Below are 244,242 nucleotides of genomic sequence, written 5' to 3' on the forward strand. Positions count from 1 at the left end.
CTGCAAAGTTTTCACCACGCAATGTTGTATATATTTTGTTTTTACTCTGTTCTTTCTGAACAAGGTACTAATTATTCTAAGTTACTGTTGTCCAGAGACCAATGCGACTTGTTTCATGAGAGGAGTGCAGCATGGAGGACATGCGAAACTACGAGTGCAATACATCATTTTAACCTCACCGTAGGAAAGACCAGTCCTTGAAGAGACAACTTTCCTACCATATGCTGAACTCATCTAGCTGTCCTGCACTGTTTTTGCGAAATGTTAGCATCAAGTTCCATACCTGGGTAAATTACTTCTAAAATGTAATTAAATTGCATTACTCCGGTTAGAATTTAATTAAATTAAATTACTCATTACCGCAACTGAAATGTAATGAAATTACATTACAATTACTACGAAAAAGTAATGACATTACAAAGTCATTACTTTGCCATTATTGGCAAACACGTTCCCGAGTTTTGTGGAAGGCACAAAGGACAAAAACACAAAACTTGACGAAACTTGCCTTCCCCAAAATTCGGGGATATGCTGACAATGTAACAACAGTTAGCTTGTACTCTTCTATTAGTCTGTTGTACATGTCAGGCTAGTGTGCCACGTGTGACGTATCGTTCCACAATGTAGAGATGAAGGTGGCACAGAGTATCGCGACAACAGGAAGATTGCCTGGAGGATGGGGCCCACAAACAATGATTCTCCAAGTCTACAAACCGTTGACCTAAAGAACGTTTGTTTTGTTGGTGGGTGCCCTAACGAAGGCAACTGGATCGTCGAAGGAAACTCACATTCCCGTGCCGATTGAATGCGTCACCGCTCATAGTGGGCGTTGGTATTATTTTAACTCGCCGGTACCCAACTCTCTGCCAAGTGCAAACACAGAGCACACATTCGATTCTTTTGTGAAAAGTAATGAGTAATGTCATTAAAATAACTGCCGAAATGTAATTAAATTACATTACAAATTACATAATGTAAAAGTAATGCATTACATTACAAATTACCAGGAAAAGTAATTCATTACAGTAATGACATTACTACCCACGTATATGGCATCAACCATAGGCTGTATGTGTGTAAAAACGAATGTTGAAATAGAAACATCCCCTGTACCCTACTAGATCCTGAGGCCGTCCTCGCTCCATCTGTCCATGTCACGCTCATAGCTACAGTTGCTTTGCTATGCTAATGCGGGATAATAAGAAACACCGACGTTTGGTACATTTAACACTGAAGTGTTAAGTGAACACAGTTTCATCATCTCATCATCAGATTGAACTTTCTGTATTAAGTGTACTGGGGTAGCCAGTTTGACTTCGTCGAAACTTACATCCCCATTTTTTTCTTTATTCACATCACATCACATCACATCACAACACTGAAGTGGTGTGATATCGGGAACTTGCGCAAGATTTTCATCTTTGTCGGTGGTTCGTGCCGAGTGCAGTCTATGGGGAATTTTTGTTCGCAGGGTTCTTATAAACCTACCTAAATTTCTACACGAAACAGGTACAGGCGTGTTCCCGTCGAGTTTATCTAGGGAATGAGATGGTCTCCTCTGTATTGGTGAAACGGGGCTGGCTCATGTTTGTATTTGCTATATAGTTACATACATTGCTTTTGCTTTGTCCGTTGATTCCAGTACTCGTTTTCAATTAATTTAATTTCTTTGCGGGCCTGCTTGTTCCGCTGTCGTTGGGTCTTTGTTTTGTGGCGGCTTGTTCCTGTGCTGTATTTGGAGTCGATTTGATTCATTCGCTTTATCCAAGTTCTTTTTATACCTGTGAAGCGTACGTGGTCGAATATTCTTTTTGCATATCTATTTTCCGGAAGGTGGATGAGCCGTCCCAGGTATCGCGTTTTGGAACGTGCTTCCCTGCATTCAAAGTTGGACCAACGCGATTCTCCTTCAATGGCAGCATTTGCTGTGGCCAGGTTTCCGCCCAAGATTCACTTGCCTATTTCTCGCTGTTGACGCTCCAGGGATTTTACGGTGGTGTTGCTATAGCATATAGCCTCATTTGCATAGGTAACGTACGGGACCGTAACTGTTTTCCACAGCAGTTTACCGACCGTGTACGGGTTATAGGAATGGCGAGCCAGGTACTACACGTGTCCTTTCTTTTTGTTGGTCGTAGCTACTATGAATTTTTCGTATTGTTCCAGATAGTTTGTTTGATTCTCCAAGAGCACCCCTAGGTATTTGTACTAGTCGGTGTGGGCGATGGTAAAATTTTGAAGTGAGAAAGTTTCGATGCTGTTATTGGTTCGTCCGATCTTCATCCAATGTGTTTTGGCCTTACTGTATTTCATCCCGTTGGTGTCTGCCACTTTGGTACAGATGTCGAGCAACTGTTGCAGGTCTGCTGCTGTTCTGGAGATGAGAAGGATATCGTCCGCGAATGCAAGCGCTGCTATATGGGTGTGAATTTGTCTTCCTGCTGTGTACAATGTGGTTATCCTGATGCCTTTGTAACTGTCTTGCAGTTCCTTTAGTAGTTCGTCCAGAAAGATGTTGAATAGTGTTGGGGAGAGTGGGCATCCCTGCTTGAGGCCTACAATTTGCTTTGCCTTCTCTGACTTGAATTCGTCTAAATGGTATGTGCAGTAGCAATCCGTGTACATGTTACGGATGATTGTTAGCATGCCCTCTGGGAGGCCTGACTTGTGTAGCTTTACCCATTGTAGTTCATGTGGAACGTAGGCTTTTTCTAAGTCGAGAAACCCTCGGTGAGGATGAATAAGTTGTCGCTTCCTCTTCTGTCTCTTCGAAATCCATTTTGGGACTCACTGAGTTTGTGGTCATACAGCGTCATCATTCTGGTGTTTATGATAGAGGCAAACAGTTTGGCTATATTGCTTTGTAGTGATATTGGTTTGTAGGAGTTTGTCTTCTTTTTATTTCCCTTGGCTTTCATATAGTAGTCGCACTGTGCTTTGTTTCCACTCTTCGGGCAGCTCTTTTGTTTGTAATATCCGATTAAATATTCGCCTTAGACTTTCTTTGGAATGCGTCTTGAGTTCCTTTAAGAACTCGTTGAGGATTCCGTCTGGGCCTGGTGCTTTACCATTCAGAAGTAAGAGGTAAGCTGTGTGATAGAAGTATCATGTGTCATCAAGCTTCACTTATATTCATACGATGACTGTTGTGCTGTAGGTTCTTGCTGTTCGTTTCGAGCAGCGGCTGCGGTCTTTCGTCCCGTCAGGTAAGTGTACAAGTATCAGTTTCTGGCCGGTGTTGGTTCTGCTAATTTCATTCTCGTTTTTGCAGGCCATGAAAGAACAAAGGAGGATATCATTTTCCGTCTTAAGGGTTAAGCTGTGTGATAGAAGTGTGTGATCAAGCATCAGTTGTATTCATACCATGACTGTTGTGCTGTAGGGTTTTGTATGTTTCGAGCGGCGGCAGCAGTTTTCCGTCCCGTCACCCTGGCAAAAATCTGGAGTGGGACCACTTCAAAGTGGTTTATTGGACAGGTGCCACTTTGAGTGTGGGACCACTTAGTGACTGGGACCAGTTGAAAGTGGAACCAGCCTCACGATGGTCCCACTTGAAGTGGAACCAGTGGAATTGATCCAGTGGTCCCCTCTGCTAAGTGGTCCGGGATCCGGCCACTTAGCAGCTGGGACCACTGAATGCATGACCGAAAATAATGCGTAGAAATGCACATATTGCTCAAGTAATTACCGTTTATTCTGCTAAAAGCATACACTGAGCAGAAAGAAATAATCAATACATCTCTACATTTACATACCACGTAGTATAAGTCTGATCACTCACTGTGTCTAGACAAAGCATATGCCTGACTGTGCGATGCACTCACGGACCACAGGGAGCTTTCGTTCGTTGGCCACCTCACATCTTGTATCTTCTTAGAGAAGATGGCACGACACTCCTGTTTTCTATGCAGGTCGCGACATACACCCCCATTCCTCTTCACCGTACGTTCGGAATCTTCTTATCCTGTTTCTCTTCAAGTTCATCCGAAGTTTCTAAAATGAAACATCTAATTAATAGTAATCAAAACATCACGGTCATCACTCATACCTGCAAACATTCGCGACGTGCAGTCCGATTGGCGTTTCACAGTGCGTTCTTGCCTCTACCAGGGGTGCGAAGCTGTAGTAGAAATCTATAGTAGCAGAAAACTCACGTGACCTCCGGAGCTCGACCAATGACTGAGGACTAGCCACCCTATTTTTTTCTTTTTTGATTATGTCGCGAATGACGTAAATGACGTGTCATCCGTTTCTCTCTCACTACTTTCCTCCTCTCTGCTCTGCTTCCCGTCTTCTTTTGTTCCTTTTTTTCTTCCATGCACTGTTTTTTTGGTCCGCGTTTGTCGGAATGCAGTGGGAGTTACAGGAATACGACGGAGCCTTGGTTCTTTGTCACATGAAGTATTTTATTGTGCGACATACGGTTATGCAAGCAAGACGTACACAGGATGACATTAATATTGCTCCAGAATTTGCTCGAAGAAGCCTGATAATGTCGGACTGCCTCTGGCAAGGACTGCTACTGGGAACTGGAGCTCAGTGGCTGCAAAATGCAAAAATTGGTATCAGATACACGGTTATGCATGTGAAAGTTGCAATGTAAATAGAAAGAATAAAGGTGCTATTGAACGCGAAAAATAAGAACTGTGGTAGGGTTGTGAGAAGCTCGCAGCCATGGGGTGTGATGAGCGACCTTAGTACAAAAAATACCTTTTATTGCGCTACTTCACAATGATATATTCAGACCGATTAGCCTGACAATCTTGGCTTTGGCGCTACGTACAGAACAGCTACTAAGTCAACGCGTCGTACGAAACTTGTCGAGCGAAATCACCAAGAATCAGACTTACAGTAGCGTCATACCATTATACAGTACGACGTGAACGGGTATTTAATCATAACGTTTAGATGATATTGTTTCACGAAAAGAAATATAGTCTACCATTGTATCTGCAAAGCTACGCTGTCTGTCTCGGTCACCGCCTATTCCGGTAACTGTTAAGCAACTTATTCACAATACACGAAGTGAATGCGGTGTTGTAAGGCAACAAGCAACGACAAATGACTTACCTCTCGGCAGTCGTTGACCAGGTATCGGGTACGAGGCGTTCGGACGCTCGAATAGTTTCTACAGCAAGAAGCAGAGCACAAATGTTGCGCAGGCATCTTCCCTGGCAGCTGTTACTGTTCGAGGACACTCACATGATTCGAGGACACTCTCATTCCAACTTGCTGCGACGCGTCGAAGTTCTAACGTTCTAACTTCCAACTGCCACCTGCCACTCTCGCCCTCTCGCCACTCTCGCTCCGTCGCTCGCCTCTCGATCTCTCCCTCTCGGCTCTCGCCGTTTGAAGTTTGAATTGCCGTGGCGCCTTCACATTGCATCAGCCTCTGCAATTACATTTTCTTTTTTTGTTGTTGTCTTTCTTCTAGTATTTAGCTTAATTTTTGCTGTTGTTGAGATATATTTTTCTACATTTCCCTGGTACTTAATATGTTATGATATTCACCTCAGATGAGAATGTGCACGAATTGGCGTTACAACATTCGCAGACGCGCGCACCTGGATAAAGAGCAATAAAAAGAGACCATGCCTGTGCTAAAATAGATCAGAGTAATAGATCAAACAAAACATGGCAAGTGTGCACAAGATGAAATCTGAAAGGGGGAAGCTGGGAAGCTGCCCAACTTGGAGTCTCAGCGACCATTCGGGGGAAAAAAGGTACCTGTGAGGCTCCAGCTGGAACTTCTGGAACCATCTGAGACCAGAGTGGTACCACTGATGTCACCAAAAGTGGAACCAGCCACCCCACTTAGGGATCCAGCTGGGACCATCCACATTCAACTGGAACCATTCCGGGACCATCAAACATCCAACTGGAACCAGTCCAGATTCAACTGGAACCATTCTGGGACCAGTCCAGATTTTCGCCTGGGCAGGTAAGTGTACAAGTATCAGTTCGTGGCCGGTGTTGATTGTAAACCAAATTTGTTGTTGCTATGACCATTCTACTCGGTTTTATTCACTTGTATTTGAACATTACTAATTTGCGATTGAACGCCCTAGTCAGACACATTTCTCTCCAGCGCTTCAGAGACATCGCTTTCGCCGAAATTCAGTGAATTTTGAAGTCCACCGTTATCGTGGGTTACCAGAAGAACTCAGACCGCAACCCGTCATTGACTGTCCAGTCCTGTATTGTGCCACACGACACTGTGTGGCATAAAGCATGTGTACGTGTGGAATACTTCGCTACTGTGTGCGTGGGATGTTTTGTATGATTGTGTCGACACTGGATACCACTTTCAAGGTATGCATTTTCGGAATAAAATAGATACATATATAGTTTTGCAGTACTTCATTTCGTGTATTTTATGCGTGTTGCGATTGAGTGAACAATAGAACGGAGAAATTCAACTTCGCTCAAGTCACAGAAAGTCCACAAAAAGTCTTCACATCATACGGGGATGGCGTTAATCTTGCTTAAGTAAATCATGTATCTTCCTCGATTAAGAAGAATATACAGTGCCTCACGCAGCGGTCGCCAAGCCTTTTAAAAAATGAACGAAGGTAGTTTCGTGGGTGGCGCCGACTCATTGATAGCTGAGTCACAACAAAGTCAACAGAGAAATTGAGATCACATATAACAAGACTTACACATGAAGGTCACACGAAATTTGTGTAAAGTATATGGAGAGTCTACAGGAAGACCTGTTACATTCCTGTGTAATTGTCAAGAAGACAAAGTTCCATAAGTCAACATAAAATCAATATGTCAGGTAAACACAAGGCTAATAGAAAGTCTACTGAATGTCTGTGCTCTCTGTTGACTAAATGCTGTAGAATGGAAACAAAAGGTCAACAGCCATTTTTGTAAGGGTTGTGTTCAAAGTGGTTTCCTGTGGCCCGATGTCGATTTCTTTTCCTTTTTTTTTTCATTGGGTTAGTAGTGTCTGCGGGGACGAGTATATTGGGCGTTCCCATTGTCCGCCCATCGGTGCCATTCTCGCGGTCGTCTCCATCCTGGGAGTGGGTATCCATCTGGTGTAATATTGGTGTGGAGACGCCTCGTAAGGTTCGCGGTGTCAGGCTCGTCTTTGTTGCATGGACGTCCCTCCTTCTAAAAAATCTTGTATCTTTCTGTGCTAATTGTTGTGCCACTGTATCGCTTCCGTCCGGTGAAAAATGAATATCTACCATGCCGGATGCCTCAATTCTCGACCGAAGAAGGTGGTAGCTATTTAGGAATATCGTGCGGGTGTTTGAGCTGCATGCTGCTCTTCTTCTCGCTTCTTTTATCTTGCCCTGAATGCTCTGCCCCCCTTCTTTCGTGAATGGGATGGAGCAAATTCCTACTGTATGACTAGGATGTTCGTTGAGCCATTGGCTCGCTTTGCTTTGTTATATTCGATGTGATCTGGTTAGGTTCTAGCTCGTTTAACACATCGTTGAGACCTGTCATGAGTATTATAAGAGCATCTTCGTTTTCGCTGTCGGGTCCTTTTGACATCTCGTCGAGGGTGTCACCAGTTTTGGCTTCTGGTATTCCTATAATGGTTGCCCGTCTGTCCCTCGAAATTTTTCTGAGGAGCGTTCACGTTTGAGTCTCCGATTATTCTCACTTGTTTTCTTTGTTGGGAACTTGCGTTATGTGTCGCCTGGAGGTGATTCGCACTAGGAGTGTGGTTTAGGTTCGCCGAGGTGACCCATTTTCCAAGTGACACTGGTTGGGTTTCCACGATAGTGGAGTCATCATGACCTCGTTCAGTGGTCGCCGTGTCGACGAGATTCGCGTCAATGAAGTGTTTCTGCCTCGATGCTTGAAGTTCGCCATTTTCTTTTTCTAACACCTCAACCCTGTTTATTAACGACTCTATTACTTCTGTTTTCGTTACGGTTTCCGTTGTGATTTCGAGGATTTTGGTCTCGAGGGCCTGGATCTCTTGTCTTGTTGGACTTTCTGTGGATCTTGATACCTTCCTACGCCTCTTGTTTTCTCTCGCGCGGGCATCGAGTTTCTCCACTATTGCTCCGTTCTCCGCTAAAAGTTTCTCGACCCTTTTCTGTAGGATTTGGTTGCACTCTTCAATCTTCATGATAGACGCGTGCTGGTTCTCTAGCAGTTGGCTGTACTTTTGGAACGATCTGCATATGTTGCAGTCGAAGCGGGTATTCGATTCTTCGGCTTGTTCGAGGTTGTCAAAGTCGGTTTCGTCTAGGTACATCCATCGTTTGCACTGATCGCACTGGATCATTTGCTCTTGGCATTTCCTCCCCATAATGACGTGTAAATGGGCACTGATTTTCACTGACCTTTGAAAAGCGCGCTGTTTCCAACTCCCTCACGACGGCGACGTTCACATCCGCCGTGTATAAACAAGCACGGTGCAGCGGGCGCTTTTCCCTCTCTCTTTCTTCTGAAGCATGTGCTTGATCGTGAGATGTCCCATGAAAACGACCGACAATGAGTTCTCGCGAAAAAGGAGAGGGAGAGACAAATATGATTTTGCCAGTATCGTAGCTAGAAAAATATTTCGGGAGGGGCTTTACGGGAACTTTACACGGGGGAAGAGGATTTCACCCTATTTTCCCTCTCCTATATGCACTGCCAAAGGTACGATTTCGGTGGTTTGAACCCCCCCTCTAGCTACTCCACTGCTTTCACCACTGGAACTGGGGTGTCAAGACACTTTACACTTTACACCAGTAGCTTTCAATATTACTAGATACTGACTACCGTCAGTGTGACGTTGAGTAGCGCACGCGCAGAGCGACGTAGATGGAGAGGAGAAAAAAATGTGCACGTTGGCTGACGTTGACGCGGTCATCAACAGTCATGAATCGAATGAGGCCTCGACCCCACGTGCGACCAATGTATGTGTGTGGACAGCATGAAAAATGACCATTGCTCCGGAAGCCTGTTAGTTCCATCAAGGCGGACTCTGCACATTGAGAAGATTTTGGGCTCCACACTGTCGTTCCTCCCTGAGGTTCACAACTGAGTGGACTGTACAGGGGCTGTACCTTCACGAATTTTTTGCGGGCGATCTATCGAACGGATTTTTGTTCTGAAAACGGCTACGATATCAGGTGACTGAAAGGAACAGATATTCTCATTGGGACAACTTCGTAGCTTTTATAATTAAAAAGTTAATTAACGAAAGTTAATTAAGACATTGCCTTTGTACTTTGCTAATGCCCTCCTAAGGAGTGCCCTTCAGCATATGTTATATTGCAATTGATTTCATCTTGGAAAAAGTGTCATATATATTTTTAAGAAATATGTTCGCAGTTAGCTGGGACAGCCTGTATATGGAAGTGCTGTACAGAAATAATCTCAATCTTTCCGATGTACGTAAGTACGCAACTATTTTCTCAAACTGTTGTTCACAAAGTGCAGTTCTTTTAGGTATCACATCAATGATAATTCTTTTGCAGTACCGACAGCACTGACTTTGCGGTCTGCTTTTGTTTCCAAGTATTCTCTCCTAGGCGGAAGATATGTTACAGGCAACACGCAAAATGCTGCATTATTGACTAAATGATCCTAGGCATTTTGTGAAATGCCGGTTTCACTTTGCTTTGCGCTTTGCATCAACGTTGCTTTGCATCACCCGCAGAAGAGATGGGTAGAAGAGTTCACTTTTGTGAACTCATGCATTCAATTCATTTCAGCGAGTCTCCAAAAAAAAAAAGTCGTTCATTCATTTATTTTTTGGTGACGTTATCATGTACCAAATAGTGACGTCATGGCTGTGGACCATTCGGTCAGTTCCAGTTTCAAAGGTCGTGTTCAACTTTCGAAGCTCTTTCGAAGCAAAAGGCATCTAGTCCATCAGCCCTCAAAATATTACTGCGTCGTGGATAGTATGGCTGGACAACTTGAGGCAGGCAACACCACCTAGATAGAGAAAGCCTGCGCATTGCCTCCTCTCCCCCTTTCCATTAAGAGTCAGAATTCGTCTGCTACTGCGATTCACCGCTTTGCGAATTCAAGAACCCGCAAATAATTGCAGCTCACCTGGAACCTGCATACCTAACTATTTAGACAAAAAGTGCAAATAGGCTTTCCAGAAAATAAGTTTTGAGAGAGATTGAGACCGTTGGCAACGACCGCTGGAAGTATGGCCGTGATTGGCCGACTTAATTGCTACGTCACGTCGGGGAGCGCGCAGACTTTCTGTATCTAGGTGGTGTTGACACAGGGCGGCCACCCTCCCTGCTTGCGCAAGATAATATAGTCCATGATACTCACTCTGCTTCCGTATTGGCTGTTCGTGTTAAGACTTACCGGATGACACTACGCACTTCGGCAGAAGGTGCGCTCTCCTGCTGATGGCGCACAGTGGCGCTGCAGGACTTCTCCCTTTTATAAACAAATGACGTCATAGTGTTCGACAGCGCCACTAATTTGGTAGAGTTCAACTACGCTCGAAGCTAGGGAGCGAACAAGGTCGCACCCAAAAGCCACAGCCTTGAGGGGATTACGATGGTCCCTGAAAGGGACGCGAGCTTCGGTTCTACTTGTCTTTCAATAGACCCCTCCCTGTTTGTAAACAAATGGCTTCATAGTGCTCCACAGCGCCATTAATTTGGTAGAGTTGAACTACGCTCGAAGCTATTGGGAGGTGGACAAGGTCGCACCTGAAAGCCATGGCCTTAAGCAGTGTTGCGGATTTGGCCGCTCAAATCGGATTTAAATCAAATCCGCATTTTCTCTGAAGGTAGTAAATCAAATCCAAATCAAATGCGGATTTAATTTTGACACGTTAAATCAAATCCTTTTAAATCCGGATTTGTTTTTCCGGACCTAAATCAAATCCGCTTTTAAATTCGGATTTATCGAATCTTTTGACAAGTCCGAGAGCCAAAATTCGTGCAGTAGCATTACTAGACCTATAACCGTGTCTACAAATTACTAATACTGCACATATTCACTAAACAACGCTTAAATAACAGTGTGACGTGGCACAAAGAGCAATAAATTTCGTCTGATTGACGAGGATATAAAGGGCCAACCTATCAATTCGCTGGCCGAAATTTTATTCATATTTTAGGACATACATTTTTGAGTTTAGAAAGACATTTCGGTTACGCCTGCTCGGCGTGTACCAGACTATCAGTCACCACGTATCAGACTGTGTCAGGGGCGGATCCAGACGCTCGATTTGGGGGGCGGGGGGGGCGGTTTCTTTTTCGGAGCGCGTAGTGGGGGAGGGGGAGAGGAAAATTCAATGTATAAACTGACGTTTTGGGGGGCGATTGGGGGGGAGCAATTTGGCGAGTTGCTTCTACAGCCGTCTGCTCGCTCTACCACAGGAGCTACATAAATGATATCTATACCATTCGATAGAGGATGAGTTAGCGGTTCTAATGAATCTACCTTCAAGGGAATGCGTGTACCCGCTCATGAACAATAAAAGTTCGAAATCGTACATTTTTTGCCGGAAGTGCTGTGTTCGGGAATTTTTTTCGTAGCGCCCCTTTAAAATAGGAGTCACGGGACTTTTTCCGCATGCTGTCTTGAACCCATAGTTTTTATCAGCCAAATTTTAAGGATGTGATAAAACAAGAAGCGCGTTGCTATGAGGTCAAAGTTGGGAAAAAATTCGAACCAACATTCGCCGCCGCAACCTTCCGCCTCTCCATATCGGAAATGGTTCATCGGATAGAGCTCGAAATTGTTGCATTTGTCATCAATCGAGATGCTATCTAACATATATTTTTTTCATGGAAATTACAAATTGTCAATTTCCCACCCTTGTCGATTTAAACTGGAACTACCCAAGAGTGGACAGAAGGCGACCTCACTGTGTCACCTCTAGCGTTCGCACGCCCCGTGCGGGCAACGGGCACGCCGTGCGTGCTTTCTCTTAAAGGTTGAAGACGCGCAGCCATTTCGGATCGTTGGGATCGTTGAATGTGGATGTTGTATTTCACGCGCGACCAACCGCCGTACGATTAGCTGGAAGCTAACACCGGCCGCGTTTTGGAGGGCATGAGTACTTCCCCCAGAGCTAGGCAGTCCCGAGCATTGCCCGAGCCCAGAGCTGCGTCGGCCTGCAGTGTGATAGCATTAGATTCCTCCTCACGAAAAAAACTCGTCCTCCGTCATTTAATTCCCCGTTGGCTCAGACGGCTCTCCTCGCCGGCGCGTAGCCGACAGCTTGCCACTCCGCCGCGCGGAATTGCGCAATGCCAGTGGAAGAGGGGCGCAAAGGGAAGCCCAACGAAAATACATGTAATGAATGAATGATGGGAGTAGAGTTGAAGGCATCCAGAAAGAAAATAGTAAAACTTTATCGAAAATCAGCCGCACTTTCTGTTGCATTGCCAACACGGAATTCGTTAAGTGCCCCTAAATTTTTGTGTTACACCAAAACAGAAAAAGTGATACTGATGAAAGTGTATTGAATCGTAGATGACTGGCTCACTCTGGGAGGGACGGTGCACAACCCCCATCTCCATCATCACGTATCGTGTTGGTGTTGACTCGGCCTTCACGGGGCATGAACAGTGTGGAGTTGGTAGGTATGGTACACCTTCCCAAAAGCGGATTTCGGGTCAGGAACCTCCTCGTCATTTAGCACCGAGCGAACACCTGAGTGAAGGAATTCCTATCGCGGGCCTAGACTCAGCTACGCCCAAAAACACACGCCTGCGTCGATTTCTTCCATCAGTACTCAAAAGACCACAGGTCGTCGGTTACTATACCCTGGGGGTCACAATTAAATGGATCGTTAATAAATCGTGGGACATGTTACGAATACTTATACTAAACGTGTAGCCCATGGGTCTATTTTAATGCTGACGTTTCGGGGGTTTGTAAAAATTTTCCTCGCGCAGTACAGACTGTTGTAATCAAGGAAAAAAAAAAAAAGAAAAAGGTATGCGAGGAAAAGTGGCGCATCTTGCCATGATTGTTTCCTGGGTGTAGGAAAGGCTTGCCTTCCCGAAATCACGAAATGATAGGATGTGATATATTTATAGTTCGTTTTTACTTTGTTTTGACGTGTATGCGTGTACCTATATGCGTTCAATATGATGGCGAAGACCAAGAATTTCGCGACATGATTTGGCAAGCTTCAAACGGGTCGTGCTTGAAGACTCAGCTAGAGGTCCACGGGAGAGGTGCCGTCCAATCAACAGAATAACGTTAACTGAGTTCAAGGAACTGCACCTGGTGTTCCCTCGGTGCGGTGAGGGGAAGTGATTGGAACAAAACGGCTACTCCTGTCGCTCTGGAGAGAGGACGCCGCTAGTGCGTGTGCAGATTTCAGACAAGGTCACAATAATTGGCGTAGAATGCGGAACGGCGCTTCGCTCAATTTCAAATCCACGCATCGTGTGAGGGCGCTTGGCGAAATCCACGCGCAAATCCGCTGAAAAAAGGGCCATTCAATCCAAATCCAAATCATTCGTGGAAAATGCGATTGAATCCAAATCCAAATCATACCTGGAATATGGGATTGAATCCAAATCCAAATCATTAGTGGAAAATGCGATTAAATCCAAATCCAAATACTGCCCATATTTTTTTGCGCAAATCAAATCTCAAATCAAATCCGCCAGCCCTCCGGTGGATTTAAATCCGGATATAAATCAAATCCGCAACACTGGTCTTGAGGGGATTTCGATGGTCTCCGAAAGGGACGCGACCTCCGGTTGCAGTTTTCTTTCAATAGGGGGCAGCGAACAAATTGCCATTCTTGCAACCCAGCACTTCCCTGCCGATTTGTTTCGGTTTCGGTCTGTCTACCACCGTTATGATGACGTTTCTCGGGTAGAGGTGTATAATATAGCGGATGTCGAGAGTGAGTAACGAGTCCACACGACGGTCAATCCAGTAGACTGGTGAATCAGGGGCTGATCTAGGATTTTCTCGAGGGGGGGGGGGGGGGAGGGTCCGCTGTGGACAAGTGCCACGTGCATGCTGGGATTGGTCTATTGAAGCCTATGTTCAAGTATAGAATTCAGGGGGATCGAGGGGTCCGGACCCCCCTCCATTCCCCCCCTCCAAGGGTCCGGATCCGCGCCTGTGGTGAATGAATATGGTCGTTGGTGAATGAGTTCTCTCCATCTGTTCACGTCAATATGCCTCTTGTGGTTCACTGAAAGCCCAGTGCGGAGCCTGTGAATTATGTAAGGAAAAAATATGAAGCAAAAAAGAGAAGCCGGAGCTGTTTGGCTGCACGTGTAACATATGTTTGAAACTCCTGAAACGTCGCCACGCCAGTGCTGGACAGCTGTTTCGGCCTTATTGGGCCATCGTCAGCAGTACGCAGGCAGGCAACGTTTGAGCGGATGGCGCAGGAAGGTCACGTAGCACGTGATTTTCAAACATTTCGAACATATGTTATAGGCGCAGCCGAAGAGCTCTGGCAAATCTTTTCTTTCCATACATGCTTCACTGGCTTCGCACTGGGCTTTCAGTAGTGTGTCGCACACCCTGACGGGAGGAATCACGTGCTACGTGACCTTCTGACGCAATCCGCTCAAACGATGCAAATATGTTCCAAAAGCCGGGAGTAGACATGATAAAGAAAACGCACACACCGACTTAACGCAACGAAAGTAACAAATTTAATTGACGTTTCGTCTCCCATGCGGGAGACATCATCAGAGCTAGCCTTAGTGGCAGAATGAGGATACAGCAACCCGTTTCTCTATTTAACGAGGTCCGTGTAGACGTCCGGAGGAGGGCCGCGGTTTACATTGCATGCTGATTTCACACGCCGGATGTACCATGATTCCAGGAACTTTCGAGGTCCCCATCTTTGTTCTCGGGCCAGTGTCTCCACATTTTCGAAATCGAACGTGTGACCTGTGTTTTTGTTTTCATACACCGTTTTCCAGCCAGCCTCGCTCCCAGCGCTTCCGCACCCAGCACACTCCAGCAAGGAGGGAAGCGATACCATGGAGGAAGCATACGACACGCGTGCTTTCCTTCTCTTTGGCATGTGCGGTAAACAGTTTTCAACATGCTCCCCCGACTAGACTGCGCTGTGCTTTCAATATGGCGGCGTCTACGGGAGAACGGTGCATACCTCTCACTTGATTCTGTCTTTTCCTGGGAGCTTTCAAAACACACACCAAAAGGCTCTCAATAATTTCCTGAGATACAGTCATATTACCAGCGGCAGCTCCACATTGTAGATATTTCGAAACAAAACTGGGTCTCGAAACATGGATGGATTGCGTTCCAACCATAGCCCTTCCCCCAATTAATTGCTACAGTTCAGGGAGGCCGCATTAAAAGGATGAGTGGGAGGAAGAAGCTCCACTGGACACCAACTTTTTCTGCGGGATCTGTTCGCAACACCCTTTACAAAGAATGAAAATCGTAATTGAAAACTTCAGCGAATTACTCTGTGTCCGGATCATGTGGTTTTCTTACGTTCTCTCTCTCTCTCCCTTTCAGTGAAATAAGTAAATTTCCGCCAAGCAGTGTCACTGAGGTCACCGATGTAACTACCGAATTTATTGGGTACGTGTCAATAATTTGGGAGAAGAAAAGGGTACTATGGGTATATAGTGCATGACTTGTGGCTAAGTACATTCTGTTCTTATGTCTGTGCAGGTCAAACGTGCGTCTACAAGCTTCCATGGCAGGCGCCCTAACTGACCCCACTGCGCTGCCACTACATCCTCTTGGTCACATGGAAGAACGGATGGACAATGTGAAGAAGGCACTGCGCTTGCAGGGCATTGACTTCGAGGCACAATGCACACCGAGTACAGACACTGACTGCTGGATCTTAAATAATCTCACACTATGGAACAAGACTCTTTACTTTGCAAATATGGAACTTACGGAGTACAAACATGGAAAGTTAGGCCTGTGCTAGGTGAATAATGATGATGTCACTATGTGCCATGACAGTGAACCTCAACTCAGTGCTGCTTTTGTCGCTTATTGGGTAGTCAAGAAACACAGGTGCATTGATTTTTTTAAACCACACCCTCGCATGGTTAGTCTGTCAAGCAGTGCGTTTAAAGATGCTCTTGCATCTAGTGCTAACCTGCTAACCTGCGCCACTTTGGTTATTCCGTTAGCTGCTTCTGGAGACACAAAGAATGTCACAATGTCTCTGAGGCTATCCGTCTTCTGAAGAATGTGGAAAGCTTTGTCCTCGGCAATGTTAACTTGTTCAGATCAAGAACGAAGGAGCTGCTCTCGTTGCCGCGATGCTTGAAGACAATAGTCAAATTAAAAAAGTGAAATTTTCTTCAAACTCTCTCACATATCGCGGCTCAGAAACAATACTAAGAGCTCTAAGAGGGTGCGTGGCGCTGACAGAGCTTGCATTCCAATGTTGCAGCATCGGAAAGAAAGCAATTAAATATCTTTGTCAACTTGTTGGAAGAAGTCAATTTCTTGAGAAAGTCATTAGGCTTCTACGCTACACCAGAGAATAATGGTATAGAAGGTCTTGCCACTGCCTTGAAGGTCAAGACCAGTGTTAAAGGATCAGATTTGAGAGCTTTAGTCCTAGTGTAGAAGTAAGAGCAGCGACCCTCAAAGTGAGCAGGTCAGCAGGTCAGTCAATTTGCAGTCAGTAACGAGGATTGCTCAAATCTAGCCAGAATGCATCAACAAAGTACAAACCTAGAAGAGCTGCATCTCACTTCTAACCAAACTGGAGGCTACGGAGCTTCATTTTAGCTACTGGACTTCATGGCAAGGCAACTTGTGGTATCGTAGCCCTTTATTCCAGAGCCAGTACAAAATGATCCTTCTTCGTCGTTGCCCGAACTAGAATCTTCTTGCAACCTCGCGCTCGAGCCGATCCTCTTCCCAGCAAATCCGCTTCCTTCACTTCACTCATACAACACAACACAACATATGTCCCCCCTTTGAAAATATTTACAATGGGTAACGCTCGGGTAGACGACGATTTCGTTGAGAGCGCCGAGGCGGAGGACTGGCAGCGTGACTGTCTTCGTTCCTGGGATACACCGTGGGTGTGAGCTGACCTGATGAACCGGTTGGATTTGTTGAACCAGACGGAGTCGGCCGGGAGGCGGACAACCGTGCAGCATTCCACGTTCGTCCATCGCTCGTCCTGTATGTCGCCGGGCCCACTTTCTCCTGAATGCGCAGTGGAGAACTAAATGACGATGAACCTTTGGGCTGGCTTCCCGGGAGTCTAACCCTGACGAAATCACCACCTTCGAACGCCGGCTGCTTAACCCTGTTTCGTGAGTCAACGTTCTGCTTCATACGCTTTTGATAGTCTTTGACCCTCGTCCGCAGCTTGGTCATTTCTTCAATGATGTTACCCTCAAGGAAATCCCACGACATCCAGCCGCGTCCTCATACGCCTCCCATGAAACAATTCTGCAGGCGAAAGCTGTGTAGCAGCATGCGGTGTGCTCCTATAAATGCCGAGAAACTCCGGCAAGTCACGAAGTATGGTGCCTTGTTCTGAAGCGCTGAGAAGTATGAAGTCCTTCAGCACCCTGTTGAATCGTTCTATTTGCCCATTGGACTGAGGGTAGTAAACCGAAGACTGGCGATGCTGGATGCCTCTGTCTTGTAGAAAAGACTTAAATGCATATGATTGGAATTGACTGCCGTGGTCAGACAGGATGATGTCTGGGTACCCTTCCCTTGCGAAAAGTTGGCGGATAAATGCGATTACTGTATCCGTCGTGACTTTGGCGTCATTTTGACCTCGGGCCATTTGCTGTAATAATCTACGGCAGTGATGGCGAAACGGCATCCTGACGGTAAGTTGCTGAAGGGTCCAACAACCAAGTCGATTCCAACTTGTTTCCAGGGTCCGGAAGGAAACGGTACTGGTTGCAGCGGCGCATGTCTCGTAACGGCTGTTTTATCCGCCGTGCTGCAGATATGGCAAGCTCGAACGTATACTTCTATCTCCGAGTCCATCTTTGGCCACCAGTAGCGCATGCGAATCCGTTGCTTCGTACGTACTAGTCCTGGGTGTGATTCATGACCCAGACTGATGATTCGCTTCCGGAGTGCTGTAGGAGGTACTACTTTTTCTCCTCTGGTGACGATACCCTGGATCGTAGAAAGCTCTTCCCGAACGCAATAGTAAGGTGCAAGGTTTTTGTCCTCTCTTGTCGCCGATGGCCAAGAAGTACTGCAGAGTTTCAGGAGGTTAGTCATGACGGGGTCGTTACTCGTGCTATCCTGTAGCTCAGATAGTGTCAGTGGAGACAGTTGGAGTTGCTGAACGTAACAAACCAACTCTGATTCGTCGGGTGAGGCGCAGGGTGCTTGCTCGGTGTTGCTCGGTGGCATGCGCGATAGTGCGTCGGCCACCGTGTTGTCCTGTCCCTTGTCCCTCCTGTCCTGTCGAAGCTCAACGCTAAACCGCTGCGGTGAATTTGCATCCTCCACCACAGTTTCTACCAGTTCCTGGTAAGCCGTCAATACCATGGGAGGAATGGTACTTACTCTTTGCAACTTACCTTACGGCTTGCGGCGGTGACTCTTTCCCCAGTGGACGCAAAGTTTCTATCCCACTAAACTGTCTTGGCGCGGAAGGCCAAAAGCAGTATCGTCACTTGCCGGATATTTCTATTCAGAGGAGCACGGGATCGGCTACAACTTCGCCTCAGCCTGGTGCCGCGTCTGCTGGAGATACTGCTCCTGCTCAGGATCCTTACGTCGTTGCGGTCATAAAGCCAAGGACTCGTTTCACGACGAGCGTCAACAGAAGCGCCGAACGCTACAAATTTCATTCGCGGGCTCAGTTTGCTGAAGAAACTGTGGACGAATATGTCTCTGCTCTCACGGAACTCGCTTACACCTGTAGCTTTGGGAGCCTCACCGAAGAAATGATCTGTGATCAATTTGTTGAGAAAACTCATCGAAGGGAGATACGGGATCGTCTTCTCTTGGAGCCTTGCCTGACCTTGGACTCGGCCTTGGTAATTGGAAGGCAAGTCGAACAGGCCATACGAGAATCGGCTTTACTGTCGAGTCCAGTTCATTCTTCGCAAGTAGCAGCAATACGAAAGAATGATTCCACTCCAGTGAAGACCAAGTGCTTCAGATGTGGATCTGCTAAACACAAGGCAAACAATCCGTCTTGCCCTGCCAAGGACAAAATATGCCGCAAGTGCCGCAAGAAGGGCCACTTCGAATCCGTCTGCCGCTCAAGTACGACGCAACGGAAGATGGTGCGCGAGCTCAACGCCTCGGTATTTGCCGTCACATCTGCAGCACCTTCAGCAATCTTCTGTCATGTTGAGGTCGATCATATTCCGCTGAGGATGTTAGTCGACACAGGATCGTCAGTCTCCTTGCTGCCCATTACTTTGTACAAGCAGTATTTGAAGCACCTGCCGCTCGAGGATTCTGCAGTTAAGCTCAAGTCTTATTTGCATGAACTTATTCCTGTCCACGGAACGTTCACAGCTTTGGTGAGCTTCGCCAAACGTTCGGAAGCCTGCACTTTCTACGTCGTAAAGTCTGGAACTCCAATCTTGGGTATTGACACGCTTCATGCACTGGATATCAAGTTGGAAGTTGCACAGCTGAGATGCTCTCGCGTACAAGCTGAGTCAGACGACAACATGGAATGTACTGTCCCGAATCACTTTCCACGTCTATTTGCCGACGGGTTAGGACTTGCAAGAGGGTTCTCTCATAAAGTTACTGTCAAGACTTCAGTGATTCCTGTACAGCAGAAACTGCGACGGCTGCCATTAGAAGTCCGACAGAAGGTATCCAAAGAACTGCAAAAGTTAGAGCAAGCGGACATCATCGAGCGTCCGAATGGGTGTCTCCCATCGTCGTCCTCTGGAAAAGGACCGGAGAACTGCGCTTATGTGTCGATCTACGGAAACCAAACGAAGCAATCATTGTGGACAGCCATCCACTTCCGCACGTAGACGATCTCTTTCACAAGTTAGCTGGTGCTCATTTCTACTCGAAATTGGACCTTTCGTCTGCGTATCATCAACTGCAGTTGGCCGAGGAAAGCAGGAACCTTACCGCTTTCATCACACGAGGGTCTTTTCCGCTACAAGAGGGTTTGCTTTGGCCTAGCCTCGGCGGCAGCAGCTTTCCAGAAAATGTTATCTACTGTCTTAAAGGGACAGTCGCATCGACCACAGATCGATTCCGAAACCACACTGAAATGAGATTCCCCGTCCTTCACTGACCATGACTCCGAAAGTCCCATTCCGATCGACGGAATACTTTTTGCATAATTCGTGTGTAAGCGGCGCTACAGCAGACGACGGATGCGGTCGTCAAGCGGAACTCCCTGCTGAGAATCTTTAGCAACGTCACAAGGAATCTGACCAATAAAAACGCGGCGAGCCAGAGGAGTCCCCGCGGCTTGCAGCTTGCATGAGCAAGGTCAGGGAGACCAAGGCACATACGGAGATGGAGGACTCGGAACGCGGAAGTGGCGAATCGTGCTGTTCAAATGCCTTTAGTAATATCTCCCGTGACGAATATGCATGTTTGATGACGGCCCATATTCGACGGATCCGCTTCTTCTGCAAGTCGCTGGTGATGTACGTGCCGCAGCTACGTTAGCGCAACAGAACGAGCCTCAGGACCACTGCTTTAGGTACGTTCATGATCGGAGTGCTCAATACTTAATCCCGTGACATTCACACTACAACGCAGGAAACAATCAAAGTGTTTGTGCGGCCTCTGTGCTCCCCAGAAACCGGATGAGTACTTATATGAAAACCAATCATGTCTACCACATTCCACAAAAGTCACAGGTTCAGTAACAGGGAAAGTTTCATGATAACGCGTCCAACAACGAGAAAAGCCAATTACGTTCATATGAATGACATCATGTTCTTTTACTTGTTTATTGTATTTTATTTATCTAGTTATTAATCATAGGTTAGGGGATACCTTACGTTGTACCGATTTCGTCTTTTGCTGCTAAGTTACTCACGCGCAAGAGTGACAGATCCGATTGGGAAACTACATAGACATTGTGACTTACTGTCGAAGTCGGAACGGCGTCAAGTTTAAATCCGTTCCTTTTTTGTGTCAATCCAAGTTGCACTTGCATGATGTTCACATCCAGGTACACATTATCGGTGAAATGCGAGGAGCATACACCGACAGCATGAACACTCCTTGCTTCATCTGGATACCCGCTAGTGATGTAGCTGCTTCCAACTTTCGCTTCGTCTGGGGTCTGGCTGTAGCTGTATACTTGGCGTGCGAAATCAAACATCGAGGTTTTCGAAGGAAGTTTTCCTGGAGTCAGGAACGCTGCGTCGGTTTCCAAACGACATCTCACGCGAAGGATGCAAGCGTAGAGATAGTATCCGCGTCACTAGAAAGTGTCACATGTGAATAGGGGCGACGTGCCGGAAAAAAACAAAGCAGCCCCAGACTTGGCGGCAGACGACAGCGTCCTTCACAGCGGATTAGCCAGATTCCACCTTGCGTCAGGCGATGTTGTTGGCGCTGGCGCTTTCGAGGATCAAAACGAAACCGGATCTTTTAAATTCGATTCCTCATCGCCCGGTCCGTTTTGGAAGGAGAAAATTTGGCAAATAGCTCGTGGTAGTGTACGGAACACATTGGTATTGGATTCGTAACCACGGTTCCGGATGCGACAGTCCCTTTAAAGGGTTGTGAAGGAACAATTCACTACCTGGACGACATTCTTGTCTTTGGGAAAAACCGCAAGGATCATGACAACCATCTCCGCATGGTTCTTCAACGGCTAGAAAGCTCACGGTTACGTCTCAACAAGAAGAAATGCATGCATATTTGGTGTTCAGGAAGTACAGTTCTTGGGCCACAGGATAGTGAACGGCACGTTGAAGCCATCGCAGGATACGTTGGACGCCATTCTTGAGGCACCAAGTCCGCAGAACGTATTAGCAAGATCACCGCAAGGGTACTGCCCCGACAACCTTGTTATCGGCCGCGCGTTCAAAGACACGGCCCACCCGGGGGCGTACCGCGTTATCAAGGGGCCCTTCTCCAAAAATGAAGGACCGGCTCCCTTTCGTCTCTCTCCACAACGAAAGATAGAAAGATCAATACGCGGATTTGAAGGGAGACCAGAGCATCCCTCAGAAAGATCAAGAAAAGATCTTCCCGGAATAGCACCGCAAGCGGTACTGCCCCGATGACCTTGTTATCGGCCGCGCGTTCGAAGACAGAAAGATCCTCAAAGATCCCTCAAAAGCCTTCATTGAGACCGCAATTTACTGTGGACTAGCAATTTCCAACCCGCTCCGACAATACGAGGGAGTGAAACACTTTCGTGACGGAGACGGATATACGGCAGAGCAATTTACACTGCTTGCAACAACTTGAAGTCACCTAACTTTACAGAATAGCCATCCATTCCTATCAAACATTGTGTTTTTTTTTTTTTTGTTTTTTTTTTTTACCTGCCGCAACTTCGTTATCATTACAGCAACCAGCGACATTTTAGCCCTATGAAACGGCTCCGTTCGGGCTGTCGCGCATGCGCATTAGTTCTAGGACGCGTGATTTCGCTCAAACAACCCGCTTGCTCTCAGTCGGCTCGACCGATTGGCATTGGCAATGGCATCGCGAAGGAAGATAGCGCCGACTTTCAAGACGTGGAATGTTGAGTTGTCGAATTCTAGCGAACGTTACATTGGGATTGACACGTACGTTGACTCTTTCGAACAATGTGTATCATCTGCGGGAAGTTGTTGGATGTAACGATGTAGTGAATTGGGTATTTCACATGCTTCAACGTTCAATCTTGCCGTGCTGCTTGGACATTTGTGCAACACGGGTACGTACCGTTTTCTGTTCAGACAATATATGGGGCGTACGCGGGCAATATGGTGGCCCATATTGCCAATATGGGGAAAATCTTTGCGAAACGGGTCCCATATTGGACCCGTATCGCCAATGACCAGCAAATATGGGCCCAATATTGTGTGCTGCTTGGGATTTATTGCTATTTAGTGCTACTGCTATTATGCTATTCATTGCTATTTAGTGCTATTGCTATTAGACTGTTTATTGCTATTTTATTTATGCAATTTAGTTTTGGAGCACTTTACATTTTCCACGCATAACTATACTACTGAATACAACGGACATCTGTCGACATCCGTACTCCGCTCATAGCCACAGTTACTTCGCGGCGCTAACACGCAATAAAAAAACTGAATACAACAAGTCCCGTACGGTGCATCCGGTGCATTCTACATTTGTAGTTGTAAAGGACGAATGTCGCTTAGGTGGAAATACTTCCACACGCTGGACCCTGTCACGGAAATGTTTCCTTTCCTTTTTGTTTGGCGGGAGGCGGCAGTCGTGCCCTGTGATTCAGAGATAGCGATAACACACCGCCAAACGCGTTTCAAAATAAACCCCCACAAAAAAGCTCATTTTCATGTTATTTTGGTTTCATCACTGATTTTCCTTTCCCACACTTCAGCCAACAAAATTTTCCGTACCTCCAGAAGACAAAATCAGACGTGGGGCTTTAAGTAGAAACTGTTGTAATTGTCTATTCTTGTGTTGTTGTAAATTGCCTTGTGACCTATCCACCTGCGACTATACCCACAAGTATGGGTAAACAGTATTGTAAATACACTAAAATAAAATTCACTCAGTGTTCTCTACTTCTTCACCGCCTCGTGTCGGTGACCTTCTGTATTCCTAGCCACTGGAGGGATTTGGGAATATATACACGATTCTGAATGTATTTAGTTCTGCACCAAAATTTCTCCAACGCTGCAACGAAGTCGCGTTTGATCAACTCATTGCCCAGATACCACTCACAGGCGCCAAGTTGTCCATATCTTCCATTTTATTTCGTGGCAATTCTTGATATAAACGTGATATGGAAGATGTCATCATTAATTACGTAATGTCATCATACATGTCACGGTTAATGTCATCATAATAATTAATGATTCATGATTTTACGTAGGCCCGTAACTGTTTCCCTTACTACAGCCTGCGAAGTAGCGTTTGGTCAAATTATTCATTTTCAAGCGACCAAATAATAAACAGGTAACTAGAGGAGACAGGAGACAAGACCACACACAAGTCGCTCTGTTGTTGTTTCGTGTTTGAGTTCTGGTCGCGTGTGGATATACGCCAACCAGCCCGATCTATATACTTCAGACATTTTGTCAAATCGTCGCCCAAGTGGCACTCACTGGCGTCAAATTGTCAATTTCCTCTATTTTAGCTTGTAATAACTCTTGATACCAACTTGGTATTGACGGTATCATCATGTAATTACGTAGTCTGTGTATCGTCTGCGGACCGTAGATGTTTTCCTTGCTGCGGCCTTAGAACTTGCATTTAGTCAATTTGACGTCTAGAAGGCAATCACTGACGCCAAGTTGCCAATTTCATCCGGCCATCTCATGATATCCTGAATGTCTGATGATCGTTCCCACAGCTATGCATCACGCCTTAAAGGGACTATCGCATCCATCTCGGTCGATTCCGAACCGTCAGTACCACAATACTTCTCAGTGACCTCTGACAAGGGCAGCGAAAACCCCAAGTGAATAGGTCGCGTATATGCTGAGCAATCTAATGAAATACATCGAGAGAGCAGAAGACGCATAATGAGGTCCCTCTCCACCGTCTCTCCACAACGCCTTGATAACGTCACGCTCAACTGCGCCAATGAGAGCGCTTCTTCCCGCACAGCTGATCGGTGGGGCCGCGGGGCATCTGGATGCGAGTCGGCCAGCAGACACCAAGCGTAATGTCGGAATCGTGGGAATACGAAAGTGACGCCGCGTCGGTTCCAAGCGATTCTGAGGACTACAGCTCCGAAGAAATTGTGCTCGATGACGACGCTTATTCCACAGACCCTCTACCACTTGACCCTGCTGCAGGTGAAGGTGCAGAAAGTGAAAGCGAGCCGTCCGATAGCGACGACACTTTCAGGTACGCCATATCCCGATCATATCATATCTCATTATGGTTGTGCACTGTTAAGCATTTTGACATTTGTCCACTTGGAAATGACAGATGCCTCTGCACTCGCTGCAGTCCAGTGGATCCCGATGAACGCCGGTGCTGCAGTTCTGTTGATCGGGTGTCGGCTGTCTGTGAGGGTGCCGGGGTCAATTGTATCACCGATCACCCACTCTTCACTGATTTGTCTGCGGAGGGAGCTCCTGGTTGTTTATGCACCAGTGTTTTGCCGTGATGACCGTCGCATGCGTGTTCTCGAACCATCTGACAATAGGTACTGTGTCTAAAACTTCTCATACGTCGTAAATGTCGTGATTTCGTGCCACTTTCGTTTTGAGCACATGGATGCGTGTTACTAAAAGTTTGCTGCTCTTAGTCAAGCAAATCAATATTTTGTCTCCTTTATTATTGTTTCACACAGACGTCTCCGATACACCGCGTATTGCTCGTTTACAACATGGATTCATGGATATCTTGGGATAAGAAACCGAAGGCAGATTCCAGGATGTGCAGTTCGAAGAATCATTACGTTGTTCCCGTCAACTTCACATACTGGATACTTCGAGTAACACCAGGCATATCTCCCATGTGGCATATATTGTAACATACTTTACTTTTCATAACACCTTTCAAATTCAACTCGTGCGGCAGGGATGTTGGCTCTAACGTGTCCAGAGGTTTTATCTAAAACGAGTGCTACTTTTCAGCTACCTCACTAAGAAACTGGAGCTGCCAGTGGTACTAGTGAAGCATTACCTGTTTCTTACTGCAGAAACAGGTACTGCTTCACTAGCAGCACCTGTTTCTTAGTGAAGTAGCTGGAAAGTAGCACTCGTTTTAGATAAAACCTCTGGACACGTTAGAGCAAACACCCTGCCGCACAAGTTGAATTTGAAAGGTGTTAGGAAAGGTGAAGTATGTTACATCAATGTCATTGTTGTTTGCACATGTTCATGTAAGGTGCTTTGCTGTTAGAAGATGTAACTGTGTACACAATCAAAACCTCCATGATCAAGAGAGAACTGATGTTCTGAGGCTGGAACAACATAGCAGGGACAATCACATATATTAAACATTTCAAACAAGAACTGATTATATTTAGTACATTTTATTTCCTCATTCTTGCTATTTTCAGTTGCTATGTAGGGAGCTGGCATTATGGTTCATGTTGACAGGGTGGTAACAGGTTCTTTTCTTCCATACGAGCTCGATGTGCTGAAAAAAGTAAAAACAAAAATTTAAGACAAAGATAAAAAAACTTACCATCATATGCATATCGGAGCCCGATACCACCATATTCTTGAATCCTTAGTGTGTCCTCTGTTCGCTGAAACTGTAAATGGAATTCCAATAAAAGTCACACAGGTGCGCATATGGTTCATTAGATGCTATTAATAGCCACAGAAGGAATTTAAAAAAAAAGCAGTTCATGTGAATCCGCAACACAATTCAGAAAAGTGCATGCAGCTGGACCAAAAACAATAATGTGCACTTTGGTGGGTTCATAACGCAACGCTTGTCTCTGCATAAACCTTGTGGTGGCCCTGAAAAGGGCCTTTTTTTTAGCTTAGTTTAAATGCAACGTTCAGTGTGTGATGCAGGTGGGAGCCTCATTTCTGGAACCTAAAAATAAAAATTCACAATATATAACAACATCAAGCCATGACAGTATGTGACCAATATATGGTAGGAAAAGTGTGCACAAACCTTGCCTTCAGGACTGCTTCTGTATTGGCCTCTCACCATATGTTGATGACCGCGTTGGCAGAGTTGCCACAGCTCCAGACTCCCTTCTGCGCTCCTGAATGCGTGTCAGCACCTCAGCAATCAAGGCTTATGCATAACCTATCCAATAAGAAGATGGGAGTTGGCACGAAAACTATCTGATTAATGCACTGAAAATTGCCCTGCTCCCCATTGAACAGGATGTTTGATGAGACACTCACAGCTGAATAATTCAAAAATAGGTAATAGTGAAGCAAAGTGTTTATGGACAGAGGGATATTCTTTGCCCAATGATCTGACATTAATACTAGATTTGAATATTTGATCTCACTGTGGGACTCAATATTTGTAACATGTACAGTGGATTTCAGCAAGGTTCCTTTCCCATATTACTCATATCTCACTTGTCTGAAAGTTGCGAAGGCCCGCTTTCACCAACGTCAATTTACATTTCAACCGAGATCTCTGGTCCCTTACCTTGAATTTAACACATAAGTGTTCATCACTAAAAAGAGTCATTGTCACTGAAACGTTCATCACATGACCATCTAGCATTTGTAAAGAAAGAATTGTGTGTTAACTTTACGTTTTAGCAACCCCTGATCTCGGTTCAAAGTTACCCAGCGTTGGTGTAACTGGGCAGTGTGGTGATTTGTTGGCAAATAAATAAAACTAAAACTCAACGACTGACACATAGATTCATTCATGCTGCATGCAACAAGCACATACCATAGCTAGCACTCTCCTTCTGAGGTACAGCCACCCACGTCTTCCTAACCTTCAATGCCTTGAGACGGTACTGCTTCGTGCCTTCCCTCTCCAACTGGACACGGTCTGCATTCTCGTTGAAGTGGATTTTTCGCCAACTGTGTCCTACAAGTGGAGTACATTACATTCTTATGATACCCTTTGTCACCGTGCTGGACTTGGCTCCTAGCTCGTGGGTCCATACACTTCATACCTAGCCACCATCCCCTCGTCAGAAAAAGCGTAGGACTTCGGCAGGAAGTGGATGAGGACACTGTGAAAGGCCTGCACTCCATATGTCTGCTCTTGTGAGGACAGGAATGGGATATCCTTCAGGAGTGCAGGTGACAACAGGATGTCCTGGACTCGCCTGTACGTCTCTGTGTCTACAATTGTGTGTTGTCAGGTGCTTGAAATGTTCATCATATACACAGAAAGGTTACAGCCTCTACGTTTCTGCAGTGATAATTTCAAATATACTGCGAACGACAAACTGATAATCTGCAGTTGTCTACAGGCAAAAAAGAAATAAAAAAGGGACATGTGCTGGATTTCTTAGTGTGTATAAAAGTTCACAACTGATAGACAAACAGTTTGTTTTTCTCAACAGAAAAGAATCTAGTTATCTCTCAGATACTAAAAGTCCTTGACCCTATTCCCCAGGCATAGTACCATGCATCTGCTGTGCTCATGTATTTGGTATTTGAGTTTCGCATTTTTAACACCTTTGCTTATGCCAGAGAGATGCAAAACCACCCACCAGCCATGGCCTCCAGCCAAGCAGGTAGGCAGTCAGACAGGCCCATGCTTGCGTGATCACTAGCTATGAGGTGCTCTTGCACGCATGGGCAGGGGTTGTAGATCATCTCTACTTGCTCTGTTGCAACTGCTTTTTCTTTGTTTGGGGAGAATAACACATTCCACAGGGCACAGCAAAGAATTCTAGGTTACATAATTTAAAAAAAGTAAAATTATTTGCAATACCACAACAAAACGTGTGGTCTGCAACAACAACAACAAATAAGTTAATGATAATGAATGGGGAAATTCGCCTGTGGTCTGCAAAAAATCATCACTTCTGCGAGATTTCTGTGAATCGTGTAAAGTTAAGGGCTTTCAATAACAACTACCGATACATTAATATGAATACAGGAGAGCCACATATAAAAGTTTATCCTTATTGGCACGCGGTACTCACAATAATTACTTGATGCAAGGAAGGATCATTGTGTCTGCCTATGCTCACATTTCATTTTAGTAAATTTTAAACCAATCGGTCTCTCTCGTCCCCTTGCTGAAGGCAGAAGAAAGAATTTACTGCGTAAAGAATAAGAGATAAATAATACTCAAGATCTTACCACCACCGAGATCGTGGATCAGAGAATGGGAATGAGGCTGCAGTATAAGGTGTGCAACTTTTTTTTCTTTCTGTTTTCAATGGTGTTAATTTTGTTGTAAGATTTTGGAATTTGTGGTGTATTTCACCCATAAGTGTCAGTAAGGAAAACTTTTATTACTTCGCTACTCTGTATATAATGTTTTACAAACTGCAAAATGTCAGTGTTTACCTTCCCTGAGCCATTGTCGTGGTTCAGAAAGTGCGCCGTGGTAGCAAATCGGGTACAACGGGTTGTCGTGCTCATGGATGTCAACAATGTGGTTAACTGCTGACACCCACTTTGCAAGACATAGGTCCCCATCATCCCCGCTTGTACGCGGACACCAATACGCATGTCTCGTCAAGCTATCAATCCAGAGCTGCACAACTTGGTGTTTCGTTGAGCGACTGAGAGCCAAGAGTTTTTTCTTGACTCCTGTTGGATGTTATCACGTGTGACATAAAACCCCCTCCAGAAAATTACACCACTCACCTTTGACAACATGCCACACATCAAATCTGTGCTTTATGTGTGGGCACAGTCGCCTTAGCATGGCTTTGATGCAGAATGGCGGTCAGTGACCAGGGTGTCCACAGTCATGTCATGTACCTCGGGAAAGGCGAGGCATTTCTGTAGACCATAGGCTTCCATTGCATTGCTGCTGCTGACCTCAGTAGACTGCATAGGAGGAAAGGTCAGGGTAAGACATTGTATGTGAGGCACTACAACGAACTGCCATACTATTAATGAGATACTTTTGTGAGTAATGCGGCAAGTAATTTATTAATTTTTCCAAGCCATTTGTGAGTAATTTCATTACGAGTGAATACTCTGTAATAGATAGTAATTAATCGTTTTGACTAAGCTTGATTTATAGACAGTCTTTCCTGTCGTCCATGCTATTGCACTACAATAAGTGATGGTCACTGAGTGTAGCATTTCATATGTGCATTCTAAGTTTTGCCTGGGGGCACTTTAGTCTCGTCCTACTACAGCCTGCTGTATCCACACTTCGCATTAGACAATCAAGTAGGCAAAAGCGAGTCACTTTTGAGTTCCCAAATTAGAATGTAACATGACCAAGCTCTTCTATTGTGGGTGCTTTTTTATCCATGATAACTTTTGTCACAAAACTATTCTGGTGTCCACAAAACAACTTGAGGTACCTTAACCAACCCGAAGTGCACGATACGGTTGGCTGCAGTCTCCAGAAGCGTGTAGGTGCCATACATAGCAGTGTGGCCGGGTGAGTCGCACCTGCCATCCCCGGCAAAGGTCAGGGGCAGTGGCCGAAGCTGGTCGAGGATCTCTGCTTGTCTCATGAGGTAGACCTAAAAACATTTTTGGATGAGTGCAAATTGAGGAACCCTGGGTACACATGGTAGATGACCCATGATTGTCAGAGAAATAGTGGTAAAGCCAAAACCGTACTAGACTGCCTGCCCTACAGCATTGCATTTGCAATTGATTGAAGCACCTCCAAAGGAGGTTCTTGCTTTACGATCGTAGCACAATCACAGAAAAATAGTTGTTCTTTCTACTTTTTACTTTGACTATTTGCTGAGGGAACTCAAGGCACAGCCAATAATCTAAGCAGCAGGAAAAATCAGGGCCATACAGTCAACGCAAACATATCACGTGCCCCTTTTATCCCACTCTGTGGGTCATGTCACAGCAAAGTCATACGTCACGTCACAGGACTCACATCAGTCACAGCAGGAAAGAGGTGCTCCTTCTGCGTTCGAAAGTACTGAGACATTGTAAGTGTTGCCATCTTCATAAGCTCAAACATCCTAAAAGCTTTTGAAATGTTCACAGCTGAGAAGAGGATTGCAGAGCAGACCAGGACGTTCCCCAGTTGTCGGCTCCCCAGCCAAGGTTGGCTGTGCCAAGACCGTTCCCTCCCACACTTGCAACGCCTGACAGCTTTCAAGCATGTCCCCCTTGTTGTGGTGTTGATGTCAACATCATCGTTCCCACAATAGGGGCACTGGGTTAGCAGCTCTTTCAAACTGGATTCTGCCATCAGGAAAAATCGCTCATCTGGATTTGGCCTGGAAAGCCAACCAAAATTTTTAATTCTTACATTATTATGCAACCAGCGTCTTGAACAAGCTTTGAGAAATATTTCAAAATATTTCACTTACGTTTGATGCCCACAAGATTTTGAAAGCCCTCGTGGTTGCAACATCTTGTCCCCTTCACTGCAAGAAAAGAAAACAAATTCTCAAAGTTTCTATTTACCTCATGATCTCAAGCTTACTCTTCAGTGTCTGAGCTTTCTGCGGTTTCAGACAACTGGAATGTCACATCCTTTGGGTCGGGTGGGCTGTACGCACAAGTGAAACAGATTAATTTGCCTTCATCACAAGCGCTTTTCATCTCTGCTGAGACAATGCCACAGTGTCATTTTTATGTACACCAATCCAAACAAAGTTCCCAGAAATAACAACAAAGCTGAATACATGTTGAAAAAGAAAATACTGCCCATACCATGTGGACACATCCGTCGTGTCTAAGTCCACAGGCACTGGGGTAGAGGTACGGCCACCAGGCGGTGACGTCGAAAGGCTAGCATGCTCCAGTGGGACAACACAAAGCTGTGCTGCGTCATGTGGCAGCACAGCCTCTGCTAAAGAAACAGCTGCGCCTTTGTCTCCACTGGTTTCTGGACACTCTGCTGCAACTTGTGAGGATGTAAAGGAGAGTGCACCAGTGGGTGGGAAGGTTATAGTTGTCTGAGTTCCCCTGCTCGGCATGAGGATGCCTGTTTGAGTGGCTGCATACACACAAGTGAAAAACATACATGGTTAAAAAAGAATGAAACGAATGCATGTTGAGCTCATGTTTCTCAAAAAGTTCTTTGAAAGCTTACACAGCAGTTAATTTGGTTCAATGTCACTACTGCTTCTTTATAATAAGTGCAACAGTGTTTTGGCTTATAACTTCCTATACTCATGACGGAATTCTCCACCTGACCAGTTAGGCAATATGACGGAAGCAACCAAAGTATTCATTACGTATAGTTACACTGCATAACAAACACAAACATATTTGTGAAACACAATACATTTTGAAGCATAATTACCAAGTGTTGCAGTGGGAACAGCTGTCTGTGTTTTCTTATTTGCCGTCTTTCCACCCTTCAAGCGTTGTTTCTGTGGCACCAAAGTGTACAAAAAGCCATATTGGCTGACAGTCTGGTATGGAACCAAAGGCTGAAGGGGCAGCTCATCCAGGACGAGAACTTAAAAAATTAAGCAAACACACAGTATATATATATTGTCAGTATATGTATTGTAGTATATATTGTATAGTATGAATATTGTCATCATGGGTACATGATTGATTACTGTATTTTCTTGAGACAAGCTGCATAGCTGTTGGCTCAGCTACACTTAGTGCTGGAGAAAAGTTTCAGGTGTGGCACATTTTTTCATCGGACTGAGTGCAAAAGATGACTTGCTAGATGGGTGGTGGACTATTTGCATCCACCTTTCAAAATGTGTGTACCCAATATTGTAAGATGCTACAGTGTCACCCTCAGGCAAAACTCTGCCACCACCACGTCTGTTTTTACAGTTCTTTTTGGTACATAATTTACAGTCTTATTGTTTGAGCTGTGATGGGTGAACTGGAAAGCATACCATCCTCTGATGATGTGGCTGTCATGTGCTGCAGAACTGAACTCCCACTTGCATCACTTGTAGAGGCTGATACTCCTGCATACGCTGCCGGTTTCACAACATGAACATTCAGTGTAAATCAGAATTTACATTTCATTAACCGTACAACACGGACTTTCATAATGGAAGTTTCTTGTACTCACCACCTGAAGCAGATTTCATCAAGCTGCTTCTCTCCACCTGTGACAGAAATTGAGCACCTGATGTGGGACATGATGCATAAAACTGTAATGCCTAATTGTTATTCTGTTGGAAAGCTGCCTCCTTTGCTCTCACTAGCTCACAAAAATGACTTTGCTAGTTCACAAAAATGCTGGGTTACATGAGCAAAGAAAGACACAGGAGAAACAGTGAATCTGATAATGCAAGTTATAGAGGGATGTCGCCAAAAAAAAAAAAAAAAAATACGTAGGGTGCTGGTTGGGGCTAGGAGTGTCTGGTATCACTGCCGGTCGCGGTGTTTCATGTGCACTTTTTCTGGCGCGCATTTGCAGAAACAAATGGCTGAAATTGGCGGATAGAGCGTGAAAAAATGTACTTCCGTGCGTACTTTTTGTTATATACGCCGAACAGCACAACCGACATCTCGTAGGATATACTATCCCCTTTATTGTACGTGATTACACTCCGAGTGTAGTGTGTTTACATTGAGTCACCTAGATATCGATCGCCTACATGGATATTATATCACTATTATATCACTACACCACACTTTTGTAGGGCTTCATTCGAAATGAATCGAAAACGAATGCTTACCTGCTCATCCGGCACGTCGGTGGTTTCCATTTGCTCATCGAACAATGTGGGCACAGCATCGGGCTTTAGTCTCTTTCGTTTGGCTGACAGTCCCATACGGAATTGCAATAAGTCCGATTCCACGTACGCCTCGTCGGCAAAATGCGAGGAACAAACGTGCCGAACATGCAGTTCCTCTGCCACGACAGGAAGACTGTCGGCGATTGCTGCTTCCCACTTTCGGTTAGTGTCCCTGTCCTTGGCCCCGTGAAATGTCATTTCTGGGTTCGCACCAGACGATTTTTTACAGCCAGGAACATTACAACGTGTTCCCGAACTCGAAGACATGTTGCAGTTTCACCACTGAGCGAAACTCACAGCACTTTCGAGGAAATTGGTTGTTTCATACACAGAGACATGCACGACGCCATATGTACAAAGCAGACGATATCTCCGAGAGAAAATGGGGGAGCGGCGCCGGCGGTGCGCCGACCTCGCATTGGTCCTGTTGAAGCCTTCGTCACAATGACGTCATCCGATGTTGCGCTGATCGAAAAAACTCGTTTATTTATTACCGGAACATTTTCTAGCCAAGATAATTGATGAACTTAATTGTCGAATGATGCCAACCATTCTCGTAACCATTCCCTACCCATGTCTCCGGATGCGATAGTCCCTTTAAAGGAGCAGTCTAGAGGCACGCAAGTTTCTTTCTGTTTTTGGTCGGTATGGAATGTTAGGCGCCCGAAAACAGTTTTCCCACAAGTAGTGCAACCGTAGCGAAATTGGGACGCCAACAGTAGCCCCCCGAATCTTCCGTGCGCGAAATGCCCTCCTTCGCGTTCACGATAGACACGTGATGAGCGCCGCCACGCGCGTCACCAGCACTGATCTCTATGTATAAAGGCTGGATAGCGGATGGGTGAGGGTATCGCGGGAAAGGGTACGCCAACCGGCCGCCATATTGCGGTGCTCAAAAGAGCCATTACAGCCCATTGGAATGCATGTAAGCTGTGACAAGTTTTGCTGTTTGTGAGCGCTTCCCTTGCTTCTTCGCTAAAATTTTGCCACGGATCGCTGCAGAAATCCCTCGTGATTGGATTCCTTACGTTTTTTGTGTGAAATCCCGTCACATACATGTTATTTCCTGTCTATTTTGTACTCGTGTGAAGTCGTGTCGTTTCAATTTTGTACTTTGAACTTCGATTATGTGATTTGCTGGTTTTGTGTGGTGTTGTATTTGTTGTGTTACGTTTCCTTTGTCGTCTGTCAGTGTGTGCAGCGTGTTGCTTCCCGTGTTTCGCCCATTTCCTTTCTGCTCGGGGGTGTGGAATGCCAGGGAATGTTTGGCACGTTTGTCTATGTAACCACCTTAATATGCTTGGGTATAAACATTATGCTTTGCACAGGAAGTTTAGATATGACTAGTTATGACACGAAATGCCGAACGGCACTAAAGCACTTCCAAAGGACTAGAATGATATGTGATATAAAGGCTATATGACGGTAAAAACATATCGACTAGAAATACGTGTATGGAGAAATAAATGGCGGTAAAGACAGTTCAAAATGACTAGAGGTAACTAGGACCATAAAAAGCTAAGTAGCAAGGTCTTGTGGTAAAAGCTCCAACGTCAAAGTATTACAAGTCCAGTTGCAACAGCAAGTTTGAAGCAGTCAACCAGGTAAGTGGGCAGAGTGCATTACTGGTTGTTGAATATGATCAACCTTGACAATTTCTTTCGCAGATGAGGCCTGGCTGTCACCTTCTCTGTATATTCCTTTGCAAGGTGGTACAGTCCGATACTGCTGTAGCACTGGGAAACTTCTTTGATCAGACGGATCACATTGTTTTCATTTGGGCTGCATTCAAACAATATGTTGTCGCAAACTTAAGCAGGGAGAATAAAGAGTAGACATTCGAGGTTGAAAAATTATTTATTGTCTCTAAGTAAAGTAAACATGCTGGAACGCACCAAAGAGACATGTGGCTGGAGTTTGTATGTCCCACTAATACGAGTTTGTACGTTAGGCAAAATTTCATGCAATACTTTTTTCTGGATATGCTTCTGCCCATCTTAGTATTGTCCTATCTAGTATGGAGTGGCTTTTACTGCATATGAATGCATAATTCAGGAGTGTTTTCATATATTGGACTAGCTGCAGCTTTAAGGTGCCCTTCGTGCAGTACTGATTCCAATCATCAACCATCGCTTGAAACTCTTAACTAGGGAACATGATTCTAGAGGCTAGATTTTCATGCAAATACATACTTTCAATCAGAGTTCGAGGTAACTGGTTACTAAGTTCCTTTTCTTCGTAACTATATAACTTAACTCGCTACTTTTGCGCCGTGGTAACTTCAGGTAACTTTGCCAAAGTAACTTAAGCTAAGTTCCAAGTTACTAATTCGCTTTTCACTCACGTCCACTTATTTCCTTGTTTTCTTTACGGTTCTTCCACGGCATTTTATGTCATAAAACGTGATGTCCAGTCAATGACAGTATTCTGTTCAGGAAGTAAGAACTGCTGCTATTGAAATGAAGCTGAACGATCGTGTGCCCACAGGGAATAAGATGTAAAGTGTTCGAATTGTTGGACATAAACGAAAACTCAACGCAGGCAACTCAGGGTCGAACTCAACTGCACTTGTGTAGTGTTATTTTGTGTCCGAAGTAACTTGGGAGTAACTCGTTCTTTGTTTTTAAGTAACTCTGTAACGTTTCGAGCTACGTTTTGGGCGGAATAACTTAGTTCTTAACTTGGTTGCATTTTTCACACGGTAACTTTGTAACGAGTTCCTTTTCACGGGCAACTTCTCGATCTAAGCTTTCAACTCTGCATGCTTTTTGTACACTACATAAAGTAAGATACTTTTGCCCCAGTGAATGTGTTGCGTGTTTTAAATGCATGCAAGTGAATTCCTAGAGGTGCATATTTTGAGCAAGATAAATGAATTTTTCATGCATTTCCCGGCTTTTAGTGCATTTCCCGGCTTTTAGTGCATATAAATCCGGCCTCTACATATGACGCATGCATTATTACTTTCTGGAGGTGTTCTGGGAAGTCGAACTTGTTGGGCACAGCGTCAGGCCTCAGTCGAACGGTTTGGCCCGTTCTGTCGAAGCATTTGTTTTTAAAATGTTTGCTGCAGACCAGTGATGTCGTCGACGGCGTCCAGTCCTTTCGCCTGACATTTACCGCACACCTTGTTTAAATGTTCTGGGCGGCCGTGAGGGAACCTGCATTGAACAATTTATGCCATCAATTACGGAAGGGATGACAAGGCTAATCCAAGCAAGCAATCGTCGATACCGTGACCAACAAACTGAGCCGTAGATACCACAGCTGACAAGCGCACTTCAACGCCTGCTGCGTGCCGAGACCATACCCGTGAACTGCAGGAAGGCTAGACTATCACAATGACTCTATCCAGATAACGTACTGCTTAAAGTTCAACGTTTAGATATTGAGATACGATGCACGAAGTGCATCAACAGCAACGTTTTGTCACCCCGCTCGTGGACTAATAAATCACATTTATTTGCAAAACCAAGTCACTTACTTGTGAAATGTTGTCCCCGGTGCCTTGCCAGTACGGTCAGCACACCCCAGGCGGGCATGACACCACAAAAACGCTACGCAAAGGTGCATGCACATAATGCAGCTGAGTCGCGGACGGCAATGTTTTGAGCTTCCCAAGATGGCGGCCGGTGACCGTACGGTTGCACCCTCAATCCGCTATCCAGCCTATTACTATAGAGATCAGTGGTCACCAGTTCTCCTCAGGTAACCGAGGATGCGACTGTAGAGTGTGTACCACTGGGTCAATCTACAACGTTGTAAGCTCATTGGCCCAGACTGTGTGCGCGCTCCGTTTGGTCGACAACGTTTTGAAATCGCATTTTTTACACGCGCATGTGCGTGCAGCGTCCCGGTGGCCGTTTCAGCAGTTTCAGCATAGTTTCGAAATAGCTCGTATCGGTCGGCACGGCGTCCGTCCGTCCTCTTGTGTTCCGTGTTTCGGTGATGTCAATTGGCAGAACAGCTTGTGATTCTACGCGTGTTGGGCTGCTCCTGGACACGACTATTATCCCAGCGTACAGTCTATCAACTACGGAACTGGAATGCTTCGTGTGCTGGAGCATTGGAGCGTGAAGAACGCGTTCGGGCGCCGTCGGATTTTAAGTCCTGACAACAAAGACAGGATTACGATTACGTGCCACACAAGCGCCTTTTCTGCTCTTCAAGCAACGAAAGAAGATGTTCATCATGAAATCGGCCGGCAAGGCGTCCTGTGTTCCGTGTTTCGGTGATGTCAATCGGCAGAACAGTTTGTAGAAGTGTTCGCTAGTTCATTCATGGGTCGATGCGATTCAACGTGTGTTGTGCTGTTCCTGGACACGACTATTACCCCACGAACAGTGTATCAACTCCGGGACTGGAATGATCCCAGTAAACCACCGATGTCCCATGGACGTCCTGAAAAGATCCCGAAGTCCTGATCCGCGAAAAATGTCCCAATGATGTAAATAAGACGTCATTCGAAACGTCCTAGCGTTGTCTAGCCAGGATGTATTTTAATGATATCGCTGGGACTTCGAAATGGCGTCCCGATCGGATGTTGATTTAGAAGTAGAATACAAACATACTTTCGATGCTCATTATATTTTTGTATCCTTATGATAACGTTCAACAGCGTGCAGCAAGAAACTAAAACAGTGACACTAATTTTTATCCGTGTTACCGAAGTGGCAACACACAAAAATTATTCATCTGAATTTACAAAGAAACTCCCGACATGGTCCGAGCTTAGCAGATGTACCACAGTATCTAGCTTCTGTTTCCTTTTACTGTAGTGCTAATAAAGGTAGTTGGGAAGGCAGAGAAGACCTCGATATCTCTTGCAATATCTCCATGTAGAACGGAACACACACAACTACATCTCCAGATGTGCTTCCCTGCCGGAACGAGAAGACATAACATCTTTGAATTGTCGCCACAATTCCAACGAGATCCAAAGACAAATCAGGCAATCAATTCGTTCATTATGTAGCCGTCAGGTACAAGTTCCTCACTGACAGAATCAGGGTTTTTGAAGAGAAGCTATACCTTCGCGACATCATGTTCCACTATGTTGTGTGGCGAAGACCGTACCCACGGAATAAAGAAGCAATTCAATGAATTGGCTTAATGGATATAAATGCTAAACGCTGATTTCCACTTGATTTAATGTAATCCAACATGTTTTGTACACACTGCACCAGTTCAAAGAATGCGAAACCAATTGAAGGAATTGGCCTAGAGTATCAATAAAACAACAACTTTATTTCTAAGATTAATAATGAGGAGTTTCGTCGCTAGTGTGGATACCCGAGCCCACTGGCATAAAATGCGATGAAATGTGCCCCTTCACCATAAGGATCGAAGTCCTGACGTGTCTAAAAAGACCAAAAAAGCTCTCATCACAGAGTGTTGATGGGCTGGATTTCACCAGGGGCCAAGCAATTTTCATAGAGATAGAAAGGGTGAAATTCCAACTGACTAAGGATCTGAGAGAGCGCGGTTCGGGAAGGTTGGTAGCATGGACAAATAAGAAGAATGTGCCCAGGTCCCCTACGGCACCGTAGTGACATCATCGGTCAGAATAGATCAGATATGCATAGAGATTCCAACTGAGCACTGTACATGCCACTTGAGGTGGCGGTTGATACGGCGGCGTCTTTTAGCCATCCAGTGATGGTTTAACCCCATCAGAGTGATATCGTGGTGTTTCGCGATGGGTTCCCGTGTCTAATATCTTGGCCTGCAGCGGCGATATCTGGATGCTGTTTCTTGTGACGAATTTCCCTTCCATCCCCCTACGCGTGCACCTTGCGGCTTGTGAGAAATCTTGGCGGTTGTCCAAATATTTGAAAATTCTAGGCAACCGTCGGTGCTTCTGACACCTTTAAAGTCTTGTAAATCCCGCCCGGACTGTTGGATCGAGACCAAAATTCAGGTCCGAACGGGCCTGGATTAGCTGTGTGATCGCGCAAATCACACAGGAACTGATCTGTAGTGGTTTCGAACTCGTAGGCGGAGACGCGTTAGTAAAATTCGTTTTTCCGAACTTCAGTGCCCTTGTTGGAAAGAAGTTCGCCTCGGACAGGGTTCATACTTGGAGAACCGACTGTTCTCGACGCGGAGCACGTGATAAAATTCACCGCGTTTCTCTAAATTTAGCAGTTCTCGAGTTAGAGGATTCCGCGTTCACACTCCTCCCAATACATGGAACCAGCGGCTTCCCCGCCCCACCCTCCCCCACCAAAAAAAAAGCCTTCCCGTTGCTGCCACATGGTCATATTTGGTCTCAGGTCTCAACGTGCTCTTTCCAACAGCGTTTGTCCCGCAGGCGCGCGATGTTCCGTTCTCCCGATATCGGCTCAAGAACATGACGAGCTGCGAGGCTGGCTAGAGCCACAATGAAACGCTTCCCACTTTTCGGTGTCGTAAGTCGATTACCCGATGTCCGATTTAGTCGAAATTTTGTGTGCGCGTGCTCTGTTCCCTGCTCTACAACTTTCCAATTGAGACCAGCCGTCGATTTCCAGTGGTTAAGACGTCATTCTCGAAATTCCTGACACCGACCACCGTTCACCGATTTTTGTCCCTGTCTTCAAGCTTGAAGCCCACGGCGGATCCGACTTCCTTTTAATGGGCACACGCACTCGACATGGGAAACGCGTAGAAACTTGCCGCATCTTTCTATCCCTCTCGGTTCTCGAGTTAGAACACCGTGGCAACGGCGGTTCTCTGATACATGGGCCTGGAGCATTTTTTTTCGATATCGGGTTCTTGCTGGCGTAGGAAGGTGATTGATATGTGTTTTTGAAGAGGAAAACGTCCTCTTTCCGATAGCGTTGGTCCCGTCTTCGCGCAACTTTCCGTTCCCTTGCTACATTCCGAGGAGCGCCTGGGCGCTGGGGCATGGCCTGGCGGGCAGGTGGCCTTCCTGCCGTTTCTGCGCTGCGGGCGGCGTCCATTTCGCTTGCAAGCTTCGATGCGTTCGCGCGCCTTTTTCTGGCTCCCGTTGTCTCGAGTTCCGTCGTTGCTCTCGTGCCCTGGACTGCTGTGAATGCGTTTTTATACCCTACTAGTGTTGCCTGGGGGTGCTTTTATGTGTGCACCCTGGAAGATAGGTCCAGAAGCCTTGCGATTTCTTAGATTAAAGGTTAGTTCTATGTTTGTACGATTCGTGCAACTTTTGTTTGGTATCATTCCTAGCGTGGGGGTTCTATTACTCTATGCTAGCAGTGTGATTAGTTTTGAGTTGAGTTTGATTATAGAAAAAAAAAAGCAGTGTGATTATTACCCTTTTGATTCCTATTACCCTATGCTTTATCTTTCAGCTAAGTGTACTCGTGACCCTACCAGCACTTTTCAAGGTGAAGATGCAACATCGTCAGTGGCCCCGTTACTAATGTCTAATCTATGAATTTCAGATACTTTCGACGTATTCATTGCGGTGAACAACGCGGTTGGGACAGCACACTCACGACGTGGGAAGGTCACAGAAATGTTGAAAGACATCAGGTAAGTTACGCTAAAGTGCGTTTCAGAGCTCTTCAGTGACTTGTGTTTACTGCGAAACAGATTGGGCATGCTTCACTCGTGCAACTTCGTCATGTGCTCCACGGCAGCACAAGCCTTTACGGCTGTGCCACTGTATGTAAAAAATGCTGAGTGATTTTAAAAAAGAATTTGCAGGGAAGTACAATGTGTCGCACCTTGTTGACTCTTTTACAGATGTGTGGAAACGTCGTAGCGGATGAATGTGAATTATGGATCTCCAAGTGGCGTCGCCCGCGTCATTTTCAAGATTTTACCCGTTTTGAAGGTACAGGTCCCGACAAAAGTTTACGGAACACGCGAGCGGTGTATTTTTTCCTCGGCGCGACACCCTAGCGGCAAGCGGAAGCTGCGAAATCAGGCCAGTTCACTGCCTCAGAGGGGTGGACGACTGCGCTCTTAGCGGCACGCAGCGGTAGTTTCGGTATGATTACTGTTGTATGTGCCCGCGAAGTGAGTTGGATTTAACTGTTGTGCTCGTCAACAACTCATGACTAACGTCAGTTGTATATCAATGTCAGCGTCAATTGTTTATCAGCTCGTCACGCGTCGTCCATAATAAAGCAACTGTTTACAAGATACCTTTCTTTCTCTTGTCTACATATCATAGCTCTCCAATAAAAGCAATACACTGTAAAGTGTTGACACCGTGATTCATCCTTATCACGATGATAGCGGCTGTCTCAACAATCATTGAATCACGTGTTGTTGGCGAGCACAACAGTAAAATCCAACTCACTTCGCGGGCATATGCAACAGTAATCATACTGAAACTACCGTTGTGTGTCGCAAAGAGCGCAGTCGTCCACCCCTCTGAGGCAGTGAACTGGCCTGATTTCGCCAGCTTCCGTTTGCCGCTAGGGTGTCGTACCGAGGAGAAAATACACCGCTCGCGTGTTCCGTAAACTTTTGTCGGGACCTGTACGTAGTGAATGTGCGAGGCATTCACGTTCCTACTACGTCGTTATCCATGCGTTTCCCGTCTTCGCAGGCAATAGGGCTGTTGATAAGGAGAATGCTAGGCTACTGCAGACTGCAACCATAGGCGCTGTGTCTAAAGGTATGCGTATACGTCGATGCGTACTTCACAGTGACATTTTGCTGTAGCAGTGTTTTTGAAATTACATTTCTTGCAGGTTAAGCTCACATGACGCGGCAGGGAAGGGAGTCCGTGGCGAAAAGTGAATATAGCCGAAGTTGGATAGCGTTAATTTTTGCGCACGAAAGGCAAGCTGGACACATCGCAAATCTCCAGTTGTACGAAACACAGTGCAGCATGGTCGTCGGTTATGCCAGTGCTTCAACATATGTTTCAGCGTCGCACTTCGGACATTGCGGGCATATACCTTTAAGTTTTTCCCCTTGTGGACCGATGCTGTGTGTGTTCATGGACATCACGTTTTCAAAGACATGTAAGTTCTCAATAATAATGCGAAAAAAAATGCTGGTCATGTTACGCTGTGGTATAATACCTGGTGAGGTAATACGATGCTATGACGCTCAGTTTCATACGAAATAAAGTGTTTGATCTAATGTTGCTTGTTTGTGCCACTGATACGCACTGCTGTGCGGTGTTGATGTAATGTTCAGAGAACGCCAGTAAGCCTGGCTAAGGCACGGGAAAAAGGTCCACTAGAGGTCCGTAGAAGGTCGTCATTGACGTAATATGGACTTCCTTGGGACGTGCGCGGATGTTATTTTGGCAGTTCTGAGTACGTCCCAAGTATGTCAAAATTATGTTTCAGGATGTCCTCAGGATGTCTTCATCGTCCTGACGGTAACATCATATAGACGTCCTTGGGACATCGGTGGTTTACTGGGATTGGTGAGTTGGAGCGGTTGGAGAGTGAAGAACACGCGCGGGCCCCGTCGGATTTCGAGAGCTGTGTTCGTTTTGCTTCCAGTTCGAACTTAGTTACAGTGCGTCAGCAACGCAGTGGACTTTGTATTCACAGTGCACCCATGTATCAGATCTTTGAATCAGTGCTTTGTGTCAAATAAATATTTCTTTTAGCCAAAAGAAGCTTGAGTTATTTTGAATATTGGGTGACGGTGGTACGCGTGAAATCCAGTAGAAGTCGATACTAACCAGAACCGGTCGAAAGGTCAGCCAAAGTTAAGGCTCCTGATTGGCCGACTGGCACTGCATAATTTCTACAACGTTGCACTCTCATTGGTCGTGTGCCCAGTGGTGTGTGTTGTGTGCCCATGAATTATCTCAAACTATGGGCTCTGTGAGGAGCTGTTGGAGCCTGCGCGTCACCATGAGACGTGAGTGGTAGGGACGCTCCTCATTGGACCTGGGATCACATGATCGAGTTGAGCAACGTCGTGCTGGCCGGAGCATCTGCTACCGTTTCGGAGACGTCAAGCGTTCTCCGGCTGCGTGACGTCCGAAACAGAGGATTTGAAGGCTGGACGGCACGACATCGCCTTTTTGGGACCGCTGGCACCACGGGAAGAACTTGGTTGCAACGAGTGGTGCAGCATGAATCTAACTGTGTGTTGTGCAGCGATACCCCAGTGCTTCCCGACAGCGTGCAGCCTGTCTGACCGTTTTCACTGCGCAGTTGGTTCACTAGCGAACAGGTGGCGCCATAATACCCTGCTGGAAATACTCGGCATGATCTCATTGACTTCTCCCCGCAATTTTAATGAGATTCAATGAGAAATCAGACTGCGAATTCGTTCAACGTGTACAAGCCGACTATTTCTCATTGACTGAAGTCGAAGTTAGCAGGGAAGCTGCCTTCGCGAAACCGGGCTCTGCCGTGTTGTGTGGCGAAGACCACGTCACGAAGCAAGGAACCAATTGAACGAAATGGTTTAATGGTCGTCAGTGAGAAACTCTGACTTCCAATTGATTTAATGAGATCCAACATGTTGTGCATTACAGTCTGCACCAATAGAAGGAATGAGGAATTGGGCTAATGTGTACCAATGAGAAACTGCTTTCCAATTGATTTAGTGGGATCCAACATGTTGCATGGCCGCCACTACAATAGGTGAGAAGCCAGTTGCTGAAGGAACGAGCGTAATGGTGACCAATAGTACATCATCACTCTCAAATTAAGTAATAATATAATTAGGAAGAACGCCGTACGCCCGTGTAGAACATGAACTAATTCGAGGAACGCGTCCGATTCAAACAAATGAAACTCCAGAATACGCACCGTATCGACATATATTGCAAGCGAAAATTGAACGACAATCAGACATAGTATAAATTGATTAATGAAGCAAATGAAAATTTATTCCGAACAAATCAACTGAGCAAGCCGTTCGCCGATGTCGCCGCTCGCAGACGCAGAGTCCGAAGCGGGCGCATTGTAACACGTTTCCGTGCCGCACCGCATAGTGGCTCGTCGGCGTTGAAAATAGTTCGCTACGTTATTTCAAATGTTCGTGAACATATACTCAAAAGCACATGTGCCGCGGTAAGTTCATACGCACCAATCACTTTAAGCTATTGTTTCTGCATTCTTATAACATTCCAGTGCACGGTAGACCATGCGTTTCCTCAAATCTTCAACGGATTAGTCAGTCTGTTACGGAATGCCGACGTGTTCGGATGCGCGCCTTGTCCCGTCGTGGTTCACAGGCAGTTGGTGTATTTCGGGCGTTATTTTGAGGATTTTTTCCCCTTTGTAAGGTATGTAATCGATGTTAGAAGCATACCCGTTCTTTCTACACAGTCTCGCATGTTTTTATCCCTGTTCGTAGGCATTACAACCGGTGATGGGAGGAGAGCGAAATGTGCAGTCAGTGTTACCTCCCGCGCTGTGAGCAACGGTATGTAATATATTTGACACCCACTCACACTGACATGCTGCTGTTCTTGTATCTTTTAAAAATTGTGTTTCTCGAAGGTTAGGCTGGTGCGACGCAGCTGGCATAGGCATTTGTCAGCAGGTGGCCAGAACGGAATCTTACCGAAGTTGGATGGGATTAGTTTTCACGCATGAAACGCAAGCTGGACGGGACATCGCGAATCACCTACGAAGCACAGAAGACCATGATGGTTGAGTGCTTCAAGACCTACTGTTTTGTTCGTCGACGCTGTACGGACGTTGGGGACACATATCACTATGAAGATACTGATTGTGGATTTATTTTGTGTGTGTTGGTGATGGACAGTATGCTTTCAAAACATGTAAGTGCTGAATCGAGTTTTTACTCTTGTTGTTCACTGTCTTGCTAGCGATTTTTAACTGATTGGTGAATATTCACACTTTTGAACATTTGAAATAACTTTCACCTTTATATGTCCCACTTGTAATATTTTAATATCTACTGTATTGTGATGTGTGAAGAAATAAATGTGCACGCAGAAACGGCATCCAGTGTAACTCCTTTCTACAACAAAAGCATGCGTTCTGCTCATTCGATGCAGCAGAATCGAATGTTTTTACACATTCAAAAGGTGAATCGTCAATGAGAATTTCCACGTGACTTTAATGGGAAAATCTGGGCTACGGCACATTGGCCAATGGTAAACTATACTAACCTCCAATGGGTGTCATTAAGCGTGGTTCCACTTCATCCCCATTGACAATTACAGTGATTTCTCTTTGAAACCCATTAAATTCCAGTAGTTTTCAATATGGTATTTGTCCAAAATTGTCGATTCGGAATGGGAAATTTTGGCTCCTTTCAATGAGAATTGTAAATGTGATATCCACTTAAATCGAATGAGATTTCTGGGCTATTTTGAATTGGACTATTTCCAGCAGGGTAGCGCCGTCAAACAGGCGTCGCAGCGTGCTTCGGCTGGGCTCACACATAGACTTTCTGCACATGCAACACACTCACTTCCCAGTAAACTACAAACGTCTGTTAGACATACCAGAAAGATCCAAACGTCTAAGACATTTGGGATGTCTAGTAGACATCCGGATATGTCCAGCTAACGTGGAATGGATGTACTATGGATCGTCGGAAGCTCATCCATAACTGTATAAATGGATATCCCCTGAATGTAACAGCGGGACATTTGTCACATCCGGTGGACGTGCTTGTGAGGCACTGCGACGTCTAATATACGTCCAATCGATGTTCCTACCGGATTAACATACGATAATATAGACGTACGGTTACGAAACGTTGTTTCGATTATCAATTCAATAGTAATTTTTACGTATAGCGCTAGAAGAAAGCGAATCTATCTTGCGAGGACGTGAGAAATTGGAGAACAAGTAAAAGCAAGTTTTTCCATTTGTTCGCGTCCTGCTCTCTGCAAAGTATCTACGTAGCGCTCTTCCACCAACACAGGAAACCTGTCAGTTTGACAGCTCCACTCAGTAGGTAACCTCATCATAGACAATAGCCTGAATTACAAACACAATATTTGTCAGGAAGGAATATCAGAAATGTTAGCGGGCAGTTTGACTCATTGCAGACGAACGAATTAATTGCAGAATCACATCCTCGTCACCGCTACAAACGTTTTCGGCCCCACTACACTTAACAAACATCCCGCAAAAACCCGTACGGAACCTTTCTTCCCTCCGGGCTGTTGACCCACAATTCGCATGAACCTTTAAACACGTCACACCTAACCCTTTAAATACCATGCCAATGATGAGGACGGTGCCCAGAAGAAGAACAGTCTCTGTTCGAAATATCGGCGGCTTCTGTCCTGAGGCAACTCCCTTCCTACATTCTACCGGTTCGCTGGATTTCTACCCATCTACTATCACGCAACTATTGGTACTTTTGTATATGTTTCATCCAGTACGCCAATAGAGGCTACTGAGAAATGCCCAAGCCGTGCCGGGTGGGGTACGGCCACGGCTACGTCATTTGCGCTGTTCATGCACACAAAATTGCAGAAAAAGTAGATTTGCAATCTGGTCTATATATTGTCGTTAATCCAGTAGGAACATCGATAGGACGTATATTAGACGTCGCAATGCCTCACAAGCACGTCCATTGGATGTGCAAATGTCCAGTTGTTACATCCAGAAGATATCCATGTATACAGTTATGGATGAGCTTCTGACGATCCATAGTACATCCATTCCACGTTAGCTGGATATATCCAGATGTCTACTAGATATCCAAAATATCCACGGTGTACCATCCTCTAGATGTCCATTATACGTTTGTGGTTTGCTTGGTTCCTTTTATCCTTCCTGCTACATACCCAGCTATGTAGTAGAGGAGGAGGCTGTTACTGTGCTTTTCACTGTATCTGGAGCGATCACAGCCTTGACTGGTGGATGATAGAACTCTCTCAGCATCATCCAGGGTCAACAAAGGTATCCAGTAGGGTACAGCTTTGTCCATTGCTGAGAGGTGGTGCTGGCAGCAGTGCTGATATGATGCTTGGTGGTGCATTTCCAGAAGGTGGCGGTTTGGCCAAGTTATAAATGAAAGGAGGTTGACTGTCACTAGGAACTGGGAAGCTGTTGGGTGGCCATTCGTTCCACTGGACTGCCTTATGATCCCGAAAAGGTTCTCAGTTTGTCCTGACTTAATCGTGAGGTGAGCAAGTATTTGAATTGCATGAAAGTGCAAAGGTAGTCCAGTAGTTCCAACGTGCTGCAAAGTGTAACTCGAAGGCCAGGCAGTGCTTGTGCTCAGAAATCAGTGATTCTTGTTCTTGGTGATGGTCCCAATCATCAGGGTACGCCAAGAATTCTTTCAGAAACAAAGCATTATGAGAGCCGGGATGCAGCCCCTGGGAGGGTATCTTAGAGGTCATAACTCTGATGAGCCTGTTGATACGTCTGATGAAATCTTCTGTTTCTTTTGGTGACCCGTAGCAGGACTGCATGTGATTGTGGTATACAAAGAGCCCTTTGAGTACCTCGTCACTGAACAGCTGGAAAGCTAAATTTACGTTCATTTTGTCGAAGGCATTAGGCCTGATGTGTGCAACAGTGAGACGCGGCATAGCCTTAAGGGTAACTGTACTGTTGTCTTGCTTCCATGCCTCTTCAATGAATTTTGCACACAAAATCCTTTTCCCAGGAAGGCATTCCTAATGTTTTTCAGTAGATGTGGGAAATCTGAGATGAAGAACAAGTATCTGCTGCGGTCCACAGTATGCTGAGCCTTGCAGCGCACACCCCCGGCAGTACCTGTACATGGCATTGCAGATCTGTGTTTTACATTTGCAGTTCGGCACAAATTTGTGCACTGTACGTAAAAGCACAAAACTTATATGTGCACTGACAAAATGCGAAAATGCAGCAAAAGCAATAAGAGTAGTAAGTACTGGACTCTCGTAGTTCGCAACGCTCAACTGCCCTGAACACGATTTAATTAGCAATTAGAGCTAATTGGGACCCCCTACATTAATCAGATCCCTCCAGGGAGCCATTACACTAATTCGTTAATCGTATCCAGAAGTGCTTGGGGTGTAGCATAATAGCCGGGAGGTAGATGTAGTTGCAAAGATCGAGGGATTTTCGTCTTGATCGTGAAAGAAAAAATTGACGCGCTACGGGAAGAGAGACGCGTAGCGTTTCTCCGTGTCCCTCGACGGGTGTAAGCTGTAGCAGCTTGACAAAGGGTTCCAGTATGTGCAATCCTTTCGGCGTTTTCAGAGAATAGACATTATCTGCGAATTATAACGAGGCGTCCAGCTTGTGTGTCTGGAAATACTTGTTGAGTGTGTTACGTAGGGACGTGGTTCCCGAATTCAAAGTGACGTCGCCGAAAGCAACGGATGCGGAGCGTTACAATAAGATGGAGGTGGCTTCGCATTCGCTCAGTTTGGGTTATGTGAACGTTTGGATTATGTGAACGTAGTGATCTAGGCTACTGTAGCATAGATCACTACATTCACATAATCCGGCTTGACCGCACGACCTGCTTCGCGTGATGCTAGCGAGGCGTCGAGTGCCTGTGCAAGCCGAGGGTCCAGTTCCACGGTTTTCACGTCTTCGGGTAAGACGAAATTGTATCGCGATTTATTGTATGCGAAAGAAACGTTAAATTCCAAATGGGCTTTTCCCAAATCCCTCTCGAGATCCGAGGTGACACGAAAAGTTCTCCTGGCTTCGACTGTGTCCTCGAAAGAAACCTCGATTTTCGCATCCTTCCTTTCGTACCAGATATTTAAAAAATCGTTGCTTATGCTGAGATCCATCAGGCCGACTTTATAGCGATTCGAGAGCTGAAGCGGACTATCGAAAGCTACCATGAAGGCGTTGAGTTTATTCGAGGGAAACTTATCCATGCTGACGTTCGAGAGGAGGTGGACGTAGATGTCTGATGTCATTTCCCAATCTTGACCACGTCGCTGCTCGGAACCCAACTGTCGTGTTCTTTGTCGTAACCGAACCAGCGAACCAAGGAGAAGCTCCAACCGTTCACTTTCTTCTTTCTCTGCACTTTCATTACTGACCAAGGCTGATTGGCATCTTGGGTTACAACAAGTACCTCCTCGGGAAAGATCCGACCACTTCTTCACCCCGGTTATCTTCCAGGTGCACGACGGGAGGGGAGGTGTCTCTCAGACAGGAGACGGTGAAAATCTGAGGCGACCAACTCCCTTCCGAGCTCTTATGAAAACCTTTTCTGTGTAGTAGGACCCTCACTTTAAACCCCACTTTGAGCTTCTTTTTTCACGGAGGGTACGACGGGCTTCCCATTTATCTTATTGAACAGCTCCAATTCGTTTTCAGGCGTGACTTCGGACGGGCTGATGCCCAACGTCCTGTGTTTGGTGTTGTTGTAGTCACGCACGATCTTTGAAAGTGCGGAAACGAAGTGGTATTTTCCGGTTACTCTAAAATAACGGAATATTCTGTCGCGTGAAGTGCGTATGACCCATTCTGCCTGCGATGCCTTGATTACGGGAGAGTAGGTGGAATACATGTGAACCTTCTTTCGTGACAGGTACTCCTTGACGGTCTTGTTGTAGAATTCCTCTCCTGTGTCACAAAAGATGCGTGTAGGTGCGTTACTTCCCCGAAAAAGTCTTATCATGACACTTTTCATTTCGGCGGTGCGCTTCGTCTTTAGCGGGAGGGTGCACGGAAAGCGGGACTGGGAATCGATCGCCATGAGAATGTAGCGGTAGCCACCGTTGAACCTCTTGTATTTTGAAAAGTCTGCGAGATCCATTTGCCACACGTCGTTGATCTTGAGCACGACGATGCGTCTCCTATTAAACGTTCTTCTCACCAGATGGTGTCGCGTGTTGGCGTCCAGCTTTCTGAGAATGGCGAAAGCCTTCTTTTTGCTCATGTGACGCGCATTTCTATAGCGGTCCACTCCCCCCAAACCACCCTCTGGTTTCTCATATCCCTCCATAAGTCGTCCACGCAATGGAGGCTTGCTCCTGGTGTTGAGACTCGCGAGATTTGGGCAGAGAAATCAGGTGCAATAGTTTCAAAACTTTGGGGTACCAAAAATTTCGTCAGTTGAGAGTAAGCTGTTTCTGTTGTCGTGTCTCCTACTTTGTCCGACGTCCCCCTTGGCAGCCTAAACTAGTAATGTCACACCAACTACCCCAACATTGCACTTTGGTACGGTGTACTTCCTTTACAATGGGGGTCTCCTTCTTATTTGACCCTTCCTATTCTTTGGAACGTCGTATAGCATCATGTTTGTTTCTTGGCGCTCGTGCACTTTGTCGTGCCCGAACATACGCTTTCGCCTTGGACCGCGTTTTTGTGCCAGAGGACATCCGGACACTATGTGGGGTGATGGATCCCACCCCTTCCCACACACGAAGAATTTGCAAGATTCTGAGAGGCGAGGCCTGGCGCCATGTCAAGTTCTTCAAGGATGTGTTGCGGTCGTTGTGTTATATGCAATCTGCGCCATGTGCAAGTGTTACGAACCGCTTTAAATACTACAGCGTTATGGGGAACACCTTCGCTGAGCACTTGTGGAGGTTGAGCTTGTCGACGCTGCTCGGTTCACTCAAGAAGGCCAAAACTGTGGACCCGACCCCTCAAGGTGTTATTGTGTTGGGGAGCCATTCTGTGCCCGAAAGTGTGACGAAGGTCCTCGGCCTTGGGCCCAAGTTCAGTCTACAGCCGGCAACCAGTAAGGCTGAAGTCCTGGGGTACATTAGGAATGTGGCCAGGCCCCTGCCGGAGGATGCTCAGGCTTCCTGTATTCGCCAAGCGGTTGGAGCAGTTAAAAGCGCGGCTCTACCTAGGTCACGGTTACGACAAATGAAACAAGTTGTGCAGTACTCCGAGTCTGCAGATGTCAATCTCGTTACGGCGGACAAGGAGGGTGGATTTGTTGTAGTTCCTCGGCAACTTTACGTCCACAAGAGCGAAGAGGCACTGGACAAGAATTTCCGGAAGGCTTCGGCGGACGATGAAAGGAAAGCACGGACCAAGGTGTTGGACATTTGTGGGAGTGCTGATATTCTGCAGCTGGCAAAGAATGTGAAAAGCCACAAAGAGAAGTTCCTTAAAGTCTTCTACACGGCAAAAACTCACAAAGACGGTGTCCCCTTCAGAGCTATTGTTTCGGAGAATGGGACCTGGCAAAAATGTGTGTCGTTGTTTCTGCAGCGTCATCTTTCTGAACTCGATGTTCCGGACCCTTTCGTTATACCCAACTCCGGACCTGTTGTGGATTACCTCAAGGGAGAGTCAAGGAACAACATGACCGTTTTTTCAGTTGATGTTGTCGACCTGTTTTACTCAATTCCACACGTCCAACTCCTACAGTCAGTGGAGGATATCATCGAGCGCTCGGGAGGAGTACGGTTCCAGAATAATGCGGGAGTCTCCATTTCGACGTTCATGGAGCTACTCACGGTTTATCTGTCTTCGACCGTAGTGCAAAACTCTGGACAGTTCTACATTCAGAAGAAAGGAACTCCTATCGGCTCGTGTGTTTCACCGGTTTTATGCGAAATATTCCTGGCCGCTGTGGACAATCAGGTCTACGAAACATTGAAGGATAGGTGCATCTTCAGGATTTTTCGCTACGTGGAGGATTACTTAATTTTTTTCACAGATTCGATTTCCTCGAGGATGGATACACACTATATTTTAGATCTATTCAAAGCCAACGCCAGGGGCCTCGATTTTACCTTCGAACTGCCTGTGAAAGGTTGCATTCAGTTTTTGGACATTAGAATGGTTGATTCTGTGTTTCACAAATGCTGGTCCTACCACCCGAGGTCCAGGAAGGCCGTGCTCCCTTTTAGTTCTTGCCATACCAAAATTGTCAAGAGGGGCATTGTTCGAACCATGTTGCGCTCTGCGCTCAACAAGTCTTGTGAACATGAGATGCAGCACAGCTTCCAAGCACAGCTGGGGAAGTTGGCAGCTGGTGGATACCCGGACACCCTCATCCAATCTGTGTCAGAGACCCTCATCACCGAGATGCGGCAGGCCTCGACCACAGAGAGGAGGCGGCCCGAAGGAAGACCAGTCTGCATTCCTTATGTACATAAAATTTCGCACAGCATCAAGAAAGTAGCCGAAAGACATGGTGTCCCAGTGGTCCTGTCCGCTCCGGTGAAGCTACAACAGCTGTGCTCCAGAGTCAATAACCCCAAGCCACGCCGGGGTTGTGAAGTCCAGCATAAGAGGCCTTTCGTAAAATGTGACACATCTTTGGTTTATAAAATCCCTTTGACCTGCGGCAAGTACTATATAGGGCAGACTGGAAGGTGCCTTAATGTTAGGTTACTTGAACATGCGGCTGCACTAAAAAACACGCCCAGTGGTCACCTTGCAGTACATGTAAGGGATTGCGGTTGTACACCGTTATTTGACTGCACGTGCACGCTTGCCAAGCATCCCAATCAGACAGTGAGGGAGATACACGAGGCCTTCAACATTTTTCAGCATGGTCCCGAGTGTGTTAGCTCCCCATCAATAGCCTTGTCTTCTGCGGAATGTGGTTATCTAACTGACGGTCGCACAGATCGTGATATCGCCGTTTGAGTGTGCTAACCCTGCTGTTATTGCTGTTGACGTCATCATATCTTGTAGTTCTGATGTTTTTGTTCCTTGCATTAAATTTCGTCAGTTGAGAGTAAGCTGTTTCTGTTGTCGTGTCTCCTACTTTGTCCGACGTCCCCCTTGGCAGCCTAAACTAGTAATGTCACACCAACTACCCCAACTTTGCACTTTGGCATCGGAAATGCTGGGGACAAGAGATGCATCATGTGGTGCGATCTTCACTTTGCAGTATCCACATGCCTGCGATAAAACATTCAGTGTGCGGTCACCGTCATTTTGATGGCGCAGCTGACGTGTACGCGTTGAAACGATGTGTCCAGACTCCAGAGGTATAACCGGAATCAGGCGGGCCAATCCGGTTGAAGTAAAAAGAAACAGAGAAGAACTTATCTTTCATGAACAGATATTGGCTAAGCGTACTTAATTGTGCCGACTGTTTCCGCAGCGTAAATTTGCTTGCAGCGCGTACTACGCTTTCGGAGCGTTTAGCTGCACACAGTCCAACGACCTTGTCGTCGTACTTGGCGTTCACCCGCTTGGCCAATCCAATCCAATCCAGCATAGTTCTGTTGAACGCGGAGCGCGTAGAGGACGCGTTTTGTCAGGTAAGCTCACCATTGAAGTTAATTTTTCTCTATTAATATGTTGTTTATTCATCTCTATAGCGACGCCAAGGGTACGAGGATCTCGGAGGGGTCGCCGTCAGAAGCGACACAGCATCGGCGGAATCTGAGAATTCGTCTATTTAGAAGCGTGGTTTGTAGGGATTTTCATTGCCGACAGTGAACGCATGTAACAACATTGATTTGTTAAATGTGTCGGATTTGAAAGCTTGGACAACCATAATTCGATTACTTCAAAGATTGTCATAAAAATGTCTTGTTTTCGCGTCGATGTGTAACATTAGTGATGTGGCGTCTCCCCCAGTTCGCATACGGTACAGCGTGTAATTCCCACCAAGTCTGAGCAAAGTCAACGTATGTGGGCAGTGTCTCTTCGTCTGTTGATCGCGGTGATATGAAAGCTGAAATATTAATACGGAAAACATTTGGTTGCAGTGTGTCATCGTGGCGTTACCCTGGCATCGGTGACAGGAGCGTTCACCAAGTGCGGGCGTTCACTTTGACTGACCATGAGTTCGAAAGGTATGTCACCCCATTATTTCGAGAATGTCGCAAGGAATGGTAGGAAAAGGTCGTGATAACATAGTACTTGTTGTGTGATGTCACAGAATATACATAGAACATACACGCTCAATACATCGCACATACACATACGCTCAATACACTCTGAAGCAAATGAGCGACTATCAGGTAGCGCTGTTTCCTCGAGAACTGCTGGACCAGGGGATACCAAATTCCCAATAACCGAAGAAAAGCAGTGAAAGAAACCCTTATTGTAAATACATAAGTATGATTATGAAGAGCGTCAAAATAAAAACATCATGACGACTAAACTGAAAGTCCACACCTGACTCAACACGATTGAACCCAATCTGGGTTTAGTCACGTGCTGTATTTTTGAAGAAAGTTATAACTGTTATCTCTGAATTCGGTAAAAAAAAGTAAATTCCGAAAAAGTCAGGCCTAGTTATATTTTTCAGCAAATTTGCGGTAAGTATTACGCAATGTTTCTGCTAGAAAATTTGACTGTAATCAGGTTAAACAGTATGCGCAGGTGACGTGTCATTTTTCTAACAGCTGTGTCATAATTCTTCTAGGCATCGTGATGTCCAACCGGCTGCTTAAGAATGCCACACGCAGCGAAGTGGGGCACAACATAAAATCGTGGCTGAGGCACGCCAAAGAGCGCCACGACAGGACGCCTAAATCGTCTAAATAAGTGGCAAGAGTGGAAGGACTAAATCACAGCAAAAGTGGCAGCTATGTACTGTTTTCTTGCGTGCCAATGTGGAATGCCTTCACAGTGTCTTAACTGCCTTGATGCATCAGTTATGCTGGTTTTGTACAACTACAAAATGCTTCAAGGGGTGAACATGATGAAAGAATGCGGAGTGTAACACTAGGACGGACAAGCACGCACAAACAGCTTAATGTGGGTAACTTAGGCCATGTCTCTCCTGAGTTCTTTCAAAAGATGATTTTCACAGGGAGGTAGGCCTATACAGGGTGTTTCACCAAGAGTCACAAAACATTTAACTGGCGATGTACCTGCTGGAGGACTGTGAGACTTTCGGCAACTACCTCCTCGAAATTTTGGCACCATTGAGGAAGTCTTTGGCCAATTTTTAATTGTGGAAAATTTATTTTGTCAATTGAACTACAAAAATCGTCATGCGAAACTTTTTTAAACAGAAATATGAAGTCCTCCACGGATAACCGCAGACCCAACAAAAACTGCACAATATCGCAACAGAAATAGTCGACAAAAATTAGTGGAAATAAGGCTTCAGCCCTGCTTGCATGATTTTCTCAAAGGAATGTGTGCGAAATGTATGCCTTGAGGAGGAACTGTCCCTACCTTCATTTGTTTTGCCTTGTCACCACCGTCAAGGTCAGAGCAGGGGAAATAATAATAAAGCAAGAGGCGGGAACCCTTCCTCCTCTCCCCACATCTTCCGTACGATCTTCTTAGTGGCAATCGAGCAGGCGGGGCTAAAGTGGAATATTTACTAATTTTCTTATACTATTTCTGTTGCAATACTGTGCAGTTTTTGTTGGGTATGTGGTTATTCATGGAGGACTTCACATTTGTGTAAAAAAAGTGAGGTTCCCTTAGCATTTTCAAAGTTCGATTGAAAAAAAAGTTGGATAATAAAAAATTGTCCAAAGCCTTCCTAAATGCAGGCAAAGGTTTCCAGAAGGTAATTGCAAAAAGTCCCACAATCCCTGCGAGTACGTCGCAAGCTGGAATTTATCATTTTAGGTGAAACACCCTGTATAGTGGCTAACGTTACTCGCAGCCATCCCAATACAGAATAGCCCGTTCCATGACATGATGCAGAAGGGAGGCCATTACGCTCTTCCGTGTTGATGTGGCGGTAATATCGTTAGCCACCACTCACTAATCCTGATTCCAAGTGAGGTAATCTTTTCAAAGAGCTTGGGAGAGGCATAGGCTAACACATGTCAGTTAAAGTTGAATGGCGTATGTGCGTGCTTGTCCGTTAGGCGCCACCCGCATGGAGCGTATTTTGCAACCGAAATGGTCCAGCGTTGCCTCCGCCGAGCCGCGCGGAACGTGAGCAGCGCGGTACCTAAGCTCTTCCAACCGCATGAGACGGATTCTCGGCTGGCCGGGCGGCGTGGTTGGCATGGTGACGCGTCGGCATCCTGCTATGGACGCGGTTGCCATGGTTGCAGGATGACACGTGTTGAGGGCAACACATGGATGTCCTCGAAAACACCAGCAAGATGCATTTTTATCTATCTTATGCAGTACCTCATTGTGTAAGTCGAGCTTACAAGGTATCAGTTCAGTAATCACAAAAACCATAAACTAGTTATAAGACAGACATTGAATTAATAAATGATACGTGACAGCGGTGATAATGCGCTCTTTGCCTACAACAGCGTGAAATGCTGTAGCAGACGACAGAAGCCGTTGTCTCAAAGAATACGACCAATACGATAATACTAGATGGGAACTGAACACACGACTATGTGTCCGTGCGTCTAACGAACGTTGGAAGCAGTCAGAGAGAAACAAAATTTCAAAACCTTTGCTGTTTTTGCTTGATATACTAGGTACATGAAAATAGCAGGGTGATAAATGTCTGCAATCCCAAATAGTTTTTGAAACAGTTGGTTCTCTCTCTTCCTTCTCTTTTTGAATCCGTGTTAGCGCCGCGAAGCAACTACGACTTTGAGCAGCGTACAGACGTGGACAGATGGAGAGAGGACAATTCAAGGAGTGGGGGACAGTGGGGTTAGTATGCGTCCTGTGTCGACTTCAGGGGGAACTGCGCCGCGAAACAGAGCAAGTGTTTGGACTGGTTGGTATATGTTTAAATTAAAAATTATTTTTAAAAAACCCAGTGCTGGGTAGGACGAGGACGAAGGATAAAAACAACAAGGACCGGCACTGACTGTGCCGCTTCATACGTACATAGTTGCATTGTAGCTATATACTGGTGAAAGCACGCTATGTCATCTGTTTCCACTTTCGTAAACAAGCAGTCAAGATGTGCGTCCTTTTTTGTGCCCCGGCGTCCCCGAGGCGCTTCTGGTTTCGTCTGGTTCCATCTGGTTATATGTTGGTTGCGCTTCGCGTCCCGGTTGTGTGCTTTGCTCCTGCAGCATCGGATATCGCACGCTCACAACACTTCGGCTACCAAGCTCAATTTTACACAAGGTATGGATTTACATATTGTTTAATTGATATACCGTGAAAATGTAGGAGAATGGAGAACACTTTACGGAGTGATACTCATATTCCTGTTGCAGATTACCTAGTTCGTTTTGATTGCGTGCGATGAATAGGGAGAGAGAATTACTCCTCATGAAGGATATGCTTCTTCTTCTGAAGAGGAAAAAAGAGTCGAAACGCAAAGAGAAGCGGTGGTGGGTTCGGCCGCTCTGGCAGGATCGGAGAACTGAAAGCGAGTACTGGACTGCGGTAAGCAGCGCAAAACTGCGAAAACAACTCGACATAACTTTAGCGGCCGCAATAAGTATTGTTGTTTTTGCTTGCTTTTTCCTCAGATGAAGAAGATGAGAGACCATGGTGATTCCAATTACTTTGTGATGTACTTCCGCATGATGCCAGAGACTTTCGATCGGCTGCACAGTCTGGTAGAAGAAGATTTGAAGAAGCAGCACGTAGTGAGAGAGCCACTCACATCACAAGAGAGACTCGCACTTACGTTGCGGTAAGCACCTGCAACATTGGTTTGCCCTCCATACAATTGCATTGTCTTGCTAATTCGTGGGCTTACTACCTGCCCTGCTTTTCAAAGTTGGTATGGATTATCATTTATTCAGGATTGCAAGTACGTTATAAATATTGCGTAATTCTGTAATTTTGAATTGCAAGTACGGGGGTGGGTCATTAACAGTTACATTGTAACAGCATTGTATTACTAACAACATGTGTTAGCTGAAATTACGAAAGCTCCAGTGTATAGGGGATGCACAGGAAACACTGTAATGTTGCAAAACTTTGTTTTCTTGGGGGGGGGGGCATGTAGGGTGTGTGTATAAATCTCTCCGTACAACTTTTGATGTCCACTCAAAAGATGCATATACATTTAAAAAATAATAGGGTGCATGAATACTATTGAAGACAGTTTTAGAGAATGATGATCTTTTTGCCTGTTCCCTATAGCAGAACGCTTAAAATGTTATAGGTACCTCTCATCAGGCATGGCCTTCAAGGACATAGCCATGGCCTACAGAGTAGGGATCGAGACGTCTCGGGAGGCTGTGCACTTAACATGCGTAGCACTGTGGAATAGGCTGAAGGATCTACACATGATGGTATGCATTGTTTAATTAAAGGTGACAAGGTGTGCTTTCTAAAATTAAAGGGAGAACATAAGCGTGTCAAAACTTGACCACAGGCTCTCAGAATTATTTCTGGATTAGACATATATGAACAGTTTGTGAAAGCCAGCAGAATTATCTACAGCAGTGTCATGTTTTATCCCCAAATAATTGCATAGCAACAAATTTTAATGGAGAGGGATTTCAATGGAGGGGGGACTCTTAATGTGACGACTGCAGTTATCAAGGCTACTCAGCATTGACCCTTCACAAGTGCACATCTTCACAGAATGCGGACAATTCACATGAATCAGCTTTCCTCTGTGGGTAGCTCACTTCCCATCGAAACATTCTGTAGCAGTATAAATAACACTTTTCTGGTCATCATGTTTAGAAGGCTGTGGATTATCATGAACAACCTGGTGTATACATAATTTCCCACAGCCCCCCAAAGAGTCACAGTGGAGAAGCATTGCAGGCGGATTTTCAGAGCGGTGGAACTTCCCGAACTGCACTGGAGCAGTTGATGGGAAGCACATACGAATTGCCGCCCCTAGTAAGTCTGGGAGCACGTACTTCAACTATAAGGTAACTTATTACTGCTGGTACTTAAAAAGATCGTTCCTTGCAAAGACTTGTGTTTTACACCTCGTGTTCCTTCCACTTAGGGCCACTTCTCCATCGTCCTAATGGCCGTTGTGGACAGTCTATACAGATTCACACTCATTGATGTGGGTGCTGAGGGCCGTCAGAGTGACTCTGGTGTGTTCAAGGCTTCTGCACTTGGACATCACCTAGATGCTGGCACCCTAGGCATGCCTGGAATGATGAAACTGCCTCAGTCAAATGTGATCGTCCCCCATGTTTTTGTGGGCGACGAAGCTTTTCAGCTGAAGCCAAACTTCCTTCGCCCGTATTCTGGACGTGGTCTCTCTGTTAAGGAGAGAGTTTTTAACTTGAGGCTAAGCCGTGCCAGGTAAACCTTTTTTAAGCTTAAAATTGACGTTTCATATCCAATCAAGACTCCTATGTACAGTAGTTGTGCTATATGTTTTTCCAACTATGCAGGCACTGTGCTGAGAATGCATTTGGTATTCTCGCCTCACGTTGGAGGATACTGCTGACGACAATTAACCTCAACCCATCTAATGTGGACAACGTTGTGAAGGCCGCTTGTGTTCTGCACAACTTCCTGGCTGATTGTTGTGGGGTGCCTTCAGGAGTAGTCGATCAGGTCGATCGCTTCGGCAACATCACCGAAGGGAGCTGGCATGCCGAAGCAGGGCATTTCGTTGAAGAACACCGCCTGGAGCGCACTTCTGCACGCAATCATAGTAGGGATGCAGCAAGGTGCAGGGACTTGTATGCTAACTACTTTGTCAGCAGTGCAGGCCAACTAGAGTGGCAGTGGCCGAGGGTAGGTGCTCAAGGGCCCCAAAATTAACATGATGAAGATTATGCCATTACAAATATGCGTCACACCACTGAGATGGACTGCAACACAGGTTAACCTACCAGTCTCACACTTGGTTTCATTTTTTGTAATTGTATAATAAAATAAGCATTGTATTGTATTGTATTGTAAGCAAGCAGTCACATTGATTGCATTGTTGCAGGGTAATAAAGCCACATAAAGATGGACATGTGGATTGTGCAATAAATTCCTCATTTTATTACATATATTCTATTTCAAATTATATAAAATTTCAGTAGCCATACTGGGAAATGTAGCAAGGAGCACAACATCTTACACACACAGATTAGTACCAGAATGCTGTGCAGTAGGAAGAAGGTTAGCAGGGATTTTCACAGTGAGCTTTTCCCGGGAAAAAAATCTTACATTGTGCCAAACATACTCAAATGTCGTATCTGTATGTGTCTATCATTTGCAGTAATATCTCGGTGAAACTGGCCTTTGCAGAATCACAGCAAAGCTGATTTTCTGTATGCACACAGAACATACTACTTCTATGAGTGCTATGATGCTAGATGTGTCCAAGACTTACTAAATCACATTTCACATGGAACTCTGATTACATTTTAGCTTTGGTAACTTTTCCTGTAACTTCATTACTTTTTTGGTTATTAACACAGCTCTTCCTGTAGCACACAATGAAAATGATGGTAAGGCACGGTATAGATATCTGTCATTGTGCTCAGAAAATGAGTGTGGGCAATGTAGAAGCTGTGGTTACTCTGCTTGGTATCCTGGTGTTAGAAGTTGTCAATACACACACAAACACATATAAACCAGAGTTTGAATTTATTTCAATGTGAAATCTTGTATTTACACTGAAGCACAAGGGTGTTTAAATCAAACAGAAATACGCACAAAAACTACAGTACAGCTAATGTGAATTACTAAGATAAAAAATAAGAAGGAATAAATATTAATGTCCGATGCAGCAAATGATTCCACACCTAAATCTTCCATTAAATCTAGATTTACATTTTGTCATATTTTTTAAGTATTTGTATGAATTCAATCCTCATGTCATTGATATGCTCCGGAGCGCACCTCCGCATGCCTTCAGCTAATACGGCAGCAAAACTTTCATGCTCATCGGGCTTGTTTTGAAGGCGTTCGTCAATGGCACGCAGGTATGCATCCTCCTCGCTGTTGTTATTTCTCCTCTTCCGCTTTTTACTTAATTCTGCCGCACGAGGTGGTTGTCTAGGGGTTGCTGTGCGAGGTGTTGTAGCGCAAGGAGTTTCAGTGCTGGATGTAGGAATAGGTGATGATGGAGTGTTGGGTAGTGCAGCAGGAAGGTTTGGGGTATAGGACTGGCTGTGGGATGCAGGTGAGGCAGATACAGGGGACATACAGGTTTCAAAGGATGGGTAAGCTGAGGACTGCTGGGATGCTCCTTGGGTCGGGGGAATATCACTCACAGCCAGAGAGGTTGACTGCACAGTGTCGTCATCTGCTACATTGTAAAATGAATTAATGAGAGACGACACTGTGTCAGCCGTCCCCGCTCTGTCCATGGGCGCTACAGGAGGCAGTTGGAGGTTTCCAGAAGTCCTAAAGTAGGATTTAACAAAAACGTTGTCAGACATGTCACAAACAGAAGTACTTTCATCTGTGTATTCACATTCCGGTTCAGTAATATCCGGTGGACTGGAGTAATATATTGACAGCACAAACATGCCAGTATTTGAGCATTTCAAAAGTGTTCACTTTAAACACTTGCATGAACTGCTGTGGTTTAACCACTAGTGTAAGAACAAAGCAAGAAAGACATATAGGTGTGGCATTAAAAGGGCAATTGTAGGAGTTAACAACACAGCATTCTTAAATGAGTTACTGACACTCAGAGCTAGTACTTAATGGTTAAATGCTTAATGGTGTACAAAGAAAATACCTCCTCGTAGTGCACACATCTTTTAAAAAGAACAGCTGCCCAAAGTAGGGCCAGGTGTCGTCTTCCGGGTAAACCTCGCACTCCTCAAAAGAGGCACCGCTCCTCTTCTTTTTTCTTATTTCTTGGAACTTTTTCCAGAAATTGTCTCGTATTGACTTCCATTTCTTCTGAGCTGCGTCAACTGCACGAAACAAGTGTTATCCATATTATATACCACAGAGATGTATATAACTTAACATGCTCAAGTTAGTCTTATCTTAAGATATCTTAAATTTTTTTTAGTATTGAAGCATTAGCATCTAAATTTAGCATTTTTATTTTATAATTTTTATTTGGCATTTAGTATCTAACTTCAAAACTATGAAGTAACTTGTACTCGCTTCAACTTGTACTCGCTTCTTAAGTTACTCCTGAGAGTGATTTATTGAAGTCCCCCCGCCAACACCCACCCAAATATTTTTCGACATCCCTGTCCATGGATCTTCCTAAGATTTTCATTTCTGGGTGTGTGATAGCTGTTTTGGCCCTTCGTGCAGGTAGTTTTGTGGGGTGTTGCATGATTGTTTTAGCCATTAGGGCCGTGCTGGGAAAACCCCTGCCCCCTCCTATTCCGTCCTGTGTAACCCTACAAGGGGCCTTATGTCAGCAACGTTACACAAAGCTGTCACAACATAAATGCAATAATGACCACAAAATGGGGCTTGTGGTTCTGGATATACTACTGTCATAAGCAGACCGCGGATTTGCATGTTTTTTTTTTTCCTGGTTATGCCGGTCTTGATATCTGCATGTTTTGGAGCCGAATGTTTTGGCAATGCAGTGTGTCGAATCCAGAACCACAAGTACAAGCTAACAGTGTGTCATATTTTCATTTTCTAACCATTCCTTATTCGCGTTGATGAACTAGTAGCCTGAGGAGATGTCGCAGTTGTGCAAAAATAAACAGCTTTTCAAGTTGCTGCTGCATACTTCCCAATATGATTTCACAGTATTTTTAGCATAGTTGCATATGTATTATGAGAAATTTCAGTGCATATCAATCCGTGGTCTGGTCGTAAGATACTTCCTTTCACTGGGTGTCCACACAAGCAACATCACCGGGCAAAATGTATCCTGCTCGAAAGTGTGCACCAAGAACATATTGCGGAAGAACAAGAGTATCCGAATATCCACTTTTATCTTCACTTTCTTTGTTTGATAATTAATTTGGAAAACTGCAACTTGGTAGTAATTTAAAGCAAAGAGATTCCTTTGTCAGTAATCTGTATTTTACTCATATACACTTCAAGGTTCAGTAATTAGTGCTCCACTCTCCTACATTTTGCCTGGTACTCAGTAACTTCAACCCAAAAAAATTGCTGAGTGTCTTCCACAAGTCTGACATACCCACACCATTATCAAAATATGCCCGGTGTGTATACTTTCGATGGATGTGAACAGTCAGTCACTCACCTTGGATTCCTAGAGTGTCTGCGACCTCCGTCCAGAGTAGTTGCTTCTTTATCACATCTTTATACGCTTTCAGCTTGACATTCCACAATATTGGCCTCTTTTCGACTTCGCCAATAAGGCGTTCAACTTCCAAACGCGAAGCCATGCTCATTGCTTGTGCGCACTGTGCTGTATGGATGGTAAGCAGTGAGCTCACCATATGGTGAGCATAAGCATACTTGTATTGTACCATATGTACAGCTCTTCGAAGTGCGAGAAGAACGCTGACCCGCTGGCCCGACAGATGTTTCCGAACACATATCGTCGATGCGTTTTTTGCTTGGAATGTCTCAAAGCATAATATCAGAGTTTACAGTATTAGTTAAGCAATCACGGTTAGATGATCAGGCCAAATAATAAAGGATACATGGCACTGGCGATAATATGTTGGAAGCACTCGGCGATAAAGCATGCCAGCCAACTATTACTATGACAGTCAAATTATATCAAATAAATAGTTGACTGTTGACTGCCACGACGTAAAGCACGACAGCTAGCCAACTATTTATTGCTTTTACTTGTAGGTATCGAGTTTGTTCAGTCACATACAAACATCCAAGACATCAAACAGGGACGTAGGAATCCGTCATCGTAATTAAAAGCACATAAAACCACGAACAAAGGCGGCACACACACACACACACACACGAAGCTTATTGTACACAGGTTTATTAACTCACATACATACTGTTTAAAAGCTCCCGAAAATTTTCTTTCTGTGTCGACTATCCACGGAATCGACGCAGATCTCTGGGCTCCGAGAAGTATAAATTACATTTGCTTAAACGCGTAAATACACTTACAAGTTCGTCCGCGACTTCTGTCCAGAATATATACTTCGTATTGTCTTTGCACTCGATCACCTTCACGTTCCAATGCACTTATCTTCTTAAAATCAGGCGTTCAACCTCTTTCAACCTCGAATACAGGCGCCATGTTTTTTATTTACGTGCCGTGCTGGAGCGGCTGGAGGGAGAGCGGTCACGTGCAGTTTCCTGTCACTGCTATTGGCTGGCCCCATTCCGCTCGCGCACTCCACTGCCGAAATTTCTATCCCGCCAGATATGAGCGTTTCGGCTGTTCGCCTATTGAACAATAGGCACGCTCGGCACACGCTCCGCTTTAATTCGGCTGGCAAATACGCTCCATGCGGGTGGCGCCTTATAGTGTTCCTGTTAGCATGCCTTCATCATGCTTGACTATAACCAACACTCAATTGTATACTTAGTTTTTAAGATATGGTAAGAGAACATCGCTCTGCTTTTTCGTCACCCTGCTGCTACGTTGTGGAGCTACCATGCTTTTCAGCCGCCTTTGAACCTCAAGTAAAACTTCACGGCCATTCTTACATGTAACAGCAGTGTGAATACTTGGAAAACTGTTCTCTTTTTATCGTAACTCTTCTCCTTCTCTTTGTATGGTAAAATTATTTCCCGTTTGGCAAACACTAATTGTTGTTGGAATAATATTGTACCCCAAATTTGGCTTCTACCCTTTTGCTTCTAACACAGTTATAGTGCTCTTCACTAAAGGGACAGTCATGTTTCAGATCTATTTACTCATGTGAAACTTCTGGTTTTTTGCTGCAACTGTTTTTGTGTGCCAGCTCACTGTGGCTGAAATAGCATCACCTAGTTCATGCCATATTTTCCAAACATTTACGTTTCTGCAAACGACTGTTTGCTTCAACCATTTATTTTTGGTGCCCTTTGTTAAAAGGGAAGTAATCATTTATCATGCAAGTTGCGACATTGGGCTTTTGTCTTCTTGCTTGCTGTTTACTTTAGTTTTTTTTTCTACATCAGCTGCCCATGATTGAGATTGCATTAGCTTGTTCATTTCACGTTTACAAATCATTTTTAACCAACAACCCTTTCTTTTAAACTTTCCATTCAATGTTCTTCCACAGTTTGGGATATTCATCATTTCTAATGCAAGGACTCACGTGTAGTTCTTTCATGCAGCAGTTGTTCATGGGGTATGTAGTTTTCAATGTTTGTTTTCAGTTGCTTTACTGCAAAATTATGTGTAAAATGCTCATGATGCACTAGATGCTATGCTCATTGATGTGATATATTCAAACCTATATAAAGCATAACGCGACTTCATACTTAACTAGAGAGAATATGTAAATACGTAATGATTCTGGTTTTAGATTATGTACTTCAGAATGCAATTGCCATTTGTGTAAGTGGGTAAATGGCATGGTGAATTGGCAAGCTGTGCAAGCACCCGTCCTCACATTACAAGTTTTCACTTTAAGTAAGGATGCTTTACTCGTGCGTCTAGTCATACTGTATGTGTTGCATACTACATCTGTTATTTGCAATAAAGAAGTGTCATTACAATTTGAATTACGCAGCCGTCTTGCGTCATAATGTCTCATTTCCCACAATCAGGAAACCATCTCGGCACGCTTCAATGCCAACATATTGAACGTTGCTGAACACCTAGCTACAATATAGTACGCATATCCCGACAGGTCCCTAACATGTCCGTGACACGTCCCACACGAAGTCCATAGGATTGCCGTAGGACATCTTCTGGCAGTCACCGGGATGTGACCTGGATGTCCGTGGGACATGATGGGATATCCTCTGGATATCCCGCATTTCCCGCATGGATACCCATTGGACATCCACTGGACATCACTGTGTTGTCTGGGACACGGAGACACAATTCCCTCGCGATCCCAGAAAATAACCTTCTTTAATTCCGAGGCGACCCTTTCCGCTTCCTCTTCGTCCACCGCTCGAGATTGGAGCGAATAGTCAAAGTCATTTGTAGCGTCGGACGCCTTGTTTTTATTATCGTAGGGGTCGAAGCCGTACTGCTTCAGTATACGATACAGTGCTTGCAGTATGAGTTTCACTTTGACGTCGTCACTTTCCTTCGACGAAAGAATGTTCCCGATGGAGCCGGTCACTTCAATTCACTTGGCCATTGGCGAAAAAATTCAACACGGCCGAAACTAGGAGGGGAACCACCGACGAAGGAACACCCTGCCTTCGCTGCTGAGACAGATAGAGCTTCAAACGTTGCGGATTCTTGTGAACCTTTTTGTAGGCGAGCTGTCGTAAGAAGTGTGTGTGCTTCTTCAAACGCGAGAATGTGTCTGGAGCTAGAGGCACCTTTCCGTTCAATACACTGAGGCAAATTTCGGAGAGGTGTTTCATGTCGGACAAAGAAGAACGTTTCAAGACGGCACGGAGGGGGTAGAGTGGAGAGTACTTTGAGTAAAGTGAGGTGAGGGCAGAGGTTCATTTCGGAGCGTAGATATATTGACGTTCTTCCGGAAAGATATTGCTATGCAACCTGTGATCCTCGTGCGTATAGTTGTGAAAATCTACGAGTAAATAAGTGTGGTGCCACGACATCGCTTGTTTATATGCGTCCAGAAAATACTCCAATCTTTTTCTGCCAAATAGCTGTTGCCCAAAATGTTCCATCTGATGGACGCTGCGCATGATGCGCCACAGGACGACATAACTGGCGTTGTAGGATATAGTTCTAAAATGGCTACTGTCGAAGAAGATGATTTGAACAATTAAGGAGATCGACGCATTGGTGTGGTGATAACCTCGAATGAAAAGATCGGTCACCTCCTTCAAGAAACCAGCGTCGGTCATGTGATTGTTGACGACGATCAGCGTAGCATGCGACGTGTCCCACTCTCGCATAGCTCCTTGGTTAATTTTACAGAGTCCCCAAATTCGTCCTGCATGCTTGTCGAAAGGATATTTTTGTACGTAGAATATTTGTGACGGAGGCTTGTCCACCACGTCGTTCAGGTTCCTCAGCGCGTTTGCAACGAAAGTAGATTTGCCGCACATGGAGGGTCCGCTTAAGATACAGCGAAAAGGATGACGTAAACGAAAAGGTTCCGCACGTGCGTACATGTTGCGCGAAGAAAAAGAAGAGACTGAGACTCATAGAGAAATGCATTGCTTTTATTTACACATCATCGTCGTCCTCTAGGCCGGAACTGCGGATCGGAACTCGGAATCCCAATATAGATTATCAGGCTAAAGTTGGACTTCTTTTTCGTCAGTCTGCGGTCGAGTGTCTTCATCTTGTCGTGACACATTTCTTGACGTGCTTGCAACCATTCCAGGCGGTGGACTTGAAAGGCTTCCTCCACGAGGCCGCGAATAAATTCCTGAAGTTCTTCGATTTTTGTCTTTCCCCGTGGACGAGAAACGTAGGAGAATAAACCACACATGGTGTTTTCCACGTATCGGTCAGAATGATGACGTCAGCGCAGTGCGCGCTGCCTTTATACAGATAAACGTGCACAAAGAAACAAAAGCGAAACCAAAACGGAGAAGCCACCCGCTGCCGCTAGGAGCGCGAGCACAGCAGGAGGAGCAGAGAGCGAAACCGAAAGCACCTGCAACCGGGCGGGCTGACGGGCGGATGCAGAGGGCATTAGGAACACGTGCATAGCGACCGTGGCGCGGCGCCCCAGTCACTTGCTCGCTGGCTGTCGTGGAGAGCAGACGCTCAGTCGCTGCGCAGTCTACGCGCCCGCTCAGTTTTTTCCGGCTGCCGGATGGAGCAGTCGCACCGTCGCCGTGGGGGAAAAGGTAAGTGATCTGCCGATGTTTGCACGCTGTTTTAGCGCGCTCCTTTTCTCGCATGTTTGGACTTGGTTAGCAGTGACCAAGCCTTTTCTCCGTGTGGATGCACGTTTTGCGGTTCCCGCCTTGTGTTAGCTCCGTAGTGTTGTGACGCTGTGGTTAGGCCTAACCGGTTGCCTTTTCCCTGATGTGTACTGTTTTCTGCACGCTGTTTAGCAGTAGCGGTTAGGCCTTTTCTCTCGCATGCCTAGACTTTTTGAGCAGTGTTGCCATTTTTACCTGCCGCTAGTATCTTGTTGTTTTCTTTCTCACATAGAGCTGTGATAGTGGCGCCATCTGGTGTGATGCCTTGCAACTAAGTGGCCACCTGACGTCTATCTCTGCAACAGCGGGTGCCAACTACCAACATGGCGGGCACTGGTCACTCGGACGTTCCGGAGCGGTTTCTTCGCCATGGCGACGTTGATTTTCGAATAAATTGTTTTTCTCCACTGTATTTCTATCTATTTTTTTCTTTTTTTATGGACTCTACTAGCCCACAACGCTCAGCTGGTCTGGACACGAGTTAGATGCTCCCCAATTAGTGTAGTGGATCCCTGGAGGGTGCTGATTAATGTATGGTGTCCCAATTAGCTCTAATTACTAATTAAATCGTGTTCAGGCCAGTTGAGCGTTGTGAACTACGAGAGTCCAGTACTTACTACTAATAAGTTAATTTCATACTTCAAAATGTGACACTGGGTAGGACAACATTGGTGGTGTACACAGTTATAAAGCACCTTAGACTCCAAATATTTTACACAGGCTCCTATTCAAGTTTGCTCCATCACATGTTATGTAATCGATGAAAAGACCAGCCTTTTCTCCCTGAAGTATCGCCTCGAGGATGATTTTTGACACAGTTTCAGCTTTTACATTCCCTTTCGAAGCAAAGACACCCAAGAGTTGTGTCCAATTGCCTGCACACAGATGCATAAGGGCAATTAGTAGGTAACGGGGCCTAGACCACTGACAATGAAAGGTTAAGTTAATTGCCATGACCTGTGAACGACTGGAACAGAACCACCATGCCATGGTCCGACACTTCGTTTCTTTTTGACTCCGGTGCGAGCTCACCAAGGTCGATAAAACCCTCGATGTCACATGCAAAGGACAACGCGAATGCGTCACCACAGACAATGTCATAGTATGGTTCACTACTCTAGTAAGTTCTTGAAATGCTGCCACTATAGCTTACGTGAACTTTCTACATTCAGGTGTTCAGAAAGTTTAATTTTCATTCAGCAAAATGCCGCAATGACGGCTGAACTCCTGCATGGCTGCAGCCTTCTCCTTCAGTACTGAGAATATTTTAGTGTTGAAACCGCATCCACCCTTAAAGTCCCTTAAGTATCTTTACAGGCATGTACGGCCAGGTAGGGCAAGGATTTTCCGAGTCCTGAGATGTTCGTATAGCTTTGAGCTTCGCATCCTCATCAAAAGGCATTCCAACACCCACTCATTCTTGTACACCATTCCTTTTGATGACCTTCTACGTGCCAACTGGAAGCAACTCTGAATGGCTAGCTGCTGCTTGTGAGGCAGGCTGTTTATTCGGTCCTCAAGCACTTGATCCGACACTTTTTCATTTTCAGCCTTCATCTGTGCTATAGCATTCTGTCCACTCGCAAGCTTTACCTTGACAGCAGGCTGCCTGCGAGCTGTGTTCTGCGCCCGCTTCTTAGTGTAATGTTCATGCGTCATTTTTTTTTGGCCATACGACTGGTTTTGGGCAAGCTTCCTCAGGTATTTGCAGTGAAGACGTGGGGTAACGCTGTTTTCTGATATCACTGTGCAACTTCGTGAGAAAAACTCTCCATTCCATGATACATAATTTATTGATGATGGCCTCATCGAACTACCAGCACACGTCGCTGTTCTGTCTACTCGTTGCAGTAGTAGTTCGGCTCGTCTCCAGTCAGCTATGGGCTGCTCGTCTGTTTTGATTCCTCGGAAGTATACAGATGCCACAAACATATTTGTGCTTGATGGAGTGAACTGTACTCTCTTTCTGACGTAAGGGCAGCCCAGATTAGACCCGTCACTCTCACAAAGAGCATAGTCATATGGTGGGCCATCCCCTGAGATATGCTGTCGGCTCCAGGAATGTGGGACACACACGTCATCCAGTCAACGTTCTTCATTGTTTGCCTCAGCATCATCACCAGTGGGTGGACATGCGTCTGACGGCAGCACCGCCTCTTCGTCTTGTACCTTCCCCAGGTAGCACAAAAAGTTGCAGCAACGTTGTCTAAATGTCAGCTTGTAACATTGCTCAGATGTTGCTAATGTCCGCGACTTCAACGTTATCTGCAACGTTCATTTTCAACATTGCCACAACATCAATTGTTAACGTCACATCAACGTATGATTGTGTGATGTTCTCGCAACATCAATTTGATAACGTTTCAGTAATGTACGTGTGCAACGTTACAGCAATATATGAATTTATAGCACTTCCGTTATACGGCAGCCTTACGTCCTCACCTCAACACAACTGTTAATAGCTGAAGCAAAACGGTGCACAAGACGCGGACGGAACAGAAAAGAAGAAACAACACAGGCTCCTGTGGCACAGGAGCCTGTGGTGTTGTTTCATCTCTTCTGTTCCGTCCACGTCTTGTGGTCCATTTTACTTCAGCTATTAACGGTTGTGTTAAGGTGAGGACGTATGGCTGCACGTTACCAAATTGTGTTCATTTTGTTTCTTAGATGTACTAACAAAAGTACACATTTTTACCGTTGTTAATAGCTAAATTGCAAAGGTATTCATATTTAAATTTAGTTGTAACACTTAGCTATCAGGATGACGAAGACTGGGACAATTGTTTCCAATACATTTATCGTAATATATCATCGTTATACATATACAATACAGAATTACTGTACAGGAGCTTGTACATGACAGCTAAAACCCACGCTTGGGCATAAAACTAGGCCCCAAGGGACACTCAACGACTCAAGGGACTCATGATGTCAGCCTCCGGCACCCTGCAAGTTGAAAATAGTGTTCCGTCTTAAATGTGACCTATACAGGCATACATTGCATGGACGTTGGGGGACCCCGGGGGGAATAACTATCTCATGGTATTATGGGTATGTTGGCTGGAACTAGGCATTACTCCATCTATACAAATTATCATCCATACTAACAGTAGGTGGATGAGACCCCCGCTGTAAATCCGCACTGTGTACCAAAGTGTGTTTCGGGCCTTCGAAACTCACGATCACAACCATCTGATAAGGCGTCAGTTCGGGCCCTGCTACGCACTCATGTGAAAGTTTACATGGCGTATCGGTGAGCTCGATCATGCCGCATATTAGCGCACTCACCACATAACATCACACCAGGGGCCCTTTCCTCGTCAAAACTAATCGACCTCGATTACTTTACGTCAGGAGCTGTAGTGCATGGCTGCCACGAAATACTCCGCCCTTAAATCCCGCCCGTTTCAGTTGAAATTTATACCAAGTTTTCTTTCGCAGCCTCTCAGCCCTAATCTCGGACCACGACCCTACGTCATTTTGACGTAACAATGACGTAAAAGATGAGTTTCAAAGCTGAAAAGTAATGTAGCGAAAGAGGGTCGATTACTTTGAGCGGGGATGGATTTCGTGATGGGTCCGCATGTGCATTTCCGTTTATTGCGTTGTATAAAGTCTGTATGTGCTCGTCACAACGAAAAATTCATATTTTTCTTCGTTTTTGTTTAATAATGATAGAAAAGCACCGCGCAACACCGTTTCTCTGCGCCGATTGCGGCATCGTATGCGTGAAAGTGGCGGGATTTTCGAAGCGTCGTCAGAGCCATCTTACAATCAATGTTATTGCAACGTAGCGGCGTGCACACAAAAAACTCATCGATCAAAGTCCACTGTAAGTTGAGTAAAACTATCAACGCTCATTTGCGGTACCATTACCACCCCCACAGCTCACGAGCAAAAGAAGCATATTAAAATGCGAATTATCATTTCGCATATCGAGCACACGAACACACAGAAAAATATAAATAAAGCTCGAGATTTAGAGCACGAACCGATTTCTCATAAACGCGTTTACGGCTCGCGCCACACTGTCCATTCGACCCTTTGCAATGATCCTCCGCGCGCTTTTATCGTTTTGTTGCCTGCCATCAGCGCCATCTCACGGGCACATACCGAATTATAAATGCAAAGTACAATCACGGTGTCACACAAACATTGCCGTCTTGCACACCTGTACATCAAGAAAAATGACAAACAGCAAAAAAGGAAATTACGAGCGTGCTTTTCCACGCATTTTCCACGAAATTGTTTTACGCCGGTAGAGTTTTCTGTTTCCGACACCTAGAACCGAAGCAACAACGCAGGGCGGGCAGATCACAGGTGTGGCCTTCGGATTCTCAGGAGGAAACACCGAGTTTCAGGAGGAAACACATAAGGCGAGTCGCTTTCCAAGATAACACGTGGGGCGATTCCCAGGCAAAAATCTGGAATGGGAAAACTTCAAAGTGGTTTATTGGACAGGTCCCACTTTGAGTGTGGGACCACTTAGTGACTGGGACCAGTTGAAAGTGGAACCAGTGGAATTGATCCAGTGGTCCCCTCTGCTAAGTGGTCCGGGATCCGGCCACTTAGCAGCTGGGACCACTGAATGCATGACCGAAAATAATGCGTAGAAATGCACATATTGCTCAAGTAATTACCGTTTATTCTGCTAAAAGCATACACTGAGCAGAAAGAAATACTAATCAATACATCTCTACATTTACATACCACGTAGTATAAGTCTGATCACTCACTGTGTCTAGACAAAGCATATGCCTGACTGTGCGATGCACTCACGGACCACAGGGAGCTTTCGTTCGTTGGCCACCTCACATCTTTTATATTTTCTTAAAGAAGATGACACGACAATCCTGTTTTCCATGCAGGTCGCGACATACACCCCATTCCTCTTCACCGTACGTTCGGAATCTTCTTATCCTGTTTCTCTTCAAGTTCCTCCGAAGTTTCTAAAACGAAACATCTAATTAATAGTAATCAAAACATCACGGTCATCACTCATACCTGCAAACATTCGCGACGTGCAGTCCGATTGGCGTTTCACAGTGCGTTCTTGCCTCTACGCCGTTTACGTCTTCTTGGCGTCAAAACTCTTCCCAGAAATCGACAATGTGTTGCACAGGAACCATTGTCATCGCATTGTCTTACAAAGCGCACTGAAACACACGTAAATACTGCACAGGAGATACACCATCACCACCCTTGCGACGGTTACTGAAGACAAAACCAACTTGCTGCGACGCGTCGAAGTTCGGTTCTAACAGGGGAATGAACGTGTAGTATATTTCTATTGTCGGGAAAAACTCACGTGACCTCAGACGTCGGGCCAATCGTTGGGCCTCGGTAGAGTAGTTTTTTGCTTTGTTTTATTTTGTCTCCATGGGTGACGCGTGACGTAAAGCGACGCTGCCGAGGGGTCTTTTTCCCTTTCCCCTCTGTTCTCTCCCCGCTTTGGCGGTTCTGGATTTTCGTTCGCATCCAGTGAAATAAATAAAACGCGGAAGCGTTGGCTCTTTCTGTTGCACAAGGTGCTTTATTTTTCGGGATTGGTATTTCCAAATCACACATATGCAGTCTTCTGTATCTGCGCCAAACACGAACTTTACATGAACATTGTTTCTGAAGTTCGAGTAATATGCCGAAGCAACTTCACATTCACTGTTAGCTGATGTCTCAAGTGGAAGTCTTCACTAGATCAGTAAATTCACTGCACAGGCACACACATTCACAAATCCAGCATGACAGGAAACATGTCCATATCCCTTTTGCTGCTTGTATAGTGTCACATGTCAAGGCTGACCCGTCACAAAGGAACCTGTGCAGCTGCTAGGCCAAAAGATGATGTTCCAACCACTCAGAGTGGCATATCCATTCTATTGCGTCCATGCCGATGCTTTTCTGAAGCAGATATGAGTTGAGCAGTACCTAGTTGATACCTGAGCAAGAAAGACCAGAATAGGGATCAGAAAACGTGAAAACTAAAAATTCTACCGGCCGAAATGCTGAGTATATGCCACAGGTGCGGTGCTATGCTATGCTACGCTAAGCGGCAGAATGGAATAGGAACTGACTTACCTGCCATCGAGTGGAAAAACACAGTATTGATCCTTCTTGAATCGTTGTCGCGCCAAGCAAGCGAAGCAACCTGCGCCTTCCACTTATCTATCACTGAATTTACTTGCAGAAGTATCCAAGAGGATTCGAGTTTTGCAGAGTCGGTATCGACGGGCACTAAAAGCCATCCAAAGCGGTACCGGCAAAGATGCTATGCGTGCGTCCCTGCTGCACCATATTTCGAAACTTTACGGCGAACTGCTCCGGCACCCCAGCCCCAGACACGGCGGTGCCCGCTTTCCCGCGCCACGAAAAGGTTATAATTTCAAACGGACCAATGAGCGCTCGCATACCAGGGGAGCGGCCGCAGGAGCCAATGGGATGCTCTCGGTAGAGAACTCGCGCTTCGACGTAAAAATTTTGACGTTTGATGACGCGAAAGGCTCGCAGCGCCTCACTTTAGTCCGCAAAGGAACTCGCGAGTTTCATCCCCTTGGTTCTAACTTCCAACTGCCACTCTCGCTCCGTCGCTCGCCTCTCGCTCTCTCCTCTCCCTCTCTGCTCTCGCTCGCCGTTTGAAGTTTGAATTGCCGTGGCGTCTTCACATTGCATCAGCCTCTGCAATTACATTTTCTTTTTTTGTTGTTGTCTTTCAGATGAGAATGTGCACGAATTGGAGTTACAGCATTCGCAGACGCGCGCACCTGGATAAACAGCAATGAAAAGAGACCATGCCTGTGCTAAAATAGATCAGAGTAATAGATCAAACAAAACATGACAAGTGTGGACAAGATGAAATCTCAAAGGGGGAAGCTGGGAAGCTGCCCAACTTGGAGTCTCAGCGACCATTCTGGGAACAAAATGGTACCTGTGAGGCTCCAGCTGGAACTTCTGGAACCATCTGAGACCAGAGTGGTACCACTGATGTCACCAAAGTGGAACCAGCCACCCCACTTGGGAATCCAGCTGGGACCATCCACATTCAACTGGAACCATTCCGGGACCATCAAACATCCAACTGGAACCAGTGCAGATTCAACTGGAACCATTCTGGGACCACTCCAGATTTTCGCCTGGGTTGGTTGATAGAAGGTGTCAACCGCTTTTAATATTCACGCCTATTTGGATTGTGCACCAATGACAGAAGAAATTTCAAGTAATCGAGGTAGATTACTTTGACCAGGTTAGGGCCCCTGGTCTGTTTACGAGTGGGGTGCTTTCCATTGACTGCGCTATTATGCGGCATGATCATACGCCATGTCTACCTTCACGTGAGTTCGTTGCAGGGCCCAAAATCACGTCTTATCAGATGATTGAGATCGTGAGTTTTGAAGGCCCGAAACGCCGAGCTATGGCTGACACACCGTGCACAAGTGTTGTACAGCTCGAATCAGAGTTAACTGGAACGCCGCGTCGACCAGCGGAGCAAGGGGGGAGCACCCTCGCGGCGTCTAGTAGAAATAAAGGGCGAGGAGGTTTTGACAGTTCCATTCTACTCGGAGGGGTGTTTGCTGTGGCGTGCCGAAGAGTGCGCAATCGGGCTGGCGTTATCAACGCTGCACTCGTTTGGTTTTTGCGACCGTGTCTGAGGGATTGCGAAGAATCGATGATATTGTGAGAATGAATGACATGCAGACGCATCGCTATTGTCGACTGGTGCCCTGTAGCCCGCGGCTCGAGATTCGATCGCTTTTTCTGGTCAGCATCCTTGGCGATCTGACCTATCCAATAAAGCTCTCACAATATCCCGATGGCGCGTGGCAGGTAAGCACGTGCGAACCAGTCGTCTCTCACCTCTCCCAAACTTCAAAAATTAAAATTACGGCGAAGTGATCCAGATGACGAAAAATTTCAGAAAAAGGACTGATGTGGGGCAAAAAATAAAAAATAAAAAATGAAAATGCGATTTACGAAAGGTGGGAGACGCAAATTTGGGGAACATGCAGTCGAGGTACGAGCGAACCTCTGCTGACGGAAATTGAAGTGAGGACAAAGGTCATGGTGACTTTGTCTAGCTCTGATGATCATTCACTACACCAATAATAAAAACATTCACGGTGACTCCCTGCACTGTGTGCCAGCATGCACACACACAAAAAAAATTGTGTGTGTACTAATTGGCTGTGCTTCCGAGAAACTCCCGAGATACGCGATATGCTACACCATGAAAGCATTGCTTTGTTATTATTTAAAAACTCATTACGATGCTTTCGCGATTACCATCACTAATTATTTCAAGCATCTTCGTATCCTCTATTCTGGGCACAGTAAATTTTCCGAATAGAGACAAGCTGTTATTCATTTCATTCGATCACACAATGAGCGTTTCGGATGACGCGTGCCCATGCGCCAGGCGCGTGACATGTTTCCAGGCGCGTGACATGCCATCGATTCTCTGCATTATCTCAGACAGAATCGCCCAAAACACAAACAGGCGCTGCGTTGATAACGCCAGCTTGATTGGGCACTGTTCGGCACACCACAACGAACACCTCCCCCTCCCTCACCTCCCTCCGACTGAAATGGAAATGTCGAAACGCCCTCTCCCTTTATTTCTGCTAAAGGCCGCCAAGGTGGCTCCCGTCTTGCTCCGCCGGTCGAAGCGGCGTTCCAGTTAACTCTGCTTCGAGCTGTACATACCGCCTTTTGATTCGCGTTGGAGCATGTCGCAGCCATTCCCCTACAAGTCCTTTGACTGAGGTGTCCGTTATCTCAGGAAAATGTGCACGAACCGCATCTGTGAAGAAAAAAACGAAATGCTTTAGTGCAGTGTTTTATCAACTGAAAGGAAATGCTAATAGCCATCCATACCGGTAATCACAGAAAGAAGTCGAAGACTGGAAAATGGTGTCTTCCCCTTTCTCCCAGTCAGTGATTTCCCCAGATATTCATTGCTGGGGGGGGGGCGAGCTTTCAATGGGGGGGGGGGTGTATGCTTGGTCAAGGTTCCGCTTACGGAATTTTTCTTAGACACGGAAAGAATCGTGGCACAATGGTGACATTTGCACAGCTTTCCCGTTTTATTTGTACATGTTAGAACACAGTACATTAGAATACAGATTCATCATGAACGGCTTTTCAACATTAAGATGCATAATGACACGACCGACAAAGAAAAAAGACTAGCACCTTGTCTCACGAAGCTCAATGAACCTAGCAACCAACGGTGAAACCCTTAGACGAAAAAAGCAGTATACCTCGCTTGATTGAGTTGGGCGCAAATGGTTCTTCATGATCCACATTGAGTTTGCGGGCCTGCACGCATTTTTGCTCGTATATGCGCGCAATATATGTCACTTGAACAGTCACTTTCAAATGATTTTAGAGAAATGCATGCTACGATCATCTGCATGGCTGTGGTCCTACAGCCCAAGTTTGACAGTACATGATGTAATTCGCTGCGCCGGACTCACTACCAGCTAGAACGTGCTGGTGGCCGAGTTGGTTGGGGTCACCTGAGAAATTTCAGGGGGGGGGGGGTGTTGCAAAAATGCAGGGAGGGTGTACACCCCCCCTGAGGGGGGTGTAGGGAAATCCCTGCTCCCAGTCATACAATATTCACTAGCAAGGGAGTCTACCATGCAACGACGCATAATATGGCGGATAGCATCCTTTGCTGAAGAGCCGCCTATTAATGAGAGTTGTAAGACCTAGAAAATGAAATGGTCCGTTTACTACAGAGATCCAGCAAACAAAACATACTCCATTTCTAAATTCATGTCCACATTCCATTCACATTCATGCTTTGCAACTGACAGACTTCAATTTACATGCCAAAACCTCTGTCAGACTGTACCATATTTCAGAGCATAGCTGGTAGCAAGTAACTGTGAGGAACGGCAAATAGATCTAATATGAAACGAGGTAATATTTGAAAAAGTACAGAACTTACAAGAGGTGCCCTTCTCTCAGCGGAGTCTAATGCATCTTCCAAATCTTGAAGAGCAGCTGTTGAAGCCACAGGTAGTAGAGACGCCAGCCTGGACACAGTTTGCTCTGAAACCGCAGAAACATGTTCGCCGTCGATACTCTTCAGAATTTTGAAATGGTCATCAAGCCTTGAGCATATGTTCTCCAGTAGCTTCAGAGTCTTTACCTGCAAAGCTGAAATTAAAAGACCCGAAATTTTTCTGCGTTCTTGTTGGTGTGGCTGACTGCCTGACGCTCTCGTACCAGGAATTCACATGTGGAGCATGAGGACAGCTTGATTTTCATTCATTTACTTTCATTTTCATGCAAGAGCCATCTTTTACTTTCACAGAAATAACTGATTTTATGAAACTATCTGGATTGTAGTACCAAACGAATTCTGCACCTGCTTATCTATATTATAGCTAATGTATTGTATACAGCATCAAAAGTCATTCCGATCAGAATGTCTCGCAAAATGCAATAGATAATTTTGTCCATTGGCGCAGTGAGTGGGAAATGCTTATAAACGTTAAGAAAACTGTTTCGATGACAGTAACTCGTAAACGTAACCCCCTTATATTTACATACAGTATTGCGGACGCACCACTTGCCCAGGTGAAAACATTTAAATATCTAGGTGTTATTATATATCGACTCAGAGTTACGCTGGAGTGCTCACTTAAAATACATAAAAATTAAACTTTGAAAAATTTAAAATAAATGTTAGGAAAGGCACCTAGAAGACTTAATTTCCTTATATACACACCAAGACAGATGCCAGAAAATGCGAAATTACTGTTACAAAACGTTAGTCCGATCAGTTCTGGATTATGCTTCAGTGATTTGGCTTCCGTATTCGAAAAATGGTCTAGCGCTCATTGATAAGTTGGAAAGAAAGGCACTTCGATTCTTCTATGCAGCTTCTATGACAGAAAATCCTCGCCTGTACATCTTTTTGAAAAAGCTGACCTACTCCTGTTTCACAAGAGAGTTTTGTGTACAGAAGTTTGAAATTTTCTGGTTAATAATCAATGGTCACTTAGTACATGTACAAGTACATGCATTCATTCTTCTCATATATGTCACGTCAATGGAATTCTCTCCCTAACAATCTTGTATGCTCAACTAATATAGATGCATTTCTTGACCATATCTCCTCCTTGTTAAAATAATTGCTCGAATTCACTCATTCATCTACGTATTGTACACTTTTTTTCCTCTGTATTTTAGCACATGCTGAGTATGGTTTGTTTTGTCTTCACTCTTGTAACGGCCTCTTAGGCCAACAGTATTGTAAATAAATAAATAAAAATGACGATCATACCCAATGAAATTATAAAGTTCTCTAGCGCACGCCATACTGGTGTAGGCTACTTATGTTTACTTTGCTGCTTCTTTATGCTTCCAAATGGCACTGCAAGTGCAGAAGTATCGGGGATACCACCTTGTCCAGTCCATAGCAGACGAATTATTCGCAGCAAATGAGGCCTCATAATCAACTAAAGTCGTAATCCAAGCGAGTACACCAACGTGTCTTCTCACCACCTTTGGTAATTCTGTAACTAACTATGCCTTGACAGCACAATGTCCAGAAAAAAACATTTTGTGATGGCAAGTTGTATGCTGTATTCAACAAATTGGGACTGCCTTCAGTGAGGCCAAATTGTTGTTGGCAGAGCACATGTGTCAACTCCATGTATCTCAGGTCCACGTGTTTGAGAGCTTGTGCGGGTATCAAGACTGCTGATGTCGTGACCGAGTGTAATTACTGACTCACCTATGAGGTCACTCTGAGCTCCTTTGCGTTTCGGGGCCTTCATCTGTGATGACATGGCATGACGCACTACGTTCTGTGGTGGTGGTGGTGGCACGAAGGATGAACTCGTTCATGATAATGTATCTCTACTCCTGTCGATGGCCTTCTGGACAACTTCTGCATTATCTTCGTCTTCTGAACTTGAAAGGAGCCTGAGCGGAACCTTCCTTGTACGTTTCTTGACAGAGTCATCATCTGTGGTAAGGTCCGACACTTCCTCTGCTCTCCTCTCTCTTCGCCTTGCAACTTCATAAGAATCTGCATAGAGTATTTGCATAATGTAACTGTCTCATAAGCAATTAACAACACTTCATGCCACATATTTTGTGTGCACATGCCAGCAAGCCGTCAACAATATTTTATACGTGACTATTGAATGCTATACAGTAGCAACCGTTATGGTGACGATGAGCGATTTTTTTTTACACAAAGGCAGCTAAAAGTATGCATTAAAGGAGTTGCGACAGGTCATACCATATTACCCCAGATAAATGTAAAAGACTGTTCTTTCCACCAATGCAAACCTGCATTTGAAGTGTCACAGCGAAGAGGGTAGTAGAAGCGGAGAAAATGGGCACCTCGAATACCGAAACTCATGCGGCTCTCTCTGGCATCGCAGTGCTCGCCGTTGCCAGTGAGGCAGCGCACATGAGGTCACATGCTCACAGCTGCCAATGGGAATCGACGCAGCCCTGAGCTTTGTGACATCTGCACTTTGCTCAGGAGCCTCCTCGAGGGCTTGTATCCACTAAGTACGACATACAGAAGAAGAATTAGTTTTTCTTAAGTATTCTGGGGTGTAGTACAATGCTCCCATGGCGCAATGAACTGCATATATGGAAGTGTCCCAACCGCTTCAACCACTAGTAACTGCTCTTAGACAGGGCAACTGCAGTAAACGTAAGAAACTAACATATCCATGATAAAAAAAAAAAAACTCGTCTATGGGGCCGACACACTGGGACTCACTTAAGTTCCTGTGTGTTGTCCCCTTATTTTAGCTCAGACTCGGGCTTTTTTATCATGGGTTTTCGTCACCAGATTTCCTGCATATTTGGCTATCCTTACAGAAACCAAGGTACATTAATATCGATTGAGTGTGCATAAAATTGTGCAGCATACTTTTTTTCTTCAAATTACACTTTCCTTACACCAGGAAACATTACCAGCAGAAGACAACACCCTACAGCTGTAGCGTTCCCAATCTAATCCTGGGTTTTCAGTCTCTCGAACCGCTCTCGTTATCCTTGCTGTGCTCTTGTATGGTGGCCACACAGACATTCCGTCTGAAATCCAGTCAGTCGGCACCACAGCAACATCATCCATGTCCGTGAAGTGCACAACTGAGTACATTGCACCTGCCTGCAAAATGTGATTTGACATGTATTATTTCTGAGCAGGGATGAATGTTCTGTATTTTGCACTGAAAACGCTACGAGTATGATATGAGGGAACACTCATTTGTACCTCCTGCTTTGTTCCCCCTGCCAAGGCCTATGTACATTATATAAAAACAATCTTATATTGAGCCCTAAGTGAAGAGAACACAATTCAGTCCTTCATTGTGATGACATCCTCTGATGACACACAGAAAGAAATTGCAGCACACATACAATGCCAACATGAGGTGTATCTTTGCTATGACGGATGAGTCTCATGTGGGCAAATTCAGTATGGCACTTTCATCTCTAGTCGATGATAACTTGAGTTCTTGTTTCGAAACACACACAAAGCAAGACAGACAAAAATCCACACATTGGACGAAACAAACAGATACAGCACACACACACAGACAAACACTTGCAGTCCATATAGGCGCATAAAAGAAGTTCTGGTGCGCAATGCTCAAATGTTCTTGCTAATAACATCCATGAGATGTCATGGTAAGTCTGGACCCTGTAGATGAAGCAGTGGAAATATGGCGTGACTACCGCCACTACATGGCAAGCAAACTCATTTCCACTTGATTTCCTCCACATCCCAAACTGACAGATTCTCAGACAGTCTTGTCGCTCTGTGTATGCCAAGATCTGACGATGACAGTCCGCATGTGTGCAGGTCACATAGTGTTTGGAAATAGCTGCCACAAATCTTCACAACTCCATTTTCTTTAAGAATGTTTCTAATGATCACAACATTCCCATCCTTCAGTTGAACGCAGCAATCAGATACCTTGAGCGACAGGCGCATGTTACGAACTACAAGGAGTGCATACTGTGTTCCTTCAAACCCTGGGGGTGACGGTCCTCTTGTGTGCACCTGACATAGCTGTGTTTCATTCTCTCTGGAATGTACTGTTGGACGAACTGAGTCCTCCTCTGATATCCTTCTAATAATCTGCTGGAGGGGAAGGGACCGGGATCTTAACATGGGTTTCAGCTGTCCCAGAAAGTTCTCAAATGGGAATGCAGAAAACTTATCAACAGGACCCAGTGAACGAACATCCTCTGCTAAATGTACCAGGGAATGCAAGTTGTACACGTAAATTCCTTCCCCATATAACCTTCCAGCTGTCTCAACAAACTTTTTCAGAAGGCTGTCTGCCAGATCCCAGTGCGTTATACAAAACTGCGGGCTGGCAAGAAGAGTCAGCGCAGTACTAAGCATCATGAAGTGATTGTAAAACTCTTTTGTCAAGCGTTTCTTTAGTGCTACGGGCCCGAAATACAGGAGGGAGCTCCGGAATTCTGTTGCCTTCCGGTGTTAGACTTCAGTGAGGCCACGAGATTGGCGGCTGATGTCACAAGCCGTATGGGATCGCAAAGCTTCCAAGTTTGCCGAGATATCTGCCCTACACTGAAGTGGAAGTCTAGATGAGCAAGGCTTGTTGCCGGTCCAGTACTTTACAACGAGCATCTTCGTCACCCCCAAGCACACCAGATGCATGTACTCAACAGGAAATTGAGTAACCAGGTCAACGTTCAAAGCAAGCAAAGGGGATACACTTCGATGATGTTCGGCCTGGTGCTGCTGTGAGAAGCTTTCATCAGTGCGAACTGGGCACTGCGAGTCAGGCAAAATGACTTTCCTGTGTTCTTTCGAGTACGTCCCTCTCTGTGTACATTTCTCGCAGCCATAGAGGGCATTGTGGCCCTTGATACAGTTCACATAGGCCCTTGCAGGAGCATCACAAACAAAATACTTGATTTTGATAGTGTATTTTACGTTGCAGTAAACCAGGCCCTGCAGTGTAATGGCTGTCAACTCTTCGACAAAATCTTTTAGATAGTCACTAACATCAGCTGGCTTGGCAGAACCCACATATAATGCTGCAACAAAGGGCTTCTGCACACTGCTTTCGTTGACAAGAACAAGGACTGGCCAAAACTGAGTTCGAGAGCTTCGCAAAATGGGAAGCCCGTCAATGTTTATATTCAGTGTCATTGTTGTGGATCCACTGGGCAACTGACCCTCTGAAACTATGCTTATAAGCTTGTGGGTTATGCCAAAGTAGTAGTACAGACCACTACCCATGGTCCTAACTTCAGCTGTTCTAACAGTCTGCAGCAGAGTCCGTGCATCCCGAGGAAGTTCGGGGTGGTAGGAGTGCAAAATTTTCAAAAGTCTCGAAAGGTGCGACGCGCACTGATTTGTCTGTACGGCCCAGTTACGAAGCTTAGTTTCTAAGCTTTCGATGTTTCCTTCCTCTGACAAAGATACAGCTGCGTTTAATTCGTCTGTTTGTGTATTTACTGACAGCTCTTGCCATCTGCTATCGTCCACTTCTCCCGACTCGCTTTCGTCAGATGACAGCACGTTATGCGTGCTCATATCGCTCCCGCTGCTGCATGATTGTACAGCGGCCATGTGACTTCGAATGTCACAGAGGAGGACGCTAGAACAAGACGCACTAGTCTCCCCCAAAAAAGATGCACCGGCCATTTGAGAAACAATCTCATGTTCATCGTTGCCATTGGAGTTCGAAGTTTCAGTGCTTTCGCTGTCATCAGTGCCAACGTCAGAGAAAACGAGAGCGGACGCAAGATGAGAACGCACGCTGTCTTCTATGCGCCGACGTTTCTGTCGGCTGCCAACTTCTGACAACACCCTCCTCAGCCTCTTCATTGTGATAAGTCAATGTCTCTGCACCGGGGATGCATTTACACAACGAACAAAGACCACTCACATTTGAAAGAGGAACCGTTATGAGTTGAGGAACCGCTGGGAGATCGCGCCATTCGTGAAGCGGCGGCGCGGCAATCGCTCCGTACCGATGACGATCGTGATTCTGAGGAACGGGTATCATATGCTGGCAAACAAGTTGACAAACGCTTTCAACAGAAAAGAAAAGCTTTTCCAGGAGCGCCCATACCAAGCATATACTTCTGAAACGAATGTCGTAACGTTTTTCCCGAACGTGTGACCCTTATTTCAGCATACTATCCGAGTTTCCCTTTCCCAGGAAAAAAGGGGGAAGGGCGCTAAGCTCCACTACAGCGGGGCTACTCTTTTTCCTGCTGTGTGGGTTAACCGCGCCGGTAGTAGCTCATAAGCACCAAATGCTCATAACCTCCAAACGCTCAAAACCTCCAAACGCTCATATGCACCGAAAAAAAGTTGGTGGTTTTGAGCGTTTGGTGGAAATGAGCAGGAGGGGAGAAGCTGCTCATAAGCACCAAACGTCCAGAACATCCGAATGCTCATATGCACCGAACGGCGGGCGACCACAAAGGCCGGGTCTTCCTCTCCCGCATTTGGAACAAGGTCATAGGGTAAGAAAGGTGGAATGAATGGCGACTACCAAGGCCGCTTAATGTGTCAGTTTGAAGTTTATGTAACAGCTTGGTCCTGCTTGTATGTAGTCAGAAAGAATTTTTATGGAAGTTTATTTTTATCTATCGTGAGTCAATTAGTGTTTGAACGCCGTAGTGTCCGCCCATTTGGTCGAACGCCGTTTGGTCAAATGACGTTTGATCGAAGGCGTTTGATCGAACGCCGCTTGGTCGAAAACCGTTTGATCGAAAGCCGGTTGATCGACGCCGTTTGTTCGAAAGACGTTTGTTCGAAGGGAGTTCAAAACTGTCTGCACTGTGTTATCCGCACCTCTTTTTCTGTAACTTTTGACTCGAGCATACGGAGCTGGCAATCAGGGTACTCTGCTTTTTTTTCATTTTTATATTTATTACTTCTTTTTCTTTTCTTTCCTTTTTTTTTCTTTTGCAGGGAGACCGCTGGTTACTTGCAGACGTTTGTAATTTACGAACCAGTCGGACACATGTTGAAGAAAGTTGCCCCAGGTTGGGAGCAGCCGATAGTCTGTGTTTCTTCTGAGCACCCTTCTCATTGCTGGTGACATATTTAAAGGGAACGGTCTGAAACGGGATAGCCATATGTGCGCGAAAGCCACTCGAAGTCTGTGGATGCTAAGAAGGAAATTTCGCCATGGCACAACGAAAGATATTAAATTAACAGCATATAAAACCTTAGTTCAACCTCGTTTAGTGTATGCATCTGCAATCTGGGTCACTACACATGCACGCTATCCGAAAAAATAGAGAAAGTACAAAGATCTGCTGCCCTGCTTATCTTGTCTAGGTTCCCAAGGACTTCTTCGGTTACATGTCTGTTGCAAGAACTAAATTTAGATTCACCGGCACATAGGCGAAAAGTAAATGAACTAAAACTGTTTCTCCTATACATCTCCGATGTAATGTCTTTCGACGAAATCATATGTCGGCACAGTTCCTATAGAAGTCGACCAGGATGCACATTCCCCCAGGCCGACAGTCGTGACGTTGCCCACACCTCTGTGAGGCAAACAACGGCGAGACCTTTCATCCTCACCACAGTGAATTAAATTCGCCTACCTGAGGTAGAGTGTGGTTGACAAAACGTGTAATAGAAAATGTGGCCGATGAACGGATATCAACATGGAACGCCGTCTACTCCATAGCGCCTTAAGCTACATAAACGAGTAAACACAAGAGAAAACTAGTAGTAAAAATAAACTGAAGAAATAACATTAAACTGAATATATGTTAGAGGTTCAACGATAACACCCAGTGAGCTTGAACTAGAGGTGCAGAAAGGAGGATTGACGCTGCACAGCGTCGCAGTCAGGCACTGGCGTCATCGAATGGTTCTGTAGCATTCGCTACAGTTCCACAGTATAAGGTCTGCGTCCTGAAGCGTACATTAGAAGTAGTTTTGACATGTGCTACAACGTGTCTGTTTTTGCATGTTCTTGCCTGTTTAGGTATTTTTTTTTGTCTAAATATCTGTCTATTTTCATGGTTTTGGCACGTAAATTTCCGAGTTCTACTTATAAGAGGAAGTAATGTTGTTCTTGAATGCCTAAAACGGTGGGCACACAGAAATGAGTTGAAAACCAATCATCCAAAGAACAAAGCCTTCCATCTTCCAGACCGAAGGTAGAATAACTATATAGGATCGAGAATGTGTAGAGCATGTTGGATGCAGTTTCGGAAACAAAATAGTCCCGGAAAAATTGGTCCCTGGTTGCGTGGCGGAAGAAATGGTCCCGCGCGGTTCCGTGCGCCCAAAAATACAGGAGCGTCGTTGTGGAAATCTGATAAACCGAATCATAGCCAATGAAGTGCTATCATTCGCACTCCTCATTTGTTCGAAATTGGAAGACATGCTTTTTTAAATTAACATTAATCTTAATGAACAATAAATGCTGCACGCCATTTAATGAGGAACATAAAAGCGGTTCCATTTGCTGCACCGCTTGTATTGTACAAATTGCGTCTGTTTTTTCTGTTCCTCTCTTTATTTTGCGGAGTACACACAACGCGACAAGATCATGAAGCAGTTCTGCAATGTCTGCTACCTTCTGCAAAAAGTGAAAAATAAATAAATAAATAAATAAGTAAATAAAAAGGAAGAGTCGTCTTTCTGCAGAACGAAAATTCAAATCTTAGTTCTTTCTTATTCTCCCTGATCAGGCCATATCTTCTGTTTTGTCGACCAACTCGTGGAGTGGTAGAAGTTTTTGGATTTCTGTAAAACGCTAACAGCTTGGGGCAGTGTCAATGGGAACTTGAACTGGAGAATCGCAGCAAAAATTTTGAAGTAAAAATGGTAGACATCGATGCCAGCGAACTTATAATGGAATATCCTTTTGTGTCATTGAGAAAAAGAGAGGACACCAAACAATTTTTAACGTACACATACAAGAAAGCCTCCAGGAGATATATCTGAATCCATGCATTTGCGTCAGCATTCTATTTTCTGACCACACCAGCTACTGTCGCTGATGCTGAAAGAAGTCTCAGCACAATGAAACTGACCGATCAAGAATATCCTACGCTCAATTAACCATAAGAGATGTCAGGCTTTCTGAGTTCGTAGTCAACCGAAAACATGATTACCATATCTCTGGACTATGACGCATTGATTAACCAACTTGCGAAGAACAATAAGGCTTGAAAGAAGGGTGTTGCGCAAATGTTCACTGCAGGCCTAACCCTATATAAATATCGTATTCCAGCTTCTGCACTGTAAGTGAACCCGGACATATGTTCGGAGGGGACCACGTTCTTTGTTGCTACAGCCCTGGAAGTCGAGTGCCTTTCGGGCTAGAATCAAGTCTTTTGTCCTAGGCTGCCTCCATGTCTATGAAAATAAAGCTCAAATTGAAATCCATAAACGAGAAGACGCTATTCGTTCTGGCTACATACAAGCTGGACCAAGCTGTTACATAAACTTCAAACTGACAGATTAAGCGGCCTTGGTAATCGCCATTCATTCCACCTTTCTCACCCTATGACCTTGTTCCAAATGCGGGAGAGGAAGACCCGGACTTTGTGGTCGCCCGCCTTTCGGTGCATATGAGCATTTGGATGTTCTGGACGTTTGGTGCTTATGAGCAGCTTCTCCCCTCCTGCTCATTTCCACCAAACGCTCAAAACCACCAAATTTTTTTCGGTGCATATGAGCGTTTGGAGGTTTTGAGCGTTTGGAGGTTATGAGCATTTGGTGCATATGAGGCACAACCATCCGCGCCGGCCTTTATGAAGCGGGCACAAGTGGGCATGCAATGACTCAGCATGCTATTCTCGGTATTGGGCTCGTCCTTGCAGTTCGGACTGTCCCGTCAATTCGCTTGGTTCCGGTGTGCGTGTTTGTTCCGAACATCTGGAAGCGTCGAAAGATATGTTTGGCGCAGGGACGAGCGGCGATGATGAGCTGAGCAACTGAAAATTCGGCACCCGCCAAAATAATGATGATAATAAATACTAGTGAGATAAGCACAACATCCCCATTGTCTTGCGGCCTCCCAAATACAACAAACGGCGTCTAGTCATAACGGCCCGGATATATCTTTATTTATTTATTTATTTATGCTGTTGTATGAGCCGTTCCAGTTGTGCTGGTTGCGTATTCTGTGTTTTTTTTTCTAGCGCCTAACGTATTCAGGCGAAAGGAAAAAATAGGAACACAGATGACTGACAGGGAATGCCAACTGCTTTATAGCACAAGGACCAATTTATTTCATCTCCAATGTAATTCTGGTGACAGCAGCTGAGGCGCCCAGCGAATCAAACAGCCAAAGCGGATGCCTGGAATGTTCTAATCTGCAGTGTACTGCACGCCCATACCACACGACATTTATTGAACGAAATACAAACATTGCCCATCTCTGTGACCCTTTGCTCCACATCTGTTGCAGGCTTTTGGCTTCCTCCGGTAGCTCCATTGTTGCGTGCTCTTGCCTTTCACAGACGTTCCGTATCCCTTCACCAAGGCCAGGGAAATTATTCCTGCAAGACATGAAAGGCCCCGGCCCTGGGCTATATGGTAGCCGTCCTGGCGAGCATTCCCGGCTTTGGCACCTTGTCTTTCGTGAGGACCTTGTGCTGCATGACAAACATGTTATGCGAGAAAGTTTCTAAAACGAACAAACGGCTGGTGATACACGTGTTACGCGCGGGCCAGCCCACTGCAATAACATCGAATACTTACGTGTACGTTCAGGAGGGTGACGCCCCCCAGGGAGACTTGAGGGAGGCGGGCCAGCCGTTTGTTGTACCTTTTGATTTCGGGCGAAACCAAGGGCTTTCTGAGCTGTGGCATGAGACGAAACACGAAGATATGAAGGGCGTGCCTTCCGAGATCATCAATTAAAACCTAAAACGGCAGAGAGAATCAATTAAACACAAGCAGGATATACCGACGGCATAAACAGACTTGCGCTTACCGAGATGTCCCGTATCAGCTCCCGGGCATTTCTGCCATTTTGCAAGTCGTTGCGCCAAACGTAGACTACAATTAAGTCGAGCATGCAGAGTCCGAGCCTTCGGACCCTCTGTGTCAGCCCAGCAGCTGTTGCCCCAGGGTAGCTGAACGTCAGGATGCTCACCGACAGGTCGGTGGGCAGCCTGTCCCTGCCCAGAAGCTTTAGTTGGCTGCTGCCGATCAAAGGGTTGTGCCTCATATGCACCAAATGCTCATAACCTCCAAACGCTCAAAACCTCCAAACGCTCATATGCGCCGAAAAAAAGTTGGTGGTTTTGAGCGTTTGGAGGAAATGAGCAGGAGGGGAGAAGCTGCTCATAAGCACCAAACGTCCTGAACATCCGAATGCTCATATGCACCGAAAGGCGGGCGACCACAAAGTCCGGGTCTTCCTCTCCCGCATTTGGAACAAGGTCATAGGGTGAGAAAGGTGGAATGAATAGCGATTACCAAGGCCGCTTAATGTGTCAGTTTGAAGTTTATGTAACAGCTTGGTCCTGCTTTTATGTCACCAGAACGAATAGCGCCTTCTCGTTTATGGATTTAAATTTGAGCTTTATTTTCATAGACATGGAGGCAGCCTAGGACAAAAGACTTGATTCTAGCTCGAAAGGCACTCGGCTCCCAGGGCTGTAGCAACAAAGAGCGTGGTCCCCTCCGAACATATGTCCAGGTTCACTTACAGTGCAGAAGCTGGAATACGATATTTATATAGGGTTTATATTATATTATGCATACATAGGCCTGCAGTGAACATTTGCGCAAAAGTCTTCTTTCGAGCCTTGTTCTTCGCAAGTTGGTTAATCAATGCGTCATAGTCTAGAGATATGATAATCATCTTTTCTGTTGACTATGAACTCAGAAAGCCTGACATCTCGTATGGTTAACTGAGCGCAGGATATTCTTGATCGGTCAGTTTCATTGTGCTGAGACTACTTTCAGCATCAGCGACAGTAGCTGGTGTGGTCAGAAAATAGAATGCTGACGCAAATGCAAGGATTCAGATATATCTCCTGGAGGCTTTCTTGTATGTGTACGTTAAAAATTGTTTGGCGTCTCTTTGTTTAGCGTCCTCTCTTTTTCTCAATGACACAAAAGGATATTCCATTATATAGTTCGCTGGCATCGATGTCTACCATTTTTACTTCAAAATTTTTGCTGCGATTCTCCAGTTCAAGTTCCCATTGACGCTGCCCCAAGTTGTTAGCGTATTACAGAAATCCAAGCAACTTTTACCACTCCACGAGTTGGTCGACAAAACAGAAGATGTGGCCTGATCAGTGAGAATAAGAAAGAACTGAGATTTGAATTTTCGTTCTGCAGAAACACGACTCTTCCTTTTTATTTATTCATTTATTTTTTCTTTCACTTTTAGGAGAAGGTAGCAGACATTGCAGAACTGCTTCATGATCTTGTCGCGTTGTCTGTACTCCGCTAAATAAAGAGAGGAACAGAAAGAACAGACGCAATTTGTACAATACAAGCGGTGCAGCAAATGGAACCGCTTTTATGTTCCTCATTAAATGGTGTGCAGCGTTTATTGTTCATTAAGATTAATGTTAATTTAAAAAAGCATGTCTTCCAATTTCGAACAAATGAGGAGTGCGAATGATAGCACTTGATTGGCTATGATTCGGTTTATCAGATGTCCACAACGACGCTCCTGTATTTTTGGGCGCACGGAACCGCGCGGGACCATTTCTTCCGCCACGCAACCAGGGACCAATTTTTCCGGGACGAACTTTTCCGGGACTATTTTTTTCCGAAACTGCATCCAACATGCTCTACACATTCTCGCTCCTATAGTTATTCTACCTTCGGTCTGGAAGATGACTGGCTTGGTTCTTTGGATGATTGGTTTTCAACTCAAATCTGTTTGCCCACCGTTTTAGGCATCCAAGAACAACATTACTTCCTCTTATAAGTAGAACTCGGAAATTTACGTGCCAAAACCATGAAAATAGACAGATATTTAGACAAAAAAAAACCTAAACAGGCAAGAACATGTAAAAACAGACACGTTGTAGCACATGCCAAAACTACTTCTAATGTACGCTTCACTGCGCAGACTTTATACTGTGGAACTGTAGCGAATGCTACAGAACCATTCGATGACGCCAGTGCCTGACTGCGACGCTGTGCAGCGTCAATCCTCCTTCCTGCACAGCTAGTTCAAGCTCACTGGGTGTTATCGTTGAACCTCTAACATATATTCAGTTTAATGTTATTTCTTCAGTTTATTTTTACTACTCGTTTTCTCTTGTGTTTACTCGTTTATGTAGCTTAAGGCGCTATGGAGTAGACGGCGTTCCATGTTGATATCCGTTCATCGGCCACATTGTCTCTTACACGTTTTGTCAACCACACTCTACCTTAGGTAGGCGAATTTAATTCACTGTGGTGACGATGAAAGGTCTCGCCGTTGTTTGCCTCACAGAGGTGTGGGCAACGTCACGACTGACGGCCTGGGGGAATGTGCATCCTGGTCGACTTCTATAGGAACTGTGCCGACATATGATTTGGTCGAAAGACATATCATCGGAGATCGAAACGGCAGCGGTCGTTTGATCGATTTTTTATTGGTTCACTTGGAGTGTTGAACGCCGGAGTTCTAAATGCCGTTATCCTAAGCAACATTTAACTGCGTGTAACCCGTTTGCTCGTAAACACATACCTCATGCTAACCCACTTTGTTAAATAATAATTGATTTCAAGTATTAAACATTCTTGGCAAATAAATAAAAAATAAATTAATGACATTTTTCGATTATTTATTCCTGTTGAATGTGGATAAATTTTAACAATGTATTATTGTTTCTGACAATCAACTGACCGTTGTATAGGAGAAACAGTTTTAGTTCATTTACTTTTCGCCTATGTGCCGGTGAATCTAAATTTAGTTCTTGCAACAGACATGTAACCGAAGAAGTCCTTCGGAACCTAGACAAGATAAGCAGGGCCGCAGATCTTTGTACTTTCTCTATTTTTTTCGGATAGCGTGCATGTGTAGTGACCCAGATTGCAGATGCATACACTAAACGAGGTTGAACTAAGGTTTTATATGCTGTTAATTTAATATCTTTCGTTGTGCCATGGCGAAATTTCCTTCTTAACATCCACAGACTTCGAGTGGCTTTCGCGCACATATGGAGCCTTTAAATATGTCACCAGCAATGAGAAGGGTGCTCAGAAGAAACACAGACTATCGGCTGCTCCCAACCTGGGGCAACTTTCTTCAACATGTGTGGTTCGTAAATTACAAACGTCTGCAAGTAACCAGCGGTCTCCCTGCAAAAAAAAAAGAAAAAGAAATAATGATAATAAAAATGAAAAAAAAGCAGAGTACCTGATTGCCAGCTCCATATGCTCGAGTCAAAAGTTACAGAAAAAGAGGTGCGGATGACACAGTGCATGCAGTTTTGAACTCCCTTCGAACAAACGTCTTTCGAGCAAACGGCGTCGATCAATCGCCTTTCGATCAAATGGTTTTCGACCAAGCGGCGTTCGATCAAACGCCTTCGATCAAACGTCATTTGACCAAACGGCGTTCGCCCAAATGGGCGGACACTACGGCGTTCAAACACCCATTGACTCACGATAGATAAAAATAAACTTCCATAAAAAATCGTTCTGACTACATACAAGCAGGACCAAGCTGTTACATAAAATTCCAACTGACACATTAAGCGGCCTTGGTAGTCGCCATTCATTCCACCTTTCTCACCCTATGACCTTGTTCCGAATGCGGGAGAGGAAGACCCGGCCTTTGTGGTCTCCCGCCTTTTGGTGCATATGAGCATTCGGATGTTCTGGACGTTTGGTGCTTATGAGCAGCTTCTCCCATCCTGCTCATTTCCACCAAACGCTCAAAACCACCAACTTTTTTTCGGTGCATATGAGCGTTTGGAGATTTTGAGCATTTGGTGCTTATGAGCTACTACCCGATCAAAGCGCCTTTCATGGTCGTCCCTGACGGTATCTCTCGTGAACGCGACCAGATAGACACTGAAGCCACAGCTCGACCTCTCACTACATGCCCCACTTTATATGTGCACAGGCCAAGGGGATGGTGAATCAGCCAGCTTTGTGTTCATGTGAGCATGAGCAGCAACGGAACAAGGAGGGAAGAAAAAAGAAAGAGGCCGGCGCAGACTCGAAGTGAACCGACATTGTGTAGGTAGAAAGCAACGATGACCCAAGACCGATGACACTGAAGGGAGGTAAAGGGGTTATTATACTCCCCCACACAAAAAGAAAAAGAAAAGAAAAACGAAAGAAGGCTTCCACACTCCTAAGCGAGTAGTGGACCTCTCAGCTACATGCCGTCATGCAGTACGAACAAACAAACAGAAAAGGAACGGAAAGTGAGAGGCGGAAACAAGCAGGTTGAGCGGCTATGATGGCGGGAGCTCTGCGAAGAGCCTGTCAAGCACTACATATTTTCCAGTTGATCCGACTTGGTGAATGGACATGTCGTTGTACTTGGCTTCCCGTGCTAACGAGTTCAAGCCCAGAGCCGGCTGTGTGGAATGCTCTTCTTCTCACGTTGAGGTGCGCGCATGTGAACAGTTTCTTGCGATGTCGGCCTCGCGTGTAGGAAGAAATGGTCTCAGAAAGAATAGCTCCCGTAGGAATGGCCCCGGAAAAAATGATACCGGCCAGCGAGAGAGAAAAGAAAAACGGTCTAGTTGACTTTTCTCTCTCTCTCTCTCTGTCTTTGCTTCCGCTCAGAATACAACTTCACTGCATATATTTTCCTTTTCTTCTTTGTATTTTCGCGCTGATAAATTGCAACAGAAACGAAATTTGTCCATTGCAAAAAGGGGACCGAACAAGGTGTAAATATCATGTAAAATTATGGTGCCACTAGTATTTTGCAAGTGCGCTGTGCGGATGGCCATATTTCTGACGATTGCGAGAGCGCTGGGCCGCCCACTCGACACGATCGCCCATGGAGCGCGCCAAGCATTGCGGGAAAATCTGAGGAGCGCGTGACGTCAAATATCTCTCGCGCTCCATGTGCGGCTGCACGGTACAAACACGGCGAATTCTGAATAACGCCTGAAGATGTTTGATTCGGAGATCTCGTGGAAGTCTGAAGACAGTATATTCTATGAGCGATGGGTTCGTACAAGCTTCTTCGTCTTCGTTCTTTCCCCGTAGCAGGAATTAGACGTACGCCGAAACACCAAACGAAATGAAGCGAAATGAAAGTCAGGAACTCCAACAGGAGAGCCAACGTGCGTCACTTCCGTGGTCTGCTACGGCGGCGCGGCGACGCTCACCAGGGGCTCAGAGTGCTCCACGGCCGAATTTTATATCGCGATTGTGGCGGCGTTTCAACTAATATACGCAAATCTAAGTCGAATTCCGGATTGTTTTGGTACACATCGCAATATGAGGCAAATAGCTGTGCAGCCTATTTTCGTTTCCGTCGTCCTTTAAAAAGTATTGGGTAGGTGTGTCCGAATATTATCATTTGAACTGGAGACAAACATACGGTATTATCGTTATCTTATGCGTTATACGTAATTATAATATACGCTCAAACGCAGGGATGCTTTTGTTCTCTATCGCGGGTGCGCGTCATCAAGTAAAAATTAATGTCAGAACAAACGTTTAGCGTTTATCTTAGCAAACAAGATAAACGCTAAGAAATAAAAGTACCAAATAATCGTACTTATGATAAATAAATATAAATAATAGTAATACATAAATAAAATAAAATACGAAGTCCGGACAGTCGTCTGAACCCACCATCTTTGCCTGTATGTCTGTGCGTATGCTGCCGAATGTGTAACTCTCCTTGCTAAAGGGTCATTGTCAGTTAATAAGATTCTGAAAATCATCGATAAATATTTCGGCTTTTGATACGTCTTGTGCATTGGTTGTATATTTCATGCACTATAACCGTGGTTACATTTCATGCGACAGAATTGGCGCAGCCGAACATGTCAGCAGAGCAGCTAACCGAAACGCTGACTACTTCTCTTCGATGCTGTTCGCGAACCGTAAAGGTCGCGACAGGACATATGGGAACAAATCCTCGCGTGGAACAACTACGAGCGCAGAGGCGGAGAGCTGAACGAAAGGCTAGACGATCGGGGCTGTTTCAAGACATCATAGAAGCCCGGCATACTGCCAGGGTAGTACAGAAGGAACTAAAGAATGTTGACAAAGAGCGCTGGCGTCAATTCTGCGCAACGCTGTCGCCTTTTACTCGCGCTGCCAGAGTGTGGAGCGTGGCCCGGAGTCTGAGAGAGACCCTCCCGCCCAAAAATCCTTTGGGAGTGCTAGCGCTGTCTCTCATGCGGTCCGAGAACTCTGTTGCGCTGGACTTCTGCAAGATTATATCCGCAAATTCGCAAGCTTCAAACACTGACGTATTCCGCGCTTCCACTTCCGAGATACAGGAGGCGATCTCACGAAGAGAACCAGTGGTGAACGAACAGATGGATATGGACTTCACATTGGGTGAATTCAGAGCCGCGGTGTGCCTGTCACGAGTACAATCGACGCCAGGTGGAGACGGAATCTCCTATCGAGCCATCCGAAACCTTAGCGACGGCTGTGTTTCCTGTGTGATCCATGTCCTCAATACATCATGGAGAAGCGGTGAAGTGCCGCAGTCTTGGAAAGATGCCGTAGTAGTCCCGCTGTTAAAGCCTGGAAAGCACCCATCTGACCTGTCATCCTTTCGTCCAGTTAGCCTGACGAGTTGTCTTGGTAAAGTCTTGGAGCGAATGGTCTTGCATAGACTGGAGTGGTGGCTTGAGGGTCATCGTACCTTCCCCGAAGAGATGGCGGGCTTCCGTCGGAATCGTAGCTCCATAGACCCTGTTCTCGATCTCGTCACCACCGTCGAGCAAGCGAGGAGCCAGAAGAAAATAGTCATGGCAGTGTTCCTGGACGTCAAGAGAGCCTACGACACCGTCAGTCATGCCAACGTTCTGCATCTTTTGTTGCAAGCAGGCGTTCCCGACAGAATGTTCTTGTGGCTGGCTGATTTTTTGCGCCATAGAACACTCTCTGTTCGCACAAAAGAAGGAGTCACTTCGAAAGTTGTCTTGACTCAGGGCGTACCACAAGGCAGCGTTTTAAGTCCTATCCTTTTCAACCTTGTAATGGCAGGCCTAAAGTCCTGTATCGCCCCTAACGTCAATATATCTGTCTATGCTGATGACGTCTGCATTTGGACTGTTGGGAAATCGAGGCCTGCAATCCTACGCCGTCTTCAGCATTCCCTGGATAACATCTTGCGGTACCTAACGGAGGCAGGCATGGATATATCAACTGAGAAAACAGCAGTCATGGCTTTTACTCGGAAGCATATGCATCGGTATCAGCTCTTCCTTGGCGATACGCCTCTTAGGCTGGTAGCACACCATAGATTCCTGGGTGTCATCCTAGACTCCAACTTGTCCTGGAAGAAACACATCGATCACCTGGACACAAAGGCACACCGGTGGATTTCCGTCATTCGCCACTCTGCTGGGCCGAAGTGGGGAATGAATGAGAAGTCTCTTCTGGCCATCCACAAAGCCCTAGTCCGAGGGACTCTGCTATATAGCCAACCAGTCTTGCACGGAATTTCACAGACGCAAGAACAACGACTGCGGTGTATTCTAGCACGGAGCTTAAAGGAGCATGGAAATGATCGGAATAAAATATGACGGGAGAAGTAGAAATTATGATTCTGAGCCCTGTGATACATATTCGCACAAAAAGTTTGAGCGTAGCGCGCAATCCTGGAGCGCGAGGGAGCTTTGAATCTCGCGGCAGAAATGCCCCCTCACTCGGCTGTCAGCCGCTGACGTCATGTGACCGCGCCGTCTTTTTCTTTATTTTTTGCGATTTCTCCGGCGCGCGCTGGCAAGCCGACCGGGAAGGAAGCGTTGTTGCTCATCGGACGCCGTGCGAAGGACAGGTGATGAATTGAACACTCTTTAGGCGACACGTCTGCTCTTCTCGACGAAACGTTTTATGGAGTTGGAGGCTAAGTTCCTCGAGCTTCGATTTCGCCACACGAATGTACCGGAGGCTGGTAAGTGATGCTGCTAAGTGTGAACGAACAATCGGATTGAAATATAGTGCTTCTTCTTGTTTACAAATGCATAGTCATGAAGACGCGGCGCAGTGACCAGTGTTTTCACTTGAAGATGTTGCCGACAATCATGACTTCCCCGTGTTGTGGTCAACACTATGGGCTCTGAACCGCATGGACACTGGCATCTCTGAGGCGAAAGAGCGGACCGATGAACGCATAGCTGTGTAACATTGCGCTTACCATATCTTAGTGATACCAGGAGCGTAACGTCTCCACAAACACTACAACATGAATACCAAAATAAAGTTAGTAAAGTTCATCTGCTAGCGATCTGTGGGAAACCCCAAAATACATGGTCAAATAATCATTTTCTTTTTTGAATGGTCATACGCAGAATACAACACTGGCACATGGAATAAATCTCCAACTGACAGGAACGTATTTAGTCGTATCACATATATATATGCTCAGCACAATCGGAACAGAAATCACAACCGCGTACGATCCACCTCAACCCGGGCCGTCACTGCAACACAGAGGCCTGGCTACACCTTTTACACTGCCCGCAGTCTTGTTTTATGCAAAACTTACGAGACAAATCATGTAAGAACGCAAGTGAATGTCAAACGCAAATAAATAGCAACAGCGTCTCAGTCGGTAAGTTGCCACGATTCCTGAGCTAGCAGACGATTCTGGCGGGGAGCGGACGCTTCCGGCAGCCAATGAAGTGCTCGGACGCCTGACGTCACCACACGCCAGACTCGGCTTGGGGGAGACTGTCGCCGCGGAGCGCATTCTTCCAAACTAATTTTCTCAGGAAATTCGCGCTTTTCGAAGGAAATATTTTCCGTAACAGTTTATGAAGGTAGTATGTTCATATCAAGCGGCGAAAAAATATATGTTCCAAATGATTTCCATGCTCCTTTAAGGGTATGTCTTGGCGTCCCGAGAGCCGCGAAAACGCGGATGGTGATAGCAGAAGCCCGCGAAATACCCATTGAAGTCTTACGGCAGAGGGAGACCATTCGCCATTACTTGCGCCTCAGAGCACACCACCGCCGCCATCCACTAATAGCAAAAGTTTGTCGCCGGAAGCAATGTAACGCATACAACTGTTTCATGGAAGTGAAACCTAAGGTTCCCCCGTTTTCTGCAAGATCAGTGGTGCCCACGACGCCTCCGTGGTCGCTTCCAGTACCATCGATCGCATTGTCAATTCCTGGTCTTAATGTCAAACGAAACCAAGTGCCTACATCAGTTCTGAAACAGGTTGCAGCGGATATGATGCACAATCGCTATTCTGACCACACTGCAGTTTTCACTGACGGATTCTCCAGTCATGAATGTTCATCGTCTGCATTTGTTATTCCAACTGACGGTGTGTCATATGGATACCGTCTCTCACACCGCACATCATCAACGTCGGCTGAGTTATATGCTGTCCTGTTGTTTCTACGTAAGACGCCCTGTGACGATCCGCGGGCCTGGGTCATCTACTCAGATTCAAAGGCTGCTCTTCAATGTATAGCCAACATGGGAATACGTGGATCGCTCGCCCCACTTGTCACTGATATCCTCCATCATGTTCAGCTTCTAAGCGATCACGGTCATCATATATCCCTGCAGTGGGTCCCGGGTCACTGTGGTTTGAGCGGAAACGAAGAAGCCGACAGAGCGGCAACGGCTGCCCAACAGTCTCGGGCTGTTGTACCAACGGTGTTATCAAGAGGAGACAGGAGATCACTTCTGAATGAGCTCATTCAGCCACTAGCTCGCCAGCAGTGGAGTCGGGACATCACTGACAGGTCTCTCATGTATTCTGTGGATCCCACTATGTCCTTCTCAGTTCCTGACCGTTTACCACGCTATTTTACGTCCCTCCTGCACAGGCTTCGTCTCAACGTTGCCTTCACTCCCCAATTCAAGTGCCGAATCGGATACTGTGACAGCTGCCTATGCTCCAAATGTGGCGTTGAAGCGAACATTGAGCACGTCCTAATAGAATGTAAGCTCTACGAAACGGAGAGGCGGCAACTCTGTGCTCAGCTGAGTGGTGCTAGCCGACAAACGTTCAACCTGGCTGCAATTCTTGGCCCATGTCAGAGCCATGCCCAACACCGTCGAGGACTTCTGATGTTCTTGGAGTTCCTCTTGGCTACCGGCTTACTCCAGGCGCTGTAGGGTCCACCCCTGCATCTCAAGGACCATTGGCGCTTCTTTCATGTGCTTCTTCCTTTTGTGCGACGTATAGCGTTGCGCAACCAGACGACGGGAGTTCGAGTTGGACTTGCACATAACTTCATTTTCATATTTCACATCTCATGCTTCTCGTGTAATGGGGTAGGGTACTGCTCTCAAGCGGTGAATCACCCCAGGCCATAGTCATGATTTAGTTGTTGTTGTTGTTGTTGTGGTTAGTGCCGATCCCCACCTTCCAGTGAGGTCTTTTTTTTTTGTTCGTGCATTAATTTATACTTCAAGACGTGCACGCGCAACAGGGAACGGTTGCATCCCTGCGTCCGTGCATAACGTATAAGATAATGGTAATACCATATGTTCAACTCCAGCCCAAATGATCGTATTCGGACATTCCAACCTGATACTATTTCTGGGCGAAGATACAAAAGGGAAAGGAGACATGTATACGATGTGTATGTGTGTGCTTTTTTTTTCCTTATTCAGTACCGAGCGAGAATAAATACACAAGTCATACTCTCGTGTAAAATTCGTACACAAAAGGAGGTGTTCAGTCAAAAGTGGCGTTCAGTCAAACGTCTTGAACAAAACCACATTCAACTGAGCAGCATTCGGTCAAATTGGCGGACCACGTGCTAGCCACTAGGTGCCGATTTGGGGATTGTCGCAAAAATGTAGTTGCTGAAGGTGCACGTTCATGGGGTAGACAGTTGGTACCATCACTTGCGAAATTAACAAGTTAGTAATTTTTGTTTAATTAGTGAAGGTATTGCAAACGAACATTGCATAGCATAAGTACAGCCCCACTGATGCCAACACAGAATAAATTATTTCGCCATCGTGAACCGTTTTCTATTCTCCCAGCCGGGAGATTTTGGTGAAGCAGCAAAACGATACACAAGTCGAATAGAGTGCAAAGCAAGGAAGCGGCCGACAGACACATGAATAGACGCGTTTGTTCCCCAAAGCTGCGTTCTCCTCAAGAACCCCTCTTTTCTTAGGAGATAACCGCGCATCCCGAGCGAAGTCGGGGCGAACAAAAACAACAAGGTAAAAGCATGCTGTGGGGACTACATGCCCCCCCCCCCCCCCGCGCTGTATCGCGCGCTTCTTCAACAAGGGCACTAGTTACAGCACTCGGCGCCTCTAGCGCCACCTCGCGGCTGGGTAGACCCCGGCGCCATCTCGTGCCCAGAAACGACGAAACGGCGCGGGGTACATCTCCTCTTGAGGAAAATCCGTGCCTATATAATGCACGGCGAATGGACTATGAATGGACTGGAGACAAGCAAAAGAAGGAGAACAGCTGCGCACGTGCAGAAAAAGAGCGAGCTCCCGAACGGATAGTGTGTACACAATACCTCCAGCGAACTATTGTCGCCATGTTCTTCTTTCAGAATTTTTGTATTGCCTTATTTTGACGATGTTGTACTTTCCTAGTGGATGAATGTGAAAGGCAATGGAAAGCTCTTCGGGACAAGTTTGTGAGAGATCTAAAAGCCATCGACGCGGTGGGAAGGAGTGGCGTGGCAGCGTCAAATGTACGAGTGTCCGAGTTTTTTTCCAAAAATGAGCTTCTACACGGACTGTGGAAGACCTCAAAGGTACGTATTCTTGTAAATGGATGGTACGCGTGCGTCAGAATATTAAATTCAATGGTAAAGTTTTATCGACATGTTCGTATTATGCGTGCATTTGCTGTGACTGGACCTATATGTCGTATGTATGACCTATACACTGTAGCACTGCAACACTGAGGGACACGGACACAGAGGTGAGGACACGGAAGGAAACCGGAAAACTGCAGACTCTCAACTGGAGGAGCTTATTTTTTTAAAAAAACTTCACCAGTTGAGAATCTGCAGTCATCATGTTTCCTTCTCTATCCTACCCTCTCTATACCTGTCCCTTAGTACTACAGTGCCACATAGTATAAATGCGTACCAGCTCCCCCTTTATGCCCCTTGCCTGTGACCCGTACGCTGTATATACCCTTTTACGAAGTAAAGTGTCTCATTTCTTCCAATTTCTGGTAGATCATCAATAGACAATATTGGGCCGGGCATACCATCCAGCCGAACAGCTGCATATGCTGCCTCACATGCCGTTGAAGAGACTATTATGTATGACCTACAGCATGCTATACATATAATTCTCGTTAACTCCTGTTATCTTTCTGGCACTCATAGGCAATATCAGCCATGACATGCCACCGAATCCAACGACTGTGTCAGCTGCGTCTCCTGGTGTTGAGGATGCCATTCTGTATGATTTGGTACGTGCTCCACAGACTACGACTACCTCTGAGTCAACCCAATCCTCAGTGTGCGTCGTTCGGGAGAGCAGTTCTCCTGCAGATGCGTCCGCAACACCTGCTGCACGATACACCAAGAAAAGAAAGAAAGACGGAAAGAGGACCGCAGCGAACTTGATGCAGAGCTTATGCATTGTCTCCGCAAAGAGGCGTCGGAGGACGAGCACTATGGACATGCAGTTGCTGCCATCATTTGGCGATTTTCAAGTAGGAAAAAGCTTTCGCAAAGTTAAAAATACAGCAGATTCTTTTTGACATTGAGTTTGACCGACACTGTGTAAATAAGCTTCACATTCCATTTAAAGATTTCAGTGGAAGAGCATGAAGAACTCAGTTCAGTAGCATGTAAATGTAGGTGGAATCACATCCTGCGCACGTGTTCATCCTGCGAGTCCAGGGCAACCTTGTTCCGACCGAAATAATCAGCTAGTTTTTCCGGCTTTCTCACAGCTTTGGCCGACGCGAAATTGCCGCCTAGTTGGCCAGTGTTTTCAAGGTTACCTGCAACTCCACGCCATTCCCCTGGGAATACATTTCTGAGATTGTCTTCCCTGTCAAGAAATTCCGTGTGGTAATAGTCACTGGCTCCCATGAGGATGTTGTGCAAGCACACACAGGCTTGGACAACTGCATTTCTCAACCCCTCATCCCCAATGATGGGACGATGAAAAATTCGCCATCTTGCAGCCATTACTCCAAATGCATTTTCAACAACTCTTGGTGCCCTGGAAAGCCGGAAATTGAATACCTTCTTCCTGTGGTCAAGCCCTCGGCCTGGGAAGGGCCGGATGACATATGACTTCAAGACGAAGCCTTCGTCGCCAACTAAGTGAAAGTCTGCTCCACTTGGCAAGTTAAAACTATTCGTCGTGAAACCGTCTGCGATGGCTGACTCTCCAAATACGTCTGCATCGGAGTACTGCCCAGGAGAGCCGGCACACACAATTATGAATCGGTACATGGCATCTGATTGCGCCGAAAGCACAATTCAGTGGTATTTTTTATAATTGAAGTAGTCGGAACCTCCCTTTGAAGGGCACTGGATGTGAACACGTTTCCTATCTATCGCACCTATGCAGTCTGGAAAATTCAATTTTTCCGTGAACTCCTGACTGATGAGGTTCCAGTCCAGTTGCGATGGGTGCTTCAAGTATGTCGGAGACTTACTGCTTTCCAAATGGCATGACATGTTTCATGTAATGTATTTGACACTGTGGCTCTGCCCATTCGGTAGCACATGGCTAGTGTTTGTTGTGTGTCACCGGTAGCAAGGTACCTCCATTAAACATACTTCAGATTGTTGGATTCAGTCGTGAGAAAAAATCACTCTGCAGTCACATAAATGCGAGCGCATGACCATATTGCTGCTTAAAACAGTAATCAGCTCTCACTTACGCGTACTAAGCAGTTTTTGAAATTCCTTCGCAGCAGCCCATGCACGATACATTCATGGCAAAAGTCTGAACGCATGTGTGATAAGGCAGATTCAAACGTCATTTCAAAATCACGGCGAAACGTTCGTCCGCATAGATTGGCTGGGCATGGTTCGGCGGGTGGGTTACGTGCGGTCGAACAATGTGCATGAGCTCATAAAACTTCCCTTTAGTCATCCTGCGAAGAAACCAGTACTTATTTTGCGTTGGTTTGTAACACGTACCTGAAGTAACGAAAGTGATACTCCGGGTCCCCTATTCGCATTTCCTGGACGAGCTGATGAAACGCGCCGTACACTGAACACCGGGAGTTGGATAGTCCGCATGTACGATCTCGTTGGTTTTCTGCTGCCCTTCCATCGCTTATAGGTCAAAATTATAGCGACTTTCTTCTTCAATTCAGTGTCCATGTTTGAGGGCACGAACCGTTTACTGTAGTACTAACGATGGGAACACGGATTGTCTTTAGTCCGATTCCAGCACGCGGGTTCAGTTGCCAGATGTGACTGCTTTCACACTACGAAATGCGAAAATCCCCGGTAGTGTTTTCGTTGCGCTGCTCCAAATCGCTTCAGACTATGAACACGGTAGGATGAGGAAGTGTGGCGTAGCGAACGTTGGCTGTCGGCGCGGAACGCAGGCGACGGCGGGCGAAGACTACGTCGGACTCTAAACCAGCCTTTATCTAACTTACGCCAAAGTTCCCGGGCGTGTTATCGGTGTTGTTATTAGGCTGCGGCGCGAGAAGGGAATTGTTCGCCTCAGATATGTCCTCCTCTTCCTGCCCAAATCTGTTCCTCCTCACGTAACTCACGCACCACCCTGTAAACTTAGCTTCCTTACGTACTCCTCTGCTATCAGGTCAAGCCGGGTTTCAGAGGCAGTGACCCGGAATGCTGCTCTTGGACTTCTACTTGAATGTCCGGTTGACACAAAATCATCCATTTCAGTTAATGTGTTTCTGTTCTGCAAAAATAGCTCCCACTATACTGTACTATACTGTACTATACTGTATGTAACAGCATGTATAGTGTACGTACACTACTATTAAAAATACTTCAGACACTTTGGACAAATTGAATAAGCATCTTGAAAAATGGTATGTGAATAAACTGGAGCACAGACACGCACAACATAGAATCCCAGTCAGATTATGATTCACTGACCTGCTACAACGGAGTGAAGTAGTTGAGGGTTTTGACTGCGAAATTATGCTGGCCGGCAATTTGCGTGTCTCAAAACAAGGATTGTCGCACTTGTTTTAGCTATTACCAATGCGTAATAGATTGTGTGCTTAATGGGCTGGGGTATTTCCTAGATGGGGCTGTCTATTTCTGCCATAGAAACTTTACCTTGTCTTGAGAAAATTTCGAGTTCAATTGAGAAAATTAAACTTCCCGCTAGTTAAAGTACCCGCATGTCGTGGCAAAAGCTCTTCGAAGATGAATACTGCTGACCCCATCTCTTTTCGGATGAGTAGATTTTTTTTAGATGTTGGAATTCAAAATACGTTAGCTGACACACCCTTCATATATCTATACGTACGCTAAGAGACGAGAGGTTCTGATTAGCACGAATTCACATAGGAACAAAACGAAGCAGACACGAACAACAGAGGTAATCGGATACTAATGAAGCGTTAAACGAATTAGTTCATAAGCGTCGATGGAAATTTACTGTGATATGAACGTTGCTGCGGAAGCTCCGTTTTGTTGAGGACAGAAGTTACTCACACATCTATGCGGCTAAAAAAAGAATATCTTTCCTCATGCATGCGCGCATTATGTATATACTCGGGATGATGAAAGACTTCCTGTTGTCAGCTAAGAAAGCCCTGCACCGCAAAAACGTGCACATTACGTCACGGGATGTTATTCCTTGGAATTTGCTAGCTGCCTAGCTCAACTATATACTATGTGCAGGCAGCGGTTCGTTGTGGTTTTCATTGCCTTCGGCAACGGCGTTCACAGACAGCAATACTTTGAGGCCCTTATATTTATCAAGAACGCTTCAAGCTCCGCCTACGCCACGACAAGCACAGGTACACCTCGTGCTCTTCGTAAAGTGTCCTCATGGCTGACGTCCGAAGCATCTACAAGAGACAAGGTTACAGATACAGATTTATGATGCAAGTAGGAGGAATCGAAAAATTACAGTGATTGGCCGCTAAGTCATTGTTCATGCCAATGTCTTCAAAAAAGTGTTGCGACACACAGTAGTTTGCGACATCCTTTTTCTCCAACTCTCCGAGTACCTGTCACACGTTCTGTTTTGAGGTCTTGGTCGTGAGTGCTAGCGGCGTTGGCGGAGTGTACTGACTGCGTAGCAACAAGGAGTTTAAAAACAGAGCAGCTGGTTAGAAGGGTAGGTGGAGCACTGGTTTTGGGCCCATCAGTTGCCTTTCGAAAGGACGTGAGCAGTACCAAACGAAAGGGAACGGGAAAGGGAAAAAAATGAACGAAATATCGCCGAAACATGGTATATGGTACCGTAATATCATATAACCATCTGAAGAAAGTAGGCCGAAATATGACACACGAAACATGTGGTTGCAAGCGTTTCATATCATTAGAAATATGGCAGCAGTCGAAAAAGACAGACAGCGGCGGAATATACAGGGTGTTTCAGTTAAGTCCCCGAGCGAAATAAATCACGAACGTGTGCACCAATCGCAGATTTTTTTTTCTTTACAAGTACCTGTCGGATACCACCTACAAGCTGTGAATGAGTGGATATGAGTGAAGCGGAGGCTCCGTCTTCTTCAGGACTAAAGATATTTTGTCTTGCAAAAGGCCGAGCCTCCGCCGAAATATACACACATAACCTGCATTAAATGTAAATAAATCATTAAGTTTTACCCCTTTAAGTTGCAATTTACTTGCATATTCATATAGAGGGTGGGTGCTCTAAAAGTGTGCTTTCGCGCGTGACGCGATACCTATTTGACGAGCAGGCTTCCGCTTCCTGAGAGTAAAGTTATTTATGCAGGAGTACGAAAAACGAAACGTACGAAAAAATTGTGCTTACCAGGCAGCGCGTCAAAATAAATACGACTACGGCAACTCTCGTCTTCATGCATCTCCTGTGCTCTATACCGATGTAAACAATGCCGTCTGCCCATGGTTGGGTACAGCATCCGCCTATAGGGGCGCTGGCCGCGACATGAGTTTGCTTCGGTTTCTACGTCTCTAGCGGCCCTTGGCGGAAGCTGCACAGAACCATGACCACGCACACGCAGACCACCGACGCTATATATATATATATATATATATATATACAATTTGATTGTGCACTCCCAGCCGAGGACAGCTGTTTCGCTCTACTTGGAGCTCGTCAGCCCGGCGCAGGGAAGTGACACGATCTTGGGTCGGCGCTAACAGTGCGTCTGGGCGAGACGTCAATGTTCCACGGTGACGGCGCCACCTGTAGAGGCCGCAGTGCAAGCCAGCAAGTACATATACAAAGGAAAGATAGGCATAGCTCTGTGGCTGCACGTTGAGCATATGTTTACAATTTGGTCGTGCACTCCCACCCGAGGACAGCTGTTTTCCAGAGCTTTGGCTATTTTTCCTTTGTATATGTACTTGCTGGCTTGCACTGCGGCCTCCACAGGTGGCGCCGTCACCGTGGAACATTGACGTTTCGGCAAGACGCACTGTTAGCGCTGACCCAAGATCGTGTCACTTCCCTGCGCCGGGCTCACGTGCTCCAAGTACACTGTTAAAAATAAATCCGTAGAAAAACGGGAATTTTACTCGATATGATATTGCTATACATTTGTCCGTTCCGTGATCAACGGAGCACAGTTTCTTTACAAACAAATGCTCCGTTGCAAAACTTTACGAAAGCGCCGTAGAAAAACGGACATTTTTACCGATGCCGTACTTGCAGAGATTTGTCCGTTCTACGGTGTACGGCGCTCTGTTTCTTTATCGCACATTTTCCGTTATAAAATGTTAAGGTGTGCCGTTTTTCTACTAGTGATTGTTGCTTTATAATGAAGTGTACCAGCTTTTTTCTACAGCTCCTAGCGTTTGCACTAGCTCCTGTACGACGCACATTCCAGTGGTACTTATGACGAGGTACGTTTATTCAACCCATACACAATTGTACTAACGGAGACCGCATAGAAATGCTCCACAGGAACAAAGATGTGTAGACAACTAGAAGAAGGGTATCGCAGCCTCTGACCGATATACGGTACGATGTACTTGTGCTCTGGAGTGGTGATACGTCTCTTCTAAGCTGGAAAACCTACTTGAATACATCCACAATGTAACATTCGCTGCTCAGATTACTTGTCACCGACACAACAGGTGCAGGAAGTGTGCTTTATAAAAATATTTATTTAACCAGTTGGTATTGTTGGAAGGCTCACTTCGTTTGACGCAACAGCTCAATCACCTTAAGTGCCTTTCTTGAATGGTCTTCCTGGATTGTTTTGTGCCCCGCTCCTCTGGCTGGTTCATGATATGTATAAAGAAAGAAACACGAAACATTTTAGTAAGGTACAAATGCCGTATGTGAGACTGATAAACGTCCGTCCGTTAGTGAATTGGAGTTTCAGTGGCCGACTAGCCAATGATATGTACATTGGCTTCACACTCACAGTATAATATGTATACCAGTCTACATGAGGGATGTGAATTTGACCAAACAAATTGGAGGTTATTTGAAAGGATGCAGCAAATCAAATCAAAATCAAGTATGGGAAAAATTCCAATGAATTTAGATATAAACTTCATTTTAGAAGCAAATTTAGCTTCAGAATGAATAGTGCATCTAACAAATGATTCAAAATTTGACTGCATTCTACTTCTGTGGAAGTATAAGGATTTAGATTGGCTGGCTGGCCTTGTTCTTCCAGGAATTTGTTTTTATGTTGCCAGCGTTCTGGATTTGGCAGTCGATATAATAAATGAATGGAATGATATGATGAATAAATAAAATGGGATTCGATTTCATTCAGATTTAAATCGTGGCAGGATTTAAGCTTTCACTACACTCGCAGTGCAGAATTCTGTTGACAGGTATCAGCTACCATGACCTGCACATGTTGCTTTTCGTTATCGTTAATGAAATAGTGTATCATGCGTATAAGTAGTGTCATACACACGCCGGCTTTGTAGGACGTTGTCATAAACCATGCCGCTTAGTTGGTGAACAATAAGTGGCCAAGTATTACATACATTTCTCCTTGAACGTACCTTTCAATAATGAATTCCAGTGAAGCTCGCATGCATCATGGGTGTTTCATGTTCAGGGTATAGTATGCAGAGAACATAAGCATCGCAGCATCAAGGAACTTCCGAACTTCCGAACTTCAAAGGGTATCGCTCGTTTCACGTCAAGAAAAAATTGCTCTGACTGAAAATGTCACCACCTGAAACGAGAATGTATAAACCTGAGCCTAATGGTTGCGGCAGCACATTCCCCAGAAATAGAAAAGGAGTTCTACTTAAAATCTGGAACTTCTATCCGAGTCTGCAAAAAGAAGAAAAAGTCACGTCAAATCAGACCGTAACAATCATTTAGGAAAAGACAAAGCTTTGCTGCACTACAAGAATGACATGCAAATGAGACGCTGGCTAATGTTGCCGAGTTGTGTGTGGCGTAATTGTTATTACATTCGGTCTTTCGTTTTTTGTCATTTAGGAAAATACACAAACTTCTGAATATACCTACACTGCAGCGGGTTGTGAATGCAGGATATAACAACGCGCATGAGACGAACCACAGCCTGGGGAATAAGAAGTCTGTGCTTATGCTGATGTTAGCCGGCATGTTTTTGCGATACACATTTTGCGATACATACATGAGCACTGTGGTATTTAAGTAACAATGAGTATGGGATCAGTTACTTACCTTCGGTGGCGCAAGCACTGAAGAAGTTCAAGGGCCCAAGTACTAGAGTCTGGCAGAAAAAAAAGACCGATACGCGTCTGTCGCTGTCACCGCCATTGGAAATTTGAAAAGGAAAACAGGTCAACGGTCAACGGCACAACCGTGGTGTCCTCTAGTGGGTGGATTTCGAAGATAATACCCCTCTCTGTAACGCAAAGAGCGCTGGGCGAATACGGACGTTATACCCGTTTCTGAAGCATACGAACGAACGTGCTATAAAGATACAGATGATTACACCATCAAAAAACTGCTTTTTACACTGTTCCAGTGGAAACGGACGTTATGCACCACTCGTACGAAGCGGTACGAAGTACAGGAACGAAGGAAAAAAAAAAGAAAAGAAGGAAAAGGGACGACTGCTTCGGAGATTCCTTTACCGTAAATTCTACAACGGCAAACAATTATTTCTTCCAGAAACATGAAAAATAGGTGGAGAACGGCTGTTGCGTGTCATATGCAGCAGTTCGAAAAAAAAATCCCAGCACCCGAAAAACCCACCCGAAAAACCCGAAAAAACCCACTGGGGCGGGCTTTTTTAAAAAAAACACGGGTTTTTCCGAACCCTGGTTTTAACGGACAACCACTCGTAATAATACATTTTTTCTAACAGTGTAGAGTGAAACAGCTGTCCTCGGCTGGGAGTGCACGATCAAATTGTAAACATATGCACAACGTGCAGCCACAGAGCTTTGGGTATTTTTCCTTTGCATATGCTATATATTATATAGTTTTATTAGCTTGCCCATAAAAAGCGCGATAGCCTTCTAATATGGTACAATAGTTAAATACATGGTTATATGCATATATATCTTCTACACACACACACACACACACATATATATATCTATAATGCCGGGAAAAAAAGCCAACAAGTAGATGATAGTAGACGTGTTTGTTATTCTAGTATCATCTACCTGTTTTTTAATGTTTTTTCCTGCATTATAATTCACTGGCTTGCACTGTGGCATTGAGGAGTGCTCAGTCACCCTCCCAGGTGTAGATCGCTCGCTGAGTGACCCCTGGTTTGCCAATTCCGAACGATGCGCAGCTACCCAGAGCTGACGAGCCGCAAACATGGCGAAACACGTGTCCTCTGGTGCTGTCGCATCGTTCCATGAGTATCTGTTTCTCTGCGTGCAGCCATAGAAGCCATGTTAATCTGTAAGTTTGAATTTCAAACACGTCTAGTATCATTTACTTCTTTCTTTAATGGCTTTTTTTCCTGCATTATATATATATATATATAAAGAGGGGGAAAGAGCCATTAAAGAAATAAGTAAATGACGCTAGACGTGTTTGAAATTCAAACTTACAGATTAAGATGGCTTCTATGGCTGCACGCAGAGAAACAGATACTCATGGAACGATGCGACAGCACCAGAGGACACGTGTTTCGCCGTATATATATATATATATATATATATATAGTGAGAGAGAGAGAGAGAAATGAGCGGATGCTGCATGTCTGCATGTGACGTATATGTTTATAAGTCAAGTGTGCACATCCCAGCTGTGGACGGCCGACGAGCTTCTTGGCTCTCATCGGCACAGTGTAAGAATGTGACACTCTCTAGAGTCGGCGGTCGCGCCGACCCTAGAGCGTATCACATCCCTACGTCGTGCCGATATATAACTCTATTTCTTATATTCCAGCCTCGGAACAGTTACTTTCAACTGTGCTTGCATATCCGTTAGGATGCATTCTAAAAATATGCATTTTGGATAAACTCCCATACCCATTATCCTATGGCATATTTCAGTGTTACTTAAAAACATACAACAATTCATAGTTGCTATAAGAATTCCCGGCTCCTTCTATCTTCCTTATTTCAATCCTGATTTTTTTTTATTCCTTAGGAAGGAAGGAATCCTTCATTCCGTAATTTTATGCTGAGATTTTGATTTGATTTGATTTGATTTGATTTGGTTTTATTGTGCCCATTAACAGCTCAATAAAGCGCCTTGTGAATGGTGCACATACATGGAAAAATGGATCAAGGAAAAGAGAAAAGAAAAGGGAGCACATACAGGGAAAAACGCAGAACACTGTTAGGCAAAAACACTTCGAACAGTATGATAAAAATTCGTACTCATGAACATATCAATCTCATTAGATTCTAGAGTATTAAACATTAATTCACTCCTGACCACAGGTGAAGACAATAACACACGAGCAACGTAAAACAAATTAGCATTTCTCCGTTGGCGAGAAGGTACGCAAAACGATACAGACGAGAGTAAGTCTGGACAATGAATGGAACTGTTTGAAATTTTGTGCAAAAACAACACACCATGAATATCTCTGCGAACATTTAAAGAACACAAGTCAAGTTTCTTCAGAATCCAGTAATAATCATAAAAATGTCTTCTGTCGAAAAATCTATCAAAAAACGTTCTGATAAATCGTTTCTGTACTAATCCAATCTTAGCTGATAATTTACTGTTTAGGAAATTCCACGCAGCGGACGCGAATTCTAATTTTGACCTTACTAAACTCCTGTAAAGCGCCAGTACGCTTTCCTTGTTACGAAAATCTCTAGTTATACGAAAAATTGCACCTAGCGAGCGTGTTGCCGATGTCACTATACTAGTGACGTGTTCCTCCATATTTAAAGCCGAATCCCAAATTACGCCAAGGTCACGTACAACCTTTACTCTTTTCATATCTACGCCACCGACCTTATAAACATGCAAAAGATCATCCTTTGTTTCGTGTGAAAGATATTACTTTCGTTTTCTCTGTGTTCAAGCGCAAACCATTGACCCGACACCAGCATTCTATGGCATCAACATCACGCTGCAACTTTGTGGCGTCACCTGCGTCATTAACTCGTCTATACACTTTTAAATCATCAGCATATTGCAAACAATTTGAATACTTAATATTTTGAATGATATCATTCACAAATACAACAAAGAGCAGAGGTCCAAGATTTGAGCCTTGCGGCGCCCCAGAAAAAGATTCATATGATTCAGATAGAGAGCCACCAACACGCACAACATTTTCCCGACAAGTGAGATAACTCCTGAACCATGCCACTAAACGGTCACTAAGACCGTACGCAGCCAGTTTCATTAGTAACAGCTCGTGACTCACCATGTCGAAAGCCTTCGACATATCGAAATAAACTACATCCAACTGGCCGCGATTCTCTACAATGGACGCACATTCATTCATAAATGCGCTCAGGTTCGTTTCTACTGACCTTCCCTTGATAAAACCATGCTGACAGTTGTTAATTTTATGCTTAAAAAAACTATATAAACGGGTATACATAACTGACTCAAACACTTTTGACACGCTTGTTAGCAGCGATATTGGTCTATAGTTGTTCCGGTCAGTAGCATCTCCAGCTTTAAAGATCGGAACAACTACCGTTTTTTTCAGAGCTTCAGGAAATACACCTGCACTCAGCGATAGTTGGAAGATGTGCTTCAATTAAGTCACAACACCCCTTTAGTATAAAACTCGGGACACCGTCATAACCCGACGTAATCTTCGGTTTAAGGCGAGATATGGCAACGATGACCTCATCTAGGCCGACATCATTCATTTGCATAACATCCATATGTCCAGTATACAACTCGCAACTCACGCCAGGTGTAAAATACTGACACTGAATCGAAGAGAAATGCTTACTAAAGATATCTGCCACAATCATATAGGGTCATTGTAGTAGCATCCACCATCACGCAAGGTAACATCCGGATACGAGCCCTTCAACAAAGATTTGGTATATCGCCAGAATTCTTTCGGACGAGTTCTCAGACTACGTTCCGTATCTTGAACATATAGTTCAGGTGATCATAATTATACAACTTTTTAGCTAGCGTGCGATAGGCCTTATATTTATCGTGCCAGTACATTAAACCAGAACGTTTCCACATTCTGTGGCAATGCAGTTTCTTTCTAAGACACTTAATTAGTTCGACAGAAAACCACGATGGATAACGTGACCTTCTTCGACTATTCATTGGTATGTATTTTCGCATACCATCAACTACAATATTGAGAAAGGCACCCAAGGAGGCATCAAGATTTGTGTCCTGCATTACAGGCGTCCAATCACAGTTTTCAAAATACCGCAACAATAATAAGTATTTTGAAAACTGTGATTGGACGCCTGTAATGCAGGACACAAATCTTGATGCCTCCTTGGGTGCCTTTCTCAATATTGTAGTTGATGGTATGCGAGATAACGCGCAAATTCAAACCCCTGTTTCCGATCGCCACATGACGATTCTCTTTCTAGCGGTATTGCATCAAAAGTCTTCGGGAACGCGGTTGCACTTCCGTGGGGCTATCGCCGTTATGATGCATTCACAGTACAAAATATATCCGACAATTAATTTAAGCTATCAACCGCGAGAAATGATTAATTGCAATCAAACTAAACTATGATCGTTCAACCACTTGAAAACACTAAGAACATTGGTGAGAATGTTGGTGTACTCTGTTGTGTGTAAGTATTATTACTGCATTTTGTTCAGCGTTTGGCGAGGCACAGATACCCACATCTTTGCATGCTGGTAAAACAAGAATTCCATACATTTCGGTAACCAGCCGAAATATTTTGTGACTCACCATAAATACTTCAGCCACAAAAACCGGCAGTTAAGAGGGCATACCAGCTCTCCGTCCCAATGTATTTCCTATGGAACAGTTTTTATGCTTTCTCTCGGTAACCGCCGCGCAGATTTTGACGCGGGTGCTTTCATCATAAAGAGGAAGACGAGATGAAGAGAATTACACTACAGGATTTCTCATATATGTCGTATGTATTTTACGGCGACGTCACGAATGCGAAAAAAATACACAATTTTTCTCCTCCCTCTTTGAAAAGGTTTTATTAAACTTCTATAGCCATTTCGAAAAAAACTTTTCCAGTACTCTCTCTGGAATTATTTCAGGAATCGATAGACATCAAATTTATATGTCTACCACTTATAGTTTTTATAAAAAAGCATGAAACGTGAGTACGCAAAATCGCCCACTCAAAGCCCCGTGAACGGCGTCATTCTGTGTTGCCATCTGGTGATGCGACAGCAAAACCGCGCGGATCGTATCCTTCCGCCGAGCAAGTGTGCGCGTGCGCACCTGACCGTCCTGTTGGCTCCTCTGTCTTCTTTACTTTCCCGGACCGCTGACTTAGGGCATGACCTTGGAGACCAGAACAAAAGCTTACTTAGCTGCTCGTAAAGGGATTATTGCCTGAGCCTGAGGCATTGTCGCCAACAACCAGAGACCAACAACCGTCTTCTTTTTTCGGTGCGCGTATAGAGAATTGAGATGAGTTTATTAGCTTCACATGAAACATCAATTTGCCCGATTTTGACGTTTCGGGTTTGTGCTTACTCAGTCAACTGTCTCATAAGGCTAACGAGAATCTGTCGTATTTACGATTAGTGGAAGGCCGACTTTACAAACATTCCAGTGACGTTCAACAGGACTGCCCTGTAATGTTCGTAATGTTGAAACAGCGATCAAGCGGATTACACACAGATAAATGTTCCTCAGGATAACTGCATTTAGAACTGCAGCTCTCTTTGTTCTTCTCTTTCTTTTATTGGTCGATTTATTTTTATGTTTATCTTATTATTTTCTTTTTTTTTTTTTCGTCAACGCTCCACGTGAACCAATAAGAAAAATCGATCAAGCGACTGCTGCACAATTATTTCCGCCCACGCAATGGGCAACCGTCTTTTCCGGAACCCAAATTCACGTTCGCGAAAAAAGGAAAACCAATGACAATGCTCGATTGCTTCGAACGGTGATATGCCATGTTTAAAAGTCCGACATCACTATTTACCACACAAACTCAACAAATTCCGATGAAAAAATGGCTAGGAAGCAAGCGAGCTGCTGAAGATGATGCATGATGTCAAACCCCGAGACTAGGGAACACGAAGGGACAGACACGAACAGGTGTTTTTGAGACTTCGTGTTTGTGTCTGTCCCTTCGTGTTCCCTAGTCTCGGGGTTTTACATCATGCATCAAATTTCGCTATCTGTCCAAGTCATTTTAGCGAACGAGATCCACATTTTTGGCTCTTAGGCTTAGCGGGGCGGACGCGACGGAACAGCACGTTAGGTAGTTAATTAATTATTAGGTTAGTAAAAGTTCGGTGTTTGCATTTTCATGTTCATGTTGTTTATTTTTCAACGGCGACTTCGATCACGTTATTTTGAGATATACGGCCAATTTTTCGATACCGGTTCCCTGGATTTTCCATCTTTCGACACTTCTTGCTGGTTGCGCGTTGGATGACCCAAAACCTGTACCCGTCGTTCTTTGCACCGCAAACAAAGGGAAGCCTTCTGAGGAAGATAAGGAACTCCGGGTCACTGGGGATTCTCAACTGAACTAGTGACGAAACTAGTAACGAAAGGTCTGGTGTAATGTGAAGTACCCTGTGAAAACCAAGGAGTGTCTAACAATATAGTACTGAAGTTTCCGGGTAATAATCAGTTCATTATGAGACGTAATTTGTGCTCCGAGACCTCCTCGCGTACATAAAGACGGAGTTCAAAGAGTTTTAGGAGCTTCCCTTCTCCTTTTCTTATTTCTTTTTTTTCTAAATAGCTGTTGCTAAATGCAATGCATTTATTTAGGCTGACTGAGCGTAAGTATTGAGCCTATCAAAAGGCCGAAAATCATAACGTCGAACTATCAGAAGGCCGGAAGCCAAAAGACCAAAAAATCATAACGTCGAACTGTCAGAAGGCCGAAAATAAGAAGGCTGAAAATGGAATGAAGCACATCACAGCCGACCGAGTGTTATCGTTCGCTTTGCGGATTTGTTGAAATTGGGAGACATAGGGTTCTTTTTTCTTTTTTTCACGTGTTAATGAATAATTAGATCTACATTCCATTCAACGAACAACATAAAATGGATATATAGTTCGCTGCATTAGTTCGCTAGCGATATCGTTCGCTGGATGCTAGTATTTCTCTACTGTCGATCAGACACAGGTTATACAGTTGTCCTTACATCTTTTTCTGTGCCTATGTTTGTGGGTTATAAAAGCTCTACGCCAACTTATTCAGTTGTTTCACTGCCCTTACAACTCCGCTTCTGCTGAAAGTACGGTACATCAGCATAGAAAGTATTAGAGAACAACTACAACATCATTGTCTGACCACCACCAACAACAAAAAAGAACTATATATGAAAATACTAGTATTCCGGTCCGGTTGAGTTGGGAACTAAGTCCGACGATACCCACGTTCAGCGAGCGTGAAGTCAGAGCCTCAGGATAGTGGGCATATGCGTTTCATTTCATTGGTACGAATACAGAAGGTCATTGCGCTCAGTATTCTGTAGCACTCCCCTTTATAAAAGAACACGGCTACCATTTTTCCAACATATCTGCCAGAAATACGTAGAAGGTAGCAGAACCTTGGAAAATCACTAGTGATGAATCACATCGTGGCATAGTCAAGATTTATTTGTTGACGGAGAATCGCTTTCTAATCTTACCGCGTTGTCTGTACTCAGCAAACTTTGCGAGAGAGGAACAGTAATTTAAACAAGTACCACCCAATTTAAACAAGTAATGTGATAGCGCTTGATCGGCTATGATCCGTTTCCTCAGCTGTTCACAACGGCGCTCCTGTAATTTCCGGGATACGGAGAAATCATCCCAGAAGAAATCGTCCCCGGTGGGAACTTTCATTCAATATTATTACTTCTACGGCTATATGTAGACCATATTGCCCAGTTGCATCGAATAGTATTTTGTCGACGGATATATGTAAACAATATTATCAATTTTTGAGCCAATATTCCTTGGTTGACGGCTATATGTAGACCATATTGCGCACTTTCATCCAATATTATTTGTTCTACGGCTATACGAGTATGTAGGTAATATTGCCCAGTTGCATCGAGTATTACGTATTTGGTCGACGGCAATATGTAGACCATATTACCAGTTTTCAGCAAATATTCGTTGGTCGGTGGCTATATGTAGACCATATTCCCCGTTTTCATCCAATATTGTTCGGTCGCTGGCAATATGTAGACCATATTTCCAACTTTCATGGAATATTGTTTGACCGACGGCTATATGTAAACAATATTGCCAGTTTGCGGCCAATATTCCTTGGCTGACGGCTATATGTAGATTATATTGCTCATTTTCATCCAATATTGTTCGTTCACCGTCCGTTGACAGTCCACCGTCCACAGTCCATCGAATCGTCCTCATCACATTATAACCGAAATTATATTCCGAAATCCTAAGCTGTTATTTGAAGAAAAGTAATTGATAACAGTACAAACATGAGTAAGAAACATCATAAACAGCATAACAGCATTTGATCGAACGCCATTTGGTCGAACGCCGCTTGGTCGAAAGCCGTTTGATCGCAAGCCGGTTGATCGACGCCGTTTGTTCGAAAGATGTTTCTTCGAAGGGAGTTCGAAGCTCGCAGCGTGTCCTTAGCACCTCTTTTTCTGTAACTTTTGACTCGAACATATGGAGCAGGCAATCAGTGTCCTCTCCTTTTTTGTTTGTTTGTTTCTTGCTTCTTTTTTTTTCAGCTAAAGACCCCACTGGTTATTTGCAGACCTTTGTCATTCACGAACAGCACAGCCTTCTGGCTTTTTACTCTCTCCCATCTGAAAATAAAATTGAATAGAACAATGTGGAAGTATCCCGCGAAATTGTAACGGGACCCATTACTTCAATCCCCCGGCGATGAACTCCCTACCCATCATCCTGAAATAAAGTTGTTGTTGTATCCCGCGAACCAGTGGGACACATACCGAAGAAAATGTCTTCACGATCGTACGATCGTATGGTTTCTTTTTTTTTTCCTTCTTTTTTTGGGGGGGTAGCAGAATTCGCTTGCGCGAATTCAACCTCCCCTTGTTATTTATTTATGTAACCAACCAACAACAACAAAATGTCTTCAAGTTGGGAGCAGCCAATAGTCTGTGCTTCTTCTGGGCATGGCACGAAAAACTGTCCGAAAACTGTCCGAACCGAAATCGGGACCGAACTTTTTCTGTGCATCACCGCGTGCTACCGAAATGCACCCCAAATTTCGATTGTATCTCATTACGGCCGAAGTCTCATTACGGCCGATGTCTCAATACGGCCGAAAGTCTCAATACGGCCGATAATCCTTTAATCCCCAAGTGTCTCATTACGGCCAAAGTCTCAATACGGCCGAAGGCAGTCTCATTACGGCCGAAGATGTCTCATAACGGCCAAATGTCAAAATGTGTATTGTAACCTGCATTGATATGCAATGTCGCAGCCAGGTATGGATATATATTCAGCAGGGTATAAGCCATGCACTGTGCCCTTATCATATTTATATACACATATTGCGAGACAAACGGTATGTTATCATACCACAGCACAATGCAACATATTGTGTAATGTGTGCTCCCACAAGGTAGTGTAGGCTGTGAAGCAGGCTACTATGTGGAGTTAGCTACTTGTAGAGAGCTAGATGAATATTGGCTTTGTTGTGACGCTTTTGGAGCCATCCTACAGTCATTGGCCATGACAGAGCACCTATCTCAGTCGATGTCAGTTTATTTCCATTCGCCTTACAATGATACAATTCTTGCTTCTGGAATGAGTAAACCTGCAAGAAGCGATGAGCAACCATGAATAGGCTAGAATATTAAAAACAACAACAACAAGCATTTGTCTCTACATGGCTTGTTTTAATGTGCACAAGCTGCACACGTGTTGATACGTGTCTGCTATTTCATACAAGGTTAACATAAATATTCATTTAGACAAAAGAATGACAAGCCTTAAAAATGTGACTTCCTGGTAAACACAGAGCATGACCATGATATGAATATAGGTTCAGTAGTTCATTCCCTTAATGGAAACATGTGAATATCAAATAGTAATACATTACAATTCATGAAATGATGCATGCATAACTTTCCATTTCTGGTTTCTTTTTTATAAAAGTAGTGCACGAATTAACATTCGTGCACTACTACAAAATTTCTCACTTCACAACAGAACCTTATGATGATCTTAACAGCTCACCTCTTCGCCAGGACTCCCTGGGCAGCAACATCCTATTAGCCATGTTGTTGTTTTTCTTTTTCGGAATCCTTCGTGCAGCCACATACCATGCCTGGAATGGAAAACCAGCTATAAATAACAATGTATTTGAATGACTTCCTCTTGAAGTATTTATTCTAATCAAATATGCTTTGTGCCTACTATGGTGCGCGAAGGCACATAAGTACAACATTTGCAGACGTTCGACGTAAGCAGTTCTTGGAGATCAATTCAAGTACGCCGACTTGCGCTTTTATTTTTGAAGAAATACGACGACAAATTTTAACAAATGAAATATGGCTCACAATGATACTAGTAAATGCTGCTGTACGGTGATGCATTATCGGTATCTTATCGTCTTCGAATAAATTTGTTGTTCCTAAACGCGCAACCAACTAGAAACTGCGCAAACCTACGAACGGATACCGAGTTACATCTATTACAGGCACTTCAGCTGTTTTGATTAATTTAAATTACTCTTATGAGAATCCAACTATGTGTGGACAGCACACTACTAAGACAGGCAATCTACGAAAGCATTACTCACCAGAATTCCTGCTTGTCTTGGTCAACACTGCGCGATATACGTTGGGGCTGTGGCGATTCATTCAACTCGATTTTTACCGGAACAACAGGCGCTGCTCGAAAGACAACGACGGAAAATAGAGAGCCGCTATAAAGTCCGCTAATTTGCACATTACAGCACTACAAAGCGATATATGAACAAGTCGTAAACAGCAACCGCTCGCTCACACACACAAGAAACGAGGTACCCAACGTTGCTAGACACCATCCGAACTCCGAAGTGAGAGTAGCAAAACAACAAGATATCAAAACACGAAAGGAAGAGTATTGATCCCCCCTCCTTCTATACCATGCAAAACGTGATTTGCGCTGAGATGAACATATATGTTCATGACGCGAGTAATTTTCACTTTTCACTGATCCAAAGGAGGTCACGTGGGATTGCTCGACGCTTGCGAAATTGCGAAATCAACAATGAAAATGGCGAAACGAAACTTGTGAATCGTGCATTTGCTCTTCATGGTAGCTGCCAAAAAATCGAATCAAACTTATGGGACACTGGATTACAGGTATGTTGGCATCTTTTTCATTCCTGCATATCATTAGACTATACGTGAATACATGGTGTCATGTCTCACGATGCTGGGGAAGTAGTTGCATGGGGAAGTGTGCATGGTTCTAGACTTTTAATTCTTGATCGCGTAATCGAAATATCGGCACCTCTCGCATTGTGGCTTGCATGTGACCAACCAAGTGCTGTTCCCTTACTAGCGCTTCCTACAAACGACAAAACGAAACATGTGGGAATGTATATTTTTGGTTACTCATATGTAACAAGAAAATGTATCGTTTTCAGGTTGCTGCCACTACTCCATGTGCCCGCAATTGTCTTGCGTGTATGATTACACTAACGGCGTCGCCCACCACGGCGGAAGTGTTTTGCGTACACGCGTTTCAGCATGAAGCCTGCAGGTAACATCTGATGTTTACCCTTCGGATATTCTGAATTTACATATTGTCGCTTAGAGGAATTCCGAATGCCCAGAGTGACACACACTTTTAACATTGTGACATCAGTGCAGTGGCATAAGCTCTAATGTAGTGCCCCACGAAAATGAACAAGGGGTAGTGGTTTATCCAGAATCCCAAGCACGAGAAGGGTGTTGGAAAAAATTGTTGGAATAGTTACGTCATTACAGCTTAACATATCATTACAGACGTATCTGAAGCTGAAATCGCAAGGGCACCCCCTGTAGGGGGTGCACAGGCAAAAAAGTTAGGGGGGGTCTTGATAAACCACTGACGAGTAGGACTCCTCCACCCCATGTCAAGCCTCATAAAACACCTCCTGAAATAGTTTCCTGGCTATGCAGCTGCATTATTATGACGTAATTGTCATTGTTGTCCATAATTCTTGAATATGTTTTGAATATATGAAAAAAAAAAGTCTGCTTGACAGCATATGCCTTATAGTCATCATCAAACAAGAGCATATGTCATTTTGTTCAGTGGCTTATGTACTTTTTTGTAAATTTCAGGTGGACGTAAATTGTAGAAGGCAGCTAGTGGGGGAGAAGATCATGGTCATAGGTCATGTGACTCCTGGAGCTCCCAGTGGGCTCCCTTGTGGAGTACTTTTCAGAACACACACACATACAGTTTGCTCACAGAACCAACGAGTAGGATGTTGCTTGAATACTGAGAGAAAATGGCGTAACACATACAAATATCGTGTGACACATATGACAATAAAAACATTTTTCACAAGGGATGCATGAGACACTGTCGCAATATTGTGTGCATGAACCATTGTGTGTGACACAAGCCGTGGGGGCACACCGCCTCGGACACATTTTGGGAAGCATAAAACACAGTATATACAGAGCTACTATGGTGGATGCTTCTTTTTTCTTTTTGGCCGTTATGAGACATCTTCGGCCGTAATGAGACTACCTTCGGCCGTATTGAGACTTTGGCCGTAACGAGACACTTGGGGATTAAAGGATTTTCGGCCGTAATGAGACTTTCGGCCGTAATGAGACTTCGGCCGTAATGAGACTCGGGCCGTAATGAGATGTTACCCAAATTTCGGCCGAAGACTTCTGGCCTTGGGGAACATCGCCTTTCAACAATCCAGCTCAATGAGATAATCCCTGTATTCATAGAAGTAGAAATCGCACACACGGCAACAGTCGACCCGACTGCTACGTCATCGTTGCTATGGTTCTCCTTCCGGCTGAATAGCCATTGGATGCTTCTCCTTTTTCGGTTGGCGTCACTTCCCATTTCGGAGGAGAAATCTGGCTTGGTCAGATCGGGCCGGGAAGGGGGAGAGGGCCGGGAGAGGGAACATGGGGGAAAGGATTACTGTAGTTTTCTGGTAAAGAAGTCCATTCTGCGATGAAAATTTTGAAAAGTATTTTGCACCAACGCCCTGTAAATGAAGTCAAATATTTGATAATGCTTACTTACCAGAAATATACATACCAAAATGTCATTTTTGCATGAATAATAGAGTTATTATCAAGGTAAATTGCGTGTAAGCGTGTGCAGAAAAAAAAAGAAAAAGGGAATACTGTTTTGGAGCACTAGATTTTCCTGACTGGCATTGTAAGCGCTGTGTGTTTATAGCCTAATTTACAGCCGCCGGTACATCCAGTTGAGAGCCGCCGTGATACCGACATCTCGGGCGAGCTTTGATAGCATATGAGGTTACCTTTCCTTGGCCATTTCCTGATTTCTTAATTGGCAATCGCCTTGTGCTCAGACTCACTGCTGGCAACATTCGTTTATAATACCATCTGTGTGTGTGCCCATATTGCCATCCATACTATCCGATCACACCTATACGTCGGCATACACTAAGTATGCACTAGTAAAACAATACGAAGAGCAACTAAAAATTACATAATATCAGTCAGTACAGACAACAAACACAACAACAAACAACAAGAAAATAAAAATAAAGTACTCATATAGCAATAGGAGACAAGCAAAAAGACGTGAATGTCTCGAATCGAACTGCAGACCTTTCGTGTCAAAGTCCGACACTTTACCTCTCGACAAACAGCGCAGAGGGTGCGGGCCGCCTTAAACTTGCGAGGTCAACCATGCACAATGGGGATTATTTCGTGAGTCGGAGGCGAACGGCGTGATAAGGATCGGCGAGCTTGGCGCCATCTAGAATCGGGAAAATCGTGAATCGGAGTTGCTCCCCGACTGGTATGGCCTCTTAAAGTCTGTGGTACTTTTCCCGTGCATTGACTACGAAGATACGTCTTTTTGGGTTTCCAATGCAATTTTTGGAACCACGCGTTGTTCATCTGTCTCAAACAATGAAGCGCCTCCCTGAAATGCCTTATCAACAGCTACGTTTAAATGAATGCGACAAAAGCCTATCGTTTCGATTTATCGTAACAAGCCCTCTCAGATAGGGCCACGTCAACCAACTGAATGATCAAGATAGGTGCGAGGAGGTGAGATAACTCGATGTGGGCTGGTGTCGCAATGTGTGTCCTCACTATGTTGATCGGTAAGGACGATCGGTATAGTAAGCCATAGAAAAACCACAACGGGGAGAACCGATCGGCAGAGTAAGGACGCGCCTAAATGAAATGAAGGTTAGGTGCGATGAAGATGATGAGACCGTGTTTTGTTGTGTGTTATCGTCTTCTACCTTGTCTCGTGTTTGGAGCGCCTCACTGTCCTGCCAGCGATTCCTGGCGGAAGAAAAAGTAGCGTCACGGTTTACGGTATTCAGAATGTTATGTTTTGCAGATGTAAAGCATGGGGAAAAAATGATAGACACGTGGACATGGGCGAGGAAGGAGAATTTAAGACTGCAGTATTTTAACACATAGAATAAAAAATAGGGTGGCTGCCTCCATTGAAGACGTCCACGAGGTCCCGGGTATAGAATTCACTTTCGTGAGATTTAATTTAGTTTATTGTATTGACTGTATTTTACTATTTCATGGGACTAGCTACATTAAGTAAACTGATTTTATTAGTTAATTAATTTAGACACGAAAATAGTTGAATTGATCTGGTTAATTTAACCGCACACGAAACAGTAAGGGCAATACCTTACATAGAATTTATTAGTGTCAGTCACATAAGTTGACGACGATAGACGATGGGGAAGACTTTCTACGTCGGACACGCGGCAGGCCTTTTGCTCATGTCTCGCTTCTCTTTCTTTTTTCACGTCTTGCATTTGATCAAATGTACCGGTAGCGAAAAAAAGTTGACCGACACCCTGAAATCGGCCCTGGACGCACACGAGCACCCCCACTCCCTCCTGCTATCTCGTCTCAATCTGTCCACCTCTGCACGCCTCTGGTAGCAACTTTTGCTGTCGCGGGGCTACCACGGAATTTATGTGCGTTTACGATGATGACTCAAGAAACTTAAATGTGCCGTGTTCCCTTCTTCGTTGATACTGTACCTCTAAGTACTTTGATTTCAGAGTATGGGCACTGTATCTTAATTACTGTTTACCTCTTGGGCATTTCGTACCTCACCTTAAAGGGAATATGAAACGATTTTTTTCTTCGTTTCGTTCGAAAGAAGACATTTTTCTGAGTCTAGAACCGAAATTTTACTTTCGTCGCGCGAGCGGATTTCTCGGGAGCGAATTTAAACGGAGCGGCGAAGGGAGGACAGCTGGCGCCGCGCCGTGGGGAGCTGCCGAGCGGAGACACAACGGGCAACTTGACGCTACCACGGCCGGCTCAGCAACACGTCATCGTGACGTGTTGCCGAGCCGAGGAATCCCGCCAGGAGCATGCGCCGTAGGATCCCGCGTATGCGTTCATCGGGAGTGGAAATCTCCATGACAGCAGCTTTCGCGCGATCGGCAGATTTCGGCAGTGGCGGCAGCGCGAGGTCGCGGCATTACTTGCCATTGTGCAACACCGGTGACGTAACGGGGAACCGAAGTGCGGTCCGTACAGTTACACCACCGACAGCGAAATATGCGCAGGAGAGGAGGAACGCGGAAGAGACATTTCCAGCGCGCGCTCCTCGCAGAGTGGAGCAATTTCGTCCGGAAAAATTTGTGGCATATTAGTTTCTCTGCGGGAAGAACAGTTTCCATCGAAAAAAAGTATGGGGGTTCGGGAAATTTCATAGTCCCTTTAACCTGCATACCGTACCTTACTTCTGCCCTAAAAGCACTTCCAAAGTTTTGGGACGCCGTAGGACATGGATCCTCACTGTGAGGGGACTCATTATTCCATTTCACCACATAACCGCTAGAAATGGGGTAGAGTATCGCCCCTGGCGATGAAACTGCCCAGTCATCATCACTGAAATAAAATTGTTCTTGTTAACTTAAATATTTGAACGAAGTATCTTGCATGTGCCAGGGCCATGATATGTTTTGTCATACAGGGATAGGTAAATTACTAGCACTTTATGATTTGACAATGAAATTACAGTTGTCGCCATCACCTCGAAGATAGTATCACCAATGGGAGTCAAGGGGAAAATACTAAACCTTATACCCCCGTCAGACGTACTAATTTAGTGTCACTTATTTGAAGTGCACTCCGTCCCGTAATGTCACTTTCACTAGGCTCCTGCTACACGGCATAAGTAAGTGTCACTAAGCAGTCATGGTGATGACGATGGGCGAGCTTGAACTCCCACCTAACATCGGGGAGTGCGCCATGCTTTCTTGGTAAAATCATTTTTCTTACGTCCAGAAACATTGCATAAAGATTTTCTTCGCAGTTGAAGTCGATTGAACGTCATAAATATAATTGTTGCGAACCAACACAAGTATATTTATTTGACAAATTTTCAATCTTCTTCTTCACCTCTTTGGTGGTGTTTACTATGTCTTGCGCGTGCAACTGGCCCGCGATGTCAGCATACACTTTCGCGTTTCGCAATAGCATAGGTTTTTGCTGATAGCATAGGTTTCTATCTCAGACCACGATGCCCTGTCTTTTTGCCTTCCATTATTCAGTGCTTTACTGCGAGTATTTCGCGATTTCGCCGGTAACACTTAACCACCGTGCAATGTCAACAAATATGGCTGCCGCGAAGTGGATTACGAACTCTACTGGGCAGTCTGTGAACGAGAATACCGGTAAATCACGCCAAAAATCCTTACGTCTTTCTTATACAAATCAACGCTGTCTTAACAAATTTGTCCAAAAATAACTTCCGATTGGGTTGTTTCTTTCCTTTTCCAAAAATAAGCTTTTTGTTACGCAATCCCTGCCGTGGAGGCTACGTACTTGATTGTCGCAGGCAAAGTGAAGTGAGTTTGGCGAACTCACTTCATCGTAAGTGTACTTTGCATTTAGTGTCACTAAAAGAAGCCGTGTGACTCCGAAAGAATGACACTTACTGCAAGTGTACTCGCTGAAAGTGACACTAAATTAGTACGTCTGACAGGGGTATTACTCCTTATCTTAATTCTGCTTCTCTGACATTCTATCACAGACTGAAACAACGTTTCGTATGTAATCTTCGCTGCTTAACGCTGGGCCTCTCCATCTACGCAATACTATTCCAATGCGTTCTGAGGCACTTTAGGCTTGAACACAACTGGTGCATTGTAAGCTGAATTAAAGAAGCCATAGTTCTGAATAAAAGAAAAACTTTATTTTGATGATGATTGGGGTTTCATCACCGCTGGCGATAATAAACAGAGCGCACACATTGGCCTCGTCTTTAGCCTTCCCTTGTTTTTTACCACATTTTCTTCCTTTTAGTGGTTTGTTTTTATTACTAACTTCAGGATGGGACAAGCACAATGCCTGCCCACATCTCATCTTAAAAATAGTACTACAGTCGCTCTGAAAACGAAGGCAGGCATCCACCTCTTTGTCTCTCTCCACGTTTTGTTTGTTTGTTTGTTTTTCGGGGGGGGGGGGGCATGTGGGTTTCGTTAGCTGACAGCTTGAGCGACGACCACCAGGCAAACACACCGAGCGTTTCTCACATAGGTGTGAAAAACACATTGCGACACCGAAGAGGTTTGTACGCTTATGGAGCCATACAGGTAAAAAAAAAACAAAAAGGAACAGTAAAGCGGCAAATCGGGTGGTCATACGCGTCTTACGCGCATTGTCAGTGTAACTTCTAGCAACGGACGCCGTACCCTGTCAGCTAGAGAATGCATCCCAGCAACGCATAATTCTTCCGCAACACAACACTTCCGCTGCTGTCGTCTTACTCATCTATCGCGCTGCTAGGATGACTAATCGAAGCTCATACGAAGCATCCCGAATACGTACAATTGTCGAGGAGAGAGAATTACAGAAAATTTCTTCGACAAGGAGAGATCGTCGGTCCACGTCATCCCGCACGTTGAGTGACGTTCCAGCGGAGACAGGCCGAGAATATAATTGCTGTCTTCGTTCGAGCACACATGGCCTGTTTGAGAGTCGCTTTTCCCCTTCCACTCGCATATTGTTGTGTGTCACTGGTCTTTGGTGTCACGGGAGGTGATAACTAGAATGGGCGATAAGCGTGCGTGCGGTTTTCAAGTGGTAACACTGGTTCTTCTCAGGAAGGTGGCGCTCTAAAGGAGAGGAGGGAAATGATAACCCAGCGGAGGCCCTCATTTGGAGCGGCGAAAATGGAGCTAGCTGTGTGGCTAGTCTTGCTCTTCCTCGCAGTTGCGCGTGCAACGCAGTAAGTACTTGACATTCGTTTTTCATATTCACAAGATTTGTACGAGTTAGAAATAATATTGAGGAAGACGTGTATATAATAGTGTGGTGCTTTACAGCCTGCGTGTAGTTTCACTGATTTCGCGCGCTTGTGGTGATTTCGCAATAGACGATCGTTGGCGCACCTCTAAAAAAACTGATTTCTCGAGAATTACTCGAATTGCTTCGGCATTTAGAGGCATATATTTGCCTTTTGTCGAAAATGAAGCTTCCCTGAACCATTTGTTCTTCGTTGGCTACGTTCCTTCTTTGTAAAGCACGCGAAAGGCCCCGCCTCAGCAATCCGCCAAGTATTTCTGCCCGTACGTGTAATGAGACATTCCTTCGTACTATAGGGTGCCGGCTTGCATAAATGATATGGAGGAGGAAGCAAATAAATATCCGTGGGATAAAACATTGGTGATCGTTTGTCTCACAGTGCGACCTTTCAGTGAGCGAGTGTACATGAATGGAATATATTATTTAGGAATGACTGCGTGGTGGTGGCTCCCAACAGCGTGCAACTGGAGGAATCCGTACTGGTTATTAACCAAGGCGATGCCAAGTACGTCACTCTGCAAGTGCAAGACTTTCCTGCTCGACTCAACACATTTTACCGGGAAACAATTCACTTGAGCAAAGGTACGTCACTTCTTCCTACCCTTGGCGCAGCCAATACTTTCCCGGAAGATTACTGTTCCGGCTGTTTGCTTCAATTTGTGCTACGGTGTTAAGTCGAATGTCATTTAGGCAGTTTTTCCTGCAGCCCATTATGGTCTGAGAACACACCGTACGAACGAGTAAAAAAGCACTGCTTTTTTATTGGATGAAAACAAGTTTTTCACTTTATACTGGCGGAGAGGGACGGTGGCCTTTTGTTTGACGACAGCGTGTTAAAAGAGGATCACCTAGAGTAAATGTCGCGCAGGGTTGTACAAAGGTATTTCAACTGCATAACATTGGCCCTATTGAAGCGCACTGCATTCCACGTGTAGCCTCTCCCGTTGTTTTTTGTACGAACGTTTGTTAAGAGAGCACGAAGTTAGAGGTCTAGAGAAAGCGATGAAGCGCGAAAAGGTGAACAAGTCATCGGTCATGACAACATGTGTGGAGCAGAAAAATGGGGCGAAACGCTATTTAATTCCGTTCCGCTGAACTGTAGTAAAATGTAGTGCCACCGTGTGTGTTGTTTCTTGCCCTAGGTTGTGCAATGCTGTATCCATGCTACGAACAAAACAGCACAGCGCATAAGCGCAGCATCAAACCCACTTAGAGCAGCGACGGGAATTGTGAAGCATTTGTTGCGCAGGAAATGGCAACGCAATGCGTAAATCATCAGACTCTCACTGTCATCATGGATTCATCCACACGAATTCAAACGCACCTACTATTAGAACTACCATCGCGGCAAACTGATTGTATAAGAGAAAGGTATTTATGTTTACTACTGTTTCACGCTTTAGTTGTAGCAACGAGGACAAAATTAAATCAACCTCTAACGTCGGATGAGTATGCGACATCATTACAAGAGGGCTTCATTTTTGATGTTCCAAGGTGCCTTGTGTGTCAACGGGAGCAGAGCTTATGGCGTACCAAGAAACCCTTATCGTAGAAGCGGCTAGAAGATACAGCCGCTTTCGCAAAGTGAAACCGCGGTTGGAGATAACCATGTGGCAGGTGTCGGGTGTCAACCCACCCTGCCAAAATCGACAGACACCGGTTGCGCATTCACGGGAATAACATTTCATCGTGCAAACAGGAAACGCGTCATAGTATGCCCTGGAAGGGTATTTCGACATGAATTAAATCATCCACCTGCATGGAGCTGGTAAAAGGGAAATTAGTACTGTGATTCTTTTGAAAAATGCGTAATGCAAAGCGTGGAAGATAGATGTTATTCTTTCGGTGCTGGAAACTTGTTGCCAGGGATTTCCCTACACCCCCCTGCATTTTTGCCACGCACCCCTGAAATTTATCAGGTGACTCCACCCAGCTCGGCCACCAACACTTTCTTGTAGAGAGTCCGGCGAATGACATCCTGTACTGTCAACTTGGGCTGTAGGACCACGGTCATGCTGATGATCGTATCATGCATTTGTCCAAAATCATTTTAAAGTGACTCGTCAATGCATATAATGTGTGCATATACGAGCAAAAATGCGTGCAGGCACGCAAACTCAATGTTGTTCATCAAGAACCATTTGCGCCTAACTCAATCAAGCGAGGTATTCTGCTTTTTTCGTCTAAGGTTTTCACCGTTGGTTGCTAGGTATTCATTGAGCTTCGCGAGACAAGGTGCTAGTCTTTTTTTCTTTATCGGTCGTGTGATTATGCATCTTAATGTTGAAATGCCGTTCATAATGAATCTGTATTCTAACGTACTGTGTTCTAACATTGTGCCACGATTCTTTCCGTGTCTAAGAAAAAATCCTTAAATGGAACCTTCACCAAGCCCCCCCCCCCCTTGAAAGCTCCCCCCCCCCAGTAGTGAATTTCTGGGGAAATCACTACTGTTGCACTTTTGAGCCGTACACAAATATCTACATAATATTACACATTTATCTTTGGTATTCATTCATTCGTGTCTTTTTTATTTATTTTTTGTTCATTGTCGTACATGTTCTTCTTTATCGTATTCTTTATCCACCTTTATCTGATTGTCAACTAAGATTGAAACCATCATTTTCCGCAAGCCAAGCGCAAGAATTACGTTGTTGACGAAAAAAAAATAATAATAGGGAGATATCGAATTTGTCACACGACAAATTTGGCTATTCTCATAAACAGACCCCCTCCCCCCTCTCAAGGGAAAAAAATAGAAAGAAATTGAGTGTGAGTTTGAAAGAAGTCTTCTTGTCGCTTTTACTGCCTCATACTGCCATGATATGAATAGTGGATTCAAAAAATGGTGAGCGAAATGATCAGCGTAAAAATGATAGCGGAATGGTCATCCTTTTGTAGTGTGTCCTACGCGCAGGTCGCACCTGTGTCTGCCAACACCAATCCCCGTATGTAACCCTCTATAGTGTTCTGCTCACTGAGAATGCGTATCAACGAATTGAACATCGGTGGAGCAGGTTCAAAAAAGACAAAGAAGACGGATGATCCCATTCCAGGAACAGCCCCTTGTTATTACTTCAGTTGTATGATGGCATATCTGACTGGCAATCAGAGGGTGAGAGAGGCGGAACCCGAGACGAGGAGGGAAGAAGGACGACACAAAAAGAATTCTCGAACACAGCAAAAATTTTAATTTTCCAAAGCTCTATATATTCAAGAACCTCCGGAGAGGAGGAAGAGGAATTCTTCTTGCCTCCTCGTCTCGGGTTCCGCCTCTCTCATCATGCACCAGCTTGTCAGCGCCCTGTCACTTCTTTCAGAGGGTGTTGGTTCGAATCCCACTGCTGCTGCTTTAGCTTCAACTGCCACCATTCAATTGAAGCATGCAATGGGTGTTGTGAGGCCTGTGTTGTGTTGGTCCTTCTATGTTTGATTGTCTCCTCCACTACTACGCACGCCTACTCTGATATGTATATTTCTTTTCCGGGATATTTTGTCTACATCATTGCCTTTTAAATACCCCTCCCTACGTAGTGTTCGGTTCGTCCAAGGTACGAAAGGTGGACTCTTTAGCTACGACGTAGGTTCACGTTGGCGGATATTGCCTTTACTGCTGTGTGCCAGTGACGGAACATACGAGGGTTCTGACTGAGCCAACGTGTTTCTCCTCGAAGGAAGCGCCGCATTGTCTTTCATGCATATTCTTTCATGCATATTCTTTGCAAACTGATTTTTATTCGTCATTTTCATCTGATAGAATATCAAGTGCACATTGCGTCTGACTGATCCTTTGTTGTATTTTGCTTGGACTAAGCACATATTTCCCTTCCCTATTCCCCTACGGACGCATGGAAGTGCGTAACACGAAACAAGGAGTTATACTGTTGGACACTGATTGGCGGACTCTCAACTTCATCACCTTTCACACAGCTGGTCACCCATGGCAACAGTATTTGTGATCAAAAATACATTTCTAGTAGGTTCAGATCACCAGCTAACATCATGGCTGGAAAGTAGTTATTGTTGATAACCTCCAACGCTGACTGAATATTAGAAAAGTAGGATTCCCATAACTGTGGAATTGACTGTCTAAGAATGTACGTACTTAATGTCAATAGGAGATATTCTCCAGGTAATATTGGTGAGGTCTTTGGTCTTTATAGTCTTGGTCAGTGGTCGTGGTTCATTCATGGTCTTGGCCACTGGTCTTTATATTATTTTTATCAACGTGACTCGCCAATATGCTGCCCTGTCTTTTGTCTTTTATTAGACGGACATTAGTAGACGGCCATTATTAGAATTGTTGGATTAATTGTTGGATTGTTGGATTAAAAGAATTCCGAGTAAGAACAGTAAAAATAAACAAATAGAAGCGATATTCGGGTCAGCTAGCGAACAGACGGTTCTCTCAAGCTGGCACTGGTATAGGTGCGGAAGTACCCCAACAATTTTCTGAAAATGCTCAGAGACCCAAGTTGGGGAAGTCGGTACATGACAAGTTCAAAAACGATGCAGCGACAAACGCAGACAAAAAGCACATAGAAGACAGGAACACAGCACACAGAGCACAACAGAGCAGAAGACAAGAACAAAAGCACACAGAGGACAGGAAGAACTGCAGTTCTTCCTGTCCTCTGTGTGCGTTTCCTTTGGGCCTGCCGTCCTGCGGCGTTTTTGAACTTGTTCTGAAGATGCTTTCCACGTTCAAGAATACAAGTCCGATGCGAATGCACATATGGACTCGCGATCGTGTTTTTGAAATACTCGCGACAAGGTTTTCAGGTCGCCTGACATGGTTTTCAAAAAGAGCACTATATACTGTAATTGCGCGAAAAATTAACTGCCTAAACAATTCCGCTGACAACATAAAGATGAAGTGATTTTATTTTTTTTAAAATTCAGGCATGAAAAATATACTCAACAGATAAGGATTTTGTCAAGGATCGGTCAGAACTAGCCGCAACGCTCTTGTTTTTCGTTTAATTGCACCCTCCCCCCTGATAATACTGTTCCCCGCCACACAGTAGCGCTCCTGTTCCTCCACTACTGATAGATTGAATGTCTTGAGTGTAATAAGCACACCGATACCACTCTCGGCCCCTACGGCCCCTCGTGATATAACACACCTGACTTTGTCACTTCGCCTCCTACAACTTCCGACACAACGTCCCGCAGAGGGCGCGGAACGCAAGGCGCCGCTAGGGAGCCTCCATGCGCGTCCCCTTTTCAGGGAGGCGACTCCGTCGTCTGCTACGAGCGCCGACATCTTGACTCCCACATCGCATTGGGACGTCAGCTGCGGGGTTGCGTTTGTCTCGATTTTTCGCGAGAGGAAGAGGGTAAAAGCGGAATGAAGGATACTGGCGTAGCAAAACTGTCATATATGCTAGTAGAGCTGGTCATGGGTTGTAAAATATGTTGTTAACGCTTTGTAACGTTTGTCTAAACTCATCACTGCACATGCACATGCAGTCGTGTCTCGACCAACGATTTACAATAGTAAACATAGGAATGTGTATAGACAACAGAAATATGTTAATTACAAGCAGATTTTATTACAACATCTCATTCAATAAAATAGAATAGAAATAGAAAGAAAAAAATGGAAATTAGGTCGCACTGGTGCCGTTTTGCTTGAAAACGACGTTGTTTTACCGACATGTGCTCCTGTCGCAAGTGCATGCAGCATGTATTTGCTCAATCAAATAGGAACTGCTCAAACAAGAGCGAACGCTGGTTCGCGACCTAGCTCTTTAGCCGACATATCAACGACCTCATACCAACAATACGGAGATGAACTCAGCCCTAGCAGTGGTTCTCAAAGAAATAGAGAAAAGAAAGAAGGAGCACTTTCATGCGTAAATTCCAATGCGAAAGAACTGTGACGCGAACTTGGTACACGCAGAAAAAAATGGGACTGAACACTGGTACCCGAGGAAATGACTCGTGGAACGACCGATTTCAGCAGTAATAGAGGCAGTTCTGACACGCTTGTTGCACGCTGGATTTAAAATTCCGTAGGGATGTGCTGCGATATTTGTTCCCAAAACAAATGCAATCACTTGCGTGTACATGTGCCGGATGGCCGCTCGAACGCGCAAAATGCACAGCAGGCAATGGTCAGCGCGTAGCAAGTTGGGAGTCAAAATGCGCGCTCCGCGCGAGGGCTAGGAGGAAAGGCGGCGTTGGCACGGTTAAAGGGTGTCTCCTCCCTGAAAAGCGGAGAAGCCGCAGCAACCCATGGAGGCTCCCTAGGCGCCGCCTCTGCTTACTCGGTGCCTATACTCTGGTCGGAATTTACATCAGCGGCCTACAGGGGATCTATTCTCGTCAAAGTAATGCGTGCATTACTTTCTTTGGAAGCTATCATTGGTCGCGAAATGAAGAATGCGTGAAGAAACGTCGCGCGGCAGGCATCCAATGTCCGAGCATTTAAGTATGCAGTTGTGATGTGATGTGATAAATAAAAAAATGGGGATGTGAGTTTCGACGAAGTCGAACTGGCTACCCCAGTACACTTACACACAGCAAGTACAAACAGCTGATGAGATGATGAAAAAACAGAGATGATGCCCAGAGAAGAACAGAGATGATAATGGAGTTCAACAGGTAGTTCAAACGTTTCGACCAAGTGAGAGTAAAATGTCGGAATCGCTGGGGGCACACACATCACACATTCAGCGAGCCATAGAATGTCCACAAGCCCGGTTGTATGCAGAAAGTCTTCAAGTATCTTCAAGTCTTGTTTCGTGTGTGTGTTATAAGTGCCCCATTGCCTTTGTATGGCCTAAGGCCGCTCGAAGGTAAGCTAAATAAAAGTGCTCTTAGCACCTTGTCGGACGGCAGAGGACCTAACAGTTTCGCGATGTCGAAGACTTGGGACTCCACACGAGAGAGGCTCGTCTCTAATGCCTTTCGAGCATCAATGTATTTCTGACACCTGAGAAGGATGTGTTCCACATACTCTACAACGCCACACTCACTACAGTTCGGAGAGTCTCGCTTTCCAAGTTTGAAGAGGAGACGTGCGCTGTACGGTACATTGAGCCGTAGCCTATGTAGGACAGTCGCAGTAGTTTGTCGCGTGAAGGTGGTACACGAAAGCGTAGCTATGAGTCGACCTTGTACAGAAGCGAATCCCGAGCAGATCCACTATGCAGTTGTATTGTTTCCCCACCCATCCAGAGACAACACCCAGACAGTGAACCCGGCATACAGAGCAAATATAGGAGGCCTCTAGAGAACGGACTTGCGCGCCGGAATGGGATCCACCTATCCCCGACTATGACCGCCCGGGAGCAGCCATCCGTTGCCCATGGACAGTGTTAGTGGACGACAGAACAGCGGAGCTGCTCCATTTTGTTACCAATCCTGTGCAGTCACATGAGATAAGAGAACGGCGAAACGGACCGATGGAGGGAACGACGGGGGGCTGCGAAAGAAGCGAGGCAAGCCCTGTACATTCTGTTGCGTACGTGCAGCCCTTCTGGGTGTGTAGAATAGGCGATTTCAGATATTGCCCTTGTGCTCCGCACGGGGGCCCTCCGTCGCCCAAGCCACGCGCATCGCGCAATGCGTCGTGGGAAATGGTTTGCATTCGTGGTTGTCTGCCTGTTGCTCGAAGGAAGGAGGGAAAACCGAAACCGTTTGCGCTTTTCTGCTTCTGTCTGACTCATGAAAACTAAATCCCAAGGTGCAGTGGGCCATTCGCAACACGGCGCTCTCTGGCGGGCCATCCATGCAATTTCTGAAATCGTTTATTCAATAGAGAGTTTAGTACATTGTACATATCGCCTTTGCGTACGTAAGGGATAGCGTCGATGGTTCTCGCACGCCCATAACAGAAAGAGAGCTTCGCGCAGTGCGCAGAACCAATAAGGCTATCTGTTAAGTACGCTATCGCATTTGCGTATGATGTACTAAAACTCTCTAATAATGCTATCGGTATCACAGTGTAAACATCGTAAATAATTCTTATCTGTGAGATCGTCAACGGCACCGCCAACCCTTTCGTTCCCAGCGACACGGATGAACATGTTTACCGGCTATGACGTGTTGAAGCGGTTCCACTACAGTTTAGCGAGTCTGGCTTTAGAGAACGTTTTAGGGAAGAGGTTACACTTGAGCTAATTACGGTTTAAGAATAGGGCGCACGTTTTAGAGAATACCGTTCCCACGGGATGACGCCGAAATAAATCATGTAAAAATAAAACGTTCAAAAATAAATCCCTTAAATATCAAATTTGCAAAATAGACTCTTCAATATAAATCATGAGAAAATCCACGCTGTCGAAATAAACTCCGAAAAATAAACTTTGATGAATAAACGCTTCGAAATAAATCTTTTAACGTCCATCGTCCCTGATTGGTGGGCAGCCGACGGCTCTACGTCCGCCGCGGAAAATAGTACCCTCCTCGAGCTTGGGGCTAGCCAGAGCTATAACTGTGAACGAGGATTTCGGTACACCGGAAGTAGTTTGTCTGTCTGTACGTGATCCGTGACAAGTTTTGCCAACTTAGTAGGGGGGCGGGGGGCTGATATCATTCGGAATGACGGATGCCCGGGAGCGTATTATTCGGTGAAGTTCTGTTTTAGCAGTGCAAGTAACGCACGACATCGGTGTAATATAGTCTAATATAGAGCCCACTATAAGGAGAGTTTGGCCATTCTTTGGTATGTTTTCTGATTTTGCGTTTCTCTTTTTCGTGTGCCTGCGCGCTTTCTTGGCCTTTCTTTTACCAGTGCGAATGACCGTCGCCGCGCAATCCGTCCACAGCGCTCAGCTGGCTCAAGGATCAAGAGCATACCTGGGTAAATTACTTCTAAAATGTAATTAAATCACATTACTCATTACTGCAATTGAAACGCAATAAAATTACATTACAGTTACTACAAAAAAGTAATGACATTACAAAGTCATTACTTTACCATTATTGGCATACATGTTCCCGAGTTTGTGGAAGGCACAAGGGACACACAAGTTGACGAAACTTGCCTTCCCCGAAATTCGAGGAGAAAAATGTATGCTTACAATGTATCAACAGTTAGCTTGTACTCTTCTATTTGTCTCTTCTACATGTCATGCTAGTGTGCCACGTATGACGTATCGTTCCACAATGTAGAGACGAAGGAGACACAATGTATCACGACAACAGGAAGACTGTCAGGAGGATGGGGCCCACAAACAATGATTCTCCAGGGCTACAAACAAACCGTTGACCTAACAACGTTTGTTTGTGAGTGCCCTGCCTAAGGCAACTGGCTCGTAGAAGGGAATTGACGTTCCACGTGGGGGGGGGGGGGGCGATTGAGTGCGTCACCGTTCATAGTGCCGTTGGAATTATTTTCATTTGCCAGTCCCCCAAATCTCTTTCTGCCAAGTGCCAACACAGAACACACACTCGATTCTTTTGTAAAAAGTGATGAGTAATGTCATTAAAATTACAGCCCAAATGTAATTAAATTACATTACAAATTAAATTACCTAATGTCAAAAGTAATGCGTTACATTACAAATTACATTACAAGTAATTCATTACTGTAATTTCATTACAGTAATGCTATTACTACCCAGGTATGATCAAGTGTGCGTGTCCTGTATTCATACGCGCATCGTCGTCATCACTTTTAAGCTGGATATTTCGAGATCCTGAGTTGTTATGTAATTGGTAGCAATACAAACATGAGTAAGAAACATCATAATAGCATGTTTCGCCGAAAAGAACATCGTGTCGCCCGTACGGCTATCACTACTATGATACGGAGCATTACCTTCCTAAGCCTAACCATGATTTATTTTAACAGCGTTTATTTTGGTGACGTGTATTTTTAAACGGTTTATTTCAGAAAGTGGATTTCGAAGGGTGGAATTTTAAGCGTGGATTTTTTAATGTTTTATTTTAAAAGATTTATTTCGGCGTACAGCCGTTCCCACCAATGAAGTTTCGGTTTGAGTTTTAACATACAGTCAACCCTCGATTTATGAACCTTCGATTTATGAATTCCCTCGTTTTATGAACACGAGCACGGGGAACCAAACTTTTTCGATTCATTTTTCCCTCGTTTTATGAACCTCGATATTCGAATAATGAACGGAATTTCTGGGAACCAACTAGGAGTTGCCCAGCGTTTTTGCCCTCAATTTATGAACGGATCGTTCCGAGGTCAACAGAAACCTTCAAAGGGATAATTCCGTGGTCTTATGATTGACGCCTGAATGGACAAAACGTTTTCCAGGTATTGCACCCTCGGTTCTTAACGCCTCGAAATCGGAACAACAAACAGGTTTTCCGGGGTCGCACGAGGTGCGACCAATTGTTCCTGACTTCAGTTGATGAGTAAGGTGGTCGCTGTCACCCGGAGGGTAATAAACGGAGGTTAAAAATCCCGGAGGAAATCCGAGACCAGTGCGAATGTGGTGACATCTCTTCTTTCCAAGATTGACACAGCGGAAGGCATGGTCCAAAGCAAAATTAAACAATTTAGTATTGCATAATAAACAGAGCGTGAATGCGCTAACGTCTGTTCTTTGTGAGATTGATACAGCGCAAGGCATGGTCAAAAGCAAGATTACACAATATATGGCATTATAAACACAATCCCAACTCGGAAATACTGTTCCATTTGCTCTATAGTACTCAGTTAACTGAATTTTCGATTTATGAATCCCTCGATTTATGAACGATTTTTCGGGGAACCGAGGGTGTTCATAAATCGAGGGTTGACTGTATATAGCGATTGAACCAACAGTTAGTATTCGGTTATAGTATAATGTTTACCTGTTTGCGCGATTGTCTTTGATTTGTCTTTAATTTGATTGTATTATCCGTGGAAGAAGAGTACGGATATTTCGTAGAGAATGCGTGCTTTATGTTAGAATGCAAAGATGTTGGAAAGATGCGACACGTTGCGTTCGGAACCATTTATTTCAAATGATGTGCAACGGCGCGCAGATACTCACTCGTACTAATTTCGTTTCGAATAGTAAATAGACGACGTAGAGCTTGTTCTCTTTTCCTTAGTAATGAAAACAGACATGTATTAGGACAACGAAAAAATGGCTAGGAAGCAAGCGAGCTGGTGAAGATTATGCATCATGTAAAACCCCGAGACTAGGGAACACGAAAGGACAGACACAACAAGAAGTCTCAAACACAGATGAAAATTTTACTTCACATGCAAGAAATAATATATTCACAAACAGAGGGAAGAGAAAAAACCAGTTCAGGACAAAATGGGAGGTCAGTTCGGAGAACGAGAAGTCTGCTCAAGGCCGGACCGAGGATTACGGATGGGTTGCTGACACAGTTCCCACAAGAGGTTATGCACAGGGTGTCTCTCAAAAGCGTTCTGTGAGGGTTCAGCAGCCTTGACAATTGTTTCAGCCCTTAGAGGGAAGCAATCTGAGCATTCCTCCAAATGCTTGGCAATTTCGGAGTTTGATGGTTTATTTTTTACTCTTAAATGCTCTCTCAGACCATCATTTCAGCAACGTTTTGTCTGGCCCATATAACAGAAACCACAAGCTAGGGGGACCTGATTAACAACGTTTGAAGAACACGGGACGAATTTGTTCCGGTGATCCTTGCAGGTAACTTCAGGATTCGCGAAAGGCGTGAGGCGATCAAGACGGAAGTTGTTCTTGAAAACAAGGTTGACTTGAAATTTCTTCGCAACGGCCAACAAGTTGTGAGACACTTTGTGGAAGTAAGGTAATACCACACGTTTGGAGACAGAGTGCTTAGTTTCAGGCGAACGAGGAAGCAAGGTGTTTAACAAAACATTTAAAGCACCAAGTAACATGTGTTGGGTGTAACCAGCATCATTCAAACTGAGAAGCTGACTCTCCGCAGAGGGAAGGGTATGATGACAGCAATACTTTTTTTTTTGCGGCATTTGATAGGATACCTGTGATCAAAGCCCGTTTTACAGTTTTAGAGTGGCAACTTGAAGCGGGCAAAATTGGTTTCGCTTCAGATTTGCCGTAAGCCCAGCAAAGAGCGGGTTGTCACAAAAGTCTGATTATCAAGAAACTCAAGCACGCCAACAGTGGGGAACTCAATAGTGAACACAAGCTCCGGGGCCGCAGACAAAATTACATTCTTGCATTGAGCAAAAACCATGTAATCTGCGAACCTTCTTACAATGACGTCATTTGAAGACAGAGAGTATATAAAGGATAATACAGCATTGTCAATTACACTCAAGTAAATCTCTGAAAGAACAGGCGCGATACTCGAGCCAATACAGATGCCAGTTTTTTGGGTGTACAATTGCCCGTCAATACTTATGGCAGTAGATTTCAGATAAAGTTCTAGTAGTATGCTCAAAAATTCAGTGACAGATATACCAACTTCGGTTGAAAGCGCACCAAATTATCTTCAAGAAATCGGCGTACTCTATTGAACAACACATTCTTTTGCAGTGAATAGTACAGATTTTGTCCTCAACTGGTTGTTTCTCTTCTTTCTGTTTGTGTATATATTTCTTGTATGTGAAGTAAGATTTTCAGCTGTATTATTTGAGACTTCGTGTTGTGTCTGTCCTTTCGTGTTCCCTAGTCTCGGGGTTTTACATTATGCATGTATTACGACATCAGACTTCGTTGATCATGCAGGACCTTTCAGACAGTACGAGAAAAAATTCCCAAATTTTAGTCACTTTCGTTTTCGTCTTTTGAGTTCTGCTTGTCCGGTGCGCTTTTCTGACTAAGGCTTCCATCCGGAAGCGTAATTTTGTGCTCATATAGTAAGCCCTTCAGCTCGGAATCCAGATACACTAGTGGCGCGCGGAAAAAAGTAGCGCGTCTATATCGACCCTGGTTGTCAAACTGTTCGTTCTACTGCAAACAAGTGCTCCAGTACCTCTAAAAAGCGACGTCAACACAGGGGTCACACAAACCCGCCATTGTTGTAACTACCCTCAAGCAGGTGCTTTTGGCAAAATCGCCATCTTGTCCTGGTCGCACGTCATAGAAAACGTCATAATTTGAGGTCATGTGACTTTGTTTACGTGTCGTTTTGCCGCTTACCGACATATTTTCACCGTCATAACACCAAGAGATGACCATATTTTGGCTGCGGAAACTATGCGGTGCTTCTTCCGCAACATGGTAGCCCATTTCACCTCGGTACATCGCATCGGCTCGGTAAGTCTTAACGCGGAGTCGTCATCACATCTTTGCAAGCTGTCAACTATACGAGGCTTTATGTGTAAAACTGCGCGTTTTACTGCGGGATTGTGGGATAAAAATAATTACCGTGATCGAAAAACATCCAAAATGTCGCCCAGAAACAACAACCGCATTGTTTACAAACGGTTTGGTTACAAACGGTTTGGCCGCCAATCACGGGCGCCGCCATCTTTAAGGCTGTGACGTACGACCAGGACCTGTCCAGGATGCATTGCGTTCGCCCAGCACGCTTTCGTCTACGGAGCAATACATTGGATGCCACCCCTGTGGACGTCAAGAACCACCACCACCCTCTCCCGCGAAAAAAGAAGGACCGATTGGTAGAACGTAACAGGTGTCAAACCGAATCGCTCAGCGAACGTGAAAAACTGAAGAAAGTGATACCAATCATGCTGCGCATAATTACAGGTGAGCTCGTGCGCGGGTGTACTCACTGTTACCTGCAGCTACCCGCGCAGTTTTGCGATTTTCGGGTAGAAATTAGATGTCGCTGCGGCGCGGGAGGGGGGGGGGGGGGGTAAGTTTAATAGAATGAAAAAAAAAATGGAAATGTCAGTCAGGCTGATGCCGGCTTGCTATTCGAAAGAATGAAAGAAACTGTGGGTTGTTGATAACATGCGTCCGCAGGTTGTGCGGATAAACCCGCATGACCCGTATCCACTAAACTAACCTTTCACCACTTTTTCAATTTTGGCATTCTTCGCATTTTTCATCGAGCAAAAGACCCGAAGAAGTAAACTTTTTTCACGCACGTGTTCCATGGCCGTTGGACTTTTCACCGGACCACCTGTGGCTTTCACTTAACTAGTCGGCAAATTCGACATCATAGAAATTCCTCAAGTTGTTTCCAATACAATTCTCTCTGACAACACACGGGCTGATCACCTCACAACGCAGTGGTCTGATTGCAATAGCTGTTCCCAGTATGATGCCAGTCTTTTTCCAGCACAGACTCTAAAAATAGATGGTGAGTTTTTTGTAATGCGTTCCGCATAAGAACAGAACTAACCGCATTACACGCTCAGGATCACTAACCGCCATTGAGAATGATATCGCTCCCGCCTCTGATTCGTTTCGCAGCTTTTCTAATTTTCCACTAGAAATTCAGTTACGCTGCCGGTTGCGGGTAAAATGCGAAGAATGTACGCACGGCCCCCGCGGGCATAGTCCGGTCCGAGTATACCAGCATCACACGCCGCTGGTTGCGGGTGCGCGTACGAGTTTATTAAGTACAGTAAGTACAGTAAGTACAAAAACGAATCAGAGCTCACTTCGCTAAAAACGTAATTATCTAAACAGACTTTCGCTAAAACCGACTTTACGGGTCGTGGTTTTCCTCCAGACGTTATTCTATAAAACGTGGCTCTCTAGGAAGCAGCCCCTAAAAAGAAGTACGCTAAAGCGAGGCTCGCTACACACACACACACACACATTTAAACGTGTACATAATTGGGATGACGATGTAGTGGGTTATTCACCGCCATTGTGGAAGTGCACTACCCCGTTGCTCTTGCTGAAGGGCGAGGCTCACTAACCGGATAGGCTCCGTGTTGAAGCAGCGTTTGTATGCTGTGCTGCGAAATAAATAAATCGTAAGAAATATAGCTTGCATTTCCAAAGACAACCGCAATCCGAAGATGGCCACACACAGTGTGAAACGGTTAACTGTCGTCACCATGCTGCTCTGCGAACAAACGGAAGCAGGAAATATGCTAAACCGAAACCACCCGTCATTCGTTGCTCCGATCTGTCGAGTTTCTGTAATAATGAAGTGACGTACGAACGACAGCGCACAGGCAACTAACGTAGTGGAAAGTATTCACTTCACGAATACTAGCTGGTCACCCATTAGCTACCTCAGTGTAGCGACAGCCGAGGAAAACGAAAAGTAGCTAGAACATCACCAAAATCTACATTCATACGCAGAAGTATCATGAGCAGATCTGTTTGTAAGTAATTTGTGATGCAGTTAGTCTTGAGTTTTTGAGATTCATTTGCATGTACTTTGCAATTCTGTTTCATTTTAAATTCGGAATGACTTTACGCGATGCCCGTGTTTTTGGGCGTTCACTAAAGTGTGGCGCTTCATTCGCTCTTCGAATAAGTATTTCCATATTTGTACTTCCTTTCTTAGGGAAGAACAAAGTTACTCATATAAATTAAAATATTGAAGTCAATGCAATTATTTGTATTTTTTTCATAGTAACTGTAATTGTAATACAATTTCGAGGTCATAATTGTAATTTTAACTCCTTTAGTTACTTTGATGAGCATGTTATCGTAATTGTGATTCAATTACTTCTCAAAAGTAAATTTTTACATTTCTGATCAGGTATACTTTCTTTCGTACTGGTACTTTCGCCCCGCAAAACAGCGACAACTGCAAAGCTCATGCTACTCTCTTGTTGTATAGGCGGAAACTGAGGACTGTTCTGACTGGTTCTAACTGAGTACTTTATTCTCGTGGGCTCTGCCCATGCATGTGCAGTAAAGTACAACTACCGAAGCGGCACCATGGCAGCGCCGCTGCCACACCATTCTTCTTGAGTACTGTAGTCTACCTAGTAACCGTGTCTGAACAGTGCTCACTGGAAGAAAATCTGCATTGTAGGCTTTTTAAAAAGCAGGTCTACGAGGTTTGTCCTACTCCGTATAGCGGACATGTCGATGTCTTACCGCAAATAGGAATTTCCCTACACAATCCTGTTATTCTTTTTTTTTTCAACCCCCTGATATTTCTGAGATTGTCCAATACGGCCCGGCTTCCAATGCATATACTCACAAAGATGTATTCATATTCCCCCTCGTAAGCTCGGTATCCACTTCCCAGACGTTGATTTCTAGAAAAATTACTGCCGCAAAGCACGTGAAGCCGGCCAGATTCTAATTCTCCAGAGGGTATAGACAAACTTCTATTTGTGAACAAGAGTCCGCATGCGCATAGAGCAGACGTTGCTGGTGGGCAAAAGGGAGTAGCAAACCGCATAGTGTGTACGGCGTATTTGGCCTTTCTGTACTGCGCAGCACGTGCTATAATACACCACTTTGCGGCATGCCTTTAATAACGACCGAAAACACCCAGTGACTCGATGATCGCTCCATTTTTGCCCACTGAACAGGGCAGTATCGCCACCGCATCGGTATGACGTCACGCAGTGAAGTGAGTCTGTAGTACCAGTGGGAATGGGAAGTGTGACCCAGGCGCGGATCTGGGGTGGGGTGGGGGATCTGGATGTGACAGAATGGCGTAAATGCAGGCTAGCTGGTGGATAAATTCCATGATAGGCAAGCCTGAGCGATGGGCTTCGTGTTTGTGTTTGTTTACGTGTTCTTGCCCATCGCTCAGGCTTGCCTATCATGGGATCTGGATGTCCAGCACACCCTCAATTTCTGTCGTCACAAAATGCTTCACTTACCCTATAGGAAGTGCTTCTAGCATGCTGACCGAGTCTGTACGCCATCCCACAGAAAAATCCTCCGAACGGTCGCGGGGCAGTGCTGCAGGCAAGCCTGCGTTCAGAAAGAAAGAGTTCGCAATACGACTGCTCCATGGAAATATTTTTCTGAATCTATCCTGCATTTGCGGTGCTGTTCCCGAGAAGATTTTTCTTAAATATCCTGTATTGATCGCAGTACTGCTCCTGGAAAGATTCTTCTTATTCTACGCTCTGGTCAAAATGCTCTGGTCTCCTTTTAACTACGAGTACTTACTTGGTGGAGGGGGCCAGAAGTGAACCAACAATCTCCTGATTTGGGCGAGAGCGCCTTTATAAGCCGGTCCGCCTTGGTGGACGAAAAGTCGCCGGGCGGTATTGCATGCGGTACTGCTCCATGGAAATATTTTTCTTAATCTATCCGCTTTCGCAACCTTTCTAGCAGACGGACGGTTAGGCCGATTATCGTACGGGTTGGCTGTCAGTTTATCCGATGCACGATTAAACACGGTGACCCGCCCCAGTGGGCATGCTGTGTCGTGCCGTTGAAGAAAAAAAAAAACAGAAAAAAAAAGGGCAGTCTAACAACGCAGATTCCTCAAGCATCTACGCGGGTGCGTTGAGAAGTTTTGGGAACGCGGGATATATTACAACTTGACATATTCACCTCGAAACTCAATGAACGTGGCACATGGTTCCTCAAGCTTCTTTCACTCTTGAAAAAGGAAATCCGACGTCTTCTATCTGAAATGCTGCTCCCACCTCCAATTCCTCCAAGAATATCTTTCTCTTCGAACTTTTTTTCAGGCTTGTAAACAAAACTAGCCCGGTGGGGCAAGATTCAGCGCGTACGACGGATGTTCAATGCATTCAAATCGCAAGTCCTTCAGAACCTGCATTATATCTTGCATGCTTTGTGAGCCGGTGCATGTGCGGAATGACAACTTCATGCGCCTTTTTTTCTACAAAGCTACAGTGGTAACCTGCATTAAATGTTTCACCCTTCTGGAGATATAGATAGATATATAGATATATATATATACCCTTCAGTCGTCAAAATATCTTCAACATCTTCCTTGTCCCAGAAAACCGTGCCCGTGATCTTTCTCGGTGATCATTGAGTCCTGAATATGGCCGGCATCTGAGAACCCGGTGCCACCATTCCATGGGCTGTTGTTTTGTCTCAGGATACCATGGTTCATCAGTTGTAACATACGACTGAAGGAAAGTATCTCTAGAACGCTCCAAATGCTACAAAGTCAAATTGGCCACTCGACTCCACTCGGCCTTGTATCTCATCGGTATTAAAAAAATTGCAGCACCGACTTGGCGGACAGCTTCCGCGTACATAACTCATCATGAATTACAAACTCAATGCGTTCTCTGAATATGCCTAAGGTATCCGCAGTTGTTTTAGCCAAGATTCGCCGATCTGCCAAAATGGGGTCAAGGACACAATCAACAATTTCTGGTGTTGACACCGTTGGAGGTCGCGCTCATCATCCAACGTCTTCAGTGTCAAAGTCCCCACGATCCAAGTTGGTACACCACTTCTTCACGGTTGAGTATGATGGGCAGTCATCACTTCATGTTTGCATCATGCGCGCATAGATTTCCCTTGGAGTTTTCTTCTGCATGAGCAGGAACTTCATGACAGCCCGAAGTTCAACCTTTGGAAATTTCATGCTTGTCGCCTCATGGTTCTGTTGAGAGCCCGAGCAAAAATTAACCCTTCGTTGGAAATTGATGTTCTGAGGGTGGAACAGAGATGAAAGGATAAACGCACAAAGCACCAAAGCTTGCGTCACCCCTTCTATGGATATGTGTGTGAGTGAGAAAACATGAAAGTGGAATGAGTGAGTCAGTGGGTGTGGTTTGTCCCTTCAGATGACGCAACCTTGGAAGTCGTTGGGGAGGTGTGTTAGCTTAGCTCAATTGGTAGATTCCTGGACGGGCAATCCAGAAGATGTGGGTTCGAGTCCTGCAGCTGGCTAACCTCTTCAGTGACTTCCTTTCTTTCCTTAGCTTTCCAGCGCGTCCTTTTATGCGGGGGATATGTGTAAAATACATTCAGGCTATTACGCTTGCACTCGGGATGGCACGTAATCTCTCTCGAAGGGAAGCTGCGTTAGTTTATCAGACGAGGCTCAACGTTGCTTTCACTAGTCAACCGTGGTCACTCTTGTGATAGCTGAACTCCTCAGGCTACCGTCACTGTGGTGTCTGGTGTCCCAGACGCACGTGGGATACGGCTTGCGGACACGGCTCCCTCAGGGCTCCGCTTACCGGCGTATTCTCAACCCGCTCTCAAGGATTCCTAAAGCGCTTTTCGATAGCCTCGTAGGAGCACTCGTCTGCTGACGCTCATATAAGTTTTTACCCTTTTTTTCTATTGTGCTTTTTTTTTATTTTCGTACAAGTCATTCAACTGGCAGCGTTTCCTACGCGAAAAGTAAGCGCGTGCTTAATGCTCTGAGAAAAAAAATCTGGCAGATTTAACGCGAATTCTTCGAGCTATTTCACCAACAGCGATAGATGTCGGGTCCACATGTGACATTACGGTTGTGTCTGCGGAGAGGAAAGAATCTGCATGTCTGCGCATGCGCGTTGGATGGGTGGATGAATAGTCGCTTTTCTGGATGGCAGCGGCATGGATAGCGCTTGAGTTAGGGAAGCGCCATGAAACATTATGCACAGATTCTTCTATGACATGCGTCCCGTTTCTTTTCTTCCTTTTTTTTTTTAATTTCAGCTTTATGGTCATTGATTTTACGAATGCCATTCCGAAATTTGCTCAGTTAAGGTCACTTTTTGTTGTCACCATAAGAAATGCGTGTAAAGGAACTGGAGCTACAGGTGGTTGGACAATACAGCCCGGGGTGCACTGTCTTCCTGCGTTTTCCAAAATGATTCCAAACTCAAAAGATTTCCAAAGCTGGCAGGTTGAACGTTTGCGTTTGCACGGTGAAGAACGTGATTTTGCCACCATATGGGGCACACAACAGGTATAGACGGAAGTGTGTGTATGTGTATTAACTGGCAATGTGCAGCTCACGAATCATACAAAGCGGTTATCTGTGTAGCGTCCTCTCTTCTTTCCGCATCAGGTCTACGTTTGATCCAAACCAAATCGCTCGCATCAGTGCTCTTGCAGCTTTCGTTTTCTTTCCGTTGCAGAAATGTTGGCGCAGACGTTCATACATGCTTCCTTTATCTATTTATTTAGTTTATAGATAACAAACTACTTGAATGGGATACAACAAGCAACTGCCTGATTACAGGGAACATGTTGCGTGTAGCAGAATTAATGTGTCATTCTTTTCCAGTCGGCCCATGACGCACACTAACCCCCTGTCCTGCACTTTTTTCTGCTGTCCTCTCTCCATCTGTCCACATCTGTACGCCACTCATAGCCACAGCTGCTTGGCGGCACTAACGGAATTTTAAAAAAATATTTTCCACACAGTGTGGCGGGAGAACCACGCAAATGACAAGTGTATTTGTCTGCTACTGTCCAGAACTGCAGGCACAAGGGGTCGCTGCAAAAAATAAAAAATAAAAAAAATGAGGGTGCAGTTACATTGTAACAGTGCTACGTAGAAAAAAATGTTAGGGGGTGTTGCGAAACATTTGGTGGGGGAGGGGGGTTTGGAGAAACCATTGTGTATTCGGCTTACTAATTATCTTCCCATCTACTTTAGAAATTCTATGTGAGGAGACAATTGACTACTACTATTTTCCGCTGCACCTTTTATTCGGCCATCCTCTTCCAATTTTCCAATCCCCTTCCAGATATTTGCCGTTCCCTTATCTCTACCTGTCTTTATCGTATCGTTCATCTCGTCGTCTGATAGCTTTTAATCTTTAATCTGATCCCTCCTGCCTTGCATCCATCCATTGGTAACCGTGGCTATTGCGTTCTTCTGTGTGCAGTAGCCCTTTCACCGCCACCACCACCACCGTGCAGTAGGAGAAGAAGAACATTCTCCGACGCCGTCTCCGACGCTGGTTTTTCAAGTTTTTTCAAAATAACTGGCAGCAATCTCGCAGTCTACCGCGCGAATTTCGTTGAAAAAAAAAAAGCAATGAAAGAGAGGAGGAAAATCGCTCCATGGAGGTTGGCCTTTAGACGTGCAAGCGATTGAGCCCCCAGTGTATTTCAAGGGACCTTTTCGCTTAACGTTGCATCCACTGCTCGATATCTCCGGTGGATCATGGAGACGAACTGTGCAAACATAAAATACCAATATAGTCACGTGGCAACCAGAGTGAGGCTCATAAAACTAAGTGTACGGCGATTTCCAGAAACTCAATCTCTCCATAGTTCATGCAAGACCTCAGAGACGACATCAGTGATGGAAAATCCGGTTTCCTTCTTGATAAGTTCACGGATATAAGCGTTACGAAGTACTCGGCATTGTAGTAATTTATTTGAGCTAAAAAAGAGTCCGCTGAGTTCAACAACAATAAATGATGTCGATGAGATGGGGTGTTTCACCGCGGTGGTGCGCTACCCTACTCCATTGCACGGGAACATTATGTGAAGATGACGAAGGAAGGATGAAAACACAAGAAAACTAAAGCGTCTGCAGCAATCCAGTGGACGACAGGAAGTCCATGAACAGGTGAAGAACCTGACGATGGAGCACAGGATCTTCATAGGGACCAATGAGTGCAGCTAAGGTGAGCGGCCTCTTGCTGATGCGGGCAAGCTCACCACACAATGTCCATCTTTGCGGGCAGTAGAGCGAACATTCCATAAGAATGTGCTGGGCGATCGCCACGACACCGCAGGTGGAACAGAGGCCCGTCTCACAGCATTGGATCATACACTTAAATTGCGAGGTGAAAGCAACATTGGGCCGAAGTCTACGCAGGAGGGAGGTAAAACGGCGTAGGAGACGGGCAGGGAAAGAAAACGACAGATTTGGATCTACCGAATGCATTAGAGATTGAGGCGTGATGTCCCGGCGCCATTGCTGCAGAGGCAAGTGTTGAAACCATGCAGTTAGTAAGGCCATTCTGTCGCCTGTCGAGAGCACAATGGGCACGGCTGTCGGAGACTCGTGGGCAGCCGTTGCTACTCTGTCAGCCTCCTCGTTGCCTCTTACACCGCAGTAGCCTGGAATCCGCTGTGGTATCCACGTTCCTTTCTCTAGAGAACCTGGAAGAGTGCAACGGGCAAGGTAGTAGCTTACGTGAAAATTGTCATGCGCAAGTTTTTTTACACCAGCAGCTATTAACGGAAAGGTTTCAGAAGATATCCGTGTCTGTGGCACAAAACCGCCTAGCCCAGAGAAAGTGATAGCAGCTCCTCGCATAGCATAAATCAATTGAATTATGACAACTGAAGAAATGGCACCAGCGGTGGTATTCGAACCCATATCCAAGTCAGAGTTCGAGATGCTACCAATTAAACCGTGCGAACTACCATTTCTTCAACGTACCAAACAATGCTAGGAAATACACGGACACCAATCATAGACGATTTATTTTGAAAGCTTGAATCTGAAGCGTTTGTATCGCAAAAGTTGATTTTTACTGCTTGATCTTTACACCGTGGATTTTTTCGTGATTTATTTCGAGGAGTTTATTCTCGAAGTTTATTTTGCGAAGTGTAAACCAGAGTGATCCCCCTGAGTATGCTCAATACCCTTGCACTTATTACAACAAAAAATAGGTTTACCTTGTTTGCCTGGATATTTTAATGCACGTTCGTGCATGAGGATTTGGTAGACGTGGTGTTGCTTTCAACGCTTTCATATTTTCTTATTTGAAGGAAGTCCCGACGGACTTTACACAAGGTATATTTAAACAGGTAGCGCAACTCCCATAGACCCCTGTGTCTTCCGAATGACGCCATGATAGAGACGGTCAACGCCATCCATCCGTTGCGCGGGCTACTACGATTGTAAATAAATGACGTCAGAGACGACGTCACTACTATGAATAATAAGTAGTGCATAATTAGTCATGCACGTTTATACTGGCCCACTCGCTTGCCTTGTATTCCCTTTTCCGCGCCCAGTCAACAATACCAGACGAGAACACAGAAAAATAAAGCATATCATATTTAATGAATCATATCAATTCCAAATACATAGTTATCACAGATTTTGACAACTCCAAACAGAAAGGCGTCGTGATGACCACAAATAAATTAGAAAGGCTCACATAAGGCCCATTTCTCACCTAGAGCTATACGTACAGCTAGTGATTAGACGTTTGCATTTATTCAATGAGTGGCCGTTATAGGTCCATTGCAACAAAACACAACATCGTTGGTGCACAGTTGGTTCCTGCTAACACTCAGACCATCATGGCCGCTCGTCCCATGACGAAATCTTTTTTTCGCGGGCCCAGCAACAGGAGATGCATTGTTGCATTCATCTGTTCACACCTGTTAATCTTGGTCTACAGCACGGAGATGTGAAGGTCGCTTCCTGTTTAACCCAAAGAGTGTACGAACTCCGTATTACAATGCACGGACACACGGTACGGATACAGAGACACACGGATAAACACCCCCCAACTGTGTCACATGCGCAAAGGGCAGGATACGGAAATGTACTGGAGTAGATGATCTGGTATATGTGCACGAGCGGGGCAACAGAAAGCTTTTTCTACATTGAAATTAAGAATAACCTATTAGTACACACACAAGCCAGGCCCATGTTGTAAAGTTTTTCTGTTTACAACCGTACTTCTACTGTCAACACCCACGATCGCTCGCGCCTCATGCTGGTGGCCTTGCCGATGGGTCTGATTTGGTATTTTCGCTAGTTTTCGCTACCAGTTTAGATATACCTTGCTTTACACCTGCAAAAACTTCGTTTTGGTAGATGTGATGTGATATGATAAAAACAAAAGGATGTGAGTTTTGACGAAGTCGAACTGGCTACCCCAGTACACCTACACACAGAAAGTACAAACAGATGATGAAAAAAAAACACATATGATCCCCAGAGAAGAACAGAGATGATAATGGAGTTCAACATGTAGTTCAAAAGTTTCGTTCGTTTCGTTTCGTAGTTCATGTAGTTCGCTTTGGTAGAGGTTGTAGTGATTGTTATAAAATATATCAAGGTAGGGCAAATTTTGAAGTCTACTCCAGAATACCCCAAATCCTAAATTTTGCGATAGACTATGGATACCCGTTCAGTAGGTGGCATGGTCCATTACGTTTAACCTTTGAACTTCTTCTGTCCTGTAGAACGCTCACGACAAGTTTTCAGAGAGGCATGTTTTTTTTTTTTTTTTTTGCACGGACCGCAAACTTCGGAGCTCTCTAGCGTCGGAAGGCGTATCCGTTTGAGGCTAATATTTCGGATTTGGTATACGTGTACCACCATAATAAATTGATTTTCTTTTCTCCTAACCATCTGTGGTGGTCGAGCACTATCGCTGGATCACTTGGCGTGGAATGGCGTGGGCCTGTGAACCCTGTCGGTAGCCCGACAGATTGGTTTAACGTAGCACGCACAGATATGGCAATATACACTCGTCGTGAATATTGTTGTGCAGTATCCATCCTGATGTTACTGGATATTGACACCGTCGATCGTCGTACACACCTGCTGTCGCCCCATGGGCAGGCTGATGTTGCCACAGCGTACACAGCGAGTCGTTAGATCTTTACCATTTGCCCGTACTGCATGGAATAAGTAACACGTCAGAGAGGACGCTGCAAAGCGTATCATCGGAAAGCCTAAAAGTCTGCCTCGGTGTACCTTGTGCAACTTCAAATGTCCTAACTACAGCAGAATCCAGAAAACTTCCATTACATGTACTGAGGAAGCTGGAAACAGTGCGGCACTACGTTCGTCTATGCACGCGGCATCACAAACACCCCCTTGCAAGGAAGGTGGAACGTCGAAATTTGCAATTCATCAACGTGAGCGCTCCATATTGCAGTGCTTTACCAAAAGGCCAGTTCACATTAACGGCGGTCGATCCTCCGTGGACACTGAAACTTCCTCGTATAGCGTTGACGATTCCTGGTGTATACTGCCACTTATCATCTTTGAAGCGACCACACGCAACAACAACAGCAGGCAACGAGGCGTCGAACGGCGGGCTGGGATCCGCGACACGTCGCGCTACATGGCAAGCGATCCTTCTTGAAGTATCTGCTCCTTCGCTCGCATCAATCTCAAGGACGGACCGACGATCTTGGAGAGGCTTCTGTATTTCCTTCTCTCCACCGACGCGCGCTTTCTACAATGTTCGCCGCTGTGCATAAAAGCTTGTGAGCTCCCAGTCGGAGCATTATTCACCTTAGTTCTGTTTAAGAGCTATCGTTCTGGTGTTAACCAGCTAAGCTGCTGAATAAAGCGTTCGCCGATTATTCGTCGTCTCGCTCGTCTGTTTCCATACGTGACAATATCACCAAAAGGCTTCAATACCATCTCCAGTGCGGAAGCAGTACTGTCTGTCTCTGATGGAGAGCCATCGTGCTAGGACCGCAATTTCCACAGACTGGTCGACGTCAACGTCTGGGTCTTCATAAGCGTTTGTTGTACAACAACATAGTAGAGAAGGAATGGCAAATCTTTCCCACAGAACATCGTCGACAGCAGCGGAATCGGTAGCCATGCAGCTGGCAATGCAATATGTGGTTGCGCACCAGGTGCACCGCGCAATGGGTCATATATTGCGATTCAGAGGCCGGCCTCCAAGCCATAACATCATTCTTGGGAAGTGGCTGTATGGTGCCAATAGTACGGGACATTCTCACCGCATACAAGAAAGCAGTAGATACTGGCCACGACATACTGCTTCAGTGGATTCCTGGACATGTTGGCATACGGGGTAATGAAGCTGCAAATGAGATGGCGGATATAGCGCACCTACCGTCAACCGAACACACGGTGACATATTCCACGTCATATGAGAAATACATGTTAAAATTGCTGACAGTAGACATATGCAGAAGGCAGCGGTTACAAGTCGACAGGGGGTCATCCTTGCTTCATCAGATTGACCTGGAGCTGAAATTCTGTGTTCTGTCCAGCATACCGCGACCTATACAAACACTTTGGCATCGGTTTCGCGTTAACTTTCCATATGGTCAACAGCTTCTCCATAAAGTCGGCAGGGCTAGTTCAGCAAACTGTCCAGTGTGTGCATCTGTGGAAAACACGGAACACATCGTTATGCACTGCACAAGATATCCATCCCAAAGAGCAACACTGAAGTCTGTTCTAGCCCGCTTGGACAATAGAACCTTCGATATAGTCAAGGTGCTGGGTGTACGGAAACCCAAGAAGTGAGACGCAGCGTTATCAGCGCTTGTCAACTTCATAGTGAGCAGTGATATGGAAGCAGTGATATTTTAGGACGCATTCTAGGCATGTGTCGTCGAGTTCCCCGTTCCTGTTAGTTTCTTGCAATTCAGGTCTAGGGGATGTTGCTACGCATGTGCACTACAGTTCGGTGACTGGGAGGGCTGATGTCTTTCTATTTTTACCTTTTCATCTTTTCAGTTTTCTTCTCCTTTCATTTGTTTCATTTCCTTTGTGGGAGTAGCAGAATTCGTCAGGTGACGAATTCAATATCTTCAGTTTTTTTGTTTTTTTTCTATAATCAATCTCAAACTCAATCTTTGCCATAACAATCCGTGCCACAGAAAGACTGACGGGGTCTCACGAAACTGTTCCATGGACGTCGCCAATCTTCTAATTGCTTCCGAAGCGACAGATCGATGCGCTGCCATTTTGGTTGACGTGGAGTATAAACAAACACATGCTTACAGCCGCGTCCCTGACGGTGGGCGGATCGGCGTTATGGATAGCGGTCGCTATCGAGAAACATAGTAAGCATTACGGTAACGTGCGTTATGAGGAGTGCACATCGCGTGATAAATGTTGGCGGAGATTTCAAGATCAGGCTCCAAGAATGTATTTGAAATGCTTACACACGTTTTGAGGATCACTTCTCGGTCCCTTTTGTAGGTATCAAAATTATTCTACACCTGGATTTAAAATGATGGTACCCTCGTATATATTCAATTAGCACTATTATTATTTATTTTATTTATCGGTTTATTTGGTACTACAGGCAAATTTAGTGTTTCATTAGAGCCGCCACGTTGCCGTATGTAACACGTAAATAACCTCTCTTTGCGAAGGTAGCAGAGACGGAAATAGTCTCAAACGACAAAGACGGGATGTATTAATAATAAGAATCACAACTGTGAGTAGGTTTACACGTAAGGTGTGTCCGCACACATGCCTTCTGCACGTGGCGCAGGGTAGGGCTGCGGAGAATTTCGACGTGGTGGTGGTGGTGATGGTGAAAGGGCTCGCCGTTGTATGCCTCACAGCGGTGGCCAACGTCACGACTGACGCCCTTGGGGACTGGGCGTTCGGGGCCGACTTCTAAGGGAACTGTGCAGACATACGTCTGAGGGCGTCTGAGGAAAATCCTGGAAAAAGCACAGACAGCCCCTGGGTCCTAGGTCCGTTTGCATAAAAGTTAAGTACGAGTCTCATACTCAATCGCAATATTTATTTATTTATTCATATTTTATTTTTCTTAAAACCAAACCAAACTAAACCATCAATCGCAATAGCCTTTGTCCTGCATTGAGCATGCGGTCGCTGCTCGTGCGGGAAGCGCTGCCAAAGCTATTCAGAATGAGTCCGAGTCTCACACTGAACTTTTTCGAAAACGGGCCCTGGGGTCTGTTCGCCAAGTAACTAATAACATCCCACAGTTCTTGCTGCCTATATGCGACGGTTACAACTAAAAAAGTGGGGTCATCATTACTGAGTGAAGTTTTGGGCTCGATCGTATTGCGGTTCGGTCGAGATCAGACCGTAGCTTTTTTCCCGCTGTGAGACTCGATGAACGTAGAATCAATCCACGATCACAGATAACAACAATATATTTTTAGTGGTGGTGGAGGTGACGATGAAATTGCTTGCCGTGGCGGCCATGCTCAGAACGGCAAAGTCACGACTATCACAGGGAAGACGGGGGCAATAGGGCTGTTGCAGTGAAGTTTGCACAGCGCCATTTCGGGCCCAAACGGCCACAGATCTCAACAGTAGGTCGTTTCATCAGCGTGTTTTGCATGGTTTTTCAAACGGTATGGTGCCAAGGAAGCTACAAAATCTGTAGGAAATCCACAGAAAAAGCGGTGCTTCTTGAAAAGTGCGAACAACTCGAGACTGTATTTGAAAGTGCCACGTCGTCTGCTAAACGACCGCGTGTTGCACAATTTGGGGCGCTGACGTTGCTGCTCACTCGCGCCACCTGGCCCAGAGAAACAGGTCTATATCTTTTTGAAATCAATGAAACCAATCAATGAAATCCTCCACGCTTGTGCCTACACCGTCTAATTCTCGTTGTTTACGCACTATCTTTTTGGTGGCGGTGGTTGTCACGAAAACCGGCCTGCCGCTGCTGGCCTCACATATGTGGGTTGCGTCACGTCTGTAGCCAGGATCGTTCTGCTTCCGAAAAGGCAAAACATGCACCAGCACAATTGACTGCTGCATTATCTTACCTTTTTTTTTTCCGATGCATTGGTACTCTTTTACGAATGCTGTCTTGGAGTATCCTGTACTCGGCACCAAATATTCCCTTTTTGTGATGTCCTGGCAGATAAGTTCCGTGTCGTGTTTCTTCTGGATCGTGATCCAACTTCCGCAACCGGGCCTTCCTTGTTGTCTCAGAAGTTGCGAGCGTCATTCCGACCTCACAGGCGAATCATCTTCCTGAAACTTTACTCACGACTTTAATGTTGCAACGGGGTATTCCAGCTCCGGTTGGCTGTAGCGCGCTGTCGTATTCGCTTCCTTCTCTTAGTAGTAGAATAGCGGTTTCGTGTTTTGACAGTCCCGTCGAATAACGGTTCTGGTGCAGCATTTTACAGAGAGTCTGGAACCGTCGACTGATTTTGTGACTAGAAATGTATATGACTATGAGTTCCATGTAGATGTGTCATGCAGCATTTCATCTAATAGAGAGCCGTAGTGCCTGAGACAAACTTCCGGATTTGGCTTTGCTTTGACGTAAGCGTAAGGTACTGCATCTTAACGGATGTCCCAAAGGTGTGTGACTGAGATAAAGCTGACGAGTCTGCGAGTTTTGTTTCGAATCACTGATTGCGATGCTTGGGAGGAAACCCGGAAGCTGTTGGCAGTGACACCAGGGCAGCGAAAACGCTGGTCATATTCAATCATAAATAACTTGAACTTAACTTATACGGGAATACAGCCACCCTAGCGGTCCTTAGAGGAAATAGAAGGAAATAGTCGTGTCAGAGGTGTCGGTCAGCTAGACGCTATGTTACTGCGGATAATACGAATCTTACCGTGAACTGTGGTAATCAACGCGGCGTTTCTGACAATTATGCAAGCTGTATGCTAGGCTGATATCGCCAGGTTCAGGGTTGCCAAATTGGCTACATTCTGACTGTCGTGTTGCCGAAATTTAGACGTTGCCTATTTTCTGGCTACTGTGCGGGTACTTCTCGGCGCTACATCTTGACTTCTGCGTTATTCAATTGAGCAAATCAGCAACCAAGCTGGAAATAACAATGATTGCTAGAGGTGTGCAGGGGTGCGGTTTGTATCCGCAGATATCTTCCTGAAATCTGCGTTTGTGGGTAGCAAAATAACGATATAAAATCAGCACGGATAAAATGCGGATACACGTACTTGAACAAGCGTGGTTGCGGATCCGCTCGCGGATATTGCAAGCGCGGATACTGCTTCAATATGGCCCGAACAATCTTATCAGCGCTGTCCTTTAACGATAGCCAATCTGACCGCTGGGTACCGAAACAATAATTAAGACGTCACTTGTTTGGCGTGCTACATTTCACGTTTTGTTTCCTAGGGTTTCGTTCTCAGCAGATCCTTGTGTGCGCGAAAACTTGGAATACGAACTGAACACGTAATAGCGACATGTAAACTAACGATTGCAAGAACTCACTCTGATTGATCGATTGATTGTGGTAAAAAAAATGGCGATGTTAGTCCCGAACTACTCGGGACTGGCTACTCCAGGACGCGTTATTTAGGGCTCATTGTATGTAAAACAAAGGAAGCGAAAGGAGGGTGGGGAAAAAGAAAAGGAGGGTGGGGGAAAAAGAAAAGGAAAACCATAGAAATCTAAAGTCAGTGACAACTTAAGTCCTACAATTAGGACCGCCCACTCATCCGTGGGAGGATCCTGCGATTGGCTACCAGCATTTGCACGACGCCCCTGCATCGCGATGTTGTGCCGGCTCTCTCTCTCTCTATCTCTCACCCCAGTCCCCACTTGGCCGCGCCGCACTACATTCGCGCGTGCGGAGCGATTCTTGTGTGGGGGCGTGGTCAAGTGTATGACTTATGTTGTCACTGACTATACACACGTATACTTTGTAAAGCACACATGCCAAGACGAGCGCGGAAAGAAATCCAAGTGCGAAAGTGCGAAAAACTCCAAGCACTAAAACACAAACAGCGTCACAGGGTGTCGTCCGTCGAGACGAGGATTGTACAGGGGCACGCATGGCAGGTATGAGCTGATATCCAAGCCAGCACTCAAGAACCTTTGCAGTGGAGACGATTATCCATGCGGGCCGGCGATGACGCAAGGCTGCGACTGTATGCACTGTACTCACTCTGAAGAGCAACACAGACGTACTCATTCCTTCCAATTCAGTTACAGAACGTGATCATTTCGGGCGCACAAGATTCTCCCCAACGTGGCAAAGGCATCACTTCCGGAAGATATACAGCTTGCATAATCGCCACAAACTCCGCGTTGATAACCACAGCTGAAGGCCAGACTCGTATTCTTCGCAATAAGCAGCATCTGGCTAACAACTGACACCCCGTAACACTGAGTGGGATAATGGAAACACTCTTTCCCTTATTATTCTAAGCGCTGCGAGAGTGAGTACGTGCCTTTCAATGTATGGTAGTGGATGGGTAGGAATCGTGCTACGTTTTTAATATAGCAACGAAGCAAGTATTTCCGTGACAAAATTTCCGTATCGCGGTCTTCTAACATTACTGATACCGATATTTTCGCAGCTCATCTCGACGACAGCTCTATTTGTACAACCGTAACCCATTAACCACATTTCTTCTTCCGATACGTTTAAACAACGAGAGCCAACGCTGTACAAGGAGGCTGTACCTGCTTTCACGTGTTCCGTATCTGGGAGTATATATGCCGTTTTCATCGCTTCCGGCTTCCCTCTCCGGTCTCGCATCCACTAGCACCGTGCTAGCACCGTTTTAGCCTTTCCTCGCTTCGTATTCTGATTGATATGTTCGCTGCCAGACTTCCTCAACATGCAGACTCCCAAACATGCAGACTCCTAAACATGCAGACTGCTAAACGACCGCGTGTTGCACAATTTGGGGCGCTGACGTTACTGCTCACTCGCGCCACCTGGCCCAGAGAAACAGGTCTATATCTTTTTGACATCAATGAAACCAATCAATGAAATCCTTCACGCTTGTGCCTACATCGTCTAATTCTCGTTGTTTACGCACTATCTTTTTGGTGGCGGTGGTTGTCACGAAAACCGGCCTGGCATGGAAAACCGGCCGGTGTGGCATGTTCTTCCTCAACATGCCACAGTGCTGTGCATTCGGTTTCACAATGAGGGGAGGGGTGAACAAGTTTTCAGCAGTGAGGTTTTATAGATATCCGCAGGACGAAAAGCGCCGCAGAGCATGGGCGTTAGCGGTGAAACGGGACAACTTCACGCCGACAAATGCGTCACGAATAAGCAGGAAACACTTCGTGACTGGTGAGTGAAATGTTCAATTTGTTCTCCAAGGGTCTGTAGCGGGCCGTGGACAATGACGAAGATGGCCACGCGCCTGAAGCACCTGCCTCAGTTCCACCGGCGCGGCCATGGAGATAGGCCACCGTCATCGCCTCTCCGTGGCATACCATCATCGCCGGTCGGGGCTCATGTAGAGGAAGACCATCGTCCTCTACATTTGGTGACCCGAACAACGAACACCATGTTCGGAGCAATTCGGCTCGTTACTATCCCAAATTCCTGACGACGCCTTCGACGAACACTACCACCGCCAGCAAACCTCGCCGTTAACGTACCCGGCGCCTTTCCACCTGCGGCCTCACCGTCCAGCACGGCCCCGCCCACCTCTGCAGCCGTGCAGCATTTCACCGTCCGGCTCTCAACGACAGCATCACGACTGCCCTTCTCCTGTCGACTGACGCGCCGACGCTCGCGTACCGCCCCCCTCCACGGTACCGATTTGGACGACCATGCAACGCTGCGACCGGTCACTGGTCATACGATCCTCTAACCGACCATCGCTTGACGGATCCCGGGGACCGCCCTGCGCTGTGCACGGACCCCGGCACACCCACTACCCGCCACTTCCCTCTCGACGCTCATTCGCAGCCGGCCGCGACAACAGAGCAAAGTGCTCGCCTGCCGGTTTCGGCAGTCGCGGCCGCCGACGCCACGGCCCGCATTAGCCGGCGTCTCGGCAGTTTTCACGGCAGTCCTCACGGGTACGCAGCATCACTTCCTGGGACCCTATGAGCTCACGCTCCCGTGCCGGTTCCGGCACCCCAGGCCACGACTCGCCCAACGATTCGCCCTTCATCTGCCTCGCTCATCGAGAGCTTCACGCAACGGGTATTGTGCCGTCCCACGAATTCGTCCAGTAGTGCACGTCATCCACGGCCGCTCTCGCTCTCTCCCTCCGGTATAGACGTGATTCTTCCATCTTTCTTATCGCCGCTCCGCGTCTGAGGGGGGAGCCCTGTAGCGGGCCGTGGACAATGACGAAGATGGCCACGCGCCTGAAGCACCTGCCTCAGTTCCACCGGCGCGGCCATGGAGATAGGCCACCGTCATCGCCTCTCCGTGGCATACCATCATCGCCGGTCGGGGCTCATGTAGAGGAAGACCATCGTCCTCTACAGGTCTTAGGTGTGTGTGTGTATGGGAGGGGGGGATCCCTGTTCGACTAAGCTGCCGGTTCGTCTAGACCCAAGAGCCGCCCTAGATTCAGCTTAATCGGACTGTCTCTGCATTTATGAGCACGAATCACCATACGTTCATTTACTATTGTCTTTACAATCCTTGAAAGTCTATATTTTGGTCTTTTGGCATGGAGAATTGGGCAACTGCTATTATTTCATGGGCTCCTGTACACACTCCAACTCATCCGGACTGGATTCCGAGCATCTTCGCTCATAAGGACCCTGCAAGGGACTCTGCCCGTGGGAAACGTGCTCTCGAGCGCTATGAACGCGTACAAGCCCGCTCAGAGTTGCTGTACCCAGTGCGGCGTGTAGCGAGACTGAGAACGCCCAGACAGCAGAACCAGTTGAGTGCTGCCTGACAGCGAGGACATTTCTGCTTGTGCAGAGGAGCAGCCGCACAGTGTCTCTTGTGCAACTGAGCTGACAGGACGTTACATTGAGGAACACTGCAGAAAATGCTCGTCTAAAAAGTGAGAACAACCAGCTTCGAACAACAGAACAACCAGCTTGCTTGAACTCCGTACAGTGGTTGACGTTCACAATGATGACAGAGGTGTTAAATTTTTCACTGGGCTGACAAGTTCTTTATTCCTTTCCTTGCATTGCTGACTACATGCTGAAGCAGTACACACCCCGGGTGACAGCACTGACGCGCGCGCAGCAACTGCTGATGGCACTGATGAAAATCAGACTCGGACTTCTAAACGAAGACTTGGTTTACAGGTTTCGCGTCTCGACATCGAGTTTCTTTAGTATTTCATAAATGGATCGATATTCCGAGAACTGAATTGGCTCCCATGATTGTTTGGCCATCCAGAGATGATGTACAGCGTCGGTTACCTCCAGAGTGCAAAATCCCACATCTGAAGCACCTCCGCTGCATAATAGACTGCTCAGAGGTGTTCATTGAGAGGCCATGTTCCTACGAGGCACGATCGCAAATATTTAGTGCTTACAAGCACCAGTACAATGAAGTTGCTCATCGGCATTTGCCCTACTGGAGGAATTTGTTTTATTTCTAAGGTTTGGGGTGGCAGGGTTAGTGATCTAGAACTAACCAAAAGATCAGGGTTCCTGAAGATGGTTGAGAGGCATGTCATGATTATGGCAGATAGGGGTTTCAACGTCCTAGAATTGTTGGCAGTCAAGGAAGCATCTCTCATTATGCCGCCATCAAATCGGGGAAAGCCACAACTCAGCAGAAGGGATGTTGAAGTTGCAAGGATGATTTCGAGAGTTCGTATCCAGGTTGAACGTACTATCAACCAGCAAAAAAGATTCCGAATCTTCCAGCGCATCATCCCAATCAGCTTTTTGAAATCGCCAACTGATAGGCATTTTGGAACAATCGATAAAGTTTGGATTATATGTGGTGCAATTGTGAATATGCAGAGAAGCATATTGGCAAGCCCTTCAAAGAATGAAAGTGCTGAAAATTTAGCTAACCGTGTCCCCAACAGTACAAGCACCACTTGGCCTGTGAACTGAACATGCAAGTGACTATGATGGCCATTTGATGCTTAAGTTGTGTGTTTCGTATGTTTTCTTAGGAATAAAACATGAATTTTGTCATTTGTCACACATTTTATTGCACTGTATAATATGCTACTCTGTACTGTAAAATACCATAGAATACTGTATGAAATACGAGAGATGCTACAATTGTCGCATTTTTACTACCCTTGGCTACGGGCAGGACACACACACACACACAAATGGGATGATGATGTGGTGGGTCATTCTCCGCCGATATGGCGGTACACTCAGGCAAGACAAAACCACTTGCCACGTAGCGTTTTCGTAAGTTTCACACACTTGAAGTGAAACCACACTGTTGGGCAACTGTTTCCGTCACACGGAATCATTCTTCCTTCCTGTTGCTGCCGACACAAGCAAAAGTGTGTGAAATCTGCATCCGTCCTCTGATCAAGACGACGGGTAGGTAGCTCTGGCAAGACCCATTTTTAAAAGAATGACTCCAGCGTTTGGACCAGCCCATCCCAGAAGGCCCTGTCACGCTCAACAGTTGTAACAATAATTGATTTCTGTGTCCATACAACAAACCAGCATGACACGACATCTGCAATTGCCATTTGGCCCTGCACCTGATAAAAGTACTGATGTGATCTCTTTAGCCCTTGCATGCTATCGAGGTAAAAGCTGCTGTCCGTGATGCTGGCAGGACAAGTGTCATGGTCTTTGTACGGACACTTTATTTCTAAAAGCCGCTTCCCACAACAGCTACACTCAACAACACCATCAGGACTTGCGGCCACATAAGGCCACTCAGTGTTTACAATCAACCCTGACTGCAATACAGTGAAGTTATCATGGCGTTTGGTCATTTTGACATTTTCTTTGCTACGTCTTCACCCCCCCCCCCCATGCAATTGATGCAGGAACGTTCTGTGTGTGTTTGTACCCCATTATTTCTATAAGTGTAGACTGTGGACTAGTACTCTCCTGTAAGGATGACACCCTGAAGAACAGCAACGCAGTTATCCTGCCTTCTCTGTGCCTCAACCACAGCTCAGGGAGCCTTTGTTTCCTAGTGCTCCTCTCCAGAAAATCAGCCTCCCTCTTGCATATGACAAGACAGTCAAAGGTTCAGATGATGACACCTTCAGGTTCCTCACTGCATAGTCCTCTGTAGGCTTCATTGAAAACACTTGTCAGTGGCAGTGGCAGCAGCTCACACTCCTCTTTCCCTTCTGAAGCAGTGTCTGTTTCTTCCACATCCAGCATTCTTCTAGGCAACATTTTGTGCACTTTTGCACCAGGGCAGTGCTCCTTTACGAAAATAAATGCTTAGTTTCGTCAGTAGGAGGCCCTAATAGACATCTTTTCTGATTGCAATTTTTGATGCACATTACTTTCCACGGATACATTCGAAACTCAGCAACATGCAAACAACGGGAAATAAATCAACATAGTACCTTGATAATCTGGAAAAGCCCTAGACGACTCTTGGCGATGGCATTGAAACACTGGAGGGTGTTAGTGGTTGTTTGCTCTGAGATTTCTTTGGGCGTCTGAAATCGATGTGCACTATCGCTGCTGGTTCTACCTGTGGCATGCAATGCAGCATACGCGGCTTATATCATTAAGCAGTAGCATGTGTAAGAGCAGACTGAAGCGTTTGCTTCAATCATTCACTCACCTTTCCCTTGCTTGCATTTTGTTTCCAGGCACACGTTACTGATGTGAGTGAAATTCCGACTTCATGCGATCGAGTCACTGCTTCGATATCGAACAGGGTAGCAGCGACGTGACTGCACACCTCCCTCAACCTATAAATTACCAAATGTGAATTTAGATTAAACAAAGGAAAAGTGCCCCGGAAAGGTACAGTAAACGGTATGGGCTACTCAACCCTACCTATGTTTGAAGGAATGAAAAAAAAAAAAAAGATTGCGAAGCAACGCGCCCTCCCCGGAATAAATCATACATTAGCTATGCTTAACGTTAGGCTGGGTTCGCTGGTTACATTAATTGTTTTATGTGTATGGGCTTAAACCTAATGCGTGGTCCCAGCCATCCCTGTCAGTCATGTCGCCTGTCTGCCATGAAACATAGCAACGCAACAAATACAGCGGACCATGGTCTGCTGTAGCAGGCATCTTCGAGTACAAGGAGGAGAACGAGAACAGGAGTTTGGTTTTGAAAATTGTTTTCCGTGCGTCCCGATGCAAAACTTGGTCTGTGCATCAAAGCGCTCAACGTCCCCCCCTCTCCCCCAACACCCTTCGTATCTTCCTGCCGTTGTCTGGATTCTCGACGACTGCCATATTGCAAGCTCTCCGATTCTCTCTTCCACAGTGATAGAACAGGTCGCCGTCTGTCACGTCACAAAGCAATCGTGGAAGTTTGACTCGGCATTCGGAGCCTCGCATATATCGGTCCAAGCCAATCAAACTGAGAGTAGCTTCCCCTACAGGCAAGGAATAGCAAGCCGTTCCTTCTGGCTGACTTAAGGCTCTGGCTGACTCAGAATAAATACATCCCCCCCCCCCTCTACAGGCACAATACCAGCCATCATTCCACGCTAGAACATAATACTATGGAAAGTAGCGGTTGTGAGGCTGGAACATACATACAGACAAACACAGAACACGTCTCCTGCCCGCTCTTTCATGTTTTTGTTATGCAGTGTGTTGAATGCGTAGTAGCTTTAGAATATTGTCAATGCAATTAGTCTGCCTGTCTCGCGCTGTATTCTCCCAAATTGCTATTTCTCGATGCGACGTCCAAGTATCGTAAAATTTTTAGTTTCGAGAAGAGTGACATCATGGGTGGACTAATGTACATACACGTATGCCATGGTTGCCTCTCCGATGTCCATTACCGTCTGCTCACTACAGCTGTCTCGCAACTTCTGGCGGTGACCGGGTATCCGCACGAGCGACTTTTCCGGGAGAGATCTCGGCGGAGGCGCGAGGGCGACGGGAGCGGCGTCATAGTTTCGTGGCTGCACGTGAGCAACGTTACGTCTTCTCGTGCACTCGTCTGCCGCCGTGGCCAAGTACCCACACGAGCGACTTTTTTAGGTGAGATCTCGCCGGATGCGCGAGGGCGAAAGGAGCGGCGTCATAGTTTCTTGGATGCACGTGAGCAACGTCACATCTTCTCGTGCACTCGTCTGCCGCCGAGAGATTCTGTGCGCGCTCCACAAAATTTCTCCGACGAGAAACTACGTCTGCTAGCTACGCTGCATTCAGCGCCGTCCTCCGTAGCAGGGGTCGAAACTGGAACTGAACCGTAACCGAAAACCGCAAAAAAAAAACGTTATTTTTTGTCGAACCGAACCCGAACTGAACCGTAAACATTTTTTTCTCTCTCCTTGAACGAACCGCAAGTGAACCGGAAAAGTATGTTGCGGTGACCAATTCGGCAGACGATAAAATCTCCTATACGTTCCCACTCGACTGCCGCCCACCAGCACCCTGCATCGCTCGGAATCTTACCGAATTCATTAAACCAAGGAGTGGTGAGTCCATGCACCTCCTGCAGCGTGACTTCCGAAGGTCCACGACATTTCTGTACATTTTTATTACTGGAGGTGTAACAAAATGTGCTACACGACGGCTATACTTTGCATTGTTGTCTCGGCTGCTCCCTTTCATTCAGCGTCGCAGCGTGAAGGCGACGTAAATTTTACCTTACCTACCTCTAACCTACCGTTTAATATCAATCTTTAAATTTTAATCGTTCACTGTGACATCCACAAGCAACGCGGAGAACTAGCGATCAAGGGAAACTTGTCGCTAGGTTGGCGTGTGGTCCAGAGCATGGTGCATAGCGTCGAGTTCTGGCACCAACTAGACGCCGACCGCTGAACCAAGAGACGCGACCTCTCTTTTTTCTTTCATACTTTTTGCTAAATACTGGCCATAGCTTTTTGCACTGGAGTTCAATGGTACGCTGTACGCCATTTCCCAGCACTTTTTGGTATAGTAAAGGATGATCTGCTGTGAAATGCATGGTTCTTTGTAGCTTTGAAGTGTAGAGGCGATGGTGAAGAGGGAGCAAGCGATCGCCGGAACCTGGTGTTACTTCTGACATGTGGTACACTAATTAGCAAGCACACGTGGACCGGTCCGAACCGACTAATATTTGTTCAAACCGTTATTTTAGTTGTGCTGAACCGATAAACTTGAACCGGAACTTGAACCGAACGCCCCAAAATAACGGTTTCAAGCCCTGCTCCGTAGCGTTTTTGAGTAACTCCTCCACCGTCACTTTAGACGTCGTTTGGATGCTCTTGGCGTTTCTTCCGCGATATCTCGTTGGCGCGTGATTTCGTCCTCGCTCTCCTTTGCCGACATCGCGCCAGATAAAGTCGCTAGTGCGGATTCCCAGCGATCGGAAACGCGCTCTGTTGCTGGACGATATTATGCGAGTTGTTTTATTATGTTCATCTTTTGCTTCTTCGAGTGAGATTAATCTATAATACGAAGTAAAGGCAAATATCATAGTTTAGTCCTCACGGTGGCACTTTGAACAAACAAACAAAAAAGAAAACATTGTCGTACAATGAAGGCTCATGGTATTTCCTATGGCAGCTCGCGTACAGCACATGACATCGTGCGAGTTCCTCAGCAAATTTATGATGCTCAAAGCCGCTGACGACCGCATAATTTCTCAACTCCGTGGGGAACGTCGGAGATGTACTTTGTTCACGTTCCTTCCAGGTAGAGATGGTACGCTCGCGACAGGGTGCTTTTGCACGTGGAGATTATGTCAACGTATATACGTGTGAAACATCATTCGTTTGGCCCCCAACAACTAGATCCGCTTGCTGTAGAAATTTGTACATTGCCAGGCTCTTGTATGATCGATTCTCTCTCTCTCTCTCTTTTGTCAGATGAGATACGCAAAGTGAAGTTGCGCACTGGCACCCAACAGCTACAGAGAGAAGAAACATATGCAGCGAGGTACATTGCTCTCTCCGTTCAATGCGGTTCCCTCTACACGAAAGAGGCCAGACTGATGGTCAGCGAGAAGTCGGGCTACCTGTTTTTGCAGACCGACAAGCCTATCTACTCTCCTAAGCAAACAGGTACGAAGGGTAATCATGGTTTGTGTGTGTAAGCACTACTGGTGCTATTGGATGACGAACACAGCGGCACATCATGACAGCATACCGTCTGTTTCTTTCTTTGTCGTATCTTATCCTCATGCCGCCATTTTTAATATATGTACCATGCGGCTCAATATTGTTGCCTCCAGTTGTAAGTATTGTACCGTGGGAACTAATCTTAAAGTGTCGCAGTAAGAAATACTTTGGCAAACAAACTTAATACACGACGACCGCATGCGGACAACTCAAGGATTCAATGTCTGTATAGGATTCAATGTCACATATCCGCCGTTTGTCCTCACAGGACTTTACACGGAGATGCCTGGACGTTGCACGGGCTTGCTTGCGTACGTGCTCAGGGCCCTGCATTTTCTCATTATTATTGATACTGTTTTATTGAGCTATACTGCGTAAGTGGACAGATTGTTACTCTGTGGCTCGTTTTTGTTTGTTCCTCTTATTTCCGTTACGGACAATGAGCACGAAGTTTTAAAAAACAAAAATAAAGACGTACAGATACAACCTCTAAGAACCATGAAGATCACTTAGGGGTAGTTTCATTTTAAATCCAACAACGGATGAAAGTAGTATTTTTTAATTCCCCCAGAAAAAAATATATGTTAGATGACAGCTCAAGCGACGCAAATCGCGCCACGTGCGACGCTCGTGCGTGGAGCAGTTTCCGCGTGGGAGAGGAGGAAAGTCTGGGGCTGCTTGAGCGCGCTTTCTTCTGGACCGACTTTGACGGGATCTAGCACCGCTGATTTTTTGCCTAGCAACTGGAGGTTTTTTGTGATTGTAGGCTGCACCATAGACACTGTCGACAGCCAACCACAGAATTCTGAAGGCCACAGATTTTCTGTTAAAAAATGCCAAGCTTGGCGTAAACGTTCAAAAAGGCCAAACTTTGTTACCAATTTGCTTCATGACGGAATGTCTGAGGACATCGAGCTTAGTGCCATTCGATAGGACGTTGAAAGAACTTTCGTGCTGTATAAAGTTCATTTTTCTCAGTCCAGTGCTTACTGTGTTATTAGCTTGAGAATCGCACATGGTAGGCGAAAATTGCCAATGTTGTATCTCAATTTTCTCAAAAATGCCATCTTCGATTTCCTTGATTATTTTTGAAAGGGTGGCGTCATGTCTCTACTTTAGACCCCAAGTGAGACAATCTTTTATTTTTACCTGAGAGACGCGCAGCGATTTTTTTGGTCAGGCATGGTCCACGAGACTGCAGCCTTGCGCGCCCCATCCACGAGCACGCGACCTTCAACCTCTTCTTTGCTACAGGTCTCCCGCCGGCGGAGTAATCAATGACCGCACTGCGTGAGCATTACTTTACGTTTACCCAATGGTCTCCCAGTTCCGTCAGGCTCATTCAAACCGTGGAAGAGTACATGAGCTGCCTGTGCGCCCTTGACGAGAAGCCCCAGTCCGCGAACATACCGACAAAGTAGTGAGAAGAGACGAAGCGCTTCGTAAAGATCTTTATCCAGTGGTAACATCGTAGCTTTTTGTTTCAGGTTCCCGCCAGTCCCCCAAGCAGTATGAACGTCACATCCTTTTCATTGGTAAAAGAACGGTTGTGGAAGTTTCGAAAAACGTAAAATGTGCCCATTGCGAGACCCCTGCAGATGATGGCTGCCACCATTGTATTAGTATCATCCGAAAGCTTTACAGGACCTTTCACATGATATAAAGTGACTGAGTTCAAGCGCATTTTTCGTCCGCCTAGTATCGCAAAACCACGAGTGGTACGCGAAAATTTTGCATGTTCGATCTTAATTATTTGTAAAACGCCAGAATATTTTTCACGATTTATTCCACAGGGGCAGGATTATGCCTATACTTTGCGCTACTGGTAAGGTAGGTACTTTTTCTCTTTTTGATTGAGACGCTGGGCTACATTTCCGTGGAGCGATTTTTCCACACAAAGGCGCTCCTCGTATGTTTACGAGCGCGCTTTGCTTCGTAGTCTTTGCTTTGTAATTTTTTGCCCAGATGTTGCATTCTGTACTTATTTTGCACTTATGGTACGTATGTTTATTTTTTCCTTTAGAGACGCAGGGCAATACTTTCGTGGGCGCCTTGAACTTGCTATTACGCACTTTCATGGGAGTCGCACGCACGACGTGTGCGTATGCACGTGCGCATATTCACTATTCTCCTGCACATGTGCTTGAGGCAATGCACATACGCACGCTATGAGGCTGTCGTGCGAGTTAATATTAGGAAGGCAGAACTACGGCCACAGGGGACAGAAAGTTACAACACGTGAGAATACAAAGTTGTTGCCGCCTGGTTGCAGCAGTCTCTTAGCTTGGGTGCAATAAGTGATAGTTCCGAAGCTGTGCATGCTACCTATAATTAGTTTTATGCCCCGTAGCGTTATTTCGGAATTACGATGAGTGCTATATACAAAGCCCGTAAGACCGCTGTGATGACAGTATGTTGCTGCTCTCAAGTATAACACGTTCGCCCTCCACGAGCTGTGCCAGCGCCACCGTGGGAATCAAAATTTCCCACAGAACAAGGCACAACTAAAATCCCTCGTTTCCGGTTGCCGTAGGTACCTTAAACCCTCGGTGTGGTCTTCAGTAATCCTTTCGGCATCCATGCGCTTGAACCCAGTCACTTTATATCATGTGAAAGGTCATATCTAAACCTATCAGATGATGCTAATTCAATGGTTGCATCCATCACCTGCACGGGTCTCGCAATGGGCACATTTTACGTTTTACGAAACTTCCACAACGTTCTTTTACCAATGACTAGGATGTGACTTTCACACTGCCTGGGGGACTGGTGGAAACCTGAAAAAAAAAGCCACGATGTTACCACTGGATAAAGAGCTTTACGAAGCGCTTCGTTTCCTCTCACTACTTTGTCGGTATGTTCGAGGACTGGGGCTTCTCGTCAAGGGCGCACAGGCAACTCCTGTACTCTCCCACGGTTTGAATAAGCCTGACGGAACTGGGAGACCATTGGGTAAACGTAAAGTGATGCTCTGGGGACACTACAACAAGCTCACGCAGTGTGATCATTAATTTATCCGTCAGCAGAAGACCTGTAGCAAAGAAGAGGTTGAAGGTCGCGTGCTCGTAGGTGGGGCGCGCAAGGCCGCAGCCTCGTGGACCCTGCCTGAGAAAAAAAAAAAAAAAAAAAAACGCTGCGCGTCTCTCGGGTAAAAATAAAAGATTGTCTCACTTGGGGTCTAAAGTAGAGACATGACGCCACCCTTTCAAAAATAATCAAGGAAATCGAAGATGGCATTTTTGAGAAAATTGAGATACAACATTGGCAATTTTCGCCTACCATGTGCGATTCTCAAGCTGATAACACAGTAAGCACTGGACTGAGAAAAATGAACTTTATACAGCACGAAAGTTCTTTCAACGTCCTATCGAATGGCACTAAGCTCGATGTCCTCAGACATTCCGTCATGAAGCAAATTGGTAACAAAGTTTGGCCTTTTTGAACGTTTACGCCAAGCTTGGCATTTTTTAACAGAAAATCTGTGGCCCTCGGAGTTCTGTGGGTAGATGTCGACAGTGTCTACGGTGCAGCCTAGAACCACAAAAAACCTCCTGTTCCTAGACACAAAATCAGCGGTGCTAGATCCCGTCAAAGTCGGTCCAGAAGAAAGCGCGCTCAAGCAGCCTCAGACTTTCCTCCTCTTCCTCGCGGAAACTACCCCACGCACGAGCGTCGCACGTTGTGCGATTTGCTTCGTTTGAGCTGTCCTCTAACATATATTTTTTTCTGGGGGAATTAAAAAATACTACTTTCATCCGTTGTTGGATTTAAAATGAAACTACTCTTAGAAAAGCAGTGGCATACATTTCCAGAGCGAAAACCGATACTATATATTGCTTGTCCCGCAAATTTTCACAAATTCGAGAGTCCAGTTTGCCTGCGAGTTAAAGTAAACGGTGAGGTGCTTAAGTTTAATGCGATTGCGCATTCCAATAACAGTGGACTGAAGAATTGGTAGAACTGACTGAAGAAGACGTAATATCTGTGTTTCCTACTGCTTTTGGTGCGAGACATTCGATTGGTTCATCGAAAGAACTCCCACCGCGACACACCGTGCCGTGTTTCTCTCTCTCCTGCGATAATGCTCCATGTAACATCCTGTCAGGGACCATATTCGGACAATTCTTCAAACTGTCGTTACGGCACATCCAGCGGATGTACGGCTAGGGACATCCATCCATGTAGCTCCAAGAGCTGTCAACCTAACATCCATTTCAGAACATGGACGTTGGGATCTATTTCGGACGTCCGCAAGGGATAGTGTTCTGTCTGGGAAGAGGCCAGTTTCACGTCACCTCAGGCAGGGAAGTCCCATCGACCTCCTGGATTTTGTAGTATATATATATATATTTAGGAGCTCGTCGTACATGATGATCAACGGCGGTAAAATGAAGAATTTCTACCGAATGGTGTTCGTGCAAAAGAAAATCAAGAAAATCCGGCCCTGCATTCGAGCGCAGTTTTGCCGTGTTTGCACGCGTATAGCTCATGAGTTTTAAAAAATATTGTAGTGAACTTTTTTATGCTTTATTATTCCTACAGGACAACAGTCCGAGGGCAGACTTTGTCGCGCAGGTGCAACGTGTGTGCTACAAAAAATGGCGAACATGCCTCTAGCTGTCCCTCATTACCATACTTGGTATCAGTTTGCTCAGCTTTTAATGTTCTTTCATCTGATATATCTATTGTGCGTACACCTTTTACAGCTAGGTATCAGCTGAAACAGGCAAATGTTTAGGCAGATTTCGAAAAACAAACAAACAAAAAACAAGGGTTTTGCGCGCCCGTTTCTCGAAAAGGCCTCTTTTGATTTCATTTCTATTTTGACAGGACATGGCCCGATGTTAGATCTTTCATCTGACGCAAAAAATTCTGCTTGAAAAGAAATACACTGGCGATTAGCACGTTAAAACGTGGCCCTACTTTGCGTGCGTACGTGTCTGAGCCCGGCTGGCGGAACCGCGGGATGGCGGGCCAACAGTCGATGCGTCCTTTTCAGGGAAGGGTAACGGTAATAGAAACAGAAACGGAAACGAATTTATCATCCGGTATTGAATTCGAGTAATGACTATTACTGTTGTGTGATGACATTTGAGTGACGTTTCATTTATTATCTTTTTTTTATGACTCCATTCCCTGTAATACTCTAAATACTACAATACTACACGAAAGTATGGAAGGAAAGCGCAATATTGGATCTCGAGGGTGCATCCGTCGCTTACATCATCCGAGTCTTCATAATTCCATGACATCAACACATGACTATACTCCACCATAGCACGAGGATGACAGCCTACTATTTAGTTACTTATTTTGTACTTTGTTCTTTTTTTTTAATTTCACCGTTGTCATGACGGTATTATTTACTACTGAGAGCGTGTGCTTATAAACGCGACATTGAATGAAGGTTACGCCCATCTTGAGTTGCTGGACTCCGAGTGACTGAAGACATGTTCCTACATTTTCTTTTTATCTTGCAAAATGTGCATCCCAACGACGTAAAATTACTTGCGTAGTGTGTATGTACGCGTGACACCGAAGGCACTTGGGCAAAACAGGGTGCTGACAGGACCCATTACCGGAAACAGTAACTGAAACGTAACGGAAACGAAATTGAAGGGCCGGTATCAGAAACAGATAACGGAAACGGAAATATAGCAGTAACGAAAATAGAAACGGTAACCAAAATAGTCCGTTATCCTTCCCTGCCTTTGTTTGGGAAGGCTGCCTGGTCTTCGTCTTACCTGAGCTATTCGTCGGCTAACTTCTGACGTCCTGCTGAAGAAAGAATCCGCGCTGGGAGTTCGTTGTTTCCCACAAACCATCTAAATGAAATCCTACGTTGCCGTAAATCCGTACTTCTACGACTAAATGGCCAGCGGAGGGAAAACCTCTCTCTTGCAAGCTGTTTACACGGTGATACGCATACTGTACCAATAAGTATCGTGTTAGGAGTTGCTTTTTTCAGGGTTCCACCAAGTTCCTACGAAGCTTGCATTTTACGATATTTTTAAGTTATGCAGAGGGCTTTCACCACAAAACGCGTGTTCTGTGCTGGAGTTGTAGCAGTACATTTCCTGTCAGAGCTACGGAAGTGGGCGGGTTCTCACATTTGTCATAATTACATTGCAGAGCAAAGCCATATGGGAGAAAAATACTAATCCACTTTCCAAGAATCACATAATGCACTTCGATTTCGCAGAAAACTGTACAGTAGCTATGCCATGCGAAATACAAGCGTGCCATTGGGGAACAACAGATTTCCATATTCACATGTGTGGTAACAGCTGGCACGGAAACGTACAGTTTTGGTGTGGTGAGCCAAGACTTGTGTTACGATTCAGCATACTCATGTTAGTTTCCATCGCTATTTGAAGAGTGGCTGGACGAGAATGTTCCTGTTGTAACTAATGATTTACGTGCCACATGGAGTGGCAAGCCATTTTAAAAATCGGCATAGGCTCAGCTCTCAAAATCTACTTTTGCGAGCGCAACATGGCTGTTCACAGGAAAAGACCACGACAAAAGTGAGTGTGACAGGATCGGTGAAATAATCAAGCACCATGCCACGACACCTAACTTGCGTTCACCCGAGCACATAAAACTTTCATAACTAGAAACCAAGCCAGCGAAGAGGAGCATCCGTTGTCTCGCGACGCAAACCCCCAATTACATTTACAAGAAGAGGAGCATCTCAACATGTGAGCCGCTTGATCGATACGGTAGGCCTAGCGTGCTACGAACGGTGTCTCCTACGAGTTCCGTGCGCTGATTGTTCATGTTGCAGTACAATGTTTTAACCGTACGATGCTCGTTCCCTAGGAAATCCAAGCTCACAGGTGATGGCAGACAAAACAAACGCACTTCGCACACGGCATGGCACGCGGAGCAGAGCGGAGGCGACTTGCATTGGATTGGATACCATTGCTCCGAACGCGACTGCTCTTCACACGTGGAAAGCCTGTGGCCGAATCCGGCCGAATCCACAATATCGATCATGGCGTCTCCCGCACTTGGACATTGGGAGAGGTTCTTGCTTCCATACAACTCCTTTACTCTCCCTCATCACTCTCTCTCCCAGCCTTTCTTCAAGCCTGTCTACTTAAACGACAACGGAAGCGAAATTTGTTCATTGCAAAAAAGGGTCCGAACAAGGTGTAAATCTTGCGCAGAATTACGCCGCCACTAGTATTTTGCGAGTACGCTGTACGGATTGGCATATTTTTCACGATTACGAGCGCACTGGGCCGCCCACCCGACACGATCGCCCATGGAGCGCTGCCGCAAAGCATTGCGGGAAAATCTGAGGAAAATCTGACCTCAAATATCTCTCTAGCTTCATGTGCGGCTGCCAGGTGAACGAGATAAACACGGCGAATTCCGAATAAAGCCTCAAGGTGTTTCATTCGGAGATCTCGTGGAAGTGTGAAGGCGGTATATCCTATGAGAGATGGGTTCGTACCTATACTTCTTCGTCTCCGTTTTTTCCCAGTAGCGGAAATCAGACGTACACCGAAACGCCAAGTGGAGGCAAAGGTTTGTGCTTTCCGTTTTCGTGAAAATACAGAAGGGGACGCTCCTTCTTTCAGCCTAATCTACTTCGTTGGCAAGCCAAGGCTAATGAGCACCTCTGGATTTGTTTTGAACTATTCGTCAACAATATTTCTGCACACTACTTCTCTTGTTTCACCTGTCTGCAAGTGTAAGCATAGACGGATTCGCGACCAGAATAAGATTCCTGTCTTTCGGAAACAATTGAAATATGACAGTCATAAAAAAAAGTCAGACATCGGCGGAATTTGAACTTCCCATCTGTCGATTGCCAGTCGAGCGCCAATGGACACAGTGATGGCCACTAACTACTTCTACAGTAGTTTAACTATAACTACTAACTACTTTGGGATTGAGTAGTTTAACTAGTAGTTCAACTACTTTTCAGGGGAGTAGTTAAAACTACTTTTTTAACTACTGCAATGTAGTTTAACTACATCTATAACTACTTAACGTTGTCCACCATCACCAATCCCTTGTAGTGTTCTTGGGCACCTAAATATGAATCAGAAGCGATAATAAACTTTTGCTCAAGTCATTGCTACGATCGTCAAATACAAAGCTTGCGGCGGGATTCTGTCTATGCCTACGCGATAAACTACGTTACAGAATTATTCCACAGCATTCACCTGGCGAAAATCGAGACCGCGGTACGTTTGATACATCGTCAGCATTGTCGTGGCTTTAGTGGATTGCTAGCGAACTCTGAACATTCGTGTGAGGCCTACAGTTCGGTGAAATTACGGTTAAATATCGCCATTTTGTTGTCGGTGAGCTGAACACCGCTGTTCAGCGTCCCATTGGATGCACAGCCAAAACCTGCGTCTCGAATGCGTCTTTTTCGGTTTCGATTTGTGGTTATCAGCGATATATGATAGAATCATGGTCGCGTTCGATGACGGCGATAATCGAGGAGTGCGACGTGTTGATATTTCGACATAGTTTCTCCAACTCCGGCGCTCTGCGACCGTATGAAAGCGCCAACTAGGATGACCGTAATGCTGCAGTCATTTGAAACTGCGCGAACTGTTGTTACAGATGATAGCAAGACGCATATATAGCCTAAAGCCCGACCTTCATAGATCGATTTTGCTCGCGACTCACGCGCGTCGCCGCCGCCGCGACAAAGTTTGAGGCCCGCGCGCAGATTTCTGAGAGAAAGATTTCGCGAGAAAGATTTTTGAAATGAAAGATTTTGCTTGCAGTTTTCAGTTTGCCTCATGAGAACATACACTGTTTCACTGTAAAAATAATTTTCCTGTACATGTGCATATAAGCATGTACGCTCTATGCTAAGCCAATACATTAATACATATTCCTCATTAGCACTTGGGATATTTTCCTATCATCAGCAGAACACTACTGTGACGATGCTTTTTTCCGGGGCTTAATTAACTTAATTAACTCTTAGAAGCCGTTATCCTGTGACGTGATATTCGATATTCGAAGGACAATTTTGTCGATATTCGTATTCGATTCGTATTCAAAAATTTCAATATTCGCACACCTCTAATTAAAAGCGAAGATTTAGTACACATGCCCCACATAGTTGCTCTGCACCTCCGTTCTCAACAAACGAGTAGCTCAAGGCAAAAGTCGGAAGCACAATCGTGCCGTAAAGTTTGCGGCAAAATCGGAAGTAGTTGACGCCTTCAGTAACTTAACTACTGTAGTTAACTACTTAAAATAGTAGTTTAACTAGTAGTTGCCACTACATTTCTGCAAGTAGTTGATAACTACTTTTTAACTACAATCAGATAGTTTAACTAGTAGTTTAACTACATGTAGTTAACTACTGGCCATCACTGATACGGCCACGGAAACAACCAGACTGGTAGAGCGTGTTTGTTCTGAAACATATCCTGGCCGAACGCAAGGTAAGACAGCTAAAATGTACTAAGCAGCAAGACTGTCACGCCTGGAGAGAATGAGATCACCTTCCTTCGGATATCGATTTTAGGTGCCAACCTCGGTAGTGTTGTCTTTGTAATAAACGTCAGTCGATGTTTGACGCTTTGTTTGTGCTCTCTATCCGTGTGTCGTTCGTGCAACGAACACTGTGTCCTCGCGTTGCTGAAAGGAAGTCTGCAACATGCTGGAAAGACTTCACAAGCTTTCTTGTCACGAAAATCAACCTCCGACCGCAAAACAACCGCTAAATGAAGGGAACTCCAACAGGAGAGACAACGTGCGTCACTTCCGTGGTCTGCTACGGCGGTGCGGCGACGCTCACCAGGGGCTCAGAGTGCTCCGCGGCCGAATTTTATATCGCGATTATGGCGGCATTTCAAATAATATACGTAAATCTAAGTCGAATTCCAGATTGTTTTGGTACACATCGCAATATGAGGCAAACAGCTTTGCAGCTTATTTTCACTTCCGTCGTCCTTTAAGATTTCTATGCCCGAGCAAGATGTCATCCTAGGGTCACAAGATATGATAACGTGCTTGCCAAAACAGCTAAAGCGCATCCATCTACTCCAGCTACGCGCTGAGGACGTGGCCGTGTTTTTGTTAGACGTGGACGTGTCTTTTAGAATGCAAAATAAAAAGGAATTGGTAAATCTATACCGCATCAAAGTGGCAGGTTCGCATGCGTGGCAAAGCAAGGCATCGGAAAGTGGAGTCCGAGAAACATTCATATCTCGTATAGTGGACAATGAATGCAGAAAAGTGACGTTTGCGTCGAGACTGACCGCCGAATTCATGAACGAGCCTTGACTCGACGCTCCTCCTCGACTCCAACGAGTGGAGGAAAGCACCGCTCCTCCACTCAGAGAGATCATGCGTTTCGTGAACCTGCTTCGGGGATTCCTCCGGCAAGGCGGTCCTCGAGAAACCGTCCTCAAATGAAACTGTACTCTCGTCCCCAGCCGTCTTTCGGGACCCCTCGAAAATGTTAATTATGTGCTTAAAACACACTTATGGCATGAAAAATAAATGTAATTCTTCACTTTATTTCGACCAACGCGTAATACAAATACAAACACAAAGGACTGCAAGTGTTTGAAGAAGGGAGCAGGTGTTTCAAACAGGAAAACAGACTGACAGGTTTCCTAGTTTTCTGGTCTGGCAACTACAACCACAACGGCAGCAGCTAGCTTAATGGCATGGTCACCTCGTATCGAATAATGAAAGATGGTGTCACTGCTTGTCATTCTTCTACCCTGTTACAATATGTGGCATGAATGACTGTTTGTTAGCGGATTGCTACGTTTACCCAACGCCTTGAGGGTAGCTATGAACAATCAAACAAAAAAGATTGAACAACAACGTCCCGAGCAAAGAATCGGGGAGACCATTCTTGGGGAGTCACCGCGAGCATGTCGTACGAACTTTTATTGTCCTAATTCGCGCTCTGCCTAAACGGTGGAGCCTGCTATCCCACCCAACAAACGGAATTGGCACTATTGGAACAACTCCCAAATACCCTTAAAAGGGGGGGGGGGGGAATGCCACAGAACTCTCGCGACCGTTTGAGACGAAAGATGCACGCCTTGCCGCTTTGTCGTTGACTGCAAAAAATAAAAAATAAATGAAAAACATGAATGAAAGACTTGTTGAGCCGTTTCGGTGATAGCTGGAGCAGGGGTTGGGCCACTTTGATACAGTATAAAGATTACAGAGAAACAGAAGCATTGAGGAGGCAGATCAGATGTCCAGTCAATGCACTGATTCTTTTTTTGCACCACTTCTTGCGTGACAACGTCCTTCAAACATACCTTCTTTATGCTAAATAGTGCGAGAGAAGGAAAATTTATTACACCTTGTCTTCAAAAGTGTGGTTGCGAGAAGGTGTGGGATTTTTTCCACAACGCGGCACACCGTTCACACACACACACGCATTCACATTCACAATGTCTGTTGTGGCCGTTCGAAAAGTCCTAACGCCATAAAATCACATGTCGACGGGCAGCTGTAGCACAGGAGGTAGCGGCAGCCCACGATTGCACAAACTTTCCTCCAGCGGCAATGTATCCAAAAGGCTTCGTACGGTTGTCTTCATGAAGCGGTACCATATACCATATGAGGAACTCATGGGAGTTTGGAGAGGTGAGGAGGGAGAACTCAAAAGGAGTTTGATGGCCCCTTATTGAACGCTGTCGCTCAGTGGTACTGTGTTCAGCGCCCAGTTAAAGGCCATCGCGCACAAAACGCCCGATGAACGTAGCGAACGACATGTCTTCCGTCATGACACCAACCAAACTCGAGTTGAGGAGCGTTCTCGAAGTAGCACCGATGCTACCTCGAGGTTTTCGAGGAATGGGCGAGGAAATTCCTCCACTCGAGGAGCGTTTCGAGTCAAGGTCGATTAATGAAGCGCAAAACCAGGGTGTCGGAGCGAACCGAAAACCGGAACCGAAAACCGAAAAAAACCGCTATTTTGGTGCGAACCGGAACGGAATCGAAACCGTATACGTTTTTTTCGCTCAGGAGGGAAACCGAAAAATATATTTAACGGTTTTCGGTCCAAGAAAAAACTTAGCCGGTTTGAACTACGGATAGGCGAATGAAACAGACGTCGTGTGCTCTGAAGTCACGTCACGGATACTATACGAGGGTTACGGTTACGGTGGAATGTATGTCGGTATACTATGACCCTTAGGCTCCCTTAGTAATGGTTTATCGTTCGCGCACTCACACAGACTTAGAGGTACATGTGACTCTCTAGCAATGTGCCGTAGTGTTCGTTTAAATTTGATCTCCCCAAACTCTCCTCAACTAAACAGTGACCCAAGAGGGCTGCATAACGGCTTCTTTATCGGTAATGTCGCGCAATGCGTCCCTTGTTTGAGAGCAGCTAAGTTGAATACATTTACGTATACGCGAGGGCAAGCCCGTGCGAAGTGGCAACTCTTTTGTGGACAGGACACGAAGAAAATACGGAGCCGTCGAACGCGTTTGTGAGTGAAGGTGTTCCTCGATTTGGGTCGTACTCGTGCGGTGGTGCTTGCTGGCTAGACGGTAGCAACAGACATTCGGATGGGACGCGATCGCTCCAACCCAGCAAGAAAGTACAGGGTGTGTGGAGAAAAACGTGACCGGCATTTTTACATGTAACTCGTTGTCTACTTAGCCGAGGAACTTCCGGTGGCGCACGACGGCGTATTTATGCGTGCGAAAGCTACAAAAAAATCCTGGAAGCCATACTCAGTGTAAAAAAAAATAAACAGAGCGCGAAAACATGGGCTTCCATGCATTAGAATAGGGCGGTCATGACAGTGCATGGTAGTGCATTTCGGTCTCAGGAGAGTTATATGTAGGCACCGCTAGGAGTACTGCCGATGAGCGTCCAATGTGGGACATCGTTTCGATTTATGCACCGATAGCTCCCTTAGCGGTACTTGAACACATCTCTCCTACGTCCACCATGTTGCCCTTTCACATACACCCTGTTGTCCACCATGTTGCCCTATTCTGATGCACGGAAGCCGACGTTTCCGTTGTCCCGTTTATTTTGTAAGCTGAGTATGGCTTCCACAATTTTTCTGCAGATTTCGAACGCATAAATGCGCCATCATGCGCCACCGGAAGTTCGTTAGTTAGGTAGGCAACAAGCTATGGGCCTAAATGCGGGTCACGTTTTTCTGCACACACCCTGTACTTTACGTATGACATCACGACAAACAAGTCCGTTTGTAGCATGCGCTTCAAGAAAGGAGAAAGCCCATTTGAACAGACAGTAACCTACAGGAACCAGGAGCTACCAATTTCACAGCTGTCTATTAATATTAAATACCATGTATGCGGAATAAACGGGTTTACATTTTGTAACGTTGATTTTTTGTTGTGGGGATGAATATTCCCAGCAGAAGCGAAACCGGTTAATAACCGGTTTGAACCGTTATTTTTTTGCTCCGGAGCAGAACCGGTACCGGATCGTTTATGATGTAACCGGAACGAAAACCGGAACGAAAAACGTTTCGGTTCGACACCCTGCGCAAAACCGTCCTCAAGGAGCAGCTCGAGCCGAGTTTCGAGTCTAGGCTCGTTCATGAATCGGCCGTGAGTGAAGTCATTTGTCGCTGTCATTGCAAAACACTGCTTCCGCAGTCTTGTGATTATATCGACATAAACTGCCACTTTTGATTACACAAAGTTGTCTCTTTTCTTGTACGACATCGACAGGAGGCCCTCCATACCGCGATACCGCCAGCCGGGCTCCGACATGTACGCACGCAGAGTGGGGCCGCGTTTTAACGCGCTAGTCGCCAGTGTACGCCTTTTTGAAACAGATTTGTTTTGCGTCAAATGAAAGGTATAACATCGAGCCATGTCCTGACAAAATATAAATGAAATCCAAAGGAGCCTTTTCGAGAAAAGGACGCGCAAAATCCTTGTTCTTTCGAAATATGCCTATACATTTGTTTGCTTCAGCAGATATCTGTGGGGGTATACGCACGATAGATATACCAGATGAAAGAGCAGTAAAAGCTGACTGAACTGATACCAAGTATGGTAATGAGAGACATCTACAGACAGAGAAATCACGCGTCGAACTTGGAACAAAAGCGCGCCAGAGAGCCTGTTCGCCATTTTTTTTTTTTTTTGTAGCACAGAGCTTTGTACCTGCGCATAAAATTTGAGCTTGGACTGCTGGCCTGAAGGTATACTAAAGTATAAAAAATTCACTATAGTATCTTTTAAAACTAGGGAGATATACGCGTGCAAATGCGGCAAAACTTACACTCTAAATCAGTGCCGAATTTTCGCGATTTTTTTGCACGAAAACTATTCGGCAGAAATTAATCTTTTTACCTCTGTTGATCATCATGTACGATGAGCCTCTAAATATAAAATGCTGGTATGAAAAAAAAAGTAAACATGAAAATCCAGGAGTCGATGGGACCTCCCTGCCTGAACTGACGTGAAACCAGCCAAGAACTGATTGTGCTGATTGATAACATCACTGGCTAATATCAGAGTGAAACAGGGATTAAGACTCATAGAAAACTCACTGGACTGACTGTCGGGTACTCTTGACTGGATGTTATCCGGGTTGCGGGTAAGGAGTTTCCGACTGTTATGGGGAGCTAGTGGTTCTTATTTTGTCGCTCCAACTGAACGAATAACGATTGATAATAACCCAACATTTGTTGCATCTGTCTATACGACTGATAAGGTTTCGCTGATCAGGAGTGATAACAATGGACTCGCAGAAATGCCTGATCGATGCTGTATACATTGCCCCGAATTCACGATAAATATTCAGGGACTCCTTATTTTTGATATAGCTGGGGTATTCATAACTACACCGATTCTGCCGGATTACGGGTGACATATGCTAGTGTCGAAGGGGTCGGGCTGGTCTGGTTGAATGGGATTGGGCTCGGTCAGTACTCGCTACATGTGAGGAATAACGAGCATTGGGGTACGTGAAATTCATAACCGTTGGTGATTATATACCGCTCTGTCGTTACAGTTCGAATCCGCTTTGTAGCGGTGGGAGAACACCTCCGGCCTCTTGATGGACCATTCAGCCTTGAAATCAAGGTACCATAACAAGTGGAGCTGGACTCTTCATAAGTGTTCTTCCTCTGCCACATAGAATCCTCAAGACATTGTTACATACAAGACCGTCTTGGAGGGCAACGGCACGGGGATGTTCAGTCAGTCCTACGACTTTCCACGCTCACCTTTACTGGGGGAATGGACAGTCACTGCTTCCTACGGCCCTCACGTAAGTTTTTAATTCACAAGCGACTGCAATACATAGCACGTAAACGACGTCTATGGGACGATAAAAAAATGCAGTTGAATGATGGTAAAACTATGACTGTAGTAGTATGGGACATTTGGGATTGGACCCGAGGACCTAGAGCCGTATTCCAAATGTTTCCGCACCTTCGCCGTCAAGGGTCACTTCGTTACGGGCCCCCTGAGGGGGAAGATCCCCGCAAGGGAGCATTTGTTTGACATATGTAAATTTGCACGACCTCAGCCAAAGGCTGCACGTCGGCGGCTCGAAGGGGATCCGACCCGGGTTCCTCGTACAATGAAGCGCATTGTCAGCGCCGCGCCACATTTCTGCTTCCGACGGCTGTAGTTTGCTGCTTATCTTTCGCCTGTTCTGCTTGCGTTTTATTTGCAAACTTCAACAGCTGCGTTTCGACGGGTTCACGTGCAGAATATATTGCAGAGGGGCGGGAGACGCTGCTAGCACTAGGAGAAACGTATAAAGGGGCCATTGAAAACACAAAAAGTCTGACAGCGCATTGTTCGGCGCGAAATCTTGGACGCAGTTCGCCGGAGTTTAAGGCTCCGGGAATAGCGGCTGAGAGGACTGTAGGACACTTACAGAGTCTTTTAGGAACCGTGAAAGACAAAGCAAACGACAAATAAATCGGCAAATGTGCAGTCCTGGCGGGGCACCGGAGGCAGGGCGGCAGGCTTCTCCCGCCACCCGACATCGGAGAGGGCATTGCAGGTGATGCCACACCTCAACTTGCGCCCAATAGACAAGCAAAAATTGTGAACGTTGCCAAAATGCTGCGTACTTGGGCGCCCCTGGCACCCCTGCCAAAAGGCACCCCTGGTTGTTTTTGTCATGTTCACATCATCAGGCGTTATATGAAAAGTGCTCGCATCCCACGCATGACACTAAAACATATTGAACACCAATTTGAACAACACCAACAACTTAAAACGAGCACATTGGAAGTAGCGCAAGCCAAATAACACTTGTTGGGTCAGCAGAAAAGGCCAGCCTCGATTTTTGTCATTTGACATTTTATTTATCACACAATGCATACTTTTGCAACATAGACAGCCTAAGCCCATAAGGCTTGTTGATCACACGAGTCAGTCAGCCATTGCAAATATAATTCTTAATCGTTGTACTGTAACCTGTGCTCATGGTCAACAAATAGGCCACATAACCGCGAACTGTCTTGGCTGGCCCTAGCCCTTAGGGCGCCCTTGCAGATACGGGCGCTTCGAGAAACAAAATGGTTGACCCCCAGGGCTCCCGCATACATAGGGGACCCTCGGGGACCTTTGGGGATACGGGTGCTAGGATTACACCAGGACCATGGGTTACCTCAGGTCCCAGGTTTAATCCCAGTACCTAGGGTTGTCCAACCGTTCCACGATACGTCAGGCTCTGGGGTTACCCCAGGAACAAGTTTTCAATAGGGCTGGGGTAATCCAAGTAGATACTCAGTCAGCATTGTCATACAGCTGTAGTCCTGGGGTCCTGTGATCGGTCCCTCCGATTATTTGCAGACCACCTTGCGACCTTTGTCGTTATCCCACAGAATATGTTAAGGTGACACCCGGAACTTTAGGGAGAAGACTGAAGATTCCTATGGTAACCCCTGAAAGTCCCGGGTAAACCACAGAACATTTTAGGGTGACCACATGATTTCTTAAAATATCGTTAGGACGTCTTGGGGCTACCCCAGAGTGTCTTGTAGTAGTCCTAGGGCGTCTTGGGGCAATCCTAGGATGTCTTATGGTAACCGAAGTGTGACTTATATGGTAACCCTATGAGTTGCTGGAATTACCTCAGTAGAACCCCAGGATTTCTGGGGTAACCAAGATTTTCTTGGGTCTCCTCAGACCTCCTTTCAATAGGGATATCTCTGTGGAACGTGCTTCCTGCTCAAATAGTGTGTTGAAAGCATCATGCTGTGTTTGAAGCTGCAGTCATGGAGTGCTTCCTTGTTTAATGTCACTGTAGAGTACCTCCTGTAACGGTCCCCTTAATGGGATCAGCAGCGCGTCGTTGAATAAATAAAACGAAACACGACATGTACACATCCACGGACAGGATAATGGTTTTATTTCCAAGAATTCCTAGAAACACACCCTACGCCCCTAGGAAATCACCTCAAAGAGTTTTCCGTCACCCACAAGTTCCTAGAAGGACCACATACAGGGACTGCACAATGACATCAAAGTCAGATGAACAGCACATGCACGGCAGGACAACGCACAGGATTGTACACTGTCGAACACCTGAATTCAGGTGTTCGACACTGTACAATCCGAGGCAATTGATGTGAAGAAATTGCCATGAAAGTCGAAGGAACACTGCATGACCGCTTAGAGTGGTAGCAATGTGCTAGAGGTCTCGCTTTCAGTACAGCGAGTAGATTTCCACTGCATATCAAAGAACCCCAGGCGGTCGAAATTATCCGCAGTCCTACCCTGCGGCGCGTGCTCTATGTAGCGTCACAAGCACGGGCGGTATCACCTTACGTTTAACTATACTCCTTATGGTTGGTGCTCACATGAAAACTAATCAACTCGCGTGAGCTTAAAACCGGAATTTCAGTAACAATATGTAACAAACGCGGACAACACGCGGCGACAACAGATATACGTAGCAGATGACACGTCAAGTCAGAGCGCAAAGTTCAGATGTGAACGGCTTGCGTGAATTACCCTGCGTTCGCAATGAGACGTGTATGAAATCCTAACTGTAATCGTCAGCTTGATCTGGTGTTTCCACGTACCTTTTGGGGGGATGTGTTCTCGTAATGATTCACACAAGGGAGCCTTAGCCAAGCCTACTCGTCATTTTACTGTCCCTTCAACCGAAAGTAAAGTAAGGATAACTGAAAAATGCAGGTCGTGGGATGATTGTTGTGTGTGTGTGTCTGTGTGTGGTGGGTGTGGGTGTTAGGCTGGGAGGCGGGGTGTTCGCGTTGGTGTGCTGCGTGCGTTCAATTTCATGTAGTGTACTGACTGTGGGAACTGACATACTGTAAGAATAAATCTGACGTTTGTGTGAGTGTGCTAACTGCCACGTCTAAAGGACCTTTGCTTTCTTTGCGGTTAGTTTTACTCTGCCCATTAATGGTGCTTCACGAAATAAAAATACATTCTCTTGCTTCCTGGTATTTAACAAATCACGCGATGAATCTGAGTGCCACCCATCGCTTGAATCGCCAGTGACGTTGGTACTGGGCGTTGCATCCGCAGTATGACGTTTACATTCTCCAATTGTGCTCGCTTTTCAGCCTGACCAAATGACAGAGGTAAAATTCAAGGTTGACGAGTACGGTGAGTGAAGTTATTCACAAGGACCGACGCTTCCATGGCATAAAATATTTATCGTTTCAGTGTTGCCGACATTTTCCGTCAACTTGAGTGTGCCTGCTGTCATCCTGACTGACCAAGACACTGTGAGTGGTAGCGTGACTGCCAGGTAAGCGTCGCTCATTGCACTAATTGATCTACGTTGTCAGTTGACAAGGAGTGTAAATGAATGTTTTGCTTTCAGATACGTCTATGGAAAACCAGTCGAAGGATCAGCAGTTTTCAGGTTTAAGGTGAAGAATGAAGCGAACTCTGAGAGGGAAATCGGCTCTGTGTCACACAAGGAGGTGAGTGCTTTATCAAATCTATTTTCCTATTGGGCTACTTTGCGGAGTGCGGTAACCACATAGCCAACAAACTCGTATCACAGCCCTCATACTTAGAAAAAACTGTGAGCTAAATCATGGCTTGTGGGCACAACAACCGTGAGCGTTGCTGAATCGTCAATGCTCATAGAAAAATCGGTAAACAAATTGATTGGCAGCAATTGCTTACTGAAATTTGCTGTTGTTTTTGATGTATTTTTATTGCATTTCTGCGCATTGTGTCGTGGGGCTGACGTTATACCTAAGGCAACAACAATTGAAGCTAACGAATCTCGAAGCGAAATTTCCTGTTATGTGACCGAGGACGTTCTTTCTTATCGGTTCGTTTGTTCATTTAGTCACGAAAAATGGAACCAGCTGCTGTCCCGTCCTGTCTTTCGCACAGAGGAGTGTGATCCGGATCTAGATACCTCGAGTGACCTACCTTCATGCTTAATTGCTCTTCGTGTTACGGAATGTTATACATTTGAATATGGAGCTTCGCATACGTTAGTGAATTAGTATAACGTACGTGCTTCTTGTTTGCCGTTTTTCTCGCCTTCTCGTGTCCTTCTCTTCCCAGTCATGATTCCTCAGTTCGGGGTAAGAAAGCATGTAGAGGTTTATTTACGTAATCAGTTGAGCAAGACATCTTGCATAATGCTATAGCTGGACTACCGGAAAGCTTCCGAGATGAAACTGCCCTATCAGCACAGCGCCGCGGATAAGAAGCATCCTAGATGCGCACGACTATCCAGACTGCCTCTCGTGCTGAAGGAAACGCCGGCTAACGAACTTCTACTTCCTGCCCACACTCGTTCACCCCTGTTGTTGACGTTGGAGATATCTACCGGTGGGGACATATGTCACATGCTCCTTACATAGTGTTCCGCCTATCTTGGAACAGAAAAATGCAGTCAAGTGCAGCTAGAGAATCATGTGTCAATGCTAGTTACACTGCGATTGGTTTTCTGTGATCAGTTGCCTCGCGACGGTCGTGGTGAACCTCCCTCGACTTCTTGGTTGTTGTTGACGTGGCATGTGACCTAGGAACCTAAGAAGTCTAACTTTCCTTCTTCCGAGTCGCGTTCCTCGCCCCTTTTTTTAGCTTCGCCAGTTCGCGTTTGCTTCGGTCTCATCACCGCAATGCCACAGGCCGTGCAATGGCCATGGTGAAGTCAACAAAACGAAAAAGCTATTGCTTTGTAGTGCTTCAATCACCGTCGCCAACCATCAACCCGCACAAGAGCACGTGGACAATAAAGCATTCTGTTCTACATTGATTGTCCTGTGGTGGCCCGTGAACAACGACGAGACCCTGCTGCCACGCGCCACCGCGCCTCCCCGTTATACCGGCATCGTCCTAGCGTGAGGTCTTAACATCTGCCTGCTAGGACATTCCATCACCGCCGGTCTGGACTCGTGTAGAGGAATGCCATACCCTCTACATTACCCGAACTGCGAACACATACCCTCTACATTACCCGAACTGCGAACACCGCAGTTCGGTCAATAATTCGACATTCTACCATCTCAAATTTCATAACGACCACCGTCATCAGGCATCAATATCCGCGCACCTGCTCAGGAAGCAGTCGATGGTGTTAGGGTCCGCCGCGTGGGCCACCGAGCATGTCCTTCCACTAGGGACTCGAAATGGGAGGTTACGCTCACTTATTCCGACCCGGCACCCTTCGGCTTCAACACCCTGTACCGGTCGCGGTACCTGATGGTCCCGCACTCTTCCAGGCCTCCACTACATCGTGATGGTACTCCCCGACATCACCAGCGACCAGGGCCGGTGCTAGGGGTGTGCGGGGCCTGAGGCAAAGGCACATCGCGGGGCCTGTTTCGCACGATTAAGTGCATACTTGATATTTTCTTTTAAAAGTAATCCCTGGTTGAGGGCTTTGTACGCGGGGCCTATGCAAACGCGGGGCTTCAGGCGGTCTCCGTACTCGCCCCCCCCCCCCTTATCGCCGGCTCTGCCAGCGACAGACTCTGCTACTGGTCTCTGCTCTGCTACTGCTCTCTGTATGTCGTTGGCCTTACGCCGTGACGCAGCACATGCGTCGGCTCGTTACTGGTTTCTGGAGGACTCTCCCGGCAATGCCTCACGCTGCTTCCTTCGTCCTGCTACCACACGACACGACGCTACATGTCCACTGGCGCAACAGCACGACGCACAGGTGACTGCATCGCAAACGAAAGTCGACGCTCGGTATCCTGCTGCTGCCGCGCCCGCCACGAACACAAGCCGTACGCCCAGCCGTTCCTCATCCACGTGTCGTCGTCATCGAATGTCGTCGTTATCGACGCGGAACTCAGTCGCAAGTACCACAGCGCGTCAGGTGAAGAGATCGGAACCGAAACTGAACCCGAACCGAGAACCGCTAAAAACCCGTATTTTTCGCTGAACCGGAACTGAACCGAACCAAAATATTTTTTTTCTCGCGTTGAACCGAACCGGAAGTGAACCGAAATAAATTTAGGCGGTTACCAGTTCGCGAAACGGTTGACACGTAATGTGCGTTGTGAGAGATCTGAACTACAATTTACACAGCGGATTGAGCCGCGTTCCCCAACAAATTCGAAACCGAAACTGAACAAAACAAAACTGCAACCCGAGTGCGCGAGGCATTTCATCCTAGCAGGTACTGCGTTTGTTCAGTTTGTGTTAGTTTGTTTTGAGGTCTTCCTTTTGGCAGTTGCAGGCTTCCTTATACGCGATTTTTGTCGTCCACCAACCCAAAGTTTTAATTTTTGGCTGTGAAAATAACGGTCAGTCCCTGAGCAGGATGTAACATGGTGTATACGATGAGTGAACATAGAGGGTACAGTATGTTACCGTAACGTTGTTCCTGATGCAGATCTGTGACATACACGCTGTGTTGCTGTGAACCACTGCTGTGTCGGCAATAACAACAACAAAAGTACATTTGTGTTATTTGAGAGTCGTAAGGATGTGCTTGCTTTTAACCCATGGCAATCTGCCCAAAATTCACTTTCCTGAACCGGTTTAAACCGTTTCGAACCTATATTTTACGCTGCTGCGGAGCCGCACCCGAACCAAACCAATATGCCTGAACCTGAACCCGAACCGAACAAAAAAAAAATAACGGTTCCGATCCCTGGTCGGGGGAGGGGGGCAGTCCTTGGACGACGACGATGTTACCCTACTGCCACACCCCACCGCGCCTCTCAGTTCTACCGGCATGTACCGAGCGTGCGGTCACGAACATCTGCCCGCTGGGACGTCCCATCGACGGCAGTCAGGACTCCTGTAGAGGAATACCAACTCCTCTACTGTCCATTGGTTGCCTGTGTTTTATTAGCTATCTCTGACGCTTCACTACAATGTTGCACGGAAGATCTAATACGTGTTCAGATTGATATTCAAGTCGAGCCATTTGTCAGGATATGACACGACACATAGCTCCCTTACATTGTTTACAAGTTTAGTATTCACACAAAGCTAACAATATTACTCCGAAATACGTCTCACCCACACGGTAGCGAAGACATCCGGATGAGTGCCGTATTTGCACACTGGGTCCTTATCGGCGATGCCTTCCAAATTTAAGAACACAGGAAGATTTAATTCCTACACACACGTCGCACATCGAACATGCTCTCGTTGTTTAAGCTCCTAACCCACCGACGACGATCATAGGCGCTAGAGTCTTAGAGCTTTATTAGTAGAGTAGGTGAGTGCGGGTAAGCAAACTTGGACCCGCACCCGCACAGTACCCGCGCGTGTGTGACACGCACCCGCAGTGCTGTCTCTATACCCGCGTACCTGCATCGGGACCCGCAGGGGGAAGTGTTCCTCGGCCACTTTACCGCTGTTTCTCTCTTAAAATAATGGAAATTCTGAGTGTTGGCTACGTGTCTCGGATAGCGTCAATCGTGTGCCAATAAAACTGGAATTCGACAAAGAGCCATATATGTCTGCATTAATAATCGAACTCGCCCCCCAGCACTTGCCTGCTGTAGTCTGGCACATGGATTTATAATGCCAACGACATAGGGCACTCGTGAGCTCTCGTATGACAGAGAGGGATCACTTAGTTGGTCATGGAGTGCGGGTAATGCGTGTACATACCCGCATTTTGCCCGCAGTGATCGCTAATTCCTACCCCGCAAATCGTGACGATGTGAGGGTAACTGCGGGTACCCGCAGGTATACCCGCACCCGCGCTCAGCTCTATTATTAGCATTCGACATATTCGCCCCGAAGTTCAACAGACTTTGCACATCGTCCCAGAAGCTTCTTCACTCTTGAAAAACGAAATATGCTCTCTGAAATATGTTTCGCCTGCTCCCATCACCTCGGAGTCCTTCGATAATATCTTTCCTTTCAAACTTTTTTTTTTCAAGTGTAAAAAAACAACAAAAAAAAACAGTCCAATGGGGCAAGATCCCGCGCATATGGCGGAAGGAGAACGCTTTTGCATAGCCTCCCTTTTCGTTTTTCTTTTACACCCCATTACACCCATTACACCCCATTACACCCCATTACAGCCATTAACACATCTAGTCACAGATGTGTTAATGGCTTACCATACTGTCTACGCAGCAGGCCATAGGCTAGATCTCCAGTGGGTTCCAGCCCCTTGTGGTGTCGTGGGGAACGAGCAGGCCGACAGCGTCGCAGAAGCAGCACTCTCGTATCGGAAACGGACCAGTATTGTTCCATTCTGCGGCGCCTCGTGACACCCCTGGCTTCCCGCCAACGGACAACCGACATTCTCCCCCATCTATGTTGAGCAGAGTTGATTCAACACTCGCTTTCTGCATGCCACGAAACATCTCTCTTCAAGATGCTGCATTAATGCACCGAATGCGACTCGATGTGGCCTTTACAGCTCAGTGGCGTTACCGCTTGAGACTCTCAAGTTGACACTCAAGTTGAGACAAGTTGACTCTCCCACCTGCTGCCACTGTGGTGCTCTTGAGGATTTGGAGCACATTCTTCTTCATTGCCCCCACTACCAACCTTCCCGAACCGCACTCTCCTAGTCTTAGTCAGCTGGACTCTCACCCCTTCTCTCTATCGAAATTGCTTGGTCCCTGGCCCACTCCAGCCCAGCAACGATCTGCGCTCAAAGCTCTATTGACATTTCTGGACACCACCGGACTTCGATCGTTATTGTGAAGGGGATCGTTATTTTATTCCCCACCTCCCCACGAGCAATGGGGGTAGTGTATCGCCTCTGGCAATGAACCTCCCCATTTTCCGTTTCAAAATAAAGTTGTTGTTTTTCTTTTACACCTTTTAACTGGATGAGCAAGCTAGAGTAGTACGCTGCATTAACTGGTGGTCAGTTATGAAAGCGTCTTCCTTGTCCCAAAAAAGACCGTGTCCATGGCCCTTCCAGCTGATCCTTGAGCTTTGAATTTCTTCGGCCTCTGAGAACTTGAGTGCCGCCATTCCATGGGCTGTTGTTTTATCTCAGGATGATAGTGATGCAACCATGTTTCATCAATCGTAACAAGTAGCTCAAGAAAAACGTCACTATAGAACGCTCAAAATGCTGCAAAATCAACTTGGAGGCATCCATTCGGCACTGCTTCTCATCGGCATTCAAACATTTCGGCACCTACTTGGCGGATAGCTTCCGCATACCATCCTTTTTGTTCTCTGGATATACCCAAGGTCTCTGCAATTGCTTTAGCCCAGATTTGCCGATCTACCAAAAATGAGGTCTAGGACCCAAAGACAATTTCGAGTGTTGAAACTTTTCGATGTCTCCCTGATTTTCCGGCGTCTTCGGTGTCAAAATTCCCACACTGAAAGTTGTGACGCAACTTTTTCACGCTTGAGTATGCTGGTCACTGGTCACTTATTGTTTGCATCGTGCCATCATACTGTCTCTTCGATTTGGCTGCACTCGCTGTTCTGGCAAGTTCCGCGATAGTTTTTTTTTTCTTTCTTTCTGCTGTTCGCGTACCGCATACTCTTTGAAATTTGCTCTCGATGTCATATTTGGTAAATGTGGTAATTATGCTGAGTAAACATCATAGTATACAGGGCGTCATTTTTATCATTTACATATTTTTGTATAAAAAGAGTTATGACAGCAGCAGGTTAGATATTGGTTTTACGATTGAGTTACACGGTCTGAAGGACATGTTCTCGAAAAAATTATGTTACTACAAGGTGACTAATTACCTAAAATTAATTAACTCTTGGGAATTATTTAATGGGAAACAATCCTCGTTGAAAGCAATTCTTCCGCGAGCCACGAAATATCCATAACTGAAGTTCGCTATATGCAAATGAGCCTAAACCAACACCGTGCGCCTCACGACGGCATCACATTCTCCGACGAGATCGCAGTTATTATTATTATTGTTATCGTTGTATCTGTCAATGTAACCAGACACGAATATATTGTACCTATCCCACCATATGTCTGCAAATTCGATCGCACGTATTCAACAAGTGACAAATGCAGTTCACTCCTCTCTTGATAGCCTTAACTGCCTTACAAACGTTTTCAAAACTCTCCTCTGGCGTTCACTCAGTAACATGTGAAGTTGTACAGTTTTTTTTTCTCGTTCCTTTTAGTGCTATGTACTGCATATCTGTATGTCTGTACTGTATGTATCAACATGGATATCTTCCTGTTATGTTCATGTTCCTGAATATGTTATGTGTTGCCTAATCTGTATATGTATGTATATATGTGTGTATATATATGTCATATGTTATAAGTAATGCATTTTTTAAGTGCGCCAATACCAAGGCTTTGACTGTTCTTGGGCACGTTCATAAAGGTAATATTATTACGGCTTCGGCTCTTGTTCGGCACATTAATAAAAGTATAACTGTTATTATTATTATTATTATTATTATTATTATTCGACGAAGGCTTATCCGGCCCACAGAGCGGTTCATCTGACCAGGAGACCACCTATATATACACCAACCACCTCCGTCGCTGCAAGGCAGTTGACCCTCTCCTATGGAATGAGGGCTGTGCTCCTGGCGCTCCCGGTCGCCGCGGTTTTAGCTTCGGTTTATTCGCATTGTCAAAGTTCGACGATGGAGATTTCAACGCACATGCGCGTTTCAGGATTTTATATCAATGTAATGCCCTTCAACGAGGATTGCCTATCATTCTGCTATGTCGCCTTGGCCAGAAATGTCCTTATTTAAAAGGCAATGAAAAAGGTGAAGTTACTTAAAAATTTAAAAATGAAAGTCAAGTTAATTAAAAGTTAAGTCATCTAGTAGTTAGATACTCTCTTCGTGAGAATGTCCACCTGGTCGTCAAACTGAACTACAAAAATGAAAGTCTATGCTGCTCTCATACTTTTATAAAAATGTGTAAATGCAAAAAAAAAAAACACTCCCAATAAGATTACACTCCCCTCCAAAATATATCATACATAATACAATAATATTTGTCATAATAATTCTGACGATGCTACAAATCTAATCTAACCAAACCAGCACAGACACAGGACCTTTGGGAATGTTTGGAAGTTCGCCATTTTTCGCTATTCATTCGTGAAAAATTCGTTGAGTACGCGCCCGCTAATGCAAGGTAACTTTCGAGCTTTATATCCCATTTCCTATGGTTTCGTCTAAAATGTTGTATTATACCTTGGGTAACCTTGCTGGTGACCGTCGCTAGAATGGTAGCTTCGTTGCTTTAGAAGAGCTTTGCCTTGCATGAATCATACTAGCTCTACGTTGCAGCTTGTTCAAGGAACGACGTCCTTTACCATAAGAACAGCGGATTTAAAGATGCCTAGGAGCCAGCGCTGGGCACCCATGGTAAGAGGTAATCGGCTGGTCGTCGAGGTAATCGTCATGGACGGAGCCACCGGGAAGAGAGAATCAGCCATTAACGACATGGCCGTATTTGCCAACTCGCCCTACATCATCTCCTTCAAGTCGACACCCAGGGACTTTAGACCTGGCACCAGAACCATCGTCGTGGTAAGACACAAGGAATCACAAAATTTCATCCAGCTTATGAATAGTAGGAAAAAGAGTAGCTCCGCTCTCTGGTCTCGGTAAGAAGCAGGAAAAGCTGAATACAGAAGTAAAATCAAATAGAAGTGGAAACGAGCACAACTGTAAGTGAAAACTCTGAGAAGAGTGCGCATTTAGATAACCAAGGTCGGTAAATGGAGCTAGTAAATACAAACGCATTCCGATCGAAAGCATTCAGTTTGTGAGGGATTATTGTAGGTTAACGACCAAATCTATAATCCTTGTAAGTAACTGGTGTTACTTACCACCAGTATGTACCACCAGGTGTACCTTACCACCAGGGTGTATCCAGCGAGGTATAGCTCGCACCGCAAGTATCTGCAGGATGTAACAGAAGTTCAGTAACTCGCATACTTTGACACGCGCCATCCCGGTCATAATCGAACAGAGAGATTCTATTTGTATGCAATCGGCAGACATGTATCAAGTATTAGCTCAGGTATCAATTGTACGAGATGTAGGGGAACGTGAGGCAGAGTGAGAGGAAAATGTTTGTCGATTTCTTGTTTTTTTTTCTACTGGAGAGAAAGCTTTCCTTTTTTACTCCACTGGCTAGGTGAAATCTTGTTTGATACTGGTCATACAAAATACACGTAATTTTTGAAGAGATTCCCCGACAAATTGCGAAATTATACGAAAAATTCACTGCGTGCCCCAGGCTCGAGCAGAGTGTTACAACCAGTGGGGGAGTGTAATACCAAGGGCATGCAACGAATTAATTGATGCAAAGTCAACTTCGAACATCGTAGCAGAGCTCGAGGCGCCTGCTGGAGACAGCGCACTGTGGGCTAGGCAAAGCGTCAACAATATCGCCCCCATTTAGCAGTGCCATATCAAGAACGTCGGGTTCGACAAATGAATTCGGTCTTTTCTTGATTTGCCTCAGAAAACTAACTTAGTATTCCTCCGCGCCATTCTCTCCTGTCAGAAAGGCGACTTTATGTAGTAGCCGTACTATTCACCACCGTGGAGTGCACTGCTTCAGTGTGCCCTATGTGCTCCCGTAACACCGTGCCCCATCACATAGCTATTGAGATGCGCGTATCAGCACGTGGCTGAGCGCCAGCAAACAGCATGCCATCTTTTCGTTCTACTTCTGAGTGATTCCGCTTTCATCTACTGTACTCATAATACGTAGGATTCAAGTCACTGTCATTGTATACCACAAAGAAATGTCATCAAAATATTTGTTTTCTTCGTTGAAACACGCCGGTCAATATGTTTTGCCTATACCGTTGGGCGATTGCTTGCCGATTCCCACGTGACCTAATGACGATGTTGTGCCGTATGACGGACACAGTTACAGTTTCGCTTTTCTAAGCTTCCCGAATCAGGCAGATATGAGCAATGTAACACTCTTCCCCATGCCTCACTGTGCCTCACGTTTCCCTATAAGTCACTGGGCCACTGCGTTGACGTGCCCCACTGTGCGTCCACTAAACGTGCGACGGCTTTACCTATTGTCGTCGTGGACAAAGGCCTGAAATTATACTGTTCCAGAGTTGGCCTATCCAAATCGACGATGAGTACCTTACAGTGATTTGATGAATTGACGTTTAAAGCTAAAATATACTACGTTGAGTTCTGAGAGAAATAGTCGAAGTGTACGTGGTTGTCGTGGCGTTGATAAAAAACGGCAAGACGAACTATCTCAATGACATACGTACTGAAATATTTTTTAAAATCATTCAGTGCTTTCAGATAGCAAGCCTCACGGAACAGCTGGTCGCACCAGTGCGACCTACGTTTCCATTTTTTTTTTGTCTGTTTCTGTTCTATTCTATTCGATTCTAAAAATGGCGAGTATGCCATCTGGGTCGGAGGTTGTGGTTAGCTGTAACTTTCGTATGGACAAGCGGACGTCGTCTTCCGAGACTGCGAATTGAGTTATAGTGTTACAAAAGTCGGGTGCGCGAGATGGGGAACCATTATTGCCGGTCCTGATAGAACTAGCGTATACGGAAGAGAAGTGGCCTGCAAAGCCGTTGCAAACAAATGTAGGGTCAGAATTAATGGCAGAGCCGTCGGCTACAGAGATGATTGTACTGGTCTTGTCCCGAGACCGAGATAGCTACGATCAAGAGCACTGACGTACTTGTCAAGTAAGCTTGCATCAAAAGCCGGTGAATGAATTCCAATTAGTAATTTGACGTTACTGTCGAGTTTGAGTTCAATCCAAACACATTCATCAGTTAGTTCAAGGTCAGTGCGCCGGAAACAGGGAAGAGGGTGTTAACGTCAACTAGAGGCCCGCCTCCACGTTGTGCTTGTGGAGTACAGCGGTCAGAGCGGAATACATTGCAAGGCGGAGGAATGTAAGTACTATTGGGTATACCAGGCCAGAGCCAGGTTTCAGTTAAGCATATTACACTATGAGCATCTTCAAATACGGCACGAATGAAATTGATATCTTTTGTGCGTAAACCACTAACGTTCTGATAGTAAATTTTGAGTGTTTTCTCCTAAGTGAGGGGAACACAACGAACATGATGACGACTACATCGCAAGTCCCGGGCGTAAGCTTGCTTTGGTGGTGTTGTTAATAAAGCGTAGGACAGACATAGCGGAATAGATTTTCAGCTTAAGCTTCTGTAACTGGCACCATGGTTTTGTTGCCTGCAACGAAAGTGTTGATGTACACGCACGTGTCAGATGAACGAGATCATTTAACGTTTGTATCGTAGAAACTCTGCCGATGTAGTTTTGAACGTTTAGTCAGTGAGTCAGGTCTTAGAGAATATTAGCTCTCCGTGCTATGCTTCACACCTTCCTTGATAAGGAAGCGGATGACTGACCGTTTCTCCTCCTCGGTGCAAACCTGAAGCGGGGCAGCCATTATTAATCAAATGTCAGGTGCGTGCACGTGCCACGCTGAGGTCTCAAAACACGAGATGCACAGTACAAGACGTGCACTATACCACCCGCTGCAAGAATATTAAGCTTGTGATAGAGCTCGGAATTTTAATTTGTAAGGTTATTTATTCAACACCCTCATGTTCGCACGACAGCGAATTTCACAAGCTGTAACTTGATTGTATCTTGATGGCAACAAGTTACTTCTGTCAGTATTTACTATTCCACTCCAATATTTTGCAAGGTTGTGTATTTAGTATTCTACCCAGTTACTTTTTGTGGTACGTGCTCAGCACTGGCGGGCAAAGTACCAGAAACTGTAGTTCAAGTAAAGTACATGGGGTCAATAGTACTTTAAGTACAGTACAGAGTGCTACATTTTAAATGTACTACAAGTAAAGTAAACGTACTAGGAATTGTACTTTAAAGTACTTGTCAACTACATTGCAACTGAGTTAGGGCAGTAATTTTGGCAAGTTGGTACCGTTTGGGACACTGCTGTCTAAATTCTCACAAAGGAACTGTACTAATAGCAGCCCCCCACAGCTCTCGCAAAATCTGTATCAAAGTCCGTGTTACTGCAATCCGTGCCTCTCTATTGATCGGACGCCTAAGGGTGTCCGGATTGGTTGCCGGAATTTAAAAACGGCACTTCGCGCTTCCTCGCCTGCGTGCTCCGTACTCCCTCGGCGGATTCATTTGAAATTTGAACGGCAGACGCCGGGTCGGCGGTGTCTTTGGTTGGGAGGCAAGTGCGTTCGCCGTCGTATCCGTGTATTATGGTGTCTTCGATCGTGTTGTACTGTTCCTCGATACAAGCATCGGTCTACGAACAGCTAATCGGATTTCAGTGTTGTCGTGAATTCTGGCTCGATGAACATGTTCGAGCGCCGTCAGATCTGCATAGCGGTGACAAGAAAATAGGATTCATGAAGCAGCAGCATTTTATGTTTGACGTGTAGCAGGCAAGGTCATGATGATCAAGAGATTGTGCGCAAGTATGTGACAGTTGTTCGTTGCTGGGAATAAGCTGTGTCGATATTTTGCAAGTTTGAACTTTGTTCCAGTGTGCCAGGAAGCGCTACGCAATGGACTCTACGCTCAGTGCATGTAAATGCGTCAACCTGCCGACTGTGTCAGTATAATGACTCAAATAAATTTCTGTTCATTACGACAGTTTTCACAGTTGTTTGGGGATCACGGAATAACTTTGCGGCGTGCATGAAAGCTAGTAGACTTAGAGGTCAGGGGTAGCCGTTACAGGCCAGTATGGAAAACAGAAGTCAGCAACAGCCAGAACCGGTCGGGCTGCAAGCCGGACGGAAAGACTTCTGATTGGAGGATTGAGGGAGCAATCGCTGCATTCTCATTGGTGATGTGCCCCGTGTTGTGTCAATTTACCTATACTACGGGCTCTACGGGGAGTTGGTGAGAGCTAGCGTCGTCTGCTAGGGAGCGCAGTTGAGCGCAGCCTCCCCTCGGAGAGGGTATTGGTATTGTTGCGTTGCGCTCGACATCGCTGATAGGGGATCGCTCTGCTACGGGCTGGAGATTTTAAACAACCTTGTCCCAAACAGTACATCTTGCAGAGGGAAAGCTTGCAACTGATGTGCAAGTGCAAAAAACAGGACTAACGTAGAGTGTGTGTTGCATCTCTTTCTTAGTTCAGCTATATTCTTTTGAGACGTGTTCCCTCTTCTAGATTTCAATGTTATTCTGCATAGCGCGACGCGTCACCGTTTGGTACAAACAAAGTGTAATAAAGTGCTCATGTTTTGATTGGTTAAATGCCAATGTAAGCATTTGGTGCAAATGCTAGTTCTGACGTCCAGTGTTTACCCATGAATATGAACAGTATAACAGATAACATAATTTCCGTTCACAGCTGCTCAGGCAACCAGCTGTGCTAGTGGAAAGCATTTTCGTTTCTCGATGTATTTACCTTTACTTCTCTTGCAACAGACAAAGTAGGACAGCAATCCATTTACTAGTTCGAAAATACTGTTTCTTGACAGAAATTGTACGTAATATTTTTCTTTTGGTACTTGCATTTCCAGTCGTGTACCTTTGGGAAAATACTAAATAAAGTTACAGTACAAAGTACACTGTTGGAAACTTACTGATGGTAAAGTACAAGAACTTGTAAAATTTACTTACTGTAGCACATAAATAGTTGGAACTTCAAGTACTGCCCACCACTGGTGATCAGGAACTTGAATACACTTTTAGCTATATTGTACAAGCCTGGGTAATGCAGATCTTTTAGACACCATTTACGGAATGTAGGCTCTAGTGGAACACCCCAACTCGACCCCGGCCTCTGGAGTGCGCACGCAAATCACGGTGCTGAACGAACGCGAGCAGAGGGTTCCGGTTGATGTGGACTTTTCCATCACCGACGACGGAGGCAAGGCGATATTCTTCATTCAAACGGATGCATATCACAAGCGGCTCAAGTGCAAGGTAAAGAACCCGTTCCGACGGCTAAAATTACGGTTTACAGCACTTAACTCTATTGTCTAGGTGCGGACGGCGGACCCAAGGTATTCGTACCACCAACAAGAAGAAAACAGCATTAATCTGGAGACTTATGATTCACGGACAAATGCAACCCTTGCACTCAACAGGATCGATACAAGGAGGAGATACCAGGTGCTCAAATATAGTTCATTAACCGAATGCAATCAAACATTCTGATCTTTAGGTTGATGTTGAACAACTGCTATAAAAGAGCTTTATAGTATTATTTTAAACTAAACTACGACACGGTACCAGATTCCACGACTGATGGAAGTAGTCGGTTTCACAAGGTTCTGACCCCGTTAAACACCAGTTAGTCTTAAGAGCTGTGGTATAGTGCATACTGGGAGTAACGCTCTTCCGCCAACGGACAGCATTATCGGGTTTTAGGGCTTTCCGCAGAAGCTTGCGAAGAGGTACACGGTAAACCGATTTTCGACCTTCTTACAATTCGGAATGAAGTATTCTGTACCAAATCAGTCTTCTCAATTATATGATGTCTTAATAGCATTATGATCTGATAGCCTCAAACATTATATAATTGTTATATATAAAAGTTTTTTACTATTGTTAGAGGATACAAATTTGAATGGTTGCTATGCTCGAGCGTTTCTACCAAGAGCTTTGAGGAGTCGTGCTGTATGTCTAGCGCCAGAACTCTAACTCTGAGGCTTAAAGGGACTATGAAATTTCCCGAACCCCCATACTTTTTTTCGATGGAAACTGTTCTTCCCGCAGAGAAACTAATATGCCACAAATTTTTCCGGACGAAATCGCTCCACTCTGCGAGGAGCGCGCGCTGGAAATGTCTCTTCCGCGTTCCTCCTCTCCCGCGCATATTTCCCTGTCGATGGTGTAACTGTACGGACCGCACTTCGGTTTCCCGTTACGTCACCGGTGTTGCACAATGGCAAGTAATACCGCGAGCTCGCTCTGTGGCTGCCGCCACTGCCGAAATCTGCCGATCGCGCGAAAGCTGCTGTCATGGAGATTTCCACTCCCGATGAACGCATACGCGGGGTCCTACGGCGCATGCTCCCGGCGGGATTCCTCGTCTCGGCAACACGTCACGATGACGTGTTACTGAGCCGGCCGTGGTCGCGCCAAGTTGCCGGTTGTGTCTCCGCTCGGCAGCTCGCCACGGCGCGGCGCCAGCTGTCCTCCCTTCGCCGCTCCGTTTAAATTAGCTCCCGAGAAATCCGCTCGCGCGACGAAAGTAAAATTTCGGTTCTAGACTCAGAAAAATGTCTTCTTTCGAACGAAACGAAGAAAAAAATCGTTTCATAGTTCCTTTAAGGACAGCCGGGAACTCCTGTTGGCGCGGGTTCTGGATTCGTCAATGGTGAGAGCGAGGCTAAATGCCAAACGTAGCTGCCGACACCAAAACTGCGTATCTGGGAACAGCGTTCCTGTGTACCTCATCAACCGCAATTGTCCATAGAAGTTTAGGTAGCACGGTACCTGCGTATTTCTTCACCTGAGCGGCCCCCTGCTTGCAATCATTGAAGAAATCGAATAAGAAACGGGTGGCCGGCAATTCCATCCATCTCTCATTATGTCTGTCCACTCCTATTTGCTGCTGGGGTGTCGCTCAATGGACACAGTATCCCAAGCGTCTTGTCTGTGCAATCTCTGACAGAGGAATCTCGTCGTCTGAGTGCCTCTGTCGTCCCGAGCGGTAATGCGTTTCTCGTCGAGCACTGTTTGCCCCGACTGCAGCGCAATGCATTTGATGTCCTTGATTTGACGACACACTGTCACCACCGCCGCCACTCATGCCTTTCATTTTAGTAGGGACATAAAGATGCAATGGCAGAAAGTAAACTCTGCCTTTTCGAACAACCTTAGCATGCGTTGCTGTGGCGCTGTGTTGTGTCTTCTTCGTCGGACGTTGCCTTTGCGATTCCTCTGTGTGTCTCTCAGTTTGTCTACTTTGGCGCTCCTTGTGCAAGGCCTGAATTCGCCCACTACGCATCGGAACGTTCATATCGGACGTGGCAGATATGGCTGCGAATGAAACAGCAGTAAGAGTAGGTTAGGCGTGGCTGCCCAATCGCCTATATCGATTAAAAATGACACCTTATATAAAAAGGCACCTGCAGTGGGATTCGAACACATCCGTTTATGTGGTTGTAGAAAGGTAGAAAATCCACCGGATCTGTGTGGAAAAGCTGAAGGAATAGCCTGTGAACGGAATCGGTCTTCTGAGTGTGTAGCTGGCAATAGTGCAAGAGAATGCGTGCGTACGCTTATGTATGTTAGTATGGCTTGTGTGATTAGGGTAGATAGCATGGTGTCAGCGGTAGCAGTTCTTACAGTAAGTCGGGTTATGTAATTTCGAGTCCCACTGCTGCTGCCTTTTCATCAACTGCGCGTTGTAAGGGTTCCGTGTTCTGTTCTCATCTACTACTACGAAACGTTCAACATCGTGGAATTACGAAATATACCACGTGGCGTTGAAACAAACTAAAACACGAACGCTGGACTACACACACCTGACTACTTCAATATCACGCTAACATTTTACGGCGTTATGCTAGAGTGATTGTATGTTAGCATGTGGAAACTGCGCCAGTAATAGCTGCTACAGTGGTATACACAGATAGCTCTTGAAGAAAAACGAAGTTAGTATCGTAGAAGGAAAGAAGACCCACTGAACCGTTATGGAAATGTTAAGGGAAGTACCTGAGGATGAGAGCCGCCGCGGCGGCGGCTTTTGTCCTGCGGTAACAGTTAGTATCGACAGTTCTAATAGTACCCACGGCGTAGTGGAAGGACGAAGCTTTTCGCACAAAACCTCATCATCAACAACAGACTTCAGCTGTTCCCGTCTTTCTGCACTACATAGTATATCCTAACCCCCTGTATGGACAGCGTTCACGGGCTGCAAGACTGGGCACCAAGTCATTGAGAACACACATGCCTGTGCAGAATCGTTGGCTCCCGTGTTCTTAATTGCTTGGCGGCGATACCAGTATCCTCTCTTTGACAGTCAGGACTACAGGAACACTATGAAGAGATATTATAAAGCATGCTTTGTACGCGGGCAGTGTGAAAGTTTGGATTCCTATGTTGCTTCTGGCGCACTTGCTCATTCTGAGTACGCTCTCATTGGTAGGTCGGAGAGCAGTTCGAAGGCCATGTGACAGTGATGCCAAGAGAGATGTACCCTCTCTACTTTGTGGTAAGTTTATGATACACGTCTTTGAACTTTGACCTGAACGCAAAAACGTTGCAGGTATTAAGTAAAGGCCATGTGGAACATTATGGCGTTATCATGCCTGGAATGCCGCTCCACTTCACATTGACGTACAACATGTCTCCGACATCAAGGGTACTGGTCTATGCCTTCTACAAAGGTCACTTGCTGGCAGATGCCCTTGCATTTGAAGTTCAAGGAACCTGCACGGACAGCTCGCAGGTGAGGCTTTGTCAGATCGAATAGGTGCATGTAACAATCATATTTCCTTGGGTAGATTGAAATAGAGACAACTTTCAAGACGCATGAACCTGGAGAGGCAGGTGCACTCAGAGTGAAAGGTACAGAGGGAACACTCGTGGGCATTCTTGCAGTGGACCAAGCCGTTTACATCCTCAGAAAAAAGGACCTTCTCACCAGAAACAGAGTAAGCTGTTCCTCAAATGCAAATTTCTTCTATGGCGAACGGTGCAGGCACGGCTGCGTGGTCCACTGCACTGTTTAAACAATTTATAACTTTTTTGTTTTTGCATTTTGTGTAGACAACTTGTCCTGAGGCGAATACCTTTTGAAGTATCGATGCTATACCACTTCCTCATCGTATAGTAATTCTATACCTCCCTAAAGGTATATTATTTGCCCATCACTGGTATACTGTTATACAGGGTCTTTCACAAAACGTGTCATTCAGACTTTATCAAAAAACGGGGCGAGGGAAAAATATGCAGTCAACGGCATTTGTGTGGCAACTGAATTTGCCACCTTCCAAAAATATTTTCATTTGATTTTAATTAAAAGAAATTGAATTTCTTTAATTGAACTCCAAAATTTCCCCAAGTTAACCTTTTTTTTTACAGAATTAAAGAGCCCGTAGCGAACTTAGTCAGTTCCACCAAGAAATCCGCTCGATATTACAAATGGAACTGCCGAAAAAAAGTCCCGAAATTGAGGCTTTAAAGCTTCGGGTATTCAACGGCGCACCAAATCAGTCGCAAAGATTAGCGGAGAGGAGGACATCCTGCCCCCATGAAAGATAGAAGGTCGGGAAAAAAAAGAGGGCAAAAAAAAAGAGACGTAATGTTTTTCTTTTTTTCGCTTATCAACGTATGGTGGAATGACACCCGCCTTGTTATCGGCGCGTCTTGCCCTGCACGCCGGTCCGGCGAGAAATTGTTCTAGCTTTACGGGGCAAGAGCATGTCCACCCCTCCGCGCATCTTTGCGACTGATTTGGTGCGCCGTTGAATACCCGAAACTTTGAAGCCTCAATTGCGGGACCTTACTTTGGCAGTTCTATTTGCAATATCGAGCGGATTTCTTGGTGGATCTGACTAAGTTCGCTACGGGCTCTCTAATTCTGTAAAAAAAAAAAAAAAGAAAGAAAAGAAACGTTAGGTTGATTTGGGAAATTTTGGAATTCAATTAAAGAAATTCAATTTCTTTTAATCAAAATCAAATGAGAATATTTTTGCAAGGTAGCAAATTTAGTTGCCATACAAATAGCGTTGACTGCATATTTTTCTGCCGCCCCGTTTTTTTATTAAGTCGGAATGACAGGTTTTGTGAAACACCCTGTATATAATATACCCGCGACATGGTATATTATTAGAGAAAAGCAGAAACATTCTATTTATCTATAGGCAACAAGTTAGAATATACAACGGAACTAGAACAATATGTATTTCAATAACAACAATCAACACGAGAGATAACAAGAGGAAGAACATAACCGGTCACGCACGCGCACAAATTCTAGCACAAGATCGAGCACAAAGCACGACTGTGAACCAGAGATGCGGTCCCATGCAGATTATTCGCCACGTAACAAGAAATTGTCTGTATTGCATTGTCGTCAGCTGCTTATAAAGGTAGTCAACAAGGAATATGAGAAGGTTTGGCAGTTGCTGGAGAACAGAAACTTGATGTAATCAAATCACCGCGGCTCCGCAGATTGTGGAACCGCCATCCGGACTAGAGCACAACCACACTCTTTAAAAAAAAGGTTGTCTTCTTATACCTTTTAGGGTGGTAATGGCTTGTCACAAATGTTAGTCCACACCACAAATGTGTGGAGTTTAATCCCTTTGGCAAGGTGGTACTGTTCAGTCCTAACTTTAGCGCCCTGTGTGTCAAATTTGCACCCTTCAGGTGTAGAAATGGATCGTCCGAGGGCCTATACTGTTTGAGCTGTGGACAGTACGACTTCCTCGAAGTATGCTAATTGTGTATGTTTTGTTCCTCTTGTCAACTTTTGTCTTGCATTTTCTAAGGTTTTCAGCGCGATACGTGTATTCCAAATTCATGATTTGTTTTGCAAATTTTGTTATCTATAGCAGTCGTGACCCCTCAGTCAAATTTCGGCTTGCGATTTGTTAATGATCCTAAAAGGAGAAATCAAGGAATTATATTTATCGACTGCCCACCAGCGGAAAGAGGCAGATAGAAATTAACCGCGCTTACGAAACGCAAACTTCACGTGCAAGGCCGCACGTGCAAAGCCGCACGCGAAAAGCACAGATGTGAAGCAAGGTGGTGCAGATTACCGCCACAGAATGGCAAAGAACCTGTGTGAATCGCAGATGCGTGTGTATTGTCATCAAGCAGGAGAGCTATCTATGGATGTAATCCTCACGCACACACACTAACTTTACGTTAAAATCGCTACAAGCTAGATAACAACACTCTCTAGGAGATGAAAATAGACCAAAAGCCAGGGGTCATGATGTTTATTACTGCGTCACACTGGCTTGCACAACAAATAAAAACAAACAAGAAAAGGACGTTTCGACGCCTATGCGGGCGTCCTCATCAGCTTTAAAAAACGTGAAGGAACTGTTCATGAGAAGAGGAAACCTTTTAAAGCCTTGTAGCAGTCCGGTAGAGGCCCCTTGTGATGATTACAGGCGTTGCTCTCTAGGAGAGTTTGCTGTTCGTATTGGCCATATCAAGCGAACAATCTAAACACGGCAGAGTCACTGCGGAGGGCACTACAGTCCTACTGAGCAGTCTAGAACATGATTTGTCACTCACCCTGAACGTGGCGGAAGAGTCGAGTAGACGTCATACAGCGGCTGCAGCACTCCACGGGACCTGCTTCGCGGATGATGTGGCTACGAAGTCCTGCCCTGACACCCTGAAATATAGCTGCGTCTCCGAAGCCTGGGCCACTGAAGGCTGGACCACTGAAGGCTAGCCGGCAACGGCAGATCCAAACCTCCAAGTTTATCTCCGTATTTTTAATAAAGCCAATTGTTACGCAGAGTGCGCAGAACGGATAACGGTTTTAAGAACCGCGCGGTGGCCCTGGCGACAGTCGAGAGCTCAAATACTTGCGTTAACCTGCGGCACAGCAAAAGAGGGACGTGACAACGCCTGAAACAGTGCTCGGCCGTTTCACACATCTCGCAAGACGGGCAACCATAAGAGCGAGAGATATATAAGAGCGTAATCGAGCGCGGAGAGGAAGAACGTCGTGGACAAGCTTCCACTGAAGATTGGCGCAGCGGGCATCTAGCCATCCCCGGGACCGAACTGCAACTCCCTGATTGCCGTATCAAAATAAATAGCTGACAGCCCATAACTGGATATCAGCGTCAGCAAGCTTGAGTCGTAAACGCCTTACAACATCCACACAGTCAGCGTATTGACTAGGCAGGACTTGACTATTACTTGGCCGAAACCTCAATAAACCTCCCGGTGGCACAACCCAGAGAGTACTGCACTTATGCGCACGCTGGGTGTTCAACAACAACTACGAGGGGCGTTCAAGTCAAACCGGGACTTTTCATTTTTCGCAAAAGTAAAATAAACTTACAGGCGAGAAATTATTTTTATTTTTCAACGTAATCTCCAGCTGCACTAATGCACTTCTCCCAACGTTTCACGAGGGCTTGGAATGCCAGCAGCGTCGAAATCCGTACTGGCGTGCAGCAGACATGGTCGGACAGCATTTGTGACCTCGTCGTCGCAGCTGAAGTGGTGGCTCCCAAGGAACGCCTTCATTGGTCTGAACTGTAAGGGGGATGTGGCAGAAACTCCCAGCCAAGTTCCTGTAAGGTGCGTGTCGTGAGTTGCGCGGCATGCGGGCGTGTATTGTCCTGTAGGAGGAGGACTCCTTTGGTGATGAGGCCCGGCAGCTTTTGCTTCAGCGCCTTATGCACATCCCCGAGAACCTAGCAGTAATATGCACTATTGATCGCACTATATGCACTATTGATATCGAGATATGTAATCCGTCGGTCCTTGAGGATCAGGCGCTCCACAAGTGGGATGTTCTCAGGAACTCTGACACTGGTCTCTAAGCCGCCCCGGCTGGGATCGCTCAGCATTGATGTGCGGCCGTCTCGGAACCGTTTGCACCACTCAAACGCTTTGCTGCGGCTACGTGTATCGTGGCCATACTGAGCCTGAAGTTTTGTGTGAATTTCAGATGACTTGTCGGCCATCTCGTCCAGCACGTGTCTTCTGTTTTGCAAACTGTTGTTCAAACTTTGGACCACCACGAGGTGAACGCGGAGGCCTGTCGCGTGTGAAAATGACGAAAAAGAAGTAGCGCGAGCTAGTTGTACACTCAGGAGACAGAAAGTTCCGGTTCGACTTGAACACCCCTCGTATATTTGAGATGATGAATGGGGATTTTCATCGCTAGGGGCTATACTCTACCCCGTTGCTTAGGGTTGCCACCTGTCCTGATTTCACCCGAACAGTTCGGAAATTCAAGGCTTGCGTTCGGTGTCCGGGTGGAGGTGTAATCAGGACATATAATGTTCGGGAACTGGCCAAGTCGTAGTAAAAACGTTACGACTCCGTGTTTTGCGTCATCGTCACCAAATATTGAGCTATAGCTTAACTGAGCAATCAAAGCCACGTTGATGCACATGAATATGCTGGAGAGAACCTATTATTACAACCCCCTGTGCCCAGTGCTCAACTTTCAAGACTCAAGAATTTGGTTCGGTCCTACACAATCCACTTCGTGCTATCCTAGACGGGGCAAAAAATGGAGGATGGCGGAGCAGTAACAGCTCCCCATAGAACGCATAGTTTCAGATAGTTCACACAGCGCTGGGGACAATGGAAATCAAACTGACAGGACCAATAAAAATGCGACGTTATGCATTCCAGCCGGCCAAACAGGGGCCTTCTTGCTTGTCTCGCCATTCAGCGTGACCGGGCTGCGATAGACTGCTACTGGTGTTCCGCTTGACGCCCAGTTATTTGTAGTCTCAGATAACTATAAAGCAATGTTTTGTTTAAAAACTGTTCATACATCTTATTGATTCAAAGGTCGATGTACACAAAGCCCACTGCGTTGCGCTTGCAACACCCCCTGTGTTCCGTATTGGTCGACGGAAAAGGTGGCAACCCCACCATTGCTGGATATTCAGAAGTGTGCAGTGCCATAAACGCGCGACTGAAGTGGAAGGCACTTGTCTAGCGCCACCGGTAGTGCTAAGGTTCCCTGGGGGCTTAATCGTTTCGCACGTTCAACTTAACGAGACGTTGAACGAGACACGAGACAGCTGAACGAGTCGTTCAGGCTAACGCAACGAGCAACTTTATCGATGCTTTGCTGCGGTCACAATCTCTGCTCCTCGTGATGCTCCTTCTTTGTGGTTATTGTGCACGTTGCGAGCGCTCACGTGTTGTCATGTCACGTGTTGCTGTCATGTTTTCAGACTCGGTATATGGTCTCCTCTCACTTCCATGCATTATTTCACTTTTAAACACACTCACCAACTTTTAAAAGCCACCAGTCCCACTGCTATAGTACTGCAGTCGCAAGTCCTCACAAACGGTGCGGACGGAACAACTTTACAAAATCTGTCTCGTCCAGTTGAAAGGCATCCTGGCGCCATCACGTCCGTGGGACACAGTTAGCCGCTTGTGTGATCGCCCAAGCGAAGTATCCTTCCGCCATCTTTCTTTGGCAGCTTCAACGTCATCGAGTCGGTAGGAATAACGAAACGAAGATCCTTATCGACGCTCTGCTGTGGCGCAATTGGCGCAATCTCTGCTCCTCCTTCGTTGATGCTGTCGTGCTCGTTACGAGCCCTTACGTGTCGTGATGTCATCGGCCTGAGCGAACTACAGCTGCCAACGAGGCTGCAATCTTTTCGACTAATGGGGTTGTTTAATTTTGTTTGGATAGCTCGCATGATTTGTCTATGATTTGTCTATGGCTTGTCGTTGTCACTTCTTCGTCTTCTTTCTCGTCTTGATCTGCATCTTCTCGAGAATATCTCACAGCCCTCATGAAACCACTGGTGTGCATGCCATGAAAGGGACAGGATGTCCTTTTGTATACAGTCGTGGAGCAATACATATCCGCTACTGTAGAAATTCTGTTTAAGCAAATCTCCAAATGAAGATAGTTAACATTCTAACGAGTGGGTAGACCTACTCGTAAGACAAACGATCTCATTCGATCGTTACTGGACTGAGAGATTACGCCCTTGTCACGTTAACGAAAAGAGCGCGTCATACATCACGTGCTCGATTTCACGAGTGCCTCGCGCTTCGTTAGATCATAAGCCGTGTAGCCCCTCATCGATGTAATTTTGCATATCCATTACAATAGTTGCCCCCCCTTTATCTGCTCTTTTGATAATTATGTCTTTCGATTGTTTGAGATTAGAAAGACTACGACGCTCAGCTGAGGTAAGATTCGATTTGGGTTTGCGAGAAGAATTGTATGCTGCTGTAGCTTTGTACTGCCCTTATACAGGGTGTCACAGAAAACGTGTCATTGAATTATAATAAAAAAACTACGCCACCTAGAATCATGCGGTCAACGGCATTTGTTCTTCTTAGGTTTTTGGCATCTCCTAATGTGAATGTCATGTACTCCAAGTTTAATTATGTAAATATTTGCGAACTGAACTCGGAAATTTGCCAAGTAAAGGTCACTTTTTTACCCCACCAATGTAACAGTTCTTGTCTCAGAACCTTCTCCTTTATTCTATCCTACCTCTTACCTCTTCTCTTCTTCCTCGTCTCTCCCAGCTGGCTACAAGGGCCGGGGGGTCACGGGTTCATCCCTCCTGGGATGGTATCTAAACACATTGGCAATAGTGGCAAGTCTAAACTGTCCGTTGGTGTGTGTGTACCCAATCGTTTTAAGTATGCCCTGCTTATGGGCTGTCTGGACGACAGGAACAGGACCATGTAAGACTGATTGTGGTCCGGGAAGTCCAGTGCGCACAAACACAAGGTCGCCTATTTGAATGTCAGGGACACTGGCACTGTGGCGACGGTCGAAGTAGTGCTTCATCCGTCTCCTGTACTTCGCTTCTTGCACGGATGTGTTCCTTGCTTCTTTCAACTGAAGTGCGTCAGCTATTCCGAGCTCCTTGTCAGCCTCCAGAACTGGTGGTTTGTTAGTGGAAGCATAATGCGGGGAGCAGCCGATTCCCGTGTTGTGGGAACGGTTGCGGTGGCGTGTGGCCGCCTCGAGGCACAGACGCCATCCACCAGGGAAGTCGGGGTAGAGGCCGATGAACTGTTTAACGTCGCGGATGGCGCGTTCGGCCAGGCCATTTGCTGCAGGGTGGTACGGCGCCGTGAGCTTGATTTTGATTCCCCTTTCTTGAGCCCACGTTGAAAGACGTCGGCTAGTAAAGGCAGGTCCATTGTCACAGATAATGACTTTTGTGTTCATAAACATTCGCCGCTCTAACATTGCAATAACGCTATTAGCGTCTTCACCACCAGGGCGTGTGGCTACGGTACGTGTGCATTGGTCGATCGCAAGAAGAAATGCCTGCGTTCTTTTTATTCCCTCGGATTTCTTCTTGAGTTCCGCGAAGTCTAGGTGGATAACTTCGAAAGGCACGCGGGAGTGCTCTGGTAACGTCATCCTGTCAACTCGTTGACGGTACTTGATTTTGTAGCGCTGACATCTGTCACATGATCGTACGTACTTCGCAACGTCCTGTTTCATCTTTGGCCACACAAAGCGCTTAGAGATTTTCTTGTATGTGCCACAGAAGCCGTCGTGACCTCCAGAATGGGGGCTGTCGTGGTATAATCGAAGGACTTTGTGCCGTAGTGTCTGCGGAACCTCAAATCTCCCATTAACAAACCTCAGTTGTTCCGTGCCCTCCCAAAGGGTCATGTCGTTAAGAGCAGCCACGGTGTGCTGCTCGATTCCCAGTCGGGACAGCTCGTCCGCATCAAGTAGAGTTCTGCCGGGCTTATAGTAGACCTCCATCTCGTAATGTTGGAGCTCGCAGACCCACCTAGCAAGTCGACCTTTTAAGTCTGCGGACGAGATAATATGGGTGATCGGTTGGTGGTCGGTGAATAGGGAAACCTTCCTCCCTTCTAAGAACGTCCGGAAGTACCGGAGGGCTTGAACCACTGCGAATAACTCCTTCTCCGTGGTCGGATAGTTTAGCTCTGTTTCGTCGAAGGGATAAGAATGGTATCCTACCACGCTGAGCTGCTATGCTCGGTCCTTGGAAACGTTCCGTTGATAGAGCACGGCCCCCGTGCCATAATCGGACGCGTCAGTACAGAGCTCAAAGGGCAGCCGAAAGTCTGGAATAGAGAGGACCGGGTTCGAGGATATGGTCTCTACCATGTCCTGGTAGGCAGCCTCGCACTCTTGTGTCCAAAGAAAGGTGGTACCCTTTTGCAGCAGTACGTTCAGACAAAGCGTTCGTTTGGCATAGTCCTGGATAAATGTTCGGAAGTGACCGGCGAGGCCGAGGAACACTCTTAACGAATGCGTGTCAGTCGGTTTTCGCAGCCGACGAATTTTTTCTACGGACTCTTGTTTCGTGCTCTTAGTCTGTCCGTCGAACAGCCTGCCCAGGAAAACGACACTGGACTTGAAGAAGTCACTCTTCTTTAGATTGATCGTGAGGTTCGCTTCTCGTAGTAGGTGGAGTACCTGTTGGAGATGCCTGCTGTGCTCATCCATCGACCGAGAATACACTAATATGTCGTCGATATACACATGAACAAATTGTCCGATGTAAGGCTCGAGTACGGACGTCATCAATTTTTGAAACCACGCGGACGAATTCTTCCACCCAAACGGAAGTCTATTATATTCATACGTACAAGTCGAAAGGGGTAACAAAGGCAGTGTAACGCCTGGTTTCTTCCGTCAGTGGCACCTTCCAGAAGCCTTTGCAGAGGTCGAGGGTAGAGAAGACTGTGCTACCACCTGTATCGTTAATGATATCATCGATACGAGGCATAGGGAATGGAAAGATCTCAGTTTGCCTGTTGACGATTCTGTAATCGGTACACAAGCGAAAGGAGCCGTCTGCCTTGGGCGCTATGGTGATAGGGGATGCAAAGGTGGACGTTGATGGGCGAATGATATCAGCAGCTAGCATCTCTTGTAGCTCAGTCTTCAGCCATACTTTCTTTTCACGGCTCATGTTATAGGGTTTGCGACGAACCGGTGCTTCATCGGCGAGCCGGAAAGGTACTTGAAGCGCAGTGGTTGCTCCTGGGTATCCTGAAACGGGGAGGATCTCTGGGAAATAGGTAGCAACGTCCTCCTGTGTGCGTATTGCTGGGACTGGGGTGGTGACCATACATCTGGGTCTCTCATTATCCACGGAGACAGTATCGTCCCAGTAAATGTTTAGTCTCAATCTCTTCATGTCAGGGCGGGAGAGTAGGACGTCATACTCGACGTCTTGTACGAGGTGTGTTCAAAAAGTACGCGGACTGACGTCATAAAACAAAATGTACTTTATTTACAAGTTACATCTCCGGGTCCCCTTCCAAGTACTCCCCTCCCGAACGGACACACTTATCCCAACGATGTTTCCACTTGTTGAAGCAGTCCTGGTACGCTTCTTTTGTAATGTCCTCCAGCTCCTTCGTCGCATTTGCCTTAATCTCGGGAACTGTCTCAAACCTTCTTCCTTTCAAGGGTCTTTTGAGTTTTGGGAACAGGAAAAAGTCACAAGGAGCAAGGTCAGGTGAGTAGGGGGGGGGGAAGAACAGTGATCGAATGTTTCGCCAAGAACTCCCGAGTTCTGAGGGCTGAATGGGCTGGAGCGTTGTCGTGATGGAAAAACCAATCGCCACTCCTCCACATTTCTGGCCTTTTGCGACGGATGGCGTCCCTCAGACGTTTCAGAACTTCGATGTAGTGAGTCTGATTCACTGTGGAGCCTTGGGGGAGATACTCGTGGTGAACAACACCCTTGGCATCAAAGAAAACCGTCAGCATAACCTTGACATTGGATCGAACTTGGCGAGCTTTTTTGGGTCTGGGGGACATTTCACCCACCCATTGGGACGATTGGACCTTCGTTTCAAAGTCATAACCGTAGACCCATTATTCATCACCTGTTACGATCCTTGACAAAAAGTCGTCATCTTCTTCTGAACGATCAAGCACTTCCTGACAAACTTGGACGCGATTGGCTTTTTTGTCGTCTGTCATCAGTCGTGGCACAAATTTTGCAGCAACGCGGTGCATCCTCAATTTTTCGGCCAAAATCTCGTAACAAGATCCTACTGATATTCCACACTCTTCAGCAAGCTCCCTGATGGTCAGACGTCGATTTGCCCGCACCAGGGTGTTGATTTCGTCGACGTGTGGGTCGTCAGTTGACGTGGAAGGACGTCCAGGACGCTCGTCGTCTTCAATCGACTGTCGACCACCCTTAAAACGTTCATACCACTTGAAACATGCCGTACGCTTCATAGCAGCACCACCGTAAGCCGTGTTGAGCATAGCAAATGTTTCAGTCGCAGATTTTCCAAGTTTAACACAAAATTTCACAGCAAGTCGTTGCTCCCTCAGGTCATTCATTCTGAAATCCGACAAACGGAAAGAACAGACTTCACGAAACACCGCGTAGCTAACCAACAAATGAAGATTTCTCCAATCAGAAAACGGCGTTTCATCAGCTGATGTATAGACATCTAGCGACACCAAGCGGATTCCCCTGGAACTAACTGGAGCCGTGCAATTCAAACAGTCCGTGTATTTTTTGAACAGACCTCGTATAACCAAAGCGTCCGTTACTATCTCTGCGTCAGAAAAGCCTAGCCTCACCCGTGCCCAGTGGTGAAAAAGCTTGCTGCTGCCATCGAACGCTCTCACTTGTACTTCCCTTCCTGATTCGACATTGCGTGGCTGAATCAAACGGCTATTCACAAGGGTTACGGAGGATCCGCTGTCAACTAATGCTCTCGTTCTTACTTTGTTAAGGAAGAGGTCGACATACAATAGTTTGTTGCCGGTGAAAAAGACAGTTTCGCATGGGGTCCGTGGGCGGAAACTACAACCCTTGTTTATTGTTTTTTTTTTTTTTGGTCCTGGTTATCGTGAATCTCAGCAGCGGCGACCGTGCGCTGGAAGGGTGAACGACGATGCTGTGGTGAGGGAATCGCTGGTGGCGGGTCACGCCTGTCCTGCAGTGTCGATGTGGAGGCAGGGGTTGCACGGAAGCTGGTTTGGACGCTCACGTCTTGCAGACAGCTTAACAACTGTTGGGGGTCCTTTGGGTATCGTATCTGAACCAGCTGGCGTATGTCGTGCGGTATGCCATGAAGTACCAGTGCCACCACTGACCTGTCAGGCAAATTGCACTCCGCGCGTTGGAGGAGTCGTAGCTTCTCGAAGAAATAGTCTGTTAGCGAATCACCCCGATATTTGTAGACGAGTGCTTCGTTCCACGTATCCACTAAGTTATCGTGGAAAGCCTGTGCAAAGCTATCCCTCCACGACTGCCACGTGTCGTTTTCGTTCCCTTGGAGGCAGAAGTCGTACCATTTGCCTGCAACGCCTGTTAAGAACGGTCGCATGTTCTCGATCTTAGCTGCATCACGGGTCCACCCGTTACGCTGGCAGACTCGTTCATAAAGCTTCAACCACGTCTCCGCACTTTGGGAGTGTCCGTCATAGGTGTCCAGCTTGAGGTCTTCGGGACGCCGGCAGCCGTTGTTGCACAGCGAGTCGAGAAGTTCCACCAGTGCCTGCTGCTGTCTGGCCATTTGGATCTGCTGGTCCTTCATGAATTGCAGAATCGTGGCTGGGTCCAGCTGACCAGGAAGCTCCGGAACCGGGGCTGTTGGCGAAGTGTTCTCCGTCGTGCGTGGTAAGAGGACAAACCGGTGAAAATCATCCAGTTTCATGTTGACCTTGCAAACAGATTTCTTGAGTAACTCGTCGACGTCGCTCACCTCTGTCTTGGCAAGGGATGAGCTCAGGCTGTGCGCCGGCCAACGTTATGTCCTCATCTCCAGTGACGCATTTAGCAACCAGTGGTTGTGCAGGGGTTCCCCCAAGTTGAAACTCTACCCACATCGTTCGTAAGGTGTCGGCTGCGCCAATGTAACAGTTCTTGTCTCAGAACCTTCTCCTTTATTCTATCCTACCTCTTCTCTTCTTCCTCGTCTCTCCCGGCTGGCTACAACCAATATGAAGAGCGTGCCGAATTCACTCAAATTCATGATAATTCACAGTGATATTCACGAGCTATCCCATCGGAAAAAATAGCCGAATATCATGCTTTTCGGAGCACCGGACAATACCGGACAATAGCGCGCGATGACTTTTTGAGCGCAATCGCTCTCGGTGCGACGAAAGGAGGTTCCGAAGCCAGCCCACAGAGTGATAGTAGAAAAAGTAACAGTTCCTAAAATTGGGAGAGGGAAAGCATTAGCCCAGCGAAAGTCGAACGTGATAAGCCGTGCCTGTTTTATCTCTTTCTGCGATGTCGGGGAGGGCTGGGTTTCCAACCTCCTTTCGTCGGACTGACAAAGATTGCGCTGAAAAATTCATCGTGCGCTATTCTGTGCGGCCTCCGTAGAGCATGATGTTCGGCTATTTTTCCGATGGGATAGCTCCTGAATGTCCCTGTCAATTATCATTAATTTGAGTAAATTAGACACGCTCTTCAAATTGGTGGGGTAAAAAAGTGACCTTTACTTGGCAAATTTCCGACTTAAGCTCGCAAAAATTTACATAATTAAACTTACGTTACACGACATTCACATGAGGAGGTGGCAAAAACCCAGTAAGAACAAATGCCATTGACCGCATGACTCTAGGTGGTGTAGTTTTTTTATTATAATTCAATGACACGTTTTCTGGGACACCCTGTATACATATCCAGTGCTTTTTGGCGATTAGCTTCCGGTGTATATCGGACGGTAGCCTAAAATAATTAGGCGTTTGATCCCGTTTATCATAAAAGAACTCTTTAAGGCGCATTCGTCGAGTGAAGTTGTCTAAATCGAGATTAAGTTTATATCCGTTTGCCTTATTATTCTTAGGGCAGAATGAAAGGCCCCGGCTTAGCAGCGAAACTTCGGAGTCGGTCATTGAGTGGGACGACAAATTAACGACGCTCGGGGATGCAGTGCTGGGGGTGCTCGTGTGAATAGATGAACTTTGATTACCACGAGTACTATCTTGGGTATCACTTTGGGAATCTAATGATCGAGTATTTACATTACTGCTGGCTTTAGGTTTTAGGTTGCATATTACATTCAGACAGAAGGTCTGGGTCTATCTAGTCCCTAGCGAGTTTCCATTTTTTCTTTTTTTTACGTTTGGTATTACATACATCGCTCTCTTCGTTTATTATAAATTGCAGCAATTGGGACTTGTGAGTATCTGTAACAGTTATATTTCCGCGCTTTATTAAGCTTTGTGGCTGCATGTGCTCAACGTGCAGCATATGCGCAACGTATGCTCAACGGGCAGCAGTCTAAAAAAATCGTAAAAATTGCGCTTTAGCACAGCCTTCTCGATTGTCGCAAAGAAGAGCACACGGAAGGTACGGGGAGAGGAGGAAGCGTTCCCGCCTCTTGTTTTACCTTTCTTTCCCCCGCTTTGGCCCTGATGCTCGTGACAACCGTCTTATCACAAAGAAAGCGAAACAACCGCCTTATCACAAAGAAGGCTAAACAGATGAAGGCGGGGACCCTTCCTCCTCTAGAGGCATATTTCGTGCCCGCTTCTTTGCGAAAATCAAGCAGGCTGGCCTAAAGCGTAATTTTTACTTTTTTTTTTTCGACTATTTCTGTTGCGATACTGTGCATAATTTTTGTTGGGTCTGTCGTTATCCGTGGAGGACTTCATATTTCTACACAAAACTGAGGTTCGCTTGGCAATTTTCAAAGTTCAAATGAAAAAAAAAATCCGCAATTAAAAATTTTCCAAAGCCTTCCTCGATAATGGCAGAAGTTTCCAGAAGGTAACTGCCGAAAGTCTCACAATCCTCCGGCGTGATCGTCGCCAATTAGATTTTTTTCTTCTTTTTTTTTTTTGTTTGGCGCATGCACGGGGGTAGGGGGTTCGAGCTCACCCCGAATTTTTTATTTTCTACGTTGCCGCCAGACACACATATGTTCCGTTGTTGTTTTGTTGGTTGGCGGTGTTTTGGGTTCATAGCTTAACAAAATGTGCTGTTGGACTAGTTGGCGCGTCCCTAGGTTCATGGAATCGCGCTACACATGTTACGACCACACAAGAGAGGTAGATATGCCGCGCAGCTTTTCGATTCAGTTTGCACAAATTCTCTCGATGTCCTCAGATAATCTTGTGTGACGTCTGATGGTTCAGACGCGATGGATCGCACTCTGAAGCGCCCACGATGACATTTTCATCCGTTTTTTTTTTTTTTCTTCCAGAGCGAAGTTCGTCTCCCACGCTGTCGTGGTCACCCAAAATGCTTTATGTTCTGTATAGGATACTCGGAATATCTTTCTGGAAATTCGATGCAGACGTTTGGTAGCTTTTGTCCGCGTTTGTACGAAGCTAAAAATATATGTGCAGCTCTGCACGAGATAACATTCGCTTTCTTGATTTCTGAAAGCATTCACCGTTACATGTACTTACGGGAGTTAGTGCCGAGTCAGGTGTGTTAACAATACGGAAATTGAAGCTTCCAGGTGTCTGGAGCCAGGTGCATTGCTTGGATACTCATACACTCTTAAACTTCACCACATAGCACGCTCCTAGCCAACCACCATCCCGAATGACAACGTTCTCGCCCCTGATTTGTTGAAAACGGGAGGAGGAGCCTATTTTGTGCCGTGCATAATGGGCACAAAATAGGCTCCTCCTCCCGTTTTCAACAAATCTAGGGCGAGAACGTTGTCATTCGGGGTGGTGGTTGGCTAGGAGCGTGCTATGTGGTGAAGTTCATTTTTAAGAGTGTAGATAAAGAGTATTAAGTCCTACAGCCCTTGTTATAACATTATAGCAAAGCTGAACGCATGAGGAAAGTTCATGAGAAAATTTCTTGGTCCATAATCAAATCCAGCCCACTAACGCTCTGCTCTATAAGCCCTACTAACTTTTCTGGACAGTAGATGTGTAGAGATCCAGCGAACCGGTAGAGAAGTACGAAGGGAGTTGCCTCAAGACAGGAGCCGCCGACATTTCAAACAGAGACTGTTCTTCTTCTGGCCACCGTCCTCATCATCGGCATGGTATTTAAAGGGTTAGGAGTGACGTGTTAAAGGTTCATGCGAATTGTGGGTCAACAGCCCGGAGGGAAGAAAGGGTCCGTGCGGGCTTCTACGGCCGCAGTGAATGGCCGCTTCGTTAGAGTGTGGAGGGGATTATGTGAAGTGATCTTGGCTCGAGACCTCGGCTATCTATTTTTTTTTTAACTTAATACTTTACTGGCTTCGCACTGGGCTTTCAGAGGTGAGTTTCTCACCCTGACGGGAGGACATCACGTTCCACGTGACCTTCCGACGCCACTCGCTCAAACGTCGCCCACCTACGTATTGCTGATGAAGGCCCAATAAGGCCGAAACAGCTGTCCAATGCTGGTGTGGCGACGTTTTGGACTTATAAACATATATTCAACGTGCAGCCAAAGAGCCTATGCTATTTTTTTTTAACTTAATACTTTACTGGCTTCGCACTGGGCTTTCAGAGGTGAGTTTCTCACCCTGACGGGAGGACATCACGTTCCACGTGACCTTCCGACGCCACTCGCTCAAACGTCGCCCACCTACGTATTGCTGATGAAGGCCCAATAAGGCCGAAACAGCTGTCCAATGCTGGTGTGGCGACGTTTTGGACTTATAAACATATATTCAACGTGCAGCCAAAGAGCCTATGCTATTTTTTTTAACTTAATACTTTACTGGCTTCGCACTGGGCTTTCAGAGGTGAGTTTCTCACCCTGACGGGAGGACATCACGTTCCACGTGACCTTCCGACGCCACTCGCTCAAACGTCGCCCACCTACGTATTGCTGATGAAGGCCCAATAAGGCCGAAACAGCTGTCCAATGCTGGTGTGGCGACGTTTTGGACTTATAAACATATATTCAACGTGCAGCCAAAGAGCCTATGCTATTTTTTTTAACTATATATATATATATATATATATAGAACAAATAGGTTAATATATCAGACGGCTACGAAGTTCAATAAAAGTGAAATAATAAGACTTGGACTACAGATTACAGGAACGTTAACAAAAACTAATTTATTTAATGGGCATTTTAACACATAGATTAAAAAAAGAATCGTCGACGTTTCGACAGTGGCACTGTCTTCGTCAGGACAAAAGGAGTCAGGACTTTTTGTCCTGACGAAGACAGTGCCACTGTCGAAACGTCGACGATTCTTTTTTTAATCTATGTGTTAAAATGCCCATTAAATAAATTAGTTTTTGTTAACGTTCCTGTAATCTGTAGTCCAAGTCTTATTATTTCACTTTTATATATATATATATATATATATATACGTAATGAAAAGTTGTGGCAAAATTGTTGCTGAATACATGCTATTAGCTCCATGAGCATGATCTTCTGCCTCGGTTATCCAGTCGTTGCTTTGTATTTCAGCTGGAATTGAAGTCAATGGGGTTGTGCCTGGATCGCCCTCATAACTTTTTATTAGGAATATATATATATATAAAAATGCTTTGCTCGCTCTGGAATTTTCCCCACGTAACCACTAACCTCCTTATCTTTCGGAACGCTTGCCAATTCCTGCCTGTTCTGCCGTTTCGTTCCCTTGTTCGTGAACCTCTCATTTCTGTAATCGTTCTGGAGCAAAGATCACTCCGTTCACAAATCCCCTCCACACTCTAACACTGTATGTATATTATTTTATTTATGCGTTATTGAAACGCTTTCAAGAAATGGAGCAGCAGACCCTTATAGGTGTCACTCAGCTCCAATGTTTGTAAATAAACAGGTATTCTCTCTCCCTCTCCCTCTCTCTCTCACACACACACACTCCGGCCGTAGGAGCCCGTACGGCCCTTTCTTCCTTCCGGGCTGTTGACCCACAATTCGCATGAACCTTTAACACGTCACACCTAACCCTTTCAATACCATGCCAATGATGAGGACGGTGCCCAGAAGAAGAACAGTCTCTGTTCGAAATATCGGCACTCCTGTCCTGAGGCAACTCCCTTCGTTTGCTAGACAATGTAGTACTTCCGTCAACATTATATTTTCGCACAATTACCGCGGAAAATGCGGTAGAGTATCGCATGTGGCGATGAAACACCTCAATCATGATCATCAACTTAAAGTTATTGTTGCTGAATACATGCTGTCAGCTCCATGAGCATGATCTTCTGCCTCGGTTATCCAGTCGTTGCTTTGTATTTTAGCTGGAATTGGAGTCAATGGGGTTGTGCCTGAATCGCGCTCATAATTGGAACACATCGTGCAGCTTTTTGCAGCGCTTAGATCTCATGACCTCGGTTGCGGTCCTGGTGGTGGGTTGACCTCGGAGACTGTGATCGCCAACGCGGGTGTAGTGATCATCTCTCACCATTTAGCTGAGAACACTATTCATCCTGGTAAGACATGGTGTCCATAAGAGTCCCACAACATGCTGCTTTATGTGCCCTTCTTTCATTTGTTTTCAGATAATAGTTGCGAAGCACGAGTACGGAAGCGTAGAAGCATTATGTTGCGCTCACGTGAGTCCTTTTCTGTTATATTTGGCAAACACTACACTGTAACTGCCACCGACAACACTGGTGCTGTGACGTGACGCTCTACAGGTTTGTGTCACAACAACAGGATACTGTTGTCGTGATGTTAGCGTGTCATCTAATGACGTCATGAAAAGAACCGAAGTTCCTTTCACCAGCTCAGTCGACCGCGTTTCTTTTTTTTTCTCTCTCGTTTGGGGCCGAGACAGTGCAAGCTGCAACGGCACATGCGAGGCTACGGGTTGAGCATCCCAAAAAGAATGCTAAGATGCTGCCCTCTTACAGCAGGAGTGGAGGCGAAAAGAATGCGGCTTGTGCAAGCAAGCAATAGAGAAACGTCACCCGCATACATTATGTGCGGTGTAGTAGGGACATAAAAAAATATACTCTTGATATACAGGGTGTTGTTTTCTACCACTTACATATATTATTTTACTTATATTTTACTTATATATACATATATTTATTACTTATATATATATTATTATTCGTAATCTGATTCTGCACTTTCAGGCGAGGCTGGGAGTGCACAATCAAATTACAAACATATGCTGAACGTGCAGCGACAGAGCTCCGGCTATTTTTCATTTGTGTATACATATATATTTAAAGCTGTGAGACGAGCACTGATGACATTTTTGCAGGCGGAAAAGCTCATGTAACTATTGGACGACTAATGACCTAAAATTCATCAATTAACTTTTTAATTCGATGTTTTCTTGCAAATGCGAGACAGCAGAATTGGAGGCTATCGTTATTTGAACCACCTTCTTTTTAAATATCCTTAAACAACGCGTACTTTAAGATATAAATCGCGAAATCTTGATACGCAAATGAGCCGGAATCAGAACTACGCAGTTCTCGAGCGCAGAAACGACATCGCTTACGGCTTGCGGAAAGCGGTCTATCTGGCAAACAGATCAGAACTTACTCAAATGGGCTCCGTCGCTACAAAACACGTAGCCCTCCAACGCGAACGCCCGTCGTTCTTTTTCTGCAGGAAAAGTGTGTGGCTCTGGCTTCGGCTCATTTTCATAAGAAAATTTAACGATTGATGTTTCAAAGTACGTGCTCATTTCAGGATCTTTAAAAAAGGGGCCGGATTTACATAATAGCTGGCTGCAATTCTGGTACCTCACGTTCCCCGGAAACATCTAATAAGTTAATTAATTTTAGGTAGTTAGTCGTCCAGTTGTTGCATGCGCTTTTCGAGAGGATGTCCACTTGGCTGCCCGCCTGGTCGCATAACGTATCTGCGAAAACCGCGTCCAGATAGGTCACATAGCTTTATTATAAAAATTATGTAAAATATAAAAATACGCCCTGTATCTTAAAAATAAGGTCTGTCCCAAAGTAGAACCCTGGGGAAGAGCTGTTGTTATACTTCGGCGGTCATGTCGGGTATTGTTAACTTGGGCATGCTGAATTCCGCGTTCAAGCTAACTTTTTAAAAGCTATAATCTACTCCACGTAACCCACATATGTGTAATTTCCTTAAAAAATGTTGTGGTTAACTGAGTCAAAGACGTTTGAGAAACGAAAATAATCCAGTCATATATAATTTCCGTTCCATATTCGATAAATAATTTATTTGCCTTTACTAAGGCAGATTCTGTTGATTTTACGGAAGCCCTGCTGAAGCCCTTCACTAAACAGAAGATCCCTTACAAATATGTGCGATTGATTGATTGAAAAACAAAATATGGAGTAGTTTGCTCATCTTTCATTGAAGAATCTCCGAAATTTTCGAAAATAGTGGAAGAACAGATATGGAACGGTGGTTACATAAATTATGGCTTTCTCCACCTGCATGTATAATGAAAACTTGAAACATGTGATGAAACATGTTGTTTCTGGTTAGCGTCGGACGTGTTTGTACAGCCAGGAGCGTAACACCGTGTTCCACGCAACAAGTCACGTCAGAACTCCCACTGGTAAGCGAAAGTTTGCGTATTGACTGAGAACTTTAAACCTAGCGTATTGCGATGCGAACGCCATGCAGACTGCCGCGGAGACAATCCCCTGCTCTGCGCTCCCAATCGTCTGCCTGCCTTACGTCATTATGGTGTTAGCTGCAGAGAGAGTGCGAATCTTTAAAACTCGTTTATTTAATATGTAAGCTGTTTTCGGAACGGAAACTTGGCCAAGTTGACTGTGAAGCGATGAGGAACATTACCGTATCGGTCTGATACACACGTTACGGGATGCGATAGTCCCTTTAACGGTGATCCGTTTGCATGACCCAGCTGTATCCTATGATGTTTCTCGTTTTTGATTCCGTGTTAGCACTGTTGTGTTTACATGCAGGAACTATAGCTGCTGAGGAGACGGAATTGCTTTATTCCAGTACGAGATCATGAACAAAATACAACCAGCAGGCTCACGGAGCAAGTGCCTGCTGAATACTGACAGAGGTCGCTTAAATAGATCCGCTTGCGAACGCATAACAAGATATCAACAACCAAGCAAAAGCGACACGTGTTAGGGGCGTTTTTGATCGCGACAACAGGCAGCTATCATACGCCACAAGCACCGCGAAGTATATATGGCTATGAGCGGCGTACAAACGCGGACAGGTGGGAAGAGGCCGGCGTGGAAGAATGAAAAAGATGGTGGTTAGTGTGCGTCCCATGCCGAACTCAGGGGGAACTGTGCCGTCATTCCTCTCAGGTTTTCTCATTTTAGCATGTTTAACAGTATCTGTCGGAAAAGCAACGTCATACTCGCGATGGCGTAACCTTTTATTGTTGTAACCCAACAACCCATGTAATGTCCCACAAGGGACCTTTGGAGGTCTGGAAATAAATAAATAAATAAATATTCATAGCATAGCTTTATCTTTGAGTAAAACATATCATATCACAATCCGCTTCATCAGTGACTTCATCTCGCACACAGTCATCAGTGCTCTAAAGTAGTTTAGTTTCAACTATTGATTGGAGAGCTAGGAGATGAACAACATGTTGGCTCAAGTTCAATATGGAGAGATCATGGTAAAGGGACGCTGTGTACGCTGTTCGTGTCGGTTGTCTCGTGCCTTTTTCGCGTTCTCACCATTGATTGTACTGTGATGATGATGATGATAGGAGAAAAAAAAGTTATAGTTTAATGTGTCGCCGTTCATTCGGTGTATCACGCGGGCAAAAATAAATAAATAAATGGATCACTGATATCTGGTGTAATAACACCTAGTGACAGAAACATGGATACACCACCTACCAGACATAGATCTGATAGTGTTACAGGCGTAGTTGTTATTCTAGTATAGGCACCGGATATAATATTTGTACTACACTATGAGGACAAATGAACTAAATATTGGGATGCCGCGGAGTTTTGTAATAAGTCAACCTTGAAGTCGCTCATTATCACCACGTGCTTGCGCATATCCCATATAGCTAAGTCTCGAGCTTGCAATGAAACAATAACATACTCTACATGAATGAGGCCGGTGCAATCCAGCAATCATCATACCTTTACACAACACAGCTATTCATTCAACATCATCATTGACGCAACAAGGATATAATGCAATGCCCTTGCTAAACTTGACAAGTGACCTTTTAGTGTTGAGAAGGTACTGGGGAGCTGGCCAAAGCGGCACCAACAACTAGCGCTGTGTGCCCTGGCGAACTACCTCAATGACATCCGGGCTGAAATTAATCTTTTAAATCATTCAGTGCTTTCACACATCAAGCGTCACGGAACAGCTGGTTGCACCAGTGCTACCTACGTTTCCATTTTCTTCTTTCTACTCCCACTTCTATTCTATTCCAATTGCAATTCCACCACCAGTGTTCAAAGTTCGATTCTTTATAGCAGTTGAAAAAATGGGAGAAGTCTAGCACTCGCAAGTGAATAAGACAAGTATTTTAAAAAATTGAAACATTTCTTTTACTAAAAAAACAAGCTTTCGGACGGTGTCCGTCCTTCATCAGGGGATGAAGGACACACTCCGTCCGAAAGCTTGTTTTTCAGTAAAATAAATGTTTCAATCTCTTTAAATACTTATCTTAGTTGTGTATCACTATAAAAAAATTAATACCTTCATTGGTTGATCATGTTTTCGTTAAAACGAGGTAAGCAAAGCGCTGTCGCGATGTCACTAGTCTCATTTATTTCTTCAGGTCCTTGCGTTGGTATGGATCAAAGACAACGTTGGAACTGGTATCGAGAGTGCGTGTTGGTTGAAATCGAAAAAGATATTCGCATATGTGAGATGAGTTGCTTGAATTCAATTCCATTAGGGTAATAAGAATATTTTCGAGGGTACACCTGTGTATGTGTATTCATTGCATGTCGGCTCGCGGACGTTCGGTATCTAGCGGCAGACGAAGAAGCGATAGAACTGGGCACGGCCCCTCGATCGCTCTCCCTGCTTCGCTTGGTACGGCCTGCCGAATGCTCCCCCGCGCCGGTGATCGGAAACGTTTGTATTCCTCCCGCATTCTCAGTCAGGGCGCTGACCATCGGGGGTTGTCGGCGCTCGCTCGCAGGCGTGTTTACCCATGTGGTGTGCGGTTATAGATGCACTTTTGCTTCATTTTCAGGGAAATTATCGTTCTGTATGTGCGGTGTGAATACATCAGACATAAATTCCTGAGGCTGATCAAACAATTAAGGTGATTTCTGTGCGCTACCTCTTGTAAATGTCGCCGAAATCTAGCGGCATGCAAGGTGTCCTGCTATCGAATTCGTGTGCGTCAGGGCGGCTGGTTCCTCGTGCAGTTGAACTGTGTATGCGTGCCAGCTATAACGCTGAATGAACGTCATTGAAGTAGACGAAACTACGATCGAGGGGCATCGTATGCCAGCCGGTCTACGCAGTGCATTTGGAGAAGGTGAAAAACGGGAATGCATATGCTACAATGTATGAAATAACTCTGTAACGGCCGTGTGTGCCAGGTGGTAACGTGTTAAGCTGGGCGTAAATTCCACAACGCAGGTGAACATGAAAAACTGTCTGTTCTTAAAAAATAAAAAATAAAAAATAAAGGACAGAAGCAAGCAGTCGCGCCCACACCAGCACGCACGTGTAAGCATCAGAACACAACTCTATCATTTAAAAACTTTTATAGCATTTTTATAAAAAGGCTCAGGGATCAGCAATAGATGTCCTTTTTTCAGTTGAGTTCCACGGCCAGGCGGACATCCTATCAAAGAAGGTGTGCTACAAGATGACCTAAAATTCATTTATTAGGTTTAATTATGGGATTTCGGGCAAAAGCGAGGTAGTAGATTGGGAAACTAGTTGAAAGTCGTTTCACGTTTAACAAATCCTGAAACGCACACGTTATAATGTCCATACCCAAATTTTGATATACAAATGAGCCAAAAAGTACAGCGCTCACTTCACGTGAGACGGCCACGTAATTTGGAGTGATGAAGGTAGTTCCAACGAGGATGTTCTTCCGTTCTCTTATCTCGCTTTTGTACGAAATTCTCTAATTAAAGAGTTAATTAATGAATATCAGGCAATTTGTGATCTTGTAGTTACATACTTCCTTCCAGAGGATGTCCGCTGGGTCGTAGAACTCAACTGCAAAAACGACATCAACGCTGCTGTCATAGCTTTTTAATCGAAATGATGTAATTCTATATACAATACTATTCACACAACTACACGCAAAAGTTAGAAACGTAGAAACTTCCTAGATAGTGGCTTTCGTATGTACTTCACTATCTTTTCCACTGAGGCTGTCACATTACCTGCCCAGTTTGCAAGCAGTGGGCGCAAAAGCTTTGTCAAAAATATCCGACATAACTGGTCACAGTGATCACCGGATTGTAGTCTGCACTGCATTACAGTGCATGACTAAAGGCGGGGAAGGACCGTGTCCAAGAAAAGCGATGCGATGCGGTACGAACGACGCACGTTTGGATTCCTCATTGCGTCTTGGAGAAACCTGCAGATGACTTTACACAACCACACAGTATTGAGTGATGGGTATTTGAGGCCACCAAAATCAATATTGTGCAGGAACTCGTACAGTCCGTTGCCCGAAGCAGGATCATGAAGCAGAAGTTGACATTCAGGGCAAATTACCTGCAAAGAACGTATACGATCAGGTGTTAGCAGAACTCCACGCCTGTGGTAAAAAAGAAAAATGCTTCAACAGAATCCTACAAGATTTCCATTATGACCCAATAAGCAGTCTCACCACACTTAATTGTTTCCACGCGCGTCACTGACCTTCTCTTCACAAGCACGAGCCAGGTACCCTGCAAGATACACAATTGGAGCATCTTCAAGACGAACCACTCGTCCCCTGTGCTGCACATCGGGCATCCAGTATGACAAGGCTTTCCTCTGGGATCGTTGGCGAGAGCTCCTCCTCCTCCCTGCTGATGGCAGCACTCTTGAAAGTGACCCGACTTTCGTACCGTTCGGGAGCGTTTCCGGTCCGGGCTGCTTCTAGGATGCCAACCTGAAGTCGAGAGCATCCTTGTCGGCTTACAAATTTATGTGTGAATTACAACCGAGACAGGTAAATCTTGCTGTGCGTAAGACACGAACCTTGAGCAACTTTTCCGCTGTGAATACAGCAGTCCTTGCATCGACCTTGTCGTTGCCGCCATTGAATTGGCGGTAGCAGCTGAAAAGGCTCTCGACGGGGTCGCTGTTCAGAGGCCTTGTCAGAACGTACCGGAATCTGCATAATTGTTACGAATTCCGTTAAATTTCTTAAGAAGAGAGAGAGAGAGAAATACATGATGACGATGACGAGAAGGGTGCACATACAGAATATGTCAAAATTGGGAACCACTGCATGAACTTAATGAATAACTTAACAGTCTTAATGTCACTTACCCAACAGCATTGAGCAGGTAGTCGACAAGTGCTGTTGTTGACATAGTCGTCATTACTGTGGCTTGGTACGTTTCCCTGGTCAGGAACTGGCACTTCGAGTTCAAGCTCGCTGACTTCAGGTGTTCAAGATAGTCGAGGAAGTCCACTTCGAGCCAAAGTAGACGGCTGTCTTCCGGGTCACTGAACGGCTTCATGTTGATGTCTGTAGTCTTCCAGCTGCTAATATTGTGCAGGTTGTACCACTTCCTCATCATCTCCATAAATTCGATGGTGGCCCCAGCATCACTAAAGAGAGGAGCTTTCTAGTGGCAGCTGGGACTGTCCTTCAGGAACTGAAGTGTTCCTATTACCACAGATGCAAAGAGAAGTGTCGCTCGGTTGACCTTCATCTTTTCGATGTTGGTTGGATTGACGTGGTTCCGTGTGAGAAAGCGAACTGGCTTCACTAGCAAGTCATGTTGCAAGAAGCCACCTTTGATGGTCTCTTTCCCATTATGCATTTCTCGCTCGAGGAGGTTGTTTCGAAGGTTTTTGATGATATGACTGGGGTCGAACGACAAAAATAGCTGGTCACCCTAACGAAATGGGTGAGGAACCATGTGTTGCAGTGTGCCGCATCCAGACATGCTTCTGAACATTGCAGTGTTCGTTTGGTGATTGTCTGTGACCAGCCTGACGACAGAAAAGCCTGCTTCCTCAACTGCTCGCATAACTACAGTGGTCATTTTTAGTAACTGCTCATGTTTGAGACAGCGAGTGAAAAAGTATGCGACTGGAATAACGTATGCTGTGGCCAGACCTCTTAGTACGAAACACAACAGCTTGTTGGCTACCACTGGCGGAGTGTCCCCTACTGCCGCTGAATCACTGTCTATAAGGCCAAATACGCGCTCAACTTGCCTGTCATAGACAACTTTCTCCTGAATTGCCATCTCATCGATGATGATGGAGCAATATGCCTCCCTGTCCGACGCCACGTTGTTGTGCTCAGCAGATAAGCGCTGAGCTATGACGCTAGTCACCCCTGTTTCTCCACTTGAGACGCCAATGTACCTCTGCAATGTGCTTCTGCACGGAAGTCTCACCAGCTTACGGCTTCTTACATGTTGGAACCCTTTGGTGGAGCACGCCTTCCATAGCCCACAATTCTCTTAACACAACTTCTGGCCATGTTGGACGAGACTTGCCAAAGCTCAGGAGCTGGTGCTTCAGGAAGAGGGCTGATTTATCATCCTCACTAGCCGCGGCAAGTTTCACTGCTGCCTGAACAAAGACATCTTCCTTGTACTTCTTTAGTTCATACCTAACATCATCGCACGTCTCCTGCAGCTTTTGCAGGGTTTTATTCATCCTTGCCACTTGCATCTTTAAACGATGAACGTCTCTTTTACATTCCGCAGTAAATTTATCAAAGTCAAATATCGTTTGACATCCTCCTTCCTTTTTCGCTGCAAGGTCTCTGTTTTCGTCTGTCGGAAGGTCTGTGCTACAGGAAGGTCCAGGGATGCAGTCAGGTTGCGCAACGTGGGCTGCTAGAATGACATGCTCATAATGGTCAAGCGCATTGACGTCCATACGGACCATTTGTCTGCGCTCTGGCTGTACTATGGGCAGCATGTACGAGGGGTAGCCGGAAACTGTGAGGGAATAGCGGTCGGCAGCAAGGTTTTACGCTTTGATCCTGTAGTCACTCTCCTGGAAGTGCACTGAGCAAACAACTGATCGGGAGCTTGGCTTCCAGGACGTTCCCTTTTCATTACCATCACGAGATATCCTTTTTAACCAGGCTTCGCGAAGTTCAGGCTTTGAAGGTATCTCGTGGAAACTCAGAGAACGATGGTGCTTTGCGTTCGATTTACAGCGTGGTACGCAGCAGTTCTTAGGCATGTCGTTATAAGGGGCATGCGTACGAACCTAGTGAAAACAAACACAGTGTTAGTTTTCATCCTAGATAATGATGACAGATAAAATGCAGCACGTTTATGCACGCAAAACTGCAACATAAAACTGCGTTCACGAACGAGCGACTCTTAAACGGGCGAGCAAGAAAATGACGCGTTTCGCGATCTCAGTTGTGTAATACTTCCAAGCTAGCGAACTATTCAGCGAGGAATAAGCGCCTCGCAGCGTCAAAAAAGGAATAACAGCCTCGTTGGTACTTGTGGTGATAATCCCGAACTCGCTTTCAAGATTACTGCAAAACCAATGACTGCAAAACCAATGGGAAGTTCACAAACACATGAAAGTATCAATATAAAGCAACACGTAATACGGAACCTTTATGAGTGGTACGTAAATAACACAAACTAGCGATGTTTCGCATATAGCGACCGAAACAATTGCAGTGTGTATCGATAAAACAAGAAGTAAATGCGTACCTTGTACGGAGTTTTGCGTGACCAGTTGAATGATTGTATATGCTTGTGAACTGCGATGCTGCAGAAGCAAAGCACAGAGAGCGTCTGTGGCCGCAAACGCGCTCAGACGTGAGCTCAGAACGCGACAAACGCAACCAGATGGAGATCAAAAGCGCCTCGAGCACACGGACGCACATCTTGACTTCTTCACGGCACTAGTTTTGTTCCTTCCATGACGAAAATATTAGCACATGGCCCATTGTGCTGGCATAAGTGTAGTTACAGCGCGACTATGTGTACATACCCGTTTAAGCATATCAGCGACATATCACGAAGCAAGTGCGACAGAACTTTAATTAAGTAGAGACGCGATGTCCTGAACAAAAAAAAAAAAAAAAAAAGCAGACAAGCTTTCTTTATTTGTTATTTATTTAGTTATTATTTTGTTATTTGTTTTTGTTTGTTTACACGACGCCGAAAAAAAAAACATCAAAATTTCCAATCCGACTGTGCTGTCTTGATGTTTTCCCTGGTTTTTCACTCATGTCGGCCCAGGACACACGACACCCCCTTGCAACATGCTGCCACGTCGATATGCAGATCGCTCGGAAATAACACGTCGCTATAACGACCAAAAAGAGTAACAAACGTTCCGGCAAAATATAATGCATGAACATGGCAAAATATAAACAAAACATATGCCTTGTTGAGATAGACCATATAAAAGACGTTCCACATTTTATCTGTATGACGAACAACTCACTGAACAACGGAAAGTTAGTTGGACTATTTTTTTAAATTCCTCCTGAAAAGAATGTTCCAGATAGCCGTCCTTTTTACAATTGCTTTATTATTTTCTGTTCGTTTATTTACATATAGTGCAGGCCGAACCAACTTCTCAAGCAGGGGAGGCTACATTGATCAGTCAGGACAGCACAAGCAAACAGAACCGCAATCACATGATAAAATGATAATTACACGCAAGAAGGCAGGTCAGGTTATACCCCGGAAAAAATTAAAAAAAAAAGTTCGAGTTATCGTTCACGGCATATTATTATTGTTATTATTTCGCTGTCTAATATTCTCTGATGAATCTGTATCGCATAAAGGTAAAAATTTCGGATATTTTACACCCCTGTCCGCAAGTCGCTTAATTGGGAACGCAATTTAAAGGCAAAAACCCCATAGGAGCAACGTACAAATCCGACGGGGAACCCCCGCTCCGTCGCGCCCCTAGCGTGGAAATGTGGCGATTCCCTCGTCACGCTTTTTCTATTGTTCTCTCCCCACATCGGCAGGCCGTACCAGCGGAGCAGAGAGGAGCGATCGAGGGGCCGTGAACTGGGATTACAATTCGCAATAAAAAATATTACTTTAGTAAATATCTATGTATTGTTTGCGTGCAGGCGCGGGCGGGTAGTCGTCGACGGTGTGGCAGCGACGAAACCGCCATGACGGTATACTACTTAAGTGCCGTCTACCCATACAGTTTGATGGAAGGCTGATGTAATACTTTTCAACTCGATATCTGAGGAAATAGCACACGGTGCAGTGTATAGATGCTGAACTGCCTTTTCGAAAGAAGACAGGAAAAATACTACTCATGTTATTAGATTGCAAAGTATATTTGCGAAGTTGTAAAACAACAGACTATATCTCCGTTTCGTACACATATCTTGAACGTTTGCCCATCCTCCAGTCTTCAATAAAATATTTTACTGTTCTTGGACCGTTCATACACTTTTAAAAATGAACTTCACCGCATAGCATGCTCCTAGCCAGCCATCATTTCGAGTGATATCGTTATCTGCCCTGATTTGTTGAAAACGGGGGCGTACGCCTTTTTTGTGACAATTATGAACAGCATAAGTGTCACAAAAAAGGCGTACGCCCCCATTTTCAACAAATCAGGGCAGATAACGATATCGTTCAAGATGATGGTTGACTAGGAGCGTGCTATGCGGTGAAGTTCATTTTTAAGCGCGGCCTCGTGCGCTTTCTTCAAGCAACGGGCCTAGCGGAGAGACCACTCTAGTGCACCTCTCACCTACAGTGTGCTTCCGTCCCATCAGTACCGCCTGGTCATCCTGCCTCTACATCACTTTGAAGTCCTCAACTCCCCTTTCTCCCACTTTCTTTTCCTTGTTTTTGCTATAGTCGTGACGATGCCCACTTGAGTGCGGCCAACAACGGCAAGCTACCTCGACCCCCCCCCCCCCCCTCATTTTTAAGAGTGTACTCTAGGCTGAAGATTTTCCTTTCTCTGTACGCTGTATCTTAATTAATCTTGGCTTTGATACCCTGCAAATACCTTGTCAAAGTGTACGTGGAGCATACCAAGGGGTATGATACGGAGGAGGCTGAATATTGTTTCTCTTGTTGCGCACAGGTGCTTCACACACGGACATATATCTGCAGAAATGTTGCAGCTTGGGCCAACGCAGTGACAAGTTCGGAAGAGACTGTCGGACGCGAGCTGAAATTGTACGTCGCTTTCTCAACAGGGAGCCCCGGGCGAACGAATGTGCAGATGCCTTTCGCGATTGCTGCCGGGACTCGCATGGTAAGTAAACAATGAAGCCTGTTAAGATCACGCAAAGCATCGTTTAGATGTAGGAATTTTCCAGGAATTATCATTAACAATGAATAATCGTAACTACAGTAAGCAAGAGCCGCACTGCTTGTACACATTGTAAAGCAAGAACATTCCTCCTTCTCAACCTGCCCTAATAAGTTACAGGATTTCCTGTCGTGTTTAAAACGAGACAGAATCACAAAGTAACCACAATTTATTTTTATGTGCATAAAATTAGAGACATGATAAAAAGCAATGCGTCACTTTTCGTCTTCCCCACTAACACATGTGCGCCCAAGCTTCGCAAACGTTCCACCGACGCATGGATGCCGCGAGGAGCAGACAAAAAAAGAGAATAACTTCTGACTGACTTCGACGTCAGGCATGCACCACCGCCTTCAGGTGTAGTCGTCAGTGGCGAGTTTCATTCTGGCGAAAGCCCCTCCCGGGGGGGGGGGGGGATCCGAGAATTACCCGGTGTGAGGCCCGGTGTGTATGGCGAATGCGGAGTGCACGCCAAGTGCGGACGTGTGATTTGCTTGAGACGTACGGGCTTTGTGGGGGCGCGCATTGTCGTACTGCGGCAACACACCACAGGTGAGCAAACCACGACGCCTTCACCTGATTGTGGGCGTCACGTGGTCCTCAAGCAATTCTCGATATGATACACGGTACACCCTCGGCCATGTAATGTTCCAGTCTTGAGCTCCATGGTCCCAGAAGACCGTGACCATGAACTTGCCCACTGTTGGAGATGCCGGGAGCTTCTTTGGCCTTGGTGCATCGCCTCTCCTTTCTTGCTCACTTGCTCTCTGGGTGGGACTAGTGGATGCAGCATTCTTCACCTTTGACAAAAAGCATCTGCATCGGCTTCTTCGCAGCCGCATCGCACAATCTCACAAATATCCACACTGTACCTACCTGGCGGGTACTTTGTGCTGCTTCTGAATGTCATAAATGGTATGGTGCGCCAACCGTGACTAATGTTCAATTTTTCAGCCACTTCCTCGATGATGACACGCCGGTTTTCGTGTACGAGTCGTTCGATTCCAGATATCGTGTGCGGCTACGAAGTGTGAGCCCGACTGGAGCTGGGAGCGTCAGTCAAACATGACACTCCACCTTTGGAACCTTTTGCGTCACTCGTACAAAGGTGTTACACTGCTGTATGATTTCCAATGTACAAGTAGTTCATGGATCTAGACATCACACTGTACAATACAAGAACACTACTAACATTAATGAAACAAATACGAATACATACAAATTCCTGCTGGAGTGTTTCTGTGGAGTGTGGAGTTTTCTGTGTGTAAGCGTACTGGGGTAGCCAGTTCGACTTCGTCGTAACTCACATCCCCATTTTTTTCTTTATCGCGTCATCACCACCATCCTGCTGGAGTCCGAAATGAAATACTATGCACACACAAGATAACCTTACATTATTGCTGATGACAGCGCTGTGCAGGTATGCAATATTGAGCTCCTAAAGCGGGAAGGGGGGGGGGGCAATCAAGCTTGCACCTCACACAATTGCAGTCCTGTTGGTATTTGTATAAATGAAAAAGGAAGAAAACTGTTGACAACTATTATTACCATTGGAAAGTTGATATGCATCGAATAACTCTGTAGTGGATGATAGTGTTCATTATCCTCAAATGTACTTGTACACGTTGCCAGCACACTCGTTCTATGACGCACCACTTTTTATGTTTCAATTCAGTTCAAATTTTACGGTACCCGTGAGCAACCAGATTGGTCTGAGTAATTCTGCACCGCACCAAATACCTGTAACAACAATAGCAACAACAACAACTTTATTTTAAGGTGATGAATGGGAAGTTTCATCGCCTGAGACGATACTCTACCCCATTGCTGGTGGTGATGTGGGGAATGAAATAATAAGCCCATTCACAATAAGGATCGAAGTCCGATTGTGTCCAGAAAGGGTAAAAGAGCTTTGAACGCAGAGCGCTCGAGCTTGGGCTGGATGCGGTCAGGCACCAAGCAACTTTGATAGGGAAAAGGGGCGAGAGTTAGCTAACTAAGAGACCCGGAGAGTGTGGTCCGGGAAGGTTGCTAGTGCGGGCAATGAAGAAGAATGTGCTCCAGATCCTTTAGAGCACCGCAGTAACAACATCTGGGAGAGTCAACTTGCCTCAAGCGGTAACGTCACTGAGCTGGAAAAGCCAGATCGAGTCGCATTTGGCATCGATAGGGTAATTGGAAGGCAAGTCCCGTCCGTAACAGCGCCGCATCACACGCGCACCTTTGTAGCGCGCACAAATTTAAACGAGAACATACTCATTACGAATTTCATGTTCATTTGACTATGTCGTAGCCACGCTTCGGGACAGGCAACGTTTAGGGCTGTCCCTCCGTTGACGAACATTGAAATCAGCTAAACATGCGTTGGCAGCTGGTGAACGGCGTTGTATCCACACTGCGCAGTTCGCTCCGCCGCCGCGGGTGGGGTGCCACCGTTCGCGCTCGTCTTCGTACGCACCCGTCGTGGTCGCCGCATAGACAGACGGAGTGTTCCGAACCTACATTCGCATCCCCTCCCTTCCCCCCTGGTGTTGGACGAAAAACGTCCCCTGATTTCCCTGGAATGCGAGTTCGCCTGGCGGCGGCTCACATACTCATTGAACTCCGGCGGCGGCGCCGAGAACACGTGCCAGTAAACGATATCACGTAATCGCAACATCGTCCTGCGGTGTCAAGCCAGCCGAAGAATACAGGTTCGGAATCCCGGGCCACTTTTACAATCCCGGGATTTCGGGATTTCTAAATGTGAATCCCGGGATCCCTCTGACCGGATCGGGATTTTTGCCGCTATTCCCAGAATCCCGTAAAGAAATGTATCCCTGCACATCCATCATACCATCACAAATTGCGATACAATGCGCTTCGTGTCATCCCCGCGGAACATTCTGGTGGAAGAACACACACACAAAAAGACACTGCTGACCGGGAAAAAGTTTCGCCGCGTATTATATCGAGCTTTCGCATCATGCAGGACTATGTTCTTTCCGTTGGAATGCATCTCTTCTCGTCCGATACGGAATATCTTGTGGCTGCGTTCCAGGACATATTTCCCGTGGTTAGCAGTGCACGAGAAGACGTGACGCTCAGCACTTATATATACTAAAGCGGCAGCTAAAAGCAATGACGTTTGTCGCATCTTCCGCTGGAGTATTCTGCGGACTGGCGCATTTCCCGCTTATCCTCTTTTACTCATCCACAGTGATTGTTGTGTTCTGGTTTGGAGCTTCCCAATCGTGTTCTCTCAAAGGATTGTCTCAGGTTTTCTTTCACTTTCAAACATATTCATGGCGATTGAAAGAACAAAGAGGGCTAATTCTGCAGAGAGAGAGAGAGAGACCGTGCAATACTTTGTGTAGCCCTATGGATCGGAAGATCCACGATTTATTAGGAGCTTTAATGTTTGCATGTGTGTGCGCGCGCGCGTGTAGCGTTGTAGAATTAGTTGCAAAAGTTCTAATGCTATGTGTAGCGGAACTGCAGGGCATTCAGTAATTAAATAACCTTGCCGACACAGGTGATCTTGGGTTCGCTAATCGTGACACCAAACGCATATCACCTGTGTCACCATAAAAGCTTCACCGATGACGTACGGCCTGAAGTGTTCGATACAACCTTTTGAAGTTTCCTGTGTTACCACCAGGATGTCGAACCGAAAAAATACGGGTTCGGTTCGGGTTCGCGTTGCTTGGATTCCGTTCCGGTTCAGTTCCGGTTCGCACCATCGATCCTATTCAACGCTTCCGTTTTATATATCCCATAAAACTGCTTTTATAAGGAAATGCGTGGCTAGTAGCTTACTGGTGTCTGCATTGACGTTTTCAGCGGCGAGGTATTTAGCCAGGGGTTTAGGTTAGCGAGAGAAAGGAGAAATGGACGAACACTTCGAAATAGCGTCCACGCTGATGAAGCGGTGTAGTTCTGCTACTTTCTGCCCCAAAATCGCGTTTTTCACACGCACAGTGCCAGCAAGGTACACTTAAAGGAAGCCAATAAGATGGACAGCATTTTACATAGACGACGGTACTGACCGGCACTCTGCATTCGCATGAATCGCTCTGTAACCGTACTGAAGCATGTCGAAAGAAGTCTGCCAGCCCTGTTCTGTCCCAGCTCAAAGCAGTGTACCAGTTTTTATTTATTTATTTATCTTTATTTTTCAAACCCCCACCAATCATACAGGAGCCGTTCTGCGTATTGTTGCGAGCCACTGAGGAAGTAGGTGGCCAGATCCCCATACGGTAGACAAATCGAGGCAGAGGCCGGTTGAGAGAGAGACGACGTCTATATATTTACATGATTGTCTAGACAGAGACAACCCGTGGGCTGCAGGTGGTGGCTTAAATAGCCAGCGCGTAGTGGGAATGAGGTTGCAGCGTTGAAGGATTCCGGGAAGCCGTCCTCGTTAACCCTTTTCATTAGGGAGTGGAAGGATTCCAGTGGCCCTCGGGAAGATGTCCGTTCGCGTACCCCGGGAAGCTCAATATGGCGATATCTCAAGTCACAACAGTATGCTCCTTCTCCACTTCTTATGTTTCTCACTTGTTTAATTTTTACTGCTCACGTGTAGATGGCAATGTTGGCCGCTTGCTTAATCACATATTCTTCCTACAGTGCTACACAACTGGCCTACTCCATCCCTGCTTAATTCGGTGGTCAATGGCAGGCCACTCCCCTTTCACAAATACAGCAGTTGCTAGTAGAAGACTGCTGCGTTGCTTGCTTGGAAACCCAGCGTTTGCCAAGCGTCTGCGTGCCTCCTGCTCTCTGAAGAGCGGACGCCGCAGAGCGTGGTGGCGCGCTAGCCGCGACGTTCACAATGACAACTGCGCTTCAACGTGTTAGAAAAGACGCTAAACACATACTTACTATACGTCCTCGTTTGAGTGCTAGGTGAAAATTTTCGAAATCCATGATAGGGAGACTAATGTGTCCTCGTTCGGGGATTGAGAGGAACTTGAACTCTTATGCTGACTTCTTTTATTTCCGAACCATTTCATTGCGGACCCGTTACCACAATTATTTTTTCCGGTTCTGCTCCGGTTCGGGTTCAACAGTATCATAATAATTTCGGTTCGGTTTCGGTTCCGGCAAAATTAACGGTTCGGGTACGGTTTTTGGTTCTGGTTCGGGTTCGGTTTGACACACTGGTTAGCTCTACAGCTATGTCTGTCGCCCGAGCGTCTTTGCTGAGTCGTCATCGAAATATACAAGTAGCAAACATCTCTCATTGGTTGCTGGATACTTTCTAAAGCTAGTTGATCCTCTTGTTCCCGCTAATATCTCTCGGCCTTCGATGTGAGCAAATGTTGTGGTTCTCAGAGTTGATCAAGTACAGAATGATCCTGCTGCAATAGTTTGTTGTCCCCAGTAAACTTCTCAGTTCGAATGGGTTCCGTGGACGTGTCATCCTTGCAGTAGACGTATAGAGAGTTAGTTTAAGGTGGCTAGGGCTACCTTGCTATATGATGTGTCGTTCCCTTTGTATCGCCTTGCTGTGATGTGACAAAAAAAAAAAGAAAAAATGGGGATTTAAGTCACGACAAATTCAGACTTGCTACCCCAGACCACTTAGCCGCAGTTAGTCGAAATAAATAAAAAGGAGAAAACCCAGTTGTTGGGGGGGGGGGGGAGAAAAACATCCCGAACTAGTGGGAACACTTGTCACAAACGAGGGACCAGAAAGTCTCACACAATGTAAATCAGATGAGTTTCTTCGAGGAAACGTAGGAGCGCTTTCAATGCAGCCGCTTGGTGATTGAATGGCTGAGGACCAAGGAGCTTTACAAGGTCGAATGGCCTGCGTCGAGGCGAGCCAGTCTTATTTCTAGTGCCTGCGACTGTCGGCATACTTGGAGCACCTGAGGAGGATGTGCTCTGTGTTTTCGACAACATCGCACTTCACTGCAGTTTGGAGATGGGGACTTGGCCAGTTTGTAGAGCAACCGACCGCTGTATAGAACATTCGGCCGGAGCCTGTGCAGGAGAAACGCTGCTTGCCGAGGAAACTACGGAGGTACCTGGTAGCGTAGCTCAGGTGGACCCTGTACAACAGCGAAGATCGAGCAGATCCTGTCAGCCAAGAAGAGTTGCACATTTGTTATCTCAGTTCACGTATCATTCTCTTTGCGTCCCCTGTGGAGAAATAAATGGCCTTTGTTTGCACGTGGCCGTGTTGAAGTGCTCGGCGCGCAGCCGCATTGGCAGTCTCGTTAGCTGCTATGCCGCAGTGATCAGGAATCCACTGTAATATGATATCATGTCACTGTGATACTGCGGCATTATATAGCTGCAGCACATCATGAACAATTAGGGCCAGATACCCTGTGATAAGCATAGAGGCCAATGATTCTAGGCAACATCTTGAGTCACTGTACACAGACCACTGAGAGCACGTGGGTTGAGAAATGATGAAGCTTAGTGCGAGATGGATCCCGTAGAGCTCACCTGCTGAAGCCGAGGTGGTGTGTGACAGCCGTGCTTTTCGACACCCATCACAGGAATGAAAAACACACATGAAGAGCCAGACGTGGTCGTAGATGCGTCGGTGAAAAGTTGAACTCTACCCGCCGATCTCTCCATTAGGTCTAGACTAATACCCATGTCATACGGGGAAACTGAATGTCACTCCCAACGAACGACATTCGTATGAATGTCATTCGCAAAAGCTAGGCGTAGCTACACGGCAAAGAGAAATGACATTCCGTGCTGATGCTAATCGCGATTCGTGAAATAATTGGACAGCTTCATACGACTGTGCATGCACTCAATCTTTAGATACTTTTGCGTGCTTCTGAAAACTGCGTTCAACATCGCGCCTTCGAACCTGCGCTTTCCTTTAGTCCGTACTTTGCATGTCGTACAAGGCTGAAGCCAAGTCGAGTACGCATCTAGACAGGGGAGTCACCAAACAAAATGGCTGATCGCGAGGAGAACGATTTTGCGGCGGGCGGTGAACAATGCCGCGGGCAACAGCTGATCTGTCTCGTGATCTGTCCACTGGGTCCGTTCTTTTTCCCCACGCGCAACAGATGATACGTCTAGAACTACAGTGGCTGTAGACGAAACTCCTGCCATGATGTCCGCCATAGCGCTAAGCATGGCGTCCGTGTTGACAGCGGACGAGAGTAGTTGGGCAGTATCGTGTGAACATTACTTTACATCTGCTTTCCTCAACTCGGATGTCACCATTTTTACAACAATTAATGGCTGTAAATTTTTCGGTCGCATTTTTGTCGTTCTGAATGCTTGACGTTGGTGTTTCGTGCGAGGGGGAAGAGTGAATGAGTTCCTCGAACACATTCGCTGGGCGAATGTCAATCGCGTGTAATGCCATTCTGCGTACCCGTGTAGCACTGAACAAATGACATTCTTACGAATGCCGTTCGTTGGGAATGACATTCAGTTTCCACGTGTGACAGGGGTATTAGTTGCCAGAGGACTTGAGTCGATACATCTTTCCGGTGTGGTAGACCCGGGGTATCGAACCTCACTTCAGGTGGTTGCAGGGTTGCCTTGATGTCTTCTCCTACACTCTTAAAAATGAACTTCACCGCATAGCATGCTCCTAGCCAACCATCAACTCGAATGATATCGCTATGTGCCCTGATTTGTTCAAAACGGTAGGCGTACGCCTTTTTTGTGACACTTATGCTGTTCATAATTGTCACAAAAATGGCGTACGCCCCCAGTTTTCAGCAAATCAGGGCAGATAACGATATCATTTGAGATGACAGTTGGCTAGGAGCGTGCTATGCGGTGAAGTTCATTTTTAAGAGTGTATGTTCACACACAGTCTGATCACACAAGTCTGTGCACCGCAGCTCAAGAGATGTCAAATCTGTGGCAGACGAGGAGCAGAAAAGAAATATCAGCTTCAACAGCGCAAGTAAGGCATTTGGGCGAGTGGAGAGGACTCATTTTATAGAGAAGCACAAGTGTCCTGGCGACATTAAAGGGGCAATAAACAGGTATACGAGGCGCACTTTTTTTAAATACATTGTGATACGTTGCCGACGGTGAACGTTTCCAACAAAATGTTGTCGCAAAAAACTAAATAATGGCTCCAAACCGACTGAATATTCACTGCACTCTTTCGCCCTCATGCCCCGCCCTGCGATGTCTTGGCGACAATAGCGGCACGTCATTTTGACGTCGCGTATCTTCAACCATTTAGAATGCGGGGCGCTTATACATTAATTTTTTTTTGGAATATCGAGAAGTGAGGTCAACTCTAAACATATTCCCACTTGTCCAATCTAAGGTAGCCAGTTCAAACTGTACCAAAAACCCTCAATATTCTATTTCACGTGCGCACTATGTTTTCTGTGCTGTATTGCTCCGCGACGTCACCGCGATGTTCCCGTAACCGGTTCCCTCGTGAGTTGCAGCTTGTCTCGGTGGGGTCCGTCATTGGCTACGAGAGCGAAATCTCCCCCACCTCCAGCGCCTAGAATTCGGCGTTGCTATACGCTGGAATATAGTGACGTGACCCGGTTCCAAGGATAAGGAGACGCTCGCGCGGATTTTGCTCTTTGAATGGTATTGTTTCGCGTTAAAGACACTCACTGGAAGCAAAAGAATTTCATATTTGGATATCATGAGCTACATTCTTCTACAAAAAATAAATATAAACAAGAAAGAAAAAAGAAATAACAAAAAGATAAATAAATAAACAAAAACGAGAAAAAAAAATGAAACAGGCACACGGCTCAGAGGGAGCCCAGGAGGCCCGCAGAAAGCGGGGCACCGCTTATGTGACACTCCACTGGCTAGCTCCCTGCACGGGGCCAAGGAGTGTTGCGAGAGAAACGTCTGTCCGTCCGTCCGTGCACCCAAGCTCTGAGAGGTGTTGCCTGAGCACCGCCCGATGATGGTGGTGACTCTGACAGTGGAGGAGCTGATGGGAGCTATCGTCTTCTATGGCGCAACAGGGGCAACGGATGAGGGCAAGGCAACGGCAAGGAACGGGTGAGGGCAACAGTCAGCCGAAGACTATGCAGAAGGGACTCCTCCTCGCAAGTACAGCGGCAGCCGATGACAAACTCCAGTGAGTGCCCAAGCAGCACAATGTACTGAAAGTCGAGTGCAATAGGGGTGTACGGTATGTGTCTTATCCATGTTTACGAATTATCCATGTTTCACGAATCTGTTCAAGACCTTCCACCTACCCGTCCACCCCTATTGCACTCGACTTTCAGTACATTGTGCTGCTTGGGGGGGTGGGGGTGTTGCGGAATGAGACCTGCAGCGCGAATCGTGCTTGATTTAGATTTTCATGTACTGAAAGACGACGAGGTTGTTTGGACCTTTCAAGAGTGTTGTTTTGTTTTTTAGTGTTGTAACTCGTGAACGACGAGGAAGAAAAAACTGATTTTGGAACGTCTGGTTCGAGTCCTTTTCTCTAGCTTATCGAATGTCCTGCGTCACTCTGATCGAAACGAAATCCGGTTAGTAGCTATCCATCTGACCATAACATATTGGTGCCGAAACCCGGGAAGTCTGATTCCGGACCATCGAGGAGGATGGATCGCTTGAAAGCGAAAAGGACTGTACTGCGAGGGATGACCACTCGAATCATCAACGAAAGCAAAGCTCTTCTTTCATCTGAGACCGCCAGCGCTGAGGAGCTCACCGTTCTACTAGATCGCCTCACCATTTGCAGTACCGACTTGAAAGACGTCGACACCCAGTTGGAGACGCTCATTCCAATCGAAGATCTTTAACAGGAGTATGACAGCTGCTTTGGATACCAAGAGGAAGTAAGCTCAGTAGTCTCAAAATTGAACTACAAACTTCGACAAGTTGAAGCTCCTGCTTTGCAGACCATGACATCGCAAACTGAGAGGAACACTCAGTCCTTGAGGGAGTCAACGAGATCTGGAATTAAGTTACCAAAGCTCCAGCTCCAAAAGTTCAATGGCGAGCCCACACTGTGGCCAAGCTTCTGGGAGCAATACTTAAGCAGCATACATGAAAACGCTACCCTTTCCAAGATCGAGAAATTCCAGTACCTGAGATCTCTTCTCGTTGGACGGGCGTCTGCTGCGATTGAGGGACTCCAGGCCACGGAAGCTTGCTATGATGATGCATTGGAGTTGCTGAAAAAACGTTTTGGTGATAGACAGAAGATAGAACACGAGTATTTCTCCCGTCTGCGTCAACTTTCCCATATTCGCTCTTCGCACGATACTGGTGGACTGAGGAAGATGTATGATCAGACCCAGTCTAGTATGCGAGGATTAAAATCTCTCGGAATAACTGCTGGAAGTTACGCAGCGATGATGAACGACATTCTCCTGAACGCGTTGCCACAGGACATGGTTTTGGACTACCATCGTAGGAAACAGCAACAACCAGCACAACTCGAAAACTCCGAAAGGCAGTTATAGGATCTCCTCGATTTTCTCCAGAACGAAGTCGAAAGCAGAGAAAAGGCGGGAATATCTAGCCAGGATGGAGGAGTTGTGAAACGAAGAGGGAGTCAGATGAGCCGTCCCAGTGGGCTAGTACTCCAAACGGGTTCTGAGCAGGCCAAGTGCATCTTTTGCGGCTCTTCGGCGCATACGACTGAACGATGCTCTTCTGATATGAATCTGAGTGCCCGAAAAGAGAAGCTCAAATCTCAGCGAAGATGTTTCCGATGCACCTGGGTGGGACATATGACGAACCAGTGTGTGAGACGTGTCAAATGCGATAAATGCAAAGGTAGACACGTAACCTCCATGTGTGACCCGGAGTACAACTCAGCCCACTCAACTAGCCCTAAAACGCAAACCCGCAGCGCAGTGATCGCCACGTCCTCAGCCACTTCACGTTCCACGGTTTTGCTACAGACTTTCCGGGCTTGGGTGGTCGCCGACAAGAAGTGCGCATACATTCGAGGGTTATTTGACAGCGGTAGTCAAAGTACCTTTGTGCGAGAGGATCTTGTTCGCAGCTTGAACTTGCCCGTCCTGAGAGAGGAGGAACTCTCAATAAGCACATTTTCCAGTGATATGGGGAGGAAACCAGAGAGGCGACGAATAGTGGAGCTCCAGATACGAAGCCAGTATGCCGAGGAGGTAATAACTATGGAAGCAATCGAAATGCCAGTTCTGTGTCATGATCTCCCATCAGCTTCAGCAGATGACCGTCACTTGATTCTACTTCAGGAAGCTGGAGAACATGTTGCTGACGTCGTATCGTTCCCAGGCATACCGCAAGTGAAGGGAATTTCAAATGTGGAAATTGCTGAAAGGAGAGATCCAACGTTACGGGCCAAACGATGAAATCGTTGCCATCAACTCCAAACTAGGATGGACGTTTCAGGGTCCGACTACCGAACGTTCGCTGATCGCAAGGCAGGCCTGCAACTATGTATCTGTGCTTCGTGTGAGTACACTTTCTGAGGACCTGCGCTGTGACCAGCTTTTAGAACGATCTTGCAGCCTGGAAGGAGTTGGAATCGTCCACGAAGATGAATCTCCGTCGGCCGAAGGCCATGCCGTTCTCGAAGAGTTCGAGAAAACACTGAAGATGAGGGATGGCAGGTACGAGGTTCAGCTCCCGTGGAAACAGACAGATTCGCCGTTGAACGACAACTTCGAGATAGCTAAAACTAGGCTGAAGAAACTTGTGTTCCGACTGAACAAAGACAGACATTTGATCGAAGAGTACGACAAAGTTATACGTGGATATCTTCTCAGTGGATACGCAGAAGAAGTTCCCGTATCCAACCAAGAACAGAACACTCGGGTTTTCTACATGCCACACAGAGAAGTTTTCCGCGAAGCATCTACAACAACCAAGTTGCGTGTAGTGTTCGACGCGTCGTCGCATGGTCCTGGAAGTACATCTTTAAATGACCACCTGGAAACTGGACCAAAGCTTCAAGCGGACATGCAGGATATTCTAATCAGGTTTAGGATGCATCAGATCGCTATGATAGCGGATATCGAGAAAGCTTTCCTCCAGATCATGGTCCACGAGAGAGATCGTGGTGCGCTACGATATCTTTGGTACCGCGACGTGCCCTTTCGTGAGATGACGTCTAACGAGCTCTGCATTCTCAGGATGAGTCGGGTTCCCTTCGGAACGACCGCGAGTCCTTTCCTCCTGGCTGCAACGCTGCATCACCACTTTCGTCACATCACTGACGATCTAGGGGCCACCGCAAGCGACTTGTTATCCTCATTTTACGTGGACGACTTGGTAACAGGAGCTGATAACGTTGAAGAAGCCACGAGGATGCATCGTCAGGCTTTGGCAGTCATTGAACAGGCTCGAATGCGCCTCAGAAATGGGCATCGAATGAACCCCGGTTAAAGTCTGTGTTCAAAACGGGTGAGACTGACGAGTCGATACATCAGAAGGTACTTGGAATTCCTTGGAATACTGAAACTGACAGCTTGATGCCGAATTTAGAAGCCGTGAAAACGTTTGTGGCAACTTCACCTGTAACCAAAAGGAACATACTCCAAGGCACCGCAAGACTGTTTGACCCTTTGGGATTCCTCAATCCATTTACGTTCAGGGCCCGATCCATGTTTCAAGACCTATGGAAGAAAAAGGTTGGATGGGACGAAGATATCCCATGTGATGCTCAGCAGAAGTGGAGCGAATGGTGTAATGAACTATCTACATTATCAGGCACTAGAGATTCCCCGTTGCGTCGTTCCAGCGAATGCATCTGCGTTTCAAATGCATATATTTTGTGATGCCAGTCCTCTTGGTTATGGGGCAGTGGCTTACCTGAGAACCGCAAACACAAAGGGCGAGATTTCAACGCATTTAATACTCTCAAAAACTCGTCTAGCACCTATCAAGCAGCTCTCTCTTCCAAGACTAGAGCTTATGGGAATGCTTATCGGAGCGAGAATGCTCACTTACCTGCAAAGGACACTGTATAAATTACAGTTCGACTATTTTATGTGGACCGACTCCATGATCGCATTGTGGTGGATACGACGCCGGCCAACCGAATGGAAAGTGTTCGTCAGCAATCGAGTAAAAGAAATCCAACGT

The 244,242-nt window shown here is 45.7% G+C and overlaps 7 protein-coding genes and 4 long non-coding RNA genes across 11 annotated transcripts; 8 read left to right on the top strand and 3 right to left on the bottom strand.

The window, feature by feature from the left end:
• The first annotated feature begins 40,311 nt into the window (after window positions 1-40,311).
• Window positions 40,312-41,801, top strand: LOC135376408 (uncharacterized). Its single transcript, XR_010417677.1, has 5 exons — window positions 40,312-40,394; window positions 40,573-40,608; window positions 40,666-40,756; window positions 40,970-41,060; window positions 41,784-41,801. It is a non-coding gene; the product is annotated as an uncharacterized LOC135376408 (long non-coding RNA).
• An 8,812-nt stretch (window positions 41,802-50,613) lies between these two features.
• On the top strand, window positions 50,614-52,671 carry LOC135376414 (uncharacterized). The gene has a single exon (XM_064608916.1). The coding sequence runs from the start codon at window positions 50,614-50,616 to the stop codon at window positions 52,669-52,671; it is 2,058 nt and encodes a 685-aa protein (XP_064464986.1).
• A 4,253-nt stretch (window positions 52,672-56,924) lies between these two features.
• LOC135376410 (uncharacterized) lies at window positions 56,925-57,473 on the top strand. Its single transcript, XR_010417678.1, has 3 exons — window positions 56,925-57,003; window positions 57,096-57,267; window positions 57,354-57,473. It is a non-coding gene; the product is annotated as an uncharacterized LOC135376410 (long non-coding RNA).
• Window positions 57,474-57,475: 2 nt separating this feature from the next.
• Window positions 57,476-59,627, top strand: LOC135376409 (uncharacterized). The gene is made up of 5 exons (XM_064608913.1): window positions 57,476-57,520; window positions 57,998-58,127; window positions 58,578-58,721; window positions 58,802-59,109; window positions 59,202-59,627. The coding sequence occupies exons 2-5, from the start codon at window positions 58,014-58,016 to the stop codon at window positions 59,575-59,577; spliced, it is 942 nt and encodes a 313-aa protein (XP_064464983.1). The 5' UTR covers window positions 57,476-57,520; window positions 57,998-58,013; the 3' UTR covers window positions 59,578-59,627.
• Window positions 59,628-60,468: 841 nt separating this feature from the next.
• On the bottom strand, window positions 60,469-63,208 carry LOC135376415 (transcription factor Adf-1-like). Its single transcript, XM_064608917.1, has 2 exons — window positions 62,951-63,208; window positions 60,469-61,697 (listed from the first exon to the last, which is right to left on the bottom strand). The coding sequence occupies exons 1-2, from the start codon at window positions 63,180-63,182 to the stop codon at window positions 61,468-61,470; spliced, it is 462 nt and encodes a 153-aa protein (XP_064464987.1). The 5' UTR covers window positions 63,183-63,208; the 3' UTR covers window positions 60,469-61,467.
• A 13,165-nt stretch (window positions 63,209-76,373) lies between these two features.
• LOC135376412 (uncharacterized) lies at window positions 76,374-105,704 on the bottom strand. Its single transcript, XM_064608915.1, has 4 exons — window positions 105,654-105,704; window positions 80,602-80,797; window positions 79,397-79,693; window positions 76,374-77,811 (listed from the first exon to the last, which is right to left on the bottom strand). The coding sequence occupies exons 1-3, from the start codon at window positions 105,699-105,701 to the stop codon at window positions 79,506-79,508; spliced, it is 432 nt and encodes a 143-aa protein (XP_064464985.1). The 5' UTR covers window positions 105,702-105,704; the 3' UTR covers window positions 76,374-77,811; window positions 79,397-79,505.
• LOC135376411 (complement C3-like) lies at window positions 104,684-232,289 on the top strand. The gene is made up of 19 exons (XM_064608914.1): window positions 104,684-104,758; window positions 126,629-126,753; window positions 127,258-127,412; window positions 165,806-166,000; window positions 181,032-181,102; window positions 181,158-181,289; window positions 184,576-184,618; window positions 184,679-184,763; window positions 184,839-184,941; window positions 192,671-192,913; window positions 198,110-198,286; window positions 198,347-198,475; window positions 201,462-201,527; window positions 201,582-201,764; window positions 201,820-201,969; window positions 219,185-219,314; window positions 219,384-219,437; window positions 231,010-231,183; window positions 232,195-232,289. Exons 1-19 carry the CDS (start codon window positions 104,699-104,701, stop codon window positions 232,272-232,274), a joined length of 2,355 nt encoding a protein of 784 aa, XP_064464984.1. The 5' UTR covers window positions 104,684-104,698; the 3' UTR covers window positions 232,275-232,289.
• On the bottom strand, window positions 115,963-122,312 carry LOC135376418 (uncharacterized). Its single transcript, XR_010417679.1, has 2 exons — window positions 122,157-122,312; window positions 115,963-117,155 (listed from the first exon to the last, which is right to left on the bottom strand). It is a non-coding gene; the product is annotated as an uncharacterized LOC135376418 (long non-coding RNA).
• Window positions 119,567-120,971, top strand: LOC135376407 (uncharacterized). Its single transcript, XR_010417676.1, has 3 exons — window positions 119,567-119,669; window positions 119,957-120,072; window positions 120,639-120,971. It is a non-coding gene; the product is annotated as an uncharacterized LOC135376407 (long non-coding RNA).
• Window positions 232,290-241,064: 8,775 nt separating the features above from the next.
• LOC135376416 (uncharacterized) lies at window positions 241,065-241,628 on the top strand. Its single transcript, XM_064608918.1, has one exon. It carries the CDS (start codon window positions 241,065-241,067, stop codon window positions 241,626-241,628), a length of 564 nt encoding a protein of 187 aa, XP_064464988.1.
• An 829-nt stretch (window positions 241,629-242,457) lies between these two features.
• LOC135376417 (uncharacterized) lies at window positions 242,458-243,543 on the top strand. Its single transcript, XM_064608920.1, has one exon. The coding sequence runs from the start codon at window positions 242,458-242,460 to the stop codon at window positions 243,541-243,543; it is 1,086 nt and encodes a 361-aa protein (XP_064464990.1).
• Window positions 243,544-244,242: the final 699 nt, after the last annotated feature.

The sequence above is a fragment of the Ornithodoros turicata genome, unplaced genomic scaffold, assembly GCF_037126465.1.
Source record: "Ornithodoros turicata isolate Travis unplaced genomic scaffold, ASM3712646v1 ctg00001086.1, whole genome shotgun sequence".
Classification (NCBI taxonomy): Eukaryota; Metazoa; Arthropoda; class Arachnida; order Ixodida; family Argasidae; genus Ornithodoros; species Ornithodoros turicata.

Bases quoted from the DNA above. Each gene is read 5' to 3' on its own strand.
- LOC135376412 (XM_064608915.1), bottom strand. From the start codon at position 105,701: ATGAAGACGAGAGTTGCCGTAGTCGTATTTATTTTGACGCGCTGCCTG. The intron at 80,798-105,653 runs GTAAGCACAATT...CACATTTTGCAG, and splicing joins TTATTTTGACGCGCTGCCTG to GCAGGTGCAATGTACTCAGT. The intron at 79,694-80,601 runs GTAATGTTTCCT...TACTCTATGCAG, and splicing joins TAGGGTGTTGTCTTCTGCTG to ATTCTTATGAAGTTGCAAGG.
- LOC135376411 (XM_064608914.1), top strand. From the start codon at position 104,699: ATGGCTGACGTCCGAAGCATCTACAAGAGACAAGGTTACAGATACAGA. The intron at 198,287-198,346 runs GTAAAGAACCCG...TCTATTGTCTAG, and splicing joins ACAAGCGGCTCAAGTGCAAG to GTGCGGACGGCGGACCCAAG. The intron at 201,970-219,184 runs GTAAGCTGTTCC...CACATCGTGCAG, and splicing joins ACCTTCTCACCAGAAACAGA to CTTTTTGCAGCGCTTAGATC.
- LOC135376409 (XM_064608913.1), top strand. From the start codon at position 58,014: ATGGCCTTCAAGGACATAGCCATGGCCTACAGAGTAGGGATCGAGACG. The intron at 58,128-58,577 runs GTATGCATTGTT...AATTTCCCACAG, and splicing joins TGAAGGATCTACACATGATG to CCCCCCAAAGAGTCACAGTG. The intron at 58,722-58,801 runs GTAACTTATTAC...CCTTCCACTTAG, and splicing joins GCACGTACTTCAACTATAAG to GGCCACTTCTCCATCGTCCT.
- LOC135376414 (XM_064608916.1), top strand. From the start codon at position 50,614: ATGGGGAACACCTTCGCTGAGCACTTGTGGAGGTTGAGCTTGTCGACG.
- LOC135376416 (XM_064608918.1), top strand. From the start codon at position 241,065: ATGACATCGCAAACTGAGAGGAACACTCAGTCCTTGAGGGAGTCAACG.
- LOC135376417 (XM_064608920.1), top strand. From the start codon at position 242,458: ATGTGGAAATTGCTGAAAGGAGAGATCCAACGTTACGGGCCAAACGAT.
- LOC135376415 (XM_064608917.1), bottom strand. From the start codon at position 63,182: ATGGTACAATACAAGTATGCTTATGCTCACCATATGGTGAGCTCACTG. The intron at 61,698-62,950 runs GTGAGTGACTGA...TATAATATGGAT, and splicing joins AGACACTCTAGGAATCCAAG to AACACTTGTTTCGTGCAGTT.